Source organism: Trematomus bernacchii, unplaced genomic scaffold (genome assembly GCF_902827165.1).
Source record: "Trematomus bernacchii unplaced genomic scaffold, fTreBer1.1, whole genome shotgun sequence".
Classification (NCBI taxonomy): Eukaryota; Metazoa; Chordata; class Actinopteri; order Perciformes; family Nototheniidae; genus Trematomus; species Trematomus bernacchii.
This window is the reverse complement of record NW_022987739.1, coordinates 14,603,732-14,845,516: the sequence shown is the minus strand read 5'-3', so window position 1 is coordinate 14,845,516 and position 241,785 is coordinate 14,603,732. Positions and strand designations below refer to the sequence as shown.

At 39.9% G+C, this 241,785-nt stretch overlaps 3 protein-coding genes across 6 annotated transcripts; all 3 read right to left on the bottom strand.

Annotated features, from left to right (window-relative positions):
• Positions 1-6,702: 6,702 nt before the first annotated feature.
• On the bottom strand, positions 6,703-149,127 carry pde4ba (phosphodiesterase 4B, cAMP-specific a). The gene is made up of 15 exons (XM_034146456.1): positions 149,071-149,127; positions 129,394-129,626; positions 55,497-55,691; positions 54,508-54,544; positions 54,183-54,253; positions 52,159-52,208; positions 22,642-22,754; positions 13,788-13,881; positions 10,231-10,514; positions 9,949-10,113; positions 9,278-9,377; positions 8,993-9,147; positions 8,768-8,890; positions 8,093-8,275; positions 6,703-8,000 (listed from the first exon to the last, which is right to left on the bottom strand). Exons 1-15 carry the CDS (start codon positions 149,110-149,112, stop codon positions 7,548-7,550), a joined length of 2,298 nt encoding a protein of 765 aa, XP_034002347.1. The 5' UTR covers positions 149,113-149,127; the 3' UTR covers positions 6,703-7,547.
• A 33,682-nt stretch (positions 149,128-182,809) lies between these two features.
• On the bottom strand, positions 182,810-191,265 carry LOC117495952. Of its 4 annotated transcripts, none has more exons than XM_034147575.1 (10): positions 191,185-191,265; positions 188,406-190,182; positions 187,787-187,892; positions 187,117-187,264; positions 186,888-186,935; positions 186,650-186,727; positions 186,258-186,395; positions 185,680-185,763; positions 185,091-185,141; positions 182,810-184,301 (listed from the first exon to the last, which is right to left on the bottom strand). In XM_034147575.1, the coding sequence occupies exons 2-10, from the start codon at positions 189,907-189,909 to the stop codon at positions 184,191-184,193; spliced, it is 2,268 nt and encodes a 755-aa protein (XP_034003466.1). In that variant the 5' UTR covers positions 189,910-190,182; positions 191,185-191,265; the 3' UTR covers positions 182,810-184,190. The 4 variants fall into 4 exon arrangements, with proteins under 4 accessions (XP_034003466.1, XP_034003469.1, XP_034003470.1 ...); XM_034147578.1 differs by having other exon boundaries at positions 188,406-190,185; positions 191,185-191,264; XM_034147579.1 differs by lacking the exon at positions 191,185-191,265 and adding an exon at positions 190,839-191,068 and having other exon boundaries at positions 188,406-190,185.
• A 668-nt stretch (positions 191,266-191,933) lies between these two features.
• On the bottom strand, positions 191,934-238,008 carry anos1b (anosmin 1b). Its single transcript, XM_034146440.1, has 15 exons — positions 237,715-238,008; positions 227,754-227,801; positions 211,688-211,750; positions 210,535-210,742; positions 209,564-209,748; positions 206,813-206,942; positions 203,518-203,611; positions 202,753-202,996; positions 197,591-197,729; positions 195,902-196,129; positions 195,667-195,761; positions 194,553-194,715; positions 193,577-193,809; positions 193,016-193,159; positions 191,934-192,857 (listed from the first exon to the last, which is right to left on the bottom strand). Exons 1-14 carry the CDS (start codon positions 237,889-237,891, stop codon positions 193,019-193,021), a joined length of 2,148 nt encoding a protein of 715 aa, XP_034002331.1. The 5' UTR covers positions 237,892-238,008; the 3' UTR covers positions 191,934-192,857; positions 193,016-193,018.
• Positions 238,009-241,785: the final 3,777 nt, after the last annotated feature.

Sequence of the window (241,785 nt, the reverse complement as noted above, 5' to 3'; positions counted from 1 at the left end):
AGAAGAACTTAAGGGGTGTAATTTTCCTGTACTGGTGAAATGATTTGCTCTGTTTTTAACTTGATTAGATAACTCAGCCATCCCTCCCCTGTCACTCCTTTACAAAGACATGGAGGTCACCTTTGTAAAGGAGTGACAGGGGAGGCCACCTGTCCCATAAACCTCTCTATGTCTCTGTCTTCCCTCTATCTTTCTTTCGTCATATGCACGCACATACTCCTTTATCAAATCAAATCTCTTCCTTTTACTGGGCTATGTCAGTGGGACATGCGAGTGCAACTTGGACGTGGAGGAGAGGAGATTGGAAAGATAAAAAAAAGTGCAAAGAGGGGGAATAGGACGACAGACCCTGGTGATATAATTCATTCATGGTTCTCTTAGCAAGGTTAGAGTGGATACAAGGGCAGACAGCATCAGAGCTCTTGTCGTGGGTCACAATGAAATTAGATATACTGTGAAGGGTCACGGATGGAAATAAGACAAGCCTCTAACCCATGTCATTAAGGTTTTTTTTTAGAATGGGCTTGAACAATTTCTTCCAAGTGAGCTGTTTAAACATAGTCATTAAGAATCTTTTATATTTGAATATGCTCATTTACTATTAATCTGTATATCCAGTTTATAAAAATGTGTCACCACTTATTTGTTAAAAAAGCCCCCAAAAAGAAAGAAAGACTGTAACACCTTTGCAAAACTATCCTCATTATGTTTTAAAGACGGAAGATGTTGCAGTAAATACAATAAAAAAGCCATTACCAATAGCAATAAATGTTGTTTTCCATGGGAAGTTTCCAATAGAGTATTAGAGCCTGTTTACCCTGCAGTCAAACCAGTCATTCGTGGAAAATGACGGGCTATCTGAATATTCCTGGAAAAATTGCTTCATCAAGACTGTTTGCATTCTCATCCCGGCTGTGAGTAAGGTCCCACATGTTAAATGAATGTACTTAATAATGTGGCAATAAAACCACTTGCAGACATCAGCATCTGCATCCTTTCCAGTAAATGTTTGTGAGGAATCACAACAGGGGGTACTGTAAAAAACCTGTTTTTGATAGTTAAAGTTGAAACTATGCATTCACTCTGTTCATACCTTCACTGGGGTTGCTCACCAGAAATGTGTATTTAATGTTTTTAATCTGGATCTGGAATAGCTTCGAAATATGCATATACATTTATATTAAGGCTTATAGAGTGCTGTAGGAATTAGTCCTAAAAACTTGAAATGAGTTAGTATATATTATGGGGACATCATGTTTAAAAAAAAAATCGTGTTTCTGCTCTAATGATCATCTGTGAATAACACAATCTGCAGAGATTTTAATGTTTATTTTTCCTTCAACATAAAATGCATCACTAAATACCCTACAGTACCTTTACATTTTTAAACCTTGACGTGTTTAAAAAAAGCTGCACTAAACGTCATCACGGTGAATGCTAGTGCACCTTTAGCTTAGTGGGGGTGACACAAAGTAATGCTACAATTATATGGTTTGTATACAGTCTAATGTTAATTTTTCATTAATAATTAATAATTTCAGTGGTATTTATTTGTGAAACTTATCTTGGGCAAATATCATAAATGTTTGTTTGCCACAGAGCTTATATAATGCATTTCTCGGACATTCCAAGGAAAATTCTAAACTTTTTTTATCGTTTAAGAGATGCAATTATCGTCTACTGTTTAGGTTGGAAACATGTCTTGCAAAGGACTTTTGTAGTGTGTGTGTGTGTGTGTGTGTGTGTGTGTGTGCCTTCAACACGTGCAAACATGAACAGGTTTATGTGTGTTTTTGAGTGTGTGAAGGCCTTATGTCACATGAGGACAGTACTGTCAGATTGTGTGTAGGCCGCAGTGCTGAGTCTGTGTCACAGTGTGTTCCTGTCTCAGCACATTAGATGTGATGATGCAGCAAAGAGAGACATCAGAGAATGAAGATTATTATTATTATTATTATTATTATTATTATTATTATTATAGTACAGATATACTAAAACACACTAAAGTATGTTGTATGTACTTCTACTTTAGTTTCCAGCACTCTCCAGGGGTTTGAGTTTGACAGGGTTTTTCCTCTCACAGAACGGGTCATTGTCCCCTGACCTTTTGTGGCTTTATTATTTTTATACATAATGTGATTAACCAACTTTGGGAACTTAAACTTGACTTTACAAAACAGAACCACAGTTGCATATAGATACAATCTCAGACTCAAAGTAAGTTGTTCTGTAACATTTCCTGTATAGTATAACTGTCAAACAGGGTACCACTGAAACAATCTTATTATCGAGACACAACCTTAGTCATCGGTAAGTGTGTGGACCTAGTCTTCCTGGACTGCTGGCATGTCAGTGAGAAAATCACTCTTAGCTGTTTAGTTAAAGATAATCTGTTCCTAAAAAGAGAAAGGGAAGTGAGATAAGCAAGTAAGTCAAGAAGGCACATACAGAGGCTCTTCTAATTTGACCCTACACACTAATATTGTCACAACATGGAACCTGGAATGAAGCTATAGGCAATGAGCAAGTGAGTGCTCAGCGGCAGGATATACAGTATGTCCACAGTCCGAGGTCTTTTCCCTCTGAATGATCAATTCAGACTACAGCCACCTGCTGGGTTTGAGAGTTATTTTCTCTCATTCAGGTGCAGTATGTGCTACTTGACTGTTGGCCTAGTCTTTGTGTCCAAGTGTAACATCTTGGCCCAAACATGTGAGACGTGAGGCGATGCAAAAATCAGCCTTGGTTGTCCCTCGTTCTGTGATGTCAGTTTGGTGAGTCTGGGCCTTAATGAAACGTGACAAACATGTGGGAACCCACCAGAAGCATGACTGTGACCCAATTTAATGTTCACCCAGACTAAAGAAAACTAGGCGATGAGAAAAAAAAACAGCAGGAATCGCAGGAATATAAACATGCTTTGGTTTTATTAAAAAAGTATTTCAGATGTACTTTTTGAACACAATAGACATTGTTTGCATCTGCTGATTATTTCCTCTTATCATAATGTTGACCATGAACATAAAAACTCAAAGAAATAATATCCCATGAGCCCTGAGCCAGAGAATAGAGGAGGGATTCTGAATTTCTCTGTATTTTTGAGATTGGTGTTTTTCATGGAATGGGATGTAGTAAACCCACCATTTAAACTCAAAGTCTGCAAGTCCAGCATTGGTGGGTTTTTTCAATAAATCACCTGAAAAGACACCGTGTCAAATCAAGTTGTGCAACTTACTCCTACATACAACACAATGAATGGCAGCATATGTACTGCATATTGCGCAGTAGCATGTCATTGAACATTTGCAGTATTAGAGATTTAAATGTAAAAGGTGGAACATACTGCAGCAAGCCCTGAAAGTGTATGGATTTTTAGTTTGTATACAAACTTGTCTTGATTTAACCAATAACTATCTTGCACAGAAGTCTTAATGTACTTCAACTGTTAAAGTGACTTCAGTAGACTCCTAGTGATGTGTATTGAAAAAGTCTAATAGGCAGTAAGTATCCAGTAACAAACTGGAGCATGTCTTTGCACTGAGTTATGAAACAAATACCAGTAACCACCAAATAACTTGAGAGAATAACATAGATTAAGACAAGAAAGGATCCAGATTAATTTTACGGTTAAAAAGTCCTTTGGTCTTTGCCTTGCCTTGCCTTGCCTTGGTCATTTTCTTTTGTTGTGCCAGTATTGTGTTGTATTCAAAAATAGGAGATTGATACAGTTAAAAACCTGCTGTTAATTGGCGGTAATAATTTACAGTGACGTCGATAAAAGTGAGAAAAAAATATCAGAAATCCAAGGAATGTATTCATGCTTTGCTTTTAATCACTTAATAGAAAAAGTATTTCAGATTTATTTTCGAACACAATATACAATATAATACCATACATTGTGTGAAACATTTAATAACCCACCAATTGGCGGACTTGAACATATTATTGACATAAAAAACCCCATCTCTCATGCAGATAGTGCTAAATCTGGCTAACCATTTGGACACAACTAGGACCAAAAAAAGCTTGAACATAGATAAACAATGTTAATACTGACAAATTTGAATTTCAAAACTGCTAACAAGTTTGGTCAGAAAGAGTTCACACATTAGCACAATCAGTTACATACGATCATGTTTCGTTGTTAATTCTGAACGATTCACGTCAGTGCCGGGCGTATTGTAGCATGCTACCAATACAGTCCCCGTGTTATCTACTTTTACATCAAGTGCGTTAAGTGTAAAAGGAGACAATTGCTTTGTGTTTGTCGGTAAACCTGTATCTATCTGGCCTCATAATATCAGCAATCTGCATTCAAATGCTGGATGGAGAAGCTAAGGTTGTGACAAGCTGCTGAGAGAAAATAAGCTATTGGTGTACTTTGATACCAAGCATCGACTAAGCCTTTGTGTTCCTTAGCTAGCCTGCATGTATCCTATTTCACAGCCTATGCAGTTTAACATGTCCTCTATGTCGCCCCTGGGTTACCAAATTACTGCTGTCAGATGAAAACCTTGTAGCTTCAAAAACTCAGTTGGATCAAAATAGCTTCCAATCAGAAAAATTACCTACGAAACCAAATGAGGACATGTCCTCTCTAAAATGATAGCTATTATTTCAGAAATGTATCTAAGCCTAAATCAAATTAACCAAGAGAAACTTGCGAATATATAAGTGCCAAATTATTTCTTTGTTTAATATTCCTTTATAATAAGCTTAATTAATAAATGTTTTTCCATTGTCTTGTGAAGTTACAAGGTCTTCATGTGACAACAACATGTATCTTTAGCTGCTGCTCTGCTGGGCACTCAAAACATTGTGCGAATATATACTTAGATATATTTATATATATATATTTATATAAAAAACAATATATAATACATATATAAAAAGACTCTAATCCAGAGTCTTCTACACATTAGACACCACCACTTCCAGGTAATGCAAGTGCATATAAATTAAAATAGATTTTACACTGAACCAGTATTTCTTATTTACAAGCTTTAAGTAGAGAATAAATACACACTGTTATAAACAGCAAAAAGGACCAACTTGAGCTCCTAGCGACAAACAGTAGAGACAAAGGTGAGGAGTGATGGGGGTAAGGCCTGATGACAAAGTCAACACATCCAAACACACACAGATACAAAACCTTTCATACTGTACACACATACATACTGCACACAGACAATTGCCACTTACGCATGCTAGAGTGAAATAAATGAAGTACCTTTGAGTATATCAGTAAACTAATATGGAAATGGAGAGCTGTAAATATAGATGCAACTAGCACATTAATACAAATTAGTCATGGAAGCGTCAGGAGCATAAATGTAACGTCTGCACACCATTTTCAAACCTCATTCAGCAGCAAAAATAGGCTTTTTTTGGTTTGTTTTCAAACTAGAGCACCTAATTATCCCTCTGTTTTTCTAGAGGGTAAAGTCTGCCATGCCGAATCCAGCAATTCCATCTGTTTCCAATCCCTATAACCCCTCTGTCCTGGAAACCTGATACAGTCAAGGGGGAGGGGGAGGAATTCAATTGACGTCAATGACCCGACGCAGCACTTGAGGGATTTTTATTGTGAGGAAGAAATAGCTGGCCTGATTGTTTTGGGGTCATGTCCGTGGAGCCCAAAGGGGTTTGTAAACCATATGAATAGAGGTTCTGATGAGGGTCTGAGAGCGCCCTGCAAATAGGCAGCTGTACGAGCACCTTTAATCATGTGGTCTGGGCCTGATTGCCGAGGGGTGGGGGTAGGGGCCTTACATCAGACGGGTGTGGGGTTAGGACCTGTTCCATCTAACAGGATTATTAAAACTGCAGCGTACTTGTAGGCTAAAACAGAAATAGATTTACCGCTGTTGTGCATTTTGTCCTTGGTAGACTTCATTCCTGACTTTATTACAGATCTAAGCAGCACACTATCTGTTTGCTTTAAGACTTGCTCGTATTACTGCTGATTGAAACTAGTAATAGATTGCAGGTTATGAGGGTTTGATCTAGACCAGGGGTGTCAAACTCAAGGCCCGGGGGCCAAATCCGGCCCGCCACTTCATTTGATGTGGCCCACAAGAGCTTGCAAAGAATATAATACGTTTATTATAAGGTTACGTGCCGCTTTACAGGAGCACGTTGCCCATAAACTACATGTCCCACAATGCATCTCATTTTGTGAGACGCGCACTGAAGAGACTTGCAATAACTTGCAATGATTTGCCCTAGACTTCTGCTTTCAGACGTAGTTAATTATCAAGTTATTACCCTATCTGATAATAATCCAATGCAGAGGAAATATTGTAAAATAAAAATACATTATTTTATATATATATTATATATATTTATCTATGTATATTTATATAGTCTTAAAGTTACCACTGGCCCTTTGAGTGCAACCATAATTCTAATGTGGCCCGCGATTACATTGAGTTTGACACCCCTGATCTAGACTATCCTCTTTTTCACACCAACACGAAAACAATTGGTTGATGAAAATGAAAAGACAAAACCAAACAGATCAAATGCTCCATAAATGTACATTGAAAATGTAGCAGGAATATCTGATCAAATAGTTTTAAGTGTAGGATTTCACATCCTTGCTGAGCATTTTGCATCAAAAGTCAAGTTTTGGTGAGAAAGAGGTAGGAAGTCGACCAATGGATTGCAGACTGTTACACAGCAAAGAGAAAAGATGATGTATAGAGATGAATATAGATGATTTAGTGTAACTGTGACATTCATTGACCAACAACTGCTAAAGAAAGCAACAAACATTCATGTAACATGAAGCATGAGGGAAATTAAGCATTTGAATTCCATGTATGAAACATTGTGCTCAGATTGAAAAACAAAAGTGACAGAATGTGCGTATAATGTGGGTGTTAATGTTTCCCTATTCAGATTAGTTTGTCGACGTTTGTTTGGATTTCTCTATTGCCCAATACATGGAAGACTGTTCTCTTTACCATACAAAAAAAGATTTTGCTCTTTCAGATAAGAAAAAAACATTTCACAGACATACTAGAGTGTTCAATAAATAAAAAACTATTATAAAGACAATAGTAAAAAAGGCACACAAAAGTCCTTTGACAAATGGTACAGGAAAAAGTAAACACTTTCTTTTGCTATACAAATGTGTCTCCATCAGTAGATCTTAATCTATGCTACTTCTAGATCATATCATATCTGTAAAAAAGTCTTAAGGTACAAAACTTCTCTCAGTAGTGTCAATGTCCATTTAATGCCGGTCCAGAAAGAAGAGTAACTATTTCCCAAACTGGCCGCAATCCTTCAAGTTCGACTCTCAGTCTCGCCTGTCCATCAAGACTAAAATGTTCGCAGTAATTATTTCCTGAGAACTCTGAAGCCGCCTCACCGAAACTGTCCGTCCGTGTCTGGCTTCAAACACCCAAGTGCAAACGCCCCTGTGAGGGACCAAACTAAGCCTTTGCTTCTATGGGCTTATTAAAAAGCACAGCTGCAAGAGGATCTCCCCCTTTTGCCAAAAACGTTCAAATCACCATGTGAGCCTAATGATGGAAGCCCTATGTGTCTGTGGGCGACGCCTCATGGGTCACAATCTCTATCGCCGGCTCTATCATGACTCCCTCCTCAAGCTCCTGACCGTCCAAATAGTCCAGGGGAGGAGAACGAGAATCTCCCAGGCTATCTTCTTCCTCTTCCAACTCCTCTTCCAACTCCTCTTCTTCTTCTTCCTCATCCTCCTCCCCTTCGCCATCTTTCTCTATTCCATTCAAGTCCTCCTCCTCCACGGTGAGCTCAAACTGAAACTTCTCCCCTCCTCCCTGACCTCCATTCCCTCCACTGTGTCCGTGCACGCCCTGGTCGTAGAAGGGCGGGGAGGGGCTCTGGGGGATCATGCTCTGGTACCAGTTCCTGTTGTCCTCCAGCGTGTCCAGAATGTCCTGGGCGTCAGGGTGGACCAGATCGGCCCACGTCTCCCACAGAGGGTGCACGATGTAGTCGATGAAACCCACCTAGAGAGTAGAAAGCAGGCACATTAGAACCGAAAGTGAGATTATTATAACTTTTTCTTTCATATATAAATGCAGATATTTTGAGTGCCTACCTGGCTCTTCTCCACGGAGGCTGTGTGTTTATCACACATAGGACTGATCTCTATCCCCCTCTCCCTCTCTCTGTCTCCCTGGTGGAAGAACTCGTCCATTATCCGATCAGTCCACTGACGATACAGCTCCAGGGACTTGGTGGGGTTACTCAGGTCGGCACAGTGCACCATGTTACGCAGCACCTGTAAATAATACAGAAATGCAATTTAGTATATGCTTGTGTAGTGAGTATATATCATTTCCGCCCCCAAAGTTTAAAAGACATTTTTAGTCTTCTTCTTCTTTAGTCTAAATTACTACAGATTAAGGCGAATGAGATTTACACAGAAGGGGCATTTAAGGTTCTTTCTATAAAGGGTTTTGTTATGAAAGGAAGTCTAGAAAGAAGAAATCCTAGAAAGACCATTAAGGGGCAAGTGTAGAGGGATGGAGTGAGAAAAAGAGTGACAGCAGGGAGCAGAGGTCAGCTATGTAGGAGGCCGGCTAATGACCATTGGCTGAGTAACCTCCGCCAACACTGACTATTGATTTGAGCTATTAAAAGCTGCGAAAGAGAGGTGGAGGGCTCGCAGTGTCCAATCACATTCTCACAGTCCATCCAAGGAAATATATGAAGTATGCTTTTTCTTTTAACTGTCCCTTTTTTTATTGTTTTTCTAAATCTCAACACCCACCTGTATCCTGTCTGTGTAGTTATCCAGCAGCAGCACTCCTGAGCTCGTCACCTTCTTTGTCTCCACCATAGTCTTCAGATCAGCCAGCAGACTCATGTGTTTGGACATGTCAGTGGCCAAAACCTGCATGAAAAAGAAAGAGAACCATTCATCAGCATTAGAATCATTTCGGAATGTTATAATTTAAATCGAGAAGAGGAAATACTAAGAAACAGGATTTCTTACCAGGTCGATGACCATCTTGCGGAGGGACTGTCGCTGCTTCTTAGGAACGTTCTGGAATATATCACAGTTGTCTTCCTGTAGTAGCTTGAATCCCACAGCCAGGTGATGGTTCTCCAGCACAGACTCATCGTTGTACATCAACGCCAGCTCAGAGTCTGAAAAAGCGTCAAAAATATATATTTGAGTCTCTGTCATAACGGCTTCTATTACTATCTATTCTATACATTTTCAGGAAAGCAACAAATAATTTCAATCAGTCCTGTGATGGGTATTATTTTGACTTACTGGTGTTGATTAGGAATTGGTTTGATACTCCAGGATGGTCAACATCATGGATAGCTGCAGCAAAGATGGCTGCTAGGATCTCAAGATCTGTGAACACCGCCTAAGAAGAGGTGGAAAACAAAACATTAAACATTTCTAAAGGGTTAAAAAAAACTAAAGAATAACTATAATATCTATGCCAATTTTCAATCAAATACGAAGTCTGCCTTTCTTTCAAACTACACAGATCAAGTACATGTATAACACTGTGTGCGCAGGATTCAATAGATGAAAGACAGCCAAGAAGAGAAGATCAATAGCTAAAGTCCGGGGCATTCTGACCTGACTGTGTCCTACCAATACTGATACAAAATGCATGCAGGGAAAATCTAACAAATAAGTCACAGAGGGCCAAGTGTTGGAGGAACGAGGGGTAATTCCCCGATCAATGGGGGAAGATAGGATTCAATGGAAGGAGGTTGAAATCTTGAAAGCTGGTGTGGCGATCCAGGATAATTGCAAATGGGGTGATCGAATTGAGTTTCCCCCTATTTCTGTGGATACTCACTAAGTCAGAAGTGGTGATTTTTTTAACCCGTAAAGTTGAAAGTGGACCTTAATTTGATAATATTCCAAGACCCTGATCTGAGGTATTAAACACAAGTAGTATAATTAACTATATAATAACTTACATCTAGGGCTGGAGTGGAGAGGAGGATGTGTGTGGATTGGGCTACGTCAGCAGCATGCAGGCTGTTATGGTAGGCCACATCTGAATGGTAGTGGTCCTCCAATGTCATCATGTAGGCCACGAACGTATCCACAGGGATTTGAAATGTCTTTAACAGGTCTCGCTCCTAGGAAAACCAACATGGTAGAATGTTTAGGAATAAGTGTGGCTCATTTTAGTAGAAATAAACAACTTAATTATAAGTGGAGAAACAACAGAATACAGAATTCCAGACAATTCATACCTGGAAGATGGCGTACATGATGCAGGTAAGAGGCCGACTGTGGGAGTACTCTGAAACGGTGAAGATGTTCAGGCCCCACTTGTTGAGGTCCTCCAGCTCTTTGGACAGCAGCTCCTCCTTATCGGTCTTGACGCCGAAGCGCGAGATGCTGCTGGTGGAGAGCGAAGGACTATGGGAAACCTTTTTGACTCCGCTGATCTGTGTCATCAGCTGCTGCCTCGTCTGCTTCTTCTTCTCTCGCGCCTTGGATGTCGGCGACGGCATCTCCACCTCATTCTGTTTGTCTGAGGGACAAGAAGATAGAACGTTGTTAGTTTTTACAAATGTGTAAGAAAATTGGTTACATTTGGCCTCATACAAGAAGAGGTCTGATAATGAATCTAGTCTGCAATCAAATGAGTGCATATGCTGCCATTGGATCCAGGTGTAGTTGCACTGTAGAAACACCTGCAGCTGGTTGGCTACTGAGGGATTTATTTATTCACTCACTCATTCATCATCTGTACCTCCATTCATTTGTTCATTCATGTTGCCCTCCACCTGCAGTCTCTCTGTGCTGCTACTGTTCATTTTTCTCTGCCCCCCCACCTATTAGCAGGTGGCTCACATCTCATCTCCTGTTCTCTTGACTTTCATAAGTCAGTCCATTGACAGACTGAGAGCTGCGGCTCCAACACAGCTAAGGCAGGTCCATAAAGTCGGCCATTCAATAAACTGCCACATCTTTCACAGCTTTATCAAATCACTTAGCGTAGAGTGGGATTTTCATGTCTCGTTTGTCAAGTTGACTCAACCACAGTTGGCCTGGCTACAAATACATCGAGCAAGAAGTCCTAAAACACACTTAAAACCTTTATAAAAACCTTTAAAAAAAACAATAAAAAGGGAAATTGTTTACTTTTTTGCAATAGTAAATATAGAAATCTGCCAATAATAAGTCATAGCCTGCAGGGGTCTTTGTGTTTATCACAGAGAATGAAATCCTGAAGGGACTGGCTATCGGCACGAATGTGAGCTGCGCACTCATCTATCAAGCTGCGACTCAGCTATCAGCCTTCCCCTGTGGAGGGTTATTCAATTACCAGCTGTAATTCAAATAATCACTTTCACTCTCACGCTCTCCCTCCCTCTCTCTTTCATTGTATTCTCTGCTTTTTCTCTCTGTCTCCCGCTCTCTCTTCAGTCCTCCAGTGGTAATTGAGAATGGGCAATTAAGCGCTCTCAGACATGTGCTGCGTGGGAAACAAGGGGAAGAGCAATATATTGCCCTCTAATTTATTACAAGCCATCATTATCACCAATGCTGTGTGGTGTCTTTGCGTCCTTTACAGTACATGTATGTGTGTAGGAGAGAGAAGGATCTGTTTGTGAGAGTTTTCAGTGTCATTTTTATCATCTTTCTACATAAGCAAGTGCCAATATACTGCGGGCGGCATGGACTGATACGACTGATACATTTTAAGCTGAGTGAACCTGATGTACCAGTTGAAATCCGCTCGTTTTGGACTGCAATGTGTTAGTCAAGCAAAGTTAATTTCATTTGTTTTCTTATCCATTTTCACTCTTCTCTTCTTTGCATTAAGCTTATCTTATCTTTTTTTTTCCCAATTTGAGGATTTCACAAAAATAATAATAATACTGAAGCAGCCGAAGTAAAAATGTGTTGCATTTTGCTCTGTTGTTTCTCTCCTGTTCTCCCTTCTCGTTCCCTCTACTCTGTCACCTCCCACGTCTATTTCGATTTCTTTTTCATCCTCCTCCATATGCTCTCTTCTGAGAGACGCAGTAGGGAAGGCAGGGAGGGGTGGGTTTTTTGGGGCCATTTTTCCCCTTGGTGTATTCCCCGAACTAGGTGTGTTCTGCTGCTGGCTGATCAAAGGGAATTATGACAGAATTATGCTGCAAGGACAGCTGTGACGGGGTTGAAGGCTCACGTGAATGGCCAGGGTGCTATCTGCCAACAATCCTTAAAGGAAAGTGAGAAAACCTGGACTGAAATCACCCTAAATGAGTCTTTATTTATCTAGGGAATTACCAGGCTTTATGAGCATTGTTGTACGGTTCAAAGGTCTGCCTTTCCATCAGTTGAAAGCTTTAAAACCGAGATAGTCTATAATAAAATGATTGGGATTTATGTTGTGCCTAAGAATAACCTCTGCAGAACATGGCATGTGGCAGGAAATGATCCTTTATCTGGGCCTGAATAAAGAATATCTAGAGCAGAAATAAGGGCATTACTGACGTGATGCTAATCTTAATGGATGGGAGGATTAAGCAGTCCTACTGGTCAGCTGAGGCCCAACCATGCCAGCTTTGCTGCTTCAGCCGTTTTTTCCCCTCCCACTCCTCATAACTGTTTTTTTCCCTACCGCCAGTGGGGTAATCCCGACTTCCTTATCGAAGCGATAGTCATCTCTGTCGGGATTCTCAGGGCAGCGAGAGGTGGAGTGACAACAAGGTGTCCCCGCTGACAAAGATGCACTAAGATGGGGATGAGTCACTGAATCTGCCGAGATCATCTCACTGCCAGCTAAGGGGGTTCCTCCATACCTCCATTTCTTTCCCTCACTGCAGTCATCTCCCTCTCTCCCTCCCTCCCACGTTTGTTTTTTCTCTGTCTCTCATCAACCTTTCCCTCTCTCTCTATGATCCGGTGAGGAGGGATCCGCCAACAACACTAAACCGGATCAGGTTGCCAATCGATCAGAAGCCACTGCCCATAAATAATCTGAACTACTTCAAGGAGCATTCTGTCACCCTTCTAGCGTCCCTTTTGTTTTTCAATCTGTATTTCTAATAATTGAATAATTTGTCTAACTTTCACGTTATTTTCTTTAGCTCCTGTGGGATTCTCCCATTAACCAAAAGCCTACATTGAACCCATTTGAAGAAATCGGCTGATTTTTCTTATAGTGCCGATTTTCATATTTGTATTGCCACACAGTGACTCAATAGTGTTGTTTTGTACCGGGGTCAAGCAACATGATGTTCATGCGGCTGTCCAAAAAGAGAAGAAAAGTATCTAAATACAGTATAAAAATATATAAATGTATTCCCATCTATTCTCAGAGCTCAAGTTTGCAACCCACACTGACAGCATCCACTTCCAGACCGCTCAGATTCTTGTTAACAAGCCCCTTGTTGTCAAATTACACGTTAACAGTAGTCGGCCACCTTAAACACCCTTTTTTGCCCTTCGTCATTCTTTAAGAAATGTGCCCTTCTCACTTCAATATCGATGGCCATTTGGAGCCCGATGACATCCAGACAAAGCTAAATGGCGCAGTGTTTTATGGTACGCCCCCACAGAAAAGCCTGCCAGATCAACTTGCACAGCTTAACATGTACTGAACCACCACAAACACATTGCAGCAAAACAGAGTGGGGCGGTCTTTGTGAGCAACTATATTTTTTGTATTTGTATTTGTATATGAACTGTTGGGACTTTATATGTATATGTATATACAGTTATTGTTGGTAATGATTATTGATTAACTATAAAAACAAGATTTGTGAGTCTTGACAGTGATTTTGAGTGCATGTACATTAGACTTTACCTAGGAAGGTGTTGGAGATGAATTCGGAAACCTGATTCCCGGACCGACTCATCTCAGATAGGTGCGTCAACTCCCGATTCAACATCCTCTTGAACTGCAAGAGAAAAAGAGGGAGAGGAGGGGGGAGAGGGAAGACATGTCGTCAGTTTCCAGAGAGGGGAAAACCTGGGAAACATTATGGTACAAGATTCCATGGAAAATGCAGCAGTATTCCACCAGCTCAAGATTATTATTTAATTACAGCGTCAAATCAGTGGGGGGACACACATGTTATTTCCCCCTCCATTTTCCCTGGAATTAATGAGGATGCTGATCATTATTTGTTTTACCAGTGGGGAAGTCAACCCCTTTTTATAACCCTCAATTCACCCCGGGCAACCAATTTTCAGTTTTATTGCACTGAATCACATACGTCAGTATGCAAACATTTCAATGATGTCAAGAGCAAAATCTGCACAGTGCACTCTAAATTCCTCTTTGTTACAACATTCTTTAAATGTTCATGTACTTTCAATAACATGAACCATTTTGAATAGAGGAAATAGTTGAGGGAGACGGATGCATTTGACAGAACATGGAGACCCGAGCACTGCAGCAGCAGCTGTTTATGACAGACTGATGCATGCACGTGCACACACATACAGACCAACTCACACATACAGACACACAGAGCTCTGCAAAGGGCTCAAGATGGAGCCTGAGCCACAAACACCATTCTGCCAGACCCCCTTCATCATGATGGAAATGTATTTCGGTGCAATTAGGCTAGCACAGTTATCTCAAATGCTCCACAAAATAATTATCAAAATGCTGAATTTCAACAGCAACACAGCAAAGCGATACAATGAAATCCATATGTTATCCCGACATGCTACGTAGATAAGCGCCACACACCTTAATGTAACCCCAAGACACCGACAGCAGGTAATTTGCTTCAGGCATTTTGGACCCCGTTTTTTGGTTCCTACACAAAGCCAGAACTGTAATCCAATAGAAAAAAATGGAGGCAGACAAACAGGATTCTTTCAACGCCAAAAAGGACAAAAAAATCCCTTCTTCTCTTGTCTTGTGTTTCCCTTTTCAGCAGCTAAGAGAGCAGCTCGATGATGGCTCACTCTCCCTCTCAGCAGCATAAAAAGGCCAGCTTTGACTCTCCATGCCTGTGGAGGGATGCAAGAATAGATGGACGGACAAATGGAGGAAAGAGAAGACGATGTAGCGAGTAGAGGAGGAGATCCAACAGGCTCGGTGGTTGGGATGGAGCAGCTGGAGCCGTGAGCAGTATGAATTATAGAGGAGAGAGAAAGGGAGGAGGGGGAAAAAAACAACGATGGAGACGGGTGAAGCAGGAGGGAGGGAGTGAGGTAGTGATGTTCATCTGACTGGAGGGGGGGTTCCTCCACTGGATTTGTCTTGCTTTGCTGCTCTCACTGCTGTAGCGCTCACTCCCCCTCCTACCCTGCTTTTGTCTCTCTCTTCGGTTCCCTCCCTCTCCTGTCTCTTTCCCCCCCCGCTGTAGTCTGCCAGCCCCAGCAACACGCTCTCTTCAGAAGACATGATTTGACAGAAAGTGGGGAGAAGGGGGGAGCCCTAATTACGGCTTGGCATTGGTGTAAACACGAGGTTGTGATGGGATGTTTGAGTGACTGATATTTCATATCCAGACTTGAGTTCCTGATAAGATGTCCTCTCTCCTCACGTTTTCCAGCTGTGCAACCATTGCCCATGAATCCCATCCTTGTCTATTCCCAACCCCTGTAATTCCCTCTCAAAGGCATTCTTTCATGACGTCAGTTCAGCCATTGTGAAGGAATTTCGTGGAGCTGTACAGCTATTCCTTCCCTCTGCAGTAAAACAATAATTTGACAGAGGGGATGGAGGAATGTGAATGCAACTGTATTTATCGCCATTATGTCTATTATTATCCTCTCCCTCTTTTGAGTCTTCTGTTGTCTACTGACATCCCGAGCGTGGCGGCCATTGTGGAGATCTCATAAGCCTGGTCATTATCTGCATCCCATAATAATATTGGAGGGTATCTGTGCAGGGCTATTTTTACCAAGCGCGAGACAACTAGGGAGTGGAGGAAGACGGTCACAGCAGAGGAAAAGAAAAAAGAGAGATGGGAGATAATTGCATCCTTCCCCAATTTGGTCGGTGAAAGTGTGTGTGCGCCAATTACCAGAACACCGCAACGCTATGGCAACAGCATCAGGCAGACAGTGTAGGGCTGTTTTGAAAAGGAGGAGAGGCTTCCCCTTTTCCTTTTCCAAGGCAGACGTGTGGTGTAGCTGCTGAGCTGTCACGAGAATGCACCACACACATCGCCTCTGCTCACATTCATCGACCTCCCCCTCCCCTCCCCTCCGCTCCATCTCTCCCTCACTCTCCACCACTTACATGTCAATTTCTCTCCCTGCTGCCAACACTGCCATCAATCTCTCTGTCTGTCTGCTTCGATGGCAGAATCAATGGGCTGTCCTTGGAGCAGGTGTTGATACTGCTGCAGTGTGCAAGGCTAGGGCCACCTGACTGATATACTGTTACACCAGAACCGCCAGCCTATTTTGATGGCGCTGCTTGTGCTTTTTGTCACGACTTTTGTTCCGTGAAACCCCTCAGCGGATCGCTCTTCTGCTTTCGCTAATGAGAAAATATCCAGTTTTGTCAGTTCAGAGCCAATCCATGGGAAACTGTAAACAGAAGTTCCCACAGAACCTCTCAGTCCGATGCGTTTGTGTGCGAACGAGTTCGGAAAGATGAGGGGGAGATCAAAGCTTCCCAGAGAGGATCCCGGATTATCCTCCCACTGAGGGAAAGAACCAGAAGCAGGGAGGTGGGACGCGAGAGGAAATAAATAAATAAATAAAAGAAACAGAGGAGGCAGCTCTTTATATAATAGCTTACTGCATAATATATAAAGAAACCAGAAATAACAGCGGGGGATGTCTCTCGGCAATGTGTTGAAGAGCTGTGCTTCCCCAAGGGCTGGAAGAAATGCCTCAGTGCACACACTCAGCAGCAGCCAACAAATGCTATTATCTACAGTTAACCACAATTGATGCTGATATGTCACATGCATGTTTTACACACTCGTATGTGTGTATTATTGCAAGTGTGTATCTGATTGTGTTGTATATCAGGGCAAGCCGCTTTACCTCCTACTGACACCATGACGTTTGAGGAAGATTAGCCCCTCTAAGCTTTATGGGTATCTCTCTTTCACATACCCACATAGTATATACAGTATATATGACACATTTGCTTCTTTCGGTCGTTATATGTTTTCCTCTTATCCCCTTATCCTTATCTTTGCTTGATTCTCATCTGAAGTGGTTCAGATTGAAGTTGTGCCTTTGAGAGCCACTAGTGGGTGCACTACGCTCAGTCAGCAGTAAAACAGCCTGTTCAGTTTTCAGAGAGTAATGACCTCTTAACCCTGCAGTAACATAAATGCACTGCTTGACCTATGGAGAAAAAAACTGTGTAAATGATCTTTTTCTATACAATATAAAAACATGCAAACAACTGTTGTGTTGGCAGTTGTTCAACTAACTAATCTGTTAATCTGTATTTACAAAGATGAGTGTGAAAGTTTTGAAAAGCAAATCAATAACACAAAAAGGTTACATTTTTTTCCTCAGTAGCTTTAATTAAATTAATTATTAATACCATAACAACATTTCTTTACCATCTGAATCTTCTTAGTAAATATAATCGTACATTTACTGAATGCAACATCACCGATAGTGACTTTTGAGACATTTCGAGGCAAACCTACAGTTGTGGTTTCTCTTCTTCTCGCTTTTGCAAACATATGACGCAGGCAGGTAACATCGGCACAGACGTACTGTGACATGACTCCGTAAAGACTGAGAAACCTTCCTACGTATGAACCATGCGTAAGTCATATGAAGCTACAGAAGTTTCTGAGAGATGGACAACCTCTCACTTCCTCTGACTCACTCATGCACATGTGTATCTTTATGAGAAAGAGTGGATTAATTTCTCTGAATCCAAACATTAAGATGTATCAGAAAGAACAATCAGCTTTAACAGACAGAGACAACAAATGGATTGAGAGGAATAAGTAAGCAAGCAATTTCTCAGCTGAGTGATTCATTTCTATCACTTCCAGCTGTGCAAGGTCCCAGAGTCAGATGTGGTGTGCAACACACTTTTTGGCTGAAGGAGAACAGTTAACAGGCTACTCAGCTGCACCCTTGAGCTCTGGTTGCTTCGAAAGCAGAAAACAATCTGGTGTGAAATATTACAGACGCAGTAATACACCAAGAAACAAGAAATCCTTGAATTACCCAAAAAATATTTGTTATTCTATACTCAAATGAGGGCTTAACTAACACAGAAAGCAATGTTCGATAATGCAAACAAAACTAATGTCATCTATATTCCTAACCTCTGAGAAAAAGATCCACAAAGGTTTTGCCACTCTTTATTCATCCTGTTTTTAAACTTTAATCAGCACCTAACCACTTTGCCGCTACCTCTCTCTTCTCCACAGATGATCAGAGTGTTCGGCTTCAGTCCAAAAAACCCTCTGAAAACTCAGAGGATTTGATACAATGCAGAAATAAAACGTATAACCTTACTCTGTCTCACGTAACCTACATCCACGGTCCTTGTGCTTAATAACTCAATTCCCTTTGTCTCTTTAGATGACACTTGACTCTTCTAAAGAAAGTCAAACTCGCAGGCTGATCTTTCCAAGATGCTTTTGATTCCACAAAACAGTTTTTTGAAAGTACCAAGTACCAACTACTATATAGGTAACAGTCAGTTTAACATTGTTTCAGAACAAAACAGCATGTGTAATTAAAAGTCTGATATCCTAAAGTACAGTTTAAGTAATCCCACAAATGACATTTCTACCTGAAACAGACAGAAAAACATTCCATCTCTGATCTGCACCGAATTAAACTTGGCTCTCTGCTCTAAGGATGGCAAGAGTTCTCTCAGTGTCTTAAAAAACTGCCACACATCTTAATTCAGTGTCATAATAAAGTGTGCACAAGGGTTCTCAAAAGCAGAAAGCATGCTCCACTCCTTGCAAGAACCTCTGAAAAGTGGGTTTAAAAAGAAAATGACCAAATAAGTTTACCACTGAAAAAAGAACTTATGTAATGTACAGTAAAGGAACTAAACATCAAATGCTTTCAAAAGTAAGAAAACCCTAATGCAGGCGCTCAGCATGTGCAGCTGTAAGATATGTTTAAAGTCCTCTCAATGTTAGGGTGACCACTTTAATCATCACAAAGGACAAAAAGGAGCACCTGAAACTTTTATTTTTAAAAACAACGAAGCATGTTCAAGTCATGTCATGTTGAGCAAAGTTAAGCACTCAAAGTCCACCAAAACGACACAGAGAAAATAATACAAAAAAAGTCAACTCTTTACAACAAACTTTTGAAAAGTCTAAAATAACTCACCTTTCTCCAACCATTGAGCTTCCCTAACTTCCTCTCTTTCTTGTCAAAGCAGCAGGCTCCCATGTTGGTGTGTAGAGTGCAGAGTAGAGCGGAGCTGCCGTCCTATAAAGTGTCTGTCTCAGTCTGACTACAGGATGAGTGAAAGGAACAAGCCTTGGCTCTCTGACGCCGGGAAACGCAACAGCTCTAGTGACTCACTTTGGGCTTCGAGGTCTGACTAGGCTGTACCTCACACCCTGTGTACTGTATGTGAAGCAATGGTTGACTGTGTGAGTGCAAGAGAGACAGACCTCTGGCTCATACACACTCCCTCATGGGGGTAGTCCCGCCTCTTGCCTCTTGTGCTTCTAAGCTTTCTGTTCACGACTCCTGCAGCCAGCAGTTATAGCTCTGGGGTCGACACTGTTGAGATCACCCTTTATAAATCCATGCTGATGACTAAAACACTTCCTGTTTTGATAGACACAGGTGATTACTTTAACTTGAAAAGTAGCATGCCTTCATATGGAATATAACCAAAAGCACTCTTATGCTGCCTTTATACATTTGTAGAAAAAATGCACAAATTTGAGGTGAAAGAAAAATGTAGGACTTTGTTGTAATGCACAATAGAAAATCCAATGTGTGCCACGAGCCACAATTGATTTTCTTTCAACCTGTGTTGTTGTGTAAAGAGATACCACAATTCTGTGTTGAAACTACAGTATTTACATATATTTATAATTGTTTCTTTCATCATGTTTGCGGGTGGTGAATATTTATGAACCATGGTAGACATTTGTTGATCTGCAATTTAATAAAGTCCAATAACATCCTTTATAAAATATCGCACCTGTTTGTGTTTTTTTTTTTTTTACAGAAATTACAAACGGTAACACCAGAGAACTGTGAGAGTTAATTATTAATTCATTAGCAATTTACATTTTTCTGATGTTTTAAAAGTGACTTAATCAATACAAATATTCTGTAGACTAATTTCTTAAAAACTCCTATCATTCCCAAAGCTGGAAGAAACTAATTTGTCAACTTAAAATCAAACAGCAATATATATATATATTTTTTTGCTGACTGATTACTTAATTAACAACAAATGTTGACAAATTATTTGTGCCAATTGCCTAACAGATACCTGATTTATCATTTCATCCCTAGACCCAAACAGCCACAACACAGAGAAATATTCCAACTCACAACAGGCCTTGACATGTCTACGTCAGCCATTCATAACAAGGAGGACAGTCGGGTGCAGCGACAGCCTGCACTTCACCTTGAAGGTACAGCCACAGCCTCTCAAATTTCACCTCCCACGTACTCATGTTCCATACTGTGACACAGCTTGAATAACAGTTTTCCATCTTCACACAACAGGTAGTCGAGGGGTCACATTAGCTGAGTGGCATGTTCATGTTAATAAAACCAGGTCGAGTTTTACGCCCCACATGACAGAGCGGCAGCAGTTGTGTAATGTTTTAGCTTACTGTGAAAACAAGGCTAGGAGTAAGACTGCTTAGATATCAATGGGATTAACCTAATGTCAATATGGACACAGAACCACGTACACACTCAAACACACACAAACACACACAAACACACACAAACACAAAAAGTTCATGCCAGACATGTTTGAAAGAGTCCTTATCAGATGGTTACGTGCGAGTACGCATTCACCCACATGCCAAAGTCACAGTAATGAGAAAAGGTCATAATACACAACAAGCACATTGTGCCACCTGACCAGTCACGTCCAGCACTCACATTGCTGGCTAAATGTCTGGAGAAACACATCTCAATTTGCAACATTCTTAAAAGGTAAATTTAAAGGTAATATTTTTCTGGGTTTGCTGGTTAAAAACCAGAACTGTTCTTCTATTAATCAATAGTTGGGATATTTTGGAATTTTTCGAGTTGGAGAGGCTCCTGAAATCAATCATGACCTGCGGTTAATGTTTGCCAAATATTTTGTGATTGCAAAAGTGCTAAAATTACAGTCTACAGTGAGATCATTTGTCCCACAAGTCCACATATGTGAGGTCAATATGAATCAGCAGCTTAACCACAGTTATGAATATAATAAAAAAGTGAGACTTTTTATTCTTTTTTGAAAAACCCTGAACACATTATGCTCCAACAGAACTCTCCTGTGTTATTCAGTTGTCTTGTAGCCTTAAATCCATTGTTTGTCATATCATGTCTGTTGTTTAAAGTGGTAAATAGTATTTATCCAGTCCATGTGTTCAAACCAAAACCAGTCCAGCTGACTGTGTTGGATGTATGTCCAGATGACGACAGTAATAGGATAAATAAACACAACCATCTAAATGGGCATGATGGGACGTCTATTGTCGTCTGGAGAGAGAGAGGGGGATCAGGAAGGAGACAGGAAGAGAGAGTCACTCTGCCCTCACACATACAGACACGCGCACATTCACATAAACATACATATACACCACACACACACACTCGCTCTTCCGCTTTAGTTTATTGTGTTTGACCCACTGCGGGATCCCTCACATCCTGTTGTCCAATTTTATGTGAAATAACAAGCTTATCCTCTTGGCTTGCTTAACAAACTGTTTTCAGGCACTCTTACAAACAGCTACCACACGGCATATACAGTAAAGCAGTATTCCGGGATTGTTCTGCCACAAGCAAGTCGTAAAATCTTTAAGTATTGATTTGAGTATATTGATATTGTAAAATCTGTAACTTCCTACTTCCTATATATTTATATTAAAAATGTTTAAAACATGAATCATAATTAGCAATTCTTAGATACATGTACAATTAGGAGATTAATTGATAAGTAATACATCTTATAGAGACAGCCAAATGTTGTTGTGCAATGAGCCCTGTCAGTGAGTAATATGGTTAAATGGGTCATTTAAAAAAACAAAACAGGAATGAAACCTTGGTGCACATCACACCCAATCAATGACGCAGAAGCAACAGAATAACCAGTGGACGATGAAAAGTGGATTATCGGGGAAGATGAAAAGAGGACCACAGCGGGTCAAGACATTAAAGCCACACTTCCTTTAGTCAGATAATATTTGCACAAAAAGAAAAAGAAAAAAAGGATGGAGCTTGATGCTGGTTCAGGCAGAAATCATGTGATGAGTGACATCCAGTCTCAGTCATACAACTGTGCGTTTAGACCAACACTGCTTACTTCAGCCTCTAAAAAAAACAAACCTCTTCTTACTGCACTTGTTCAAACTTTGTTGACTTTGCCAAGGTCATGCTAAGCTCATGTGTGTTTACAGCAAGAGTATCCCTGGATTCTCTTCCCCTCTTTAGGATCAGTGCTTTTTGCAGGGTTTGTTTAAAAGCAAAAGTGTATCTTAATCAATTAAGGCTAGCCAGAAGAAGAATATAATAATACAAATCACATGATGGAGCCTGCCTACCTTATTGGAAGCCATGTCACTGACGGAGCGGTAGGTCTGGATGGTCTCCAGCTGGTCCAGACACCAGTCCAACTCCTCCATCGTCTCCGTGGCCAGCTTCTGGTACGCCTCATCTGTCGACAAGCAACCACCACACAGAGGCACACAGTTAGAACAGACAGTGCACATGGAGCCAGAGCGCTGCCCAGCCACTCCCAGGCAGCATCCACCCACGGGTCCCACTCGGGGCGCCTGCTGCTGCAGCTGCTGCTGAGGAGGGGGAGCGGTGAGAGGGGGCACCCGGCTGCAGAGCTTCTTTATCATGAGGAGGGTTTAGCTGTGGGGAAGTTACTGTGTCGGACTCACAGCTGTCAGCAGAGTGGAGTAGGAAAGTTGCAGACACACAGACAAGCACACACACACAAAAACAAAACGCACTCTCACATTCTGAGGCCCTCAAGTCATTTACATGAAGTCAAACTCCTAGCAGGAAACCAAATACCCCCTCACCCTCACCACACAGACGCACTTTACACCACCTCACAGGAAACAGACACCTGTAAATCTACACATGTGAAAATACAGATAAGGCCGAAGCATACTTTTTGGGAATTCATTTTCAACTCTCAAAATGACATAAAAAAATACTGTACGAAGATAATCGACGGATAATTTGTGTAATCACAACCCCATCTTGACTATGGACAGTCACCATATATTGTTTCTTGAGCTGAGGCACCAACTTGTTGGGCCTATCAGTTTCGGGTGGGACCCCGCATTAAGTTTTAATGAGTTCATGCGTAGTCGATAACATTTGTCATTTTGGTTTGGTGAATAAAGGAAAGGTGTGGTTTTGCAGTGCCAGTGCTTACACAGTCACAGGACCAACCACTGAAGATATGTAGCCCGGATACAAAATAACAGGAACTGTCTTAGGTATCAATTTTACCAGAACTGAACTGAATATTTCCGTAACTTTAAGCAGCCACAGTGTGTTTGCTATTGTGTGGTTATGCATTGTGTTGTTTTTTCTTTGTAAAGCATTTGTTTGTTCTTTTTAATTTAAGTCATACAGTATAGCAATAATTAAAGTTATTAAAAAAGTGGGTAAATTACTGGTTATCGTATTTCATTATCACAATCATTTTCTTTTTATGAATAATTGATTCGTAAATACAATGTCAGAAAATAGTAAATAAAAAGTCTTCAAATGTTGTGTTTGATTGAAAAATGTAATATACAGTATTCTGGTAACTATCATATAACACAAAAAGGAAGAACAAAGAAAATCTTAACACTGCATTTTTTAAGGGAAGTTTATTCTAACCGCTTTTTTAAATAGTTGCAGAATGATTAGTCATTAAATCCTAATTTGTTCACCTTCATGTTTCATATTAATTTAAATAATATATAACATTTTGTCTTAAATAATGCAGCATTAAGTGATTGTAGAGCAACACAAGTAAAAGACATAATCCAATACTTAAAACAAAATTAAAACAACTAAATCACCATAACTAATCAAAGATAATATACATGTAGAGACAGTATGGGTCAATTTAGCCTAAACCTAAATGATAACAAAGAAGAAAAAATAGAATGTTAAATAAGAATGTTCTCCAGGTCTTTTAATAGAATCCAAGTTTATCTAAGTTCAAGCCAATAATATTTGATAGGTAGATCATTTTTATTTAGCCACTTGCATGACTACAAATGTAGTTAAAGACTTCTCCTAAAATATTATTAACACACGAGTGTGATTATGACCAAAATCAAGTAAGGGTTGAAGTCACTGCTGACACATTTTTGAATGAATATAGAGTCAATATTACAGTCCTGATCCTATGGTTGATGTTTTTCCACTATAACCTACAACTGTGTGTCAAGGTTACACACACACACACACACACACACACACACACACACACACACACACACACACACACACACACACACACACACACACACACACACACACACACACACACACACACACACACACACACACACACACACACACACACACACACACACACACACCACACACACACACACACACACACACACACACACACACACACACACACACACACACACACACACACACACACACACACACACACACACACACACACTCTGCTGCCCCTGCATTGTGTGTACTCCTGGTCTCCTAGCTGCAGAGCACAACATGGCAGCAGGGTGCGCACTGCGGCGACCTTAGCGTGGCCACATAGAATGTGTCCCCTGCTCTGATCTCCTCGCCATCAAAGGCATGTGCCTGTTTGCTCTCCCAAACATGAGAGGCACCTGGCACTCTGCCCACAGCCTTCCCTCACTCTGGTGGGGGGGAGTGAGAGAAAGAGAGGGAGTGTGTGTTTAGTTTAACTCCACAAGCGTCTGATGTCAGAACAGTTTACACTCATTTGAGATGTTTCCTCTCCGTACTCTCAGCACTTCTGAGGTGGTTTGTGTTTTTGCAAAGCATAGCAAGGTCCTTCTCATCCTATGGAACAGTTTTCTTTGAACTTTTAAACTCTTATGTGCGAATGGTGAGCTTGTTTTTGTTATTCTATACTTATGAGGAGCAAACATGCAAGAATTAGTATTGAAAGTAGGGGGGAGTTTTTTCTCTCCCCAGTGTTTCAGAAGTTCTGCTCATTCTCTGGTGAATTGCAATCAAAGCGCATCCAAGGCGACTCCCTGAGCATGACTTTCTCACGGTTGAATCATCTGTACACCAGATGAGAAATTGTGTGATTAAAGTACCCAGTTCTTTGTTAAAAATGAGACAAAATGTACAATAAAAACTTCTGCAGAAGAACATTTATGTAACAACCAATAACCAAGCTTTAAATTCCATACTGCTTACAAAGAGCGGAAATTTAAGATTATGCTAGAAGCAGGATAACACATTCAGTAAATCAGTTTACTTAGGTTCATCTTTATATGCTAATACATAATAAATTCAACAGAAGTAATACCGCTGATAAGTGTTTTTATCCCTTTTTGCAACTGTTAAACTTATGTGAATATGTGAAAATGATGTGAATACTTAAGGAGTTGGTTCTTTTCTGCACATGCACATTGCCAATGGTTTGTAATCCACAGATCTACTGGTGTTGGTAGTGCTGTTAGAAATGTAACAATATGCAATCAAAAGAAGAAAAGTAACTAAAAAAACATTGGTTTACTTTTAAACAATGCTGTAATCAAACGTTTGAGAAAAGAGAAGGGACAGCATTCAGCATTTTTTGTTAGACCTGAAGGAGACACAAGCATTGGCTACAGCTCGGGTTTACACATCTGGCTGGCGGTTAGCCATAGAGTCAGATAGACACTGTGTTATTCAGAACCGTTTGCCATACCAAACTGACAGTAAGACACAGTTTCAAGCTGTAATATTTTCACAAAACTACATTGGGTTTCATTTTGGGGCTGGAGGATGCTGATGTGATCAACATAGTGACTTGTGTTTGTGTGTGTGGTGGTGAGGCTGCATCAGGGTAAAACTGAATAGATTTATTGCTTGAGCTCTTAACCACGTTCATGACTTTGATTTTAAAACCCACAAAAATGGGTAAAGAGCTGTACAATCTTGCTAAGTGAGTCGGGACCTCACACTGGTCACAAGCCCAACTTCTTGAGGGTCCCCACAAACTAAATCCATTCTCTACAGAAGGTAGCTGCCAGATCCACTTAACTATGGCGCTTGTATAACAGTCTTACTCTGATCCGTTTTCACTCCACTCAGTTTACCACCAATCAAATAAAAAACTAAGAATTGATGTACTAAGCATTGAGGCATTAGATAATAACTTGCACCACTTCTAATCGAAGGGTTTACATACTTCCCTTCAGAGGAAAATTGGATATTAATGACCAAAAAGTTTCAACTAAAATCTTTGCAAAGCATTAACTGGCTTCACTGTTCCTGAGTTATTTGTAATTGAATGACATCATTTGATAGATTCTGGGAAACATCTGCAGGGTTAAAGGGTAAGACTATCTATATAAATAAGGTTTACATTTAAGGACAAGATGATTGAAACAGAAATGCCTGTAAAGGGTAGGCATTTAACATTTTTGTCTCAAAATGTCAAAAATGTAATATATAAAAGATTGGTGCTGGATACAATATCCATTCATTTTTTTACATTTGTCTAATTAATGTTTGGTGTAGGGGAAAAATAAATAAATAGCAATATGATTTTTTTTAAATGTACCACAGAGTAATTGAGAGGCTGATTGTTTTCATGCTGATGCTTTAATGCTTTCATCACTGCATCCAAATGTTGCTTATACAAGAAAAAAGGGGATTTAGGAATTACAGTTAAACACTCCCTGATTGTTAGCGACACATACATGCTTTTATATTCCCACTTGTTTTAACAGAAGGGACATGTTGCTGCATACCATCAAATACTTAAGTTACAGCAGTCTGCTCTGTGTGATCTCATGGCCTCAGACGGACTAAGGGAAACAGCATACAAAAACACACACACACACACACACACACACACACACACACACACACACACACACACACACACACACACACACACACACACACACACACACACACACACACACACACACACACACACACACACACACACACACACACACACACACACACACACACACACACACACACACACACACACACACACACACACACACACACACACACACACACACACACACACACACACACACACACACACACACGTTAAGAGGGGATTTCCACCGCCTCCACCCCGATACAAGGACCTTTCTGATCAGCGCTCAGATCTACAGAGTCTGTCCCACAGGGGCAGACCGGAAAACACGCAGAAACACAGCTGAACTGTACATACACACTAATTATGATGTTTCATTATTGCACTCAGACACAAACATGTACTTTCCAGCTGAGGGAGGCCAAGCCATGGTATATCAAGAGTCAATATTCAGTTTAGTTTATGACTCACTAGCAGGATAAGAAACAATATTTCCACCAGAAGTGAACTAAAAACAACAAAAATGTAAACTGTTCAAATAGAAACTAAAGACAGTTTTGACACTTAAGTCACCATTATGGATATAGGATGGTATGAAGTATGAGGTATGGATGGTTTCTGCAAAAACAACGACATGTATTACAGGTGTTCCTCTTAGTGTGTCTATCCATGAGTCATTGGTTGTTTTTCTTTGACTGTCTCTCAGATCAAGTTAAAAGAGACACACATTTTTATGTTAGATTTTAATCAAAATATGAATGTTGTAGTTAATGTATGTCAAAAAACATCTTATTTTATTTGTAATATACTAAGCCTGATTTCAATAGCATTTCTAAGTGTATGACGTTCTGTGGATTTATTAACGCAGGACTTTATGTGAGGTTTCTTCTCTCCAGCAGCCAGACACACACACACACACACACACACACACACACACACACACACACACACACACACACACACACACACACACACACACACACACACACACACACACACACACACACACACACACACACACACACACACACACACACACACACACACACACACACACACACACACACACACACACACACAAAAAAATCACAACACGTGTACATGTACAGGCATATGTTGTTATCAGATTGAATGTGCCCAAGGACGTCATACTAGAGGACTTGAAGCGTGTGTGTGTGTGTGTTTTTGTGTGTGTCTTTGTGACAGCTGCATCTGTCATCCTCCTTTGGGGATAGTCAGTTTCCTGCCTGTGTTGTGATGCTAGCTGCAGCAGAGTAGGAAGGCTGCAGTGCACTTTCATCTGACAACGTCTATATGGTATTGTGGAGATTGGAGGTTAAATCAGCAGAGCACTTATGACCACAAAGGCTAAGACGTCATTTGAAGACAATCTCTCTTTCATAAATGAATCTTCCTTTTTTCTACCAATGTATTGAGTAAGATGTCTTTATGTGAAACTGTTAACAGACCACAAACACATAAAGAGAAACCATACTTATACGCATGCAGTGCCAGGTTCTCTAACAGGGGAGACAGAGTCAGAGTGTGACATCCATTGCTTTACAAAATAACTGGGTATCTGATCCCTGCAGGCAGTTACACAACACTTCCTAACAAAGATCAGAGGGCAGCGCTGCTTCTCCACTCATTACAAGCCAAATAATGACTTCAAATGCACACCATAGCATTGATCACTAAGAAGTATTGTGAAAAGTGGGAAGAATTGCGGCCCTGATTCGTGAGATGAGTTAAACATTTCTGCTGGGTTCTGAGAAGTGACTAAATGACATCATGACTCTGTGTTTCATTACAGCTCATTTATCTGATTTACAGGGAGGCGGAATACAAATAATGTCTCAATAGATGGTATCAGGATTTTGTTGCCCTGCGGTTGTGAATAATAAACAGAAGGGAAGGAAATAATGACTGGACATTATGTTGCAATGGAAGATTTGAACACTGTTCACCACTTGTGAATTTGCAGCTTTAATGCAGTCATGGCCGGTTAAAGCATCACAGTAATGCAGTGTTGGTAAAGCATACTGGGGCCTTTTTCATGTGGTGACCCTCCAGAAGCAGCAGTGGACACATTTTGGACGCTGACTGACTGATTAGGAATTCAGATTTGTTTTAATGTGGCATTAGGCTAAAGTATAACTGCAACAACTTTTCAAACAATACTCATCTCTGTATGTCAAACTACACGTTTGTATATTTGCTCTCTTTCCATTAAGCAAAACAGCTTTCATGTTTTCTGCTGTAGCCACTTGGAATAGTTTACAAAAGTACATTTAATGAAGGAAGCCGATAGCGAGCCACAGTGAAGGTTTCTATTTGATTATCGTTAACTTTGCAGCATTGTGTGTTTTATTCTTGTTTTGTCTATTTGACTTAGTTTGTATTGTTTTGTCTACAACTTGTTATGATGTCGCCTTGGCCTTGGCTCACTTGCAGGTCACTGTACCAACCTCAAATGGAGGTTATTGAATAATTTGGAGTTTGGAAAATACTGTACATTTTTTGCCAAAAGTTAAATGAGAAGATCTACACATCATGACATAGCTGTCCTGTTTAAAGACTAGTTGATTAGCTTAGCATAGCATAATGGCTGGAAACTGCAAGGGGAAACGGCTAGCCTGGCTCTGTTCAAAGTTTTAAAAAACTCAACTGTCTGCATTTTCTAGTAAAAATTGTATATAATTTAATACATTTAGAAAAATGTAAGAACGACAACTTCAAATTTGTTTGTACGAGAGTTTAACATCATTGATATAGATCAAAAGAGAGTGAATAAATGCTTAGCACAAAATGTAGAACAATTGGTTTTAAATCAAGGTTAAAAACTGTTAAAAAACTTTAATCGGAAAATGGTGATGAATTTAAATTGTGTTGAAGAAATAATTTACTTTATGTAACTGCCAGCAGGAAATGTTTGTTCGGCTATTCCCAGGTTAGCTTGTGGCTGAAGTCAATTCTGATCACACCACACACACTCCCCTTGACATACAGATGTACACATTCCTTTCTGATTAACTACAGAATTCAGTGGGAATACAACACGGAAAGCCATAAATCCATGTAGCATGCAAAAACTCCCAAAGGGTGGACAGTGATACCAGATCCCTTACAGAGTCTTTGGAATAACAGCGGAAATGCTCTGCCGTGTTAATCAAACTGTCTCCAGGTGGAGGGAGAATAGGAGAGTTTTCATGTTGGGAGAATTTTGTTTTAGAAAGTCCAGTATTTCATAAGGATTTTAGACCGCACACTTATGGATGGGACTATAGGACAGGATGTATTCTTCTTGAGAAGTTTGGGGTTTTGAAGCCTATAGTGCACACATCATGCAGCATACAGCATGCGTGTGCACTGTAGACGCTGGGAAGGACATTATTACTGGGGGTGCCTAAAGTGCTCATGCATGCTGTTTGCACTTTAGGCACCCCCATCTATTTCCATCCAAGAGAGTTTTGGCATCTGTTTATTTAAGTCCCATCAAGACATATTTTCAAATTTGATATACATTTTTAAAATAAATTATCAATTATAACGGTAAAAAAAGCCCAGTTCACCGAAGCCAAAGTTGTCCAGACACCAAACATATTCAATTTACAATGACATAAAACTAAATTACAAATATGAGCCAATTCTGACATATCCAATATTTCTTGGATAATCATGTGAGCTTCCTGTAATTTGTCATCTGTAATGATGCATTGAGGGACTGATGATAACGGCAAATATAAATGATTTTAACCTAGACTTAATGGGGCTTCAGACCCAACTGAGACACACAGAGCTTTCGTCTGAAAGAAAAATATATTGCTTATTTTCAGTTATGCCTTGCACATAAGACCATTGACACGCACACACGCACGTACGCACGCAGACAGACAGACACACAGGCAGGCAGACACACAGGCAGGCAGACAGACCACACACCCACACACACACACACACACACCCCCCACCCCCCCCCCACACACACCACACACACACACACACACACACACCACACACACACACACACACACACACACACACACACACACACACACACACACACACACACACACACACACACACACACACACACACACACACACACACACACACACACACACACACACACACACACACACACACACACACACACCACACACACACACACACACACACACACACACACACACACACACACACACACAGACAGAGAGTCTGACATCACAGGTTCCTGATGTGCGTCTTCCTCTCTCTTACATACAGTACAATATCCACTGCTATCTGCCTGGTCGTCATGTTCTGTTGTGAAAACCTTAAATGTTTGTTCCTAAATCTCTCTTATTCTTTCTGATAAAACAGACATACGTCAATGAGCCAGTTTGTCCGTCCTATCAGCACTCTGTGGACCTGTGAGCGTAACACCGTCCTGTCCTTGAGCTGCATTCTCACTCACTCTCTCCATCTGTTTTGACTCCTGCTCTCATAAACACACACATATTCTTCCCCCCCTTTTTGCTCCTTCACACCACAGTGTTTCACTCTCTTACTCTCTGCTTCTATACACTCAAACATGTGTACACATACACACAAACACACAGCAACAGACCAGGCTTTGTCTGTGTTACCTAGGTTGAACTCCCACATGGGGAGCAACAGTACAGACTGGACTGAATGGGTCTCATTGTCACGCTGTCTGGCATTAGCCTGCGGGTTGATTAGCATGGATCAGAGGAGCCATGAACCCATTTAGCCAAACTTCTGTCGCTGTTTGTGGGGCTTTTTTTGCTCTTTAGGTTTCAAATAAGCTTCTACAGTTATGATTGAGGTTTTTTGTTGGTGCAGGGATGAATCTGATGTCAAGGGTGAAGAGATATTTTCTAAATCATTAGGAAAGGCTTTGCATAATCAGAATGGGCTGGCATGCAGCTGCTGGACCTGATTCAGCTTATAAATCAGGGGGAAAAGTTTGATCAATTACCTAAACTCAATTCTTATGAAAAATGTTGTGACTTTTTTTTTACTACAATGGGCTACTCCATACCAGAGGTGGGAAGTAACTAATTACATGTACTCAAGTACAATTTTGAGGTACTTCTACTTTACTTGAGTATTTCCATGTTATGCTACTTTATACTTCTACTCTACTACATTTTAGAAGCCATTATTGTACTTTTCACTCAGCTACATTTATCAGACAGCTTAAGTTACTTTACAGATTTAGATTATTAGCAAAGCATTATTATTTCAAAAAGATCTAGTATCTAATATAATTATAGGTTAAGAAATCCAGCAGCAGTATATCAAGTAGATACAAAATACCGTAACCAGCTGTTATAGACACCTTATGAAATTAGCCATTAAGCATAATGAGTACTTTTGATACTTTAAGTATATTTTGATTCCGATACTTTTGTAATTTAACTAAAGTAAGATTTTGAATGCAAGACTTTTACTTGTAACAGAGTATTTTTACAATTTAGTATTGCTACTTTTACTTTAGTACAAAACTGAGTACTTATCCCACCTCCGCTCCATGTAATACATGTTGTGTTACATCCTGAAATACAGCAGGCGCAGCAGCTTCTGTGGCGCTTCTCAACCAGGGCTCAGATCACTTTTACAGGTTTTGATTTCCAATTATGAGGAAGTAAACAACCTTCAGAGGCTTGGTTTACGTGGGCTCCTTCCGTTTCTTGGCTGTATCTGAATAACAATTTTATCGAGGCCAAGCCAAAACATAATTTGGGTCAAAACACTTGCCAAGATCAAAAAGACTGTCTTATTAACATTATCTTGTCTTCTTTAGATGGCAGGCCTCTTAATGGAGTCAGGCAAGGTTGATCCAGATTGGGACGGAGCAGGCACAAATGGGGTGTGCGTGCAACGAAACATCAGTGTCTCCAGAAACATATTAAGACCAGCTGAGACAATCCTCAAACAAACTCGACACAGCATGCCTTCTCATGATGGGTAGGCATGGTGTCTCAATGTCTCTGCGTCTGTGTTTATGTGTATCCCAAACAATCTAACAAAATCTAATTGAGCTAATAAAGACTATTGGCAACAAGGTTGACTGTGTTTGTTCATATTGGCACAATCAAACCTCCTGATTGAATCAAGATTAAATGCATGTTTCATCCAAAATACAACTTAACAGACATGTGGCATCACGGTCTTGTAGGAATTTCAGAAAAATAAAAGATATCTTGATCCTACTTCTGCCAGAACATCAACAATGTGACCGCAGAGTAATGATAACAAAATCCCAGTTTGTCTGTATTGTTTTTTTGTTGATAATAATCAGGAGCAATTGAATTGAAGTGGGGGTATTTTATTATTGAAGTCATCTTGAAAAGGCGGCTTTCTGTCCTGTTCCACAAAGAGGGTGTGGTAGCGGTGGTGTTTTTTGGCATGCTGGGGGGGGGGGTTTGCTTATCCAAAAACCCACAAACAAAAGAGCGGGTCTGTGAAGCAGAGAGCGTTTGAATCCATCTGCGCTGAGCTGAACAGGCCTGCTGGCAGGGGAATACTTCAGGGGAAGGGCAGCAGTCTACTTTATGACTGTGCTGACGTCAATGGCATAATTCAAATACTTGCAGAGTGCATGCTTCCAGCTTTCTGAACCTGCACTCTCTTTCTGTGGCAGGCCGCAGCTAAAACCCGACATGGAATTCGACTCTAGTCAAAGTAAATAACAAAACAACAACTGGAATGGAGTAATGTCTGGCTGAAATAGCACAAAGCCACATGGTACTGATTTCCTAGCCCGTCAGTTGTCACAAAGGACGGCTGACAAGTCTTTGAAAATGTGTTGTATATTTTCTAACAGAGACTCACATATTACTACAGTATAGTGCAGAACTTTGAAGCTCTAACTGATTCCAGGGAAGATAGGTATGAGGAAGTGCATGTGTGATTATAGTTTTATAAGAGAAAAAGGAAGAAGAAACCAAAATGAAATCATGAAACCCCTTTCTGTGAAGAGCTATTCTCTTTTACTGAAAGAGGGAAGTGACACAGATTTTGAGTGACGTGGGTGTTCTTAGCATTAAAGTGCAAATGCTTTTCAGTGGCATGCCTAAACTCATTTACAGTATCGAGGATTAAAATATCCGTAAAAAGTCATCTATCTGTAACTCGTTCTTAATTGTGTGACCTTTTTGTGTGTATGTATTTGTTAGACAAATTAATAATTAAGAAAACATATTTATGTGGTTGCAGCTATACATAAATCAACTACATAATTTTGTTAGAGTTTGCACATTTCTTGGAAAAGAGCATGACACAGGTTCAATAATTAATATAAAAAGAACATTTTATCGATATTTTGAAGCAAATGCTCCTTGAGCCCTGTGAAGTCTCTTGCCTCAGACTGTTTGCTCTTGACACCAGATGTGAAAGGTTTGTTTTCCAGAGTCTAAATGACATCATGTCTTACATTGCAGGATTAGTGAAGATGACATAGTTAGACACAGCCATGGTTGACTGCACACAGACTGTTAGCAGTCCAAAATTAGGTTTGTTCTTCCAAGAGAGAGAACTAATACTTTTTTTTCCTAGAGCCAATTTTATTTTGGCAATGGGTTTTTTGCACGCATTTGATAAAGCATTTGCAACAAACTAAGATGCTTTTAAAAAGGCACAAAAAAACGAATAAGCTCAACATATTTTTTGTCAAATTTAGACAATATTGACAAATGGTGCATTTAAAGCAGTGTTACATTATTATGAACAAAACCTTATCTATCACAAATAACTAGGTGAAACGACACAGGTGATCATTTCTGAACCAATTGCTTTGTTTTGAAAGTCCTGCTGACTTAAACAAGTTAATTCTAATGATAAAAGTACTAAATCAACAAGCAGACTCAAAGGTGATGCTGAATAACTGATAACATCATTATGACTCAACCAACCCTGCATACACAAACACTCATCAACACAACCATGTGGGTCTTTTCCTAAAACTCAGCTCTGGATCTCCCTCGGCTGGGAGCCACGGGGAGTCTGTGCCAGCGGGTATAGAGAGCTTTGAGTCGGGTAAACACTTGGCACTACAGCTTATTTATGACACTGAGGATGTTTTGAAGCCAGGGCCAGGCCTGTCAAATCTGGCCATGTTTCAACACTGGGATTACTTTCAATTGAACAACAAACTCACCACTACTAGATCATCAGAGGCTTATGTTTGACTTTAAATAACTGTATGAAGACAGAGAGGCACAAAGAGACGGTCACTCTTTGGAAAATTATTCCTTTTGAAAAGCTTGTGCCAGCTATTCTGAAAGCCACTCAGTATGGAAACCTCCAACCCTCTTTTGGGAACCTGACTGACAACTGAGAGTGTGAGGGCAGGAGGATGGGGAAATGTGACCTAATGCTGGCACCTTTCGATTCCTTATTTGAGATGACATGGCTATCAAAACATGCAGAGATGCTACACCAGTTATAGATATCTAGCTAAACAGCAGGCTGCCGACTGATCTCAAATCTATAGAAGCGGAGAGTTACACCAAGGCACTGAGCTAGCTAGCTAATACTTGTATACTTTATATTTTGTATTAGTTTATTGAAAGGGACAGTGCGAAGTTAGTAGACATTTCTGAGTAAGCCAAGAGGATATTTTTTTATATACAATCCCAAGACAGATGTTGTAAAGTTATCATATTCAATTTGTGGTCGAATAATTAGTAAATCCATCAACTCTATTTGTACTGTAGCAAAGTTACAAATATCCTAAATAGCGGAAAAAAATTCTAAAGAGGTACACAACTGTTACACTTCCTTTGATTTGGGTTTGTTAAAAATGATATGAGGGTCTGACTGTTTATGTTCCGTCCTCTGATGGATGTCAACTTCATTTAAATTATTCAAGTTACATTATAGCATTTATTGGTGATATTTTTGAATTACATTATTCTAGGAAGAACTTCACACACAATATAAAATGATGGATTCAATAATAGCTGGTCCAGGGGTCAAGCCATTGCAACATCAGGAACAGGTACTTTATAGCAATCACACGCAATGCCCAATATATTTACTCTGTCTTTGTAACATAACAAGTTAAACAGTCTACCACCCAACAACTTTGCATAAGCCAGAACGTCCTGTACCATTATCTTGTTAACATCACATTATAATAAAAGCAATAAGACATTGCAAAACAACTATTACAAGCAAGACAAACAGAGTAGGACAAAGGACAAAGAGAGCACAGGAGTGGCATTGACATGAGTGTACCTTTCCTTCACATGGTGGTAATGAACTAACATCGTATGCAACACATTTCTAGTTTCCAAATAGATTTCTCTCTTCCTACAGTATCTGTACCTCGACCCATGTCTCTTTGAGGGTGCCTATTCATTTATCATCACAAACTAAAAAGAAAAGACAAAAAAACAAATTCCTGGACGGGAGCAAAGGACAGAGCGTATCATTATTAAAGAAATGTATGTAAACCTTTATAGGTGAAGATTAGAAATATACCAACAACAATAACAGTGTATGACATTTTTTTGTTTTGTTTTGGGAGGAATGTCAAGACGTCCTTCTCTGTACTCTCATCGAGCAGCGACAATTAGTCTTTTAATTGACTTCTCAATCAACAGAAACTTCAACTAAGATCGGCAACTATGTTTATACAATCATTTAAGCCATTTTGTAGCAAAAAATAAATAAAAAACATACTGAGTAACAGATGTAACATTCCAGATGGCAACCTGTGTTAATAATTCATTGAGTTATGGTTTAAAATGTGAATAATAAACTTTCTTATTCTGTCTGGTATCCTCAACAAGTTTAAAAAACAGCTTTTATTTTTCTCTACTTCCAGACTGGCTATATAACCCAGTCCGCAGTGAGTAAGAAATGACACTACTATGCATTCTCAGACAAACATTTACTGTAACCTGTATGATACAGAAGCTATGGTAGAAAATATTATTAACGACGTCACCTTGTCTCCAAGAGTCGTATCATATAAACAACGGTAAGATCTGAAACAGAGCAGGAGACCAGGCGGTTTGGAGGAGGGCCGTGATATTCCTCACCTCCTCTCTGAGAGCAAACATACAGCTCCTCACATCACACACACACACACACACACACACACACACACACACACACACACACACACACACACACACACACACACACACACACACACACACACACACACACACACACACACACACACACACACACACACACACACACACACACACACACACACACACACACACACACACACACACACACACACACACACACACACACACACACACACACACACACACACCACACACACACACACACACACACACACACACACACACACACACACACACACACACACACACACACACACACACACACACACACACACACACACACACACACACACACACACACACACATTTGTCAAAGTAGACAGGGTTGCATACACATTACATTTCAAAGTAGCGAGTCAGTGTTATTGGCAGGGAATAGTCAAACTAGAGAGAGGACACTTTAATGGCTGTTGTGGTTTAGTACTGGGCAGTGGTTCCCACTCTTCTTTTGAACTCCGGGGTATTATGTGTCACACATAGTGGAGATGATGATGGTAATGTTGGACATGCAGTGTGGCTGCTCGGAAGAATTGCAATGGAAGGAAATGAAGGGAAAGTAGCCAACTTTCTTTCTCGTCATCTCTTTTAATTATTATTATCGATTAGACTTAGATACAAATAAGTACTTGGTAGCGTCAGGGAAAGCTCATGTTTTCAGTTGTTGTGGTTATGGTGTGAGGAAACCAGTTATTACAAAAACTCAAAAAATGTAACCCATTCAAATCTCAGGTGATTATGTCAAGGTCAAGTGATGGGAGGAATTGTACTACTCTGAAATACTACTCTGATGAAATGAGCTTCAGATGAATTCAATACAATTAGACATCCATTGTTTCAGAGAAGAAGCATTCACTTAGGGAGTTCATTTGTGTATGCTTTCTAAATCAAGGTTTTAGGTTTTGCTTAAAGATGAAACACAATTGAGAAATCTTTCAGGACTCATCTATTTGTCAAACATTCGAAATACCTTTAATCATCAAGTCTTGAGTCCTAACTCGTAAAAATAAACAACTAGCAAATGTACTTTACGTTTGCTGTACATAACACAAAATGCAGGACAATCTGCCGCAGTCCCATTAGTCCTGCCCTTACTCGGCCACAGCTCATACAAGAGTTATATGTATGAGTGGATCATTGTCCAGAATCATAACTTTAATCTGTGAGGGGAACACTCAAAACAGGATGTCCATTTGGGGTACAGTGCAACACACACTATAGCAAGAGAATGAGAGAGGAGCACTCAATGGAGAGCTGAAGAGGATAATACATGACCCGAGGTTAAGTTCATATGACACAAGAGGGTCCTCCACATAATGAGCTGTCCCCCTCATAAATGAGACACATTGTGGGTAAAAACAAGCAAACTGACACCTGCCATTTCATGAAAAGATAGCAAGCCCTGTAAAATATGAATGAATGTCTGTAGCCGGAAGTTTGGGGTATTGAGCCATGAACACAGAATCCATGGTTTATTTTCTAACTAAAACTGATTCAAGACAAGCTTTTTGTTTCTCTGGTTTACTCACACATTAGAAATTCACCGTTGAAAACATTACATAAAATCTGATTTGAATCCAGCTGGCATCCAGCAATTGTTGGTGAAAAAAAAAAAAAAATGCATTAATTGGCAAACTAATTTCAACAATATGCCTCTCCGTACATATCATAAAACTGGACAAACAAAACATTATTATTCCATTACATGGAAAGATTAGCTGAATTGTTAAATAGATAAAAATGAGTTCCATCCCTAACAACTATAACAGTACAATCCTGCTTTTGCATTAATGCATGTGTATGTGTAATAATAATCTAACGATATAATAAATAACAGTATAGAAGTGAACATTGTACTGCATGGGAACTGCATGACTTTTAAACTTTTAAAATAGTAGCTCAGTGTGGTGTTAGTGCTATTACTTGAGCAAAATATGTGAATTATTCTCCTGAGATGGTTGTGGTTATGAAACACAATGTGACCCATATCTCATACATCACAGTAATCCTGAAAGACATAGCCCAAGTGTAAACACAACAAACTTACAATGCTTAAATGCATGTGTTGCTAATCAGTGAAAAGTATAGCTGCAATATTTTAGTAGTTTGCACCTTCAATAAGGGAGGGAAAAATGCAAACTCACAAAGCTTTCTTTCATCAGGTCATTATCAGTGTGACTGATGTACGGACACATATTGTACACACATATACACACAGCCAGACATAAGGAAGTAGTTCCTGGGTACAACATACACATTCCAGTGTAGAGCAAACAGTGCAGGTCTGTATTTTTTCTCAGACGGAGAGGAAGAAGGTAAAAAGTCTTATCTGCTATCCCTAAAGAACAGACTCTTCTCCCTTTACTGATTTCTCTGATGATACACTGTACAAAAGCCTTTTATACGTGACCAGCCAACACCTTGCACAACACAACACTGGATACACCACTTAAAGCCTTAGCCTGTTTAAACTCAGGAGATGAAGTGTTTACACAGGTATGAAAAAGTTGCCGTTCGTGTGCACTTGGTCAACTTGCACATTTTGTACTGTATGTGCTGATTCGCACTATACAGTACATCTCACTGACAATGAGTCATAAGAGAGAAACCTGAGTCTAAGTACACCACTTTGCCTGTGTCCTCGTTCCACGTAATGACACTGTTGATGTCTCATTTGAAAATGTACAATCTCATCTCTTATGTAAATTATTCTCTAAATATTGTTTGAGTACACTTGTTGACGAACTCACAAAGAACAGATTGCGGTCGCTGATAGCACCACAAATTGCGCATCATCTGCCACGGTTCAAGGCACAAACTAAGAGATGTTGGACTCATTATATTACAGCGTAAAATTGGACTATAAAGTGTATTAGTGCAGGTCGGTTAAATTCCCTTTTTTTGCATCTGATTACAATTAGCCATTTGGCAAAGTGAGCTTATAAATGTGCTTCAGGTTACTTCAAAGGTTGTAGGGGGGGCAGAGTCAGTCTGAGCCAGAGGTTTTGTCAGAAGGGGCTTGCCAGAGAGCCTCTTCCATCCAAACCTCCCAAAAGCAGTTGGGAGAGAGGAAAGGGAAACATTTAAGCGCAGGATTTGGGAAAGAAGGGAGGTAAATAAATCATTTTTGCACATAACAACCTTTCAATAAGACACTCTGTAAGGATTTCAATGCAAAAAGGAAGTAAACCCTAAACACATCATCACCGTATCTCCTCATCAGTCAAAAATAATGTTGATGCAATACTACCAAGACAGCTTGAAAGGAGAGAACAATCAGAGATCACATCGAGCCAACAAATGTACTTAATATATCAGGAAATATATAGCATCTCCTTTTCCATTACTTAAAACAGGTCCACACCACACTGCTCTGTAGGAGTTAATGCTAACATCACAATGCTAACACGCTCATGTTTAGCAGGTATAATGTGCACCAAGTTCAACATTTTAGTTTAGCATGTTAGCATGCTAGCATTTACTAATTAGCAATGAACACAAAGCATAGCTGAGGCTGATGGGTCATCGGTATTTGATCATAAACCAAAGCTACAAGAAAAGGGTGACCGATGAATGTGTGTACCACATTTCCTGACAATCCAGGCAAGTGCTGTTGGTAGAGCCGGGTTCAAGACCATACTGTATGTGTGAAACCAGCCGTGAAACCAGCCGTGAAACCAGCCAGCAAGGTCATAGATGAGTTGTGAATGGAGCAATAACAGTTACTCTGTTTTCATGCTGGGGTTCGTGACGCAGGTCGGGCCCTGTCGGCTCTTTGTCTGCCTGTCACGCCAGAGGAACTAATTTGTCCCCGGAGAAAGATGAGTGAACTGTTGTAGAATAAAAAGCCAGTGGGGGGTTTCTGAATACCTGGGCCTGTGTGTAGGTCTGTGTATGTGTGTGTGAGGAAGTTGCTGCTGTCACAGTAGCCTGTTCCCTCCTTAGTGTCATAATCCTGCGCTTCCTTCGATGGACAGAAAGGTATCACATAGGCAGGCAGGCGAACACACACACACACACCATGCATTTACATTCATAAAACAATCACACACTTGTTTTAGATGAAATCACTAGTTGTGTTGCTTCATGTGTATACATCAGCAGACACGCACATCCAGAGTGGTCCTGCAAAGCAAAGTTTGACGCATTTCTGGACACAAATCTGGTGCTCTTCCTGCGTCTGATTCAGAAAAAAAGACGCCCCGTGGTACATTACACTAGCCCTGCCTTTTAGTAAAGGTTTAAGCTGATATATAAATCAAATTAACTTGTTGAATTGTATTATATTATACTGAGAGGCGTTTCTATAAACTTGTCCACTGTAATAATATCAATGAGGGTAGGCCAAATAACAGAAACACCTCTCTGAATAACAAAGAGATACAATTGTTTATTATTAAGAAGGGCTTTAAGTCTTTAAGTTGAATTATATGATCAGTTTTCCTGCCTGAGTCCCCACCCAATTGTATTTGTTTGTTTGTTTGTTTGTTTGTTTGTTTGTTTGTGAGCAGCATTACAGAAAAAACAACTGCTTGATTTTCATTAAACTAGGGCAAAGCATGGGCCGATTGGAACCCATACAACTTTGGACCCCAGACCCAACTAAGGAGCATGTGATTGGCCTTGGTGGAGCTCCGCCCCCTTTGGTTGACATTGTTGTTCTTCTGCAGTTCATTCAATTGTTTTATAAAATACTCAACCCAATAGAATTGTAATCAATACTTCATTGTGAAATAATTGAAAAATGATGCTCTTCCTACATGAGCCAGGCTGACTGTCACAGGCTGTTGCTATCATTCATTCAGCTATTGTTATAGTAAACACACACACACGCACACACACCCAACCTGCATAAGGCTCTGAATCTTCCACATAGTCGGTGGATAAACTAACACACTGCCTGGCAAACATCTCCACGCTACTTGTTTACCTTGCAAAGCTGTTGCAGTAAATCAGAGGGGAAAATATTCAGCAGATATCACACCCTTTCCTGTCAGTGGTCTAAGCTTTTACAGTCAGAGAAACTCAAACCCTCTCATCATCACATTAGTTCTGTCTCCAAGATTTCCCCTCCTTACCCTGCCCAGTGACCAGACACTCTGCCTCAACACCTGCAGCAGATTGAGTAGGGGTTGAGAAATGTTTAAAGCCTCCAGGGGGGATTTTTCTTTATTTAATGGAACTAAATCATATTTTTGGCCTAAAATCTGTCTTCAAACCTTCATACTTAGCAAAATAAGGTTGCTCTACTAGGTCATATTTGTGGGTCTGCACAGTAGCCAGACCTCTCTAGTAGCCCCCCTGAGGCTATTTGAGAGCACAGGAGCGGGAAGTAGTTAAGATTGCAGGTAACACAAGACACCCTGGGACATAAATACTGAGACTTATTAGCTACCAACTCAGAGTGAAGCAGCGCCAAAAAAATGTTTTTCTCACAATTGAAGAAGGCCCAGAAGAGAGGAAAAAAAGAGAAAGAGGAGGGGGGGGGGGGGGGGGGGGGGGGGTTACGGAGGTAGAGCATGGCTCTGACCAGAATAGAGTAAGGGTTGGAGGCAAAGAAGGGAGTTGCTGTCATGGCAACTGCTCATGTTGGCATTTTGTGGACGTGCACAGCTGAGTGTGAGGCGAGAGACAGAGTGAGAGGTTGACAGATACTGTATCTGTGACATTTAGGCATGGTAGCCCTGCTATAATTCCCCATTGAACTGATGCCATATCAAAACCAAGATGCTGGCAGCAGTCCAGCATTACCTCAACAGCTAAACGTGGTGTGTTGCCCCTTAGGGAATGTAGATGTTATTGCTGAAACGTTATTTTAAGGTCTCGATGTAAGCATTAGTAAATTCTTATCAAACCTTTCGTTGAACAATTATTGAGTTAACAGCATGCAGATGACAGCTCCACAGTCGTCAAATTCTCATCACTGTACTTTTGAGATACAGCCTCATTTCAGTAAAGCAATTTCATTTATTGTGCATTTAATGCTTAATGATAGTTCATCTATGTGCCATTTTCAACAGAAAAATAACACACTTAATGCCAGATATTTTCTCTTGAAAATAAATAGTAAGTAAGTAGTAGGTTGACGTACATAACATTTCTTATACTCAAGATAGACCCCGCTTATACGTAGTTGTAGCACCAACCAAATATGAGTTATAGATCAGGCCTTGGGTGTAAAGTGGGGGAGGGGTCAATAGCCCCTTGCCAAACTTTCTACCCCCCTACTTCAGGAGCAATGGCTCAGACACACCTATCTCCAAACGCAGCCTTAAGTAGGATCTTAACTACACACTTGACCCCCTTGCTTGGCTCACTGACAATTTTGAAACTCAATTTGATATCCTCTTCACACCTGTTACGTTTCTTGATTGCATCTTGCATGGTTTGCAATGCTATCTGGTGACAAAATCCTTCCTCAGACCCAAAGACAGAAATATAAACACCTGGAAAAGTACTCAACACCTCTCATGTGGTAGTTCCAGGTAAAGCATGTCTCCAGGAGCTGATGACATGTGCTCCTGGAGACTCACACAGGTGAGTACCAGCATCGCAGGAGCGTCTGGTGATCACGCATTGCTCTTGAACAACACGCATGTTCATACATATACACTTGTGTTAGTGAGATGACTACACTGGTCTCCCTGGGAGATATTCTCTTATATTTGGAGTCTGCTCGCTGCGTTGTTGAAGAGCCGCAAACAGGTGCACCTCTGAGGAGGACTTATGCTACTGGAACAATTTGGCTTTAGCTTGAAGTGTCATATGACAACCTATTATAGATTCTGGTAAATAAATGCCTGCATACACATAGCCTCTTTGTGTCTGTGTGCGTTTATATTATGTGGTGGAAAAGCACATAGAAAAGCTGTGGTTCTGCATATATCTTTTTAAGGACGTCTCTGAAGCGATGCACATTTCCTGCAGCATACAGTGATGATAACCACATGATCACCACAGGAGCAGTCTGGATGTTTTTACCAAAAAGAAAACGTTGACAGCCGACAGACAGCACGTAGGCTTTTAAGATAACTGTTTAAATAGATAACATAGAGCCATAATACAAATGTGGTGGAACGAACAGCAACACTCTCTGTGTGAGTTCTATGCATGGTTGAAGTGCAACAGATTGCACAACATTTGTGCTTTCAAGAAAACTGGAAATAATATATTATTTTAGACAACTAAAGTAGCAGAAGCTAGTCAATGTATTTTCATTCCGTATCAATTCATAATTCTTCCAATTACACAGCCTTCCTCTGGCACAAATATGCTTGTTTAGAACAGCAAAACCTGAACATTTTGCTCATGTGTTGTCGACAATAAAGATTACATTTTTTGTATTGAAATTAGGTTTTTCAGCGGCATAATCTTGCACTACAGTTACTGATGGAGATTTATTAAATCTACTAGGTCAGCAAGATGGGTAAAATCTATATGACCCACCAATCCTGATGGTAGAGGTTTGACTTTTGAACCGCTTGGCTTTATTAATTGCTTATTAATTTATTAGTTTACTCAAGATTTAAGTGAATGTTAAACAAAATAAAACAACGGTACACACTGTCAGTCATACTACAGTAATAAGAGGGGGAAAGGGTCCTGTGACAGGATCATCTGTTTAGTTTCTCTGTTTGCTTTTCACATAAGATCCTTCAGCTTCTCCTCTCCAGCTCCATATCTTCATCATATCTTCTCCTGACTTATCTTCCTCCCTCCTCAAGACAAACCTAGTCTCTCCTGCCCTCTCACCTCATCACTCCACATCTCCTCTTTTCATCCCGCCTCCTGTTCTGTCTCTCTTTTCCTCCTCCCTGTGACCTCCTCAGTGCATTCCTGCACGCACTGGGACACTGTCAGGTGCACAGAGTGTAGGGTTGATTGAGGCTCCCATTGAAAACATTCATAAAGAGATTGATGAGGTTCTTTTAATCCATCGCCCTTTGAAACCTGCTGCAACAGATGAAACTCATCGTATACATGTTTCTGAGCCTCTATGAAATTATGCAAGAAAGAATATGTTTCTCGTTCTTAACTGCAGCCAAGAGCAACAAAAATAACCTTTTCCTGGTTTGACTCCAGCACGATCTTAGGGGATTTTGCACAACGACTGATTCCACGTAGGGCTGCACGATATTGGAAAAAACGGACAATGCGATTTGTTTCCCCCTGTGATATACTGTATATTGCGATATGAAAACATACAGGAATTGAAGAAAAGACAGTTTTTTGTCCGCAAACCATCCTTTCTTGAACTTTAATGCTATACAATTGGTATTTTTTTAACTATATTTAACCGGATGAAGGATTTTAGTCATGGACTTCTGGATCTTAAGTTATCAGAGCAACAAGCTGAGCTCGGTTATCCTGCTGTGATCTGATGAAGAATGGTTGTGATTGGTGGTTTGCTGTGCATGCAGAGCCTGCATGTCACTCACTCAAGTACCCCTGACATGAGAGCCACGCGAGTTTTGCTTTTGTAGCAAGCAGCAAAATAATTGTAACATGACGTGTTTGAGTTCATTTGCCTACTTAATATCGCAAGTCCTAAAAAAAAGCTATTTAAAAAATCGCACGTCCACGCGATGTGAATATCGCGCATGCGATTATCGTCACGACACGATATATCGTGCAGCCCTAATTCCACTTCAACATTTTGGGAAAAACATGGAACTGCTGATGAAGCATGATGAAAAGCAACTCATTCTAAAAAAACACAAATATCTGGACCAAATCCCATGGCAAACCGCCAGTAATGGTTGAGAAGTATATACAAAGTGAACTTGTTCAAACTATCTAAAGTCTTATCTGATCTACATTATCTGTGTCATCACCCCCTTCATGCTGTGAGAACAAAAACATTGTTGTTCAGTAGTTTTCCTGCCTTCTATCTCAATTCACGATGTACCTGTATGAGGGAACAAATCTAAGTCACGTAAAAAAAGTGTCGGAAAATCTACGGGATGTACTTAAAAGAGTTTTGCGAGAGTTTATAAAGTCATGTCTGCCTTTATTGGATAAATACAGTTGAGGATCAGAGATGGAAGAAGTACTCAGATTTTGTATTTCAGTAAAAGTGGAACTATCAGACTTATGAAGCAAACTTTAAAGGGGTTTGTCCCTTTATTGGATAAATACAGTTTAGGAGAAGTATGGTTTTCAACCTCAAGTGGGGCTGGAGGAAAAGTCAGTAACCCCAAAGTTTTCAGGGTACATCCTCTGGGAAATAAGAATGTTTGCACCAGATTTGGTATCTAATGAATCAAGGGAGAATGTGTTACTCGCAGGATAAAACCTTGACCTCGCAGCGCCTGCTGCACTCAAGGGTAAAAACAAGTGAGAGGCCTAACATATTTTGAATCTGTGAAACTCCCCCTCAGCAAACAAATAACTTCCAAAGCATTGATTGCCACAGTTAGAAGCAACACTATTTGTATCAACTGTTGTGCTTTTTTATTACAAGCTTTTACCTATGGCCAAGTTAGTTCAGTAAAACCTTCCTGGTTAGATTAAGAGTCGTTCATAAGAACTATGGCGCGTTTCCACTACACGGCCTCGCTCGGCCCCGCTCGGTATGGCTGGGCCTCGTTAGGACTGGCTCACTTTATGGCGCATTTCCATTACAGTTTAGGAACTGGGGCAGTATCTATAGTAACGCAGTGTAGGCGGAGCCGTGACGTGATCTTCAGAGGACCCCAGAAAAACAACACAGCCGTTAGCTGTTAGCACTCAGAGCTCACAGCTCCTCATATATGTTCAGAAACTAGACAAAAGTTAAACAAGTACAAACCACAGACTGCCTGTGTCATGCTGAATACAGTCGCTGCTTTATTTATGTCTGTATAGGCCGTTGTTGTGAGTGTGGACGGTCGGAGCATATACTGCGTTAGCTTAGCCAATCTCCATTTAGAACACACGCATTTTAAAAGGTTTTTTGCCTGCCGTCTGTCTGCAGACTTGACAAAGCATTAATTCATGGTTTTTACTAACCGGTATCAGTATGTTGTTACTTCGGCATCATTTTGAAACGTGTATTACAATTAAATCACGGTCAAATATGTCCATCTTGTTGTAGTTGTTGCCCCCTTGCCAGCGACGCTCTCTCTAGTTTAGCATACTCAGCCCGACTCAGCCTCGTTGTCTCTGGCCCTAGACCCACGATTTTATGAGGCCAGAAAAACTGTGAATTAGGACCCGCCGGCCGGTACTAGGCCAAGTGGAAACGCAACCAAAGACGGGCCGCTGACGTCACAGCCCTCTTAAACCGGGCTGCGCGCTGTAGTGGAAACGCGCCAAAAGTGTCCATCCCCTAAGCCCTGTGTATGTTCAGTGTTTTTATAACCTTTTGCATAACTATTTCACATTGTTTAAATACCTTTCACCTATGCAGTTATCTCAGAGTTATTTTTTAGTATTGACCAAACACAGGCTGCTAGCTTTGAAATAATATGCAGGGCTTATTTGGGGGGAAATGTCATGGGGGGGCTGTTCACATTATAAGAAAACACCAACACAATGGAAAGGCACAATAGGTTTTAACAGGCAACTTGCTGACACCTTTCCACATTACTGAGCTGCCAAACACAAACACATACAGAGCCTATGTGACAAAGGTCGGGAGAGTTCAAGAGCCCTTTGCCTCCCACATATCCTGTATGACAGCATTTCATCACAGAGGTCAACTTGACCAGGAAGTCAGGTCATACCTCAGTGAGGTTCTCACAGATAAAGGCAGAAGAAATGACACAGAATACTTCCTGGCTCTGTTATAACACCGTGACACAGAAGAGCTGCGTTGGGTCAGTGGATATGTATCTATTGGGTGGAATTTTTCATGCACATGTGCGAGCAGAACGCACAAACCTATTTTTTGATCGTGATATGATAGGAGCTCTGTATAAAAAGTGAGCCAATTTTTCAGTTTTCATTGTGAGATTCAATAAACAGAGTATTGAAAGACAATGAAATGTATGGACCAAATAATAAAGGTTACATTCATATGACTTTAAGTCCATATAAGTTACGAATGATACTAACAGTGAACAGGTTTTAACTATCTATAGTCTTATCTGATTCACATTATCTGTGTCATCTCCACCTTTGTGCCGTGAGAAAAATACAGGGTTGATCAGTATTTTTCCTGCCCTCTGTGTCATATGAGCAAGTTGTCAAGATGCATGTGTACGTGGGAATACATCTAAATTACTTGTCTGCCAAATGATTCCGATACAGATTCATAAATTAAACTTTTTTTTAAGACATTTGCGGCTTTATTGGCTAAATACAGTTATGGACTGACTGTAAGAAAGATATTTGAAATGCAACAGATATATTGAGCTGTTTTAAACCTGTTATAAGTTAAGTGTCTTAACCAGTGGACTACCAAGTTGCTCCATGAAGGCAAAACTGAAATGTCCCTATTCTAGCAGCTTCGAGAACAAGAGAAAGCATGCCTGCGAGTAATTAATTAATCTTACATATATCACATTTTGAATTGTCCTTTAATATCATATACATAGTCAATTAATTAATTAATTAATGATATAGTCTATATAATACAAAATCTGACACCCTACTACCTATATCATATTATTGTATAAAATGGTAAATTTAGGCCAGAGAATTTTGTTTCATCTTTGTGCTTTTAAATGTGTGAGCAATGCATCTAAAGCACCTGCCTTGAGTCTCATGACAACAATTTGTTTATTAAGTTTGATTTGTTTTAATGAGTAGCATGCAAGATCTGTAGTTTTGGCTCTACATGTGTATCTGTCTGCTCTCAGAATACATTGATTTAATAGTGTGTTACATATTGTATTATTGTATCTGCATGTGCATGTTTGTGCAGTGTGTGGGCACAGACAATAGGCCTTTGTCTCACTGCATCCTATTTTTCTCCTGTTGGTTGACAGTCATTCACACAAACACCAACACATACCAACACACACGCACCTCGTCTACACAACAGTTCCCTCTGGCTTCCGTCAAGTTACAACAGGTTAGTTGACAGCAAAACAGGAAGAATCTCATCTTCTCTTCCTGCCTCACACTTCCTGCCATTCCCCTCCCATACGATGACGATGATGAGAGCGAGAGAGAGACGAAACAGATGAATGAAAAGGTAACAAATAAAGACTCAGGCTGTGTGCGTGTGTGGGGGGGGGGGGGGGGGGGGAGACAGCTGGACAGATGCTGGAAATGAATAGGATAGAGAGGGAAGCTGGTGAGTGAAGAAACGGAGGAAGGAATGGATGTAGATGTGTGTTTTTATGTGAGAAACGTAGGAGGGGGTCTATAGAGGATGTGGCCTGAGATCATGGGATAAACACTGCAGAGGTTCTGTGGTGGACAGGTGTTGATTTAACACAACCAAATCATGCATTTGATATGAACCCTTCAACAGCAAAACCCTGCCATTTAAAAAATGTTTAAACCAAAGTAGACACAGTACAAAAATGGTACTGTTGTGTCTTTAAAGACAACATTGGTGTTACACTTCCTTTTTTATTAATATCATCAAATCTACTAAAGAGACCAGAGCAACAAAACAGTAAATACACCTTTAATTAAACTGTAGCTACAGTATATGTGCCTTTGCGCCATAAAACTCATGCTGTTATGATTCACTATTCGTCATCATTACCAATTAATTGTTCATTGTATGTTTTCCACAAAGCTGTAACCACACTATGATACAATAAGAAAATGAAAACGAAAATAAAAGTAAGAAAACTCTAAATAATAACTCTGATACTTAATTTGTTTCCAAGTGCGTCTGAAACAAATCTCAATTTAGTTTTAGTTTAACAAACTGAGAGGGAATACAACTACTCGAGTTGCCTTTAATGTGAGAAGGATAGTCCAAAGGCAACAGCATTCATTTTTTATGGATTTTTTTAAGGTTTTGAGAAATAAGATATATATTATGCTGTGGCAGGCAATACTTGTTATAAGGGTTTATTCCTTGTCGGTTTAGTGTTATTTCGAAGAATTTGTTGATTTATAAAAAAAATGTCAGCCTCATGATTTAATCACCTTGCAAGTCATTTCTAATGTCAAGATAATCTTTACACACATAGATTTTAACACACACACACACACACACACACACACACACACACACACACACACACACACACACACACACACACACACACACACACACACACACACACACACACACACACACACACACACACACACACACACACACACACACACACACACACACACACACACACACACACACACACACACACACACACACACACACACACACACACACACACACACACACACACACACACACACACACAGCACCTGATGAGCTGCGGTTTAGAAGAAGGAAGTGAAAATTCAGTCCATCTGCTTTTACAGGAAGTCAACAGAAGCCACATACAGGCATGCTGACGTCAATCAGAGCCACAGGAACACCTCCCCACACCACACACACACACACACACACACACGCATTACTCACACTGATGCATATGCCACTATACACGCTTATGCAAATCATACACCATACCAATCCACAATTGTAATGTTGCACAAAGCAAAGTTATAATATCATCACACTGAAATACACCCTTACTTAATACGTCAAGTGATGCTTACCATTACCACACACACACACACACACACACACACACACACACACGCACGCACACACACCTTCACAGTATGAATATAGACTACCAGTAACTAGTTGTTTCTTTTTCAACAACATGAACTCATATATTTCAGTATAACACCAACAATCAAACAATCATTTGGTCGGTAAAGCTTGTCTAGGTGTATTTAAAAAATGAAAAATAAAACATTGTTATGTAACATTTAACTGTCTGAGTATTGATATTGACGAGGTCTACTATGCTGTGACCTGAGCTGGCTTTAGGTTAAACATGCCGGTTATTTGATGGTTACCTGCTCACTGTTCTCAGTTTTATACTTGCTCATCTTGTCTCATTTTTACACAGAACGCATGTCGCTGCATCGCGGCCCTCTCAATCCACAGGCTGCTATCATTTGAGCAGGATGCACTAGGCCGGTGCAATAAAACCCTATTTTTCATCAAAAGCAATTAAAAATATTTGATTTTTTTTAACTGAAATGTGTCATAAGAGGGAGTATTACAGGCCGTCACACACAAACAGGATGCGTGATTGTTAAACCCACATTCAAGTGTGCCTCTGTGTATTTCTTTGTGTATTTGTGAGTTTGAGAGACAGGCTTGGCTGAGTCGGTGAACAGACAAAAATCTCAGTGTCATATAGAGAAAATCCAAAGGATAGATATTCACAAGCAAACCACGTACACTCACTTGTAGGTGCTCATAAAGTAGTGTGCACTTGTACATAAATACTAAACACATTGTCTCTTACTGGCATAGACTGGTACACACATACACACTGCTGCTTAAATTCAAAGGTGTTGAAAGAAAAAAAAAGGGATTTTGTTGTTATCTGAGGCGCTGTTATAGGCCATACACTGTGTGTGTGTGTGTGTGTGTGTGTGTGTGTGTGTGTGTGTGTGTGTGTGTGTGTGTGTGTGTGTGTGTGTGTGTGTGTGTGTGTGTGTGTGTGTGTGTGTGTGTGTGTGTGTGTGTGTGTGTCTGCCTGTCTGAAGAACCAGTTGAATTGTGTTTTGAAATGCTTAATGAGCTTGATGACAAAGTAGTCTGGACTGCAATGTTACAGCTGAAGACAGATTACAAGGAAAAATGAAAGTCGTCACGTACGCGAGTTCATGAGCAAAGGACAAGACAGAGGAGAGAGGCGGGCAGGGAGGGAGCGAGAATAATGAGAACTAGGAAAAACGATGGCAGAAGAATGCTCGAGCCAGATATAAACCAGATAAAAGACACATTCTTCACAAAGCGTTACAGAGCTGAGACACGTAGCAGGATATCTCTCTGAACCTCTTACCTGGGAGACACACTCTGGTGATGGGAGGCTGAGTTGCTGCCGGAGACCTCCTGAAAGACAAAAAGAAAGCAATAAGTTAGAATAAAAAAAAGAAAAATACACTGAATATTCTTCATCTTTAAATGGTTCACCCAAATAATGAATACCATTTTGTTGGGTAAAAGCTCAAGAAGGTAAGCTATTTGGGTTCAAGTAGAATCTCAACATATTGATACATACAAGGTTTTGTTTTCATGAAGAAAGTTAGATTTGAAGATCGATGTACGTACGATAAATATATAACTACAGCTAGTGCTAGTTAGCTTAGCTTATTAAAATGTATTAAACCAACCAGATACAACATGTTGATAAGTGAGCTTTACAGTTGCTTCTAGGCAGCCTTCGGACAGAGCAGGGCTTACATGTCTCTGGCTATTCAGAAACGAGACACATCATCAAATCTTGGTGAGAGAATGATTAAGCGAATTGCCCAAATGTTCTAACTATTCCTTCTTTTTTTCTTTTGTCAGGGAAATAACATGGAGTACACAAAATGTATAATAGATCCTGAATGGAGTAATTTTGAACTTGAGTTGAAACGGTTCCTAAATAGTAATTAAACATGTCACAATGAGTCATGGGGTGTCTTCAAATGTTTTGTTTTTATGTATTTTTATTTTAATGGAACCTTGTGGTAGTCGAGGCAGAACATTTGTTGTTTCACAGTCAGATGTTCAAGTCATATATGCCCTCATGGTTGCAGTCTCAGCAGTACCTTTGAACATTTGATAATCGTTTACTTTAATAGTGAAAATAAAAGGTCACATCAGCCTGACCCCTCTGTGTGAAAGAAGGGCAACATAATGTGTGCATTAATGCTGCATGCCTGTGTACTTGTGTGCATGTGTTTTAGTCTCTGCTCTTCTCTATGTGGGGATGTCTGCCGAAATATAGGTCAGACAGGCTCTGTGTATTCAATACAGCAAACTGTGCGATAACAAAATCCTGGAGGAGAGTGCTCTTAGCATCTTTGGAAACTGACACAAAGACACACACTTCATCTCATCTTCGACACACAGATGGAAGCCTGAAGAATAAAGGGAAAGGTGCCCCACATACATATATCCAGTGTATCTGGATCTGTCTCTCCTCCAAAGTGAGTTGTGGTGCTACACTGTAAATGGAAGGGTTTGTTGATTTATCCAACAGAAAATTACTCTTTGTTTTATAGAATAATCGTTAAGGTGATATTTCAAGCAAAAATACCAAACCTTAAATGTTTATGGTTCTTGCTTTCAAGGATTTGCTGCTTCTCTATTTTTGTATGTCACAGTGACCCTCTTAAAGGCATTCCATCAGTGTTGTGAGTTTGTTTTGTGTTCGTGTCCCCACAAGAGAGGAATTCCTTAGAGAGCATTTGATTTGAATGATGCATTGAGGGAAACTATGTCTCAACAGACAAACGAGGAACGATGGATCCAAAATAAGCATCCCTCTTTTATGTTGACATCATTGTTATATTAAATGATATTCAGTTTGTCAATACATTTCCATCTCTGTATGTTTGTGTGTATGGTTGTGTGTTTGCTCTAGCTGCAGTAGATAAGCTCAGCAGTGGCGTCAGACTTCACCCTGCAGTTTAAAGCTCAAGATCGCTACCTTGTGGTGGAAAAATGGAACTGCAGCACACATGCTGACAAAATGAGTGTCTAGCCTTTGCCTTTTTGTGATTTTAAAAGCTATAAGGAATTTGATGTACTTTTTAATTACACAAGATGTACTGTATAATGTTTATCATATTTAATAAAGGAATCCCAAGATTATCTAGGTGGGATTCAACTTGATTTCTAACACTCTCTAGGGGTCCATATGATGGCTGATAATAACCAAGCAAATGTTTCATTATCAAGTGCTTCCTTTGAATGTAAGAGTGTGACAGATTGTTTCTTTGTTTTGTTTACAGGGTCAACATAGGTCACTGAGTTAACCATTTGGAAAAAAAGTTTTAAAATGTTGCTTGCTGTTCTCAAGTCTTTAGCACTTACTTGCTGGAGGCACACTGGACATTGGTCAGTACAGTGAAGTTATTCCTCACACTTCGAAGGCTTGCCAGAACCTAGATAAGCAGAGTAAAATAACATTTTGAGGGTCCTTTTTAAAGTATACAGTATTTTCAAAATCAATTTTCTTCTGAACAGTGTGGAGACATCTTTGTGTAAATGCAAGCATAAAATCTCCATAGTTTGTAGCCTAAATAGCATCATTATCTGCCATTTCCCCATGACAATAACATCAAGGATGAATCGCCTATCATAATAGTTAAAAAGGATTGTCCTCTTGGTTCACAAATAGTTGCAGCAAAATGATTACCTGAGCAAAAGGTGTCACGATCAGGTCATCTCCATGTCTGCAAACACAACAAAAGAAGTGGTGAGAAACATCCTCAAAGATGGTACACACCAAATATCTGGTTTTGCTGTTGCATAAAGATTACATGCATAAGTGCCTCCTGCTTATTTGTGGTTATAAGCAAAGATGTTAAGTAAGAACAATAGGTAATGACCCAGCCAGCTTCATTTCTATAATTAACTGAAAGAGCCTAAAGAGGGAGAGGAATATAGGAGGAGTCTTTTGTTCCAATGGCTTGTAACCTTGTAAGGCACTTAGCTCTCAGTGACCTGTTCTTGTAAGCTGAGACAGGGCAAACTATTGAGTTACACTTCTGTGGGTTTCAATAATTGTCATTATGCAACATCTGGAGTATGGACTACTTTAAGTAACTCACCCCCCACTACCAGATCTTCTGCTGGAGGGCAGAGCAGTAATTCAGCAGCAGAGCATCGACTAAAGCCAGTGATGTAGTTTAATGGTTAAATAACACAGAAAAACACTGTGGCTGAAGTCAGTAAAAATGTGCAAGCTTACAAACAAAAATGGGTAATTGACAACTGCTAAGGAGATCTCTTTACCAGTAAAAAACACTACTTAAATGAAATGTCATCTATACTTTTATACACAGATAATGTTCTCCTATGCTAAAACTGAGTATCACTGAGTAATAAGACAGTACAGCACAGAGCTCTTTTAAGAAAAGATGCAAATACAATTTGGTCCACAAGTTATAAGTTATTTTTAAGGTAACTCAAATACATTTTGTGTTGGGTTAGTGTATATACAATCCTTACGTTTGTTAAACTACCTACCATTATGGAAAGCAAAAACCTTCCTAATTTATTATTTGTGCATCTTGCTATAATTGTGTGTATGCCATGTTCCACTGTGTGTCGCTAGGCCTCTGGCTTAACGTCTTGTTCTTCATGTGCATGTTGTGCGTATTTGTGTGTGTGTGTGATACTCACAGTTCAGAGGCGATGGAGGAGTTTCGTGACATGGACTTGGGTGACAGGTCATAGTCGCTATCAGAGCGGTAGAGGAAGGACTCACGCCGCTGGTTATGACCGGGGAAGTTAGTGTGGAGGACCAGCCCAGAACCTGGGGAGGCCTGGGGGTCCAGAGGGCTGCAGCTGGTGGACGGGCCATTCTCCACATCAAAACTGAAAACAGATAAACATACAGTTTAATATTACATTTATAATTGTAGTTCAGTTTTTCAGTAAAGCGGCACAAGGCAATAAAGCAGATATACATCAATGATTAGAGATAGGAGTATTTACCAGTGTTTCCAGTGTGACCAGTTTTCTGGTAACATTAGACTCAAACTTGACCAACTCTAAGCTACCAAGCTAGTGGAAACACTCTGATAAGAAAACAAGTAGAGGAAACAAACTCAACCTTGAAATTGAAATGAAACACCTGCGCAAATAATATTTTTAATTTAATTTAATTTCAAACCTTTATTTAACCAGGTAGGTCCCATTGAGATCATTGATCTCTTTTTCAAGGGAGACTTTATCATTCTGATAATGTTTCACTTTCACTATCAAACTGCCCGTTGATTTTATTGGGTTTAAACGACCTAGCGTTACGAAATGGAAAGAGTCTTCACATGTACTTCCTTAAGATATAAGCACTACTCACACATAATTATGCACAGTAGACGCACACATACATAAATGGACATGACATGACATGACTGGAAAAAAAGGGCACAGTGATATGCTAGAGTGCACAGTGTTCATTCACTGTTGGAAATCACTGAGAGAGAGTCTCCTTCATTCAGCAGGAGAACGGGATGAATGGGGAAGGGAGGAGGTGGATCTCATTAAGACACCATGAGAGAAGAGGAGAGGAGGAAACATCACGTGAAGAAAGTTTTTTATGGCTAAGGTGCGTCTTCCCAGAGATCAAACAAACAGTGACCGAGAGATACAGTATGTTGTATGTATAACATTTTTCACGGTAGTTTGAGTTTTTGTACGTCACACTCTTGTATCGCTTTGTTCTGCCTTGATGGCCATCACCTCTCTTCTGTATAGTAAACACACACCAGCAGAGAGGCGGATGGTTACACCACAACCTCCTCATCGTAAAAAATGTGTTTTGGTAAATGTGGCTTCATTTTGATTAACCTTGACATTACAGTATGATGAGTTTGCAGTTTAAACAAAAAAAGCTATTTTTTTAATGAATCTGCTAAAGAGGAAACGCTTTGCTATGCTCACGTTAACTCTGTGGTTGAATCATTATTTTGGGACATCACAACAAATGTTAAAGCCACGTATGGTCTAAAGTGGAATATTTAATAAGGTATGGTCTACAAACTTGAAACTTCCAGTACTCATACACATAGATTGGACATTTTAAACTATTTTAACACTATAGTTTCTTGATTTTGGATTTATTCAAAGCTACATTTTTTAACACATCGCACACAAACGATGGGAATATGGTCAAAAGGAAAACAATGCTCAACAACTAAAAGCTCAATCTGTGAACAAGACACACACAGTTCAAATGCTTCACAGAAGGGACGAAAGACAGGGTACAAACGAGACGGACAAGAAAGTACACAGGAAAAAGGCTAAAAGTGCACCATCCACAAATATTAAACTTATAAAACCAAGATTTAAACAAAATAAAAACAACTTAAGAGTGGTACATGCTTTTGAACAATTGCACAGATTTGGTATTGTAAATAAATGCTTAATATGTGCACAAATACAGGCTCTCATTGCAGCAAAAAGAAAGCAGGAAACGCTTCCCTCCTTTTTTCTGTGAATTACGACATGGTGCAATAATCAGTGCAAACTATGCAGAATTTCCTGTGAAATGTTCAATTCGTAAACATGCCATGACGGTGCACTGAAATACTATAACATAAAAGATGAACTCTAAGGATCAAAGGTAAAGGAAAAGTGCAAGTGTAACACATGCATGCCTGCACTATCCAGTCAATGCTTGACTGCACGACCTCGGGTCAATCCACTCGCTTTGTGTGTAGCGATCACGTGAGGAGAAGACTAATTCTGGAAACCGTGCAGGCAAGGCTAGTCATCCATAACACGCACATCTCACAACTGTCCAATTATCCCCTTGTGTTCTATATTAACTAAAGAGAGCTTCACAATAAATATGTGGATGAAGATGATAAGAAGTACCAGAGAAATTAAAAAGGATAACATTTCCACAGGCCTGGGAAATGCCTTCAAATAGGCTTCCCATTAAAAAAGCACAAGTCTGTACTGTTTGCCAATAGTGCGCTAAAGAATTTTATTTTTTATGTTTTACTCCATGCAGCATCAACAGACTGGTAGAATGGATGGGATACATTATATACTAATCAAGTTTGCATGCAAGTTTCAGCACATACTCAGTGTTTATTCAGAACCTTTACTCCAGTAAAAGTAGTACAACCACAATGTCAAACTACTTGAAAACACAATAAGTCCATCATTTAAAACCCTACCGAAGTAAAAGTACAGAAGCAATATCTGAAAGAAATACCAAAAGTGTCAAATACTTGTGCAGAACCTTGTCATAATGTATAATCTTTTTAGCAAACATTATATGAATGGATTGTTGTTATTGATTCTTTCATTTTGTAACTATACATATAGTTCGACATCTTACTTAATATAAACCCATCATCATTTTTATATGAAAAATCTTTAAATGTAAAGTTGCTATTATATACCAGCTGTTGAATACATTCTAAGGGAGTGAAAACTTCCCTTGTGAAAAGTATCAGAGTAATTAAAGAAAGCTAATACTCAACCTCAAACCGTACTTAAGTGCAGTGCTGCAGTATTCACAGATATGTCCCGCCCCTGTTGTGTTTATGAGCTCCCGGGCCCAGGCAGACATCAGTGCTGTTATGTGTTATTCATGTCTTGTTCTACTTCTATCAAAACACATCACCTCTGATCCAACAATGAGCTGAGTCACATCCTGCTGAAAGTCTTTATCGTCATTTGAGACGTTAAGCCGGGGTACAGGTGATATGATTGTGTGTCATCAGTCTTCAAAAGAGAGGGACGATGACACACAATGAGACTTCCAATAGTAAGAATGAGAGTAGCATCACGATGGGTCTCATTACGTCAAAACCATTATTTTTCGTAACAGGATAATGCTGTCTGAGTGCATCATACACTTTGTCTTGTGCGTTGGTCACTTGACAAGGACATTAAGAAAACCAAAATGAAGAAGGATGAAGCATAACACTTTGTTGAAATCGAGACTTAGCTAAATAAATATAACTATTTGATCATGGAAGCTTATTCTTAAACTTTGGAAACAATACATGCAATAACATAATCTAAAGTCAGAGTTTTAAGCTTTATTAAACAGCACTTCTTTCTCCCGCTCTATTGGCTGAGTGCTGACTTTGACGCAATTGAAATCTCCAAAAAGAAACTAAGTAGATCTCTGAGGTTTGGTAATATTGTTAGATAAACAAACAAAAAAACAGGCGTTTATAACAAATCTGTAAACAAAATAAGAACATTATCTTATGGCTGTGTTTTTACCCTGGTCTACTAAACAGGACAAAGAAGGGATATCCAATAATTTAGCCTTCGAATGACAACACAAAGACAAACCTTGGGAACAAAGACCCTTTCCTATGAGTTCGGGGTGACCTAGTGGTTTAGTGGATTAGTGCAATTGTCTTGGAAATCCTTTCCACTCATACAACTATTTCTCTTTGAAGTTCAGGTACAGAACAACATGTCCATCAGCTCTTAGATCGAGCACATGTACTATAAACATACACAAATGTAAAATTACATTTCTTGCTCAGTCAGCCAGAAGCAGGCCTTCTGTTCAAGGACAGGATGTGAACAAGTATGGCTGAGGGAGCAAGAGCACCAGAGGCCAAAAGCTTCATTGCAATTATGAGCTTCCTAGGTAGAGTGGAAATAATCAGCCAACTAGCATGAAAAGGATCAAAGCGTCAAAAGACTGAATGACGCACGGTTGTGTTTTTATGTTTAACAGGATGGCATGTCATCTGTAAACCTTCCATATAAAAACACTGATTCCTTGGGGATAGACATTTTTCCAACTAATCATAATCACTTACGACTAGTAGGACTAGTAAGTTATGTTTTTGGTGTTTTTTTCACTTAAAGCAATCAGGAAGCGCTCCCTCTGACCCTTATATGATTCGCTAGGATGACACCACATTCCTTTCCCATGATCCAGCAGCATCTGTCTGACTTATGAGCAGACTGGCCGGGCAATAGACTTGTCCCAAAGATGATAGACTTAGTGACAGGGAAGTAGAGAAGTTTTCTCCATGCTTGGTTTCAAAGGATTTAGAAAGATCTAATCAAATATTGCATCACAATCAAACTCAAATTTCACAACCGGGGACATCTTTCACAGACAATTATCCAGAACATGTGATTTCGTGAAAACTAAGACAATATCAGATAGGAAGGCAAGTTATATGCAGGCTAACATTGGTTCAACATTGCTACACAAATCTGTAAACAAAGCCAAATGTGGGTGAAATACATCATTGTTGACCAGAGAAATATAAATGTTGCTGTCAAATCTAAATGTACTGTAAAGCAGACACAGGCTAACATCTGTGCTAAATAAACTTTTCTTATCAACAGTCTTTATTTAAAATGTGTTGGAGTTTGGCACGAGGCAGCAGCTACTGTGGAAAAACAGCCAAGAGGAAGAAAAAGCAGAGGCTGAACTGAAAACATCCAGTGACAGAAAGTTAAGATAGCAAAAGGTGAGTGACATATAATTCACGTTTTCTTTCTGGTAAATGACTCCACTTCCCATCTCTAAGACAATGGCGCCGTTTAAGGTCACTTTAGTCTCATTTACTGGTAGGGTGGGACAACTCAGTATCCTGCTTATTTATTCAAGTGACTGTACTGTAGGTGTGTGGGTTTTTCCCTTTACAATTTCACAATGTGTGTGATTCACTTTTGCTGAGAATAATCCTGGAGCATTGGACACACTCTGATATGAAATATAAAATGACTACGTTTGCAACTAACAATTCTTTTTATTAACATTTTATCTGCAGATTATTTTCTTGATTAATCGATAAGTAACTCTGCTTAGAAAATGCCCTGAATAAATTCCAACAACCCAAAATGATGTCTTCAAACATAATCTTTGTCTGACCAAAAGCCCAAAATCCAAAGTATGATCATGTACGACAAGGAAAAGTATCACATTTTCTAATTTAAGAAACTGAAACAAGCTAATGTTTTTGATAACTAAATAAATAAAACATGACTTCAGACAAAAAAGGATAAAATAATCTCTGTTTTTGGGGTAACATTTATCCAAAACGGGAGGTTAAGTGTGAGAACTTGAGGTTAAAGGACCAATATTACCGACCTTTAATTTAACCTCTTCAAGCTTAACAATGTTTAAGATTACTTTTATAAAAAATATGGAAGAAACCTCTTTATCTTGAACGATCAGATCATTTCAGCAATGTTTTAAATTCTTTCAAAGTACTTTCTAATAATACCAGTAGTGATTGATACAACAGTAATTTGCATTCATTTTGTGATTTGCAGGTACATACACAAGGACATCTAGATATGTGTGCTTAAAAGTTAAATGTTTAAATGTTACATATGGCGGTGACTGACCGGTGGAAACACGCTACAACGGCCCAATACACTTACATTAGGAGAAACTCACTACTCTTTCAAAAACGATGCAAATATAAGAAAACAAACGTTCCAAAACACATGCAAATGAAGAAAAAGCTTCACTAACTTGACAACACATGCGCAGCGTTTACTAAAAGCGCAGCATAAACGAAACACTGGTTAAGATGTTTCTTCATTTGCATTGGATTTTTGTTTTGTTTATATTTGCATCGTTTTTGAAAGTGCTGCGTGTTTTCTCCTAACGAAAGTGTTTTGGGCCGTTGCAGTCTGGTCGGCCACCGTACATATGGACATGTTTAAACATATTTATTGAAATGCCTTAATGTAGCCTAGACTCTCTAGAGCAGTGGTTCTCAAACTTTCTTCAATAATATACCCCCTTTGAAAAAAAGATTCAGCCAAGTACCCCCTGATCAGCGCAAAAACAATTTGTTAGGGAAGAAATGACTATATAAAGAGGTACAGTACAGCGCTGCACCATCAGTGTCTGATTTATTAAAACAACAACCTTGTAACTGAGAAACACTTAATAAATGCTACATTTAAAATGTTTACAATCCATCACTAAATTCATGGCAAACCAATTTTAACATCATGCAATATCATGCACTAAGACGACATTAGTTGCATTGAACTGATCTTTTTAATAAGTTGTACTTACAATTTAGTGAGAAACATGTGCTTGTGCTTCACTGAGGATCTTTGTCATTCTGACAGGGAGGCAAACTGCAGTTATTACACTTCGCGTTTTGAAATATGTGTAACTCTGTTCATATAAAACCCACACTGCTCAAACTTTGTTACTTTTCCTAAAATTGGTATATTTATTTATTTTGGGGCGTGGGTAATGAGGAGAGAAAAATATATGAGCATTTTATGAGCATGGGATTTTGACCCCTCATATAAACATATGCACTATACTATACTGTGCTATACATTGCGGCCACACGCCGTTGCCAAGCAACGCTTATTGTTTAGATCCTTTGATAAGCAGGCAGTCATATCATTAGCTAGAACTAGCTAGATCTGATAGATTTGGACATAAACGCGAGTGAAGTATAACCGGACAAGAGAGAGAGATCAGAGATCAGATCAGCTGCTGCTGACGGAGAACACGCAGCTCTTCCGGATTACAGTTCCCCCCGCTGTGACAGACCGTTGAGCGGAGCAAAATACACTAAGAGTTAGACCTAACACACTGAGCTAGTTTATCTACTCTGGAACTAGCTAAACTAGTTATAAATATATTTATTCTTTACTGTTGGGTCACTCATTACAGGTTCAGCGAGCTGCACGAGACTGACCGGCTGTCCGGAGACGAGAGAGAGGAAAAGAGAGCACCCCGTTTATTTTTCCCATTTTATTATCCAGAATTACTGTAAACTTTTGAATAAAGTAGTTAATCTACTATTAGTAGTTTGTTTAAATGCATTACTTATGTTTTTTTTCTACCATTAACATAAAATAAATCTCACGTACCCCCTGCAGTACTCCAACGTACCCCTAAGGGTCCGCGTACCCCCATTTGAGAACCACTGCTCTAGACTACAGGTCTAAAAAATAACGTGGAATGAAAACAGACATGAAGATGTATTTGAACCTGCGAATCACAAAATCAGTTTTTACTTCTTTCTTTTACATTAACCATCTAATTGGCCTACATGGTTAAATACCTACCAATGTTCACCTGAGCAAGCCAAAATACCAAAAGGAGAACACAAGTCAAAGACACAGATACTCATGCTGTAAAAGAAAGAGCCACAGAGAGTCTCAGAGGAGAAGATAGAGTACATTCTTATACTTTGAATTAATCCCTTCCTTCCTGTGTGTTATGTTGAGGTGAAACCAGTGACAATTTGTCTGTCGGGTTTTGCAAACAGAGGTGCCATGGTAACACCTCCTGTTTGTCTTAGGGTGAGCCAGGGTTTAAATATTATTTCTTCAACACACCCTTACAATTCAGATTGTTCTGTTATTATTTCAGCAATTTTGCTAATGTTTACAACTTGTGGCCCGACAAATTATAGTTTAAAAAAACATCTGCTCCACTACAGAGCTTGTGGTCAAAATGTATCAAACCTTTCTGGCTCTGTAAAATGTGCCTGAGCTTGGAAATGCCCCCAGAAGGATGATGAGCTGATTTAGCGATCCCATCAGACCGAGCGAGAATAGCAGCTGAAATGTTATGCTCCAAAAGATTGTGGTAAAATTTCCCTACATGAATCTGCAGCAGAAATGTCTAAAAATAGCTTAATAACACGAGCTAGTCTAAACATGCAGGAGAAATGTCCCCACACATGAACTTATAAAATGCTACCGGAATAAAGAGTACAATTTAAACATTCTAGACTCAAAACATGATGTGTTAAACAACATTTATGGATATGATCCCTTAGTGAGATTATGTATCAAAGGCAGTTCATGGAAGTCCCGTCCTGGTGTAGGTTTTGGTGTTAAGTTCAGCATTGATAGCACTACCAAAACACTTTCTAGATGTATTGAACATGTTCAGGTCATTTCCAGCTCTGCTCATCACTCACTGTATTTACATTCCTTCTTTCACATCGTACAGACAGTTTGCAGTGAAGATGTTTCAGTGTTACTCAACAGTTGCGCATTACTTTCTTAAAGTTTCAATATTGTCATTCTCTCATTAGAAAAACCAGAAACCTACTGTAAGCTGACCAATCACTTTGTCATCTTCTAGTTCTCATGTTTTTTCTCTCTGTAGCTCTGATGTGTAGCTACACTTTTTGAGGAAGCTAAGCAGATGTCATGCCATAACCTTTCAACACACAATTATAATAGAAATCAAGAAACACTCAGATAATGGACAACTTTATAGGCTCCTGATTTCTTTTTAAGTTGCTTCAACTGTGTCAAGTCTGTATTCTTAGATGAGGAATTGAATCTCCTGCCCTGAAAAACACACTAATGCAAACATGAACCCCTAGAATTATGGTCCTAACCTTTTAATTTATAAAAACAGGCCTTACATCAAGTTAAAACTATGCTGAGAATCAAAAATGTCCCCTGGCCTTTTCTAATCTGCGACCCAAAAAAAGGAAAACTCTGAATCCAACTAGACACAGCACTTATTATTAGTAATTAGGCCACTGACGTAATCAGGACTTGCGCCAAGTCATTATACATGCACATTTAGGCACAAAGGCATCCAGCAGATGCTCTCATTTAGAAGTATAAATGTGAAGCCTAATGTCACATGATTTCAGGAAACACAAAGCAGAACGTGCCAAAGGTGTGATCGTGGCGGTAATGACGCTGATGGCACAGGGGAAGCTCAGTGCGTGTGTGTGTGTGAGAGTGTGTGTGTGTGTGTGTGTGTGTGTGTGTGTGTGTGTGTGTGTGTGTGTGTGTGTGTGTGTGTGTGTGTGTGTGTGTGTGTGTGTGTGTGTGTGTGTGTGTGTGTGTGTGTGTGTGTGTGTGTGTGTGTGTGTGCGTGCTTGTATGTGAGAGATCATGTAAAGCAGATGTTGACAGAGTGATGGATTTTGAAAGACAATAACTGAAACATATTTAAAGAGTTAAGCTGGAAAAAGTCATAGAAACGTATGAGGACATTGTTATTAACTTTAAAAAAAACGTTCCTGAGCTAGCAAATTGCAGTGTGGCATTTATGTTCCATTACAGTCACTGGTCTGCACAGACTCTCGCTACCCACAGTCACAGTCCATGGTGTGTCCCTGTTGCTCTCATTTAACTCTATGTGCTGGGAATAACTTCATTAAACCTACTGTATAACTTTCTGATCAGCTAAGCTAATTATTTTAGAAAGATGGACTTTGCTGAGATCCTGAGATGTAAGGTGGTGTATTAGCAAAGTACATTTCTGTACTTAATCAAAGATTTTAGGTACTTGTCTATACTTGTATGGAAATATATACTTTTATTCAACTTCATGAATACAACAGCTGAAGTTTTTAAAGATTTGAGACTTTAAAAGATAAGGGATAGGATTATACAATACACAGATCAATTGTATATTAGTTGATATCACTTCCACTGAAATGTGATTTACCCTCTAAATGTCGTCAGATGGTTTTACATGAAAACTAGTTTGAGAACAAATGGTTAAAGTTATCCAACATTTTATTAAATGTATTTCACAAATTTGTGTTGCATTCTTTTTTAAACCTTTATTACACCATGAATCATCTAAAATCTCCGTAGATTCACCTTGTGAACCTTTGGAGGGAACCCAAACCCTAGGTTGGAAACTTCTGGGCCAACTACCTTAACTTTATAAAAATAACTAAATGTATATTAGCTACAGCTTATCTATAGTAAAACACTCCCTACTAGTTCATGTTTCAGCAAAAGCTGAAACTATCCTATGCTGTAATGAATAATATAATATTCTGTGGATCGAATCATTTTACTTTTTATCTGTGAAGTATGTTAAGGTTCGGGTTTTACTGCTAATAGCTACTTGGTTTCAATGTACCTTTACTTGATATAAGGTAGTTTTACATTAATGTCATTTTTTTTTTATTACGTTAACGTTCTGAATACCTCTTCCATCGTTGTATATACCATTATCTTATCCCTTACCCTCAATAATAATCATAATCATTCGTTGTCCTCAGCATCTTCATCATCGTCATCATCATCATCATTGTCATCATCATCGTCATCATCATAATAAGCCCAAGAGTCACAACCTTCTTGATTTGTGATTCTCCCAGCCATCCGTACTATCACTTGTTATTACCCTTGCCATTATCTTAATTCAATAATCACCATTATTATTATTATCAATATCAACCCTGCCTCACTGTCATGGCGGCTAATTTAAACGTTGGCCATTCACTCATAAATAAAAACCCACCGACCACATAAACCTCGGCCGACTTGACAAGTCCCTGCCCCATATTTCTGTGTATCATCACCATAACAACATATCAAACTGTACGTGAAGTGAACTGCAAATAAAATACAGCTTAACCACAACTTCTACAACACAACGCTGCACCCCGCCCATGGGCAAGCAGGCACAAAACACTGGTATTCAAAGTCTTATGCTCAAGGTGAAAAGAAATCAGGTTTGAAAGGCAAACAGCTTTTTTCGATGAAACTAAATATACATTCAAAGTAAGGAGCTGCCCTGGGGCTAGTTCTGTTTAATTGAAAATCCCTGCAGGTTCAAACAGATATGGAGATATTTTTGAGTTTCGAGAAATGTTGCCAACAGCTGTGACTCAAAAACTCTAGCCACATTGTTTTTGCGTTTTTTTGTTGGGACCGATCGCAATCATGCTACGGGCAATGCTTCTACAGTCCTTTGCCGTTAAAGGTTCCCTATCCTACTCAGTTACAGTAGCAGCATGAATGGGACGTTTCCAAGAACAGTTTTGCTTCTAGGCGTGAATAAAGTCCTCAGTAGAGAATATATTTGGTCCAAGATTATCTAAATGACAATGTGTACAAGCGCTGAAGATTGAAAATGTAAAAAGGGACCCCAGCAGCCAGAAAATCCCTGAGTGCGGAAAAAAAGGGCTGTGATCTTAGTTATTATGCCATAGGAATCCGGGTCACTGTCAAAATATTTGCTTAAGCTTAAGCTTCTTGTCCTAGCTGGATATATGAGAATCACTCCCTGGACACATGTATATAGGCTTATACATGCATACCCAGACACCATGAAAGGGCATCTGAATGTGTGTCGATATGTCAGGCTATAACAAAAAAGATGCATCTCCAATACAGCGCACACAGAGGAAGCAGCCATAAAGTTATAATCCCCCAGTTATCACATGGTAACGTTACATGTCTGATGATATAAACATGAAGCGCAGTACACGATACAGTATGTGTACTTCTGCTTTCTTTAGTACAGTCTAGTACACAGGAAACCCTCGGTCACAGGGGTGGAACCCACCCAACCAGAGGTGAATGTGTCCAACCTTCAACAGCTATGTTGTTATGCAAATATTCAATAAATTCAAACATTTAGCATTACATTTCTGCTTGTTTAGAAAATAAAATGTTTATGTTGTTAGGGATTTATTTCTAGCTTCATTAAAACATTCACTCTTCATTTGGTTGTTCTCTTTTTCATTGTGACGCTGTCCCCCTAAACCTTCGGGATTCCAGGCAAGCTGCCTGACGTGTCTCCAGCTGAGCCAGAATACCCACAATCCTCCTGGGTCCAGATCCAGCCTAGTTTTTCGTAGTGGTTTATTTCTTTCTTGAATCAAACATAAAAAGAAAAAAAGGCTGCACTCAACATTAACATCAATGCTATCTCAAGGTTTTTGCTGATTCATTTTATCCTCAGCTAAGATCTTGTAGGTTCCGACAAAACGTAATTTTATAAATTATTGAATTTAAAAATGCCACTTTGTTATAATAGGTCCTTGCTGATGTTAGTCACCAATTTCTTCAGCGAGTTCACATTGCTTCCATCTGGTTTCAGACATAATCCGCCAAGAAGCAGAACCAATAGATTTTAAGAATGCATGGTCCTTGCTGTTAAATCACTTCATCTAATCTTTGTGAATTGTTTGTTTATTGATTGTTGTGATGATTGTATTTGTGCTGACTGTGAAAACAAATAGCCCCTGTGGGATTTTAAAGATCAACTTAATTTACCTAACTGTAAAACAAATATTATTTGAGATACTCTGTCTACCTTGAAAGGAAATGTGCTGTGTCACAATATCTGTAGATGTACACTGTCTATTTATTACAATTGATCAAATGTGAAAATAAAGTGTCAGTCTTGGCACGTGAGAAAGGACAAATAATACAACACAGTTCCCATCCCTTTGGCTTTTGATCCTTTATACTGTAGCAAAGCAATACCTACTATGTCTTCAAGGTTCAAGGTTCTTTATTGTCAATCTGACATAGCTACAGAGTAATTATGCAGTTGAAAATCTTATGTCACAGGCTTCTCCAACAATGCAACATAATAACATAACATAATAACAATAAGAGCAAGAGCAATACAAAAATAATAATAGTTATAAAAATGAAATAAAGTTATGATGTGGAATAGTGCAGTATGAGTCTATATACAAGTTATTGGAATGATATATATATATTAGGTATTAGATACATACTACTGAGTAGCAGTTGAATGTTTGAAGTTGTTTCGACAGTTCAATTTTTTAACAGTCTCACTGCCCGCGGGAAGTTTGTTATTTCAAACAAAGAGTTATCCATTCTCAGATTACTTCAATTTAATGTAAACTTTCCATTATTTGATTGGAAGATAATCAAGGTTATGAGTTTTTGAAAATAACTGAATAAACATGAATGTGTTTCAGAGAAAAAATGTTTCTTCTTGTATAGCTTTTTTAATCCCTCAGCTTAGAAAGCACTGATTCAGATGGGTTTGCTAGGCATGACGACTGAAAGAGTTCTGACAGTGTTTTTTTTAAACGTAAACTACTGTGGACAGACAAGAAAACCTGCTTGGCAACAAAGTAAAAGTCAAAAGAGTTGCCGAAGACTATAAAAAATGATTGGAGACAGACCCTTCAAGGTCATTTTTTTGTTTTGATATGTCCTTCAGTTGGTCTGGTTGTGAAACACAGACAAGGCTATATTCCCACTGTAGCTTATAAGAAAGTTATAATGGTAAACAAACAACTACTTGACTCTCTTACCCGCATTAACAGCATGCAACTTAAACAAAACATCTCTCTGCTGAAAAAGTCTACTTAGTTTAGATTTTCTGACCCAACCATGTGACCGTGCATATAACTGCATTCCAGTTGAGGATTAGGCTACTATAATGATGAGAAACACATGAGAAGATGATGTATGGGAAATAGGAAGTAAGACATATACTGTGTATGTGTTTTCACACACAGCAAGGAGTGGAGTTCAAGCACTGAAGGAAATCTAGAAGTCAAACCAATGAGTGATGAGTTTCTTGAAATAAGACAGCTCTATACAAGAAAATGTTCAGCATGTTGCGATGGAGTTGAGAAACAAGCAGAAAGCCAAGAGACACTGTAAAGTGTGTGTGTGGTTGTGTGGGGTATCCGTGCGTCCTGACCTGTGAGCATAGTTGGCGGCGTGGAGTTTCCTGACGACTTCCTCACTAAAGTCAAAATGAATCCTTCCTCTGGCACAGGGTGAACGCCGGTACATTGCCCCGACACACACATGCACTCATGCACACACTACGCTGCACATACCATCACATGCGTAACCACACATACTTACACTAGAAAACACCCAAGTGTGGCATGTCACACACCAACACACTAAGAATGAATATCCCACACTGTCATACACACATTTGACAAGTCAACAACATTAGTGACAACCACACGGTAGCATGCATTCACACCTCTCATACACTTAGCATTGCAAAAAACCTCACTGATATCACACACTATGTCACACAACTTCAAATGAAAACTATCCAATGTATCCGTTCCTAAAAAACACAATCACACACACACAGTTACCTAATATAAATAGCAAAACACTGGTCCAGGCTACACATTCATACATTTATTGTAAAAGCCTCTGTTTAAAAAGTTCCTCAGCAGGTTAACCATCAGCCTTCCACTCGTTGGCACAAATAGAAGCAGCAAAGAGGTATCCAAACACACACACACTTGACCTCACGTCACACACAGCAGCAACCTTAGCAGCAGTCCATACGTCACATCACGGAGCTCTTAAAGCCCTTGTTCACACTCTGACACTCCCCACTCTCTTTGCGGACTCCTCTCTTCGTCACAGGCTATACTTCCTCCCCATGGTGTGTGTGTGTGTGTTTAGTATACGTGTGTGTGTGTGTTTGCAGTATGTGTGTGTATGGAGCTCTGTTCCCTTCAGCAGAGTAAGGAGGAGCCTCTAAGTTCTGGAGTGGAGTTGCTGGACTGGAGTCATACAAATCATTCATCATTCACAGCCTTGATAGCTGTAATTAACACTGTGTGAATCTTAAACAAAAATAAGTTACACACACACATAGCTGTAAATAAAGTACAGTACTGTAGAAGTTATTATGATTTAAGATATTTTGTTTTCCATCAGATGGCTAGGCGAAATGTTGCCAGAGATGCCTGGAAAAGAAGGATAGGTGGACCGTAAAATGTATTCTGATTCTCATCAAACTCTGGATATATAGATATGTATAGACAATTTAAGTAAAACACTGTTGTAGTAATATAAATGATGTCTTTGCAATGTGTTTTAAATGATCCATAACATGGTTGTTTAGTACATTTGGGGATTTAAATGTATATTGTTTATTCATTTAAAAAAACGAATAAATATTCCCATTTTGACACATTTGTCACTGATTCAGAAACCCCCTTACTGAACAAAAGGTATTCTGATTAACTGTTCTTCTGACTCAGTGGTCTACCTTAACTGTCTGTGTGTGTGTGTGTGTGTGTGTGTGTGTGTGTGTGTGTGTGTGTGTGTGTGTGTGTGTGTGTGTGTGTGTGTGTGTGTGTGTGTGTGTGTGTGTGTGTGTGACGGAAGAGGTGGCATCTGGTGCTCTCGCAGGGGGCCACGTGGCCTGGTGATGACACTATAATACAGTACAGTACTGACATCCAAGCCCTCATATATTATAACTGTGACAACAGATTTGTGAAAAATAGCAGCACATATGGAACAATAGGTAAGATACAAAAAAGAAAAAGATACAGTATCTATAAATACATTTATTTGAAGCTGCTGTAAAATGTCTTTGTATGTGTGGTAATATGTTGTCCAAAAAAACCTTTTGGAAAGTATATATAAAGGTATTTTAGGTAAACAGATGAATTGACATGGCTAACAAAGATCATATCTTTACCTTCAGGATATTTAAAAGGCATCTATTTATCCTTGTTATACTGTAACTGATGTTTACAAAAAGTCATTGTTTCTTATTATTAACAGCTACTTGCATGTTGTTCTGCATTTTATTTATGGAGATAAAACCAATGCATTATTTTCCATTAGTGTGGACATAAACAATGCAATCTGCTTTTGTTCAGTGTCGAGTATCTAGGTAGATTAACTCAAATACTTTACTTTATTACATGTTTAATGCACTTGTAATTAAGCTATTTCATTAAGAAGCTAGTAAAATATAGCAGATTGTTTAAGATTAAAACCAGTGCTTCCCAATATGTTTGGCTTGTAACACCTACTGTACCAAAATACACGTGGATTTGGAGTTTCACAAAAAGAAAACTTCCTCTCTTAATAAATCAACATTTTAAGCATTCGTCATGTCATTTCATATAATTTTTTTATACCCCCATCTAATGTTTTTTTTCCTTATATTCTCAGAACTAGTGAATCATTTCTCAAAAGGATGTTATAATCTGTATATGTCAATGTTTGCAAGGAAAGGTGACATTGGTGGAATGAGTAACTGTTTCTCATAACTTCCTCAAACAGTAGTCATGAGTGGAAAACATTCCTGAATGACAACTGAAGGACTTTCTTACGAGTATATAGTTTCTTATAACCACCGTCATGACAGGCAGTTCAGCTTCCTTGTCATTTATTTTTATTTAAAATGAATCCAAAAGATGACACATAGCATCTTTTGATGACATAGCAAACACACTTAACAAAACACTTAATGACAGGAGAAGAGTCAAAGGAGCCAAAACTGAATCACTACCACGTTCCCATACTGAAGCTCGCCACACCGCTTCCCTAACACACAGAGATTAGAAATGGGAGAGGCGGAAGATGTGCTGGCCACAGGGCTGTGTGGATCCTGCACAACAATGGCTTTGGCATTCCTTCCCGAAGGCTTAACCATCATAGAAGATATAGCTTATCCTCAAACTATGATAGCCATCATCTGTGGTACACCAGTAGGAAGTTATGCCGATTCTGACTTATTCATCATGGCTATATATATAAGTTAAAGGAGAGGTGTCATGCTTTTCCGGTTATTACCCGTCCCCTTGTGTGTTAAGAAGGTTTTTATGCATGTAAACGGTGTGCAGAGACAAAACCCTCAAAGTACACCCTGTAGCGAGTAAAACTCTAACACAGAAAATACCTCCCCAAAACGCCTCGTTGGAGATACGTCACTGCCCATTTGAGTCTTCCATTTCGTTCCGGGTACGGCATGATGTCAAGCGGTACCCGGAACGAAATGGACCAATCCCGAAGAGCCGTTACGTTACGTCCGCGGAGCCGTTACGTTAAGCCCCCGCTGATTGGTCCAAATTGACCGATCCACGGACTTCCTCACACACACATCTGTGTGCAGGGAGCAGGCAGCTCTGCTGATTTCTCCTCCCTGGCTGCAGGCTGATAACAGGCAGTTGGGATCGCGGCAAAATTCTCTCTGCAGACCCATTCTCACAGCGTTTATCAACCTTTTTCTTACTCAATATCAAGCCACACTTATTGTTTTTACTTCGGATGTGAGTTTGTGTGTGCTCAGGATGAGTTTGGCTGTGTTTCGCTATGTATCCTAAACAAGGAAGCAACACCTCCACGGAGCTCAGCGCGATTCACAACGTCCCGACCAATCAGAGCACACTGTGCTCACAGGGAGGGTGGGGGCTGGAGCTTTTGGAGCTACAACGAGCCGTTAAAGGCAGAGAGTGAAGTTCAGTGAATACAAGTAGTTTACAGAGATGCTGTATGAGAAACCAATGTGAGTTTGGAAAAATGCACAGTATAAATCTATTTTAGTATACCTCAACAATGGAATTATGATCAGTGGAAATGGCCATGACACCTCTCCTTTAAGAAGGGGAAAGACGGATGCTGAGAATCTTGTTGTTTCTTTTGTGTCATGCAACCAGCACATCTGTATCATTATAGCAAAACATGGAGACAATGTTCATTTGTTGTTTCAAGAACCATCCACATGAGGCTAACATGTAGTTATTTGAAGACAAAATTGTTTCTATTTAATCGAATTATGTGGTGTTTAGTGGCATCACAGTCAGATTACGCAAAAAAAAGTTACTAAATGGGTTTTCTGTTCAAAATGCCCCTATACATGCCAAAAGGGGCTACTGTGTATTCTGCATCCTCAGCATGGAATATTTGGCAGAAAAACTTCAAACTCAATATATTATATTTTGAACCCTTTTAAACTGAAAAGGTGGATTCCTCAAGATGTCAGTGTTTCTATACTTCCCGATCACAAAACTTCTCGTTCTTTTTCCCTACAGTATGACCTACCTTCATTTGAGTTTCTTTTAGTATTTGTATATTTTTATTTTGTTCCTTTTATCAGTTGTCCCCTTTTGTGTGCTTTGTCTAACTATTTATTTGGGTAAATATTGTTTTGGCTCTTTGGGACACTGCTGAACCTGTTAAGCCCCAAAGACCCCGCCGGCGGGGCTTTTTTTTCTTTTTTTACGACACTGTGTCTCAGGGCTTCTTAATATTTAAAAATCTATGAATGTTTCATACCATCCTAACGTCAAGAAACTCAGCTAACTGATGATACGAACCATTTTTATTGAAACAAAACACAAGTCTCACAAGAAGGGTCTAAATGAGCCCTGAGCGAAAACATGCTAACGCACTTAGCACAGAACTCTAGGTATAAATTGATCGATATACTTATCGGATCTGCACAAACAAGCTTAGCTAACAAACTGAGATTCCACATATTCTAGAAATATAAGTATCATCACTGAGCAATCAGAACTCGCGACAGGGGAAGCAAATACAGACATCACACGACGTAGCTTTAGGTAGCAAAACACGGAGATATGCTCACCTTTTGCTGTTATTCTGATCAAAAGTTGTGTTCAATGGCATTAAAATGAGAAAAACGCGGCTGAAGGTTAATCCATAGGTTAATCCAATGTGTCTGTCACTTTGAAAAAGTATTGATAATCCATAATTCAATTTTTATGTCAAAAACTGAGTTTTCATATTAGCTGCTAATGATAGCTTCCAGAGTGTATGAAAACTGAGTTTTCATATTAGCTGCTAATGATAGCTTCCAGAGTGTATGACAGCTTCCTGTTTTGGCTACGCGTCACTCTCACTCCTTATTTGGTAACGTGTGTGTGTATGTGGAACTTCCCCTCGATTCTATTGGCTCTAGCGGTTCAAAAGAGATGTCAATCATCAAAATCGACCAAGGGGGGCCAGAGTTACGTTACTGTAATATTACTTTTGTCGGTAACGGAGTAGTGTAACGCGTTACTTTTATAATTCAGTAATCACACTACAGTTACTAACATTGCCCCGACACGCGTTACTTCGTTACTTTTATAAAATCAGTCATAATCACACTGACAGACAAGAGGGGTTTCCGCCGCAGGTTTATATGTACGTAATCTGCGCGACTGGCGCGTCCACATCTCCGCGTGCAGTGCTGCATAAACATGGCAGAGTCAGCGATAACTTTCGAGGGGTGGAGGTATGCCCATTATTTTGAGTTCGTCCGAAGAATAGACAGGAATGTGACGGTGAGGTGCAAACTGTGTCCAGGCCAGAAGCTGTTATCCACTGCTGCAAACACCACGTCAAACCTCAACAAACACCTGCAAAGAACACATGCTAAGGTGAAGCTAATAGCTAAGGACCCCCGAACCCAGAGTGAGGATGTTGTGAGTGCGCCGCCGCCGACCCCTGAAGCAGCACAAATTAGAATTTGGAGGACCGGTAACCAAAGCAGAGATGGACAGGCTTGTAGCATCCTTCATAGTAGAGGTAATGTTGCCCATTTGCACAGTGGAATCACCATCGCATCGTTCAGAGATATACTGCGCAAAATACAGATAGCAGGAGACAGAGGACAGCCATAGTCAGAGCTATCTGGATCAGTCTTATGCGACAATGGAAACTGAACTAAAGAGAACATTTGAAACTTTAGCAGTCTGCGTGATCTGCCTATAGGGAGGGGCGGGCCGGCCCTGCGAGTAAAGTAACGAGTAAAGTAACGAGTAAAGTAACGAGTTACTTTATGTAGAGAGTAACGAAGTAGTGTAATATATTACTTTTTTTAAAAGTAATATGTAATATGTAATATATTACTTTTTTTTAGTAACGACCCCATCTCTGGTTTTCACTATAAGTAATGTTTTTTTTTTGGACGGACACAATAATTTAAAATGTTTTACTATGTTCAATCTGAATTTACTTTAAAATAAAAAATATCGATATTGATTCTGACTCTTCTACATCCAACTCACAGGTTTATCATTGCTTTGAGAAAAAAGATTATTAATTTTCCCCTTTTAGAAGGGAAGTTATGGTCATTTCTTCTGGGAATGTCATTTTCGAGCCTGAGACCTGAAAAACATGCTCGGTTAATTAAATAAAGGTTAAATAAAAATAAAGACTTGAATGACCTCTTTGCAGATGTATGCCTCCGCTAACTGGTGGCAATTTACATCCATGTCTGTACAAATTGTCATCACTTCATTATTTTATAATTTTATTCAGACAGTTATAAAAATACAAAACATCCGAATGCTTTAATCCACATAAGTGTTCATGTACAGTATATTTAATTATTTTGACTTTTATATTTTCATTTTAACTCACACTGTTATCGAGAGTGTCTAATGCGAGGAAACACTTGAATAAAAAGTGAATAACACTAAATTGGCAAAAAGACTGATGTTGTGTATGAGGCTTGGTGCAGCTGTGTTTCATTGAAGTTAATCAGATGTTGAATTAACATTGTGTCAAAAACACAATGACATTATAATAAACAAATCATAAATAACAATCTTAACTGTTCTATGTATAGTGTATAAGGAAGTTTGTGTGTGTATTGTAAAATCTGTATGAAACAAAACCAGTGTCGCCCAGTGACACTATTTCATCTTGGGAAGGTCACCATTTCCACTTCAAAAGAGATCATCCTGTATTCTAGTCGTCTCTTGTGCTCACAGCCCAACACAGATATCAGTGCTTATGCCATGGACTTTATAAACTCTTATTCGGCAGTAAAATAAGGCAAGACCCTTAAATGACCACCAGAGGGCAACATTTAATTTCCTTTCCACATAAAAATAAAACTTGTTTTTCAGGTCGGCTTCCACAAGATGGCAGTGTGCAACTGTAGTATATTGCCTCCAATTAAAGCAGGAACCTCCAGCAGATGAGCAAGCAGAGCTGGCCTTACACAGGATGTGAACATAGTTCCATGTTTCATTAGAGGTCAAATAATGGTTCTAGAGCAGCCACAAAAACACTGTTAAAATCTTGCAATGCCAACATATAGATTATAGGTTGTTATGCTTTAAACATCAAGTTACCAAGATGCTAGGAAACTCAAAACATCCGTGTCATAGTTAATTACACAACAGAAATCGTCCAATCATAAATTTGGAAGATAATGCAAGTCTTTAATTTGAGTGCAAACACTATAAAAGAAAGCTTTCATGTGGAACACTTAACATTTTTTAATCTGTTGCTTTAACAGGGCTTCACAAAGAAACAGAGAACCATAATTAAACATCGATCAGACATCCATTTGATGGCTTAAGAGTAGCCTGTCAAATTGTTGCTGGCAGACGGCTCAGCTGGCTTGTCCTTGTGATTTAAATCGATATCACACTGCAGCTGAGGCAACTAAAAAAAGACAAACTTTTGGTGAAATGTTTTTTGTCTCCGTGTATCAGAGAGAGAGAGAGACTGCAAATAGAATCTCAGATGTATTTGACAGAACCTGACAGGCACAACATCACCTATGACATGAAAGCTGTCTCCCTCATACAAACACCAACGCAATCACATTAAATCAGGATCAAACAACAGGCCTGATCCCTGAAAGCTATTTAAATACATTTCCAAAAATTGAGATGAGGAGTAAAAGGGCAGACAGAGTTCAGACGAGCAGACCAATAGAAGTACATCCTGTGAAGGATATTAAATGGTTTTAAGGACTAGGGAACACAAAGGATCATAGGATCTTAATTATCATGCGCACTGATTCTGAATCAATTAACAAATTGAATATAATATTTATATCATTGTAATATATTTTCTTAGTGGGCTATTTCTATAAAAAAGAAAAGAGAGAGCTATGAACTGCAGGTAGAGCTGCTATCCAACAGATACACAGATATTTGAGGTTTTACTTTACTGACATCATTTATCTAATTTTTGCACTTGACATGTCACTCAAAGCTTTCAGTGCCCTCCATTCAATCGGAGTAGAGTAAAGAAAGGGAGAGGTAAAAGAAGACATCATAACTTATTATCCACCAGCTGCCACATTTGATTTTCTTATTTTCAGAGGGAGAATTGGAATTTAACGGGTGTCTTTGCTGCTGGTCTTACCGCTAGCTTTCCCGATGTCCCCCACCCGCTCTCTGTACACATCTCATTCCCCTCTTTGAAAAAGAGGGCATAGCAGTCACTCTCCCTGTGATTAACCTAATCCCCTGATCGCAGAGCAGCGCTCCTCTCAGTGCCAACACCCTACCATACTTGGCATCAAAAGCACTCATGCTGTTATAACCATGGGGCACACTATGAAAAAAAGTGTGAAATGTAAGCAGTGCAGAACGTAACATCACTACTAAATAACAAACTAAATATACCAGTAAAAGCCTAAAAGCAAGGGCTCACAAAAATGGATTATAGCTTTACTATATAAACACGAACACTTTTGATACTTCACTGTCAGGTCACGACTTCTGGATAGGGCTCACGTTAAGTACAATACTTGAATAATGTATTCCAACACTGGTTAAGATTGTTGCAACTAACTCATTGATCGTGTGTGTGTGTGTGTGTGTGTGTGTGTGTGTGTGTGTGTGTGTGTGTGTGTGTGTGTGTGTGTGTGTGTGTGTGTGTGTGTGTGTGTGTGTGTGTGTGTGTGTGTGTGTGTGTGCGTTACTGTTTGTTTTCCGGAAAATCCTGTCAATGAGATGCATGCCTGAGTGTTGTGGTGAGGATATTTAAGGCTAAGAACCTCGCGGTTGGTGTTGAGGGTTAGAGGTCTTGATCCTGACATAAGAATATAATCAGGTAACAAGGTCCACATGTGTCAAGTTTTCTCTCACAAGCTCTTTCCTTCCCATCTTTAAACGTAACACCTTTTTATATCTGGGCCATCTCCAACTGACAGGCTACCAGATCCGTAGGTGTGTAATCTGCAAATTGGTTCAAAAACAATGACTCACGATAGGTTCATAGATATCAGATGTTGGAAATGTTCACAAAATCACTGAACTGTCAGCTCTGCACACACTTCAGAGCTCTCAGATTAGTTTAATTATTTCAACCAGCACATACACTAAGCTAATAATTAAAGAAAATGATATAGTTTAAAGGTGGGGTAGGTAATTTTGGAGAAACCAACTTGAGTGCGCTAAAATTTGAAAATACACAGCCGGAAAAAATCTGCCACTTCCTTACAGAGCCCCTCCTCCAACACACACGAACGCGCACATGACCAATGAGGGCACGAGATAGTGCACAGATGGAAGGCTGACAGGCAGGTAGGCCATCCAGTTATTTTAGCCGGGCCGGCTAAAATGATTGGTCGTACTTTTTACAGTACTACGGCTTCCACAGATTAATTTTTTGTATGGATTTTTTGTCAAAGCACTTAAGATATTCATTGCTATCGGGATGTTAAGAGCATTCCATGGAATATAACAAAAAGTGTATCTCGAGCCGGTTTCTCAAACTTACCTACCCCACCTTTAAATACTATCGCTATACTATCAATGCAGTGTGTGAAATAATGATTAGCTGCTGCTAGCTACTTTGCACTTTTAATACTGCTAATCCTGCTTTGGGCTGAGTTGAGGTTAATTATCAAAAGCATGTTAATTCTGCTGGATGAGCTTTTAAAGAATTGCATTAAATTACAGTAGATTGGGTGCCACTGAAAATCCCTGAAAGGAAACGTATTTCATGTCAATGTAACCCTGTAATATAGCATTTCACTGAGAAAACCTGAGAAGCACTTAAAGTGAAGTGCAGCCCAGTTTACAGTATGTCTACACATACTGAAGAGCTTACTTAAAGTTTGTTATTCAGTTCCCCAATTGGGAATGTGAACCCAAGTATAGAGAGAAATTGGTGTAATTAAAGTACAGATGTGAATAAGTGAGTTGAAAAAGGAGGCTGAGTAGCTGGTGAGAAGAAGGAAGGAGAAAAGAAAAAGAAAAAAAGAAAAAGGGGGCAATTTGCACACCATGGCTCTCCTCCTATGCACCAAGAGGATTTTCTTGGAACTAAAAGTGTTATCAGCAATTTCCAGCAGCGATTTGCACACAGTACACTTCTGAGCTACCTCTACAAAGTGGCTAAGTCTAATGAGAATAACACACTGTGTCCTCACACAGCAATTATGTTGACATGCAAAAGTGCACGCACACACACACAAACGCATTAGTCCTCTATAATTTATAGTTATATACGATTCATTTGCAACAGCAGGACATGTCATTTGGTCCAGATAACATTTTCATCAACACAATGATGAAATGTTGTTAAAGAAAATATCCATATTCACAACAATTATGATAATGCTTAACTGTTTACTGACAACATGTTCAAAATGTTTGTCCAATAAAATATCTATTCTAAATGTAATCACAGATGGGCCTCGTGATAAAGTCCTGTGCTTTCTACTCCCACCCCCCAAACCACCACCATGCAACTAAGATTTGACACACTAAAAGAATAGCAAAAAGTTGCTTTTGAACATTATCCAGGCAAAGATTACGTTTGTCCCCACAGCGCAGGGCATTTCAATTGACAATAAAACGTAATACAACTACATACCACTCCAAATTGCAAAGGGAAACAGTAAGAAAGCTGGGTGCCATCTTTTTAAAAACATACCAAACCCAGGAGTGACGACGGTAGCAGAAAGTGCTGATGGATAGATTCAGACTTGATGATGTTGTTGTCATCGTCCTGGTTCCCCTTGTGATCAAAAATCTATTTGTTATTCTATTTTTCATCAGCTGACAGACAGATTCATCCTCAAATCCAACTCTAGATTATCTCAGGGCAGTTTTTTAGAAATCCATCGGGATTATCTCAACATTCGTCACTGGAGAACTTGCTCTCGGTTTCCAAAAAAAGCAGCAGGTGGTAGCTCAGACTGTCCAGAGAGGAAAACCCTGCATGTTTGTTCCAGTTATCTCCCATTAAATCCAGCATTAATATGACCAAAACCAGACAGAATACTATAATCAGATTTAAAAAAATCATGCCTTCAATTCCTTCATGAAAACACATAGTCCTTCAATCGAGTGTTGATCACAGCATCTGTTCACTGCCAGTCCCCCTCAGAGCGTCCAGAGCAGTGTTTCGCTTCTCTGCCGGTCTCTGTCCTGCTGAAACTGATGCTGTTCCACTATCTAGTCTCTGCCTGAGTTCAGGTCTGCTTTACCACGTGCAGGTCACATTTCATGTACGACCTTTGATCCCCAAGACATAATTGAAGGTAAATATTTGTGCATTGGCCCAAACAATTACTGTTAAGTAATCTGTCTTCCTTTGAAACGAATATTGGCCCGTCCAATGATTCAAGTTGACCTTTTTCATTTATTATAATAAAGAATAATTCAATTTCTGAATATCTCAAAAAGTCCCCTTTCTTTACCCTGACTACAAGTATATCCAAGATTACCAGCAACTTGAATTTAATCTGGAACAACAAAGATGGTAGAGTTGAGAGCCTATTGCATCATCAATGTTTTAATGACTGCAACAGTATAGGCCCTATACAGGGGAAGACCTATCCTATATACCTACAGCACACATCCTAACCCTTGATCCGCTACAGCAATTACATTTGTTGGGTTTCATCCAAATCTGCCACGGGAAAAATCAATCACTCTTTTTGGCAAAATCTTCAAAAAGAATAACCTTCTTGTTGTTTCCCCTTCTCATGGTAGTCGAACACTTCCTTTAAAGCACTCGCTGTGTCTGTCTGTCCCACTGCCCATGCTGTTTGTACCTAAAGGGTCTGATTACACAAAGCACATGCATTAGGCCTTATTGGAATACAGCAAGAACTGTAGCCCGTATTGAGGCACACAATCCACCACGTTGGCAGATAACACACACATTAAGATGGTTTTAAAACACCAGCACTGCTGATGAAATACAATTTAGTAAACACCAACAACTGCAGCCAAATTTAAAATCAATTTCTACACTGATGCCCACTTTACTAGTCCCCTCAAAGTGCCTCTATAAAACAGCAAGTGAAACTGCCTAGCAACAAGTGGGTTCGAAAGCACTTGACTGTGTGGTCTGCCATTGTTTGCTTTGAAAGGCGGCCCTTTTTATTGCACGTACTGTATAGGTGGCACAGGAAATTAGTCTTTGCACACATTTCTATGGACAGAACAGGAAAAGCTTTTGTTGTGAGATCATTGAGGCCACAGGCAGAAGTTATTTTAGACAAAAATAGTTTTAACATTAATACCCAGTAAACCATAGTTGTTTTTTAATTAACCTTCCTATCTCTGCGTTAGTTAATCATTTAATGGCATGAAATCAGTGACTAGAGCAACAACATTTAAAAAGCTGAATTTTTTATTTGTATTATTCAGATATCAATTCATCTAACTCATATGCACCCATGTCTCAGTCACAGACACACAGTCCTAAAGTTAAACAACAACTCATCATGAGACAAACACAGGCAACAACTGACAATATACTGTATTTCTCAATGTGAATATTCAAGAAGCATACAGTATACCGGCAAAACACACACCGACTTAAAATCTCTCATCTGGGAAATTCTTCAAACACATGAACATGAGAGAGAGGAAAAAACAGAGACAAAGCACTGAGGTGAGAGACATTTCCATGGCAACCAACTTCGTAAGCTTGACTCCACCAATGAGATGTGACCTTATAGTAAGCCAGAGGATTTATAATACACCAGAGGCCATGATAGTGTCATAGTATCAGTTTTACTACTGTACAATAGCTGACTAAAGACATAACATAATGTTTGCATGCATTCGATTTCATTTATAATTTTCTATTATAACAAATTAGTCAAAAGTCTGGACTTTACAGAGGTCAAAACCATGGGTCACTATTAGACAGCGGAACTCAAAAGTTGATCATATTTGTTTTTTTTAATGTTATTTTTAACCCTTATTTGGGCTTTATATTTCAAGCTTGTACGAGAAAATGTAATTATCGATACATGATCAAACATAACCCCAGAGTTAATAAAGTGAGTGCATTCAAGTCCTAGCACTGATTTTAATGAGGAAATAAGCTGCCTTCCCAGTTAAAACACTATTTATGATATGATAATCCCTTCGTATTACTGCTGGGTCAAATACAAAACAAGATGCTGCTCAGCTTGCTGCCACCACCACCGCTGTGGCTCCCAAAGCATGCCAGCGCAGACCCCCCCCGCCAGCATCGACCTGAGGGGCTCCGAGGCTTCATAGCTCCCCACAGGGGGCCGCATTGATCTCACTCTGCTTTCACTTTCCTTGCCTTTAATTTATGTTTCACAGAGAGCAACATGAAACCTTTAGCCTCGACACCAATACAAAATCCATACCCTGATTCCTCCCAAATTAAAAATAATTCTTCAATATGTGCAATTTGTTAAATGTGCGAAATATTACGAAAACACATGAACAGACAAGTGATTCCAGCGAGTAACCACTTATTTAATTTCCTTTTTTTCATATGTATGTGAGCATTGGAAGAGATGTAAATAAAGATAATGTTTAGATAGAGATTTAACTTTAACTACAATTCAATATATGCATTGTCGCCTATATAGTTCTAAAGCAGAATCACCATTAAGGCGTAATGCATAATTAACTCACATAACAGCGTAATTATCACCGCTGTGTGTGTGTTTGTGCGTGTGTGTGTGTATAAGGGTCTCTACCCGTTAGAGATCAAGTGTGTGTTTGTGTGCCTGTGCTCACAAGGTGTGTGCATATGTCAGTATGTGACAGCGTGACGCACATAGTTACGAGCAAACATTGCTGTCTGGTTGCCATGGCCGACGGTTTCAACAAAGCCGAGCTTCTAAATAGCTTCCTGTATCTCCTTTTCATCTCCGTCTCCCCTATATTTCTTCAGGTCTTTTGTTGTTACCAGACTCTTTTTATTTCCTAATACAGACCTTTTCTATCGGGGCGATGTCTCCCCTTCTCTTTCTTGAGGTCAGGTTTTTGAGATCAATGCTGTTTATCCCCGTTATATACAAGGCATTTTAGGAATATCTGTAGTGTCAATGTGTGCTTCTTATTTGTGTGCCGATCCTTACCTGGGTCTATCTTTGTCTCAGAGACTAGCATTGTATCATGTGATGGCTTCCAACAGGGCTTTCAGACTATTTCTGTCTTGAGTTTCTCTCCCCCAAAGAACAACAACTAAATAGGTCACTTCTGATCGTGCTTCATCTTTCTTTAAGGTGTTGTCTATTCTGTCTGAGTGAAACAGCATTTAGTGTAATAACGGTCTGAGATGACAAGGCTTGTACTTCAAATGAATTATCTTGGCCATTTTCACATCATCCTCTGGACTCGGCTGTCTCTCTACCCATATCCATCCATTCATTTATTTTATGTATTCTGTGTAGGGTTGTTGAATGCATTGGGGAAATACACCAACAACAGATTCACATTCACACTCATAATTACACCTTCAGGCTAACTAGATGCTTGACAATCAGCTCAAGCATCCTCTCCAGTACCTTGCTATAAGCTTTTCCAGGGAGGCTGAGCAGTCCTCATTTAAAAGTCAGGAACCACTGGATAGTAGGAGCTGCACTACACTCTGCCACTTCCTGGACTATTTTCAATATGGCAAATCTATTTGTCACTAAAGCAGAGAAAAAAGGTATGCTCTCACTGAAGGGGTACAGAAGCTCAGACTATATGACTTTTAGTAAAGGGAAATTGAAGGCAGGATTCAGACTCTGAGCAGCAACTTTCTCAATTTAAGCTTTGAAAGTAACCCACACACATTTCGTGTCCCAAACCTCCTGACAGAACAAATCCATTTAGGCTTGGAATTGAAGATATACAAAGTTTTAGTGAATCATCCCAGGATCATCCTACAAGATTTCCCCCAGACTGCAAGGAGCTTCATATATATGATACGAGGAACACTTACTAACTATATGTTTTTTGATTACCCAAAAGTTAAATACTGCCCTGGTTCTGATTATTTAAGCGTCAAAAAAGTGTTTCATTGTGCCTAGGAGGTGTTTTCTCACACCATGTTAATGTTGGAACAATTACAGTAATGCAAACAAGACCAGGGCATACATTAACCCACGAGAGTCAAGGTTGGATCTAATTAGAAGCTGTAGGCTATAGCTAAACGTCAGGTCAGATTCTCCTGGAGGTGCCAGGTTATCCTGTGTCAGTGACATCACTGGGGACCCCATGTAAAGTGACCTATGTGTGTTTGTTTGTACTTCCTGTGTGCTGCGGGGCTCATCTTTCTATACAACTATTGTGTAGCTAAGTCACACAGAGCCTCTTGAGGGTATAAAGGTAGACTTGGATTCTCACCACACACACACACACCACACACACACACACACACACACACACACACACACACACACACACACACACACACACACACACACACACACACACACACACACACACACACACACACACACACACACACACACACACACACAAACACACACACACACACACACACACACACACACACACACACACACACACACACACACACACACACACACACACACACACACACACACACCACACACACACACACACACACACAGGTATAAACCGTACTGTCTGCAACCTGAGTCTGGGAATCAGATTCCACACAAACACACACTCACACACATACTCTCTCTCTCTACCAGACCCACAGGGGCCTCTATCTCACAATAGGCCTGAGAAGCATTGACAGGGATCCATGTAATTTATATGACACCAGCACCACATGGGAGCAGACTAGAAGGAATCCTACGTCATACTGGTTTACAAATGAAAAAGAGAGGAAACACTTTTTCAACATCAGCACACCTGAGAACAGACCTCTTTCTCTTCTTACTCGCCTCCTCTGTTCTATGTCTCATACCCTTCCTGCTCATCCACTCTTCTCACAGCTCCTCTCTGTCACTCAATCATCTGTCCTCTCCCCTTACACCTCCACAATTTCTCCTCCTGAATAATAAAAAAGCAAAGAATGTTTGTTATATTTCTGAGCTTTTTTTGTGATTGTTCACGACTGAAGAATGAGCAAACCTGCCACCTAAGTCCCAAGGTTTAGAGGAATATATGCATGCTTTCGCCAGCGCTTCTGTAGTGTTTGATAAATTGAGGCATTTGCTGGCCATCCTGTCTTACTGAAAATCACTTGCTTGAATCAATAGCTGTAATCATGGTTTGCTCACAGTGCGGCAGGTGGCAGTACTCCCAACCATATGGCAAGTCAGCATTTACACCTAGTCATCAATTAGACAATGGGAGTCTGGGAGAGGAGATGAGCCCAATGATGGAGCGGCTTTATGCGAGCTTTAGAAGATTTTTTCAATCCGTTGTTACCGCCTGTAAGTCTGTGTATACTTTGCAACAGCATCCCGACAAAACACAGCCTGCATCAAAGTCTTAAGCCCTTCACTGCAGGGGATCGGTGGTCTGGAGGAATGAGGCAAAAAAAGGAGAATGGTAGTAAGGGACACAGAGAGAAGAAGCAGAGTAGAAAGATCCAAAATAGAAGAAGAGATCAGAGGTGGGAAAAAAGGACCATGCAGTGTCTTCCTCAAAGCTTGTCCAGCTGAGTCACTCACTGCAGAGCGACCACAGAGCAGAGCCAACTCTGGTCTGCCCTGCATTTATTTCACAGTGCAGCCTCTGATAATTTATCAAACAGGCGCAGTCACAGTCACTACAGCAGCGGTGGGGCTGGCACTGACACCGCTGCCTAACAAGCCAAAATTGATGTTGCAGGCACATGCTAATGCGACACAATGCATCAGCAGAGCTGCTGGGTCACTAAGCTTGTACTGTACACAAACATACAAACATTGAAGGGTTTTATAATGGTTTAATTTATTTTAAGGGCATACAATGTCAATAATAAAGCATTAATAGTGAGCCTATTGTGTAATTTTTCAGTTTTTTTTCATGATCTTCTGTGGTAACCACATCTTAAGGCTTACAGCTATTTAAAATATATATAGTGGCTGTTTTTTTTTTAGAATCATTCTAAAATATCTTTGAAGTTAAAGGTGGGGGTAATTTTGGAGAAACCAGCTCGAGTGCACTAGAATTTGAAAATACACAGCCGGAGAAAATCTGCCACTTCCTTACAGAGCCCCTCCTCCAACACACACGAACGCGCACATGACCAATGAGGGCACGAGATAAGTTTGTGCACAGATGGAAGGCTGACAGGCAGGTAGGCCATCCAGTTATTTTAGCCGGGCCGGCTAAAATCATTGGTCGTGCTTTTTACAGTTCTACGGCTTCCACAGATTAATTTTTGTATGGATTTTTTGTCAAAGCACTTAAGATATTCATCGCTATCGGGATGTTAAGAGCATTCCATGGAATATAACAAAAAGTGTATCTCGAGCCGGTTTCTCAAACTTACCTACCCCACCTTTAAGGCATAGTGGGTGTGATAATTGTATTTCAAAGCAAATGGATTGCAATGAAAGATTAAAATATTTCTATCACACATAATCTATTTATAACACTTTATATCCACATGCTCAAAGATACAGAGACACAAATGTGACTTCCTCTCTTCACTTGATGATGTCATGGGTTCTAATGAAGTGACTGTAAGATACCTAGGACAGCACTTATTTTGGCACAAAAAACGCTGCATAACGAGGTTGAATTGATGCACTTGCTGTCCCTTAACATCCACAGTGCAGTGGGGTAGACGGTGTAATTCTCAGACTCGTTTTGTGCCATGATGCAGGCTCCATCACACAAAAAGCAATTTAAACGTCTGTGACTGCGCCAGTGCTCCTTTTTCTGTAGCCTCTGATCGTTAATGAGCCACAGAGATAAAGTAGTGCAGGATTAACGACCCAAACAACCAAACTCCTGCCGAGGGACTTGTGGTGTGTAAGCCCAGCACCCTTCATTAATACCCACATAACTTAAGCAGCACTACCTACTCTGCCTAAACACTACAAATCAAGCCCTCTTCACGCTTGCTTTGTTCCACTTAAGCACAGTGACCAGGCACAACCAGAAAATAAATGCAAGAGTGCTTTTAATTCAGATCAGAAAGGACCAAGAACATGTCCTGTATCTCCAAATATCCTTCCCATCTTCGAAAAAGTGACATTTGAAAGAAGGGACAAAAGTATATGTATTAAAAGAAGATGACTTAACACAATTTATCCAACTACTGTAGCAGTGTCACTGCCGTTTACTCTCGCCCATGCCCATGAAGTCAGGGAGTAAAAGGAATAAGGTCGGCAGGCTGTAAATGGGCTTGATCTGCCGCGGGGGCGTTTAACTTGATTCTCTAAATGTGGCTCTCTGAAAGGCTCGTCTTACAAGGCCAAAAAGGAAAGGTCCACAAGCACTCCATCGGATTCAAGAGCATCAAATGTAATAACAGCCATTATATAAGGAAGGTGGACTGTTGGGGGGAAATGGAGTAAATCAGGGCTATCTCTTACAAAATCACCTAGGCCAAAATAAAGCAAATTAAATGTTAGCAAGGACTAACACTGACAACAACAACAACAAAAAATGGTCAGTTAGGGATGTCACGATTAATACAATTAAGTAGTTGATTGGAATATCAGGTAAAGAATAAACCAAACAAATCAACGCAGTAAACAATATGCTATCAACAATTCAACTTGAAAAATGTTAACTGTCAATGCTGCTAAGTCATACCTCCACTGTATGATTCTATCCCATATTGAATACTGTTTTACAAACTGGTCGTTTGCTTGTGCCACAAACCTTAAACCAATAGAACAGCTGTACAAGAGAGCTATCAAGGTGTTTGACAGAAAGCCATATTCATACCACCACTGTACCATCCTTGAAAACACAATTTCTTGAGTTTTGACAATTTAAAGTCTTTTAAAAGTATGTGCTTTTTTTATAAATGTTTACACGGACTGCCCCCCCCCCTCCATTAGGGGAATTCATCCACAAAAAACACACTGGACGCTGCACTAGGTCAGAAACCAGAGGAGACTGTGAAGTCCACCGTAGACGGACCACTTTTGGACAAAATGTACTCTCCATTAAAGGCAGCTCTTTCTGGAATAGCCTCCCAACTGAGATACGGGATCGTCCCACTCTCAATAGTTTTAAAGGTCAACTAAAAGAATGGTTGAGAAACAAACAGACGTGCAATCACCGCTAAATGCACTTTAATACTGGGGTATCTTCTCTTGCACTTTATGTAGCTCTTGTATCTTCTCTTGCACTTTATATGTCGTTGCTGCTATATTTTACTGCCATGTGGTAAATACTTGTGTATGCTGCTCTTGCTCTTTTTGGATATCATGTATTTGTTTTTGCTATGTTTGTAAAATATAATTTTCTTAAATGTTTTATGTGAGGGACTGCGGATGGAAATTAGCTTAAAGCTAAATCTGGCACTGTTACGCTTGATACATTTTAATGTTTTAAGTGTTCATTATTGTGCATTGTCCCTGCCAAATAAACGATTAAATAAATAAAATAAACTTAGATTGCTTTATTACAGTCTGCTTACTGGTTTTGTTAGAAAGGTCATGGTTCTCCCTTTGATATATATTTTATATCCTGTCACAGTAAGTTAGTTTGTCAAGAACCCATAGGGTAACTACATTACTTTAAAAAACAAGTATGTTAATGTCGTCAGAATTGTGTTATACATTTTGTACCAAAAAATGGTTTCTCGTGACATCCATAAGATGAGAGTGTAGATGGAATACTTAAAAAGTGACACTGGCACCCATTGTACTCTACTTGTGCATATAAGAACAATTTGACTTTGCACAACGTGAGTCTCATTTTCAGAGTTTTGACCTTAATTTCTGTAAGTTATAATGGTCTGAGTGCAATAAGCAAAGCAGAAGTAAGCAAGTCTTTACAACGCACTTCTCCATACTAACTTAAATTGCTTTCAGACAGCCGGTGTTTGCAGTCAAACCTCTTATTTCGTTCCACTTTCGACTTTCATTTTATCAATGTTGCTGACTTGGTCTAAGCAATTACTAAATATCATACAACCCAATGGAAATGGTAGCCAAAACAAAGACAAATTAAACCCAAGAAGAAGAATGCTGTAGTTACCCATAAAAGGTGTCTACGTTATTTTAAATAACATCTTGTTTGATCAATATTTAGAGATTTACAGGCAGATAGGATTCATTTTAAAGGCTGATTTATAAGCAGCATATCGTTCAAGTAATTTCTTCATGTGACATGACGGTCATATCAATAATACATTGCATGAGTCACCATCACTGCATGTGTTGGCAGGCATCCTAGCGCACTTCGAAATCAGACAAGACAGAAACTTGGCCTTGATATTTTCCAAGCTGGTGGTGCAGCATAAGGAATATGGTCACCAGCAAAGGCTGTCTAACTTTCTGCCATCTTAACTGTTTACCAGGACCAATTACAAATGTGTCACTTTTTTAATGCACGATTATTACTGCACCAACCAACCTAGACTGAAAAACACAAGCCAGAGGCAAGTGGATACACCACTGTCTGCTGCTGCCCCAAATGCTGCATCCAGCCTGGTTGAGTGGTTTGTAATGACAGATGAAGTCGGAGCGAGACAGACACGAAAGAGGAACATAACCCCTCTGGGACATATTTAGGTGATAGAAATGACAACAGTAAACAGGTCTGTAATTAAAAGCGCATCTCCTTTTGTCTTCCTTGTGGCAGGAAGTGGGTTGCTCTCTATAAGTCAGAATAATTTAACCTAAGAGCTACAAACCCACTAACATTTCAGCTATTCATCGCAGATGAGAGGAAATCTTTGATTATTTTAAAGTCAGCTGCTGTGATACATTTAAATTAGATTCTTCTGAGGTTCTAAGCTGCCAATTGGTGATAGTACTCAGGTTGTGGCAGTGGCGTAACAAGGTTGTGATTGGCCCCGGTGCAAATATTGTTTTGGGCCCCCCCCCCCCATCGCCCCAAACATAAGCGCACGCTGATGCGCTCACACACGCACGGACACACACAACCACTCATAAGCGCAACATGTAGGCTATCAACAACAGCCTGCCCTGGCCTCAGACCACCACAGCCTGACAACGGCACAGCGAACTAATCACACAATTACTTTACAGAATTAATTGAGATTTCGAGGACGATGTATGACAAAAAAAACTGTCTAATTTCGTCAGTTTAGCCGTTACATCTCCTTGCTCTCTCTTGCCCTTTCTCTTTTGAGCGCCGCTCTTGTGCTTTGGTTTGCTGTACATTATAAATGTAAGCTATTCAATATTGCATAATGCTGCCGAACTTGCTGCTGCGAGTACCTATAACTTTTGAGGTTGATTAAACGGTTCGCTCGTCACGCAAGGTATCACATGACATGAAAGGGAGCAAGGTCATTGGACATACAAATTAAAAAAATGTGCATGGGCCCCTGGCCGGCTCTGGGCCTCGGTACGTTGCACCGGCTGCACCGTCGATAGTTACGCCACTGGGTTGTGGGCTGTATGGTGTCACAAGGCTGAACTTCATGAGAAAATGAGTTTGATTCAAAGCCTTTTCACATTGGCAAAACAGGTCTAATCTAATTGCTGCTGTGGGTTGGCATCATGACCATCATCACCCTCAGTACCATAATTCTCTTCAATGACCTAAAATAATTACTGTCATTGTCATTATTTGCCATCATTAGACCCATTAAGGCTGTTCAGAGTCACTGGCATTTGTCATCTGTGTCCTCTCCAGTTCCATCGCCCCCAACAGTCGCTGCATGTTGATGAGCAAGAGCTGTAAGGAGAGTCAGTGAGAGGAACGTGTTTGTGGGAAGCAGAGTGTGTCCCTGTGTCCGTGTGATTTGTGTGTGTGGTACTGTGCTCCAGAGGGGTCTGTTGTTTTTGCTCGACACTCTTCGCCTGGACTCCTCACAAGGAGCATTGCAAGGACGTTGGCAGATGGCGAGCGTTGGCAGGGGCTCGGTCCCAGGTGCCGAACACCGGCTGCCAGCAGGCGGAGCGTCCCACAGCCACAGGGAGGCTTTTTAGGCCGCACTCACTTGACACAAGGTGCTGACAGACGGGTCAACCTTAAACACGCTGCAGGGCACTTTTAAATACATGAAGACACACAATGATTACAACACATGTAGGCCAAGATTGTGAGGTGGCCAAGACTTGCTGTGTTATGATTCATTGTGGGCCTGACAGGACTTTTCTAGGCCAGTGGTTGTTAAAGTGGATCCTGGGATCCCCGAGGGACTGAATGGAGGAAGTTATTAACTCGGATGCTACTCTGTCATGCTCACTGTAACCAACATGAACAAACTCGTCATAATTAAACATAGCACCTCGATAATCATTGGTATCCCTATACCCAGTCCTGATTGAGACTCACACATAAAGCACAAAGCACATTACTCAGGTCACTCCTGAACTAAAGCTCCACTCTATTACCATCTGGCCGCAGTGACAGATCTTCTATCTGTTAAAAAGACTCATGTTCTTTTGAATGTATTGTGTTCCTGTGGCTATGTTTTAGCAATTGATGTTCCTTATCTTTTCTTGTGCGTATACCGGCTGCAGAAACAGATGTATTTCTTACTATCTATCTATCTATCTATCTATCTGTAAATCTAATTGAACTGTTTCTAAAGTTATTTCATCAGCACTAACTCACAAGCACAACAAGCAGGAGTTTAACATCTTGTACTAATAGAGTTTTTTACTATGCAGCATGATAATGTTGGCCCATGTATCAAGTGGAACATTATGTAAGTAAAACAGCAGATATATTAGGAAATAACTAAAACTATCAATATTCTAGCAGTTGAAGAATTGCTAAACTGCTAAAATAGTAACACAATAATTATTAGAAAATATAATTAAGGTGTCTACATACTGTTTTGTGCTAAATGTTTTTCATCATTAACCTTTTGGAAAAACAAAACACTTATTAAACATGATAAATACAATGAATAATTATCTAAAACTCTTAAAGATTAGACCTAAAATTACCCCTTCTGGTGTTCATTCGATAATGTTGCTGCTGTGGAAACAGTAACTAGGGTCCTTTTTGTTTTTATTTCCTGTGATGATCAAAGAGTCAGAAGATTGCTATTGTGTGTAGCTTTGTCAAGAAACAATTACTTAGCAGGACATATTCGGATTCCTATTAATTTTCAATAAGCCAACATAATTTGCATCAGTAAGTTTATAAAAACATGTTCTTCTTGCATGACAGTCAGGCTAACCAGCATATAGCTGATCATGTTATTAATGCTTTGGTACTTCTTAACTTTCTCATTCCATTCATTGTACTTAAAGAAAGCTTGAAATATTAAGATCAAAATTGTATCATCTGTTACATAAGTTTGCTTTTGTCACCTTAGTTTTGGTCTTTGTCACGCGCGCGCGCACACACACACACACACACACACACACACACACACACACACACACACACACACACACACACACACACACACACACACACACACACACACACACCACACACACACACACACACACACACACACACACCACACACACACACACACACACACACACACACACACACACACACACACACACACACACCACACACCACACACACACACACACACAACACACACACACACACACACACACACACACACACACACACACACACACACACACACACACACACACACACACACACACACACACACACACAAACTTTGGTTACCATGGGGACTGAGCAGTAGCCGCCTTTTTTGACAAAAACAGATAAAAACAAAAAAACGACAGTCCGACCGTCTGCATGTTACCGCTGTACATCCGCACACACACACACACGCTAAGAGCTGACACACAATGATGCTGTTTGGTGATTATCCCCTCGGGGGCCTGAAGGTTCACGAGTAGGACCGTGAACACTGTGGAAACCATCCGTCCCCTTGACTTCACCCCATTACTGCCTCCTTGGTGATCACACGTCACCACCTGGCCACTTTCACATCAACCGTCACACTAAGAGACAGTGGGGGGTGATGGAGAGAGAGGGGAAGAGTGTATGTGAACGGGTGTGTTTGCAGGGGTGGATCCCTCATAAAATATTGTATCACAATTTCTAACATGTATGACGATTTTATATATATATATATATATATATATATATATTTTTTTTTCTTTTACTAAAAAATGACCTTTGACTCAATTTGACGTTATGAAGCTTCACCCCCCTGACCCCCAGGGGACACACGCTGACAGAGTGGTTACTGTTTGAACAGTGTGGGCCCTGTGTTCGTCACTACTGAGCCTCCATACAAGACCACTCACGACCAGCCGTGTCTGATTTTATGCCTCATTACCCATTATTTCTCTCACACAAACACACACAGACCCACACACACACACACTTCATCATGGGTAAAAATATGCTGGCAAATACATACAGGAGGAATGCTTGGTCAGGGAACACAGATCCACTGATACCGATCTGATAACCATACGTTGTGCATTAGATTGGTTCAAGTTAAATCCTTTTAATTCACTGAACTGATAGAGCTCTTTGTTTCATAATGTAACGCGAGTTATATTGCTATTTAAAAGGCTGAGGGACACAATTATCGTAGTATATATGAAAAATTAATTATTGCACTAAAAAGCCGTTTGAGATCGGTAATATCGTTTTTGAGTGGTGGCAGACAAAAACAACAAACAATTAGGCAGGGGAAAAACATGAACAGACTACAGAGATGCATGCACCCATTAATATTCATAAAGTACCCAAGGACAGATGTACATTATTTTTTTGTAAAATAAAATAGAGCCATTTTCAAAAATAGCAAATAATGTCAACGATCGAATGTTAGAATTTAAATTATTTAGTCACACTTTTCCCAACTGTTTTTCTAAAAGGAAAGGCTGAGTTTGAAGAATACAGTACAAAAAATGGTTGCAGGTAATGGGGGATAAGTGGAGTGGACACAGTAAAAGAAGAAGGTTAGTTAGGTCTATCAACTGAACTATACAATGTACAATGATAAGTAAGAAAAGGGCATCTAATATCATTAGGCTTGATTGCAAAAACTATAAGGACATTTTCTATTATTGACAGATTTCACAATAGAAAAAACTATTTCTGTTTAACATGGGCAGTATTGGAGCAGTTACAAATTCAGTGTAACAGACTGGTGCTTCAAAAGCAAAGACGGGTGTAAAAAAGGCAACAAGTCCTCCAACTCATACGACCAAATAGGTTGATTGTTCAAGCGCTTATTACGATCTATAATCACGTTTTAAAGTTTTCGACCTCTAGTGCTCCCGTTGAATGCAAACGCTCCGGAGGGTCATATTATACAGTATTCACAAATAACCCTCTCTGGAAAATCCTAAATTGTAGGATAGTTTGGCCATTAAAATGCTTTTTAATTAGATTTCTAGCGAGAAGTGTATAATGTACTCTCAGATTCCACGTCCAGTGGATGTGTAGGATCTATAGTTTGATAGATATTACGAAGATGATTTGAGGTCTCGCCAGGAGAACGTGTAACGGCAGCGTCCATGTAAAGTTAGCGTCAACACCATAGACTGTATATATAGGTCAACACTCACGGGGTGGAAACAGTATTTCCGGTCTCGAAGTTTTCATAATAAAACCGTATTCCCCTCACTGTCAAATGATTTCAAAGCTATATCTGCAGTACTCATCCACTAAAAACATCAGTTTATCCTTGTTAATTACACGACATTAATTGGTTTAAATTGTGAACAATGCTTTTATGTTTTCCCCCTAGGTTTTTCCCTTTCGATTCTGAGAGACACATTTATTTTTTCAGAGGTTTTGATAGGCTAAAACATCTACCTACCCATAATCCTCAGCTACCGTTCAAGCTTGGTGATTGGATGTTTTAGCCGCAATGCACGTTGGGATATGGTGTTTATGCGATATGAAATCCGAAAACATTTAAAAAAAAAAAAAAAATTATACTTTATTCCGAGTGTTCTTGCTTTTCTCTTTGGAAGTCATCACATAACGGCATTGTAATACACGGTTCGGCTGCATTAAATATTGCACATCTGCCGTAGTTCTGTATTTATAGAGCCCTGATGAGAAGACCTTTGGACAAACTGGAAGAAACGCCGCCGAAACTGAATACGTGACGTGGATCATAAATATATCAGCAATTAAACAACATCTTCCATTTCTTTTCACACAATACGTCTCCTTGCAGTATCAACACTAATTCGGCTGACTTTTATATTTGATCCAATTCGTAGATAGGTTATATTTACACCATAACGGTGCACAGCTGATAGAAAGGGACTTGTAGTTTTTAAAGATATTACTGATTTTCTTTGAATATGAGAATGTAAATACTGAGTTGAGAGAATAGTCAGGGGTTTTGGGTGATGGGAGGCACATCTATGAAATCACAATTTCAATAGCTTACCATTAAATGACGGATATACCTTTCTGTCTGTGATTTTACATCACAGACAGACATCAGATATCAGATATCAGATATTTATATACACATATATATCTGATATATTACACTATATATATCATATATAATATATATATATATATATACACACATTATCAGCTATAATATTTCACATATTGTAGTTCTATAGAACTACAATATGTGAAATATTATAGCAATATCCTGTACAATTATGTGAAAACATGAATAAAACTACACATCTTCAGATGTTATACATACATAAGTGTCCTACACTAATAATCGAAGTTATTATGGCATTGTAAGCTGTGTGTTATTTGTAACATCTTCAGAAACTACCTTTCCAACTCCACGCAGTTGACTGTTACAGGTCTATACAGGTTCATGGTACAATGCATAAGCTTCAAATCGAGAGACTGAAACTGTATTTTTCTTTACCGTTCTGTTTTAATTTCACAATAAAGTTAATAGTAATTATGTTTGATATTATTATTTTTATAACTAGACCACTGGTTTTTTAACCCGCACCGCCTTGTGGTTAAAGCACGTTATTGAATTTAGTTGTTGAATATGTTATATTTGATGAAAACATTTAAATATTAAGAGTAGCCTACATATAAAAAAGGGGGAAAGTAGAAGGTCAATGATAGAAATATAGAATAGAAAATATCAAGAAGATACTGTAGTGATCTCGACAATAAAACAGCTAGTGGAGGACGTCCAAAGATATTAACAGGAGGATGTGCAAAACAGACAAACTAATAAGGCTTTATTTAAACATTAAAGAATACTTTAAGTTAAGGTCTTCTTTTGAATAAGAACAAAACTTTGGGGGTATCAACAGATAAATATTAAGTCTGACAAAGTACTTAACATTTAATATATTGCATAGTTTATTTTGGCACTTGACAATCACCTTCCCTGAATTTTACTCAGGTGTAACTAAAGTCGGATTTAAGGGTTGTTTCACATCATGATATTTCACATCATTAATCAGAATCTGCAAAGTAACTAAAATAAATGTAGTGGAGTAAAAATACCAGGTTAGACTCTGAATTGTAGTGGAGTAGAACAAAGTACAGTAGTACATGCTGCAGTAACAAAAACATTTCCCAACATGGGATCAATAAAGTATATCTTATCTTATCTTATCTTAAGATGATCGATGGCTACTGCCATATTTGCAAAATTTGCCTCTGAACCTTGACAAGTGCATGTGAAGTTCGGGGCCCGTTCGAGTCCAGTTTTGGATAGTCTGCCGTGGTTACATTCCATTTCAAAGAGCTGTTTGATGCTCGGCCTAACCTTGTCGCACTGCCACTCCAACATCCAATCACAGAGCTTGAGGACTAATCACAGGGTTTGTAAAGGAAAGCGGATGTTGTAGTCCCAAACGATAGCTGAGGATTCTGGGTATAGTGTCTTCGGAAACTCTGTAGTGTCTAAACTCCGAAAAAACGATTTGTTTCTCCGAATCGAAGGTTAAAAACACAAAAGCATTGTACACAATTTAAACCAATCAATATTGTGTAATTAACAAGGATAAACTGATGTTTTTTAGTGGATGAGTAATGCAGATATCACTGTGTAATCATTTGACAGTGTGGGGAATACTTCCGGTTTTATTATGAAAACTACTAGACCGGAAAAACTGTTTTCACCCCGTGAGGGTTGACGCCAACTTTACATTGACGCTGCGTAAAGACGTAGTACACGTTCTCCTGGCGGGACCTCAAATCATCTTCATAATATCTATCAAACTATAGATCCTACACATCCACTGGACGTAGATTTTAAAAGTACATACACTTCTCGCTAGAAATCTAATCAAAAAGTATTTTAATGGCCAAACTATCCTACAATTTAGGATTTTCCAGAGAGGATTATTTGTGAATAAACGACCCTCCGGAGCGTTTGCAATCAACGGGAGCATGTTGTTTCTTACACGACCACTAGAGGTGCTACACTTTAAAACGTGACTATGGGTCGTAATAAGCTGCTGAACAATCGACCTATTTGGTCGTTTTTTGTAGGAGGACAGGCTGAAAAAAGGTGCACTGTTTTGCTGCATTATGATTTAAATTGTGCTAACAAAGTAAACATTCAGGAACATATCACTTTATAATGTGAGCAGAATGGAACATCAGGAGGCTGCTTTGTCAAACGTGAATAAATTATACACAATCTGACACCAGTAATTAGGGATCATTTTGGACACACATTATGACTAGCATTTGCATACGTGAAGAATACATTGTCACATGATAAACACACACAATCCATTCATTCTGATTAATTGTACCACAACCTAGCAGGTGTGCGCACATGCTTGTGTTCATTCTGTACCACCACACACACACCTCTCTCATTGTGCTGTACACCCCATGACTTCACATCAACCATCTCCCGGCAACATCCTGCACCACGGCTGACAGACGATGCAAATTTACTTGGCATTACACACACATGCATGCAGAGAGAAAAGACGTTTCCTGAACTTTTTCTACACAGTATAATTAGAACTGACCAAAACAACCTGCAAAGAACTGGGCCAGGCAATCAAAGAAGAATAGCCATACTAAAATGCGTGTGTGTGTGTGTATGTGTGTGTGTGTGTGTGCGCGCTGTGATTACACTTACTGTGATTACACTTACTGTGATTACACTTGCTGTAATTACACTTGCTGTAATTACACTTGTGTAATCACATACGTTGTACAACCAATGCAGATTTATGCGGTTAATAACATAATAGTAGGATACTGTCCCGTAACACGCCTCTATAATCTCTTCTGTAGCCAGGTTTAAAAATAACTGTTATTTTTCATTAATTATGTTAACAGGACGCTGGCCTTCAAGTAAAAGCTGGCTGATGCGCTCTTTACAATGGAACAGACAGGTAAGTTGTTTACATAAGGATATGCAAACACTCTAAATAATCGATCATTTATAAAAGAAGGTCCTCCTCAAGAAGCGTTTTAAAGTATGTAAAGATACTATAATTCACATTTTATTTTAAATGGGTTTTCTGTTAAGTTATAAAAACATATACTCTGGAAAGCACATCTACTCTTTCTCCCTTTATGAGAAATTCTAGACCCAGAGCCAGCATCAAAAATAAAATACATGCAATTAGTCTAGTGTCTGGTAAAGCCATTGAAGTGTTATTACATTATCTTTATTTTATTATTTTTTCAACACTTCCAAACAACCCAGAATGAACCGGGCCAGACAGACGAGGAGAGCCTGGGAAACAGGTTGGCTGTAATAAATTAAAAGCCGCACTTTATTGTGTGTGTGGGTTTTAGTGTGTGTTTGTGTGCTGCTCACAGCTGCTGTACACCCGATGCAAATGTATGCAGTTAATAACATAATAGCAGGCGACTGTCACATAACGCGGCAGTCTAATCCCTGCTCTAGCCAGGTTTCTAGTATAATTTTGTTTCATTATGAAAACAGGACGATGGCCTTTTATGTTCTTATTAATTGATTTTGTATTTTGTAACCCTTATCTTAATGTGTAAAGCATTTTTACAAGTTTTATTTTCATCCTCTCTTCTTTCTTTCGTCTGAGTATTAGAGATTGATTGGTTCTTTCATGTTTTGACTTTATTAATATTGTTCGGGCAACGTTTAAGTCCCAGATTTTGAAGGAGGTGCACAGAAATCTCCTTTTTTAATGGAGAATTTGAAAGTTTCTCTTTGGTGAAAACCCTTGCACAGATACAAGTCAGTATAGCTCAGATATTTTATAGGGGAAAAAAACGTTTTTAATGGAGCTGCTCTTTAACTGAATTGAAAGAAATATTTTCATATTACAGTTTAGATAAAAACATGCATGATGACATCCTTAATCAAGTGTGTCCCAATGAGCTGTGATGAACTTCAGCGCGCTAAGGCAATTACCGGATAACTGTCCCACAAGTAGGCTCTTCACTACTCGCAATTACAGCAAGAGTCGGTATTGGGGAGGACCCCCAGTCATTGTATCATCACGTTGAAGAGGTGAAGTGAGTTCCCTTTGTAAACTATCTTTCTGCCATGAATGCTCATAAAAGGATCCAGATATATAAAGCAAGAGGAAAACATTGAAAAACTGAAAACAATATTTGTTATATTTTCATCTGGAAAGCATTAAAGAAAATGTTGTGCAGTAAATTCAATAGACCCCTGCTATTGTGCTGCTAATCATACACCAGTTGATACAAAGGTGTATGGTTCAGGGGTTAAACAGGGTATTATAAGACTGATATTGAAGCTCTAAATGTACCAGTAGAAACACTTTAAAACTTCAATTTTTGAAATATTAAGATTGTGACCTTCTCCATTTGGTCTGTTATACCTGAGATACATAGGGTTTACATACGCTTGTTTTCCTGAATCCACCACAGAATATTAAATTGGATCTTGGTGTCTGTGACCATGTTGAAAATGCAAGAAGAAGAACAAATCCTATCAACATCATTGTCATACCTTCAGGGGAGGGATTATACACCTAATTACCCACGTCAGGTTGGCTCTTTCCTGTTAAGATCGAAATTAATAAGGCTCTACTACCACACACACACCACCACTATGCTGTTTGAAAATAAAAACGAGCACAGGGTCTCCTCAAGCAAGTCTGGGAGGAGAAAAAAAATGTTTTCACTCTGTGCTTGCTAGACTTTCCCGTTATCACCACTCTGTTGCCTTGCTTCCAGCTGGCTGCCAGGGCACCCTGCACAGTCATTAACACCTTTAGTAGAGCAGCAGACTCTCAATGACTCTGCAGTGTCCTGCACACAACCTTGCAGGTCTTCTCCATTTCTCTACTAACAGGTTACTCGTGTTTGACCTGACATCCATCTGATCTGTTTATTCATGTGTTACTGCTAGATTTCCAGGTGGATGTGGAAGCATACGGTTCTTGCAGAAAAGGATTGATGGTATCTAGTAGGGCTGCTCGATTATGGCAAAAATCATAATCACGATTATTTTGGTCAATAATTGATGTCAATTATTGACCAAAATAATCGTGAAAATGAAATGTTTTTTAATGCTTATTCAAAATAGCAAAGAAACATGCATTTTTGTACTCAACAATGTTGTACTTGGATTACTCAAAAAGTACACAGTAAAAGTACTTCATAGTACTTGTGGGAGTTGTTTCACTAGTACAGAGTCCAACAGTGTCAATCTCAAGAAGAACAAATGGCAGAAAAAATAATAACAAACTCGAGAGACGGCTGAGTTGACCGCAGTGTAGAATCGCTGCATAGTTTAAATCTCCTAACAATGTTGTCCATTTTAGACTTATTATATTTATAGCCCGTAATAACATTCATTTTCTGGGCTCAAAATGTGTCTTGGCTGTTTTCGTTGTGATCGCTAAATTCACCTTGTTTAGGGTTAGGGTTATTAGTGTTTTGAAATCACTTCTGTGAGTTTCGCCCCTCGCTCTAATGACCATTAGACCATTAAGGTAAAAAGCAAAAAGGCCTCTCAGACGCTCTTCCGTTTACTTGTTTAATAAAGAAAAACAAATGGACGGTAGATACACAGATTATTTTTAACTGTTGATTACCCTGAACGTATAATTCAACTGAAAAAACAATACAAAAATAAATAAAATAAATGATACATTTATATTTACATTTAAATAAATAATATCAAAAATAATAAATACCAATAAACAAGATCAACACATATTTTGGAGCGCACTTCAACAAGCTACTAAACGTATATAAATATGATAAATAAAAATAAATTAGACTAAAATAAATCAAATGTTCACAACTTAGCAAAGCAAAATAATCATTTTTTTCGGTTATGTTGTTTCCGTAATTGTGGCAGGCCAAAATCGTAATTGCGATTAAAATACGATTAATTGCACAGCCCTAGTATCTAGGCCGAAAATGGACTGTTGACATGCAGATAACTGTGCCTCAAAATGCGAGAATTTCAGTTTTGCAGAAGTTGACTGCAAAAAGACATGTTAAAAGAGGGCAGCAGCACAATGTTTGTATGAAAAACACTCTCATGGACAATTGATGTAATTTACCTAAAACAGAGGGGAAAATAAGACTGGCTGTTATAAAAGACAAGCCACAATTCTGCATCCATCCTGCAGAATTATTAGAATAATTCCTCTCGGAGAAAGTGCTATAAACCGTGGGGTTTGATGGTGTCGTGACGGCTCAGATGACTCAGGCGCATTCTGTGTACCCGCCAATCTGGCATGCAACCTTTGTCACATGTCATCACGCCTCGCTTCCATCTTTCCTGTCTGACTACCAAAGACAGCACAAAGACGGAGGGAAAAACAAGCAAGACAGCGGGCTTTCTTCATCTATTAGAATTACAATTATTGGTGCTATTTCTGGGATTAATTCATCTTTGGGGCAAAACACTTACTGTGGGAGAGACAAGCACAAAGACAGACCACCTCTCAGTCCCTTCTGGCCACAATCAATTCTGTATCCCTCCATCGATTTCAATTAAGATAACTGTTATTAGGCAAGATGCACGACACAAACTCGATGAACTGGTTTAGAAAATGTAGCGCGCTGATGGATTAAAGTGAAAAACTGTATAGTAAAAAGGAGCCCATTGTTGTGGCAAAGGCCGGAGGTAGAAATGAGAGGAAATAGAGAGAGAAAGAGGGAGATTACATAAAATATCCTCTTAGCTCCACCACAGAGTAGCAGCAGGTAATGTGTTCAAGTGGGAAAATCATAAACTCTGTTGTAGTCTGAGTGAAATCTAGGAGCCAAGTGAAAGAAGAGAGAGCAGTTTGTGCGGTAAATCCCCATTTTTGTTTGTGTTTATTTAAAAAAGGGTGGCCGTTGTTTGTCTTCTATGCATCTTTTCTGGACTGCTGTCAGGTCAAACTCATATAAACATATTTTGTGTCTGATAACAAAAATACATAACTGTTAAGCAACAAAAAAAAGCTGATTTCCTAAAGGTTTCCATTTTTGGAGAAATAATGTGTTCAACTTATAAAAGCAATATGTCATTTTAATATCTTTGTGAATACATTTGAATAATGGATACATGGTGCATCAGAGAGGAAAATAAAAGCCCATGTTTTCTTTGAATAAGTGATGAATACATTGCAGACTCCACTCTGCAGCATGTGACACATGAACAGCAGAGGAATAAGGAGGGAGTCGACCGCGAGAAAATATCGGGGTGAGAAGAAAACGGAGCGATGTGCGTAATAAGAACAGACAGGAGCGGAGGAGGAGTGCCGCGAGGAATGAGCCGAAAGAGAGGAAAAGAAGAAAGAAATAATGTAACTATCCCAGTCAATTGTGGCAGAACAAAATGGTCATGACCACTGTCTGAGCGGACACACACACATAAGCATAATACACACATGCAACTAACTAAAAGCATCTGGTGAAAAACATTTTGAGACTTGTCATCCAATATTGTTTTAACTACATAATAACTAACTTATTATGCATTCATAACCGTACAATCCTGTTGTTATTTTTATTTTATGGCCCCAAAACACATTACACCACATATTGCACACGTGCATGTGTGTGTTCAGGTTCAATTGTTAGTGTACATAATCTTTGAGAAAGGTGGAGTTCCCGTGGGGGGAGGGGGGCAGAGGGATGGGAGACCATGGTGCATGTTGCAAAAAAATATTGTTACAGTGGATGAAGGGGGTGGGGCTGGGGTGTCTAAAGTCAAAGATGAATCTTGATTGGGGCAAATTTGACCCAGAGTCACCCAAAACAAAGCTGCTGGGTCTTCCCAGACCCGAACACCAAAATATACACTTTTTTTTTAGAGACCTTCAGACTTGGCTAAAATTGTCAAATCAGTTTTGTAGTGTTTATATAGCTGTTGTGGAGGATATCATGAAGCACCTTCCGATAAAAAAAACTAGAGCGTAGTTATTATATAATTGTAACTTGAAACGGGTCACGGGAGACCCGAACACAACATAAGGGTTAAGTCAAAGTGTAAAATTGCTACTTGTAGTTTAACAGGTGCTTATTCCCAGTAACACAGTGACTTCTTGGAGTCTTGATGCCAGTGAACGAGTTTGCAATGAAATGTTTTTTTTAAAACCATGATATAATGTGTAGTTTAGGGAACTAAATAATCCTTTCCTTCCAACCCAAAGAAAAGATAATGAAAAAACAGACAATTTCAAGAAGTCAAAGTGTTGTGATGCTATATATCAGTACTCTGAAAGCAGGAGTCTGCATACACAGTGGTCCTCATGGTACTCATGCAAGAGGGAGACATTACAGGCAAGTCAATCAAGTCAAAGCAGTCATAAAACTGACAGCTTTTGACATTATCCCCTTTGAAGTAAAGAAACACACACATCCACATATCAAGAAGGACATAGCTGTAACCTTTTCAGTGCCAGTTCAGTTCACAAAGTGAGGCGCTGACGAAAAAAGAAAAAAAGCGTTTTTAGGCAGGGAACAGTGATTGCCGTGACACAAAAACGTGTCATGCCACCTTCAATGCTCCTTCTCTCCCTAATCTATGGATCTGTTGTTTTGCTACTCCGTCATCACCCAGCCGACCTTGAGATAACACTAAATGGCAGATTTAGGGATTTTGATGGCGTCGGACAACAGAATACCCAATATATAAATACCCAAAGCTTGGTATTTTGCTTTGCATTGTAAGAAATAGGCTTAAACCAATTTAAAGATGAAGGGCTGGTGTTATTGTATCAAAATGCGCTTTTAAATCGGAACCTTTCTGGAGTTCAGGGCGCTTTGTGTTTCATTTGAAAAGGACAAAATATGTTCCTTTACAGAGAGTAGTTCACTTTTCAAAGGTTTTTAGATGGCGTACAATTGCATGTTGTTTGTATACAAACCAATAATTCTTTCTAAACTGTGGCTTATTGCTTGTCACAGTGGCGCTGAAACTGAAGAGTACAACAAGTCCTTTCATCAACTTGCTGGCTTTAAAGGAACTGAATTAAATTGTGTTTTATGAAATATATGAGGGGAAAACAACATTTGGACATCCGAAAACATTTAAGAAAGTAGTTTAACTTTCATTCTGCTTTCTGTTTTAATATTGGTGCTTAATTGTATTAATGATGATGAGACAAATAAAGTTAAGTGTTTCCTGTGTGTCTGTGAAGGTATTTACATACATTTCTATGATCCTCTGCTTTGTAGTCTGACCAGAGGTTTATTGCTCCTCTGTGGTTCTTAACAATTGACCTTCAAAGGCCAGGCCCATTGGCTCAGAGCTCAGTGCCTCCTGGAATATTCTGAAAGGTTACATCCGAGAGTGGAAACAAAAAAAGCAAGAGGGCTCCTTGAAGACTTGCAGTCAATGAGCAAATAGGGATACAGATAAAGCAAGAAGAGATAGGTTAAGAGAGAGGTACATGCAAGTGCAGATAATTATACAAAAGGTCCTCAAAAGAAGATTTAGATTCAACCTAAAAGGTATGATCAGACTCCAGTGCAGCAGAAACTACACAAAGACACAATGATCTTATTTGCACTTGTTCAAATGAGTATCTGGTATGTATACAGAATGTTCCTTATTTAGTTAAGTTTATTGTGCATTTACTCACAAAGTGAAGTGAAAAACTGCATTAATACCTTTTTAATCTGGTGTTTGTTATTGTAACACTTGTGTTTTTTGTCTGTTTGCTCTTATAAATCCAGCCTAAAAATCAATAACAGGAAACCTTGAAGCCACAAACATGCATAGGACCTGCTGAGGATATTGACATCTTTGTGATTAGTATGCGATGTACAACATTCATTTCAATAATCAAGGTTAAGTTCATGCAGTGTGTGCGTGTGTGTGTGTGTGTGTGTGTGTGTGTGTGTGTGTGTGTGTGTGTGTGTGTGTGTGTGTGTGTGTGTGTGTGTGTTTCCTGCTCCATTGGAATGTGTTCCTCATTAACGTTACTATAACGTTCTAAATGCATTTTACACATCTATATATTTTCAACCCTAACATCAATCTACTGTATAGGCTGTTGGTGTGCATGTGTTTAAGTGTTTGCCTCTGTGTACAGTTCACCTCTATACGAGTGTGTTTATCTTCATGTGGGACTGCGTATCTCCGTGTGTGTTTCCACGGCCCCCCTGAAATGTTTTCCTGCATGAAGTCTCTCCCACATGCCGCTGGAGTTATGATGTTTCCATCAAGTTAAGAACTACAGAGGACAGAAAGACCCTCTCCAGGCTGTCTGGAGCTGGCCACGTCAACTTAGTCAATAACAAATCACTGTGATAACATGTCGCTTGGAATAAGGTTGGTCAATGGTCCTGTTTTGTGAACATAAATAATGTCTTAGTAAAATAAATAAACTGTGTTACAGATATCTATTAGGGAACAGAGGACCTCAACATGTTGAACCTCACAATGCTGCTATCATTATTAATAGGAAGGAATCACATGCTCTTAGTAATGCATATTTTTCAATATAAAATGAATATTAAAATGTTGTCATACAAACATATTATTTTAGCGACAAAAAAACTGTCTGATCAGTAATGGAAAATTATCCATGTTTAGTCAAATTGCACTATTCCTTAAATATATAATAGTTGGCAACTAGAGTTAAGAGTGGTGCAGCACATGATTATATGTCTGTTCATTTTCAGTTTAACTTTGCTCTATTATTTTTTATATATGTGGCAATAGTGGCCATGTCAAGGGTACCAACATTATCTGTTTATGAATACTAAATTGTAGCAACTCACATTCTGGGAGTAGAGCACCAGGGACATTGAGGAGCTCAAATCAGTTCATGAAAAGGCCTCTCTCAGTTTATGTGCGTATAAATCAATGTGACACTAACTAAACAAACACGGCTGGAGAGCAGGGATTATGAACAGAAACTAACTGAAGGCAAACTGAGTCTTAATCATGGGACATACTGTACATGATGGAGAGAGACAGAGCAAGGGGGGAAGGCAGGTGGAAAATGGCATGAAGGACAGAATATTACAAGTTACAAAGCTTAGAAAGAGCAGACCGGGAATCATGGTGTTTCTGAAGGCATATGGCAGTTTGAAATAGTAATATCTGTTCATAAAAAAAGATTATGCTAGCTTGTCTCATATGATAAACCTGTAAACCTGCACACTTAACATGTTACAACCTCTTAATATAGTAGTCTTTTTCTAATGGAAGCAGAAAGAAGACACATTTATTACATCTGTATTGAGATAACTTCACAGCATAACATGGTGCCACTTTTTATTGCCAACATCCCAGCATGGATAAAAACTGGTCACATGGCACGATGTGACATTTCTAATTCCTTAATACACAAATACAGAAAAAGAGCTGAGCCAGGAACAAATCGGCTGGAACATAGCTTGCCCCTGAGGTTTAGGACGTTGTTTATATGGTTGTAATAGAGAAATGACACAAACTCACACAGATGGAGCAACAGACCGGCTAATAGCTAATATGCTATCAAAATGTGCTGCTTACTTGTTGTGATCATCTGACAATACTGAAATGATAAATGCAAGAAAAACATGTTTACAATAACTTTTTACCTTAATATTAGATTATTACATTAAAGTTTGAATCCCTTCTGTTTACAGAGCTTTTATAAAATAGCTTTCAAGAAGGTATTCTCTCTAACCTCAAGCTTATGGGAAATAAACTAAGGAGAGCCGGGCTTGTTTAGAGATAGACCTTTTTTTTTTTTAAACATAGGCAACATGCATTTTTTGAGACTGTTTGCAAACTATTACTACATTAGATTTGTAAAAAAGGTTAAAAACAGGCTACAGGCACTAAGAATGACTGTCAAACTTGCACACAAAAAAAAGTCTATCCAAGTTACACAAGGTTTCCTATTCGTGCAGATTGAGCTGACTTAAGCCATGCAATTTTTCAACAAAAACTTTGCATTAAATTAAACAGGTGATCTTAATCTTAAGCAGCCTCCTTAGTCGAACCATCTCAACATTCCTTCATCTTCCATATCTCTCAAACACAAGTACACACAAAGAATGCACACATATATTTTTATCCGGGAACACATACTAACTGTAAACGATTCATCCTTTCCACAAGTCCAAAATCTTCACCTCAGTTCTTGCCCCACTCAAACGCACAAATACAGCAAAACCTAATTGTGTGGATGGTGGTTTCCCCATAGGCCTGTGTTGACACACACACACACACACACACACACACACACACACACACACACACACACACACACACACACACACACACACACACACACACACACACACACACACACACACACACACACACACACACACACACACACACACACACACACACACACACACACACACACACACACACACACACACACACACACACACACACACACACACACACACACACACACACACACACACACACACACACACACACACACACACACACACACACACACACACACACACACACACACACACACACACACAGTACATGTGGCAAGAAACAGACCACCAGAACGTATACACACATTCCTACTCCCACTCTGCACTTATGGACGCAGAAGACACTGATGGACAATGATGATGACAACATAACAACATAAAGATGACGAAAACAGCGATGACGTTTAAAATGTGACAATGTGTTAGTGTGTTGACAAAGTCTTGTTTATCAGATAGCAGCACAGCAGGTCTTATTGTACCAGAATATTGTGATTCAGACTGAGTGTCTTGCAGCCAGACAGTCAGCAGACACTGGCTCAATGTTGGTTTGATGAATTTTGTGGAAATTTGAAAAACATTTCAAGACTATAATCACATGCATTCAGAAATAAAGTATAATTAGGAGTTGAACAGTAAACGCTGCTACAGCCTTTTTTAGTTCCAAGCCGCCCCCTAAAACATACCCTGTTTTATTTTACCATGGGACTAAAATACAATATAATTTACACAACATCATGCTGTATTGTCATCAGACAGTTCTGAAGTTGCATCCTGGTTGTTTGATAAACTGTACTGTCTTGACTATTTTCATCTATTTATATTTGTAGCCCATTTTATATTTTAATTCTGTGTTCTAATGCAAACCAATTTCCTTTGAGTTTTAAAACACTGTTCATGTACTAGCTAAGCAAAATGTAGTTGTTATCTGTTGACCAAGTTGGACCAGCTGACAACTAAGAACTGTGCGGAAATGTTTGTGACAATAACACAGTGCTTTTCTTACTTTGTTAATTCATAGTAAGCAGAAAATACTTCTATATAACGTCAGTTACAGTAACTTTGCGATGCGGCTAGTCTGTGCTCGTTTGATAAGATAAAGCACAATGCAGCTCTGCCCCGCTTGTGCCTCGCTGCACATTGTTGCCAGCTAAAAAAAAGGATGCTGCCACAGTTCCTTTCAGTCAGTGTGACAGACAGCAATCAAGAGGACAATAATCGCTCCTTCTTTCTCAGAGCAGACAGAAGGGGAAAAGGCAGAGAGGAAATGTACTGTTGCGTTCTGCTTACTTTAGCTCATACAAATGGTGCTTCAGAGCTCTTGATTTTAATGAATGCTTGTGCTCCTCTGAATAGGCTGAAAAGAATATACAGCTGGTACTTGGTACACACATGCACACACACACACCACACACATACTAACATGACTAACAGGTTAAGGACACAGCTGTAGTCCCTTGTGGATGAAGTACTGTATGGGCATGTAGTGAAAAACACACGTGCCTGCTCACTCACTGCGTGTAATATGTTAACATAGCTGCCCTAAGAAGCATAATACGAATAGATTCATGTTTATCACACACAAAACACAACACCCCCTTACTGCTCTGTTTCTTTTCATCTCACTCTCTCCCTTTCCTTCACTCAGTTTGTCTTACCTCAATCTAAAAGCGGATGTTTAGCATGTTTCTATGAGAAAATAAACAGATATAGCTTGAATTGTAATTACAACAAAGATTACAAAAATGTAAACTGGCTTGGACATGATTATTAAAACCTACAAATCTGAGTTGAATGTGAACAAAAAGAGAGACATGGTGTCTGAAGCATCCCAAATTGCATTACAAATGTCACATTATCATGAGGTTAGATGGCAGGAGAGAGGGGGGGGTTGTAGAAAGAAGACAAGCAGGAGGAGAAAATGGGATAAGGATGGGATATAATGGAGATAAATGAGTTTTCTGTTGCTTCCTGAATGCTGGTGCTAAAGGCCACATGTTTTTTAGGCAAGGACAAGTGCCTGCAGCAATAAGATGGCCACAAAATGCTGACTCATGAATCACTGTTTAACATCTATCAATTTTTTTTTTTAAATGTGTGAATTGAGACTAAATTGACCTGGTAATGAGTAAACATCTCATGGAATGGAGTGTAACGGGGAATTGAGGTGTATCTGTACATGAATGATCCATTTCATTATATTTAACATTATAATAAACTATGAATTAAATGACTCCTTGAAATGTGAAGGGTTCGCTATTACTTTCGATCGAAAAAGTAAACACAAAGTTAAAGGTTTGGTATGTTAAAAACTATTTTTTTCACAATTGTGTGTGTATTTTAAGCAATATATAAAAACAATGAAGCAAATGGCCTTAAAAAGGTTGCTGCATACTGCTTATCGCACTGGGAATCAGCATCAGTTTGTGTTTTCATTGTTTCTGTGTAGTAGTTGAAGAATAATATTTCAATAGTCATAATTGGGTTAAAAGGTTATCCCAGGACTGGAAATATAGTGAGAATGGCAATAGTTTAACATTTTGAAAAGATGTACTGGTCACCATAATAATCCTGTTTATGTTTAAATATATTTTTATCATATTCAATGAACGAGCTCACGAGAGGAGGGAAAAGTAAAATAACCTTTACAGAGAATTGAAGCATGACTTTTATCATCACAGTACAATTAGTCCTACAATCCCTGTGTCCTTTATTCTTATTTTTTGCTGTATCTTATCTTCTCTTGCTCTGATGGTTTTGAAGAGTTGTAAAGTGTATTCTGTTGTGTGTTTTCCCAAAAGCTGGTTCAAACTTGTTTAATGAATATCGTAAATATTCATGTGTATGCATTAAAAAACATTGCTGTAGCGACAGTAGATAATAGGCATCAATTTTGAATTGTTGAGCGCCTTTCTTTCACAAAATACAGTAGCTGCAAGATGACAGGTAACCATTTAACAACCCATTTATTCTTAAGGCTTCACAAATGCACAAATAGAAGAAAGAATTTGATGTCTTCATCATAACCACTGCACTGAAAAGACTTGCATTGCTGCTTGGTAGACCATATACTGTACAGCAAAGTGCAGAAGGGGCAATGGTGGCAAGCAATACAGCACATCAGTTAAATGCAAAGTGACAGCAGTGTGAGTACATGGTACAGTATGTTCTTTACAGTAGCTTAAAGCAACCGCCAAGACATCCCAGGGGAACAAGCGCTTACCTTCCCATCAGCCCTTTACCACTGCATGCATGCAGATTTAAAGACTTCATGAGGTAATCAAGCAGTCGAGTTGGTTAATGTGAAATTAATGAATCCCTTCTGTTGCTTTATTAAGAGTGGATGTAGACTAAAACCCACATCCAGAACAAATAATGTAATTACTGAGCAGTTATGAAATCAACACAAACAGTCTGAGAATGTAATAACCGTCGAAATGTGAAAGGGTGTGAAACATGTCACCCATGAATTGCCACAACTTTCTGTCCCTTGAATCCCATCCTTGGCAAAGATAACACCATACGGGCATCCTAACATGCACACAGGCACAATCAACCATCAGCCATCACAGTCCTCCACCCATCCGTAATAGTAGACTTTCTGCTCGACTGGTTCGGTACAGGGAGATGGGAGAGAGAGATGGAGAGTGCTGAAGCGAGTCATGCAGTGTGAGAGAACGAGGAGGAGGAAGAGGGGAAGAGGAGGTAGCCTGGTTTCAGACCTCTGAATCACCGGCCACATCACCAAGTTTATCAGTGACTCAAAGAGGAACGATGCTGCTCTTGTGAATGGCTATTTTGTGGTTGCAGAAACAACCGAGCCAATTAGAATCTTTGTGGGCGGGACAAATGCAGGTGACGTTACAAAGCTTTGCCAGATTCAGATTGAAATGGACATATGCATGCTTGGACAGTGACCAAGTACATCAGCAAATGTGTTGGTCCTCCGGTTGACTGCACTGCATTAAACTGCATATAAGAATATGTTGGCGCATAGAGTTGTGTAGATGATTAAGACCAACCTATTCTCATTTTAATCAATTGCCAGTTTCCTACTAGTAGTCTCCTTCTGTGTCCTTAATGTTAAAACCAACTTGGTATCACGGCAAGACGTGAACATGTGACGATCTACCATGCTGGGAGACGTGAATATGTCACGGTTTTGTCCCTTCAAACGTGACAGTTACACGGTATTGTTAACATGGCCCAACCAGTGGAGAAAAACCCGGAAGTGCCAAGCAAATGGTCTACCGCGCCTATTGGTCGTTTTTTATTGTCAAAATTAGATGTTTTTAATTTATTTTTTAATCGTCACACTTGATTTCGCCGATTTTCTTGTTGCCCTAGCTGGTCGACACCTCTTTTAGCAGAAACAAAGGCTACATTAATGTATTAAATCGATGTTAATCCTGTGTGGATCATAGACTGGTGTGGATGTGGAATTAACGGACGTGACGTTGTGCGATTGCGTTGCCAGGCAACGCAATTTACAAACTCTTCAACTACAACCCTAATTATATTTAAAAACATTTTAGAAGGCCTCACGAAATACTTTAATGTAAATTAAAATGTAAATGTGAAGGGGTGTGTGTAATGCTTTATATATACAGTCTATGGTGTAATGTGGTGATTGACATTATTCACCCACGGATCTATGGGTTGGGGGTATTAATCCGCACGGACATTTTAGTTAACCGGACTCCTGTTGATGTGAAATCCGAAAACATTTTTTAAAAATAAAATACGTGAAAACATGACGTGGATCATAAATATATCAGCAATTAAGCAACATCTTACATTTATTTTCACACAATACGTCTCCTTGCAGTATCAATACTAATTCGGCTGACTTTTATATTTGATCCAATTGGTAGATAGGCTGTATTTACACCATAACGGTGCACAGCTGATAGAAAGGCACATCTAGTGGTTAAAGCACGTTATTGAATTTTATTATTTTATTATTTTTCACAAAAATGAAACCATCAATAGCAGAAACAGAATTAACTGTCATTAGTAAACCACCCAAAAAAAAAGATCATAAATGGTTTTGTTTTATATATATTTTAAGGATAATAATAGCAATGTAACACTGTCTATGACACTTACTGTATAACACTGATTTGAAAAACATACAGAAAAAACGAATTCACTGCCCTTAATAAAGTATTTAAATATACATTTCAGGTGTGCTGTTTTGTTTAGATCATTAACATCTGGAGCTCTTTTAATGTCCTTTTTGATTATTGTTACACCAGGTCTTGTCAAAACCTTTATTCCATATTCAATATCCATTACTAAACAAAACAGCAATTCTACTCCACTACAATTCAGAGGTTAACCTGGTATTTTTACTCAACTACATTTATTTTAGTTACTTTGCAGATTCTGATTAATGATGTGAAATATAAACAACCCTTAAATCAGGCTTTAGTTACACCTGAGTAAAATTCAGGGAAAGGTGATTGTCAAGTGCCAACAATCAGGAGAGATATTTGATAGTTGATGCTTGAGAAGACTAAACATTTATCTGCAGATCCCTATAAAGTATATTCATTACTCGTTATTCTCTACTAATAGTTCATTAAAGACTGTATATAATGGCTATTTTGCATATCCCTTTCAAGATTTCAAGATTTTCTAAGGATCATTGACATATCATATACACAACTAATTCAATAACGTGCTTTAACCACTAGGCGGTGCACACAAGGTACACACAGCCATAATAACTTTGTATTATTAGTGTAGGACACTTGTGTATGTATAACATCTGAAGATGTGTAGTTTTATTCATGTTTTCACATAATTGTACAGGATATTGCTATATTATTTCACATGTTTTACTTATAATATCTGATTTGTAAAACATCACAGACAGAAAGGTATATCCATCATTTAACAGTAAGCTATTGAAATTCTGAATCCATACAGTAGATGTGTCTCCCATCACCCAAAACCCCTGACTATTCTCTCAACTCAGTATTTACATTCTTATATTCAAAGAAAATCACAAATATCTTTAAAAACGACAAGTCCTTTTATATCAGCTGTGCACCGTTATGGTGTAGAACGTATTTTGTTTCGGATTTCACATCAACAGTAAGTCCGGTTAACTAAAATGTCCGTGCGGAACAATACCCCCAACCCATAGATCCGTGGGTGAATAATGTCAATCACCACATTACACCATAGACTGTATATATAAAGCATTACACACACCCCTTCACATTTACATTTTAATTTACATTAAAGTATTTCGTGAGGCCTTCTAAAATGTTTTTAAATATAATTAGGGTTGTAGTTGAAGAGTTTGTAAATTGCGTTGCCTGGCAACGCAATCGCACAACGTCACGTCCGTTAATTCCACATCCACACCAGTCTATGATCCACACACATGGATTAACATCGATTTAATACATTAATGTAGCCTTTGTTTCTGCTAAAAGAGGTGTCGACCAGCTAGGGCAACAAGAAAATTGGCGAAATCAAGTGTGAAGATTAAAAAATAAATTAAAAACATCTAATTTTGACAATAAAAACCGACCAATAGGCGCGGTAGACCATTTGCTAGGCACTTCCGGGTATTTCTCCACTGGTTGGGCCATGTTAACAATACCGTGTAACTGTCACGTTTGAAGGGACGAAACCGTGACATATTCACGTCTCCCAGCATGGTAGATCGTCACATGTTCACGTCTTGCCGTGATACCGGGTTGGTTAAAACACTAGATGGCAAAAACAAATATATTAAACAGGTTTAGTATTTGTCTCAAGACTATTTAACCACGCACCTCCTTTGTTTCTCTGTTATTAGCACCCTGCTCTTACTGTAAGTGTCTAAATAAAGGATAAGAATAGATTTAGAAGAGAAAACTGGAAATTAGCATCTTTGACTCGGACTTTGTCATTTCTCTGTATTAAGCACCACTTTCTCTCTTACTTAAAGTGGACCTATCATGCAAAATGCACTTTTGTACATCTTTTATACATGAATATGTGTCCCCGGTGTTCCAGGGAACTCACCAAGTGTCACCAACCCTCTCTATTTTCCTCCATACCCAAATCTCTAAAAAAAGGGGCTGCAACGGATCTGATAAAAACTGATCCAGATTTGAACACTGTCCTGACGTCAGGACAGTGGCGCTACGGCTATTGGGCCAACTCCACCAATCAGGAGGAGACAGCCACGGCCATTGCCGTTCGAAAGCGCTGGAGACGATGTAGTACATATGCCAGGCCTGTAGGTGGTGCTGTTCTCACAGAATCAGCCCTTGCAAAAACAGGGGTAAAAAAGTGCAAATTGAGCGAAATGAGGCATGGCTAAAATGCATGATCTGTTTGGTATTTTGAAAAAAAAAAAGTATAAATATGCCTTATACAGTATAGGTATGGTCCTACACTATATTATTATAATATAGCATGATAGGTCCACTTTAACTTATCGTGACACATGTGATTTTGGCTACATTTTTAAACATATTTATTTGTACATGCTACAACCCAAACCTGTTCAAAGGAACCAAAACAGTTCAAAAAGACAATATTTGACACACAGCGACCGTCATTTCCAGAATTATTTACAACAAATAAAAACACATGTAAAGTAAAAAGAGATAAGGGAAGTCTAGTATTTTTTAAAGGGAAAGGGCTACATCTATAACAAGATGTCCTAACATGTATCAAGTTTATGATAGACGTTCAAGCCATTTCCTTTGTAATAAAATAGTGTCTCTTTTTGTGTTTTCGTCTGTCTCTTACTGAAGTGAGCAGTTGGCGTAAACACACTGGCTGCAGCAGGAACAATAATCATGTCAAGTCTTCCCTGACGTCCATAGAAAAAGGATTGTGGCCGCATCACTGATGCGAGTAGAGAAAGAAACAAATCAATAGCAGACGAAAGGCTGGACAGAAAAGTGTGGCGAGATGGATATTTAGGTGGACTTTTGAGCTATGGTAAATAACCGTCTGTGGAGCTGCCTCTGTTGTTTTTGCTGGGGCTGACTCCTCTGTGGTAAACAAGGTCTGTCTCTTTATATCTATTTTTGTATAAGTGAAAATGTTTTCCCTCCACCATTTATTTGGCTTCCCGGTTATCTCTCACATCTCATTGATGTCAACACAGGAGGCCAAGATCAACATAATTTAAGTAAGCACTTGTTTCCGTTATAGCCTTACTAAAAATAAAAAAACGCCTACATTCTTTCACATTTCAAGATATGTTGGTGTCATTAACTTTAGTTTTGTGTTTGGTAATGTTACATGTTAAAAAGTGACTATTCAACATCCACATTTTAAGAAAGAGTGATTCTTCCCCATTGTTACCTCTCTCCCTTCTTACTATTCCTGTGGCAGTTTCTCGTTTCCCCTCATTTTACCCCCTCTCTCTCCTTAACGTGCTATCTGTGAGTGGAAAACAGAGCGATCATATGCCCAGCCGGCCATCAAACATTTAACATCATGTGGTGCTTTGGCGTGCAAAAGAGAAAAAGACTGAGAAAAAATACACAGAAAGAGGGATAGGGGAATGCTTACAAAAGAGACATGGGCAGACATGGGAAAAACACGAGAGGAAAAGAAGACAGACATTGAAGAAGCCCCTATAAAGAAAACATTTTTGAAACCTAGGAAAGAAGCAGGATGAGGCAGACAAAGAGAGCGTAAAAGAGACAGAGAGAGACAAAGAAAGAGAGAGAAGGCACCAGCTCAAACAGAAGAATCATTGCAAGTAGGTCAGGAGTTCACCGCAAGGACGGAATTTATATCATTGATCACACAAGAGTTTGGAAAACTTGCCGCATGGTTTGGATTGAAGTTGGCAATATCATCACCGTTTAAAACTCCAGGCAGCACAACATGAAAACAATATCCAGGCCATGAGCAGAAAGAGAGACAAGAAGTGCTAAAGAAAGTAATGGGCATTTTTTTTAAAGGCGGCGAGAAAGAATGTCTGGCTAGATAATCATAATAATATTTAGAAGTCTGTGTGTGTGTGTACGTGCAAAATGATAATTGTGTTATGTTTATGAGCAGATAATGACTGAGATAATATATCTGTAAAATGTATCTGTATGTTTATGATTAAGTGATTAAAACCAGGGTTTTGGTTATTTTCAAATCTGCTTACGTCTTAACAGTTTTAATTGAATCCACATCAAGACAAAAACAGACTTTTTCATGACCAAACAATAACCCCTGAGCCAATGGTTTGGAAGAAAAACAACTAGTCTCTTGTACTGCAACAGTTGAAAGGAATCTGCTCATGTTATTATGATAGAAGTTGTTTAAGAACTCTTACTTTATATCTATTTGTTGAAGTGATTTATCACTTGGTAATGATTGTCCGAGATGATTAATGCAGTGCTACATTTTGGAGAATGTATAATAAGATGATAACATAATTAGTATGTGTTTTACATTCATCCAACACAGTAGAAAAGGTCTGACCAACAGTCATTCATCATCCGAAAAAAATAAGGCTCAGATGGGGAGACAATTATTATAATGCAATGGTAATGATTTGTTGAGGCATTAACCAGATTATCTAATGTCATGGACAAAGCAGACTGCAGTTATTAATCTTGCAATCATTACTTACACTTTTTATTAACTATGAACTAGCATCTATTCTGATAACATGTACAAAAAGGTTAACACACCTGGTATATTACAGCAAGTGTCATTTCCCTTTAATGTACACATTTGTTTAACCTCATTGTCCTGATTGCCATGCATGATAGTGGAATCTTTTTTGGGCTCTGGGCTTTGTTTGTTAATCTCTTTATTTCCAATTTTAGCTTTGTACCTGTCACTTAGAGCATTTGAGAGTGAGCATGATGGACCTTGGTGTCTCGCTCAAGGACACTTAATCATGAAAGTGGCTGTTAATGGACCGGCGAGACACTTAATGGTTATGATGGGTGTTACGGGTGTTGTTGTGTCGTCAATCAAGCCTATGTACTGTGGACTTATGAGAATAAACAAGGTAAAGGACACTAGTGGCATCGTAAATATTTCAAAATGAAGTTATTTTCCTTGTTATTCCCCCTGTACCAAACCAGCCCCCGCAAATCTCCCTGTCTCCTCAGAAATAGGCTGAACAATGACAGAGAGAAAAGATTAACAGACACGAGTCCCCGCTCTGCCGGCTGCTGGGGAGGGAGCAGAGAGCGAGAGATACAGGGAGATAAGACAACATAAACATCCATTACATTCACAAATGCAATATGTGCCTCTAAAAAACACACAAATAGCATCAACAATAACTCTAACACATTCACAATTATGACCGCACTAACATGACACACACACACACACACAGAAAAAACAAATATCTGCTTTCCATCATACAAACAGTCTAGCATGTAGACAAACAGGAGCAGATTCTTATCTTACTTATTTCCTTTCCCTCCTAACCCCAACAGAGGCTGTTTCTTTCAAGCAGAGACAAGCCAGCTTTATCATGTTACCACAACATCGTATACATATGACACATTTCATTAATTTCTAGTTCCTTATTTTGCAGACAATGGTTTTCACCTTCACAACAAAGACAAAATAAAGCATCTCTGCTTGCCCTGCCTAATTTGAACCAATCTACTGAAACTGCTGTTTTTATGAGGGATAAGAGTCACCTTGAGCCTTTGTAGTCAAATCCCACCAGCTATTTTCCACGCCTCTAATCCATACATTGCATAACATAGCAAGCTCTCCATTTATTCCTACTAGTGCCCTAACTGCTGCAAAGGATGAGGTAGACTCAGGGGGAGAGAGGGGGATGGGGCACAACATTATGCAACATATGAGGTATAAAGTAAATATGAGAATACATTATTTTCAATACACTGTGATGTTTTTAAATAAAAGTCAAACTCACAGTTTCTGGGCTTTTTCTGGAGAACAAGCCGAGAGAAATAACATAAATGTGAATGACACAACAAAAAAGGAATTAAAGCAGATTCTATTTTGTGGAATGCTTTTTTCATGTTGAGATAAGCTTGTGTTGTGTTCTGTGTAGACATCCATTTGTTCATTGGGGTTGTGAACCCAAAAAAGGTTGAGAAGCACCATGTTGCGTAACGCACCAAACACCGTCCACATCACTGCATCCATCCAAAATAAGCACTGATTCAATCAGACATCAATTGTACCCAGGTACAGGGCAGGGATGGACTTCATCAAAATGGAGGACAGGGGAGTCGGCTGAATGTGACTTCATTCCATTATGTAATCATCTAACCCAGTGACAAATCCCCAGACAGTAACCCTCTCATTTATTTTTGGTCCTTTTACAATCATTTCTCAAAACAGTTTTTCTTGTTAGTAGAGATTCTGACTCATTTTCTCAAAAAAATCTAAATTTCTCTACCATTCCCCCTTGTTAGCTGTCTGTTTAACCCCTCTACATCTTACATGATTCATCTACCCATCTCTCAGCTTACATCCCTTTTCCTTACATTCCCCCAACCTCCCACTGTTACTAACCATCTCTCCTAATCTCCCCCGCCACCAACAGATTCAATGCTTCAGTTTCCTCTTTTTATCCAAACCCTTCCCCTCTCCATATTATCTCTCCTTACTCTAATCTTCTGTCACATCCCTCAACCACTGCACATTTTTCTTTCCTTTATGTCTCAACACTCCTTATTTCTTCAATGACCCAGCACCACAGGCCTTACCAGGTATGGGCCACAGTGAAGCGTCGTCTCTGTCTGATGCTCTTGTTGACCATCAGCTTGCGGAAGAGGCGCGGGGAGCTTCTTGGGGACAGTTTGGGAGACGTGGCGCCCCTCTTCCCTCCCCCCACACCTGGGATTTTGGGAGGCTCTAGCTCCAGGTGCATGTGCTCCTTGAATGTCCGGATGCAGGAGTCCATGTCAACGCTCAGCTCGTTGGATGACATTCCCACAGGCTGGGTTCAGTCTTTCTGTCCTCTTACAAATTCAGCCCCTTCCTGTTTCACTTCAGTCATCAGCTGCTCATGTACAGCTTATTTTTCATCATCCAGACACCAGAGAAGTTTGCGCTGGGTTGAAATGTTGTAGCCGAAATATTGAGACTACCTCACACACAAACATTCACCCAGGAAAAGGCCAGCTCACACATACCCTTTTGTTGTTTGTGTTGCCTCCTTGCTTTCTATCCTTCCTCCTTTTCTACCGCTTCTTCACGGGTTAAGGGATTAGCCAGCCAGCAGTGGTGCCCTCGCCCTCTCTCTTTCCTTTTGGATAAAGCAACGTGCTTTCCTGCTGGTCTTCTGTTCATCAGTGGTTCTTAGAGGTGCTTTACACACAGCAGGGTCACATGCAGCTCATACCAGGAGAGAATAATTCCTCTTTTCTCAACACAGCCTCTCTTCCATTTCCCTCCTCACCTCAGTACCAACTCTTTCTCTTAGTCCATCCAGGCTGCTTGATGTTGGAGGATTTCCCTTATGAAAGATTCAGAAGGGCTGAACGCTGCTCTCTGCCTCCTCCTGTCTTGTTCTCCCCTCCATCAAGCACCGCTTGACTGACCTCCTCTCTCCGCAAACAGCCCCCACTTCTCCCAAAGGCACTCCCGGTGTGGCACAGAGTGACTTCCACTATGCAGAGCCTCAAGTCAGATTCCCTTTCACTTGCACAGTCAAAGTGGTGAGCTGCGCAGAGCAAAGCACGCAGGCAAATGCTTCACTTGCTGTTTCATTCAGAATATACACAAGGAGCTAAGAGCAGGCACGCAGCGAGTGCAAGCCACGCCTCCCCTGTTAAGGATTGGCTGGTGGTTGTTGTGACGACAAGCAGGCAGGCACAGTAACAGGTTGTCAAATGTATTATTTATTTTCTGTTTAGCTGGGATTTGTGGTAATGTTTCTGATGATGTTGTGACCTTTAGTGAGGCAGGCAACTGGTGAGTGCAGGCCAAGAAAAAAAATTGCAATTTGGATGGGCGATAAAGGCAAACAGCGTAATGCGCATCAGTGAGGAAAAACATACACACTGCAACAAAGGTCAAGTCATTCAAATAAACAGTCTAAAGCATGCTACTGACTGAGCCTGTTGTCTCTTTGCAGTAAGAATGAAACCACAAATAACTTATTACATACCGTTTTTTCGATCACACACACACACACACACACACACACACACACACACACACACACACACACACACACACACACACACACACACACACACACACACACACACACACACACACACACACACACACACACACACACACACACACACACACACACACACACACACACACACACACACACACACACACACACACACACACACACCACACACACACACACACACACACACACACACACACACACACACACACACACCACACACACACACACACACACACACACACACACACACACACACACACACACACCACACTTTAGCCATCCATAATTCTGTCTGAGTAGAAGCAATTAAACCATGAGATTGCCTCAGTATGTAGAGAAAGAAAGAAATAATTGATAGAGGCATTTCAGATACACATCCTCACACAGAGGGCCACACTGAGTGATGAAAAGGAGAGAGAATAAGAAGAGCAATGCCTTAAAGGTAGAGAAATGGGAGTATAAGGGAGACAAATCCAAAAGGAACATCAGAAGAGGTAGAATGGCAGCATGACGAATATTGGAAATGTGAGCACTTGCTCGTCTGCTCTGTGGACTGATTTGTTTTGGTTGTGAGTCACTGATGCTTCGGAGCCATCTAAGCATGGAGAGCTTTCTCACTAAATGCTTGCCAATAAAACCTTTGAAAAATAGTCTTACCCAGGATTTTTATAAAGAAGAATATACTTGTAGTAATATGTGTCAAAGGGGCACAGCACACTGTGTGTCAGTTAGTGGTTAAAAGTCGGACAACGATGCATGGCATTCCCTGGCTCAGCTATTCAAAGTACAATCACAAAATACAACAGTGGACATAGGGTTACAAATAACCATCCTGTAGTTTTCTTACTGACTAATACATCCCAGGAGCATCCAATACGATATGTGAGCTGTCTGCACAGCGTGTGCAAAACTTATGAGAAACTAGAACATTCATTCACTTTTATATTGAACAATGTCAAACAAAGGAAGCCTACTTCACACTAACTTTGGAGATTTGCAAAGAAGGCCCAAAACAACGATGCTAGTGAGGAATCTGGTGTGTTTAGTAACAACAATAACTGGAGAATGAACAGTTAGTATAAGTAAGAGTCTTGTTGCTAGCACTAGTAGTAGATACATGTTCGACTGTAGATTAACTGTTGAATCTAAGGTCTCAATGGAAAAAGCAGCTCAAGAGACGATGATGAACAGGTGTGGCACAGGGCTGTGGTACAATCCACTGCAACTTCAAGTGATCTCCCCCATAACTAAACACATGCACAATGAAGAGAGAAGAATCTGTGGATGTTGTAAGCAATTGTTGAATGCCTTGTGGGCAAAGAAGCAAAGGCTTTGCTTGATTGCAAGTAAAGGATGAGCATTCATCAGAGAAAAGTATTATTGGTACGTAGAGTGAATTGCTGTGTACAAAAGCACACAGAAATAGCAGAAATTAAAAGTGGCAGTAAAGCATAGCTCATTTAAAGGAAGGCTGGCTTACACACAAATAAGAATCTTCGTAAAACCTAATGATTAAAATGGGTTGCCAGTCACCACTGAGCACATTTACAAACATTGCTTCAGATCAGAGCCAAAGAAACAAAGGCAACACTTGTTACTAATGCCAAATCATGTGATGCTCTCATTAGCATCACTATGTCCAGTGATAGAAAACTGACACTAAGAAAACACTTCATAAAATTAATCAAGGATGACCAAATTCGTACTATTTCTCAATCTGCTTGAAAGAAAATAGAGCTGATGCGTTAGAAGTAAGACAAATGAACACAAAACACCTACAAAAAATGTGAAATACTATTGCTAGCTCTTGACATTAGCAAGATGTCTGACAAAAGATGAATGACAAAGCACACAGAAGAGACGCGGCAGAAAAACCACCGTTATAAATCCATTTTATAAGTGATGTTAGATTGAAAGGGATTGAATTAGAGTGACTGGGCCATTTCATTCCGCATTAAAGTCCGGATTTTACACCCTGAAGAGCTTGAATGAAAGCACACAATGCACGGTCACAGAACAGGAAGAACAGAGATCTAAAAAGGAGCGCTGGCAGCCCTTCACTGGTGGGCTGTGTTCCTTGAACAAGTGGATACTAATAATGGTGTCTGCTGAAATGGAGACTGATACAAAGGCTACATTTATTATAGGCATCTGACCCATTTCTGAAAATGATTTAAACTAAATGATCAGTGAATTATTAAATTATGAGATTGAAAGGAATGTGCTGTTGAACACTGAACACAAAGTATGACAGGTTGAAATATTCAACAAATGGGGGCGCTGTGATGTGTTTTTCAGCTTGGCTGTGGAGAGTCTTGTTTAAAGGTCACCTATTGTGCAAAATCCACTTTTCATGTCTTTTATACCTAAACATGTGTTCCCCCCTCTGTGTAAAGAGATTCTGAAAGTTTCAGGAACAAATATTTGTTTACTTTTTTTCCTGATCCATTTATATAAAAACCTGTCTGAAAATGAGCTGATCAGATTTTAACCACTTTGTGATGTCATAACGATTTTTTGGCTTGTGTAACCATTAGCCAATAACCAACCAATGTAATGGGAAGAAGATGGGCAAATGTGTTTTTTTATCATGAGTGTGTATGTCATATAGCGATGATATAGACCTTGTGTATGTGATGGGTTTAGGTTCGTTAATGAGAATCCTATGAGTAGCATCTCTTGCTACAAAACAACATCTATTCCTCATTTCCAAGCTACATCTCTCAGATAAGTGCAAACATAATGCATTGTGGTTAGACATTAATACACCTGCACTCCTTCACAAAGGTTCATACAATAACTCTAAAACTCAAAGAGAAATCAGGTATTAAACATTGCCTTGAATAAGATGAAAAGAGGCTGCACAATATGACAAATGCAAATATAAACAAAGGATCAAAGTCAATGGTGATATGAATAAAACACAACAGAGAACAAAAGGGGTTACGTGTGGTCTGTGGAATAATCTGTGATATCCGTAAAGATGAACGAGGGCTTCAAGATTTCAAGGTGACCTTGTTACATTTCCTTTGTGTACAATCCTAGAGAACAGAAAAGGAGTGGTGTTCGCTACAGACTTCTCCCAAGGCTGGTGAAGTATTTTATATCATGTAGACAGTTATCCTATTAACATCCCTGTCAACTCCAAACCTAACAGACAAAACTACTCATAGGTTTAATTCACACTCACACATGAGAAGATTGCTATGCAACACAAACTGACAACCAGGAGAGTAGACAAATTAAATACAGATTAAAAACAGATTATTTTTCCTCTGAACCAAAACTCTCCCAAAGCCGATGAAACTGTTGCGGACACGACTGCTCGTTCTTAAGCTTTAGCATAAAACTGGATCATATTTGCCCATTCAATGTTCCACTATGCTGTATAATCATGCAAAAATGATGTTGAAATATTAGAAGCATGTTGACTGTTGGTGTTCGTTGAAGTTGAATTGCAGCAAGAGCACTTCTTATTTTCCAATGCGTCCAAATTAAAGTCGTTGACATGTGTCCAAAACACCAAGATAATCTGCTGATATCCAAAGTAGGTATGTTTGAATCCAAATAGCTAAATCTCAGTGAAATACAATATATGTGAATTATTTGCCTGCCTTTGTCTCTGCCTGTGCGTGCTAAAATGAAAAATGTAAGATCCAATTTTGGCTCACTGGCTGTGTGGATTACTCACACAAACACCAAATCTGTCTGGAACACCAGCGGAGAGGGCAGTGCTCGACAACACACCACAAAAAGAAAGTACACCGAGTGCAGACGAGCCATAATCTGAACGCTGTCATCACGACCCAGGGTGAGGAGCACGCTGAAATCGATAAATGTTAAGAAGCTTAACCTGAACACATACTAAGGTATAGTATCATTTTTTTTTTTTTTTTTTTTTTACTCCTTTGTTTTCAAAATATGTTTTAAAGAAATCTCTGTGAAATTCAATAAAACTAGAAATGAATAGGAAATCAAACCGCACAATAAGGTTTTTACTTGTTTCCTGACACAGCTTAGACACCACTCCACTTTTGCAGAGTGTGTGTAAGTCAATCATCACTGGTAGGTTTGCTGTAGTGTGTCGTTATCTGAAGCCCTTCAGCCGATAGAGCATGATCATGTTGCACAAGTAAAAGGATTTAGTTTATGGAGATAAGCCGTAGGTGGTGCCAATTTCATTGCTGAAAAAAAGGGGGGCTACAAGATTACTGATTCAAAGAGCACCAGCCTTACCTAAAATGGTGAAAAGCAATGTACAATGAAAATATTAATATTAATATTAATATTAAGTTTGTTTCATGTCTTATTATAAGGAACATTACTGAACATCAAATCTCTGTGTAGCAATGAGTATACGATTTATTTATGTTTCCGTTCCAACCAATTTAATGTGCAAATCGTAAAAGTGGATGAAATCGCACCTACAGTATAACCTGCACATGCCAAAGACACCTGTTAATAAACACACATGTATCCAGTTTATTCACCAGTCCCTGACTCAGTTATTGCCACTTATTTACAGGTTTCTTCTGCACCATACTGGCTTTTCTCAGGCGGTGGCACAAGCACACCCAGCCACGCACACAATCCATGAGGCACAGTGAAACAATTGTGTGCATCAGCAGGAAAAATAATTGAATCCCAAAATAACTTCTTGCTCCCTCCGCCTCCTTCCAAACATTGATTTAAGCACCTAAATAAGTACAAGGGAAAGAGGGGACTGAGAGGAGACGAGGAGCTGAGCTGATGACGGGTACTTTAATTGTGCCGCAGACATATTTAGACATGCATATAATACACAGGCACACACAGACAGATACACAGGCACACACACACAGATACACACGCACACACAGATACACACGCACAGACAGATACACACGCACACACAGACAGATACACACGCACACAGGCAGATACACACACACACACACAGGCAGATACACACACACACACACAGGCAGATACACACACACACACACAGGCAGATATACACACACACACACACACACACACACACACACACACACACACACACACACACACACACACACACACACACACACACACACACACACACACACACACCACACACACACACACACACACACACACACACACACACACACACACACACACACACACACACACACACACACACACACAACCACACACACACACACACACACCACACATCACACACTTCTAGGGAAGGGAGCAATTCCCTAGACTTTAGGTTTAGGACCTTCAGGAAGTTTCTGCTGACCCTGACATATAGCAGCAGTGTTGCCTGGAGGAGACGTAGTGTGATAGCTTTTTTTAAAGAGAGGAAGGCCAAGAGGGAAAAGTACATGTGGGGAAACATGTCTGCCTCCACCACCAGGGTTACTGACGACTGACACACAGCTCGTCTGCTATAAACTCTGCATTTGCCCAAGCGGACTGAACAGCCACCAACAAACATGCTGTTAAAAAAAAAAAAAATTCATTTTATGATTTTATATATATATAAAAAGGTTATATATTCAAATTACTGCCACAAGCCAACACAAGAAAAGTTTCCGTGCCTCCATGTCTCTGGAAGTGTATTATTCCCCTACCATGCATGCCGTAGCAGATTTTACTTGCATCATTTTCACACTCATCAACCCATTCAGTAACCCTCAGTGTGGAAGCATCTACTCTTCGACTTAGCTTGTTCCTTTAATCTGTCACCAGTGTGTTTGTGTGAATGTGTGTGTAAGCTTGTCCAGTCAACCGTGCACACACTGCTCCCTTCTGGTAGCAATTGAAATTTCAGATCTTCAAACATTCACTCAATAAGCTGTTCAATGTGATTCATCAGAGAACGTTATGTTATGAAGGTGTTTTTTAAGTGTGCTCATTATTTATTTCCATAATAGGTCCTGTATTGCAAAAATACGCAATGATTAGTCAATAAGTAGATTAAATAAAACGTGATCATGTATCCCCTTTGTTGACATATATATATATGTATATTTAAAAAGGTCACCAGATGTCTATACAGGACACATGAACACCCATAAACTTAAGTGCAGCACCAATCAGGACTGATGAGCACCAATCTTCCCTGCAGTCCTTATTCATCTCACTGTAAGAAATTAATCACCTGACTACTCTATTTAAAGTGTTCCTCAAGTGACTCTGGTCCAATCAGGAGTGATTAGCTAGTTTTGTAAAAGCATGTCTGAATTTGACACGACTGGACAACTGGCTGACTGCTCAGAAACGGCCACTTGCTGTTTGTGTTTGTGTATGTGTTATCTGAAACTGATACATGGTACCTGTTGCTGTGTGTGTATGTGTATGTGTGCGTGTGCGTGTGCGTGTGCGTGAGGCATGCTGCATAAATAATGAAGCAAGGCAATGTAATCAACAACAGGCTTAGTGCTACATGGCAGCTCAGTCACAAATGCAGAGAGGGCTTCTAACACATTTTCTGAAGCTGAGTCTTTGCTTAGTATAACTGAGGGATCCTGTGGTTTGACAAATAACTTTCTCCAATGATTAGTACTTAAAATTCCATGTATGTAATTGGTGAACGTCAGCCTGTTAGTAGGTTTGGACAGGCATTCACCATTGACATCTCATATTCAGGTAATTTTTTCGGATGCTTCACAACCAAAAGAAAATCCACATTGCTCCATCAAAAACTGTAGAAAAGTCTCTATGCTCAAGCATAGAACAACAAGAAAGAGGCTTAACACACCTTATAGAACATAAGATGTCAGTGTTGTTCATACACTCATAACAAACAAGGTGTCAAAATATGTGGGGTTTATAAATGAAACTGCGCTACCTTATTGCAGCTATATTAGTATTAGTCTATGTGATGACCAGGTAACAAGACATTTTAACACAGAAATGCCAAACTACGTTGGAAATGATTGAGAAACAGTCAAAGCTTTACATAGTTTGTCCACCAGAGAGCACTAACAAGCTGATTCTTCAACTTTGACATTTCCTGCACAGTATGGTCCCCATTCAGAAAATATATCTAAAATATCAGATTTACAATTTTTCGCTTTTTTTTTATTATCAATTCCTAAGTATCAATATGAGTATGGGCTTAACAAAATCTAGTAGCAGTCTACATTGAGAAATTAAGCTCTTTTTCCCTGAAGGTTTATGTTTCATATCATAAAATATATTCTTTGTTTAAAACATAAGCTGAGGTAGTCTTTGTTTAAGGTGAGGTTGGCCAACTTTCACTACAAAATCACTTTTTTATACTTTGTATGATGACAATAAAGATATTCTGATTGTGTTTGTGCAGGACACTGTGGGACAAAAACTAACATTCAATGCTTTTTAAGTGTTGCATCTTTATTCATGTAAAAGAAATGCTACATTATCTAAAGCATATCCCTTTCCAGTTACAGAGAAAATCATCCTAATGTTTAGATTTCTCCAGGTGTTTGAATGTCTCTAGGTCAGGGGTCAGCAACCCGCGGCTCGTTAAGCCCTCTACTCTGGCTCCCTTGAGCTTAGACAAAAATAAGAAGGAAATAAAATAAAAATATTTGTAGGACTATTTATATTTTGTTGCACGGTTGAAAATGTTTCGTATCTTGTATTTTGAGGTGATACTTTGACACATAGGCTACATTTTTTTTTTCAAACGGTTTTAATTAGGTCAACTAAAATATGCGTCACATCCTGCTACGGTCCCGCACCAGCGCCTTTTCTTGCAGGCGAATAACCTGACCCCCGGCTCGACGAGCGAACTATGGATAAATCAAAGAAAATAAAAGTATCGGAGGAACACAGAGGATTTAATTCTGCGTGGACAGAGTTATCTGCTTTCACAGCAAACGATGCTGGCTTACCGGTATGTTTGATATGTGGAGAGAAGTTGTCAAAGGTGCTGCAGCCTTTACGTATCGAGGAAAAACACGGAAGAGGAAGACAGCTGACGATCTTCAGTCATAATTCAATCAGTTAACTATTTTTAGGGTGCAGCTTATTTATTTCAAAGTGGGCCCATTTTAATTATATTCATTTTCTTCAAATGTGCAGAGGACTCCCCAAGTGCTGTGTTGATTTATTTTAAAGTAGGCCTGTGTATTTTAATTATCCTTATAAGAGTTCTTTGTTTATTATTAGAGGTAAACAGTTTTCTATAATGTAATACATAATAAATGCAAAAAAACTGTAGTTTGTGTCTATGATGTAACAATATATACAACTTTAAAAGCTATCAAGCTATCAAATATGTTTTGCGGCTCCAGACAAAAAAAATTGGTGGAAAAGTGGACAAAATGGCTCTTTTGGTCAAAAAGGTTGCAGACCCCTGCTCTAGGTCGTTCAAATGTTTTCCTAAACAATGTGCTTCTGCTGCCATTGAGCATGTTTGTGTTTGTTGGATTTAATTTTTCTGTTCACTCACCATTCGGGATCAACCGGCGTGATATCTATCCTGGGAGGGGCTCCAAAGGGCAAAGATGTTGGCCTCGCTATGATTTCTTCATCAGGTGTCCTTGACCCCTGACGCCATGACAACGGGGGTAACTGCAGGTTGCCTGAGAAACGGCGTCGGCCACGGCGCAGGTCAACACCCAGCGTGTACGACGGAGAGGTGAAAGACTCACTGAAGCAGCAATCTGGAGGCTCTTTGCAGTCCTGACAAGAGAGGGAAAATAAGTGTATACAATTAAAGAACACACTTATTTTCAGTGAAAGCCAAAGAGAAGTGGGAAGTATGATAATGGAAATAGTAGAACATTAAACCAATAATGAAGAACTCAACTCAAAGTTAATACTGTGTTTAATTACAACTCCTAACTTTTTTCTCGAGCTTTGTAACCGTTTGCCCACTAAGGGGCGCCACAGGCTTGTTTCTGACTACAGATGGTGTTGTATACGCACTACTCCTCAGTTTCTTGTGACCTATAACAACATATTTATAAGGCTGACACCTCTTCGTCTCAGATGAAATCATTTAGGAGGGCAGAAAAAATACTACACAACCCAAATGTACTTAGACTAGTTGAGTCTTTAAAAATATCACAAGAAAAATGCAGTCTTCAAACCTTTGATGGTTCACATTATGACTTAAACAAATGTAAAAACAAGATCTGCTAAAAATAATTTCGCTGTACAGTACGGCTGCATGAATCCCACATGAGTCGAGTCTTCTCTCTTCACACCCAGATCCCCTCTCTGAAGCCTCCTCTGGCTTCCCCTTCATTTACTACCCTGATTTGTCTCGTTAGTGTGAGCTGTCTCTAGCACACTGATTGCATTGTATAAATAACATGTTTATTTCTCAGCTGCTCTCTCGAATTTACATGGAAGTCTGAAGGGCATGATGCATCTTTATCTCGACTGTATCATCAGCTTATGTTTATAGTTCTCAAAACCTGTGCAACATTTATTGAGACAAAAATCATTCTCAGTTTGACAACGATTATAAAAAAACATCTTTACACACTCAACAAGAAATGAAAGATCTCACCTCCTTTTATCCACAGTGACAATGTTGTTTTTCTTACAATCAATGCAATTTTCCTTTTTTAAATCATGGTTATTTAAAAATCAGTTTTCGTAATATAGAGACAAGACCGCTCGCTGGAGCTAATCCCATGTGTGATTTGGTGAGAGAAAATAACACATAGACAACCAGTCACACTCAACATCACACGTTAGCTAACTGGATGTATGCCAGTTAACCTCAACCTGCATGAAACCTAAGGCACAGGGAGAACTTGCACGTTTAAAACGTATAACTTCCTTGCTCTGAGTCCAGTGGTTATATTTCATAATGAAAATAATTGCCGTTCTAAATTAGAGCCATTGTCACTTGATCAACAAACTCACCTCCTTGCCGATGGTGTAGAGAGCTTCATACAGTAAATAACTGAGGGGGTGTTTTACTAGTCTAGTCAAAGTTGGCTGAGTTGAACAACAAATCGTTTTTACAGTTTCTTTATTTTCAAGCCTGAATCCTACTGTGTCTTCAGTAGTAAACACTTATTCGAGTAAACACAGACTCCCACTCTTAGTCCCTCAGCAGCTCTTCTTGGCCTTGTTGCCTTCTCCCACCTACTCACAGCTTCTGTGTTTTACCAAGCTAAACAATGCCAGTGATCGGGGTAGAACTCAATTCATTCTTTCTTCATGAGACAAAGTGAAGCTGACTTTCTGCTACGTGGGTGGTGGCTTTCTTTTCTGTTTAATATATGGTAAACAAGGTTACCGAATACTTGACTCAACTTGCATGTTTGTGGTAGCAGAAACAACATATACATTTGTGGACTTGCTGTATTGTTAAAAAACTCTAGCCATTTATTGCCCAATTTGATTTAAAACAAACTACTAGCATGTGCTTTCCTCCAATAGCCCAAACACTCAACTGTATAAATCCAATGTTAGATAAGTGTAGGAGCTGACCTGATACCATAGACCAATTTGCATGGATTTACATGTTCCTAGCATTACTTAAACACTATACAGTATACTTTCAGCATGATTACTAAGAATTATTCTAAGCTTGATGGCACACCTGTCAATTCTTGTCATTCCTTGCTTTGTATTTAGAGAAGAATCTAAATTTCACAGTCAATAATAAATGTCATACTGTAATTTTCATTATTGCTCATTCCTTTGTTATGAAGGTGAGATACAACACATCTGAGAGATAAATCTGCTTGGCAACTGCTTTTCAGATGCGTATATAAATACATGAAAAAAAACTGAAAAATAATTAAATGCTCTAAGAAGCTGTGGAAACATCATTTATGAAATTAAAATAGGCTCTGCCACAGTGCCCACTTCATTTAAAAAAGCACAGGGAACAGAAAGAAACACAGACACGTGTTCTGCGAGATGGAGAGTCGTGAGTAAGGAAGAATGGACAACAATACATTTATATTATAAGTGAGGTTGGTGATGAATACAATAGAGCCAGCAGAGACAGAAAGAAACACAATCACACTCAACACAGAGGGAATAACAGAGCAAATGAGGACATGTGTACAAACAAACACACAGATGGAGCTTAAGACTTAGTGAATCTCAAATCAGATGATGCCCTTAAAGTAGAACCGAAATTCAGACCGAGGACATGCCAATTGCCTGCCAATGTGTAAGCAATTTGTAACTAATAAAATGGCTTCAAAGAAATAACACTTTTCATATTTTCAAGGCTATAGTGTTATTGCTGTCATTCCATTTGCCCTTCGCTGATATTAGTAACTTCTAGATTTGTTGCAAAAACCTAACTACATGATAATGCATGAAAGTATTACTTTTAAGGACATCAAGGAAAAGGAGTAAAAGCTCACTCGAAATGTGAGTCATTTTTCTTTTTCTTCAGCGTTGCAAGATATCAGAACATTTCTTCAACTGAGAGAAGAAAGAGACGGAAGTATACGTGAATGGAAAGTCTTTTACCAATTTAAATGGTCTGACTGACAGAAAGCTGTGACAAGGCTTTTAATCACCTAATATTTTATAAAAAAAGAAAGATCAAGAAAGTCAAGGCAGAAGATGCAATGATATGACTACTTGAGGCGTGTGTACTTAAGACCTATACTTTTATTTTCTTACACCAGATCGGCTTTCATCAGCTATTCGCAAATCTATTCGCAAATCTATTAAGTTTTGCATTCAAATCCTTACTAGGTTATTAATAGCTAAAGCTAAGATTACCATGTTGAATCTAAACATACTACTAGGTTTAAATACATTATAGTTTTAAGCTTTTCTTAGAGGTGGTTTTAGACAAACACACTCATCCTGTTCTTTTAAAGAAATCAATTTAAATGAGATATAAGAACCATTATGATAATGAAAAATGTTTGCACAGTAAAAACTGAGGTGCGACTTGTGCTAAGACTCTTGTTCCTTTAATGTGTGCTCCCTGCTATCCTTAGATGACTCTTAACTGCTGTGATGCCCTTTACAGTATGTGCATGTGAGGGGTGTGTTTGTTTTTGTGGGTCTGGAAAAGGATGGGAAATGTGTAAAAGTCCATTAGCCTATTTGCAACAGCAAACCCAAGCAGTGTCATCCGAGGACAATTAAGGACTCATTAATCTAAAGGCCCAGACACACCAGGCCGATATCGGCCGTCTGGCGATGAAGCGTGCCCTGTCGCCCAAAGTCAATTTGGTGTGTCCCGAACCCTGGGCCGTGACACGCCTTATTTGGCCTTTCACGGTCGACACAAGCTATCGGGCCAAGAAACCACTCTGATCAGCTGTTCAGCTAGCAAATGAGAAGCGAAACGGAAGTGAGGGACGTAAACAAACGATTTAAGAAGGCACAGGACAGCAGCTAAACCCCAGCAGGTGATACTTAAAGACATCAAACATAGCCCTTAAATGTCCTCTCTTACCTCCCACACATAGCAGGGACATCTCTGATATCGGCGGGAGCGTCCCCGGCTGTCCTCTGCTGAGAGCTCCGTGATTTGTTTGGTCAAGTCCGGTTTTTCATCTCATCGGTTTATTTGTCAGTATAAAGTTGCAGGATTAGTCTCAAGTACCTCAACATTGTCCTTAAGTACAGTGTCTAAGTAAATGAGATACTGTCTACTGCTGTTCATTTACCTATTGTGAGTCGCCTCGGATAAAAGCATCACATGGAAATGTAAATTTAGCAAGAAGTGGCCATTATTACATTACATACATTACTACATTGCTGACTCAATAAACTACACACCCGCCAGAACACTGCGATCATCAGATGCAGGTCTATTAACTGTGATTTTATAGTATGTCTGCACTTTATGTGCTCATTTCATCATTCATGTATTTTTATATTCTAAAACATGTTTTCGATGGACGAGAGTGAAAATGGAACGCACACGCTATTTGTTTGTTTATATCAGTCTGTTCTTCTTCTCTGTCTTCCGGTTGTTGCCTATTTTGAATGACGAATACACACTACCGCCGCCTGCTGGTAAGGAGAGTTATTGCCACTCACGCATGCGCAGTTCGTACGTGCTCAGCTGAAGTCTTTGCGGTGTGTTCCAGTGCGACACATGGCCAAGACGCAGGAGAACTCGCCGATGCAACTGTCGGTGTCGGTGAGTTCTCTGGTGACGGCCTGGTGTGTCAGGGCCTACACACATCAACAAAATAAGAAGACTTTTCATAATGCACACACACCGAACAACACAGGTCCCCAGTCCTCAGCTGCTAGATAAGATTAATACGAAGACTATAATGTCCCTTTGCAGACTTGTCAACACTTAATTTATCTTCAGGCCATACAGCACACAGCCTTTTGAGAGTGTACTCACCTGAAAAGCATTGGTCATTTGTTCAAACACCAACCTTCCCTGGCCTTTTGCTGTCATGTGATTTATGACTGTCCTCTACAGTTAGACCAACACGTGTTGAAGTCACCTACGTTTATAAGTAATAAAGTAGAGAGAGGTGGGATGTCTTTATACAGAGGCAAAAACAGGAGACTATTATTCATGTACCGTCTCATATGAAGAGTTCTGTTTTTCTTACATTAAGATGATTTCTCTCCAACCATAGCCGAGTAGTTTGGGATGCATAATGAAAACACAAACTAACAAATGCATACTTTAAAAACAGAGCAGTTTTTTCAAATGATTACAAGGACTTATTGCAGATGGGAGCTTTCTATGGGGTGTACAAGCTGAATGGTTGAAGGGATAGTTTGGATGTTCTATCGGGTACCTATTCATAGTACAGGGAGGTGTGTGGCGCAGTGGATAGAGCCTTGTTATGGGGATCAGCAGGTCGTTGTGTCCCTGGGCAAGACACTTCACCCCAAATTGATCCACAGTATTGACTATTTAAGACTCTTTGGATAAAAACGTCTAACAAGTAACATGTAATGTAATGTAATAGTGTATTACCAACAAGTGTGAGAAGGAGAGCAAATTTAAAACCTTTACACCTTGGTTCTCTCCATTTTGTTGTAGCGATATGAAAATCCCCACCTGCATGTTGACAGTATTGATTCCTTAAGTCTGTAGTTTGTGAAACGCTGGCTGTAAATGTCATTGGTACACTGTTGATCCAAGACAGAAATGCTCAGTAAGCAATGGAATATGTTTACTGCTTATGATATGACTTCTAGCATATAAAAACACCACATGTCAACAGGGTTAATAACGTTTTATTGGAGAGAGTCTATAGGAACATTATAAATGTTTACATGCCCTCGACTCTGTGATGTCACGCACTTTAACTCTTAACATGACGTCCCATACACACCAATGTTAACTCTGTAAAGGTCATTTCTAAGACCAAGAAAAGTTGAATATTTAAACAAGTAATTTAATTATTGGCAGAATGTCTGAGAGATGTGAAACATTTTAAGTTTGAATAGAGTTTCTAGACGAAAGCATAAGTTGTATTTTTTTAAGCAAAAAAAAAGAAAGTTGAAACATTTCTCAACTTGACGTCCAATCATTTATCAATCAATGTTTATTTATATAGCCCAATATCACAAATGTTACATTTGTCTCAGTGGACTTCACAGTTTGTACAGAATATCAGTATGACAATACGACACCCTCTGTCCTTAGACCCTCGCATCGTACAAGGAAAAACTTCCGGAGAAAACCCACAGTTTAAAGGGGAACATGGGAGAAACCTCAGCGAGAGCAACAGAGGAGGGATCCCTCTCCCAGGACGGACAGACGTGCAATAGATGCCGTGTGCAAATTGAAAAGATAATACATTTACAACATAGGTAGTCCAAATGTTTGGAAATGCGTGTGTCTATAATAAGAAGATGAATCCACGAGGATATCCATCCAGGACTTATGATCCATTTAAATCCTTCCAGGCTTTCACATAACTCAATTAGCATACACAACTCAGGCTTTCTATGCAAGTATATTTGGGAGCTTTGGAAGGAGACAGACTTTGTCCAAACCCTCTTTAGAACAAAAACATAAAATCCTTTTGAGACCAATTTAGGATTAGAGAAAGTTAAGCCGCCAACTGTGAGAAACCTGTTTTTATTTCTCTCTCCCTCTTAGCTTAAATAGGCTGTAAAGCATATAAAGTGATAAGTATAATAATAATGTATCTCAGCACAGCCTTGACTGGCACAATTCCCATTTCTCAGCCGCCCACACCAACATCCAAATCCCTCTGCACTCTCACCACTTCGACACCAAGGCAACAACACAATAGGGAGGAAATTAGGAGATGAGCTTGGAAAACAACACCTGCTTCCCATCAGTTATAGAGGGGGAGGTATGAAGAGTGGGAGCAAGATGACAGATAGGAAAATAAGAGAGGATAACAGGAAAAAGAAGCAAGCAGCTGGGGCAGGGCACGATGACTTGCAGAGAAGGGTGAATAAAGCAGAGAGAAATGAATAAGAGAGGGAGATAGACGGAGATAAGAGGGTGAAAGGAAGAAGAGCGAGAGTGGGAGAAAGAGGAAGGGGGAGGCAAACATGCATCTTATATAGTACATACTGTGCATTGACAACACTTAGAACATGTTCTTTGAATGGATAAATAACACAAACATGATGATTGATGCTCTTAATTTGTCTGATCTATTTAAGAGAGTCATTTTTTTTTAATGGAGTTATTGTTATTAGCTTCCTCTTCGTCAGATTAAATAAATCATCAGACTTAAAAACAATTAAATATACAATAATATCATTATTGGATTTGAGAAACACAACAGAGACAGGATGGTGTCCTTTAAATAAAAAGGTAACTTTAGGACAAATGATTTTGACAGTGGCACAGGATATTAATAAAAATGTTTGGTGAATTATTATGCCACCTTTTTTTCTTTATCATCTTCTTGTATATATTGTATATATCCAGGGGTGCACATAACTTTCTTAGTGAGTTACTCAAATGAGTACCAGGAGACAATGTTTGGTACGCAAGGTTATGTGTTCAGCCCCTCTGTTTCGCGAACGTCGGCTGGGGGGGTGTGGCTGGGGGTGTGGTATAGAGTGGCGAAGTCACGCCCATCTACTTCCGGTCCATGGGACCTTATTTCGGAAAAATAATGTATTGAAGTCAATGGAGAGAGAAAACTTATCTTTCGATCCCGTTTGAATTGTGCCATGAATTACACATATGATGTTTGTCAATCTTAAAAAATCATTTCCATGTCAAAAAAGTCACAGTTTGTCGTAAAACTGTTGAAATATAAGACTATGAAAAATACGCAACTAGAAAGACTACAAATCCCAGAGTCGCGTAAGTGATATCACAATTGTTTTCCTCCACTAAAATAGAGATAGCTAAGATAAGATAACGCCATATAGATAGAATCTATCTATATGGCGCTGGCTAAGATAAGATAACTTTAACAAGATGCCTGTGTGCTTAGTACCAGGTTGTTATCATACCAGCAATGGGTCTTGCTCGTTCTTTTGCTTCCCGTCTGATGAAAGGACCAGGAGTGGCTTGATCAAGTTAGCTACCTAGCTAGTAGCTAGCACGTTAGTTAGCATTACAGCCTTGTCATTTTTATTAGCCTTAACATGAAGTAACATGAAGTAACCCAAAATGTTAAACAGTAAGAGTAGTAGTCATATTTCGTGAACCCTTTGAAGAGTACTGTCACCGGTGTGGTCATTCTATAATACACAATTTAAGCCCGGGGGAGAAATGCTAACGCTAACGCTAGCGATCTTTTCTACTTCATGCTATCTGCACAAATGGTTGACATTAAACATTAAAACGACCAGGCAGTTCAGAGAGAATCAAAGGAAGGCAGGCAGGCAGCTTTGCATGACATTCTTCAGGACGTGTTTCATTGTGGTGATAGTGAGGGTAGTCAATCGTTTTGTTGACAAGACAGTAGTGACGGCCATCTTGGTGACGTGTGTTGTTGACCAGAGATGTAGTTCATTGAGCGTTTCACACAAACAAATGTGTTACTTCACAGTTTTACGACACATTTTTTTTTTTTTTACTTGCAAAATTATCTTTTAAATTGACACACATCATATGTGTAATTCGTGGCACAATTCAAACGGGATCGAAAGATAATCTTTCTCTCTCCATTGACTTCAATACATAATTTTTCCGAAATAAGGTCCCATGGAGGTCCACCGGAAGGGGAGGGACTTCGCCACTCTATTGAACGTCGACGGGAGGGGTGTGGCTGGGTGTGTGGTATTGAACGTCGACGGGAGGGGTGGAGGTGGGCGCTAGTGGAGCACTCACGTGGAACTCGCGCCAGAAGTTGTGGCACAATTCCGTTGTACACACCGACGTTAACAGCAGCCCCGTCTGTGCGCACGGCGACTGACTATCGTCCAGTGATCGAAGCGCCTTCTGGAAATGCTTCTCAAATCCGCCAGTACGCAAATGCGCTTAGTGAGACAAGTGACGGTACGCATTTCAGATGTTTGACGCGCATGCGTACCTGTGTACCAGTTATGTGCACCCCTGTATATATATATATATATATATATATATATATATATATATATATATATATATACACATTACATTATATACATAAGCCATTAATAACTGTGTAATATATACCTGGCTGCTAAACCCTAAGAACTGTTACAGGATTTGTATTTTGGAAAGTATTTTTTTTTTTTTCTTTTACTTTTTTTTTTTTTTTATATTATATTTTTTATTATATCATAGCTTAGTACTTTTTTCTTAACATAGGTAACATTAAGCTGTCTGTGGCTCTTTCCTGCTGTAACGATGCAAATTTCCCCTCTGTGGGACTAATAAAGGTATTCTGATTCTGATCTTCTTTTCTTTATCACAATCCTATCACCGTGACTCAGACAAGAGATCAAATAAAATGCCTATACTTTCTCTCTATAGCAACATGTGATGTATTAATGTAGCTTTTGAGAGGGTTGAGTGTTCAATATAATTCACTAAAGGCCTTGTCAAGTGTTTTTCAGATTCATTTATTCAGTATGCATGCATGGAACATGTATTGGAGAGACTGAGACAACAGCTGAGATGAAACAAAGCATGAACACCAGATTGAGATCCAGACTGAATCCATGCTGTGACAGATTTTCATTTCTAAAAATAATTCCCAACCCCCCTTTAAAAGAAGCATTTTCCCCTGCAGTATGTATTACATCAATCTTTCTCCTTGAGTGTTGACATCAAGCTCACCCTTAAACCTCTAAAGCAGGGGTGTCAAACTCAAGGCCCGGGGGCCAAATCCGGCCCGTGACTTCACTTCCTGTGGCCCCACAAGAGCTTGCAAAGAATATAATATGTTTATTATACGGTTACATGCCGATTTACAGAAGCACGTTGCCCATAAACTACATGTCCCACAATGCATCTCAAATTTGACTTTGACTCTTTTTTCAAAATATAATTTTTTTTCAAAATGTCACTTCTTTTTTTTTTTTTGATTTTGACTTTTTTTTCAGAATTGGGCTTTTCTTTTTAAATCATTTTGTGACATGCGCACTAAAGAGACTTGCAATTTTTTGCCCTAGACTTCTGACTTCAGACGTAGTTAATTATGAAGTTATTACCCTATCCTAATAATCCAATGCAGAGGCAATAATGTAATATAATACATTATTTTATATATATTAAATATTTATAAATGTATTTGTATATAGTCTTAAAGTTACAACCGGCCCTTTGAGTGCAACCATAATGCTGATGAGGCCCTCGATGAAGTTGAGTTTGACACCCCTGCTCTAAAGTCTAATGGATTAATAATTTCTAACCAAATCTATTAAAGAGGCTCTATTATGGTCTTTAGTTTTCTCATACTGCCTGTGCTGCAGCACCTCTTTTCACCCTCTGTCTGAAACCAGAGCCCAGTCTGCTCTGATTGGTTAGCTGGCCGGACCTGTTGTGTCAACATCTGAGAGATGTCCCGCTTCTTATATGCAATGTGTTTGAAAGCTAGCCAACAGAAGCGCGAGTGTTACATAGTAATGCTATATGTTACAGGATGAAACACAGGAGTCAAATCACTAGAATGTTAAGAAGCAACAATTCTGGTGTTTCAATATTCATTAGGTCTGAGTAAATGAACAGAAAAAGTATTTGTTACAGCATCTTTTTTTAATTGTTTTATTTTAACCTTTCATTAGGATCACTGTAGATGTTTTATCTTGTTCTGTATTTATTTTTAATATTATTTTAATATTGCTGTTATGTTTTCTGTAAAGCACTTTGGGCTGCTTTGTGCATGAAAGGTGCTATACAAATAAAGTGTATTATTATTATTATTATTATCTTAAATGTGTATTTCTGTTGATTTTCTTGTCCTCTGTTACATTTGGTTAAACATCCATTTATTTTAGACCATCAAGCTGTAGCCCCTGTCTTCACCTCTTCTTTTTGTAGAGCAAAGGATGAAGTGAGTAATAGAAACTGTGATAAACAAACAATTTCAGTTTAATTAATTAATATATTCTTCTTTTCAAGTGCAGGGAACTCAAGCAGAGGTAACAGTTAGTATAATCCCAAGATGTCATGGGAGACAAGAACTATGTTGCTGTGGTAATATCACTACTATCCCCCTGACCAGACACAAGAGTGAGATAGAGAGGGTGGCAGAAGATAATAGTGATTAAAGCTGACCCAGAGACAGTGGAGGGAGGTGAGAGAGATGTCATTGAAGAGTCAGTGAGAACAGAGCATAGAGGAAAAAATTACTTTTGCTTCTGCTGGCCAAGATTCAACCCTCAGTTTCCAAGCTCTCTAATTGGAGAACCAACAGCTGTTCAGTTTGACCCACGCACCCTTTACATTAAATACAAGATCAACTGCCAGAGCGGAAGAGGGAAAGAGAGAGAGAGATGGAAAAAGAGATGAAAGTTAAAAGAAGTGAGCAGAACTCAGGAACTGAAGTAGTGTTGGTAAAATGCAGAAAACCAAGCTATGTGATTCATTATTGCCTTGACCGATTTCTTATACAGTAAGGTCATTATTTGTCTATGCCTTCCAAAATCCTATTGTAATGTTTTCCTACCTGCTCCTTCTTTGGTTTAGGTTTGGTGAGATTTAGGCAAAGAAATAGGGTTAAAGAAGCAAGTACACATCTAACAACAGAATTTGGTCAGCGTTATTCAAAGTAAGCCCTCTAATAACAGTAATGTTTACTGAATTACTGACATAAATCAAATAAGACGGGGAGGTTAAAAGTAATCTGTTACGTTAGATATTTTCAGGACTTGATGAGAGTAATGTAATGCAGAGTCATATACCAACAGTGTCATGCATTCAACACACACACACACACACACACACACACACACACACACACACACACACACACACACACACACACACACACACACACACACACACACACACACACACACACACACACACACACACACACACACACACACACACACACCACACACACACACACACACACACACACACACACACACACACACACACACACACACACACACACACACACACACACACACACACACACACCACACACACACACACACACACACACACACACACACACACACACACACACACACACACACACACACACACACACAACGTATGTAACTACGGTTCTATGAATACTGGATGACCGCCAGAGGCGGTGCTTTAGCACTGGATATCTTCTGTCTCGCGCATGCGTAGGTCGAATATGTATATCAACAAAGTCACGTGTGACCTCGTATGACCCCGGAAGGTATAAGTTCCGGTGCTGTCAACGAGCTCAGTCCTATGGAATCTTCTCGCAGAAACACGAAATTCCGAGTGACCAAGAACTCTGGCGGTCATCCAGTATTCATAGAACCGTAGTTACATACGTAACTATCGTTCTATTTCATACTTACTGACCGCCAGAGGCGGTGCTTTAGCACTGGATGACCTATACCAACAGAGTCACGAGGAAGTCTGAATACTCACCTATAAGGATGGCCTAGACTCTGCAGGAGGACCACACCCAGCGGGTGAGGGGCGGCAACATTCACCCTGTAGTATCTGGCGAATGTGCTCGGAGATGCCCATGTGGCCACAGCACATATGTCCTCCAGAGGCACACCTCTCCAGGTCGCCCATGATGTGGAGACACTCCTGGTAGAGTGGCACTTTACTCTAGGTGGCAAGGGACGGTCATTCGCCTTGTATGCCTGGGCAATGACGTCCACAATCCAGTGGGACAAGCGCTGTTTTGAGAGCGCACAGCCCCTTCTAGGACCACCGTAACACAAAAAGAGCTGCTCAGACTGACGCATGCCAGCGGTAGTCTGGACATAAGCTCTAAGGGCCCGCACCGGGCATAGGAGTCTTGACCTCTCTTCCTCCTCTTCTGATGGGGGGTCAAACCGTGCCAGCTGGCTAGGCCGATTAAAATGAGAGCGTGCCAGCACCTTAGGGAGGAACGCTGTGTTCGGCCAAAGGTGACACCTGAGCCATCTGAGTTCCACCTCAGACACGAGCTGTTCACGGACAAGGCCTGAAGCTCGCTTACACGCTTTGCTGAGGTGATGGCAAGAGGGAAAGCAGTCTTAGCTGAGAGCCACTTCAGTTCTGCCTGTAACAAAGGTTCAACAGGAGGCGAGCATAGGGCATCCAGCACCAAGGGCAGGTCCCATGTAGGGGCCCTTGGGATATTCGGGGGGCGAAGCCTCAGAGCTCCCCTTTAAAAAGAGGGATACCAGCCTATGGCTCCCCACTGTGCTGTTGTCAGCCCTTGCGTGTTGAGCTGATATAGCAGCCACATACACCCTGACGGTAGCGGGACCCCGGCCATCGTCCAGGAGGGACTGAAGGAACTCAAGGGTCGTAGGTACCGAGCAATATGCTGGGTCCTCATTTCGCCCTTGGCACCAGTCAAAAAAACAGTTTCCACCTGTTTTCGTACTGCCTACGAGTAGGTTGTGCCCTAGCATTTGAGAATAGTCTTCCTGACAGACTCTATGCAGTCGCTCAGCAGTGGGTCGGACCCAGTGGCCAGACCCACCGCTGGAGGTGGCAGGGGTCGGGGTGCCACATCCGACCCTCCAACTGAGACAAGAGGTCCTTCCTGTTGGGGAGACGCCAAGGCGTCCCACAGCAGAGTCTGTGCAGCAGATGGACAGGCCCGCACCTAGCTGGGTTAAACAAGGAAGTTTAACAGGACAGCCTAGCCAGGCAGCTGCTGCTAGAATGAAGCAGCACGTCTATCAGGAGCGGGGGCGAGAACACCGCCCTCACTGGTTGAGTTAATAACGAATGCCAGATGCAGCGTAGGCGGGAGCGGGGTGCGACAACACAGCCTTCCCCAGCTACCTGCTGAACGGAAAGAGTAGAGCAACGCTCCTACTCGCCGAACACAAAAGGGATGTAACTACACCCATGTTACCAGCAGAGGGAGCGGGAGCGAGAGCACTGCCTTCACCTAGCTGGAAAAAACAAGAAGTTTTAGCAGGACGGCTTATCCAGTCGGCTGCTGCTAGAATAAAGCATCACGTCTACCAGGAGTGGGGGCGAGAACACTGTTTTCGCTGGTTGAGTGACTGTGTCCAGAGCCACCCCAATGAAGGTTAGGCTCTGAGAGGGGTTCCGACAACTCCTCTCCATGTTCACCCTGAGGCCTAGCCGGGCGACATGAGAGAGAAGGAGAGCCGTGTCCTGGATCGTCTGTAACCGGGATGGTGCACAGATTAACCAGTCGTCCAAGAGAGGGAGAGTCCAAATGGGAGCACCCTGAACTGGAAATGACGACCTCTGAAGGCAAAGCGAAGAAACTGCCTGTGATGAGGCACAATAGGCACATGACAATAAGCGTCCTTCAAGTCGACGGACGTGAACCATTCCCCCCTGGCCACGGTACGAAGAACGTCCGCTGTGCTCAGCACATGGAAAGGTAAAATCCTTAGGAACTTGTTGAGTCCCCTCAGATCGAGGATTGGGCGAAGTCCACCGCCTTTCTTCCTTACCAGGAAGTAGGTCGCGTAGAAGCCCGGGCTGTGAGATGGGGTCCACAGGCTCGATTGCACCGTTGGCAAGGAGGACTGACAGCTCCTGGTTTAGGGCGATTTATTTTGCCGGGTCGCTTATGGTGGTCATTTTGACCCGGCTGAAGACTGGGGGCCAGCGTCGGAACTGAAGCTTGTACCCTTGATTTAAGGAAGCGCTAAGAGCATCCTGCTGCAGGGAAGCTGAGAGGGCGAGCATGAGGTGCCTACACGGCCCATGCGCGCCGCTGCATCGTAAGCCTTAGTGAGCAGGTCATCGGTGACCCGACATTGGAGTCGAGGGCACCTGGCCTCCGACCTCAGGGCTTCGTCAGGGGAAACTATGAGGGAAGCAATGGTAGGCTCAACAGCCGGCGTGTGGTCAGGGCCAACTCTTGCCGCATCCTGCATGGCTACCAAGGCTCGGCCATCGGACGTAAGACTGTAAAGAGCCTTAGTGTCCCTCCAGCATGCATGTAACTCCCTCAGATACTCACAAGAGGGAGGAACAGTGCGGGTGGCGGGTGCCGGAGTGCGCCTAAAGAACGCACTGGCAGGCGCTGTTTCGGGAATGGAGAGCCAAGAGGAGTGACCTCATCTGGGCTAGCTCAGTAGTGAGTAGGTCCACCCTGGAGGACAGCCTATCAGGCTTAGTCCTCTTCTTGGGCGGTGCACCCGCAGCCTCTGCGGCCCAACGCCTAGGATGGGTAGGTTGGGCTGGAGTCGACTGTGTGGGGGGAAGGCCACCCTCAGTCAGTAGTTCAACCTCGGCAGCTCTTACCGCACGAGGCATGATGGTGCAATTCATGCACGGGTCCTCTGAAAGGCCCTCCCTCAGATGCTCGAGGCCAAGACAAGAGGGGCAAAGGTCATGGCCATCCTCTGGTTAAAGAGGAGCCATACAGGTGTTAGAGCCGTTAGACCTAGCGATAGCTAGAGCACTCAGCTGCCTGTAAATAACTGGCCAGGAAACAAATATGCCGTGGAGGGGAGTGAGCACAATAGTAGTGAGCTTGAGCGTGAGCACTCTGCTAACTGGAGTGAGAAAAAATGAAGTCAGTTAATGGGTTTATGCCGTGAGAGGAGAGTGGAATACTCTCTCCACTAGCGCCGTAGCGAGTTAGCCTAAGCGAGAGCACTCTGCTAACTGAAGGCTGGAACGGGCATCCAACTGTGTGCAGGGAGAGGGGAGCGGATTCACTCTCTTCACTAGCGCTGTAGCAAGTTAGCTTTGAGCGAGAGCACTCAGTTAACTGGAGGATGGAACAGGAACCAACTGTGTGCAGTGAAAAGGGGAGCGAAGACACTCTCTTCACTAGCACTATAGCAAGTTAGCTTTGAGCGAGAGCACTCAGCTAACTGGAGGATAGAACAGGAACTAATTGTGAGCTGTGAGAGGGGAGTGAAGACACTCTCTTCACTAGCGCTGTAGCAAGTTAGCTTTGAGCGAGAGCACTCCGCTAACTAGAGGATAGAACAGGAACTAATTGTGAGCTGTGAGAGGGGAGTGAAGACACTCTCTTCACTAGCGCTGTAGCAAGTTAACTTTGAGCGAGAGCACTCAGTTAACTGGAGGATGGAACACTTTATGTGTCGTTGCCACTCTTTGCATATCATGTATACATTTTTTTACCCTGTTTGTAAAAAGTAATTTCCTTAATGTTTTATGTGAGGGAATGGAAAATAGCTCAAAGCTAAATCTGGCACTGTTACGCTTGACACATTTAAATGTTTTAAGTGTTCATTACAGTGCATTGTCCCTGTCAAATAAACGATTAAATAAAATAACCAATTGTGCGCCGTCAGAGGGGAACGAAGACACTCCCTCACTAGCACTGTAGCAAGTTAGCTTTGAGCGAGAGTACTCGGCTAACTGGAGGATAGAACAGGAACTAATTGTGAGCTGTGAGAGGGGGGCGGAGACGCTCTCTTCACTAGCGCCGTCACAGTTGGCTTGAATGAAACCACTCAGCTTAACTGGACGATAGAATAGGTAAAGAAACAATGTATGCGGTGAGAGGGGGGCGGAGACGCTCCCTTCACTCGCGCCGTAACAGTTAACTTGAACGAAAACACTCCACTTAATTGGACGATAGAACAGGCAAGGAACCAAATGTATGCAGTGAAAGGGGGGGGGGAGACGCTCCCTTCACTAGTGCAGTAGAAAGTTAGCTTTCAGCGGGAGCACTCAGCAAACTGGATGATAGTACAGGTAAAGAACCAAAAGTATGTAGTGAGAAGGAGGGCGGAGACGCTCTCTTCACTAGTGCAGTAGAAAGTTAGCTTTCAGCGGGAGCACTCAGCTAACTGGATGATAGTACAGTTAAAGAACCAAAAGTATGTAGTGAGAAGGAGGGCGGAGACGCTCTCTTCACTAGCACAGTAGAAAGTTAGCTTTCACCGGGAGCACTCAGCTAACTGGATGATAGTACAGGTAAAGAACCAAAAGTATGTAGTGAGTAGGAGGGCGGAGACGCTCTCTTCACTAGCACAGTAGAAAGTTAGCTTTCACCGGGAGCACTCAGCTAACTGGATGATAGTACAGGTAAAGAACCAAAAGTATGTAGTGAGCAGGAGGGTGGAGACGCTCTCCTCACTAGCGCAGTAGAAAGTTAGCCTTCAGCGGGAGCACTCAGCTAACTGGATGATAGTACAGGTAACAGTAACAAATTAGCGAGAGCCCTCGGTTAATTTGTACACAATTATCTCATTAGTTTGAGAGTATATAGATATAGCACAATCAGCAATAATTGGTAGCGATCTCACCGGCTGTGTGCAGGAGCGTCCGCTCTTTACCGGTCCGGAGCTCCTGGGGTCCGGGCGGTGAACACCGCGGTCCTCTCCCTTGGGAGGACGGACAGCTCGTCGCAGCCTTTGGAGGGCGAGCGTTTTTCCTAGCCCGCAGCTCCGATCAAACGATCGCAAGGCTACAGGTAGCGATGAGCTAGAATCTTAATTTTCAGTAAGCTAGCTTGGCTTCTACTCATAAGTAGTAACCTGCGCAGCGAGAAGATGAAAAAGGACTGAGCTCGTTGACAGCACCGGAACTTATACCTTCCGGGGTCATACGAGGTCACACGTGACTTTGTTGATATAAATATTCGACCTACGCAGAAGATATCCAGTGCTAAAGCACCGCCTCTGGCGGTCAGTAAGTATGAAATAGAACCCAGCTGAGCATCAATAGCTAAAACACATTTCTTCTGTTAGAGCTGAAAGCCAAAAACAATGTCCTACCTGAGCACACTTACCTTCATTGATTCAGGAAACACTTTCACTAAAACGTTTACTGTAAATACACAGGCTTTGTTGTGCATGACTAAATGGAAACACATAAGCACACAACAAAGAAAGTAGGCTGTTCACTCTCAGTTTGCTCATCTGTTATAACTATTCACACAAACAACATCAGTATTTGAGTAAGCTGTATACTTAAATTAAGTTGTGGAGATACAGGTAGGAGCTTAATAGCTTAGATTAGCATAAAGCCTGGATGCAGGGAGAAACAGCTGGCTCCGTCTGCATATTGTATCAGACAGAAATCCCTAAGAACACCTCCTGGAGCAGGTGTCAGATACGAAGCTGCTTGCCCTGATTCCAGCGCCAACGCTTGTTGCAAAAAGGTCTCCCCTGAGACTACAGAAAACCAGAAGTGAAATCAGGACTGACATCATAAAGTTACTGAACCATCCGACAGGTAACACCCCCACCACCCCCCTACACTCAACTACTATACAGCTCCAAAGTCTACATCAGAGAGGACAGATACCAAGCTGATCCATCGGTGCTTTAATCTCAAAACCTCCTCCTTTTGATATTGCTACCATCACTAACATTATCATGTATGTACTATATGAGGATTACATATAGTTTGTATCCAATATCTATTATTTGTACTTGTATAGTTGTATACAGCAACTTTAATTTCATATTTTTTACTGCTGTATTTATTTGTTCTTATTTCTGTCTTTGTGCTGCTGTAACACCTGATTTTCCTTCTAGGGTTCAATAAAGGTTTATATCTTATCTGATCTTACCTTGTATTGTAGTCTCTACTCACACAGGGTCTCACAAAGATAATGCCCTTTCTATGAACCCTCTGCCCCCACTCTGTGGCTGATAACTACATTGGTTTACAAGCTCAGGTGTGGTTGGCACCTCAGAAAAGATGTGTTGATTTGTAGAGTGAAAAGGGTCTATGAATTGCCGATCCTTTTGTTAAAAAACACTTATCTGAGTCATTCTACTCAACAATAGCATGATTTCTTAAGAGGTAAAGTCAAGGTTTGAGTAAAGAACAAAACGTGAAAAGACGTGAAGTGGAATCACTGACAGTAATCGGAGAAATAGCAAATTCAATATAAAAGTACACATTGTCCAAACTTGCACGGATAGAGAAAGATAGAGATGGAGGAAGACTGATTAATTCACACCCACACCTTCAGCTACAAAACACCCATCACATCCACTTGATCCTCTGTGAAGTGCACCTGCATGTTCTTGTCCATTCAGCATGAGTGTACGGTGAATCTATAAGTGCCAAGCACATGAGCTGTCCCAACCTTGACTTACAAATCAAAGCACTTGTTTTCAAAGAAGCTATTCAAGCTCAGTTCTGATGCAGATGGAGTTTGGTGTGCGCACAAATTGTACTAGTAATGTTGTGGAGTTCAGGGTAGTAGATTGTAGAATATATATTAAAGAGTTTGAGAAATATTCTCAAATATATATAATAGGGAAATATTCCCTTAACCAAAAATAAACTAACAAACAGTATTATTGTACAACTTTTATCACAATATAGTAGGGCTGTAACAAATTATTTTAAGCTTTCAAGCTTTGTTAATGTGTATACATTGTTTCAAACCCCTCTCTGTCACCCTCTCTCTTCTCAAGCATACACATACTGTACACACAGAGAAACACACACACAATGTCCTACTTTTGTCAGTGGAAAAATCTTGAATTCCTCCTTATTGATAATGATCCATGCTCTCCGGTATGAATGTGTCTCTGTCTCTCTCAGTCAGGGATTTTATGTGTTGGCTCTCTTCACTGAGCCATTCAAAGACTCTTATTTTACAGCAGGAGCAATATTTTTTAACATAGTAGGATCAAACCCCTCTCCAGTGATGACACCATCAATATTAGTTTGATTGATCTCCGGTATGTTATGTAACTGGTGAGATGTATTGGGGACATGTTGACTTACATTGTTGGGAGAGACTGAGAGAACACTTCTGCTTTTCCTCATTTTTCCTCGGTTGCGTCTCCCTGGCTGTCCAACCACAGCAGCTTCACATGCACACCTGGAAAACACAAATAGGTTTAGGTGTGTTAATCCTTAAGAATACGTTGCAATGAAACCACTGATGATGTGGACGGTGTACTACCTTGAGTAAGTGGACATTGTTAGATTTCACTTTCCTATTACTCCACAGTTACAGCTAAATATATTATATTGAACTGTTAGTAGTGTTTTGAGTATATTTGGACCATCAATGTGTTGAGTGTGAGTAGGAACACATTAACAAAACATATTGGTCAAAAAATATATAGGTTAAACGAATTCCAGGAATATATATATATATATATATAATATAAATAAAAGGTCAGTTCAGACGTTTCTAGGTTCAAAGCCGCAAGGCCCTGGCTACAAATGCTTTATTTTCTAGCTTTAAGTCCTGGAGGGTAGAAAATACAAGAGATCTCTGAGGATCTTAAGCTACATACATGGGTTATAATGGACAGATAGGACATAAATATAGAGAGCATTAAGGCCATGAGGTAAGATTAATTAATGTCATCTTGAAATCAATCCAAAAAGATAGTGGGAGTTCGTGTAAGGATGTGAAAACAGGCGTAAAGAGGTCTTTAAAACACATTTTTGTTTAGGCAGCTGAATATCCAACCAATTCATCAATTCATCATCTAATCGTTGCCTTTTGAGGATGCAACAACTGACATATATTTCAAATAATTGATCACAGGATTGAAGACAGCAGCTTTTAAGGGAAATGATAAACACATGTTCATACTGAAGACTGCAACAAAATATTGGTGTGTAGAACTTTGAGGTTACTTAAGGTTTTCAGGCATTTTTCTGCCTTTGTAGTTAATCACTACTGAGCTAAATATTTATGACGAGAAATATCAGGATGTCAATGTCAGGCTGTCTGAATCAATGACACTGTCAAATGGCTATAATGTAATGTGACAACAGAAGACGTGCTGTTGCCTCATCATGTTGCATTAAATCAATGATGGCAAGAAAAAACCTCAACATGACCATGTAACCAAACCTGACACCAGTAGCTAGCATAGGACAGGCTAGGGTTTGAACAATGGGAAAATACAACTACACACAGTTGAAACACCCAAATGCAGTGGGTCTAACTTGAAAAATACAAGTATTTGCTGGTTTTCAAAATCTTCTGTGTAATGAGCTAAATATCTTTGGTTATGATACTGTTAACATTTCACATTGGAAGACCTTGGTCTGTGTGAAAATGTGATTGCCATGTTCTCTTTCAGACCAAAGATGTATCAAGAAAATAAGATTAAATACAGTTTAATTGCACATAGATTGTTAATCAAAAAAAGATTCAAAATATCAACAATTACATAAAGTAGCATATTTAAAAGAGCATTGTGTGCACTGAAAGTTTACTGCAGACAACAAATGTACTTTACATTTACTGTCACAGCCACTGCCACTGTACTGAGACTAACCTGTTTAGACTTCTACCAATACATGCAAACAATAGTACATTTTGCACAAAGAAGTAGCTCAACAATTTGGAATAAAAGTATTTATGGTAACATGTTGCCGTGTACGACACAAATGTTAACTTCTGGTGAAGCAGAGGTGAAGAAAGGATGGTTCATAAAGATATAGGAGTATGCCATGTGTGGACGTTAAAGAACTCAGGTTATCTGCCTGAGCTGGGTCACATGGGATTATGAATACTTAAAATGTCAAACAACAGTACTGACATTTATCTGATTATGTCAGCAAACCGTTCTCAAATCCTCCTCAAACCAGGACATTGTAAGAATATCATTTTTAGAAATGTTATGTAATAAAATTACACAACAATCCTTGAAAAAACTGCTGTCCAGTAAATATAAAAACAAATAACAAAAGGCACCGCCAACTGATGCGTGTGTGTAGTGCAAGGATAGCATCTTACTAGAAGAATACACAAAGCAATATTAACACATATCACACGAGAACATAATATTAGCCCCCATCATGTGTCTCTTAGCTTTTCATCTGTTATTCATCTTTTCTGTTTTGATAATGCTTAGTTTTCTCTCTTTCCTAGACAAGTTATCCTTTCTTTTAGTAACCCGTGCTAATGAAACCGCAAGCTAATGAGACCTAGAGCAGCCTTAATGGTTCAGCAAACTTTAATTCTCCCTTGCTCATCATTCAAAAGCAGAAGACAAAATTGACTCCACAGCCACTGAGCCTTTCTCTAATGAGACGATTCAGGCAGTCCTTAAAGAGCCCTCAGAACTCAAATGTTCCTCCAGCGTACCCATAATGTTGTTTTTTCTTCATGATAAGATGAAATCAGGCGAACGTCAGCAATGGCAACATTTTATTCAGTGGGAGGGACTTACGGGAAAAGATGAAAGAGACCGATTCCAGGAAGACCAGGCACAATTCAGAGAGGTTCAGGGAATGATAAAGGTTCACATGGAGAATGTAATAAAGAGATACAAGCAAGCAGGTCAGACAGGATTTAATGACATCAAAAGAGAAGGCCTGAGGTTAAATAAAGAAGGATTGAAGGATGAAGTAGGAAATTAGGTAGTGGAGGAAAAGTGAGGGAGAAACAGCTGGAAGGACTAGATGAGGTCTTTCTGTTTAAAGGATATTACAACATTCTGGGAAATATGCTTATTCACTTCCTGGCAAAGAGTTCAGTGACAGCTCAGCCCAAAGACTCTTTTAAACAGTGACAAAATACACCTAACTGCACCTCTACACCTCACTAACGTTTTTTCTCCTTTGGCCCGTCTTTAAGCCCGTTACTATGACAGGGCAGGAAGTGTAGCAGGGCACTCACTTGTAATATTTAGCTACAATAATTTACAATAAACTCACCTTTCAGGCTAATGCAGAATACATACGCAGAAAGTCAAATGAGGGGGTCCCTCCTCTGGACATTAAAGCACTTCAACGCCAGCAAACACACCCTGACCATGATCTACAGGTCGCTCACTAAGAGTATTCTCACATAACTATGTCTCCTTGTATGGGAACATCTCATGGAAAGAAGCAGGCTGACCCACCAGGCCAGAAAGATCATTGCAAAAATCTATTGCAACTCCAGTTCCTATAAAAGCTGTCAATTACCAAAAAGGAAAACCAGGTCGATAATCACCCCACCCACACCCTACACTCATCCTTCCAGCTGTGGACATCTGGAAGATGACTCAAGGTCTAACAAGCCGTAAAACATTGGGACAACAAGTGGTTTTATCATCAATCTTGTTCTCATCTATCTTTCCACAAGACACAAATTATAGTATTTTCTAAATGTCCACCTATAGACAAATATGCAGACATGGTGATGTTGATGTTTGGACATGGAATATACATCCTGCTACATGATGAGAAAAAGGATGGTGCATGCCCTTGAAGAAAATGGACATCTTTCAGCTTGAACAGACAGGACATCCTTGACACCACTCTTACATAAAAACACCCCCATCATCACACACTGAAATGCAGTAAAGGAAAGGCAAACACTATAAAAGAACATGCAGTATTCCTCCTAACTGAATGAACAAAATGGCCTGCTACCAGAACTTACTAATAGTCAGCAGATTCAACAAATAATGAATGTTTATTAAAATGAACTTTTACATTGTCCTTTGTCTAACTTCACGTCAGGCAACATTGAGTGTTGATTGTTAGGATAGCTCAGAGGCATGTGTACAGCTCTTTTATAGTTAGAAGAACTGCTGACAATGAAAGATTGTTCCTATCTCTTTGTCTTGAAGAAAGTTGAATTGCACTACAGTGTTGATGTTCTAACGCAACCCTATTTTCAAACTACTCTATTTCTCCAGAACAGTCATTTTTAAAGCTGCAATGTTTAACATTTGGCAGAACTCAAATGTAATACATTTTAAAAATGAACTATCTTTATCAACAGAATGTAAAAGAGGTTAAAGACGGGAATGTGTTGCAGAAACATCTACCAATCTTGTATACCATGTTCCTGTAGAAACGATAAAAAGGTAGAAGTAGAGCTGCCCCGAAATGCATGTCAATCTGATTTATACTTTGTTTTTTGTTTTTATTTCAAAGTGACAGTAACATAACATGACTTGCATCGTTGATCCCAGTCTTGCGGGGAGGCGGTTTGGCCAGGCGTGGAGCAGTTGGCACCCCAGGAGATTCAGCTAGCACTCAAGTTGCTGCAGCGTCTGACTGAGGGCCGCTCCAAAGGGTTGTTTACTACTTTCTGCCACTTTAGATTTAGTTCAATAATCAAACGTCACATAATGTAACAGAGCGTACAGCCCCCTGTTAGTGTCAGTGCCAGAGTAAACACATAGATGGTTGGCCGACACAGGCATTATTCCAACCCTGTCGTAGTTGCTAGTATGCTTTTTTCAACGACTGTGTGAAATGTGTATTGTATAGAGCCAAAGAGTTTAACGTTTATTCTTCACTAGAGAAGGTGGTCAATCTTGCACCTTCAATCTTGACTTATTTAGAGTAAAAGCTAAAGATTGTTGTCTCTCCCTGTCATGTTTGGTTAGAGATTTTCTGATGCAAGACTTTAATATTTAGTTTGGATCATTAAGCTGAATGACGTAAATTTGATTATTCATTAAAAAAAATCCTATGAATATATATTTCACAGAGGTAATTATCAGAAGCAAGGCTTCGCTTTAGGGAGGATGAGCTGTTCAAGTTATCACCATTAGCAGATAATGAGCAGTTACAGACCAAATGTGTGTGTCAGAGCACATCTTAAAATGGTGCTCGGCTGCACAGATGTAGGAAGGAGTTTATGAACACAGATTAGTGATGTAAGTAACCTCAGGGGGTGAAGCATAATGGTACTTACGGACTGTGTGTGTGTGTGTGTGTGTGTGTGTGTGTGTGTGTGTGTGTGTGTGTGTGTGTGTGTGTGTGTGTGTGTGTGTGTGTGTGTGCATTTGTTTTAGGGTATCCTAATTAGCGACACTTCTGCCATATTAAGAACATCAGGGCAGACATCAAGACTTTCAAGGGAGCAAACTAACCCATGCATGCTCTCTAACTGATTACAAAACAAAAATAATCTCTTAATTGGGAAAATGAACAATCGTGGTTGAGCTAAAGTGCCCGCTGCTTTTCTAAAACAATGAATCTTGTTGTATTAGTACACATTTTTTAACAGAGTTTTGTTTTGCTTTGCGACACTTATGACTGAACTACTTCAGCAGCTCCAATGCAGACTGTTAACTGGCAGGTGTGTTTCATTCAGCCCTAAGTGCAGTATCTTACAGTGCAAAACAGAGAGGGCCTCATTTCTAAGTGCTTCTTGAGTATAAGGCATTTCCTCTCCAAGCAATTAGTCAATCAATTGATAATGCAAGGTAAAACCTGGGGGAAAAAATCCCACAACTGCGGTTGGCAGGTATTTAATTTCAGATGTCTCAAATGTACCCCGGTGTTCTGTCACATATCATCTTGTACATTCACAAGCAACAGCGTCGTTGTAAGGTGGCTTCAACAGAGCCTGTCGTGTGTCAGCGTAATGGAGCGGAGATAACAAGCTCTACGCCTGCCTGTTGACTGACTGGCGCATTGGGACTCTTGATGGAGGAGGAGGAGCCGGATCTGAATCTTTCAGTCTACCCATCCTCTGGAAACATTTCTGTAACCTGACTTGAAGTTGAGGCCTGAAACTAAGCTGTGGGGTGTGTTCTACCTTTGCTCTTCATTCATTTAACTAATGGATTTTAACTCCTCAGTAGGGGGTGGAGAAAGAGGCAATGCAGGGAATGGTTGAAAGGCTGGCACTTTTGAAAGTGAATGAATTTCCCAGTGAAAAAAAGTTGTAAATGAATGAAAACAGATGCTATATCACTTATTCATTATAATCTTTCACGCTCTTACATCATACCAGTAAAAGCATACAACAACACATCAAAGATAACAGACCCAGTTAATCCCATTTTCTGCCCAATACTAATTAGAATCACTTAAAGGTGGGGTAGGTAATTTTGGAGAAACCGGCTCGAGATCGCTAGAATTTGAAAATACACAACCGGAAAAAATCTGCCACTTCCTTACAGAGCCCCTCCTCCAACACACACGAACGCGCACATGACCAATGAGGGCACAAGATAAGTTTGTGCACAGATGGAAAGCTTACAGGCAGGTAGGCCATCCAGTTACTTTAGCCTGGCCGGCTCAGATGATTGGTCGTGCTTTTTACAGTACTACGGCTTCCACAGATGACATTATTTTATGGATTTTTTGTCAAAGCGCTTAAAATATTCATTGCTATCGGGTTGTTAAGAGCATTCCATGGAATATAACAAAAAGTGTATCTCGAGCCGGTTTCTCAAACGTACCTACCCCACCTTTAAGTTTCTGTCATACTGAGTCCAATAATGTATCTATTTTTTGTACATGGTTCTGCAGCATGACTTCTTATAAAAGCAGAAAAATATCCAGAGAGACATTTTTACCTGAATGTGTTTTTGATCATCATACATTTCTATGTGTGTGGGTGCTTGTCTGTATCTGTCTGAGTGAAAGGGAGCAGCCTCAGAGGGAGAGTGTGCACACACTGATAATGTGATGCCAATACAAAGCAGCACTCAACCAATTTCTAAAAGACTGTTTGAGTTTTCTGATTTGACGGTCTTATATAAAATCCAAAAACTTGAGGCTGGTTCAAAAAGCAAGTCAATCGCAATATCCCGATAGACATTGTTTTGTCTCAATAGATTTCCCCCCCCCAGTACAGGAGTACATTTTCATAAAAACTTCCCATTTTAATTATAATATGGCTTTAAAGTACGCATTATAAAAGGGCTTGTAACTTTGAGTGACATACTGTATAGGTACTGTCACAGGTCTTCCCATTACTTTAAAAATACATATATATATATATAAATAAATGTGGTGACCATTTAAAAAGACATTATCTTTGTAGCTTAAGGGAGGGCTATTTATTTGTGTTAAGCTGTTGAGTGGTAAATACCGCTGCATCAAAAATAAATTATTTGGATTTCTTCCTTAAAAGGGGACCTATCATGCAAAATGCACTTTTGTACGTCTTTTATACAGGAATATGTATCCCCGGTGTTCCAGGGAACTCACCAAGTGTCAGAAAACACAACCCTTTCTATTTTCCTCCATACCCAAATCTCTAAAAAAGGGGCTGCAACGGATCTGATCAAAACTGATCCAGATTTGAACACTGTCCTGACGTCAGGAAGGTGGCGCTACGGCTATTGGGCCAACTCTCCACCTATCAGGGGAATGTGGGGTTGGGCCACGGCCGGCCATTGCCGCTCGAAAGCGCTGGAGATGCTGTAGTACATATGCCAGGCCTGTAAGTGGCGCTGTAGTCTGCCACAAAAGCAGCGAAGAAGACTTCCCGCCCATAGTTACCATGGTTACCCTTCTGTTTATTCTCCGCTGTGGCTTTTTTTCTCCCTCCCCGAGGCAAGCGTTTGCTCCCGCTGCAATGCAATCCCTCCCCGTCGAGGCAAGCACTGTAATTCTCTCCGGTTAGTCCACCAGCAGATGACAAACACCCACCTCTCCGCCTCTTCCAAGCAACGAGGGGACCGTGCGGCAGAGTTTCAGTTTCAGTTTGTTTCGCCGGTCACGATGTCCGTTAAAGTTTAAATCTTCCGGACAAAATTAGAAAAGTGCCGGTCAAAGGTCTTCTTTGTTATTTATTGAGCTTTAAAACAAATGAATAACGACTGAATAAAACACGGAGGACGGAGATCTCTTTTTCTCCCACTCTTCTGACAGCCCAGCAGCTGATCAGAGCACGTCTCCCCTCTCCTGCAGGGGGGCGTGGTCAGCAGAATCAGACCCGTAGATAGCAAACAGCACATAGAGCGAAATGAGGCATGGCTAAAATGCATGATCTGTTTGGTATTTTGAAAACAGAAACGTATAAATATACCTTATATAGGTATGGCCCTACAATATATCATTTAAATATAGCATGATAGGTCCACTTTAAAAGGGGACCTATCATGCAAAATGCACTTTTTGATGTCTTTTATACATAAATAGTGTCCCCGGTGCGTCTGGGAACTCACGCAGGGTCAGAAAATAAAACCCTTTCTCTTTTCCTCCGTACCCAAATCTTTTAAAAACGGGGGTACAACGAGCGGTTACAGATTTGCTGCCGATCTGACGTCAAACGGCGACGGACCCACAGAAAGTTGCCATCAGAAACAATGCCTGACGTGTTTTGAACGTAACGTCTTTGTTTACATTAGCAAGCCTCGCTAACACTCAGAGCTAACCTGTACTGAAGAGCACATGTGTTTTAAAATGCAGGAAATAAAAAAAGGAACTCACCTTGTGATAAACCTGCAAGAGAAAAAGCATTTGAGCTCCATACTGTTTCAGAAATAATCCTTGATGTGGTTTAGAACAGGATGGCGTTTTATCACAGCAGAATTTAACTTTATCTCCGGTAGAATTCTGATCAGGCATTAGCTCCGCCTCCTCTTTTTCTTTTTTCAAGCGAAGGACCCAAAATCCGCGTTTCTCTAACAGGGCTGCAAAAGAGGGGTATGAGCAGTATGAGGCATGGCTACAATGGGTGAACTGTTTGGTATTTTAAGCAAAAAACTTCAGAGACATGTTTTGTATAGGTATGGCCCTACAATATATTTTTTCCAATATAGCACAATAGGTCCACTTTAACCTTAGCGGAGTTTACACATGGCGGCGTGCGTTGAAGCTTCAATGCTTCTGCCCATTCACTTTGAATGGGGTGACGACACGCTTCACCGAACTGCATTGTGGGAGCAAAGCGTTGCTCGCTTCAAAAGTAAAGCAATGTTCTACTTTTGAAGCTTCGACAGAAGCGTCAGCCAATCGAATCATATGCCAGTACAAGCTCTAGCCAATCAAACCGCGTGCTTGTGTGTCCGGGGCGGGAGATTCATGTGATTGGTTGTTGGACGAGCGTCAGACACGCCCGCCGGCAAGCTTCAACGCACGCCGCCGTGTGTGCTCCGTAGGATGGTGATTTAGGAGCGTCAGTTCATAAAAATTACTATATGTGTTATCATGAAGGCTTAAATAAACTACATGTAGCTTTTATTAGGAATCCTTGGACGCATATAGGGACACTGCTGGCCTTTTCTTTAAAAGCCATGCACCTCAGGTATACTGGCGACTCTGAATTACCCAATCACAAGTGGCCACAACAACCAGAGCATAGCATTTTGCATCGTGTTGAGTCCAACGTCATTCCCTTTACACACAAACAGGAACATGCAAACTGTGTTAGAGCAAAGAAGGTCCACTGAAGAGGATTTATGGCAGAGCGATACATGTGAAACTATATCACATCATTCTGCAGCCTACAGTCTCTGAAAGCCTCCCACATGAGAATAGTGTAGAGGAGAGTAATCTCAGAGTGAGAGTAAGAGCAGTGGAAATAGATTCACTGCTCGACAGCTCTGGTGTTTCACCTTATTTGTTTACCCAACCCAGGTTTACTCCAATCAATGACAGCACAGGATTTATCTTGATTTATCTTGATTAAATACACTATTGATCCTAATGTGCACACAACTTTTTTGTAAGCCTTATTTAACAGTGTACCTTTTTCTTTAAGATCCATTTCTGAAATCACCTCTTAAAATGTGGAGGACCTGAACCTGCTTCCAATCTTATCTACTGGCTCCAGTCCAGCCTGTCTGAGTATTCCACTTTCCTCTTCACAGAGATCATCAGTGTGGGACCTCTATGTGTGAGAGAGAGAACTGTTGATCACAAAGCTACCTCTCTTTTTGTCTCTCTACCTGGAATGTAGTCTTGTTGTTACATCATACACACAAAAACAGCCATGTTATGTTTTCCTGGCAACTTGACTAAGTCTTGGGCAAATTAGGTCATAAAAAATCTCATAAGTTCTTGATGAGACAATTAAAAACCTTGATTAGTGTCCCTTATTTATTCGCTCCCTCAAGCAGTTGTCAATCTAATGGAGGGGGAGCAATCAGCGTGAGGCGGAATGACCTCCTGCTGTGCATGTACTCGAGAGCATAAGCCATCTACTGAGCATGGACTCTATGCCAACTGTGTTTATTATTTAAAAAGAAAAACAAGAGGAAAAAAGGGAGGAGAAGGGTTAAGGAAAGGATATTACATTCTAACAAACGCAGGAGAGTTTAGGATTATTATTCCCGAGGATAGGGATATGTGTTTGTTTGGAGAAGATAAAGAAGAATGCCTCCTGGTCTATAGGTTTTCTAATTTAAGGCGCAGTTCACAAGAATAAACGCAATTTAAAGAATCTACTTTCAGATTTGTGAACATGGGCTGTAATTGGGCATGAAGAAAATAGGAGTATGAAGTAGAAAGACCAACCTTTTGCTTTTATTCCTTTTATTTTACGATTGTTTTAACTGTATTTTAATGCTTTTTATTTGATATTTTATTTTTTTAGTAGATCGTCTTGATTTTCACAAACATGAATGAAAGATCCTCTACAAATACAAGTTAATTGCTTGATTCAAATGATCTATGACACTTGACAAGATGAAAATTACTTTTGATTAAGCATGATTCCCGCATGCACTGCCTAATTTCTCTCTACACATCCTGTCAGGTCCTAAGTATTACTGCAAACCATTTTCACACTTAATATCTGAGATTATGTGCATGGGATCAACTTGTTTTTGACCCAATCATAACCAGACAGCTGTCATGGGTTAATCCCCTCGTTGACTCCATTCACGGCACATACACAGCGGCAATTCCATACAAATCAATGTTCACACAAAGATTACCACACAGCAAAAATACTAACAGGATACTGTCACCCTATAGCAGTGTTTCTCAAAGTGGGGGGCGCAGAGGCATGACAGGGGGGGCGCGAGAGACCAGGAGGAAAAATGGTTATGAAAAAAAAGAAATATATATATATATCATAATTTGGAAAATTATTGATTCGAAATAATATGATACAGTACAGTACAGTACAAGTACGTCTGGGTCTCTGTGTTTCATTCAAGCTCGGCTCTGTGTGTGTGTGGAACGAGCCATTTTGTGTGCGAGAGAGAGAGCGCACCGGTACCGGAGATCGTTGTTGTTAGCTTCTGGTGCTAGCGAGCAACGCTAACGGATATAAGGAGCTTTTTCAACAACAAGGTGGAGGAGAGTCCCCTCCTGTCAGACTGAGAGGCTCAGTGAACTAAAGGACTCTCTGAGTGTTTAGATAGTTAACTTTAGTCTAAGTTATCTCAGTGGGTCTCAAACGGTTTGGTCACGATTAATGTAAACAATTATTTCCGAGGCACACGTTTATATGATCATTATAGTTATACAAAAATAAGAGAATAAATGAAAAACAGGTATGAAATACTATATGACAGTAAAAAAAGAATAAAGTTTAAAAGGTGAGTGATTTGTAAAATATCCATAAAGAAAAAGTACATCTGTTTACAGTTCTGTTTCAAATGGGTGTTGAGAGAGGTATCCATAGATCTCTTCATGTTGCTCTCAAAGTGCACCAGATTGATGCTTTTAACTTCAATATTTAAAAAACAAATCTTCCCGGGGGAGCATGCCCCCGGACCCCCTATGTGAGGTCCACTCACCACCCACTTATAAAAATAGCACTTTACCCCTGCTTACACCTATATGCTGTGAGCTGATTATCGAGCCTTCAGTGTAACAGTCGCGGGTACACTGTGTATTTGCGTGGGGATTGTTGCAGTAGAAAATTCCACTGTAGCGCCCGGTACATTAATGGGAAACCCTAAATGTTTGAGCACCCTCTATGAAACGTCAAGCTACACCACAGCACCCCCAAAATAAATCTCTGGTGCCGCCACTGAGCCTGCAACCCCGTTTTGAAGAAATGTGCAGTGCAAAACAGGCTCATTGCAGCCAATAATGCTGTGATAAGACACACTTTTTGGCCAAATATCAGCATTTTCTTTCTTTTCATTTTTTTGCACAGATTGCAAAGTGGTAAAGTATTATAATTTATTGTTCTAGCAAAGGGATTGCACAATTGTATTATGTATATATTTTTTTTTAGCACACAGACTTATGGAGCATTGTTTTATTATCACTGTTTTAGCAAAGTGATTTTTTTTGAAAGGAATGCTCACGTTCATATTGATGTATTTTAATAAATGTTAACTTGGCCCATTACGTGACTATTTGTGTTGGGGGGGCCCGACTTTTTTTTTCTTCAAAGGGGGGGCCTGACAGAAAAAGTTTGAGAACCACTGCCCTATATTAACTTAATTATATTCCAAAATTAAACATAGACCTGCGTTTTCAACCTCTCACACCCAAGGGTCAGGCTGGCCTTCAACAAGTTCAGATAACAACAGACACAAGCTCCTCTAGCATCTCTGTCAGTCTGGAAGCTTATAAACCGTAAACCTAGAGGCTGTCAATATCTGCTGCAATTCACGTTAAAGTATTGATTACCAAGTTATCACATCTAGCGAGAACAGAATATTGATTGGCTCCCAGGTCAAATAGATTCTTCCTGCCTAGATGCACGGAGGACCTTCTCGACACAAACATAATTATAGACTTACTTTTCAAATCAGGAAAACCACCGGGTGTAACAATGAAATAATGATTTTTCGCTATGGTAGCGAGCCACGGCTGTGAGTCACTACATGTAACACCACACTTGGTAGGACCTTACTGGAATGATATCATTATTATTTTATGCCATGCAGTTTGGCTCTCTATGATAAGGGTGGTCAGCCGGTCAGTGATCAAAATATTGGATGTATTGCCATGATATTTTGTAAGAAAACATTGGAATCTCATCAGGAACAATTTGACTGATGATATTCTACTGAATTTACCTCCGGTGTTATCACAAGGTCCAGGCTTCAGGTTTAAACATTGGTTCACAGGCAACTACCTGCAAAACTAATGCCATTCCACATCAACATCAGCTGTGCTTTGTGTTAAGTAAATGAACAGACTAAAATGTTTAACATTACAGCCTGCTAAACATCACCATGTAATGTTTCCTTTTAATGTGAGCAGGTTAGAAGCTGATTTGAATATTTATCTAAGATTACAGCCTCACAGAGCTTGGCTTTAGACTGGTGTACTTAAACCTGCGTGCGACAGACCATTATATAACAGAATTATATTTTTGTACCTGAGATAATAACTCAAACTGGTGTTGTTGTTTTTTAAAGCCCAACAACATGTTTTAAGATATCTAAAATCTTCATGAATCCATAAATGATATGTGTTTTTTTCTTGATAATGAACAAGAATCACTTAAGACTCTTAAAATTAACAAAGAAAACGTTTAAATTGTTGATAGGTCAAATGTAACGAGCCAAGCCAGAACCAGGTGACGCATTAAGCCCATTAGCCCATTAGATTATAATCATTGTGCCTAAGATTATACTTGTTTGTTTGGAAAAAGCAAACACAAACTGCAGGTCATAGTACAGAGAAAATGTAACAACCCAGTCCTCATACAAAGATGTATGGGGCAGATAAAATACAAATAAAAAGGTCATGCCATAGGGTCATATTAAAAAATAAAAAAGGAAAATGTTTTCAAAGCAATCCTTGTTCTTCTCTTGTTTTCCATCTTTAAGCGCTTTGTTTACTATCTAATGGACTATACAGCAAAAATAAAAATGTGAAAAAGCCAGTGCTTAATATTTGATGTGAACGATCTGTGTCCACCCAAACTGTATCTGCTTTATTTCACTCACCAGTGTGTTTTGCACAGAAAACCAATCCCAGTTCTACTCCTCAATAAACTCATCAGTTTGAGCTCCTGCTTCTCTTTAACATGAAGACATGAGCAGACTGCTTGGCATGTTAATTACTCTCAATTATCTCGCTCATCTCTTCATCTCTGTCAGCTCAGGCTTTCTGAGGATAATAGTCTTTCACAGCCTGTGAGTGAGAGTAGGGAAAGCACGACCATTTGTGTATTCACTGATTAAATAATTGAATAATAAGATATTCACATAATAAGTCCGACTGTCAGAGTTGAGGACAGTAACAGAGAAGGGTAAAGAGACTGACTGAAAAAGCAAAGCAAAATTAAATTTAATCCATAGGCTTCTGTATGCTTAACATGGGCCATCCAAAGTTTGTGACCTACAATAAAATAAACATTATAAGGGTTAGAAAGCAGCATTGAGGAAACACAAAAAAGCAGGCATCTCACAGCTGCAGCCTTTTAAATGGGTCGTGACACATTTCCTAGAATACTTTTAGAAAGTCTTTATTTTTTCCACTTTTTGGTCATTGAATGGATGAGGGGTATAGTGGAGTTGAGCATGGCCTGCTTCAGTAAGCCAAATCTTGTCAAGTTTCTCCCAAAGTATATAAATATATAATTTATAGAACATGAATTGAGATCCAGCACATCCCAGATCTAGCCTAAGACAGCCACAGTGTATACTGTATGACACCCACTTGTGACGTGTTTTGAACCTTTACGCCAACATGGACACAAAGTCCTTTAAAATGCTAGATCTAACCGTAACGCAGCGTCCACGTGGCGGCGTGCGTTGAAGCTTGCCGGCGGGCGTGTCTGAAGCTCGACCAACAACCAATCACATGAATCTCCCGCCCCGGACACACAAGCACGCGGTTTGATTGGCTAGAGCTTGTACTGGCATATGATTTGATTGGCTGATGCTTCCGTCGATGCTTCAAAAGTTGAACATTGCTCAACTTTTGAAGCGAGCAACGCGAGCAAAGCGAAGCGACGCTCCCACAATGCAGTTCGGCAAAGTGTGACGTCACCCCATTCAAAGTGAATGAGCAGAAGCGTTGAAGCTTCAACGCACGCCGCCGTGTGGACGGGCCGTTAGGCTGTATCTCAAACTACTCTGGAGTTGATGCTAGGTTAGGAAACAATTTGAATGCGTTACTCAAAGACCTGTGGCTGACTGGTAATTTCCTGTCACAGGATTTGCAGTCAAGCCCCCAGAAGAGTTGAGATATTTTGTATTCCTATAGCAGCTGTAACCTTCAGGTTGCACTTGACGAAAAATGCCTCAGAACACATTTGCACTGCATGTGGCTTCAAACCAATAATCATGGATTATGAAAATAATATCTTCCCAGTTCTAATTATATATAAAAGTGAATTTAAAAGTATGCAGATGTTTAATTGAGAGGTTTATAGTAAAGTGGAACAATTATATCCTCTTTGTTTATAGACAAAAAGAACACAATTAAAATGAAATGTGTTCAGACTGTCATTGTTGTAATTATAGTCGACAACCTCTTAGTCTACAATTATTTTTCAAATGTAGTCTCATACTCGCATCTGCTCACATAGCAGTCTTTTCTTCTCCTGTGTATGTACCTTTAACCACATTTGGCCTAACCTATTAGAGCTGTGGGCATTATGGTACCATGTCTCTATCAACCATACAAGTAAAAACCCACTCAAAACTGCCCAGTGGAGATAATACATTGATGGACTCGGAGATGTATAAATGGACGTTACAAGACGAGGAACAATGAAGGTCCGTTTTTTTCTGGAATTTCATAACTGGAATGACATAAACTTGTTGTGATTATATTTTATAGGCCAAAAGGTCAATCTAACCCAATCCTGTTGCACCATTTCAACAATGAGTCATTATTAACTACCATAAAAACAACAAATCAGTCAGTCTGAAACACAAAATAAGTGGCTAAAAGAGGGATTGTAATACAACGTTCCTTTTAGAATTCCATTTGATTTTTATGGTGAAGACATTTGTGACATTCTGACTAGAGCTAAATAGATTAGGGAATAATAACAATAACATTAGCAGTGATACCATGTTTGTATAACTTTATTGATTTTATCAATTCCCTTTTTATTTATACTCTTGTTTTTATGCACCGTCCTACCAATTATAGTTTCCTACCCATTATATCTACATTTACTTTGCTTTTACCCTTGCCGTATTCTTTTTATTGACTTCAATCGGCACAAAGTCAGCTAGCAATATTTAGCTGAGCAAAAATGTAAACATAGAGAGAGAAAAGGGTTAACTCCTACTGATCCTAACAAGCAGTACCTCCGGGCATGTATATCATCAGTATGCATCAACAGCTTACACATTAATCACAATGTATGCAGAAGACATTTACTTACATCATGCACACATGAGAAGAAACTCTCCAGGGGCCTATAGTATATAAGTATAAACGGTAACTAACATAATTAAATAAATACAGCAGATGTACGCCAGCAGCCGGCATATCAGAGTTATGAAACAGGCAGATTTGTGTACACGTAAAAAGGTCCTATATCTTCACCCTGAAACTCCCAAATACAGGGGGAATTGGTTGTTGGCATGCCCCACGTTTGCCTGTTTTCATTAGATTTTTCAAACAACCCTTTGATTGAGGGATATTTAACAGATGCATCTTCTGTCTAGGGGATCTGCTAAAACAAAGAAAAAGCCAGGACAAATATAGTGATAGCGTCACTCTAGAAAAAACTAAATTGGCTCTAACTACTCCTAATTTACCTAAAAAAACAAATCAATCAAATAGCACACAGTGTAATATTCAAGGACCTAAGAAAATGACCTGCGTTTAATTGTATCCCCTACGAGAGCAGAATTGAGCCTGGCCGGAACCACCATCGAGTTGCATGTTAAAATAATCCATATTGCAATTAAAATGACAGGATGACAGATTGGCTGAGTGATAGGCAGGGGCTGGGTGGGGGCAGCACACACAGAAAACAGCAATGTGAAACATGGTTTTTAATTTGCACAGAGATGACTATCTCATGTACAAAAGTATTGGTGTTAGCCCCCTGGGCACTGGGCAGTCCAAACACAGTTCCTCCTTTATTTTATTTTAAAATAATAGTAAAAAGAGAAATAGGCCATCTGGTTGCAAAAGTAACACCTACAGTAAATAGTTCACAAGGTTTCGGTAGTTTCACTGATCCCTTGAGTCACATAAGCACTCAACAATTGTTCAGATATTGATCAGTCCAGTTGACTTTCTCAGACTTAAATCTACAAAAAGGGATCTTAAGGTGTAGTCTGACTTTGGGGGGTTAACTGACTGCTGCTGTCAGTCCGTCTACTTTGTAAAGCGTGATTCATGACAGGAATAGGTCAGCTAGTTCCAGTAGGAACTGGATTGTTGTGCCCAGACGCTTACCTCTGGGGTTACTGTGTGCACTGACTTACTCTGGGTGAAATCATTCTGGAGTTATTCCTGCTGTGGCTCTCTCAAGATCTAAACAATAAAACTACAGAAAAGTGAGTGGACAGGCCCATTCTTTTTAAAATAATCAATAAATGAGTAAAACATGTCAGGAAGAGGCACCAGCAGGTTTTCATCAGTGCATAAAAGGCTGCTTTCTTTTAGATATACAGTAGGATAACTGCAGAATACCAATGATGTGTTGCGAGTATACCATGTGTCCACTAACTGTGTGTATGTACAGTACTCGATTCGTAGCAGGCTAATTTGTTGGCATGCATGTCGAGTGCTAAATTACTGAATGTACCATTACTGTAATGAATATCCAAAAGGTTTAATGTGCATGCATATCCCAGTGGGTAACCGGGATAAACACCACACACATGTGTATTGCAATCACAGCTCCCGCATCATGTGTCGACTGCTCAATTATATTCTCAAAGTGGGTCACTGTAACCAATTTCCGCCCCTTAATAACACAAATTCTATATTTGTAAATAGTAAAAGTCCATCTTGACAGTATAAGAGCTGTAATTGCTCATGTTCTGCAGGACTATAATACGGATGCCTCCTTACTAAGAGCCCTGCTCAGGATAAATTGGTTGCTACATTTAAACATGAAGTGTAGGCTTAAGTTGAGAAAGAGACAGAAATGACATAAACAGAGAGAGCTGACGGTCTGGAAAAAGGAAACATGATAGCCCAGCAGCAGATTGATTTGTTTTGTTGTTCACAGTTTCTTTCACAAAACAGGATACCCCACTGGTTTGGATCTGTCACCAATGGGAGTCCCCACAGTGTCTTTCAGACCTGTGAGAAATTCCAATTGTACCAAATCTGCATTTCAGTTAATGATGATTTTTTTTTTTTAAAGGAGAAAAACAACTAATTATAGGATGACAAAAGGACTGTTTCAGCATACACAGGCAGATCTGTGTACAAAGTCCGCCATTAGATCTGGAACTGTCACTGTCAGTCAGGACCGAAAAAGACAGAAAGCTGCTGTTCTCTGCACGATTAGAAATCAATAAAAGTAGGAATGTACTCGGATAAATCAGTTAATTTATTAAACTGTTCAAAGGTTAAAAATAGACAACAAGAAAATATATGTTGGTGTCTGATAGATGCACACTCTTTAGCAGACACTATGCACTTCAAGGCAGGTCAACACATGACTATCAGCCAGCATCCACATTGCCAGAGGGTTTCCCCCTGGGACTAATGAGCACTTTCCTGCAAAGTATTCAGGCAGTTGTGGATGACATTAAGAACAATAGGACACTGCTGATGGAAATATGACCCCAACATGTCAAAGCAATGGCTCTGCTGATTAGCAGGTGTACTGTTATTTCCTGTAGAGCCCAGCATAAGTATATCCTGTAACAACATCAATTTAAACTAAACGATGATGTGTTATATAACTTACCCAGAAAAAAAGTAATGACAATAATCTTAAAATGAACTGCATTATTCATGGTTATGGTCATGTAAAGGGTTCACACTGTTGATAGGATACAGATATACTTATCAATAAAATAAAAAAGGAAAGCCTGGGGTTAAAGGCTAGGGGGTAAGGGTGCATTTAACATGACAGGAGATAAACAAAGCCAACATTATCCACTTCTCCAAAATCCTATTTTAATTCCCTTTCTTCATTACTACAGTTAGAATTAAAACACTAGATCGTATGGCAAACAGAATATCTCAGATCTATTTTCGACAACCTAAAGAGAAAAGCTTTCTGGGTTACCTTCTCCACAGCTCATCCACACGTGCAGACAAAGGGAATCCCGATGCCACCTGCTCGTTGTTTTTGGCCGGAATAGAGCAGCTGTCACAACATCCAACAAATATTTTATTCCGTGTCAGCGGGTTTTCCTGCCATCCTCTGTTGGAGTGTGATTACTCCACAACTGCCCCGAACAAGCAGGGTAATCCTGAGTCGGATGTTGTTATTCACATAATGTTGCCCTGTCCACTTTTCTCAGAGATTAAGACAAACAAAGCTCGCGCGTTGATTAAACTGCTTCTTGTTGGTTTCAGTTGTAATCCGTTTCACCATGCACTTCCTTCCAGTATCGAGGTGCTTGTGTTCAGGCAGGTTGAAAGACTTCGCGTTCCAAACGCATCTCAAACTCGGTGATCTTCCTTCCTCCCTCCCAGCAGACGAGCAGTGTGGACCAATGGCAAGGCAGAAGGAGAGGAAGAGAGAGAGAGGCGCGCGCAGAGCTTCCCTCAGTCTGCTGTGGGACCAGCAAGAAGTCAAGTATTTGAACTGCTATCAGCACACCAAAGACTCCATGAAACCATGAAGACAAATGTTATGGTTTTAATGTGTGTGTTGTACATTGTCTATGTGTTTGGTTTGTGAAGCACTTTGAGTTACTTTTGTGTATGACAAGTGCTATATAAATAAAGTTTGATATGATTTGATCACTATAATTACAGGCAAAGATGGTTTGGACTGTACATTTTAGATATATTGACATTCCTATCCTTATTTTAATAACAACAAAACATGATTTTATAATCTGATATTAATATACTCATTCAGCTAAATAAAGTTATAAATAGAGCAATGCCATGATTTTAATGAACAAACAGCCATATTTGCACCCTCGACTCTCGGGATTTTTTTTCATAAATCCTTCCCAGATATTACATTAATGTTGTGGTGAAAAATAGGTAGACTTGTGCAAAATCACTACATCTACTGTTACTTCATTCACAAGAAATCAGAAGCAGGAAAATGTACATTCTAATACACAATTTTGGGCACATAATGTGAAGATAATGTGGTTTAACAGATCAGTATCACCAGAGGTATTATTAACTATTTAGCAACATGAACTCAGTGAATTCCCATAACCTACATTTTACATCTTACTCCTTTACAACTACCGCTGACTGCTGATTCCCATGTTGCATTAAATCATCATTATGTGAATAAAATGTATTATGTTTTGCAATGGTCTCATGTTCTATACTGTAAGTTCTCTTTAATGTATTTGTGACTGAATTGAGTGCCTGCAGTACATGAGTGTGTGTGTGTGTGTGTGTGTGTGTGTGTGTGTGTGTGTGTGTGTGTGTGTGCGTGTGTGTGTGTGTGTGTGTGTGTGTGTGTGTGTGTGTGTGTGTGTGTGTGTGTGTGTGTGTGTGTGTGTGTGTGCGTGCGTGTGTTATAGTGCATCTGGTGCTTTGCTGCCTGTCGTTATTTCAATTGCTTCTTTCCAGGCAGCATACAAATATTGTGATTGGAACTAGAGGGAGTCAGCCATCACATCTTTATGTCTTTCCACAAGCCTAGGTCTGATAGGTCAGCACAAGAAGACCCAACTAACTGTGAGTGTAACACCTCCATCTCTCAATTGTCTGAATGAGTTATTAAAGGCCTCAGGGTTGCAATATTTTACTCAGACAAAGTGGACCAATGTCACAAAACTCATCCATAGATGGTATCATAGATGGAGTCCAAAGGAGTCCAAATGTCAGTAACTCACGGGCACTTTTTTTCATAAATCCTTCCAGTGGTTTCAGTCAGATTCAGACCCCGTCCACATGGAGACGAAAATGAAAACGAACCGATGTCGATATAAAAAAAGTCTTCTGTCCACACGGAATCGGATCAAGAAACGTGTCCGTCCACACGAGACCGCTCGACCCGCTGGAGATGCTGTAGTACATATGCCGGGCCTGTAAGTGGCGCTGTACCTCCGCCACAAAATACACCAAAAGCAGCGAAGAAGATCCCCCCCCCCCCCGAGCATGGTTGCCATGGTTGCCTGGTTGCCCTTCTGGTTATTCTCCGCGGTGGATTTAGCAACATGTAGTTCATGTAGTTCTCCATGTCCACTTGTTGCTGATGGTTGTGGTAGAGGAGCTGTAGATTTTTGAACTAACATCTGTATCATGGTCAGTAGCGTCTGGAGCATGAAAGCAACCCTGTGATCCGCCATTGTTGTTGCTGTTGGCGAAACACATCAGCAATGACGCGGGTGACGCGGGGGTGAGAAGGAGAGGTGGGGAGAGGCGGGGCTATGGCATCATCGTTATCAGGAAATGATCGTATAGGGCGTACACACGGAGCCGTTTGGCCCCCCAGAGCGTTTCGTCCGCAGATCTACCCACCTTGGGAGCCGTTATCACAGGGCTGTCGGATCGGGCTCCATTTCCGCGGTTCCGTTACGGCCTTGTGTGGACGAACCGTCCATACGATAAAGACCTAAAGCGGATAACACCCGTTTCGTCTCCGTGTGGACGGGGTCTCAGTTTCACTTTTTTCTCTGCTTTGGAATTTCAACTGAGTCAATACTAGGTTTCATAGCTGGATTTGGAAAGGCCAGATCATATTTCTGAGTCAGACCCAGAATACATTTTGATAGGGAAATTGCCTGAAAAACAGCAATAAGTGTGCAGGAAATTAACAAAACTCTACGGCCTGTTTAAAGCTGCTTTATTATAGGAGCAACTCTATCTGTTGATGTTTAAAACATTAAGAGTAATTGTTTTCTTGTGATCTGTGGCATGGGAAGTTTCAATGGCTACTGAAAAGGGATTTTGGTAAAATAATTATCCTACCCTGACAGAAAAGAGCTAACATCAACACTTTGTCGTGAGGAATAATGAAGTGAAACAAAATAGCATTACATTTTCCAGCAAGTTATTTTTGATTAAAATAATAGTTTAACATTTCATGAAATCCCCTAATTCACTTGCCAAGAGTTGGTCAGGCGCTTATTGATGTAGACGTCGGATCCTTTCAGCTTTCTTCCTTGAGAGTTATATTAGAAGATTGATACCCCTTTCCTGTGGATTAAATATAAAACTTTACAGCCAGCAGGCAACAACCTAAAGACTGAAAGAAGCAAGAGACAACAAAATGTAAAAATTCCCCAAGTTTCCAATTAATCCTTTAAACATAAAACCCAAATAACAAAAACGTTAATGATCCTCTTTTCAACGTTTATACGAAAAAACGAAACAAAGTCGTTCTGACAGCAGTGACTTATCCACTAGTATAGTGTACCACTGTGACATATCTCCTTGAAGCCAAAAAGCCTAAGGTGTATTTGGTCTATTTTTCTAGTATAAGGAAACCCTTAGGAATAACAGTCTTTCATCTTTCCAATCTGAGCTTCAGGGCATTCTTGCGAGAAAATACAACACAAATACCCACATGCTTTCTGCATATTTACACACAGCTGCACACACGAAGCTATTCAAACCATTGCTCCCTGCTGATTTAAGCTTTTCAGTCATTGTAAAGCCGGTCTGAGTCTGTCCCATCAAGTCATGGTAATAAAGGAAAGGAGCGGAGAGAGGCCACACTATCTGAGAGTGAACATGTGATTACCATTCGCTTCGTGGTGGTACAACATACACACACACAAACACACACACACACACACACACACACACACACACTGATAAAATATTCAGCACTACCTCCACTGTGAGGGAACACATCTATCATACTGCTATGAATAAAGTCATAGAGTGAATAGATATGTTTACAGGAGATAAACACATTTATCTGGGATCTATGTGACAAAAGATTGAGATTAAATGAAACTATTTAAATCTATTCATATTCCACCGCTGAGCTGCATATTACTTGCACCTAAAGAGGAAAGAAAAGGATTACGTTGAGTTGTAAAAGGAACAAAACAGAAGTGATGCTTCTGAATGCAAATAAATGCAATCCCTGCCCCTGCAGTGGATTGACTCAAGCTTACATTTAGACATCCTTGTATCAAGTTGAACTAAAATATCTCTAAATCATAATATGCAAATCTGATCTCGAGGCTATGCGGACTCTGCTACAGAGATTAAAATGCTTCCACTATAATACAACCAGTATTTTTTCAGGAAGCATCCACACTGGTTCTCATTTCAGGGACATACAGTAATTTTTATTCTTACTGGCTTAAATGCTGTCAAAGACATATAAGAATACAAATCCTCTATATGTATGAAATGATTCCACTCTGGGTGACCAGTCTTATAAGTGATAACACTATGCACTCTTTACTTCTAATTGGAAGCAGACATTTGCCACTTGTGGTTGATTTTCCTTCAACCCCACAAGTCCCAATAGCTTTGTTTGTTATGGGTTTTATTAATGATGTGTGTGACAAGTGACACAATCATGATTAGGAAACATGCCATCTGGTTAGAATGAGGGGGGGTGCTCAGACACACGCACATGGATATAACCACACACACACACACACACACACACACACACACACACACACACACACACACACACACACACACACACACACACACACACACACACACACACACGCGCGCGCACACACACACACACACACACACACACACACACACACACACACACACACACACACACACACACACACACACACACACACACACACACACACACACACACACACACACACACACACACACACACACACACACACACACACACACACACCAGTATTCAACTACACAGTCAAAAAGGAAGCCAGCCCAGTCAGTCTTCCTTGATCCATATGCAATCACATACAATCGCATCCCTCGCCGTTAAGCATGATATTGCTATAACTCCTGTGTATATGGTAATAACACTACCGCCTATTTCATAACTTGTGTCTTTACAAGACTCTGCAGATTCACTTTCAAAGTCCCTCACCCTCCCACTAGATGCTGCTTTTATTTTCTATCCAGAGGTAGAAAAAGAAATCACCATCTGTTGACTCAGGTGATAAGACACCATGTCTGTTAGGACACAATGCTGTTTCTAGGCAACATGTCTACCTCTTTCACTATTGAAGAGTATTTTACACTTCAGACATAAGGACAAACATCTTCTTTTTTGTCACTGTTGCCTCACCAACAGACAAACAAAAACAACCTTTTCCCATCCTTTGTGTGCACTGCAGTTAGGACATTGAAGGAGGAAGGAAATGCATCCCAGCACAAAGATCAGTGTTGTGGTTCTGTATTATATATATAATATATATATATATATATACATAACCATTATTCCCTCTGTGTCGTCTCATAATGGGCAACATTTCAACTGAGGTAAAGGTCAATATTCCTTTTGTTGGTAGGCATCAAGTCGAGGTAACAATCATGACATTATCTGGCAAATGTCTTTGCATTTATCATGCCTTGTGAAGCATTTCTCCTTTCACATAAATAGCACAACAAACTAGTGTATTTTAACAATGCATATGTGCCCTTTTTGCTGACATTTACTAAACCTCAGCAACACCAGAACTAGTACAAAACATGAGTTCTGCAAAAAAAGGTGAGGAAGTGCTGGAAACAATGTTGATATAAACATAAACCAATATTTGTTTGATGTATAACTGAAATGTTTTTATATTTTATATTGTTTGGTCACCTGTGTCCTCACATTGGTAGTGAGTCCTCTTCTTCTTCTCCTGGATTTCAAGTAGACCAAAATAAATTGAAATTGAATTAGAAATATGTATTTTTATCTTTTTAAGACAGTAATTGCATGCATGGAGAGGTTACACAAAATGTGGGTTTTGTTATTCTCTTTATTTCTCTGACATTTTAAGTCTCCTACAATAAAGGAGCTCAACCTTTGCAATATATACTGTTAATTAAATATATATATATATATATTGCCCCAACTGGTACAATTCCCCTACATTTTTTGGGGGTGGTTTCTATGTTCTCTGCTCAATGTGTTTTTTTTTTAACATCAATATATTGAGTTGCTACATTTTCAGAATCTGTGTTTTGAGGTCATTTAATTTGGAACAAGAACAGTGTGTACTATTTACAGGTCATAACTCAGAGTCACATATTGGAGCCTCATACTCATATAAACCAATCATTCTACTCACATCTCGCTGACTCTCTCTCTCACACACAGACACTCAACTGCAGATCACTCTTTTGAAAGGCTTCTGCTTTTCACTTTGCTCATCCTGTGTAAAGGGAGCGAGGCGTGCTGAGAGGTATTGCCTCACACTGTGGTATCTCACTTTTCTCTTTACAAATTAAATCCGTCAGTCCTCACAGCATGATCTCCAGGCATGACTCACCAGCACAACCCTGTGTCTGCGCACGTGCGCACACACACGCACGCACGCACACACACACATACACACACACGCATACACACACACGCATACACACACACGCACACACATATTATACAAGAAAATGAAGAGGCAAGTTTTTGTAAGCAGTTCATTCATTTTCATGTGCGCATGATTTTCCATCTCTCACCCACGTACTATGGTTCCCCTGAAGTGATGTATCCTGCAGGAGTTCAAGTACAATTTCAAGGACACCACCCATCGTGTATCAAATGTTCAAATGTGTTCAGTTTAATTTATAATGAACTAGATTTTATTCATGTTGTGTTTCAGTTCAATAAGGACCCAATTGCCAGGACACCAAACGGACAAAGGCAAGCTGTTTCCTAAAAACTAAACTGACAATAATTGAGGCAATACAAAGTACAGAAGGAAAACATCAAGACATCAAACTGAGAACCAACTGTTATGGTACGAGGAACACAGGAGGGAGACCATATCCACCTATCCATTACTTTTGGCTGTTTACACATTTGATCTTGACTATTACTTCAAGCACTCTAAATCTCGATTGGCTATGTGCTAGCTGACCCACTTAATAATAATTTGCAACAAACGTTTACTAATTCCTGTAGAAGCCCCACTGGGAATGAGAATAACTCCTGTACACACACACACACACACACACACACACACACACACACACACACACACACACACACACACACACACACACACCACACACACACACACACACACACACACACACACACACACACACACACACACACACACACACACACACACACACACACACACACACACACACACCACACACACACACCACACACACACACACACACACACACACACACACACACACACGCACGCACACACGTACGTCTGTATGTAGGGTCCATTATGGGACTAACCCAGGGAAGTAAACTGCTGAAATATTTACAGCAGAGTGTCAGTGTATTTAGGTCCATACATGTTTATGTCTCTACCACGCAGAGAACCCTCTGTGGGATATTCCTTTAAGGGCAGACACCACTGGGGCACAGAGACGTGCTGATGGAGCTCACCGCTGTCTTTGTTTTTATCTGCAGTTAAAGGTTTCAAGACAGGAGAAAGCATTAGTTCATTGCAACAGACTTTATTGATTCTAAAAGTTATGGGTTGGAAAACCTCAAGTAATTTGAGTTCCTTATAGGACAATCTCACAATGTTTATATGCTGTAGGGTTGGTACTGTTCCTAGTCTCCTGAAAAGACCTCAACCAAAATCAATGTATACATCTATTATCATTGTTCATGGAGTATGTGTTTTCAATACCATGAACATGGCCAGTGTAGTTTATTCCAGGCAGCTCTGAGATTGTTTTTTCGAGTCTCTGCAGAGCAAAGCTTCACAGAGGTAATGGTAACATAATTATGAAAGAAGCATCAGACACTGATTCTGCAAAGAACAGATATACTGTAACAAGTCCTCGAATGAAATACTCCAAATGCATCATGATAACTACAGGGAAATTGGTTCAATCATATCAGTGTCTTTGTCTTCCACTGAGCCATGAAATAGATGCTCATGATTTCCCTTTAATCTGAAGGACAAAAGCCTCCCCCCCCGGGTTGGCAGAAAATCTCATTATCAACCAGAGTCTGCTTTGCAACACCGACACAACAGCTGTTTCCCAGCCTCACATTGCTGCCTGATTATGTTATTGCTGCTTATGAGACTTCATTTTCTTCTCAGACAGTCATATCAAACTAATGTCACTCTGAGGACACTTTTCTGAGGTGGAAAAATTGAGTTTTCACATTTCAACAATATATTTTCCAATACAGACACATTTTGGGAGTTAGTATATTCAGAGCCTTGTCTGGATGGGAGATGGGGATTTGCATTTACCCAAGAAAATGTGCTCCTAAGAAAATTACCGAGGTGGAGTGAAAGTGCTGTTTTGAATTGTCTTTGTAATGAGTGTTCGGAGAGCAATCACTGAAAGCTGAATGCAGTTGGTGACAGAGCTGTTAGCAGCAGCGTTGTCAGCTTAGGGACGGGAAGTTCTGGCAATAAAGATACTTTTTGTGTCTTCTTTTTCTTACAAGGAGATGGTGCGCTAATTAGTGAGGACCAATCTGAGTTAAGACCCAAAGATGACACTTTTGAAAAATCTTTAGGGTTTAGTTTCAAAGGGGTTGTTTGACACTTTGGATACATGCTTACTTGTTTGATGAGAGTTAGAGGACAACATTGATACAGCGCTCATTTCAGTTTGTACATTTGAATCTACCACCAGGAAACAGTTTGGTTAGCATACAAATTGGAATTTACTACACAATTGTTATTTAACTTCTGAAAAAAGTGTTTGGATGAAGACGATAGCTTTTTTCAACTACTTCTTTATGGTTCAAGTTAGAACATGCATTACTGTATGTAAATGAGGTTCCTAACAAGCACAGTGCATACACTTGTGAGTGTGTACTGTGTGTAAACCCAAATGCCGAATATGGACTCATTTATTAGCATGTTAGCATCTGAGTGCACTTCTGAATGAGAGGCTACAAAACAAATTAAACAGTAGAGGGAAAACCCACTCACCAATAATTGATGTGACTCATTCTGTTTTAGACAAGACAAAGAGCTACCTGTGAGAGAAACACTCAACGGTAATGATGACAAAGACATTGAGCTTTGTTTTGATTGGCCTAGAAGGAATCGTCATAGTGACGAGGAAGGGAGGAACGGTAACAGGAAAGGCAACTTCCACCTGCCACAATGGTGGACAAGCGTCTGTATGTAAGAAAATGGGAAAAGGTGCAAATATTAATAATTGCATCTATGACAACAGTAGCAATAAGGCACAGATCCAACATTTAGACAAAAATCAGGTTAACAGGATGGAGTATAAAGGTTAAAGGTAGGAATCAGCCAAGAGAGGTTGCGTAAGTACAACATACGCAATCAGCCAAATCAAGGAGTTGATTATTAATTCTTGAAGTAAGAAGGTGAAGACGCACTCTGGTCTTAATCAGTGGAGCAAGTGAAGAGTTTCAGTTTGTGCGAATCAGCATCACAATTAACAATCAACCTGACATCAAACATCTGCTGAAAAAGACCCAGAAAACACATAATTATTCAAGGATACATAAAAAGAAAAATATTGAATGCCTTTGATATTGAAATACTTTATGATTGTTTTTTAAATATGACATCACTTCCACACTGATTAATGAGGCATCCCTTTTATTGTTTTAATGAAGCTACAGTAATTGTCTGTCCTCATCTGTCATGCAACAACACGATCCAAACACAGGTTCAAGTGTTCACTTCGCTGCATGCACTGTTTAATTAAGTAGCTAATTTCAGTGTTTATGTTTTTCTCAGAGATGCATGTCTGAATCAATCTGCTGTCTCTGGTACACAGCACAGGCGCCATGATGTTGGAAGTGTTGTTGGAGGAGGGGATGATGAGGAAGATTAAGATGTCCATCTGTTGCAGAGCAGTCAGCTCAGATTAGCGTGCTGATTTGGTATGATGCTTGTGCGAAAATGATTGCAAATGGAGTTAAGGAAATGTAATCCATATAAAATAGCAGCACTCAGTGTGATAAATGTTAATCAGGCAACAGCAGAATTCAGCAGGGAGAAGAAGTAAACACAGCTGAGTCCGTGTGGTGTTTACTGACCGTTTAACCCTGACCAACTGAATACAAAACTGAATAACACGAGTGACCGAGCAAATGAATCAATTAACGATTCACTGAATGAGTGAGTTAACCTGTTGACCCAGGAGGTGTATTGATTTTTTAAAAAGGACATTAAATAAAGTATTGATAACTTCGATTATCCTCAAAAGCAAAGTCAGATTCTAAATTTAAAAAAACAGGAGATCACCAGCTAGAGGAATTCGACATTCACACGAAACTGTATGTACACATACACCAGGGGTACTCAAACTTTTTTATTAAAGGTCCAGTTGTGAACTTTATACAAGGTCACTGGTCCGGATCAACGCCACTAAAGTCCCCCCCCCCGAGTGGAGAAACGAAACTGAAATTAAGAAGCAGTTTATTGGCGCTCTATGCATGGAGTTTCCCGACATGTCGTTGCAGTAAATTAAAGGGTGTTTCATGTTGTCGTTGCTGTGGACCTTCTTAATCTACCTTCTTTGGGGGCCCCCTTCTGGTCCAAGCACTTGCCTGCCTTGCCTGTCGGTAAACGGCGCCCCTGTATACACACACACATTCAATACATACATACAGTATGTCAAGGTAAACTTGCGGTTAACTTGCGGTCTGCTATGCGTGTCAAGTAAATATATATGCACGTTCATTCTCACAACGCGTCAGACACAAGACGCGCGTACATGATGATGTACATTAATTTATCAGAATCATAATTTTTTTTAATTTTTTTATAATGGGACACGGGGTTCAGTCCGGATTGATTTGCAGTTCGGTCCGGATCCGGACCTTGGTCCAGAGTTTGAGAAGCCCTGACATACACTATATAGACAAAAGTATTGGGACACGGATTGAAGGATGAAGTAGGAAATTACGTAGTGGAGGAAGAGTGAGGGAGAAACAGCTGGAAGGACTAGATGAGGTCTTTCGGTTTAAAGGATATTACAACATTCTGGGAAATATGCTTATTCACTTCCTGGCAAAGAGTTCAGTGACAGCTCAGCCCAAAGACTCTTTTAAACAGTGACAAAATACACCATCCAGCATCTCTTAAACTCACTGATGTTTTATCTCCTTTGGCCCGTCTTTCAGCCCGTTACTATGACAGGGCAGGAAGTGGAGCAGGACACTCACTTATAATATTTAGTTAAAGATATTTGACAATAAACTCACCTTTCAGACTAATGCAAAATAAATGAAAAGAAAGTCAAATGAGCGGCTCACTCACATTTAACTACAGTAACATGATTACTTTATGAGTAATATCTCATTTTTACGCCTTTGGGCAGGTCAATGCTATCTCAGCAATGCTTGAGGAATCTTCCCCACATTTAGCTCAAATATCCACTTGGACTCAAGTTTAACCTGATTTAATTTAAGGTTCATAGGACAAGGTCACTGTGTCTGCACAAAACATGCTGTGGGCCATAACTTAAGCACTCTTATGCTAATTACAACAATTTCCCACAAATGTGTTTTAGGATGAAATGAAGAAGCAATTACATTGGTGGAGGCATACAGGCAGTTCATGTGTGTATTCACTATTATTTTTAGTAATACTTATTATTGGATGAAAGTAATGTTTTGCTTAAATGTGCACGTTGTTTAAGAATTACCCTTAACTTTATCTGAAACTAATATGAAACTTGCAGATTCCTAATACCTGGATATCTTCCAAAGTTACAATCTGTTTCAGTATCACAATTCCCTGGACTGTCTTTCCTATTGTAACATATATGAATATTCACCAACCTGTATCTGACTTGAACTTCGGGTCTCATACATGTTTTACATAACTACTTGCAAATTCACTTATCCATAGCTTTCGTACTAATATCTGTGATAACTCCATCCCTCCTGCAGCGCTGAATTCAGATCTCAGATCTCCCAAACCGTCCATCTTATTTCTCATCCATTAATCTGGATCCTCAGTGCTCACCATATCTATTTCTATGTGCTTTTATGATCCAAATACTTCTTCTCGCCTTCATTTCTAAGCTTTATCCTGACTTTTCTCACAATCTCACCAAAATAAATCCCTCTATTCATGCCATCTTAACACTATCCCACTCATCCTTTCATTCGCTAGCCCCTAACCTTACTGTAGAAAAGTTTTACTTAAACAATGAAATTAGGAAATCTCGAGCGATTAGTATCACTATAAAAGGAAGTGGTACTATTCCAAGGTAGTATCTTTATAAGTTTGGCTCCAAAGACAAATCTGCTCTTCTGCTAAAAAACAGTCAAGATGTCCTGCAGGGCTGCTACTGTACAGACTGCTCCATCTTTGAAAACTCATCCAATGAAAAGGCTCCATTAATGCCTGTATGACAACCGCTAAACAAGCAGTCTTTGATCTGAATAGAAATGCACGTTTCGAAACAAATTAAAAACAAGACAATTTTGGGCACAAAGACCAAAGCAGCTGCATCAAAGAAGACCTGGTAATTCAAACCTTTAGGTATAGGAACAAGATTCAGTCCAAATTCAGCAGTAATAAGCTCAAATGAAAGGATTTGCATGAAAGGTTTCCACGATCGGGGTAATAATATAATCGAACTGGATGGTTTTACCTCGAAGCAGCTGCCAGATGACCTAAATGTATTTTATCTAGGGTCGATACTTTTTCTCTCAGAGTTTAGAATTTGTGTGAAGTTTCCAGGTACGATCTTAAAATGGACTTACATGTACATCGCTGCAAATGTATGTTTTAATATGTTTCTTTTTTCTCACTGTTTTATTAAATCAAATTGTGAAACAGGATTTATCAATGAATCTCCTTTCAAACCTCTTTTCAATGCCTGTCTGTTAGCTACTAATCTTCACATTTTGAGTGGGTGATGATTGTCAATTCTTGGCCGACTGCAAACGGAAACCAGATTGGTTCCGATAGTCAAACCTGCTGCATTCAGAATGTGTTATAGCGATAATGAAGCTCCTGTCAAAGCAGCCCTACGAGGCTCGACATGTTTACATTATACTCATCTGTTAGAAGAGAAACACAAAATAATAGTTAATTGTTCTCAAATTGCTGCAGCTAGCGGTAATAAGATTCTGTTGTCTGTATTATTTATGAATTGCCGTTTTTTAAACAACAATGTGTGCTTCTTATTTTAGGGTATATTTCTATTACATTTTCTCAAATCATTTAATTTAGAAGTTTCTGCTGTTTTCTACATACATGACTACAAACTTAATTTGACGTTTCTTTTTGGAAACTCTTTTTAATCACAGATAACAGATTGCAAATTGCTTTGCTCGAGATTCTCAATGCACGGATATAAATCACAGCAAATGGTAAATAGTTTCCATTTATGATGAAGACAACAGACTAAAGTGTCTCTACCTGTCTATGCTTCATTAAGTTCCTATGGCACTTATGGTCCTCATTAGTACTTGCTGAAACTACTTACGGTTGACAGATTCATGATGCCCAAAACAAATGCAAAACATGCCAGAGACTTCCCGAACAAATCTTTTAATGTAACGAGAACTGGCTTTAGCAGTTGACTCGTTTCACTTCAGCCCTTTCCTCTGACTAGTTATTTTGCTTTTGAAACTTTAATGTGATAAAAGCTATTCTGATATGTCAGTGTTTTTTTTAGATTTTATTTATCAGTATTGATGGTTTTATTTACATGTTTGTGGGAGGTTTTAAACATTTAGTTGTATATGCTTTAATAAATAGTTTTTCCCCATGATGCAAACTATTCCCTTAGGACAAGAAGGCTGAAGTTGGCCATCCTAAATTTAAAAAAAGCATCAGAAAGTGATTTTAGTTTTTAAAGACCAAAGATGCAGGTGGTCTAGTGATAGATAGGATTCACAGGGAGTCCATTCAGGAGATGAGATCAGACTAATCCCAGAAAATATCTCACACACACAACTCTCACACACAGGGACACCAGTTTCTCCTGCCTCTTATCAGCTCATCCTGTTATAGTTTCCCCACATTAGAGCTAAAGCAGCGCTTTGCAGCACTTAACCTGCACGTGTCAAGCTGAATTAGGTTTAGTGGAAGAGAAGACAGAGTCCTGCTGTAGAGGTACGTCCAAACTGCCTTCACACCAGTACAGCAAACCTAAATAATGATGCTAAAAACCAGGAAGGCAAAGAATAATTTAAATCCCAATTTATGTTCTGCTATGCTAGTGGTGTGGCTATATAGCAGTTGTCATTTAATCAACCTCAGTTTAAGTGAAACCTTACATAAATTCTAGTATTTAGAAAGTGACAATGTTTCAGTTGAACATTGTGTACTCTTAATAGTACAGTTGCAGTTAAATGGACATTTTACATGCACCATCTGTGTATGAGTGCACATGTGAAGGAAAACGTCCACAGTGACTGGATCAAAATACTCTAAAACAGGCAGCCCTGTGTGTGTGTGAGCTCCCGCAGACTCAGATAATGGAGCACGTACAGTAATGTTAAACTGGAACTTGCATTCATATAAGGAGTACAATTTGCATAAAGCTGTACGTAAAGGCCACGTCATTTACATGCTTTTGTGATGCTAATTGTGACATTAAACTATGTGGAAATGGTCAGAGACCTGCATAATGATTCGAAGACCTCACTGAGTGGGGTCAAGGTGTTCCTGCTGAAGTGCCTTCGAGCAACACACTCAACCTCAACCCAGCAGCAGGGCCACTGACATGTTTCTGACGTTGTGTTCTGCATTGGAGCCAAGAAGAAAAAAATGTCATTATGACCATTGCAAGATGATAATTGCAGATAGAGCCCCCTCTTCTGGAAATTATGAAATAATGCAGATAATTTGGCAAAAGTACATGGATCTTTAATCATTTTCATCAAATAGATACTTCAGGGGTTTTCATCAACGACAGCTGAGATGTTATAATGATAATAGATTTTTTTCCCTCAGGGGGAAAGATAAACTCAATTTAGATTTTGATGCAGTGATGAGATTATCTAGTAAGTCTGCCTTTTAATATCAACAATAAAAACAGCCCAGAAACAATCGTGGGTTTTAGTCAAAGCAAGCATGTACAGTAGTAGAGCTGTAAGAGTACAATACAATCTGCAAATACGCATGACAAATATAACTGAATATAACAAAAGACTCTAGGCTGAACAGAAGATTACATTTAAAATAACTGAGGTCCACTTGTTTCTCTGTTAAGAGGCCACTCACACACACTTAACCTGTGTTAATGTGTCCATGTGAAGCACGAGGCCTCAGCAATATAAAGTCAACATCAGCAGCTAGCAGTACAGCTCTTCTAACCAGCATGAGAAACTGTTTTTAACTAAAACTGGTGGATTTAAAAAGTAAAACCGATGCAGGGAAAAGCTTGAGCAAAACTGTGATCACAGCAAAATGAAAAAGCAAGAAATAATGTTGTGGAAAAACTGGAATTTAATAAGAAACTATTGCTAGTACGGTGTCAAAAACCTGAAAACAACCTTGCAAAATGATATCCCTGTATCAAGCCAACATGTGCTATTAGCCTGTATGGAGCTCCACCCTTTGAGGCAACCAGGAAGAATACAGGATCAGTACATTCAGTTGGTGTTATAGAGTCTTCAATGGATAGGCCTCTAACCGTGCAAATATCTGTAACGAAACCAACTTAAACCTTCAAGTTTTTAGTGAACGGTTGGTCCACTGAATCAAAACATCCTAACTTAATTCAACATGTTAGAAAAAACACATAACTGTAAGTATGGTACTACCATAAAGTTCAGCATGAAACAGTTAAAAATGTCAGTCGGGTTAAAATGGCCATCTGAGAGAAAAGGCCACTCCTTTAGGGATGGAAGCTCCCGTTGGTCCGGGCTGGTCCAACGCCTCTGTCCTCAGTCAGTCCTCTGCTGGGTGCATTCGGTTGAAATCCACTGCCAAAGGAACTCGGAAAGGAAAATGTCAAAACATAAAAACAACCTGATGGGCACAGGTCCAGCATGTCTGGTGGTCAGTAGGGGGCCACGTCAGTAGTTCTTTGCAAGTAAAAATCTGCTTAGCTACAGAATGTTTTTGAACCCAATGAGCAGCCGTCAGCTGTCAGTCAGGGCTCCCTGGAGTACAGAAGGTCGGTTGTGTTAGCGGTTATGTAACAGGCTGTCAAAGACACACTTGGACAGACTGTCCCATGTGACCAGGCGAGCAGCCAGTGAGTGAAGGAGACTGTCTATCACTCGATCAATCGTTAAGGCGACAGTCACACAGCTCCTTGTGGATTCTCTTGCGTATGCGCGGCATGTCCTCCTGACTGAAGAGCAGAGGCTGCCTCACCGAGAGACAGCGGCAGTACTGACAGAGCAAAACACAGAGAAAAGACCCATTTTTAAATCATGAAATGTAGATGGGCCAGACATGTTTATCTGCCTACCTAGCTTTTGGTAATGAATGATACAATGAAAATGTAGTTAAAATATGCAATGTTTTTTTGGTCAAAATCTGACCCAAAGTGCAGTAAGGATGAAAAAGAGCCATCAATGCCATCAATGAAAAGAAGAATAACAAGTGGCAATAACACACTCTACTAGTATCTCCCCCTCCCCTAAAGTGCTTAGTGAGGATTTCTACAATCCACAACAACCCATCTAGTTGTGAGAGCCAACCACAACACCAGATTGGCAAAAGTATGTGTTAAATTACCAACCTAATTCAACCTGATGTGCAAACTGCCGACTTTATGCTTTGTAGGAGCACAATTGTCAGGTGAAGAGAAAATGACTGAGTGGCCGGCACTTGTCGTGTGTTAAATATCATATTTATGTCGGGCTATTCCACTAATTGCCTCCAGGCTGGTTGTGGCCCGCTGTCGGCCAATTGAATAGGCCCGACGTAAACAATGACAGAAGCTTCCCTACAGTGTCTTTCCCCTCTCAGAGACTCAGCAATGATCGCACTTGAGTCGAAACCTGGGGCAGAAAGACACTGGAGGCACAGCTCTGTTTATATTTCCAGGAAGAAAAACAGATAAAGCAGAAAATAGAGAGAAAACAGGGACAGAACATGATGAAAAGAGATCAAATACATCGGTGATAAACGAAGGACCGAAGGACAGTTGAATAGCGGGAATGAATAATGTCTAACCTCGAGGACGAAGACTCCACAGTCGCTGTCGTTTCTCTGCTGAGGAATGCCCTGAGGAGTCAAAATGTCAGTCAAACAGGAGCAAACATGTCAGAGTTACATCTTCTTCTAGAATGAAATGCTGATGGATCTATATGTACTAATCTACTGTGCATGCATACAATAATTACATCAAGGTATCTAAAAGTGATGTTCAGGGATAGAGCCGTTCAACAACATTACTGACAAAAACATTGTGTTTGTTCAATAAATGGCTTAATAAAAGAATAAATCCAGCAGATGTGAATATAATTATTATATGTTGGAATTATTTTAGCAGAATGCTTTTTATACTCTAGTATAATTTGAACATGTTGTTGTTTCTATGTAGCATTATTAATATTAAAAATGTTATGAAGACGTGATATTGGATCGTGCATTTAGGCTGTAATGGAGGCATTTTCCTCTAAAGGTATCGACACACAACTCTATAAAGAAAGAGTCTTCCACCTTTTGCTTTGGACTAACATCAACTGTGGCAGGCAACATAAATGTTTCCAGGACACATGGTGAACACAGCGTGAGCAGAACAGTCAGGGTTCAAGGTCACCTTGATGATGGTAATCTTCCAGCCTTTCTGGAAAGCTGTCTGCTGCTTCTCTCTGGCTTCAGACTGAAGGTACTTCATTATGTTCTGATAGTGAAACACACACACAGAGAACACAATTATGGATTGTCCCAGCAGCAAACATTTTCAACAAACAGCAATATCAATTCAGTTTCCATAATAAAGACGGTAATGTGCCAGCATTTTAAAGGGAGAGCAGATATAGTATCATCAAGACATCAACACTTCTCAGTCTTTCATGCAGATGGTGAAAAAACGAGCTACATTTTAACCTGAAAATGATATGGCTTGGGGTCCGTAATTTGTCTTTCACAAATGAATCTACTAATTTACTATCAAAGTAAGTTCTGCTTTATGGCGAAAAAACCTGGATTTTCAAAGAAACCACTCTGTCTATGTGCTCAAACTGAGAAAGCAACCATTAATCGTGTAGAGTCTCTAGCTAAGAAATTATGGACCAATAATTTATGCGAGCAGAGAAAAACAGGAAGTTGCAGAGTTAAGAAATTGCCAAAAACAAACAACGATGAATTCCAACCCAAAAACACAGAGGCTCTCACATCTGTGGTGTGTCTGAAGACGATGCCTTGGCTGTCGTAGTAGCTGATGGTTTTGGTTGCCATGGTGACCGTAATGAGAGACCAGTGGATTTCTAAATGGATGGGGAAGAGCAGCAGCCACTTGGAGAACAGGTCAACCTGCAATAATCCCACAAATGAACATAAATACAAATTAGAGCTCTTCAAATGCCAACACTTTAAAAAGTCAAACTACAGGACAAACAGGTCCTTCAGCGTTTCTGTTGAGCACTAGTTTGCTGGCTGATTTCATTTATTACAAGTTTAAAAGTAGGCACTACAAATAAGTCAGAAGTTAAAATGTGAATTTCAGCTTTTGAAGCCACTCTTAAAACAACTGGAAAATGGCTAAACTGTTGAATCTTCATCCTTACTTTTTTAGTCCATCTCTTCACACCCTCGTAACCCTTGGCAACAAGCTGCTTGTGGAAAAAGCTGTTGAAAAAATGAACCTGAGATAGAGACACAAAAATAAATTACTTTAAACACATTTCACAATTAGAAGGACACATTGTGCACATGTTCAGGCTCATACTTATTTTACATTTATATATAAATATTTTTTTATATAAATATTATTTGTTTTGAGCCAACAAACACATCCTTACTTACCTTGTGTTGTGTTGCCTCCATGATGAGTTCTCCATACATGTTGATGATCTGAGCAAACAGCAAAACACACACAGTTTCAATGTAAGATCCTCACTAAAACAAACATATTTTATACTTCTTGTTATCATTGCCGGATATGAGTTTTAGAGTGACTAATGCGTTCGAAGTTAGAAGAAGTGTGATGGAATAATTATTTGATGTCACTGTACAACGCTTCATCTGTGTTTACCTGGTCATTGAGCCAGTTTTGTTCCTCCAGTGTGCTGAGGTCCTCCAAGCCCAGGGTGTGTTTGTTATACGACAACATGAAGCCTGCGATAGGAGCAGAGGCCAGCCCCGCCCTGTACCGAGTCATCTCCCTTTTGATGTCCAGGCCCCTGAAACAAAAACAAGAAGATCAAATGAAGTAGAAATGTAATACAAACCTACAACCTTTTCATTAATACCCTCAAGGACATTTGAAAAGAGTGACATTTCATAAAAGGAAAGAGATCCCATGAGGATCATAAAAATAACATTTCTTAAAAAAGGAAGGATTAAAGGTTTGAACAGAAACGAAGCTGCTAGTGTCATTTTAACAACCGTGCTTCCCAAGAGAGTTTTAACAATAGAAGAATCTGAAAACCATATTGGCTAGATTTGGAAAAATGATAACATAATAACATGCCATGCCTAGATAATAAATGGTTCCATATGAACTGTAAATAACACAAAGGTAGAGGTATGTTATATAAGCCCCACATAACCAGCAAACTCCTATTTACAAAGCTTCATTATCATTGTTTATGGCTTATATGTTTTACCTAATTCTTGTCAACCTGTGACATGAATTACTACTTTAATGTGTGATTGAGGGATTCAGATAAACCATCAAGCAGTGTGTGGGTTTGTAGACTAACCGGTTGCTGAGGTGAGTGTTGCCTTTCTTCTTCAGGTGTTCCAGGACATCATTCTCACTTAGAGGATTAAAACTTCCATACTTCATGTAAAAGCTCTCCAGAAACTCTGAAAGATTAGATAGATGATCTGCTAGCTTAATAACAACACCAACATGTTTGGTTTTCTCTGAGCTTAACACCCACATTTCTTTGGATTAGACTTGAGTAAACATACACAATGCTGGTATTTGCACATTGATTACCAATGAATCAGTATTCCCTTGCAGTGTATGACGAACAAACATTTATGCTGTCATAGGAAAAAGAACACAACACATTTTATTTCAAGGAAGACATAATTATTTGTATTGTGTCTTTAAATTGTTAAATTAAAAAGAGAAACATTGGATACCCATTGATTCATAAAACATGCAGAGGACCATTGTTTTCATGAAAACAATTTGTGTAGGAAATTCAGTTCTTCTAGGAAAATGCCCCATAAACATTCTGTGTGTATGTTTCAAGGATGAGGTCACATGTTTTTTATGATTATCATATGAAAAGTGCAATCCCTAAGACTTTGTGTGTTAAAAAAGATCAGTGATCTACTACGCTTCAACAAAATGAGAACAAATCTTACCGTGGATCATATCCGTAAGCTGCTCCAGGCTTTCTTTATTCTTCCTCTCTCCATCTATCACTTGTCCATTGGTTCCTTCTGAGGGTTCTTTGCCCCACACCTCCTCCACCCCCGCCCTGTCCCAGGTTTCAGAGTTACAGTACAGCCGGTGGTCTCTTAATGCCCAGCTGTGCTGCATGCTGCACACTGTGATTGGTCCCTGGAACGAAGGAGCAACCGGAGTTGGGTGAGAAGCATCCACCTCCATGAGTGTGGAGCAGTGGTCATTTGTTGGTGAAGCGTCTTCTTTTCCATTGGACCGAGTTACTGGTACAGTTCTGTCAGGTGTCTTGTCCACCTGCATCTCAGAGTCCAGGTCCTTGGGAGACCCTGACATTGAACCTGGACTGCACAGCAGTGAGATAGATACAAGTCCATTTTTCGTTACACTCGTCATCACGTTACCCTCTTTCGTCTCCTCCTCAGTGTCACTCAGGTTTACAGTGTCTCCATTTGCAATGGGAGAATTAACTGAGCTGGGGCAAGTTTGCTCTCCATGTACAATATCTGAATCATTGTTTTGACCCTGCTTCTGCATTGAAACGACTGGAGATATTGCATGGCTTTTTGAATGAATGACAACACCACTTAAACCTGCCCACTTTCTTTCACCATCTACTTCCATTTTTGATGCAGACGTAGCCATCGCCCTTCCCCTCGTCCCTCTCCCTCTAACTAATGGGATTCCCCTGCCTGCCATTCCTAGCATTGCAACATCCCTGCTACAACTGCCTACTTTCCCACCTAACCCTTCTATCAACACATCGCCCTTAATCTGCCCATCTTTTTTCTCTGGAGCAACATAGTTCTTTATTGGTCCCTCCTGCAGGGAGACTGTGACGGGTGGAGCACCAGGAGCTTCTGACTCAGTATCAGCAACGACTACAGTCCTTTGCACCTTCTCATATCGATCATGGTCACACTCTGCTTCCTTAACTGCCTCCTTGGCCAAATCAAAACACTTTATCCTTGTTAGCTGGCCATCCACTTTCCTTTTTGGGGTGTCCCCGAGGTCCCTACTAAGCCCCCTTCCTCTCCCTCTCCCCCTTCCTCTGCCCGAAGTATGGGCATTGTGTCCTGCACTGTTGGGGCCACAGCAGTCACAGGCTTTAGGGGTCCTCTTCCTGCCGGACGTGCGGCCATTAACTGAGCCCTGAGATGCGGTAGGTGTCTGTTGAGCGGAGCAGGCTGACGCTGGGCTTGAAAAGGTAGTAAGTGCTTCTGCTGGGATTACAACATGGGGCTTGGTATCAGCAGGAATTAGAGTCGAGGGCTGTGTTGATTCTGAGTTTGAAGAAAGGTCTGTGTGGAGGGGTTTGGAAGGAGTCTGGGTTAGGTCTTGATGGGTAGTATCTCCAGGTGGAGGCACCAGAGGTGGAGCTCCTTGCAGAGAAGGTGCTGAAGCAGGAACAGTTAAATGAGAGGATGATGTTGTCATTGGGGATGCAGAGCCGCTGTGAACCATGACGTCCTCCTTTGGCTCTTCAACCCCATCCCCAACTCACCCTCTCCACACTCCTGTCCTCTCCTTTCCCAGTGGTCCTCTAAACTTTAGATGTTGTGGTTTGTTCCTTCCTTGATTTTCCTCCAGGTTGTTTTCCTTCAAGTACTTTTGGTGTGTAGGAATAAAGTTGTCCTCAAGCCTTTTCCACCATAGTGGTCATTGACTCGAACATGAAAGATATTAACCTGTTCCTCTGTGATAGGTGGACTCCGTTTGGAATCATAACACCATGGTCTTCTTATTAGAAAAGGAAGGAAACAGGGAGAGAGAACAAGAGTGAAGAGACATGTTAGCAAGCTTCTCTAAAACAAATATGTGATGTTTTAAAGTGCAAAGCATGACTCATATAAAATAAAATGAATATATTACTCCGTCAGCAAAAAAAACAACAGTCATTTATTTTGAGCCTATTTCGAAACTGAAGAAGCAATAGTTCTAACAAATGTCCTTATGGATATTAAAATAGATGACAAAAAATGTAAAATACACACATTTAATTCTTAGTAACAACCTTACATTACCCACATCTAACGTTGATGTTACTCTGTGCAACAGTAAGATTATCTTTAAATTACACGTGGATAACTGTTCAGAAACAGTATGTGATTATGTAGTTTTAGCTTGCAATTATTTCACAAACACACAACAAGTACTTAACTGAGACTGCAAGTCAAAAAAGCTTTACTTCTCAAAGAGGTGTTATTTCGTTTGGAAGCTAACCTCGTAGCTGCCGTTAGCAAAACAGCAGCCAAACGTATCAATTATTGAGCAGCAACATGAAGGTGTATGAAGATAAATTGACCATAAGCAGCCTTGTTAGGGGTTAGCATATTTGCAACTGTCTGCTAAAACTACCACAACCAATTTAGTTAATAAGTATACAAACACACATTCCGTTAGCTCAGTCGGTTCAACACGGGGCTGCAGGGACACTCCAACACACCGTTTGAGAATCTAATGTACTATCCGATGATTAAACTAGCTCAGTATTGCATTTCACAAAGTATGCATAAATTAGTAATTCACTGGAAGCTAGCTAAATTAGCTAGGTTAGCTAGCTGCAGCCAAAACACAGGCGAAAACACAAAGCAGCGACTTCACACATTTCCTCCATTTTCGGTAGGAAGTTGGAGGCTTCTAAAGACACACGTGATGACGCCGATCTGTATTTAAAGTGACATGAAGCACAAGCCAAAAGCATGAAGAAAAGTGAAAAGAAAGACCATTATACTCTACCTTGTCTATGATATAAATTGAGTTGGTCTAACCACGATTTGAAGAAACAACAATTCAAGCAGTCGTCGCTTCTTGATTGCGTCACTGCGTTTGGATCATCTTCGGCTGCCTCCCTCCCGAAGTAACCCCTCCAATTGTTTAATCAATATTTCGATTTCATCTTCCTCTTCAACTGTCTATCCATAAAATGAGGTTTCTATATTGTACAAGAGATAATTTCTCCATTTATATTTACTTTTATTGGCATTAGCCCGCATGTAAATCACAGGATATATTTTACTCTTAATTTCAAGCTACTGTACAGAGTATTCAAATATATTCTGTATATTTTATGTTTAGATACTCCTCTGAATATATGTTTTTTTTTTACTGAGAATATGTAGATACAGTTTTTAAATGTTTATCTTTATTTTATTTGTATTTTATTCGATGTTTAAGTACATTTGTAATCCTTGTAGATATAATACATTTCCCAATTTGGGATAAGTATCCATCTATCTATCTATCTAAATCTGTATTGCCATAGTTAATAAAGGATCATATTGGTTTTGAAGAAAAGCAAGGATAATTCTTATCTTTACTATAGAATAACTATTATGCATGATATATTACAACAAGTATTATTATGGTGTATAATCCCTTTGATCATTATTATAATTTCTAACCACCAGACCACTGACACAGCACACACTGTATCTTGAAAACCTTTAATTACAAAATACAGGAAAACAATAAATAAAACTAACAGTCAAAAGTAAAGAAATTAAGTACAAAATTATCAACAGTAAAATGTAAAAAAAAAAGTAAAAAAGAGAATATTAACATAATGTTAACTGGTTGCTTTAGACCAGTAGTTTCCAACATTTTCATAGCAATGACTTTTGTAAAACTAAGAAATCTACCACAGCATTACCTTATTCTTTTTTTTTAACCAACAAAAAACATATTCAAAATATATTTGAGCTTAATTCAAAGTTTACGCTCACCCACTCAGACACTTCGGCTTCAAAGTTATTGCAGCAGATTATGTATTGAAATAAACAAAGTCAGTCTGTTGCTATACATTTCCATTTGTACATAAGGTCAGTGCTATATACCATTCTCTACTTGCATGATCAAAAACAACAGGCATAATAAGTCTCTTTACAAGTGTCATTGGGCTCCAGTGATGTTGAGAAATAAATCTAAACACCTAACTTTTCACATACATGTCCTGCATTAATATAGATAGAGGAAATCTTTTGAAAAGCTTGCATTTTTAATTAAAAATATAGGAAAATATTGTTTAGGGGTAGATGTGTCTTTACTTAAGTCGCTTTTTATATTGGAACCATGTGCAGGTACAGTTATTTCTTTACAATTTGTACAGAAAAATAAAGATTTAGGCCATGTCTTTTGGATCAGCTGAAATATTATTCATCGAAAAGATGAATGATTTATTTCCCATTAGAACAAGCTCACAACCATCCTGATATTGTGATTAAAGAGGGTAGGAACAATGGTTTATATGAGAGTGATCACTTTTACACAGTTGCATTCTATATTGTACAGCTCATGTTGTCTGCACTTGAACTGCTATGATAAACATGTTGCACTATAGACAGTAGAGAAGTGGGTGTTGGGGATGTTCAAGAGCTTGGTGCGGCAGATGATGACATCTGCAGAGTTTGGGCCTGAAAGAGATCATTGGTACGGTTGAGTAGACAAAATATGACAATTATAATGCTTTTATAGAAAACAGTAAATGTATGCTATTGGTTTTGTGATGGAATGACATATAGTTATTAACAGAGATAAAAACAGCAGTGAGTTACTCGGTAAGAACCATTACCGATCAGAGTGTGGCGTTGATAGCTGGAGTGTGTATGGTCTTGAAGACTGTGGCCCCTTTGTTTCCCCCTGCTGTTAGCACCTGGAGCTGCAGCTGGTAAACACTGTCAGCCTGAAGACCATAAAGTGGCACAGACCGCTGATACTGTGGAGGGCAAAGCAGGGTAAGTTCACTGACACACACAAAATATACACTATTTATGCTTCACAATAACACAAATATTGTAAAATATTGAATATCACAAGACTCTATTATGTACTATTGGATTTGTTTGCCCTTTTTTTATTTCAAATTAAATATGTTAATTATTGTTTTTTTCTCTGAACTGTCTTCTCTGCTGTAACAATGTACATTTCGTTGTTACGCTCATGATTCCCCATTTTAAATGTATTTTAATCAGCCTTTTCCTTTTATAATTTGTGTATTGTTTACTTATTATATATTTTTAAATACAAAATTAAAAGAAATAAGGAGAAATGTCCCTTTCATATTTCTAAGGAGTTTTCCTCTTGCTGGTAATATACAATCCAGTCAATGTGTAGACCTGTCTTCGTGTCTCACCGGTGCGATTGTCTGCGTCTGGGAGATAAGTGTGTCGTCCTGCCCCTCTGTTGCCGTGGTAACCCCTGATTGCAGCGTCCAGGTGAACTGGAAGCCCTCCACAGCTGCAGGGTCAAGTGCATGCTGGGACATCCTCCAGCGAAGCGTCGTGAGCAGGGTGCCATTGACTTGTTGGAAGTCTGCGGTCAGTCTTTCTGGACGCAGTACCACCTTTCTGCCTGCCAGGAGGCGCTCTGTCAACAACAGAGGACATTTGTCAGTGTGCATAAAAAAACGTTTTGCAACAAAAAAAGTTTTATTAGCAGAACTTCTGGAATTTTAGGTTTAACCTTTTATGAAGCAAATGTCTATAACTTGCCACAAATGTATGTAAAAAAAGCCATACACTGCTTGTAGCTTCGTATAAATAAAGTTAGAATCCTTCAAACAAAAGATACGATGAGATAAGATAAAGTTCTATTCATCCCCGTAGGGAAACTCAGGTGTTTTAGCAGACACAGAAATAAGATTGATACACAGGATAGTACAGGTAAGAGTTCACACAAGGATTTATAAAGAATTGGGTGATGCTGTTTACATATATACAAATACGGGTGATTTGAATATCAATATATATATATATAAATGTCTGTGTGCAAGTGCAAGTCCAAAGTAGGTAGATACGGTGCATGTTCATATTCTTAATGCAGCACCTCTTGTGATCATTGTAGTGTCAAAAATGTATGTTACATCGTCTTAATTGTTCTTTTTGCATTTATTTAGAATAAAATAGAAACATAATTACACTTTTTTGACACTAGCAATCATGAAGCCATAGGACCTTGGCTTGACCTTAGTTGTTATGACTTAGTTTTAAAGGATTATTAGTCATTTTGAAAGCTATTTAGTATTTCTTTAAGCAGTGTACAGTATAATGCTCTATAGACATGTCCCTCATAGAAAGTGAAAATAATTATGTGATGATATATAGTCTCACCTTCATTGTTGCAGGGCAACGCTTTACCTCCTCTAACCTTGATGGAGGAGCAGGTCGGGGTTGTAACCCAGGCGAGGGCCTCTGTCCCCGGGTCAGCCTTCGTTGATACGGCCACCCTGTACTTACAGGCAAACTGCAGGCCTGTGATGGTGTGATGGGTGCCCTGGAGAAAGAAAATCAAGCCAATTTAAGGATAAAAAGATTGTTTAAACTGTACACAGCTGCTTGTTAAAACAAACATATTACAAGGTTTCCTAAAATACACACATGACCTCTATTTTTGTTTGGAAACCTGTCTCACATAAGCAGCTTGTTAGCTCCATGTTCAAATAAACATCTCTGTTTGAAACAGCACTTGGCAACTTTGCAGGTTGGCAGCTTCAAATGGCGAGAAATTGTTTAACTGTTAAAGAAACGTTGAGCTTCAATAAATAGAAAAGCATGCTCTGTGACGCCAGCAAATTGCAACCAGCACTTTGATATTTATCAAGCCACTGGGTCTGTGATCATTTTAGACGAGAGGTCAACACCGTGTCAACAGCGGGTAAAAATGTAATGTTGGTGAGTAGTTTTCTCTTGATGAAATGCTGTGAGTAGATACCTAGTGCACGGAGATACCTAGTGCACGGAGATACCTAGTGCACTGTATACACTTAATAACAGTTTGACTTTTAAAAGGCTCCTAATTATTGCAGCTACTTCATGATTTGGGACTAAAATTGCAGCATTTTTAAGATTTGGGGGCCATAAATGAAATTTATTTTTAACATATTTAATGGTTATAACTAAGATAATTCTGCAAATCTCTGTCCCTTAACTCCTTCTCAGTCAAACCCCTTTCTTTATTTTCAATTGTATATATGTATTGTTAGGATATTTTAGCCTTGGATTCAACATTGTGATGATAAAAGATATGTGAGTTATATGATAGTGGAGAGACAAGGTTACACAAAGAGTGATCTTAGTTAAGTTGATCAAATCTGATCTCTAATACAGTCATGCACACAAAAAGACACAATAACAATGCTCACATAGAAACAAAACAGCTACAGATTTCACGCACACAGAGACAAATAAAACTCCTCCAAAAATGACTGGTCCAGGATAGAAATACCTGAACAGTTGTGGTTCTGTCTGTGCTTGTAATATTTGTACTGCAGGTATGTGGACGCCATCGCAAAATGTATGGACCCCGATGTTTCTGCTTGCCTGTAAAGCAAAAGACAGACGGATACAGCATAAGTGGAATGTTTGTATTGTGTTAATTATTATGAATTTCACAGTTTGAAACCAAAAAAACAACAATTTCATGATGCACATTTATGAACTTCCTGCCAAAATCAACTCACCGTGGTGAGGCCACTTCCAGAACACCTTCACCTGCAGCTGGTCGTCATGGTAATGAGGGGCGGCGACCTCCAGGCGCAGGTTACCAGGGTTAAGGGAGGATTCAGGGTGAGGCAGAGAGGGGGAGAGGGAGATGTCAGGGGAGGAAGGAGAGGAGGATGAGAGGGAAGGTGAAGAGGGAAGAGATGATGAGGATGATGAAGATGGGAGCTCATTGGAGAATTCTTCACCTTTAGTGGAGGAAGAGAGGAGAGGAGAAGAGACAGTGGAGATAAATGAAAAATGAAAAATGTCACAACTTTCAACTTCAGCTGATTTTAAGGTATTTGTTTGCAATAAAAAAAGCGCAATAAAAGTTAGAAAATATAAAAACATATAGCTAATACAAGACTAGCCTTGCAATTGAGAAAATATGTTATGTTGTCAGATAACTTTAAATGTATAGACCTCCAAAAAACTTAAACCTAAGCTTTGAGTCTCAAAGCAGTATTAAAAAAAATATATGTTGTACTCCATTCTTCAGTAGCACTTTTTGAGTACCTAACTGGCAACTTCGCAAACACATTTGAATGACTGAATGTTTGAAACCTGTTATATAACACGTGCTATCTATAAATGTTTTATATTGTGCCAGGAATACCATAAACTGGTGCAGAGAGTGCAGCTGGTAGCTAGCTTTCCTGTTAATTCCTTCACTCAGAAGCATCACATGGCTTTATCTGGCCTACCTGACCCTCATTAGCATTGAGGGAAACCAGGCTAAAATGTGCACTGTGTCAAATATTAATACTGGAACATTATAAATAATTTCCATATTAAATTGTTGATATGTGGTTTGATAATTGAGCTGCAGCTGGCTATAATCCTCTGCTGGGCTGACCCACAGGTCACCTATAAATACCTCTGTTGCCTGGACGACCATTTACATCGTCACTTTCCATTGTATGTTTGTGTTTAAACTGTGCAGCTGCAGGCAGACAAAATATGCTGACAGACAGTAAATTCAGCTATTTTATACGTACTGAAAACATTAACTCAATAATGTATGAGTCCGTTACCAAATGGGCGCGATGGAGTGTACAGTATTAACTAAATGCATGGCAGGATAAGTTTTACAAATGAGTGAGTCTATATTTAAAGCTGGAGTTGCTCGGGGAGTCCTTAGGTGGCTGTATTGTTGCAACACAGAAACAAAAACAGTACAGCTACAGTTTACACTACTTCGTTTATTTATAGCCACTAAAAGTGTATTCACTCAAACACAACTGTACAAAACCTTCTGGATATTTGGTTCCTAATTAAATATAAAACATACAGTATCTTCATAAGCGACTTCGGGATCTATATATCAAATTTTAGAATAAATACAGTATGAAGCTGCATATTCTTTATTACAATATTAGACCCTGCATCAGGAACTGCACCTATTTAAACACTTTGCACTTTGGGATTGCTTTTAGCTATGAAAAGTGTTTTAAAAATAAAATGTATTATTATTTGTATCATTATTCAACTCAGACAATATTCATTTCTGTATAACATCTTCATATCGATAGACATTAAAAAGATAGACAAAAAAACCGTACTCCAAATCCTTAAATGCATTTCAATCGCAATCCAAAAAATTGGATATAGTTGTATGTGAAATATCAAAAGTATACCATCATGAGGACAATTGTTTGTTTACTTACCTGTATGACTTATTGTGTTGATGACAATTTGGGCTCTGGGGCTTTTCAGCCTCTTCTGACCCCAGTAGGCCACCGTCTGGACGGAAAAGAAGTAGGAAGTAGCTGGCAACAGACCCTGCAGCCACATCTCACACTGTGCCTATAACACATCAAATGTATGGTTTATTTGTCTTTGCGATTGGTGATACTTGGCTACTTCTTAGTCTGACATTTACATTTGCTAGAATTTAACCTTGGTGTGATAGAAATGGTACAAACATACATTCAAAAGCTAACTCAGGGTCACCACTATAGCCATCACAGTTATTATCTTCACCATCCCTACTGTCATCACGAGTGTTGTGCCCTGCTTTGTGACTGACGGTCCAGACCTGTTCTGCATTAGTCTGCTGTTTGACTGACAGCTAATTAACAGGCTCTTAGTCAATCAGGGCTGTCTGCCTGTGTGGATTTGAGCTAGTCACAACAAAGAGATGCTTGGATGATAACAAGCGTGTGTGTGGTTCTGTATGTGCGCACACTTAAGAAAGAATGAGACAAAAGTAAGTTAAAAGCAGTTTCTTGGTGACCTGCAGACAAAATGGGGTTGAAGTATTTCCATTACGCTCAAGATAGACAAAACATATGGCCTTTACAGCTGTGTGTGTGTGTGTGTGTGTGTGTGTGTGTGTGTGTGTGTGTGTGTGTGTGTGTGTGTGTGTGTGTGTGTGTGTGTGTGTGTGTGTGTGTGTGTGTGAAACAGAGAGAAGCCTGGAATTGTATTCTGGTGCTTAATGTCAGTGAACATCAGATGTAAGAGGCTGATGTATATTTAAAAGCACTGATTCAGCAGAGGTTTTTCCATGTTTTATATACTTCCTAAGGATTTCCCTTTTTACTGTTTTTAATGTTAAATCCCTCCAGTGCTGCATACATTCCTTACTGACATGATATATATTTGAGTACACATCTTGGGAATGTATTGTCATGGGCTAATGGATAGTAAAAATACAAATGCTCTCTGGGTTATGAGAACTATTTTACGCAGCGTAGAGCTGGTATTCTGGTTCCTACCTACCTGTGTGATGCTGCGGTCTCTGTGTGTGTCTAGATGCAGCTGCAAGTAGGAAACACTAGTTAGGGGGCCTCATTTAAATTCCAGGCGTCTCAGCCAAGCAGAACAGACTAGAGATAAATGGCTCCACCAGGCTCAGTCTGGGATCGCCATCACCACTTAGGATAGTTAGGTCCGTTAAAACCTCCAAACTTTGATGTTTGTAATTCTTTTGTCTCTTCTCTTGAAGTGGACGCTCACATTACAACATTTAAGTCTAAAGCTGAAAGATCCTTTGCAAAGAGTACTGTTCAGCAGTTTGAAGAATAAATGTTCACTTCACATGCAATCATAAGTGTTGCGTCAAAGCTGTAATATCTTTGTTGTTTACTGTGATTATGGGTATTTTGGCGCTGCTGACTGGACTTAGTTGCAACGTGAACATATTACATCACCATCACGCCTATAATCATATAGTTATACCCACCCTCCTGACTGTTATTGCTGCATTAAATGTCATTTAAAAAAGTACAGCAATAAACCTTTTGCATTTTTTAAGGAGTTACTCTTTGATTTGAGCAGCAAGGAGACAGCAATGATTCACTGTATATTCACTGTAAAATAAGTTCACATCTTAATCAACAGGCTGCAACTACAGGAATAAATAATGATCTAAACATCAGTCATATAACTCTACCTTTGAACAGATCTTCTACGATAACTGGACCCTAACTCACTAAAGGCATGTTGTCAGTACAATCTCAGATGCTTTGACTTGAGTTAAACATGTTATCCAAACGCAGAAAAGCCACTTCTCTCTGTTGTCAATCTATAATGGCTAAGACGTCGTGTTATTTACCGCTGTGAAGCCAGACCTGCATGTTTCCAAAGCACTCTAACAAAGTTAAGTCCTGAAGAAGATAAGGTAATGTCTGTTTGAGGACAATATTGCATTTTTAGATCCACAAGGAACATGTGCTGAAACTGCAAAAGTAAAGGGAACGCGTGCCTAACAGTGATTTCACGGGGAATACGTAAAACCAGATCTGAAGAGGAGCACATGTAAAAATGATTTCGGTAAATATATCAGCATGTAACGTCATAAAACCAAAGTGAGAGAACAGTACTTATCTTTAAAAGTTAAATCAACTTTAGTGGCATCTAAGCTTCAAGTAAAAGTTTCCAGATTTACATACTGTATGTAAAAAAGCTTTTTTCCATCTCCTAATAGTTGATCATTTTTGAATCCACATGCTTTAATGATATAACTGTTTGATATATGTCTAGATTTTAATGTCATTCATTCGGAATAAATCCAAATGAGTGTTAACGTGAGTGAATCTTACTGTACATGCACCAGTTGCATACAGAAGCTTTTTACAGAACTTGTTCTGTTTGAGCACTGTAAAAAGCAGAGGCCTGTAAAAATCGATGTGGTAATCACAACCAGAGGACAATAAAGAATGTGTGTGTGTGTGTGTGTGTGTGTGTGTGTGTGTGTGTGTGTGTGTGTGTGTGTGTGTGTGTGTGTGTGTGTGTGTGTGTGTGTGAGAGAGTGTGTGTGTGTGTGTGTGTGTGTATGGTGCATGGGTTTACAGACCCAGTCAAATCCATCAGGTGCAGCTATAGATTTGTGTATGTAATGTGTGCCATTTGAATTCTATTTTTTTACAGACCTATCCAAACGCTCAAACTAACGTGGAGGCATTTTTTCGGTACTCACATTAAATGGCTGTTCAAGGTTACAACTTGGTTATAGGGTTAATCCAATTATTCAACATTATGCTTCATTTTACTAGCTTATTCGCTTTCTTGCCAGCAATAAGATGAGAAGATCTCTTTTCTTGACCTGCATCTTCATTTTCACCGTGAGGTTGCCAGGAAACCAGTGCAGGCTTATTCAGACTCAGCTCTCTGAACTAAAGCTTCTTTTAAATGTTGATAAAACCAAGGTAATGCTCTTTTCAAAAGCTAAAAAGACACCAGAGCCTGTTTTAGATATTGTTACTACGCAAGGAATAATACTTGAAGTGGTTACCTGTTACAAATACCTTGGTATCTGGCTTGATGATTGTCTCTCTTTTAAACTTCATGTCAATAACCTGCTTAAAAAGCTGAGGGTTAGGCTAGGTTTCTTTTACAGGAACAAGTCCTGTTTCTTGCTTGAGGCCAGGAAAAGGCTAGTCACTGTGACCTTTTTACCTGTGCTGGACTATGGTGATTTGTTTTATATGAATGCACCTGCCCATTGCCTGAACAAGTTAGATGCTGCGTATCACAGTGCACTGAGATTTGTGACAAACTGTAAAGTATTAACCCATCACTGTACCCTGTATGCAAGGGCTGGTCTGCCTTCACTAACTGTACGGAGGCTCAGTCACTGGTACATTTTTATATACAAAGCCATGTTAGGGAAACTTCCATCCTACATCTGCTCCCTGATCTCACGGCAAATTGTAAGTGGCTACTGCCTGAGATCGCATGCTGTGGTTTTATTAAATGTGCCAACTGCTAGGACTGTCTTAGGGAAGATAGCTTTTAGATGCGCTGCTCCTCTGTCTTGGAATAGTCTGCAATTGAAATGGAAACTGAGCAATCTGGTGCCACTAAATGTTTTTAAAGCTTGGTTGGATGCTACTCAATCGGTTGCTGTTGGTACCTGTTCATGTGGATAGTTATGTAAATTGTAATCCCTGTAATGATGCTGTATGATGTCCTTTTTGTTGTTCTGTTTATGTTTTTATGTTTCATGTGGAACCTACTTGAGCAGAGGCCTGTACAACGAAGCTGGTTCAACTTAACCTGGATATGTTGGAGTTAGCCGGTTGGCCTAAGCCAAAACATACGCGCTGGCGCTAAACTGTACTACGACGCCGGTTATCAAGTGGATCGCTCAAGCCAGCCGTGTCCTATCTAGTTAGGTGCACGTTCACATGAAAGGGGTGGTATTTGGAGCATTCGACCAATCTCAAACACGGACAAGCGTACTGACAGCGCAGCGTCATACTTCCTGAATGAAAAGTGAACTTTAATATTAGTCAAATATGAAGAAGTTAAACTTTAAACATCCATGTCTTAAACACTTTATCCAGGATAAAAGCCACATAGCTGCACCTGCAAGGTGAATACAGCTGGTAAAAGAAAAAGTGTTTGAATGCGTACATTAACAGGTTTATGAAATCACTGCCCCGTCCAAGACACGAGTGGATCTGACTTTAATTAGGAGAATTTGACTCGAGTGTTTCGTCAACTTAATGTGTTGCTTAAAATAATACTTCTGCATACAGTATGTGACACTGTGAGTGTTGCACGGCCAGATACGGCTCAAGAAGCTGACTCAAATAAGGAAATATATGATACATTATGATGTGATATGATATGAATGATAATGGCACACATCGACGTCTGCACTCACAGTGCCGCGGACTGTACTTAATGTTACTCTGATCCGGTTACTTATGTCGTGGCAGATATTTACGTAAGCTTTCTTAACGCTAATATTATAATAGTCAGATTGCTCTGAAGATGGGAGGGGATATTCTATTAATTTTCACGGCCGTCTTTCCTGCAACGGCAGTTTTTCTGTATTTCCTCTATCCTGTAATATGACTTGATAGCTTTAAACTCCGCACACGGAGCTCTGATTGGTCAGCAGGCGGTGCTTTCACTGAGTTGATCTCTTAGCCTGCCACCTAACCTGCTCCGGAGCAGGTTTGCCGCTCAGCATAAGTTACCATGGAAATCTAGCCTGCTAAAAAGAGAACCAGCGTCGTAGGACCGGAAAGCCCGAGATTTCCCTGAATTTAGCCGGCTAAGCGAAAATCCAGCTTCGTAGTACAGGCCTCTGGTCTCCCTTGAAAAAGAGAGCAATGATCTCAATGGGATACACCTGATAAATAAAGGTTTGAAATGAAATGAAGGCTCCACAAGCTCAATGCTCCTGGCCAAGAAGAGGCATAACCCCCATAAAACCACACATTTACATTTGTATACTTTCTTTTTTTTACAAATGGCATTTCTATTTTTAATTATTTAGCTTTACAGGTGCTAGTTGGCAGATTTGTATACCTTTGGTTTCGGGATCCTTTCATTGAGTCTGATTATGTTTGTACAAATAAAATGTCCTTACCCCCTGAGTCACTCTGCTGTTGCTCTCCTTTTTACTCTGTTCTGGTGTGCGTGAGTGTGAATGATGTGTGTGCATGTTATTGTGCACTGTATGTGTTTGCGCATTAAGGGTGTGTGTATGTTTGTGCGCAGTATGTGCATGTCGAGGCATCCAGGTGACTCTGTAGTTGTGGACTGGCAGGTCTCCCTCTCCGGGGGGCTCCCAGCTTAATAACACGGACACTTTGACCCCACTTCCCCTCGACCTGGGGAGGGAAAGAAACAAGTCAAATAACATCACAACACGGATGTAAACAACTGTAAAATAATGAAGAAGAACGAAAGGAACTTCCTTAAAGGTCAGGTTTATAAGTAAATGCAGTTACAGTGACTGGCAGTTAAATAGATACTTGTTTGACAACTGCTTTCAATTTAGTTGTTTTATTTATCTATGCATGTGCACACATTTTATCATGTCACAGGGAAGCTACAATTTAAGTCCTCACCTCTGATATTAAAAGTTTTAAATCAATATCGCTACTCATTTAAGACATGGTCTGAACTTTACATGAAATTGTTTAGCATTACAGCACACAAATAGAAAGGAAGCTTCTATTTATGATTGGAAGAAGGTCAACGATGAACAGTAATTTGCATGCACACTCCACCGCATTTTATGATTGATAGCCCACAACGGCAGCCTGCAGTCCCCAAAGAAAGCATAGCAACTAACCTAACAAAAAAATAGCAAATACATTCATCCATATAATTTAGACTGCTGAGATACCTTTCAGGGAGCTTGATGCCCGGTTGTGAACCCGTCCAGTCTAGAGTCTGGTTGATCACTCTCACATTTATTGGATGCTCTGGAGTGGAGGGGTCTGCAGAGTGAGATGGTTGAGAACAAATAAATAAGAAGACCATATGAAATTATAATATACATGAAGGTACTCTTCTCAGCCCCAGTGCCTGCATGTCCGTTGCAAAAAAAAAAGTCTGAAGATCACTTGCTGCTTTTTTTTTAAATATGGATTTGGTCATGTCAAGTCACTAAATCAAAGAGAAACGCCAAAATAAACGTGGACATCCCCTGTGAAAAGGACACACTGGACATTTGTATCCTAACTGTTCATTTGGACCAATAACATACCAACAACAAAATGTGTTGTTCATCTACTGCCCCATCTTAAAGGTGGGGTAGGTAATTTTGGAGAAACCAGCTCGAGTGCGCTAGAAATTGAAAATACACAGCCGGAACAAATCTGCCACTTCCTTACAGAGCCCCTCCTCCAACACACGAACGTGCACATGACCAATGAGGGCACGAGATAAGTTTGTGCACAGATGGAAGGCTGACAGGCAGGTAGGCCATCCAGTTATTTTAGCCGGGACGGCTAAAATGATTGGTCGTACTTTTTACAGTACTACGGCTTCCACAGATGACATTTTTTTATGGATTTTTTGTCAAAGCACTTAAGATATTCATTGCTATCGGGATGTTAAGAGCATTCCATGGAATATAACAAAAAGTGTATCTCGAGCCGGTTTCTCAAACTTACCTACCCCACCTTTAAGGAAGCATTACATCTATATGAACATCTAGTGAAGACAAATTGGGGTTAAGATCGTGATTTCAAAAAAACAGAGGCCGCTCACCAGCTTGACTGAATTGTCTAATAGCTTGATGTCAAATGTGCAGCCGAGCAAAAATAAAGAAGCTGTTCTGGTGGGGGAAATACACATTTCCTCTTGGTCTCATTCAAGTCTAAAAGCCAATTAGATTTACAGCATCAAAAGGTGAGCGATACTCTCTACTCTCTTTTCAGTAGCTACCAAAACACAGACCGAAACGACCACCACTTCTCAGTGTTTGTCTCCAAAATTAAATCCTGAGGTTACTGCTCTTTCAACACTGGCTCTGTATCCCATTAGAAACTCAAGCCACAATCCTGTATTTGATTAAAACTACAACATATATCTGATTAGAACTACATCCCCCATGGCAGGCTTCCCACAGGCCACAGGCTATGCAAGGCTGACCCACTTGCAGAGATCAAAGTTATGGACCTGCCTTGTTTGTGTACGTTTCTTTCTTGGGAATACGCAGTGTGTGTCTCTCATGGTCAGCAGTAATTTCTGGATTAGATACAAAACACACCAAGGCCTTTTCCACTGTGTGTGTCTTTCTCAATCAGGAGGTTTTAGTCCAAATACTTTATGAGATGAAGACCTCAAGATGCGTTTCAGAACCAGACATTCCCTCGTAATTACTACTGGCAGGTACAGCGCAATCCTACTATCTGAATATCTGAATATGATCAGGAAAAGGGATTTTCAAATTCAGATTCTCTGTCTGGGTAGCATCAGGTCACAGCGGAGGAACTCCTACCATCCTGATATCTGCCAGCTTCCTGATTTGTGACCCCTGACCTCCAGCCCCTGAATGGTCAGACTAATGAATTGGAACCACAAGACTCAGACTCCTACTGAGGTTTAAGTGTGTGTTTCCTTAACCCTTAACCCTAACCCTCATAATGCATACATGAATACAAACAGACAAACACTGTGTCTTAAAGGAATAACTCAGTAATTTTTTATACAAGCTTACTTTCCTATCAGAGATTTAGATTACCAGGTCAGACCTTCATTTCGGTCTTTTGTATATACGGCTATAGCCAACAGCTACTTAGCATAGTTAGGCATAGAGAAACAGGGGAAACAGATATCCTTGCTCTTGTAATATCCTTCCAGCAGAGCAGGCAACAAGCAGAACATTCAGAAAGTTACTCCTCCCAGCCAAAGAATAACCCACATAATCCACCATAAAAGCACAAATTGTAGTTTTAACGACTGCTGGCTATGGCCCTAACCTGGAATTATGTTCCTGCAGAGATACATGTAAACGTCTTTGGGAACCTACACAGGGTATCCTTAGGTCACTGACGTGCACATCTCCCAACTCTCAATGGTGCCTAGCTCTGAGTAAGGTGAGCGAATTGTAAATCCTGTTGGGGAATTTTCTGTTTTCTTTCTAAGAGTTTGGGTATGATGTGTCAGAAAAGTAATGTACTGCAAAAAGGGATCTTTTAGTATAGCACAGTGAAAGTAATGCATCCCCATAGGCATTTCATGTCAGTACTCATCTTAATAAAGTAAATACTGTTGAAAATTGCTTATTAAATACTATTTTAACATTTTGAGTGGCCACCAGGAGCTGTTACAAACATACCATGGCACGAGTTGTGTATTTTGTAAACTTTTTTGCATAAGGAATTTATGATTGGATGTTATGTTGGAGGCGGTGGAAAATCTCAGACACCTCTTCATAATCTCCCCTAAGTGCTCAACTGATAAAGACCCTTTTTCCAAAGTTCGTTCCAACCTGAAGTCATTATTCACATACAACTATGCTCCAGCCAATCCTGGCAGGGGATTTATATCACCAGCCAATCCTGGCACAACACCAATATGACCTAAGTCTGCTAAGCATTAGAGCTAGGACCTGTGTGTGTGTGTGTGTGTGTGTGTGTGTGTGTGTGTGTGTGTGTGTGTGTGTGTGTGTGTGTGTGTGTGTGTGTGTGTGTGTGCGTGTGTGTGTGTGTGTGTGTGTGTGTGTGTGTGTGTGTGTGTGTGTGTGTGTGTGTGTGTGTGTGTGTGTGGGTGTGTGCATGTGTGTGTTATTCTCACTTTCACCCTGTCTCACTGATCCACAAAAGGGATTTGGAACTAAACCAACTGAATAAGTACTGTATGTGTGAATATGTGCATGTGCAGTTGTGTATCTTCTGCTTCCTGTCCGTGTTTTATGGACTGCCTGATAGTTCTCCTGCTGTGTGTACCTTATCCATCAACTCTGCGACAGATAAAGAACAGGGAAGGAGAGGAAGGGATACGAGTTTTCCTCAGAGAAGTGTAATATCGATCATAAAATGACACAAATGGAATCTGTGTTTTGCTCAGTGTCTTATGACAGAATATTAAAATTCAACAGAAATATGCAGGATGAAACATCCCTCTGTGGGAATCTCGTAACCGGGCTTTAAAGAAAATGAGAGCATGTGTTTGGACTGTGTTTGTGTTACCTTTACTGGAGATGTGGTGTTTGCTGGGTGTGGTGAAGCCTCTGCTGCCGTGGCTGTTGATGGCTGCTACTTTGAACTGGTACCAGCGCTGAGATCTCAGATCTGTCAGTCTGGCATCTTCAGAAAGGGTCTGAAAAATACAAATACATCATATAACCATGACCTGATGCATGACACCTAAAGACTTTTGTTGAAGATAATTTGCAGTCTTATATTTTTCTTCATCCAACAAAAACAATTGTTTGTGATTCATAGCAGATTTAAAGACTAACTTGCAGTTTTTCTTGTTTTCTTAAACACATTTCACCATTTAGAAGTTACATTTTTGTAACAGTTCATACACATTACTAAAATGAAAATCGATGGCCAACATGACACATTTAAAGTAACAACAATAGCATAAATATCTTTGAAAAAACACACATTGTGGACATATTTATATTATCATTCAATCAACCATTACACAATTTGTCCTGGCTTACAGCCAGCTGCTGATTAGCTTAGTTTAATTAACCAAAGGCTCACTGATTACAAAGATATATCTTGTTTGTTTTAAACAGAAGTGTACTGGACTATTTCTTGGAAGTGGGAGGCGTGTGGCGCAGTGGATAGAGCCTGGGTCTGGGGATCAGATGGTCAGGGTTCAAACCCCACTGCAGTCAGCATGTCATTGTGTCCCTGGGCAAGACACTTCACCCCAAATTGCTCCTGTGGGGATTGCCCACAGTATTGAGTATGTAAGTCGCTTTGGATAAAAGTGTCTAACAAGTAACATGTAATGTAAAAGTGACTGCATCCTGCTAAGAAACAGAACGGATAAAGATGAAACAACGGGAGACGTAACATGCAAATCAGAGCTTTAGAGTTGCTGGCAGGGAGATTTTGTTACCTTTGAACAGACCATGCTAGATGTTTTCCTGTGTTTCCAGTCTCTTTGCTAAGATAACCAGCTGCTGGTGGTAGCTTCATTTCAAGCGTGCAGACATGAGAGTGTTCAATCTTCTCATCTAATTTCTGGCGAGAAAGGAAATATGCATATTTCCCAAGACGTAATTGTGTTGACTTAACATAACTTCAGGTCATTCAAGTTTTTAATACTTAAAGGGGACCTATCAGGCAAAATGCACCTTTGTACGTCTTTTATACATGAATATGTGTCCCCGGTGTTCCAGGGAACTCACCAAGTGTCAGAAAACACAACCCTCTCTCTTTTCCTCCATACCCAAATCTCTAAAAACGGGGCTGCAACGGATCTGATACAGACTGATCCAGATTTGAACATTTCTCTGACGTCAGGACGGAGGAGCTCCGCCTATATGGCCAACTCTCCACCTATCAGGGGAATGAGAGGCTGCCGTGGCATGGTAACAGCATGGTAACACGACGCTCGTAACTCGGCCCCCTCCTTTGCAGGGGGGCGTGGTCAGCTGCAGCGCATGCAAAGACAGGGTGGAGGAGAGCAAAATAGAGCGAAATGAGGCATGGCTAAAATGCCTGTTTGGTATTTTGAAAAAGAAAACGTATAAATATACCTTATATAGGTATGGCCCTACAATATATTATTCAAATATAGCATGATAGGTCCACTTTAAATTACTGTGATTTTAATAGTTTTAACAGAAACAGTTCGTACTGTTCAAGCCCACGTTAGGCACGAATATTCCATCATCTCTCACAAATCCATATTATATCTTCTTTCAAAAATATAAACATGGGACCTCCATACTTTAGAAATATAAGTTTCACAAATTAATGAAGTGGAAAGTCAGATGAACACTGTCGGAATGAAATTCCATCTGATAATAGTGAAATTAAATGATTTGCCACAATTATGGTTTACATTTCTGAAGAAAGATTCTCATGTTTTGTCTCCCTGACAGTGCAAATGTAATCAACTGCTTAAAATAAAAACACACGCACACACACACACACACACACACACACACACACACACACACACACACACACACACACACACACACACACACACACACACACACACACACACACACACACACACACACACACACACACACACACACACACACACACACACACACACACACACACACACACACACACACACACACACACACCACACACACACACACACACACACACACACACACACACACACACACACACACACACACACACACACACACACAAGCTGCCATCTATTTAAGTCTATAATGAGCGTTCAGTCATTCAGACTCAGCCGGTGGAACGACTGTGGCTGCCTGTGGTTCCTTTTTAAGCTCTGCTTATTTACCTAACCTCACACAGACACACGCACACACTCACTCATACACACACACACAGACGCAGGGTTTACCCTGGCAGAATGTGCGACTGGCTGGGGTGGAGAGGTTTAGACAGCAAGGCAGCAGACTGATGAGGTGGAAACAAAGTCTAACATCCATCTCCATAGCTGAGAAGTTTCATCATTCGAGGCAAATTGAGAGTTATGAGTTAAAGATATGTTGCAAACTTTGTTGCGCTGTCCCACTGTTACAGGCACAGGGAAGCATTTTTTATAGCTTCAATTAATCTTGGACATGTCACATTTGTATCTATCAGCGTCCCATTTCACAGCTTATCTCTCCAAATAATATTGAGAGGATGATATCACCATCTCTTCAAATGTGAAAAGATTGATCAAAAACATGAATTCTGCTTTATTATTTAAATATTTAAAAATCCTAATGACCCGGTTTTTAAAGTTGAAACGCTCCTGATCACTGAAATTACCATGGCAACAGTAGTCCATGGAGAGGCATGGTCCTCGCTGGGATGGATCCCGGCGTTCCAGCGGGACTGGAGCATGTAGACGACCGGCTCAATGCTGACATTAAATTTGGAGACCCACACCACCCGAACACGACCCTCTGAATCCTCCACGAAGCTCATCTCTCTGCGAGGCTTCAGAGGAACCCCTGGGGGGACATGACAAAATACATTAATATAATTATTATTGAATATTAGTGATGTTATTAGAAAGTAAAAATACATATACACAACATCTAATAACAGGAACTAATTTTGAGATTAATTGTTGAAGGAAATAAGTGCATGATACGTATTCATTTGTGCATAAAAAAAATAGGATGATCCCATTAATCATGCAGCAGTTGTTATTGGAGTATACAATGACTTGATTGAGTTATGACATTTTGTGGATCAGAAACTCAACTTAAAGCAAAAATATAAATATCACTCAACAATATTTTTTTGGGTTTAATTATTATGGCTGTCCAATCTTCACCACATAGGCACACATGAGGCAGTTTGTAGTCCTGACTAGCTCCACACAGACTTTAGCTGGAGCTTTTTAACCACAACGTGGCCGTCTAGGACTTCAGAAGCAGTCAAGCAGGCAGTATTTAAGGATCTTTATTACATTAAATTACAATTACATTTATGTGGCATATTCTGTTAACCAAAGAGACATACATACATTTAAACACCATAGAAACAAAGGCTAGCAATCATCAAATCACTAAAACAACCAAAAGCATGTTCAGTGCAATTAATAATAAGCACTGTCGGCCAATGATAGCATTTCAACGGACAGAAATACTTTTTAAATGGCTGCTTAACAAATGATTAATATTAGTATTGTTACTGTGAATCAGCACAGTGACATACTAATTGATTCCTGAAAGAAGTTCTCTCCATCAGTTCAGCAGCCAATAAACAATAAAAACAGGCTCCAACCTCACCTTTATATAGATTGGCTGGTGCTTGGCATGTGTGCCCACAGCCATTAGAGCAGCATTTCCTGGGGGAGGGACAATGCTGGTCTGACGAGCAGCTCTCCACGCAGGCCGCAGCAAATCCGGTGGCTTTTTGAGGCGGAGGGCAGTCCCCCTGACGAGATGACCTCAGAGAGGTCAGAAACTCCCGGCTCGTCACACACTCGGTCTGCTTCTGAGAAAAAGAACAGGGGGGGGATGTTATCATTACAGCTAACACAACAGAAATAATGTATAAACACACATATGAGGGCAGAAAAACACACAGCAGAGGTGAAAGTGTTTCCTTTGGTAAACTCTACTGACTCTTTGAAGGCAGCCCTTGAGATTTGGTCTGAAAGGGGGGTCATGTGTGTATTATTGTGTTTGTATCTCACATGGCTGGAGATCATCATAATGTAAACACTAGCTTTAGCTAATAGCTCTGAATTACCCAGTGTTCCTAACCGGCCAGCCATTCAACCAGTCACATGCTTCAGTTATTGTGATGAAAAACTAATCTGAAGACCACAGCGACTGGCTTTACAAATAATCATTTAGGGCCACACACACTATACACATAACTTTTACACTCTCACATGTATACATGTATAAGCTCACAAACATGTTATTCATACTACACACATAAGCTTGCATAAACACACACACACACACACAGGAATACTCAGTCAGAAAATAGCTTCAAGGTGCCAACAAAAGCATGTTTCTGGAGCAGGAATGACACAGCCACCAAGGGTGTTGTCACACACACACACACACACACACACACACACACACACACACACACACACACACACACACACACACACACACACACACACACACACACACACACACACACACACATACACACACACACACACACACACACACACACACACACACACACACACACACACACACACACACACACACACACACACACACACACACACACACACACACACACACACACACACACACACACACACACACACACACACACACACACACCACACACACACACACACACACACACACACACACACACACACACACACACACACACACACACACACACACACACACACACACACACACACACACACACAGCACGCTAAGCACTCTCTTTTTGTCTTACCTCACACGACTTTGGTGAATGCACCTTCCTGGTTTCCCACAGTTCTTTGCATGGCTGAAGGCACTACACATAAACAAATACATAGAAATAAACAGAATGATACAATTATAAAAGACAACAATTGTATATCAACACGTTCTTCAAATAAAATGCTGTTAAACCGGAGGCGATACCTTGTCCTCTTGTCAGCTCATTCCTCATGCTACCAGTTGTTATGTTTAGCTATGCTTCAGGCTGATATTTAACGGATCTATTGATCTATTTCTACATCAGAAAGTTAAAAAAAACATTTCCAAAAGTTTCTAAACCAAGTGCAATATACAGTAACTTTCTTTGTCCACAGGCCAAATGGCTAGTGAATACATTGAATATTACCCGCCACTGAATTGATTGCTATTTCTGGGTATCTGTACTACATGTAAGGTATCGACCTAAAAACTCCCAAGTAGTATCAAGGTATCTGCAGTCCACCCTTTCTGTACCCAGATCTAGAAAACATGACTTTTTTGTATCGTTTAGCTTGGAGCATTCTTCGGTTTTAGCAGTGTGTGATTGGCCATCTACCACAGTGGATAAACCAATATGGTCTGTGGTGTGGTGAGGTTGAACTTAGTGTTTATCACAGAATTGGCAGCTAATATTTAACAGCACCATTTTTACAGTCAAGGGTAACATTTGGGGTTTTTCAAATGATACCCACAGATTACGTTTATTTCACCAGCATTTTACTTGTGCTTATTTTGAGCCCATTGTCTTTTCCTTTAAATAGCTGAGTTCTGAAGAATTGTTAGAACAAGGATAAATGACAAAGTGTCAGAGTTTTAGCATATCCAGGGCTCTCGATGTTTAAGCTGTGAGGGAACAGAGAGAACACTCACTCCTGGAACACACATGCACACACTCATCTGGTTTGCCACCTCAATGAACTGGTGAATGATGGCTCTTACCAAATTAAAACCAGACAACATATAAAATCTGCGGTTTCACCCCAACCTCCTCCCCCTCCTCCCTCCCTCACTCCCTCTGTCTGTCTCCCTCAGCTCCACAGTGTGCCTGGCTTCAATCATTTCTCCGGATGACTCCATCTCACTGATTCCAGGGAACAAAAACTATCAACAAAAAACTATAAAACTTCATCTTTTATACAAATAAATGACTACTGTTGCATTAAAATGATTCTCCATAATCCTAGGCTGTTTTAAAAAGGCTAATTTGCAGTGTGAAGACTATAAATACATTTAGGGTTATCATCACCCTCTAGCTATGCATTATACAACCATGTAAGCGTTCATTTAATGTACTCAATAAAAGACATTAACTTGTTGCTGGGATTCATACAGCATCAACAAACCAAAGCCAGTCAAGCCACATGTGCTGGTGTCTTAACATAAAATGGATTCTCAGTGGGAATCATGATAGCTGTTCAATGTTGTTGTTGCCTCATTTCCTACAAGTCATGGAAGAAAAAAGTTTGTGTTAGCTAAAAGCAACACTCCACCCTGAAGTCTCCCTAAAGAGTAGTAAACACTCTGTATGCTTGAAATACGACAGTAAAAATGTTCTTCTCCACAGGGCTGTAGTCAGATAAAATTGATGTCGGCTACAATGGATTCCAAAATTATCAATAAATAAATATAAATATCAAGAAAAATCAAGAAATTATGTTGATTAAGCGTGACCATCACGTTTTACCGCACATTGGTGCACCTCGTTGAAAAACAATTGTTTTCTATGGCTTTTTCAAGATTGTATAACTTTACCTTTTGGGGTCAAACAATCATGTTAACTTCTTTTATATTTTATTTAATAAAGAGGTAAACACAAATCTATCAATAAACATTGTCTCCTTGCTATTAAACAGATACTGCTTCCCTTCTCAGGCACATTTTATTTTGAGCAGGCACATGCTTTAATCTGGAGACTGTCAAAGCCATTTAAAATAAGGGTAGCCAATTTATTTTAAAGCATTTTTCCTTTTTTATATATATACTCTTTACATAATGGCAGCAAGCATATACCAATGTTTAAGAAGTCTGGGTCAACCACATACACACTTGTGAGTCTCTTTTTTCTACCACTTGTTGCTCACTTTTTCCAAATCTCCCTAAAAATGAAACGCACTAACCCACCATTCCCTACCGTCCACACGAACCGACCCATTGTCTATTTCACACGTGCACTTCACCTTGCATCCACTCATCCTTAGCTGCCAGTTTGATCAGTTACAGACATGTTTAATTTCTTATATCCTCCCTTTGTCCTTTCTCCCTCCCTTCCCTTCCTGTTCTTTTGAGTTCCTGTCTTCACATTATCACCCCTTGTCTTCTGTGGACTTTTCATCTCTTCCTTTACGTCCTTCCTTTCCTCACCTCAACACTTCCCCTCTCTTTGATTCTGTCCCTGTCTTACAGGTTTTGTTTTTGGTGTTTACGCGTTGTTATATAGAGCACGTGGGCCCTCCCTGTGAACTAAAGGTTTACATGTTTTTCGCAATCTCACAGGTTTGGGTCTTTTTCCTGTCATTATCTCTACTGTATTGTATCTAACAAAGGCACAAATGCCCCTAAAACTAGATAAATAAACACATCCATCCTTTAGGTCTGAATGATAAGAGGAAAATATGCGTCAGTTCTGTTTGCTTTCTCCCTTCTTTGACTAATGGTTAAATGTAATGCAGAACCATTTACATGCATTCGTATTAGAGTATTATTTTACACTAGGACATCAATATAAATGTAATAGTACAGTAGGGAGAGAAAGGCAACAGAGGTGGGTTCTGGGGAGTCGAGGATAATGGATTTAAGCAAAAACACTCATGGTATGCACATGAGTCACACCTTACACTCTCAAATATCACTTAGATGTTGTAAATCACTGAAAGGTACATGCACTGTATTTGTGTAAGAGCAGCTGAGAGACAAATGGACATTTCTGGCCTTGAAAGCGCAATGATGAGTTATGTGTGGGAGTGAGAGAGCAGTGGTCAGAGGTCAGAGATGTTACTGTTTAACACACCAACACACTGTAACAGGGCCCAGATTAATGACCGCGTGTGTCTGTTTGTGTGCACAGCTTGCATGGGAGCTGCTCAGATATCTGTTATAATTAATCACACACACACATACACACACACCTTGTCTCTGGGCCCTCATCGGGGCCTCGCCTGCTGTTTTATGGCCTCACCTGCCACGATAGAGGGATGACAGCCACACTCAGCGAGAGGGAGGAGAGGAAATGGGAGAGGGAGGGGAGGAGAGATGTGGTTTCAGAGTGGATAGAGAGGGGGGGGGGGGCGGGTGAGTGTCAGTTGAAAAGGAGAGAAGAGATGAAAGACACGTAGTGAAACAGGTCCAGAGGAAAGAGAAAGAGACAAAGAAAGACAGCCACGGACCAGATGTGCTCACTCAGTCTCCAGTTCAGTGGGTGCAGTGTTTAAAATGATTTATGTTCATTTATGTGTTCAGACTTTCATCGGTTGTTTAAATACTGTCCACCAATCAGAACATATGCTTAGTATTTAGGATTAGTTACCATTTAATTTATTTTGCTGTTCCTTGAGTTTTGATGTCAGCACTAACGCCGGTCAAGTGCCAATCTCAGCCATACTTTTTTTATTTTTACAAAACTGTTCTCAATTCCTAAATTTAACATAGGCATTTCTTCTACAAAAGCCTTTAGCTATCAACAAAGGACGTCAAATGTGAATCATTGAATATAAACAAGCTGCAATGATATATATATATACAGATCAGAAACTATCAGACCTTGTAAGACCTTTAAACCTCTCTGTATCCATGTGAATGAGATGGAAAAGAGTTGTAAAATGGTTGCTATGACTGCATACCCCAATATGGTGATATCCTGTGTGGTATTACCAAGTGAGAGCAGATTTCAGAAAAACCTGGTTCTTAAGAAGGTTTCTTCTTCTAGAAAATGTACTCTTACTCACGTTTTAAACACAAAAAAAAAGTGAAAGTGATTTTCCATCAGCTTTTCTCATCTTCCACCAGCAGCTATTCTGAAAACCTGAAAGCTCTGTTTGAAATGAAGAAAGGCTTCCTCATCGTGTTTTCTACTGCAAAGCAATCCAGCAGATTTCCTCCAAAATCCTACCTGGAGGTTACTGCAGACCCAGTGACATAAGATAGAGACGTGACACAAACTGTGAAAATGTCTAATGAAATGTTTTTGAACCAACATTGTAATTGTTGAAAAGTAAAGTGTGTGAAATGTGATTCTGGAGAAAACTAGAAGAACATACACTATAAACAAAAATATTCCAATAAGAAAGATCGCAGAATACATGTGCAAAGGTTTAATAACTCTATGTGAATATAAATCAGAATTCAGTTCAACTCGTCAGGCCATAATTGTCACACCTGAAATTAATTAATGAGGAATGGTTAATTGATGTGACAGTTACTGCCATATTTAATGTACAATATAAGAAAAAGATCATGAAATATCTATATTATAATAACTTGTTTTGATCCAGGTGTCAACAAGTGTTCTTTTGATAGTGCAGACTATATGTAAATGCTAAATGAGATCCTACAGAAGATTTGAGAGGTCACGAACACGCTTGTTTTATGTTTTGAACGTGCACACACACGCACCGACATACACACACTTCGGGATATGTAGTACCCGGGAGAAAAGTAGCAGAACAAATTCCACAAATCCCTTTGAAAAGCATTTTAGACTTTTGCCAGACCTTTGGAAAAACATGTCCAACAACCAAAGCAAACTTAAGTCGGCAGCTTGCGGAGGAGTGGAGAGGCTGGAGGAAAGAGAATAGAGGAAAATGAGAAGAAGTCCTGAGGACAGTCAAGAAGACAAACGCTTAGCAAAGAGTCCAGTGGTGAAATGTCTTACCTCTCAAACCAAATGTGCCCACAATAACCTCAGACAAAATACTTTTCGTTATCTGTGTTTCTCTTAATCCTTTTTCTTTCTGTGCTTTCTCTGCATCTAAAATAGAACTAGTAAATTATGCTTGATGGACTACTCTACTTCGGATGGAGAAACGAAGAAATGATGGATAACAAACAGATTATTGTGAGCTGTGAGACCCTATATTGTGGCAGACTTACCTACGAATCCGGCATGTGGTCCCTTTATGCATGTTATGCCCTCGTCTGTATGTCCCTGTTTTAAATCTATCTAAACTGGGCAAAAACATTAGTCATACAAATCAATAATAACAAAGAACTGATTTATAAGATTAGCTGCTTTGTTAACTTTCTAAAAAGCCAAAATAAGAAAACAGAATCAATCAGAATCAGCTTTTAAAATAAGGTGTATCCCCCTCAATGCCCTACCAGCATGATTTGGCTTTGCTAACAGTATTTAGACAGAATTGGCACCTAATGCCAAATAAATGTAAGATTTGTCAACCAAACATGTTCAAAACTACTGGACATGTCTGAATAGCAGAGGGGATGAAAAATGGTTCTGTCAAAAGGAAAAGAAAGTTAAGGAATTGAAATTTATGTGCAAGATATACAAGCTAGCACCCTGTTGTTTGCAGCTGCTGAACTGTGTTGAATTCTACTTTAATGTCTAAGGAGGAGAGTGAAACATGGGATTTGGACTGAAACAAAAGGATGACCGCTTGACTGTTAAAACTCTCGCCAACATTTTTCTTTTATAACACTGTGATTGTCGATTTCATTTTAAACCAACACTTGATTCGCAGCGGAGTGAGAGTCAGGACCTTCAAGACTGCCCGGAAAACAGTGGGCAGCCCACACTGGAAAGAGAATGAACTGCTGGCTGCCCCGACTGAATATCTGGGGATCATGTTCTAACTGAGGGTATGATGGAGAGTGTGTTCAAAGGTGGGTTGGTGCCCACTGCAGTAATGTAGATGTTGCATGGTCTGACGGTGGAACTGAGCCTGGAGACAAAGGTCTCAATTTATCCGGCAATATATTTTCCAGCCCGGAGCTACGTTCATGAACTCAGAGTAGAAATCTCCCCCCTACCAAGCATGGGGAACTGGGAGGACCCCCCAAGGGAAACCAAGATGACGATGGAGGGACTACATGTCCCACCTGACCTGGGATTGCTTTAAGAATAGGGAGGAGAGGATGTGGCTAGGACATAAAGAAAATGTGGGCTTGGCTGCAACCCATGAACGAGATTGGTCAAGAATTTTCTCAACTATCTATATTATTTAGTGGGAATGCTGACACAGCATTCCAACTATCTGTTATGCTACGCACGGAATTCTTTATTATTCCGCCGGGTTATTTTGCGCCACTTCTCCTCCCACATTGAACATCGCAGAAACTCCGTTCAAACATCAAAACGTTCAGCTCAGTCGGGAATCGATGGCTATCACTTTTCTCATTCATAACATTCATAATTCCAGAGATACATCCCATAATACATCACATTTTTAACATGGAAGTCAATGGAGAACTCTTCAGACTTCAATAATCTTCATGCAACTTCAACTGCTAACTGCTCCTTCATACTTTCACTCAGAAACCTCATTCCAACTTTAAAATGTTACACATCTTTCTGACATTATTCGTGTAACACAACTTTTAAATCTGATTCTTACTTTTAGAGATATTAAACATTGTTCAGACCTTGGTAAAGAGGCCTTCTTCAGATTTTAGAGTGCGTGATGTCACAGCTAGAGTGGAGGACAGATTTAATTTTGCCTTCATATTTTCTTTTAAACCTGCCATAATTCCCAAACCCTACATTCCTGAGACATAATTTTTCATGACAAACGTAGGAAAACATCTCGTAGCTTGAAAGATAAAAAATAATTAAGCAAAATAATTAAACAAAATGCCTCTTGAGGGCATGAAGTGACAAAAACTTTCAACATGTCTCCATTAAACCCCATTGTAAGTTCAGCCTCACCTTTCCCCACCACAGCAGCCGCACACCTTTAGTTAATCTGCCAAAAAGGCCACATTATTAACCCGAAAGTACACAAAAAGTACACTTCAGATGCTCAAGTTCCTTGACATGCTTCACGCTTTGAAATTTCACCGATATCTGGGGTTCAGCAGACAGATCAGCTGACGACTCCGGTAAGACCAGGGGAGGGGGGCTGTGCATGTATGTAAACAAAGCATGGTGTACAGACTCTGCCATTGTCAGCAGTCACTGCTCAGCTCATCTGGAATATCTTTTTATTAAATGCAGACCCTTCTATCTACCCAGAGAGTTCACAGCAATCCTAGTAATAGCCGTATATGTAGCCCCAGATGCTAATGCAAAAATTGCAATGAGAGAACTGCACACAGCCATTAGCCAACAACAAACTGCACACCCTGAGGCAGCTTTCATTGTTGCGGGTGATTTCAATCACTCCAGTTTGAAGTCTGTACTCCCCAAATTTCGACAACATGTCTCCTGCCCCACGAGAGGCAACAAAACATTGGATCATGTTTACACCAACATGGCCAATGCATACAATGCCATTCCCCTCCCCCACCTGGGTCAGTCTAACCACCTCTCACTGTTCCTTTACCCCACATACACACCACTTATCAAACGGGTGAAACCCACAGTGAGGACTGTCAAGGTATGGCCTGAGGAGGCAGACTCTATGCTACAGGACAAGTTTCAACACACAACCTGGAGTGTGTTTGCCACCCAGGCCACCTTTGATTCCCATACAGACATTGACCACTACGCCTCCTCCGTACTGGACTACATCAGCACCACCATCAACAGTGTCACCACTCTGAAGCAGATAACAACCTACCCAAACCAGAAGCCGTGGATGAATAAAGAAGTTCGCCAACTACTGAAGGCACGAAACATCGCCTTCAGATCAGGTGACGAACGGGCTTACAGTTTATCCAGGGCTCACCTAAAGAAGGGCATTAGGAAGGCCAAGCACTGCTACAAACTGAGGATTGAGGAGCACTTCAACAACTCCGACCCCCGAAGAATGTGGCAGGGCATTCAGGCCATCACTGACTACAAACCCACCACCCCCTCTCTCCCGTCAAACGACGTCTCCTTCCTCAACGAGCTGAATCATTTCTATGCTCGCTTCGACAGGGACAACCAGGAGACAGCCACTAAGGCTGTCCCCCCTGCAGACCACCAGCCCCTCACACTCTCACCTTCTGACGTCTTCACCACACTGAGCAGGATTAATGCACGCAAGGCTGCTGGACCCGATGGCATCCCAGGCCGCGTTCTCAGGGCCTGTGCTGGGCAACTGACTGTGGTCATGACGGACATTTTTAACCTGTCCCTGGCCCAAACTGTTGTCCCCACGTGCTTTAAAACCACCGCCATAGTGCCAGTGCCCAAACACTCTGCTGCAGCAGGCCTGAATGACTTCCGTCCCGTTGCACTTACACCCATTCTCATGAAGTGCTTCGAGAAGTTGGTCCTAGCACAGCTTAAATCCCGCCTATCACCGACACTGGACCCCCATCAATTTGCATACCGGATTAATAGGAGCACGGAAGATGCTGTTTCCATAACACTTCACACCGTCCTCTCACATCTGGAAAAAACCAACTCCTACGCAAGACTGCTGTTCATCGACTTCAGTTCAGCCTTCAACACCGTCATCCCCTCCAAACTAATCACAAAACTCAACGACCTGGACATCGACGCTCCCCTTTGTAATTGGATTTTAGACTTTCTAACCAACAGACCCCAACATGTCAGGTTAGATCGTCTCTCTTCCATGACCCTCAGCCTAAATACCGGTGTCCCACAAGGCTGCGTGCTGAGCCCCCTCCTCTACTCCATCTTCACCCACGACTGTACCCCTGTACATGGTTCCAACACCATCATCAAGTATGCAGACGACACAACGGTGATCGGCCTCATCCACAACAACGATGAGACGGCCTACAGGGAGGAGGTTCAGCATCTGACTGAGTGGTGTGCTGACAATAACCTGGCCCTCAACACAACAAAAACAAAAGAACTAATTGTGGACTTCAGGAAAACGAAAGGCAACACACACACTCCCATCCACATAAATGGAACGGCGGTGGAGCGTGTGTCTAGCTTCAAGTTCCTGGGGGTCCACATATCTGATAACCTCTCATGGTCCAACAATACCACCAGTATAGTAAAGAAGGCCCACCAGCGTCTCTTCTTCCTGAGGAGACTAAAGAAAGATCACCTCTCTCCTCAGATTCTGGTGAACTTTTACCGCTGCACCATTGAGAGCATCCTGACCAGCTGTATCACAGCCTGGTATGGGAACTGCACAATGCTCAACAGGAAGGCACTGCAGAGGGTGACGAAAATCGCCCAACGCATCATCGGTGTCACACTCCCTGCCATCGAGGACATCCAGGGGATACGGTGTTTGCAGAGGGCGCACAACATCTTGAAGGACACCTCTCATCCTGCAAACCATCTGTTTGTCCTCCTACCCTCGGGGAGGCGCCTCAGGAGCCTCCAGTCCAAGACCAGCAGGTTCAGGGACAGCTTCTTCCCCAGGGCTGTTACCCTGTTGAACTCTGCCCGCTGATAGACTCTAGCCCATACCCACCACCCACCTGTTTATATATTTGACTGTCAATGCCGTTTATATTTGACTGTCAATGCCGTTTACACTGTATAGATGAATCTGTTTATAGCCTATTTATAATTATTCTATTTTTAATAATTCCATGTACAATTATTCTTACTATGCAGACTAATGCACTGCTATTTTGCACTTCTGGTCAGATGCCTAAACTCACATTTCGTCACTAGTACATGTACTACGTAATGACAATAAAGTTGAATCTGAATCTGAATCAAGTTCCTTGACATGCTTCACGCTTTGAAATTTCACCGATATCTGGGGTTCTTCAACAAAACGTTCACATGTAAGAGGTTTATCTCTCATTCAGAACAATGACAATGCTCTCGTCTCACTGATCACCATGGAAACCTTTGATCTCTGGACACGTCGTTAGCTCAAATATAAACACCTGTGTCATGGAACACGATGATGTCATAACTCCAATTTACATAATTAGAGCAGCAGACTAATGACGTGTTCAGTGGAGTTTAACAGACTGTCTCAGCCTATTCTTTTCCGTCTGATGGAGACTTCATACTGACTTCAACATGTTCCACATATTTTAGACATTATTGGTGACGTATGCTTTTAGTTCTAAAGTTTTCAGTTCAAATATTCTGCTGCTTTTTCATGCATTTAGACTTTTATTTTCTTGTTCTTATTTCACATTCAAGTCCCCTCTATTCATGAACCCTTTAAAGTACTCAGCCACACCACTTATATACCAGGTGCGACTGTTGCTATGTTGTTAATCTTTCAAATACAAGGTTGCTTGTTTGATTCAAGCTCTTGTAGTCAATATGTCAAGGTATTTATCCCTAACATTTTATCAGATAACTAATGACCCACACTCAGAGGATCTTTATAAACGTTTTAAGTATTGCACATCTTTAAACATGACTCTTATAAATCACTTTTAAAACCAGCGATGCACTACAGTGTCAGCTTTTCTAAAATAGAAACTTCAATGTTCACATCTTTCTAAATAATTCTACTTTTCAATGACCTACAAATAATCCTAATAATAATCCCATTTTCAATCTTCCAACTGTTCATATTTTTTGGTCAATTAACAAACCTGTTACAAATGTGTTGTTCAACAAATTTGAGCCTTTGCCACATTTATTTGAATTATTTATATAATTCCTACATAATGGGGAAGCTTCCCACTCTATTTTATGTAAATACAAGTCTTTGACAAGAAAATATGTGAATTTCTAAATATTTAATGTCAATCCCAGATTTTGGTTCTAGTATGTTCACTGTACTGTAGGTTATTTAGTGGAAATGCTGATACAGCATTCCAACTATCTGTTATGCTACACACGAAATTCTTTATTATTATTATATCACCATGGAAACCTTTGATCTCTGGACACGTCGTTAGCTCAAATATAAACACCTGTGTCATGGAACACGATGATGTCATAACTCCAGCTGACATGCTCAGAGCACCAGACTTTAGATAATGGTTAACGGTCCAGCCCTCAACAGCTCTACATCAATTATGGGGTGTCATCATATGCCGTTTCCATGGAAACGCATCCCTCGCCATAAAAGACGATGTCGCTATAACTCCTATGAAAATGTTCAAAAAGTGCTCAAACTTCACATGTGTGCTAACAGTCCAGCCGTGAAGACATATACGGGACAGTTTTGAGATTTCTTCAAATGCCGTTGCCATGGCAACACAATGCTCACCATGAAACACGGTTTTCTCATAACTTCAGTGAAAATGCTCCAAACGGCCCAAAACTTCACAGGTTTGGTAACGATGCAGCCATCAACACATCTAAGCGTATTATGGGATGTCATCAAATGCCGTTGGCATGGCGACAGATCATTCGCCATCAAGTTAGTTCAAAAGTTTGCAGTTCAAATATTCTGCTGCTTTTCCAAGCCTTTTTACTTTCTTTTCTTCTCTCATCACACATTCAAGCCCCCAGTGTTCATGTATCATTTCAATCTAAATTATTCACTTTCTTCTTACATATTACATTTCAGCATAGCAGTTTAGCGTCAGCCTTTCAGCATACAGTAAAGCATTCCCACTAGCAATTTCTTCAGGAATTGCATTCTCTAGTTACAGATTGTTAGAGGTGATTTGAGGGAGTGGGATACACTAAAAAAGAATCTTGTAATCTTTATGGAGGATCAGAATATCCTCTAAAACGTTGTATGCATTAGACAGTACTCAAAACCACACAGTTCTGATCCACAGTATGATGTTAAATCTATTCCAGGCATAGGCTTAGCATACAGACCTTTCCAACTTGCATAGTGAACCTCTGAAGAGCAAGTAATGATAATATAATGATGAAATGAGTAACAGTGTCTTGATAGCTCTGCATCAGACCTGTTTGTTAGTGGACATCCTGCTGCCTCACACACACCTGGTAGACATTACGTTTACTTTGCCTGTGTGTGAGAGATAAAAGAAGGAGGAGATGGACAGATGGAGGAATTGAGTGAGGGCTGTAGTTCAGGTTTAGTGAATTCCCATGTGTGTTTCCATGAAAAAGAGTCCACTGATGATGTGACACGAACCATATGTGTTGGGGCAACATCTGCCAGGTGTGTGTTTGTCTTCAATAGAAAAGCCTCGCCCCTAACATCACAAAGGAACAGATAAAGCACAATGCTTGCCTTTATTTATTTATCTTTTCCTATTTCATTTTTACTGCAAGATGCATTCAACTTACTCATGGAGTTATATGAAAAGTGTTCCTCTTTTTTGTTGATTGTTGTGATTTTTTTTAACAAATGCTCCTGGGAGTCTGAGATTAAGGATGTTTGAAAGAAAGATATTCAAATATCTTGCTATTTTTAATTGTTTCATGCCCTTTGTTTGTGAACAAAGTTGAGCATCTCAAGCTTTCAACCACTTAAGTGTGATAGATATATTGGGAAATTAAACTCATCCTCTAATTTTGCAGTGCGCCATGCTGTGTGTGTGTGTGTGTGGGTGTGTGACTGCGAGCGGATACACTGACTAAGTCTTACACATGTTAAAACTCAGTGAGAACAACTTCAGCACTGCTTCAAGTCTGAGTAAGGACCCAAAAAGTCATACCAATCCCCAAATGATTCTGTTAAAAATCTCTGTCATAAGTTATTGAATTTATTACACTGCCAAATGCTTTATGAGAACCTGCAGTCGAATGTACGCTGAGACCAAGTCACATTTTGAGAGATTTAACTTAATAATAACCCTAAAATTGGGTTTATAAACATGAGTAAATTGTATCTCCCCCTGAGAAAAGTCTGAAAAGAGTGTTTTTCCTTCAAAAGACCAACAGCTAAGGACCATCGAGCTCACAACTTCCTCCCTTCTGAGTTTCCAAAAGGTTCAGACTAAGGCCCCTTTATTGCACATATGGGGTCCAAAGCATGCAGTTGAATACAAAAGAGTACTTAAGCATTGGATTCAAATTTTTAAAAATGCCAGTCATAGAAGGTATATTTAAAAAAAATAAAAATGAAGTATTTGAGAGCATTGGCCCCTGTTAACACTTCCAACTGTCAGTTAAAAAATAAGTACAGTATTGTTTACCAAAACTCTGTCCAACCAGCAGTAGTATTACCAAGACGAAGAGTCACAATCCAAGGTAGAGACGCTGTGAGGTTCGCTGGTATTTTGAGCTAAATGCCAACAACATTATGGTAACATACTCCCAATGACCGTGCCAACATGCTGATGTTTGGCAGGTTTAATGTTCAACATCATACTTTGCCATAATGTGCTAATTATCAATCAACAAGAAGTACAGATGAGGCTAATGTGAACGTCATTAGCTGTGAGGGGATTTCATCGTAAATCAAAGAACTGGACAAAGTGATATTTTGACCCGATGTTGGAAGATGATGAAAAGTCAGGAAGTTACTACAATCCATCCTGAGGGGAACATGAATGTCTATACAACATTTGATATATGGTTGTTGGGATATTTCTGTCTGGACCAAATTAGCAGACAAACCCATTGACATTGCCACAAAGCGCAACTAAAATATCTTTGTCTGTCTCTTAAAACCTGTATTTGGGATCTTTAATTTACTAAAAACAATATCTACAACAAATGCTTGATTAACCAAATAAAGAGTAGAAACCTTGGAATATTTGTTACCCTAATTACACAAAACAAAAGTGGACTGTGCTCAACGTGCAATGCTCCCAAGGTGCATCATGGTTAGAAAACAAATAGCAAGCCTTTAATATCTCCCACATATCCTGTTAACACATACACACACCTTGGGAGCCTTACACATTGTTGGACTTCCTCTGCCTTATAATTCATTATTTTTTATTAATCTTGCCAATTATGGCTGAAGAATGGGAAATGTGGTTTTCTGTTCTAATTTATTTTTGTTGGCCTGCCCTGATGACTTTTACAAATTGGGCTGTTTCCACTTTCAACAGACTGTAAAATGTTAAAATGAATACCTCTGCAATTAAACAAAAAGAAAGACAATGTGCAAAGTCGTGCATGTCCGTGCAGTATCAGCCTGTCCGAGAGGAGAACATTGCGGCAGCCCCCACCGTCCAGCTTAGAGACTGTTGTTGGATGTTGGTTAAAGCACAGTGCCACAGTGGTATTCACACTTTTACAACAGCAGAACACAAAGCCAAGGTTATAAAGTGCAGACGTGCATTAAGTTGGAAAATATTTTCTGTTCTCATTCTCTCATTGTTGAAATCTAAACATCAAGAATAGAAACAAAGGAAGGGAGAGAAGGAAGGAAAGGCTGTAGATAAGTTAGGGTAAGGTCAAGGGAGCAGTGTGTTTGTGTTTGAGGTGGTGGGGGGGGGTTAGGTAAAGCTCAGAGTTGCAGACTGATGTTTTGCTCTGTGCGGTATCCCCTGCAACCCTCTGTTGGTGGGAGGTGTGGAGTGTTGTAGACATTAACCCCATCTGAACTCAATATACACACACTACTGATATACGCCCTGAACGGATAGGAAGCTCTCTCTCACGTCTGTTTCTTGCTCTCCCTTTGTCCGGCTGTCCATTTGCAGCAGAGCTTGGAAGTGTTGCAAGAAATAAAATACGACTCAGGTGTGCTTTTCAGCTGGGAAACAGCTTTTAGGTCTGAACCTGAACGGGGAGTTCAGAAAACACATCAATAAGAAAGCAGACAGAATCTTTCAAGATGTCATTATTACTGAGTAACTTAGGGTCAGTAAGTAAAAGGTCTGGATGACAGACATTGGGCTGCAGATCACCCAGAATCATTATTTAGTCCAGAAAATAATCTTTCATATCACATATTGTGCTTAGTGATCAATATAAAGTGTAATATGAGTTATTTTCGAACAGTGAAGATATCTTCCTGTTTTACCTTCTACCCTTTCTGATTAAAAACATCATGTTTTACCTAAATATATGGCACACATCCACAGTAATGTTGAAGAGAGAACAGACTGGCAGCTTAAAATACACAGCATGGAAACTCCTCCTGAATCAAATAATGAATTAGCGCTCACACACACACAATCATACACACACACATACACTCACGGTGAAGCCTCTTGCGGGCAGTGTTAAGTGAATTAACAGGGGATATTTTTTGCTCCAGGCTGGATGGATAATAGGTATATAGGGGAGGACGTTATTTTAACTAAAAACACAACCTTTGCTATTACAGGAGCCTTGTGTTCGGTGTAGAGATTCCACACACACAAGGGAAGCACGAGAAACTCTCTCTCTCTCTCTTTTTGCCACTCAAAGCAGAGGTGCAGAGTGACCTCTGTCTACTGTTGTCGTGGCAAATGCATTATGTGCTAGTACCAGGATGCCTCATTGTGTGGTATCACACTTCTATTAAAGCCACTAACTACAGCCAAAAAACCAAGATGGGTTTATATCACTTTTCAAACCGTTAAATGGAAATGTGTTTGAGTTATGTGCCAGCCACATGGCCCTGGTATTATACTGAGCCAAGATATGCTGGTTCAATTCACTCAATAAGAAAGATCAAAACACTCGCGCAAATCTACATTTTGATCCAAATCTCTTATCTTACAGTATGTTAGTGCAAATGCAATTTTTACTGCGGTTTTAGCCTCAAGAACCTTCTTCTTTTCTGGATGTGAAGTACTTGCCACGTTTATATTTGAAGTCAGGAAGACTTCCCACTTTGTTGCCCTTTTCACCAGTAAGTCTACTGGTGTTTTTGGCAGTGCTTCTTATAGAGTGCAAGCAATGAGCTTAGGAAGGTGTAACATGTGGAAGGTCCAGCCAAACTAACTATTAGGAAGTCGGTGGACTAGTAAAAAATTATTCCTCACAGGATGACCACCCACAAACACAGCCAAGTGTGTTTGCTGGAACCAACAACTGAATTAGAGTAACTGTTTCAACGTGTTTAACCCGTTTTTCATTCCTTTACCATAGATTAGTTTTTACTGGTTATGACTGGCTTGAGAACAGGGTTAGAGTTGGGGTTAGGCACGAAGTGATTCATGTTTTGGTAAGCCTTCAGGAAAAATGAATGTTAGTCAGTTAAATGTCTTTAGGAGTTAGGAAGTGTTTGTGTATGAGTATTTACCTGCGCACAGCGTCTGTGGTTTTCACACCAAACCAGAACATGGTCACTCTGGAAGAAATGGAGAGGATGAGGATTAAAACAAACACACACAGAGACATAAATCTTCCACAGAGAAATCCAGTGTTTGACACTTTCTGCCCACTTTTGACCCATTCCTGTGAGTGCTGTCTAACATATAAGGAGACAGAAAGCTAAATATTGTTCATAAAAGGTCATCATAACCAGAGAAAACCTGACATGCAGACAGACACAACCGTTCTTCTATTTACATTTGTATCCTCAGGGAGCAAAATGACCTAACGCACTGTGTTAGCGGTTCCTACACCAGACAGAGGACGCGTCACTTGGTGAGATTTATGTTTATGTGTTGGTGTGGGTGTGTGTTCGATGAGTTTCTGTTAAGTGAGTCAAGACCGCCAGTGAACATGGCTGCTATAATCACCGTGACAGAGGGAGACGTCATCTCATGACCACAGGGACAGAAATACAGATCAACCAAACCAACCCTTCGTCCTTAAGTTATAGTTTACCTTTTCAAAAATGGTTTCTATCCAAATGAAACACCTTGCAAGTAAAGCGTACTCAAACCTGCAATTTGAGTGTACCGTTGACATAAAATAAACTGTTTGTATCCGAGGATCCAAGTCTATTTCTCTCATTATTATGTCATTGTAAAATATTAAAACATTAAAATGTGTTTTAATGATACATACAAAATGAATACCATGGTCAATATAAAATATTAAAAAACAAGTTCACAGTTCCCATAATGATTATTGTCATGACTAATCTATTGATTATCCTTATTTGATTAACTAGAACACTGTTTATTCTCAATAATGTCAAATAACAGAGAAAATAATGCTACAAAAACAATTGCTTGTTTCGTTGAACTCAATGTACAAAACCTAAACATATTCGATTTACTGTACAAAGACATTCAACAGAATAGAGCAAAAAGGATCTGGAAGCAATGTATGTATATTCAGCATGTTGGCTAAATAAATAAAAAACCCTGTTGTTTTAAAGGTTTTTTTTACAACGTTTCAAATTATTCAAGTGCAACCCTTAATGAAAACCCTTCAAGCTGTTTTTTAACTTTAATTAATCGGCACATTCACAATGCCAGCGTCCAACATCGAAATAACTATTAGTATTGTGGAGGAAACTTCTGTGTAGTAATGCATGGAGTCACCGACTCAGGAAGGAGACACGGTGAGAGTTGGAGCTTTGATGTCAAACACTGATGGGTTTATTCAGAGTATTCGGCCGGAGGATTCACATCACAAATCAAAGAGTCAGAGGTTCTGACCACACGGTAGAGTTGCCACGTCAATTCTGAAGAACCTCTCTCTATGCTAGCCCTTTTAACAGGTTCACAGAGAGAAATCAACATCTCTGAAGGAGTATGAGCCTTTAGTGTGTGTATGTATGTATGTATGTATGTATGTATGTATGTGTGAGAGAGTATATGAGCCTCTCGTGTGTGTATGTGCATGTGTGTGGGATAAGCCTTCTTAACGACTCCTAAACCCTTTCCTGATCGCACTGTTTTTAGCCTGACACACACACACACACACACACACACACACACACACACACACACACACACACACACACACACACACACACACACACACACACACACACACACACACACACACACACACACACACACACACACACACACACACACACACACACACACACACACACACACACACACACACACACACACACACACACACACACACACACACACACACACACACACACACACACACACACACACACACACACACACACACACACACACACACACACACACACACACACACACACCTTTTAAGTAACCTTTGTGTTTCTGGGTTAAGGGGTTAGAGTTGGGGTAACAGTGCAGAGGTTGAAGGTTAGAGATTAGGGGTTAAGGGCTTTCACGGTACAGAAAATGCTAAATTGGCTCATTCACTCTTAACATTCAAAACAGATGCATAGTAATTTAGTTAAATAGCTTCCAAAGAAGCAAAATTATACTTTGATATACGTAGATGAAGACTTATTCCCCTTAAAATAAGCCCTGGGGAACGCTGCATGTAGAAGCTTTAAGAAATTGCTGTCACTAGAACAGCGGAGGATCTTTACTGGAGTAGGAGCACGTTTAAGACCATGACAAACCTTTAAAGAAGTGCTGGATAGATAGTATATTTAAAAGCTTATATTTGACTGTGAGATTGGGAGGGCTGCCTCCCACAGTTGTTGTCAGTCACGCCTGTTTTCAGCTGAAACCAACCATTAAGCACAAGTGTGAAAATGGTCAGAGCTCCAAGTTCTCCACAAATGTTGTTTGCCTCATTCCTCTCATTCTCTCACCCTTTCCACTGTGCTACAGCTGCTTACTATTGCCTCGGTTGTCCAGCTGTTGGCAACAGTGAAGAGGTGGTTAGTTTTCAGAGAGGACACAACAGCCGTGCAACCAAAATCAGGATCCAGTTTGGAACCACGACTACAACAATTTCAGTCAAGAGTTTAACAGAAATTGCATCCGTCATATGGTTGCCGGACAAGTGTTTGGCTTGCCCGTGCTAGTATGCCTTCAAGACTAAATGTGTATTAATAGGGTGTTCAGACACCATGGGCTTAACAGTAATCTGTGCTAGTTGTTGGAGGGAATAATGCCTAATGTAGAGACAGTGAGAGGAGAGAGTTTAAAAGCAAAGGTAAAATCTCTGATGGATAAATTAGTAACAAGTCAGTGGGGAAGGATAGATGTAAAGAGGAATAGATGAAAAGAGAAACAGAGGAACAGCTGTCATCTATCACTACAGTGACAAAACAATTCCTTCCTCTGCCCACCTTTTCTTTCTTCCCTCCTGTCTTCAAAGCACCTTCTGATTACACATTATCAACATTCTTAACTCTCTCCAAACTTTGAATAACCTCAATAATCTATGCTTGGATTGTTTAAGATCCCTCCATTATAAATAAAATGGAAGGAATCTCTGTCTGTATGTCTGCATTCTATTTTCCCAACAAAAGTTCATCCGATTGACTTTGCACATAGTGGGTGTATTGCTGAGGACCTACTGTGAGGAAGTCTACGGAACATTTTTATGAAATGTCCACAATGCAAAGTGTATTTAGGTATTCTGGATCTGTTGGAAGCGTATCCAGACTACCTTTTTGTTGCCATTCAAGAACATTACTATAAATCCGTCTATACGACAGAAACAGGCTTAAAAGGGATTACATGCTTTGTTGGATATTCTAAGAGTCAAAAGATTTTAAAGACAATTTTGAATTTATTATTTCGTAATATCTCGAATCCCAATGTTTAATACCATTTTAAACCTGCAATGTTTGCATCCATGTTTACTTTCTGGCAGTCTCCAACCACACACCTGTTAAACGGTGGAATAATGGGAAAAACCTTGTTAGGAATGTGTTTGTGCGAACAAACAAAACAGGAATCCTCTATAAGAACATTTCTCATCGTGGTCAGAAACTCCACAGGGTAGCCTTAAGTTGCGTTAGTGCCATAGAATTGGGACACTGGGGGTGCAGCAGAGAGGAAAATTCCATCCTCAGATCCTCTTTCAGTATCAGTTTGTGATGTTCAGGAATTTCCTTCTGATGGATTGATATCATTTACAGCTTTTACTACTCTGGCTTCTGTTACACATTCCCCAAATTAACCACAATGTCTTTCTAAAGTTGCAAAATGAACGTACCTGGGCTGGTTACATTTTATACGAACGATGAGAGACAAATAAGTGTAGGGGTGAAATATTCTTAAAAATGCATTACATTCTGCTTTATTCAGGGTGCTGTAAGTAGAGCCTTAAAAAAATACATATACAGTATGTTCTTGACTGTTGCAGTGACAACAAAATGATGAAAATATTTTAAAAAGCTTCGAGGGAGTGGGAGTTTAAGATTATACACATGCTGTGGCCGTAATAAAACTGAAAAATGGTAATTGTTGCTGATTAAACCGTCTGTTTGGTTTTTTTTGTGTCGAAAAAACAGAAACACAAATGCACTTTGTCGTTCTTTGTGTCTCTCATTTGTACCCTTCATCTCTTCCTCTCAGTCCCGCCACGCTGCTGCCAGCTTGTGTAAAAGTGACAGGAGAAGACTTGAGAATAAAGGTGATGATATGCTGTAGATGCTCCAAGAGGAAAGATCTGAGGACAGTTAAACATCTCCAGATTTGGACTGATGAGATATAAAGCTGCTTTCCCCGCCGATGGCCTCACATCTTCATCCCCTATCTTAATCTTTTTCACGCTCTCTTTCCTTTTCTGTCACTCCTCTCCAGATCCTTCTGCAACACATACATCAGTACACACACAAACTGATCCCAATGCAATTTCATGGGACATATTTGCTGTCAGAGCCAATCAAGGCAGTTTAGATGGGCCTGTGTGCCGTATGGCTATTAAACGGTGGTCAGACTGGGGTTTCGTAGGGTCTCAGAGTGCGTGTGTGTCTGTCTGTCTGCGGCAAAACAGCTGCACATGTGAAAAAAGTGTGGTAGAGAAAGAGAGAATTGGAAGAAGGTGACTGGAAGAAGAGAAATAAGTTGGATGGGAGGCTGAGAGGAAATGGGAGGGAGGGAGGGAGTTGAAAAGAGCAGAGGGAGACAGACAACAGAAGGCGAAGGATGGAAATACATATTAGTTAATAGGAGCAGAGAGGAGACTGGAAAGGAGTGGAGGATATTAGTTGTGAAACAGGACACAATAAATTAAGTTGACTGCCATTCGTCTGGCTTGGGTTATTTAATAAATGGGAAGCACATTTTTTCAAGTGTACTTTTATCCAGAGTGGAAGAGCATTTAAAATGTTATTGTTGCACTACTTCTTCTATGAATGAAGTTGTATTTGATGTATTTATTAGGAAATATTATATATTTATTTATTCTAAAGTCTTAAAAAACGAAATAAAGAGTTCAAAAAAAGGGTTTAGTCCAAAACGTTTTTAAAGTTCATGTTCCAAATAGCACTATTGCTCATATGATAACTTGAAAAATATCCCAGTTGATGATTTATATCTTGGACCAAAAGGTGCAAAATTCCCATTTCATTTTAACGGTGTTTTTCCACATGGCTGGATTTGATTTCAACACTAAAAACACAACGTACTTTCTATCCTGGGATCGGCAAAATACATTTGTCAGAGCCTGAGGCCCGTCAGAACCAGAAGTGACCCGCGGACCGAGAAACACTAAAGGACTTCCACATGGCTCTGATGACTGCTGAGTCCAGTCATCACTGTTAAAGAATAACAACCTGATATTACTGGATGCAACAGAGGGAAAGAGGTTGGAACAGATACACACACACACACACACACGTGCATATCAACATGCACACACACAGCTGCACACACCCTTCAGTGTTTGAAAAAGAGTGAGATATAAATCACACTTCTGCCAGATGCAGCGATAAAACTGAGTGTGTGTGTGTGTGTGTGTGTGTGTGTGTGTGTGTGTGTGTGTGTGTGTGTGTGTGTGCGTGTGTGTGCGTGTGCGTGTGTGTGTGTGTGAGCAAGAGACAGAGGCAGAGAGTGTGTGGACATATTATGTGTGTGTGTTCGTTGTGGTCAGTGTTTGCGGTGAGGCGCAGTAGAAAGTCTATTTAACACGAGGCATTAACTCTCCTAATCACACCCAGATGACCCAGGAGCAGTTACGGTGTGTTTGTTGTGGGTACGTGTTGTTGTGGGGGTGTGTGTGGTCAAATTTGAATCATGACTAACTTTTACTCAACAGAATCTGAAGTTCTTCCAAAAAGCCAATTTTGAGGTCCGAAAATTCCCAACAGAAGCCCCTAATTAAGTAACGTGCGTGCACCCGTGCGTGTGCATCTGTGCGCATGTGTCAACGTTAGTGTTTGTGGTGCCCCACATCCTGTAAACAACAAGAGTCACAACAAAGTGGTTGTTATACGTTCCTGAACTTTTCCCCATCCGACAATTACGTCAACATCCGTCTTTCTGTTTCGGTTCACTTACAACAGCAGCAATGCTAAAACTTGATAAACAAAATACCTTAAATGACCAAAAAATTAAAAGAAAAGTGCAACATTTAAGGAAATACACGTAAGATTGATAGCACTCACTTATCTGTAAGCTTAGTTCAATACGAACTACTGCAGAAAAGCACCTGCAGGCCACCTGGGAGGGCTTTGTCCCAACACACAATAAATAAGTGCATTGTTTTATTTCGACAACATCTCACCACTCTAAGCACCATTGTATGATGGACTAGCATAATCCCTTAGATTGGTCTATCTATTTGGGCTACTATCTATTAGATGGACACCAAATGGAGGTGTGCCTGAAAAGGAGTGACAGTCCCCTTTCTGAAAAGTTTGAACCAGAAGTGCTCTGAGCACAGAAAAGTCGGAACATTTGTAAAAAGGATGTGCACCGTACTCCATCTCTAGGCAGACGCATCGTCCTGATACACTATCTCCTTATTGGGACCAATTGAAAACCAGATGCTGGCGCTCAGAAAGAAAAACACTTTATAAGCTTAACACAATGATTGGTTGTGACAAATACATTCTAGCAGAACAGTCTGTAAAACTGAGACCGTCTTTTCAGGAAGGTGACATTTCTACCTGTTTCTAGTGTTTGTGCTAAGCTAGGATAAGCCGACTGCTGGCGGCATGCTTCATATTCATGGTCTGAAGGTTGGAAGAAGAATTGATTTAATTGCTCAAGTATCAGATATAATATGCCGTCGGTTCTAGATATATATTATCTCTCGAGCTGATAGAACAAAGCGATGCGGTCTAAAGTTGTTTCATTCCAGCTGTGATTTAGTGTCTTGGAATTTCTTGTCCTGGTTTCAGGTGAGAGTCACTCCTACGCTGCCACAATTGTATCACCATCCATTCCTGGTTCTGCCGATCAAATGTCAGGACAGTCACAAAGCCGCAGAAGGAGGTATCTGCTTTATCTTTCAGGTGAGTCAAACAAGCCTTTGTCTCGTGCCGTCACCCAGCCCTCTGCCTGTCTCTCTGCTCACCTGTCTGCCTGCATGTCAGTCCACTTTTAAGCCAGTGTATTAGTTTGTCAGGTTGTCTGTCTTCATGTGTGTTTGTTACACCTGTCTTTGTCCATCTGTCCTTCCATCTCCATCTGTCTGTCTTCCTGCTTGACCACTATACCTGCCTTTATCTCCCTATCTCTGTGCAACCTGACCCGGCCGTTGTCTTTGGACTTTTTCAGAGCGTGACTGGTTGGCTGACCGACCTCTGGGCTGATGAGACTTACCTACCGCAGAGCAGCTGGGACACACACTGGCACACACACACACACATAAACATGAATGCACAGGCAGCTCATTCAGCCTCGCACTGGCCCTCAGCCCTGGCTCGAACCGCTAACCATCGGCTCATCAGCACCACAGACCTGTGAGTGTTCGAGACACGCAGTCTAATCTCATCTACTACGTATGCGCAAAAAGATCCAGCTCTGCAGGCGAGGCTTCACAGTTTTTTCTTATTTTTAGGAGTTTACATCAAGGAGGAGTTTGGGAATATGACAACATACAAGCAGATATATACTCACTCAAGCTATAATTACAATATTACACCATACAAGGGAAAGTAGTGGAAAACCGAGAGAAGAAGCAGAAAGCGAGGTGTAAATAGAAAACTGGTGACTCACATTTTAGTGGCTACACACCAGCCACACACACTAAGAGAGAAGCCAAAAACACAGGGTTCACCCACATGAAGCCAGAGGAAGCAATGTGTGTGTTTGTGTCTTTGTGTCTGAGTGTGGTGAGGTAGGATGAGTAAAGCTCCATTTGCCATCAATGATGTTATAGTTACTGGAGCTGTTATCAAAAGGGATTTTTTTTTTTTTAAACGTTATGTTCTTTAAATAAATGAACACTCTATCACAGAGTCTCTCTAGCCCATTCATCTCTCTGTGTTCTGCTCCACTGTCCTATAATAGGTTCAGGGAGTGATGCTCTTACCCAGGATGTGGCTGAGAGGAAACTTGTTTCCTTGTTTGCTTAAAGTTTAAAGGCTCTTTTCAATTTGGTAAAACACGCATCATTTTCAGTGCCCCTTTATATCTTCAGATGAGTTTCTGAGTCACAACAGTGTCCTTTCCTGTGTGTTCAAATTGAATTTATATAGTGCGAGTGTAGACTTGTCTGAATGGAAATAAATATTTTCGTGATTTCATTTTTTTAAATCTTAGGAAAAATGACACGAGATGACTTTGAAGATATCATGGTACAAAGGCAGAAATTCTTTGAAGTGTCAACATATGCCAAAAGTTTTACAGAAAGCAAAAGTCACACAGAGATAAAAGAGTTGTTGTAAGAGTTAGGGTTAGGATTGTGTTCACTTTTTAAAACAAAGTAGAAAATGAAGCTCTGCACAGTTTGCTGCCTCCCGGTCAGTTGCATCGCTGCTGTTTGATGCTTAACATCTGACTACTGCACTCCACTTAATAAAGCTTAAACCAAATGTTCCCTTACTCACACCTCCATTCCAGAAACCCCACACACACATACACACTGCAAGAGTGTCACCCAGGGGCCACCCTCATTACCCAATGCACAGGTGTCAGGAGTCTATTCTGGATGGACCAGGACCAGACCAAAACTTTGTTTTATATATGAACAAATGCAAACCCACACACACACAGACTCATGAATACACACACTTTGTCCTACACACATCAGAGCCACTGGGGCTGAACTCTGTGGTTAATGACTTTCCCACCCACTACACAGCGAGCACATGTTGAAGCTGTTAACGATAAGTGGCTTTTCGATCTTGGTAACGTCCTAATGTCCCCGTTAATCTCACATTCCTCACTGCAAAGGCCACTGAACATGGTCCAGCGGTCTCACTGAGATGAGTAATTTTGTCAACTATTATGAACCTGTAACCTAATTTTTTGAGTACCGAAACTGGGCAACATCAAACCTTCCTGATGAGAACCATGTTAGAAACAACTCACTCAGTTTAAGGTGGGATCACATAGTTTATTCTGATTAACTATTTAGGCAGTAAATGCTGCACTGTGCTTATTTGGTTGTGCGTAACAAAACCTTCTAGCTGATCTAAAATATCTGAACAATGTAGCAGAGTGGCCATTGTTTCTCTAAAGACAAATACAAAAGAAGACAAGGGCGTAGGTTTTTTTTAAGATTTTGATGATTGCCACAAAATTGATGACTTTGAATATTTCTACAGCAAGCAATACCTTTCCTGACAGCTGTACAACTAAGTACAACCAATTGAATCTATGAATGGTGGTTAAGGATGTCTTTGTGAGGCCAGATAAATATAATTATTTATATGATGTTTGAATAACGGTTCATGAGACAATTAAAAGTTAATGCTAATGTCTGTGGTATGAATAATTGAGAGCAGCTATTAAACTGTACAGTGGATAACAATACATTTGTTAACCTGATCTATTGAGCCTCTCAATTTGACTGCACCTGAATGATTCAAGATGAATACCTTTCCCAACTTCTGTTAAATCCCCCTTACATATCCCTCTATTAAATAGATAAAGGAGATGGGTTACTCATCTTAATGCATCTTACTGAACTATATGCATGAGCCTGATGGAGCTGCAGTATACAGCATGTTGCAACAACACAAATTGACTGCAACTGTCATACAAAAATACAGAAAATACCAGTAATGCACCTTTATAGGGTATAGGGTAAAACTGTCTTAAACTGTGCAGCCAGATTGGTTAAATTTGAGGAGTATGCACATGTTAAAGTATCAGCCTAATAGGATTAGACTGGAGATTAAGTGGAAAATATAGCAACAAATCCTCACTCATGGCTGTCTGTCTTTTTTTTTGTTGACCATTACTTATTATTTTGGTGGTGATGTTTGCTACTGACTACAGGTGTTATTCTACTTCAAGGTTGGTAAACAGAGTAAAAGTGTCTGTAAGTACCTGTAGGTGTCTGAAGGCAACGGTGAGCTGCGTCATGTGCAGAGAGAGGCACCTGGAGGTGCATCTGGCGCTGTTGATTTTCTCCTGAACATCCTCCTGCTCCGGTGAACTCCTGCGGGCAAGAGTCACCGCCAACACCGAGCAGAGGAGTACCAAAGCGGCCCGACACACAGACATTACACCGTGCGGCAATACAAGAAGACAAAATAAAGGGACGCGCAAATTAAACGGCAGACCTTTCTTCCTCGTTTCCGGCTCGTCAACGCACTGCTCTTGCGACCCTTTAAGTTCAGAATGAAAACATGTAAGCGCTGCTCCTGTCTGCGCGCGAGCAATGAGTGAAGCGGCTCTACCCTCCTCGCGGACACTCCCACCACCGCCACCGGTGAAGTGCAGTCACGCGGAGATGTAATCATGGTTTTCAAATTCATTATCCCCAAAGGGTGCTCGTCCTCTGCGATTTTTATTTTTAAGTATCTTCATTGTTATCGTCACAACTATCTCTCCTATCACAAGTTCACATCTTCATCCAACTCTCCCACACTCATACTCAATCATCACTCCCGGTGTACCTGTGCACATCATCATTATCCAGCATACCGGAATCTTCTGCCATAACATTGTCATCACTGTAAGCTTCATCATGGTCATTATTATCGAAGGTGCTTATGCAACAGGCTAAGATACTGCTAAGATGTATAGACCTTTTTTTAGCATGTCATAATGTGAAAAGCACAGGTGTAATAAAAAATGTGGTTGAATTTCATTTAGCTGCTTCAGTTTCACAGTCCTGGTATCATCATCATCATCATCATCATCATCATGTTGATCTTTATTAGCCACATCTTAATTATTATCACCTCTTCATTTACCTTCAGCATCTAAAGTAATTTCTCTTGTTCTGGGCCTTTAAACATATATGCATTGCCTTTCTAATAAACAAATGTCCTTCTAAAGTACAATAATGATCCCTGGTGATTATTAGAGCAGACTAATAAAAGAGTATTTATTAATGGCAAAGAGACCTGAAAAATGTGTTTAGGTGGTGGTCTGTCCCAGAGCCAGTCAGTGTGTTAGTCACCACTTCTCAACAGCGATTGTAGATCCAGGTGGGCTTTATTAGATCCAGGGCCAAAGCGATGATTAGGACACATGGTTGAAAGCACTATTTGTTTACATGAAACTTTAAACCAGCAGAAGAGTCATCCCTGTTGGCATGAGATGGAGAAAGCAGCACCTTCGTTTTGATTTAGGGGAAATGGAAACGTATAAATATTTAGTATTGGCAGTATTGTTTTTTGGCCCAGTAGTGGAAACTTGACTTGATTATTTCCTCGTATTGAAAGGACATCCTTCTGCAGGTTGAATTATAGTCAAGAACAGTGATTAATAACCATTCTGTCTTGTTAACCCTTAAAACTAAGATATTAGTGTGGCTTTCTAATCATTATTGTCACTATCAAATCATTTTCTGAATACTTAAGTTTGGTCAATCTTTTTTAGAAGAGAGCTTCTAAAGAGCTTCTTTAATTGAACCAAGAGGTCAAAACCCAAATATATGTATTGTAGTTTACTATAAGACAAAGAGAAGAATCAAATTCTGACATTTGAGAAGTCTAAATTAGCAAATGTTTGGAAATAAAATGGCTACAACAAAAATAATCATCCTTCAAAAAAGTTGCTGATAAACATCATTTTTTACTAAATGACAGCATTAAAGTATTGGCTACTGATATTTACTTACGACCCCCCATCGGCTTTCACTCCGTAGACATGAGTTTTAAGTTACCAAATACTTTTCCAAACCATCAGCTTGAGATCCACTGGTCTAGACAGTCCTACGACTATAACAAGACCTCAAAACTGCATCACCAAAGAGACAAATATAAAGTTAGAAAGAGAGACCACATGTGAATAAGTAATGTGCTGTGAAGCCAACGTGTAGTCATTGTGTTCAGAAGCATGCACACCTGACCTCAGAGAACCAAGGCAGTCCTTAAATCAGAAAGCATGGAATCAATTATTACACACACACACACACACACACACACACACACACACACACACACACACACACACACACACACACACACACACACACACACACACACACACACACACACACACACGCACGCACACAGTTGATATACAAACAGTTGCCCTATGCCCATTATTTAAATGACCAGAAAAATATTTTCATATTTTCACAAAACACCCCACTCAGGTTTCTAAATAAACCATTAGGGGAGCAAAGACCCTCCCCAACACATACTCAAACTTCACAGACACACACACACACACACACACACACACACACACACACACACACACACACACACACACACGCACACACACACACACACACACACACACACACACACACACACACACACACGACAAAAGCATTCACCGTCTGTTCAAATCTGCTTGTTGATTAAAGCCAAATGTCTTTGAAACTCATGAAAAGAGAGAGAGAGAAAATTATGAAGAGGGGTAAACAGACAGAGAGGACTTAGAGACAGAAAGAAAGAAAGAAAGAACGAAAGAAAGAAAGAAAGAAAAAAGATAGAAAGAAAGAAAGAAAGAAACATTGAAGAACATAGATGTGTCAGAATCGTAGCTCTTAACCAAGCATAGATCATCGAGAACACATGTGTCAAACTCAAGGCCCGGGGGCCAAATCAGGCCCTTGGTGGATTTAATTTCGGCCCGCAGGATAATTTCTAATCACTATTAGAACTGACCCGCCGGTATATTGCACGCACACCTTCACTCAATCCTGAGGGTTTCCTCAGCTCAGAGCCTGACCCCAAACATTGATGAACTTGCACCCAGGATGAGATGCCAAGTATCTGGCTTAAACTAGCATCACAGAGCAGCAAACTGAGTTTCAATGGATGTTTCCTTTTGCACTTTTTCTCTCACAACAACAGGGCATGTTTGGGTTTTTCTTTGAGGGAAAGTGTTTTTTTGAAGCTGTTGTTGGCCTGTGGGAAAATGTAATCATAAGAAATGACTCCGGAAAAGCTGCAGATAGAGCCATAAGAAATTAATGCTACTGATTATTTAATGTTTAATGTTGTTTTTATAGGCAATAATTTAAGCTTTGTTAGTTCCAGGTTTAATATGTGCAATAAGTTAATTTCAATACGTTTTGCAATAAACATTGAACCAGTCCGGCCCTCGACTAGTACCCATTTTTTTATTTTGGCCCACTGTGTATTTTAGTTTGACCTCCCTGATCTAGAAGGTGACTGAACACCAACATGCTTATTCTATAACTTTTTTTCTAACAGACTTTTCACCCAGATTTTGTACATTTATATTGCTAGCAATCTAGATTTAGATATTGATGTAAATGTGTTTTGAAAACGAGTGTACTCAGTCCGAGTATCAGGCTAAGTAATCAAGGCTAGAGCATTCATTGATGACCGACTTTGGTGCTTCAAGGAATTTCGGGGGTTAAAATGACTTGTCTACAAAAACAAATCTGGAGTTCGGGTAATCATTAGTACACATTGACCTTGTGTAATTATCAAGGATATATTTAAAATGTATCTTTATTTATTATCTTGTAGAGCCAAGAAGAAGTTGAAAGTGATGATGTAGGAGCTTTCATAAAGTTTATTCCTCATCATGTTGTGGGCCATAAAAAATGAATATGATTAACTATCAATGTTTTCAACGACGATTGACAGTTGCATGCAGACTGAAAAATAAAAACGGATTTGTAATAAAAATCTTGTTACATCTAAGGAGGAGACAGCGGTTTAGTTGAATTTTCCATGGTGTTGCTTTATAAATGTTCCCTGTAACTGAGTTTTTGCTGAATAAAGGATGCATGTGGGGTAAGGACAGTTTAAAGGGGCCTACACACCAAACTGACACCAAAGAACACGTCCCGACGGAACACGACTGTTGCGTCGCCTCACGTCTCCTGCGTCTTGGCCAACAGTCGCACTGGAACACACCGCAAAGACTTCAGCCAACGGCCAAGTAGCACGTACGAACTGCGCATGCGTGAGTGGCAATGTGTGTATTCGTCATTCAAAAGAGGCAACAACCGGAAGA

What these genes read in the sequence shown, in the direction of transcription:
- anos1b (XM_034146440.1), bottom strand. Translation starts at nt 237,891, where the DNA reads ATGTCTGTGTGTCGGGCCGCTTTGGTACTCCTCTGCTCGGTGTTGGCG. An exon ending in ATTCACCAAAGTCGTGTGAG is followed by an intron (nt 210,743 to 211,687) that starts GTAAGACAAAAA and finishes TCTTTTTCTCAG; the next exon opens with AAGCAGACCGAGTGTGTGAC. An exon ending in ACACCACATCTCCAGTAAAG is followed by an intron (nt 203,612 to 206,812) that starts GTAACACAAACA and finishes CTCACTCTGCAG; the next exon opens with ACCCCTCCACTCCAGAGCAT.
- LOC117495952 (XM_034147575.1), bottom strand. Translation starts at nt 189,909, where the DNA reads ATGGTTCACAGCGGCTCTGCATCCCCAATGACAACATCATCCTCTCAT. An exon ending in TGAAGAGATGGACTAAAAAA is followed by an intron (nt 186,396 to 186,649) that starts GTAAGGATGAAG and finishes GGATTATTGCAG; the next exon opens with GTTGACCTGTTCTCCAAGTG. An exon ending in GTGGAGTCTTCGTCCTCGAG is followed by an intron (nt 184,302 to 185,090) that starts GTTAGACATTAT and finishes TTGCTCTGTCAG; the next exon opens with TACTGCCGCTGTCTCTCGGT.
- pde4ba (XM_034146456.1), bottom strand. Translation starts at nt 149,112, where the DNA reads ATGAGGAAAAGCAGAAGTGTTCTCTCAGTCTCTCCCAACAAT. An exon ending in GTCCAGTGTGCCTCCAGCAA is followed by an intron (nt 52,209 to 54,182) that starts GTAAGTGCTAAA and finishes TTTGTCTTTCAG; the next exon opens with GAGGTCTCCGGCAGCAACTC. An exon ending in GTGACATGGCTTCCAATAAG is followed by an intron (nt 13,882 to 22,641) that starts GTAGGCAGGCTC and finishes TTTCTCTTGCAG; the next exon opens with TTCAAGAGGATGTTGAATCG.